Source organism: Coloeus monedula, assembly GCF_965178545.1.
Source record: "Coloeus monedula genome assembly, chromosome: 16".
Lineage (NCBI taxonomy): Eukaryota > Metazoa > Chordata > Aves > Passeriformes > Corvidae > Coloeus > Coloeus monedula.
Window position 1 is genome coordinate 1546328 of NC_138796.1, and position 284351 is coordinate 1830678.

Sequence of the window (284351 nt, forward strand, 5' to 3'; positions counted from 1 at the left end):
AAAACCCATACCAACAGCAGCAAAACCCACTTCCGAGCTGCAAAGGAACAGCTACAAGAACATGCTCTGGATCATTCAGCTGCAAATACCAAATCATGATTTGCAAAAATATGTCGAAGTCAACTTCAGAACTCAACAGGTTCAGAAGGGCAGGACTATTTTTATGACAAAAGGTTCTGTTTCCAACCATCTCCTCAGAGCAGCAGACACCATTGCATCTGGTTTTCCCATTTTGCACATCTCGTTAAGCAGATGTGCAAAATACTGTATCATGCAGGAGAGCTCAACTTGGTGGGCTAAAGGGACAATTTGCATTCTAAAGCACTGCAGTGCTGTAGCTGAGAAATAAAATGGAATTCCTGACTATTTCTGCCTTGAAAGGACCTCAGTTTCACCTGTCTGTTTCTGTTGTTGAATTCTTTTCCCTCCTCTCCATTCTATGCATTTACCCTGCGGCGTTTTCAGAGGGACACAGCTCTGCTGAGGAGGGGGGCTGCAAATCCAGCTAAACGCAACCAGCATAAAGGAACCGAGCCCTTTCCAAATTAAAATTTACTTCTCAGAAGGAATCTCTTCTCTGAGCATTAATGGAAACCAAAATCACTACACACACAGCAACACACACCGTGCTCTCTGCCATTCAGAGCCGAGCTTGGAAGGCAAACCTGTTTTCATCACAGACTGAGCCAGGCTCCTATGCAAGAGTCTGCTAAAATCCAGGTGATAACATTCTTCCTTGATGCTGGGCGTTCCCCTGGGTGTCTGACTGAAAACCCTGTTCTTACAGATCAGATGGGAACACTTTTGATCTTGGGGCTGCTCCTTATATTGCATAGGTAGCAGCACCAGTAACCTGCAGTTGATCGAGCAATGCTGTCAGGGAAGATGTCCCTGCTCCTGAGCAAGTCCTGGGGTGGGTCCAGCCCCACCCTGCGCCTCATCCCACTGTGCCAATAGCTCAGGCTGTGCCACCTGCCATCACGGGTGACAAACTGTTTCCACTGGCCCCAGCACAGCAGTTTCTGTGAGGCAAGGACTGCATTAGCCCTCTCCCAAGGGAGGAAGCTTACTTGTCCTCCTCCCTGCAGCATCCCTTTTACAGCCTTGGACTGGGGACCTCGTTAGCAACACAAATAAGCTTCCAAGCAGAAAAGGGACAAAAGTAAATCTGATCTCATCCCAGCTTCCTCCCCCACTGGAAGAACCAGAGTGGCTGTGGCCAGCGTGTGACTGCCATCCTGTCCCCATTCCACAGGGATGCCATCGAAAGGTTATGAAAATACTGTGCAGGAGGGAGAAAGGAGGTATCCATCTGCTCCCTTCACTGCAAGGGCCTGCTCCCTCTGTGAGCCTGGAGCAGGGAAATCTGCTGAAAACAAACCCGAGGTGCTCTCAAAAAGATCTGCCAGAGCAGTCAGGACAGCATACTCTGGTGTGTGCAGGGTCCTGTGTTCAGTCAGAGAAGCACCTTATTCACTCAAAATTAACCTTCTGCTCTGCAACTTGAAAGTTTCTGGGGTAGCTGTGTTTGCTGACCTCTGAGAGTGAGCAGTTTTATACAAATAAAATACCTGTGCACTTCACATACAGCTACTCCAGTGGCAGGCAAATAGATACTCAAACTGCCGCACTGCTGGAGCCCTTTGAAATCAAAGTCTCATTATGAAGGCCTTTATCAGCCAAAGAGATAAATTTCATCACTGAAATGACCCTTTTTCATGGTCCCTCCAGCTACCAGAGAGAGGTGAGCAGCACTTTCACCAGCTGACAGTGCAGAAGGCAGGAAGCAGAGCTCACACCACATCTCGTCCACAAGAGTTACAAGCCCTGAAAGCTTTGGCTGAAGAAGTTCATGCAAACCCCACGGTTGTCCCTCAGAAACAGTGTCATGTTTTCCATCAAGGGCTGATTCTTCTGATGATCATCCAGGGAGTGACCATGTTCCCCAAGCTGATCACCTGCCCCTCCTTGCAGTGTAGCTGCTGCCTTCCCTTCTTACCCCTTTCTCCCACCATCTCCCCTCCAGTTTATCTATGTGGATGTCTCCATTGTCATTCTAAATCAGATACTAATCTCATCCAACAGCATCTCATTATAATTAGCTCTTAATTGCCACTTAACACAGGGATCGTTTTGGAAGGCCATAACAATTCTTCCTTGAGGAATCATTTGAGTGTTAAAAGCTCATTATGTGCCCCTATTCACCCTTTGGGTAATGAAAATTATTTCAAGAGGCAAATTTAAAACACTGCTGTGCACACAAACTCTGTACACAAGATTTATATGGTTTCCTGGAGCACTAGTAGCATTTCCAAGGAGCAAACCACAGAAGTCAGTGTGTTTTGCTACCAGTCTCCCTCTGTCCCTCCCTGATGCACTCACCATGTCTGAAAGTCATGCCACGTAACTGAAAGTGGGAACATTTTAAGAAGCACCTGCAAAATGCAAGGGGTTAATGTCACAGTAAAGCTGCACTGCTGCTGCTCTGCTGGAACTGGTGCCCCCAGCCAGGTGCAGGACATGGTTTCATGGCACACATTCATTTCAAGGCAGACAGCACTCAAAGAGCCAAGAGATAAACAGACTGTCAGACAAAACTCATCCTTAGGCACATACAAAGCTTCGGCCAAGACTTCCTTCGTTCCTGAACAAGTCAGACTCCTGAGAGCTCTGAAAATGGACAATTTGCCAAATTCTTACCAAGATCTCCAGGGTTTCCACAGTAGAAGTCACAACCAAGTGCCAGTTCACTTTATTTAGTCATGCATCTGTCAGGGCAGCAGTGAGGAGACAGAGAGGCCTGATGCTTCTCAGGTTCTGCCCCATCCACACAGTGCCAACAGGCAGTTTAATGTCTGTTCACCACTGGGAAAAAAAAGGAGAGAAATGGGCCTATTGCTTTCTCAGAGTCTACTGCTGCTGTTCTCCTCCCCACTCTCCCCCTTTTTTTTTTTTTTTTTTATTATTCAGGAGATGTCATTATTTTTGGTAGGGTCTGAATGACTGCTGAGCTCAAGTGGCTTCCGGGGAAAACATACAGGCTCTGTGAGAAATATGTTTTTGGAGAAATGCCCATGATTCACAATCCTTATGACTAGCAAGTTTCTCCTTTTCGAAACACACTTCAACAAGCCTTCAAGGGGGCATGATAAAAGAGGTCCTCAGAAGACACACTCATACCCCCATCCAATCACCTCTTGGGCAGCAGCCCCTCCACCAGCAAACAGACCCGGAGATGAGAACTGCACAAAATTCAGGGTTCCTGAAAATACCTCCTGTAGAAGCCAAGCCTGCACAGCCGATTTAAATGAAGAAAAAGTCTGTAACGTGCCTGTTCATTTGCTGATGTTTTTATGCCTAAACGTGGTCCTAGGAGAACTTCCAAGAAGCGGTAGGAATATGTTCCTAAATGCATTGCACAGCACAGAGAAGTCTTTTGCAATAGAAATAGAGGAATGACTCATTTCCTCTGGAGCGGCTGCTCCGGCATTTCACTTGCACAGGCAGTGGAGCAGCTCCCTGTGCCATGTCAGGAGGAACTGGGAAACTCAAGAGCAGTTTCCAGCCTGTGTAAACCTAACTGAATTTTGATTTGCCTTCAAAACCAGTGACCCCTGATTGTCATCTGGTGGAGCACAGGAGACAGATTGGCAAACCGCGCCCGAACACTCCCTCCCTCGATGGGAGTTTTGTATTTCAGCATTTTCATTTTCCACAGGATTAAACCCTGAGAGAGCCAAGAATTGCCCTGTCTGTTGCCCTCCCCTGAAGCAGTAAGCACACGAATTTGACAGTGATTTCAGCTCCAAGTTTCTCTTCTCCCCTGCTTGAAACTGAAAGGAGTGGACTGAAATTGCCGAGGAGAAGTGGGCTATTGCTTGGACTTCGCTGCTGTTCTTCCTGTTTCTACAGCTATTTGTTTTTGGTCAGTACAGTGAGACTTTTCAAAGCAACTTTCTCACTTTCTCCCCTAAGAATCCATCATAAATTTTTGGTAATTTTTGGTAACTTTTCTTCTTTAATTTGATAGCTGGTAATCTTGGCAGCACAATCTCCATCAAGACTGTCTGCTCGATTCCTTACATCCCCCTTTCCCCCCCCCCCCCCCCCCCCCAGATTATCATATGGACCCTGTGGCAGGGATAAAAGCCAATAGAGAATCACAAGTATCATGAAATCACTAACAAATCTTTATCACATCCAGCCCAGCCCAAAGAGATGAGTATTCTCTATGCAGCTCTGGTCCCATTTTTTCAGGGGTTTTGGGTTTGTTTTTTTCTTTTCTTTTTTTTGGAGGGGGCAGGAACTCCCAGGGGTGTCAAGAAAAGCAGCCTGTCATTGGAGTACACTGAATTTTTCCAAGTCTCTGAATCAGCGTTGCTATCCTTTAAAAGGAAAAAACCAAGGCTTAACACAGAGCCTGGCACACGATGACATTTGATGCACACACGTTGGTAACAGCCTTTAAGCCTTTTGCATATAAATGTTACTTGACTCCACAGGCTGTTTACAGACACAGAACACACTGTTACCTATAGCTCTGCTGCTGATCTCTTATAAAGCAGTTGCAAATGTGCCAATTCTTGGTTACCTGTTTAAAATAGGACACTGAAGGCACATGCACAAGAGCAGAGGCAGTCTCTTAATTAGGCACCGCATATGTTTGAGAAGCCCAGACAGGTCTATCCATGGTCAGCCCTCCATGTCCTGCTTATTTTAGAGCTGGGAGCTCCTTCAACCTCTCCAGTGAGCACAGCACCGTGCTCCAAAGCATCAGCAAGCACTGAAGGAGAATCCTTGTGCTTCCAGGGGTCCCAGCCCTTATTCCTTCCTCAACCACCAGCTTCCTAGTGCTGGCTGCTCTTCTGCCAGCGACTGAAATTATGTCACTTACCTCAGGGAAGATTCACCAGGCAGACATTTAAAGAGGTGACACAAGAAATAAACCAGCCTGGAACAGCAAATTTTCTGTGTCTGAACTCTTTTGGAGCCTTATGAAAATGGGATGCACAAATAAGGCTCCCTTCCCTTCCAGACAGCTTTAACTTGCATTAGCAGTATTTAATCAGCAATTCACTGCTGACCTTGGCTGCATTACAAGGAGGTATTTGCACAAGGATGGAAAGATTTTAAACAATTTATCCAATGAGTTGGATGCAAACAGGCTTTTCTTTAAACACCAAGCACACAAGTCCTTAGGCCGGTTAATTTTTTGTTAACAGATTTATCACAAAAGGAAAGTTGTGTGTTTCTTTTCTGTTGAATAGGAACTCAGGCTTCAAACAGAGAAGTACTTCAGAGCAAGGATTGAGTGGAGACCAGAGGATGGTTATTGCTTTTAAGGAGGCCATTAATAAGAGATAATGTTATTAGAGGTGAAGTTCTAAATATTTTCACCATGCCAAGTTGGTGGCTGAGTGTTGACACTCAACCTTGACACTTTCCCAGCCTCTGCCAGAAAGAAGCCTGTTAGCCACGGTGCCAGCAACTGCTGCCCCTCTCAGAGAAGCAGCTCCCTGCAAGGTAAAGGCAGGCCCACAGTGACCTGGAGATAGCCACTTCCAGCCTGGCTTTGATTCAACCATTTAAAAGCTCAAGGTCTTGCTGTTACTTCATTAATAGGGAACACCAGCACAAGCTGTGTATAGTTCTAGCATCTTACCAAAGACTAATAAAGGATGGGTAATGTGCTGGCCCAGCCACAAAACTCCTGCTGGCTTCAGCAGGGCTATTCCCATATTTAATGAAAGCACGACCTGCACGGTTTGGAACGGAGATGTGTCTCCACATGCCATGCTGAAGAGATCACACAGATACTGTGAAATGAAGTCCTTGCTTTTCATTAAGCACCAGAAAGAGCAGATTTGCAGCAACCCAAAACAGGAGCCAAGGAAACAAGAGCTCTGAGCAAGCCAACCACAAACCCCAACATGCTCCATTTCAGAAGTCAGCACCACCACAGACAGAGCCAGCCGTGCTCCACTCTCTCTTCTGGCTCTCCTCCACATCCCTCTGCACAACCCCCAAGGCGTGGACTTCCTGCTTTTCCATCATTTTGCCACTTTAGTAGTCTCCTCCTGAAGAGCACATAAACCTGCCAATCAAAGTTCTGGGCTGCAGGTAGCTTTTACTGAAAAAAAGGTAAGAAGGAATTTAAATTTTGAGTCACAGATGCTTTAACACAGTTGTTTATTATTACAGTGAAATATTCAAACAAAACCACCAACTTTTTATGGAAACAATAAAAGTGCAAATGTATTTTGGTATTAAATAGGAAATGAATTTATAAACGTTTCATTAAAATGGGCTGACACTTTGAGCCTATAAACACTTTTTAAAAACCAAAACAATAGCAGCTCAACACTTCAGTTTTATCTTTGGTCTTATGATTAACCAGCAAAAAATAGTTGTACCAGGAATGTCCACTACAAACAGACACGTAAAATTTACATTACTCTGCAGAGATTCAAAATCAAAAAAGGAATGTTTGCAAGATATTTGGTCAGATAAACTACAAAGCCTTTGAGAAATACACAGCATTTTTCAATACAAAATGAAATCACAGATATGAATTTTGGTACTGTAAATGAACTTAATTCTCTTGCAGGTGTGACTCCTCTTCCCAATCAACGTTCAAGAAAAACAACTTCATTTGCACAATATTTGCAAAATTAGGTTGCAGGTAAGAGAACCAAGAGCCCACATTAGTGCTAAGTAACATGCTCTTTTTTCTGTGTTTGTGTTTCTGTTTACACACACAGAGGCAACCCCACTGAATCCATGGTACATTATAACAGCTACAGCCTTAGCAAACAGGTATTCATAACCTTGTTGTGTATCCATGGGCTGGGAAAGGAGGAAGAAGGCAAAAGGCCCACAGGATTACTCATATGGGTCAAGTTCTCTGTGCACCTCCCTGCAGATAAGGCCCTGTAACAGCTCCAGCACACAGCAGGTACCAGTGCTGTCATGTTTCTGTGGAATAAGATGAACACTGTAACAGAAACCCAACTTCTATCAGCTCCTTTTGTCAGTCATATTCACGAATGCATGCTTTAGAACAGATGAGGAGAACACATTTAATACTCAGTTGTACAACTGAGCCACCAAGTGCACACACACTGCCTCATGGCAGGATGCCCCCTCACTTCAAGAAGGCTCACCCAAGCTTAAGGTGAAAGCAAACCCATGCATTTTCTCCATCATGAACTCAAAACATGCCTTGCTGAGCAAAAACTCACACTGAAGATCTGCCTGCACAGCTAATAAACTGAGGGTTTGCCTCACTTTTTATCCTGATGGATTCACCTGCTTTGGAAACATTATCAAAGCAAAACCCACGTAAATCTCTTTACCCTACACTCCAAATCCACTTGCTTTCAATAGTTCTCCTCCAATTTTACCCCACATCCTTTGGCTTTTTTGCAGGGCATCTTCACTGAGAGTTTACCATCATTCCCACTCACCCCTTAGCCCAACTTCCATTTTCTATACTATTTACATTATCCACCATCTCTTCTTGTCATGCATTTTCCAATGCAACTCTCTCCTCCTGACCTAACGACATTTTAATGAGAAAGTCCTTACCAAGTCCATTACAGGTTTCCATGTATTGTGGCAATACTAAACAAACGTACACCCCTTTCCAGAGAAAAGATCCCTTTTCAGAGACAGGGATGCAGTGACATAAACAGACAGACAGCTGACTGAAGCAGCCAGAATTAATAGCTCAAGGGTTTTTATGTCAAGAGTTCAGGCAGCCACAATACCCTGGGCTGGCCATCTAGTTCTTCTTTGGGCAAAAGATTCAATGGCTTCGATTGCAGAACTGCATCTTATTTTAAATACCAAGAAACACATGCCTACAAAAATAGTACATATCATGGTCTGCTACCAAAAAAAAAAACCCCAAACAAACCAGAAACACCAATGTAGCTGACTTAGTCTTAAATACCATGTGCAAAGAACATTTGATCAATACTACCTATAAATACACTATTTGTATTTCTAGAAAGAAGCACAGTGCTTCGAATACAAAAATAACCCAGCTTGTGGGTGTGACCTATGCCATAATTACCTGAAAATAAGACTGCAAGAGCAGTTTTAAAAATAGACAGAAGTAGGCAAACATCTGCCTAGGAAGTGTTTCCATTTAGAAAAATAGATTTGTATAAAGCTTAATAGATTTTGAAAATGTTTGTTTCATGCTGATGCACAGAACTGTGAATAAGGCACACCAACACATCAGGGAAAGGAAGAGCACGTTAGTAACTTCAAGTTATCCTAAAGCTTCCCAGAAGTTACACGTGGTCCTTCACAATTCATTCGAGAGTGCTCACTCAGGACACAGCATGGCAGGTGACCAGGCACATGCTCAGCCTCCTGAGCACCAGCAATTCAGCAACACATTTTGGGACTTAATACATCAAATACTTGAGCAGATGACCAAATAAAGCAAGGACTTGAAATTCTGAATTTTCTGACAGCCTGGCAGACCTGCACTGGGAGCTAAGGCCACTTGCAAGCCTGGCTGCATTACAACTCAACAGGTTATTCCAGCAACTGGGACATAACCAGACAAAAAGTGGCAATTATCTGCCTGATGTTTATACTTAGAGGACACCAGAATCTGTAGCCTAAGAGTGCCACTGTACCACGAATCAGTGCTAAATAATTCTGAAGTACCCTGAAATATTTTATTTCCTTTTTCCCATAATAAAATAACAATTTGCTATAGTACAGCACTAGAAAATCCCATCAAGGTTACTTGGTTCAAACACTGACACAATCAGACGACTGGTTAGGCAGTCATCCAAAAATCCCACCAAACTCCTACCAGGGAGCAGGAGGGTGCAGCAGTCAGCTTATGGCACTGAGATTTGGACTGGTTGAAGGTTTGTTCCAAAATATAATACAGAATTTCTTATTTTGTTGTTGGTCCTTGAGGTAAAGCATATTCTAAGAAAATAATACTTGAATACAGAAACAAATAATAACACTCAACTAGAACCCACAAACAAATGAACCTCAGAGTATTTCTTTAAAAGGTTTTCCTTGGGATAATTCAAACACCACTCCCTTAACAAAATACTAATGCCTCCTCAATAGCAATATTTAGTGCAGCCAATTATCCTAAAAATAAGGCCTTTGTGAAAATAAAGTGCTATTTGTTTCCTTCTATTTGCATTTCAATCCTTCAGTATAACCTTCACTTGAACACGAATGTGAAGCTAGATTCTTCATCCTGTTATGAGAGCAGTTTCACTTCTTCCCTCAGGTTTACATTAACATGTGTTACATTTCTATTTAGCACAATGTGCTCAATTACCCAGGAAATTTAAAGCATGGCACTGAGCATTTCAAACTGTGATCCACACCCATGCTCTAGTGCTCATCACATTTTAAGAACATCTTGGTACATTGATGGGGGGGTTGTTTGCACTTAGAAGATTTTTAAATCCCAAATGGATTTTGCATCATAAAAAGAAAATCTCAGAAAAAACTCGGGCTTGCCACTAAGACAAAAAGTTAACATGGATTTCTAAAAATGTCAGTTTGAGCCTTTTAGTTTGCAAACTGTCGACTGAAGGCAACACTTGACAACTAAGGCATTTCCCCAGAAATGTCAACGTTTTCCCACGTACAACCAATGAGATCAAAGAACGAGAACCACAATTCTGGTAAGTCTTGGCCTTGTCTTCTCAGGTCAGGAACAGAACGACAGAAGCACATTTCATCAGTCCCACCGTCCTCAGGCAGATGCAGGCTCTCGAAGCACCAGCAGGCTGGCAGCGTGCGATGCCCCATGGGTGACAGCAGCTCTCCGAGCCACCAGCTCACTCTCCCGGGGGCTCAGCGGTGTGCCGGCACGGGGCGGGCACCGGGCGCAGGTACCGGGGACTGCTGTACATCCTGATGATGTGTGGGGCCTGCATCCAGGTGCTGAGCAGGTGGAACGCTACAAGGTCCAGCGTGGGCCCGTCGAAGGCAGACAGCAGGTTCACGGGGGCCGCTTCCTTGAGGAACCGGGGCAGCGCCACGGCCTCGGGGATGCTGGTGTTGCCCAGGAAGAAATCCATCAGCACCTGCTTGCGCAGGCAGTCCCTGAGGTACAGCACCAGGTCCTCCAGCCGCTCCACCAGGAACCGCTCATCCCAGGCCTCCAAGGGCCCCTGCAGCAGCACGGAGAAGAGGGCCGTCTTCAGTACGTAGGAGGAAAGCACTCGGCCCCACTGGGAGCAGAAGGGCTCCTCCAGGCCGTGCCTGCGGAGGTCCCGCAGGCCCTTGAGGATCTGCAGGCACTTGAGGTGGCAGGAGGAGGCCGGCGCCTGCTCCTTCAGCCAGCCCAGCAGCCGCTGCTCCTGGCGCGAGGCGTTGAGGCCCCAGAGCGCCTCGGGGGCCAGGGAGCCGTGGGGGCCCTCGGGCGGCAGGGCCGTGAGGTAGAGCGCGTCGCCGAGAGGGATGGCTGGGATGAGGCGCACGGCCATGGAGATGTGGCAGCAGACGTAGTCGGAGCAGGGCAGGATGTGCAGCGTGGGCGGGTGCCCGGGGCAGGCCGAGAGGCTGACGCGGCAGCGCTCCTGCAGCCGGTACCGCACGGCGCCCAGGCACCGCTGCAGATGGCCCTGGAACCAGCGCAGCACCAGCCCCGAGGAGAGGTGGCTGCGGCCCTGCAGCTCCACGCAGAAGCCCTCGGCGAAGGGCCGGCAGCGTCGTGTCCGGCCGTCCCTCGCCCGCAGGCCGCAGACGAAGGCGCCGCATGGCCCCAGCCCGTCGGCACAGCGTGGTTGGGGCTCCAGGTGCGGCGGCAGCCGCAGGGGCACCAGGATGTCGAAGCAGTCTGGGCTCCGCACCTTGTGCTGCTCGTAGGCGCTACCGATGCACACGAAGTCCCCGCGCAGGCTGAGGGCCAGCGGGCCGGGCTGCAGCCCCTGCGCCTTGGCGGCGCGCACCAGCTCGGCCACCACCCGCCCCACGTGCGCCTTGCTGTGCCCCAGCACGTGGGGCGACACCCGCAGCTGCCGCGCGTGGAACCGCTCCAGGGCTCCGCGCCGCGCCCCCGCCGCCCACCGCGCCCCGCCGCGCCGGGGGCCGCCGCCCGCCGCGCCGCAGCAGCGGGCGAGCAGGCAGCCGAGCAGCAGCAGCGCCGAGCCCTTCAGCAGCGGCACCCCAGACCCCGCCGCCTCCGCTGCCTCCGCATCCCCATGGCCCCCCGTGCCCTCGCCGGCCGCGCTGCCGCGCAGCGCCTGGTAGAGGCAGAAGAGCGCGGTGCAGAGTGCGGTCAGCAGCGGCCAGAAGCCCCGCACGCGGAGCGGGGAGGCGGGCAGGGCGCGGCGGGGGCTCGGGCCGCGGGGGGAGCCGCCGCCCGGCCCCGCGGGCGGGGAGCGCCCGCCCCCGCCGGCCCCCTCCTCCGCCGCCCCGGCCGCCCCCAGCGCGGGCCGCGCCGCTGCCCCTCGCCCCGCCGCGCCCCTGCCTGCCCCGGCCGCCGCTCCGCCGCGATCGCTGCCGGCTTCCTCTTCCGAGGGACGCGGCCCCGCGTCAGCCGCCGGCTGAGCTCAGAGGAAATGCCGCGGGCGGCGGCCCGAGGGCCGGGGGCGTTGTCCGACGGGGGCCGGCCCGGGGCGTGGAGCGGCGCCGCCCGCGAGGTCCCGGTTTCCCGCCTTCCCGCCCAGGGAGCCCCGGCTGCCCCCCACAGCCCTGCCCGTGCCGGCCCCGAAAGAGGAGCGAGAGTCGGGTTCCGCGTCCCCCTCACTGCAACAGCGCCCTGCAGAGTGTTTTGGTGAAAAACTGCGAGCTTCTGTCCCCCCACATGAGGGGACGGCGGTGTCAGGGGAAGCACTCCTGCTCGGGCTGCGGTGCCGTGTCACAAGCTCCACGTTGCACGTTTTTCCTCAAATAAAAGTGTTACAGGCCTGTCCCACGGCAGGGGAGTCCCTCCCCTCCCCAGCTTTGCCTGACGGCCTCGGTGCCAAAGGAGCAGCAGAGCCATCAACGCCCGGGCACCAGGGTGTGTAAGGGCTGCTGCCGTACCAACAGCTGCCTGCAGTCATCGAATCATTCAAAAGCCTTGGGTTTTTTACCTTGTGCCCAAATTATTCCGACATTAACAAATTAAGTGGGAAGAAATAACCCCGGGGGTTAAATCTACACAGATATTTGAGGTGATTTTTAAACACATAGTTTGCTGGGAGTATGTTAAACTGTCTCAAATATTGATGGGAACAGGGTCATCATCCTCAGCTTCTGTTTGCTTAATAAATATTTACAGAGTTTTGAAGCTGCTTGCTGAGGTTTAAGCACCATCATGTAAGCATTCTGCTCGGTTTAATTTCGGGTGATAAAGTTCCTATTGCTGTATCTGCACGGTGGCTCCACAAAGGTGAAAAGCAGTTCTTGAACACAAGAGACTGAACCCGACAAGCTGAAAATGCTGTAACAAGGAATGGGTCAGAGAATCAAGAGATATACCATACAAATTTTTTGGTTATGTAATTTGTGTTTATATGAAACAAAATATGACTTCAAGTATGTAAAAATCATACTTGACAGGAAGTAGCTTCTGTTGCATAGCCAAGATGCTGCACACAAAGTCAAACTAGGTAACCACGGTCAAGCAGCCTGAATTAATTCACAGGCAACCAAACTAGGGTGAGAGTCAAGAGTACACTTGAGAGGTACAAAGAGAAGTCCTAATCACTGCAACTCTGGCTCTTGGAGTTACAATCAGGAGATTGGGGATTTTTTAAAATTAAAAATAAAGCAGGTGTAAAGGCAAGAAACCATAGGCAATTTTATAACATCTCAGCCAGCAAAATATTCCATGCCCTACAACCAAAAGCATGTTTTCTGACAGCTCCAGTCAGCTAAGTCCATAGCCTTGCTACTCAGAAATATCATCCCACAACAGCCATATCTTGCAAAGAAAAGTCAGCATGTGAAAAGCATCTTTCTTCCCCACTCCTTGTTTCATGTTTTCCTATATTTCTTCACAAGGCTGCATGAGGGGACAAAAACATTCATTGTTCTGCTTATTGCCTGTGACCCATCACTTGATTTTGTCCTGCACCCCCAAAACTCCAAACTGTTTAAATAACACAGCTGTGCTGATATTAAACCGATCCTTCAAGATGTTTTATTGGAAAATACTGTTGAACTCTGTGAACCTTTGGCTCATACATTCAATTTTTACTAGCCTGTGCTTTTTTTTCACCCTCCAGGCCAGCATGTTTCACATGCCTTCGGGCCTTGCTCCAGGCACAGTGATTTTTCAAGACAGGCTGCAGTCTCTTTTCATGCGGGGCTGATTTGATTAGCTGCACCACGGCCACGCTCAGAGACAGACAGCTACATCTGCAGGAGCTGGCACAGCCCTTCATGCCTGCTGCCCACGGCGGGACCGAGAGCCTACCAGCACAGCAGTTACCCTGTGGGACTTCTGCACAGGGCAGTGCCGCAGCTTCCCAGCCGGCCGTGGGCCCCCTGGGCTGCAGAAGATGCAGATGTCACCCCAGGCAGTGGGACAGGCCCAGGGGCCAGCTGGGGCCGGGAGCGTGTGACCAGCCACAGCAGGCCTGGCAGCACAAACAGGCTCAGCATGTGCTTCTACGTGCCCAGGTGGTGCTGGGGCTGACTCTCTCAGGCTGCAGAGCAATAGGTTGAATGCTAATAATGTGACCTTAACATCAGAACCAGAATGAATCCACAGCACTGAGTTTTACTACCGCTGTTTAAATTACTAGCTAGTCCTTTCTTGCCTCCTCAGCCAGAGGTAAGATGAAAGCTGTAGAGCCTGGGGCTGATAAAAGATGGCCAATGGGCCTCTTTTCTGGGACCTTGGCTGCTTCATAACTCCCTGAGCACTGGGTGAGTCTCTGGGGAAAAATACTGAATACATCAGAGGTGGGAGACATCCCAGAGGTGCTCAGCTTTATAAAGTTTTTAATAGCAGTTGCGTACTCAGGAAAAATAATAGGTAGTACACTAGTAAACATGACCTGAAAAGTGCGACCAGAGAGAATTCATAACATCAAGTTTTACTACCATTGTTTAAACCACCCATTGTTTAAATCGATGTTATCTAAACACTCACTCCAGAATGTCCCATATACAGGATATCCTGCTCACTAAATAAGGAATAATGTTATTCTTAAACAAGTTGAGCTAAAAATAGATATCCCAGTATATACGGTCTGTGTGATAGCTCTAGGGGAGATTTGCAGAGGCAAAAGAAAGCAGTGGGTTAGAGCATCCATTAAAGTTTCTCCACAGTTGGCAGTATTTCACACGTGTTCTGTTCTGATTCACCTGTTCGTGCTACAGTACATCAGCCACGGTCAGAGACGTAGGCAGAATGCACCATCCGAGGAGGTAGAAGGAAGTGGTAGAAAGACAGAAGGCATGAACAGGTGATGATATTTGTCTGATGCTTTTATGATCTACCTGCAACACAAGCCTGAGATTTCCTCCCAGCTATCCCAGGGTGGTATGTGCCCTGCTGAACCAGAGCTGCACATCTCTACTGCAGGTGCAGGAGGAAGTCTCTGGGGATCCCCTCCTGCACCAGTGCTGTACACCTGCTTTTCTACAGCAAGTGGGTTATACCTCCAGCTTCTTATAATGCACTATTAAACAGTCTATAGCAGAAAAGTACAAGAATGGATTGCAAAAAAATACAAGTCTGAATGGTCAGTCACTTGACTTCATGTCCCAGTCATTACTCTTCTAATGATTTCCTCTGAAAGCAAAGCTGCCAGCACATCTCTCCCCCAGCCCACTGGATGGTCCAGCCAAGGAGATGCCATGATCAAAATAAACATCCTTTGTCTGCCATTCCTCTGACTCCTAGATTTTATGGGATACTATTAACTACAATACAAACCAACAGCATCAGACAGACATAAATTCATTTTTTATTGTGGACTAATGAATCTCTGCCAGTCACAGCAGCAGGGGATGGGAAAACAGGAGAGGGTGTCTTGCTACCACAAACAGCTGAGGGAGCCAAACCTCCAGAGCAGTACATGGACATGAAGGAGTTTAGGGACTGGGGGTGTTAGTGCACATGCACTCTTAAAATATTTTCTGTTTACTAAGTCAGATGTGCTTGCCACCTCTGCCAGTCTGTTTGCTCGCTAACTATCAGCAGGGTGTAGCACTTTTTAATCTGAGAGCCTGCAAGCAGACCAGGTTACTATAAACCACACACAGCCCAATACAGGATTTCCTTTCTGTAGAAGGATGGCTTCCTGAGTAATTCATACAACAATCTCTTGCCCAAGCCTGTCCTTATCACAAACAGAAATATCCTGGCTCTGTGCTGGTGATCAGTACCAGCATCAGCTGGTTTGTTTCCAGCTTGTCCCATAACATTTGAAAACCCTCAAGGATTACTTTTTTGCATAGAAACTTGTTTGAGCAGGGCATTTATACTTACCCATTACATGGCATTCAGGAAGACACACCTATGTGTTTCCAGCTAAGCAATGAACCAGGAGCAAAACCCCCAGCCCATCTGCATCAGTGTCATTGGCACACTGAGTTCTGTCTGATGAGCTGTGACTGTGGCACTCTGCTCTCCCATGCTCTCCATGAAGCTGAAGTGGCTCATGTTGTGAAGAATTCCAGCTACAGCATCATGAAAAGGAAACACCTTTCAGCAAGGAGAGTGCAAGTACACAACCGTCATACAGAAGGGTTATCAGCAGTAATGGTGAATGTTTCTCACATTGAAAATGGAGACATGAAAACTCTCCAGGTCAAGCCTGAAAATCTTGCACTTGCTCTTCAAGTTCAGTATTTGATATAACCCACATTTGAATGACAACAGTCACAGCTTCCAGTGCTGTATCTAAACACTCCAGCCAACAAGCCCTGCTAACTCTCCGAGGGCAGCAGAGGAGGTGATCATGCTGTGCTGGTGACAACACCCCAGTGTGTCACCTTCCCATGCAGGAGCCTACTCAGCTCTTCCCTTTCCCTGCCACCCCCAGGGCTCAGCAGATGTGGGTCTGACGACCCCTACTATGGAATCCCCAGGTTTAAAAAGCATCAATCAGGTAGAGCTAAACCTTGCACATGCTTGTGTTAAAATAGTTTAACAAAAAACAGTTTAACAGCAGTGCTTATCTCTGTGAGCAGGCTCTGAGTGAACGGCACATCACCCTGAGTCAGCAGAGCTATATAATAAAGCAGCACACACTGATATGTATTTGCACAGTCACTTCCACTAACCCATCAATAATGACAGTCAATTGTCATGATAATACTTCCATTTGTAATTTGTTACCTCTGGAGCAGACTTTGATTCTGTGTGCAGCTCCCTGAAGCAAGGCACTGCTGGGTAAAGGGCACAGCTGGGTAAGGGGCACAGCTGGACTTGCCAATGACCACGTTTCAAATAAGCAACACCTTATAAAATTATTTTAGAAGCCAAGGAAAGCAAAGCCCGCAGAAAATCAGACCAAACTTATGTCCAAGAACGCAAAGAAAAATGAAACACCTAAAATCCATTTAAGAAGTTGTTTGATTTAAGGCAAATACAGATGGGTAGTGCCTATGACTTCTGAAACCTCATAGCATGCAAGTCTAAACACAGGGGTGGTAAGTAGGGGCATGGGTGCAGCTCCAGAGACCAAACAGACTTTGATCCAGTTTGGATTCTTTCTCCCTAACAACAAACAAACAAACAAAAGAAAGCAAACAAAACCAGATACTGAATCAAGTCTGTGCTGGTGTGCTGTAGCAATTTCAGATCATTGACTGTTTGCATGAGAAGCAGATTAGTGCCTTGGTATGTGAGAGAACTCAGGAATGAGTAACTGTTGCCTAAGATGAACAGGGTGAACATTGAGTAAGAGCAGAGTGTGGCATAACAATTGCCAGATGCAGGAAAATTTATCATTGGTTTTACAATGTGGATGAATATTTTCTAGGAAATCTCTGCAAACTTCTCATGGTTTTTATGCTGTTTTCATAACACATGCAGGTCATGTGTGTAGTTTGTTCTGTAAGTTTCTCTTGGCTGTGATAATAAGGCTGTTTGGGCTTAGGTTTTTTGAGGTTTTTTAGTAAATCAGAAAGACAAATGTGTTAAGAGTTCTGGTGATTATTCCTAACACACTACAGGTCAGCCTGGAATTAGTAGTCAGTATGAGATGACACATGGAGGGTGTATCATAACACATCATCTAAAAGCAAAGGCTGTAGCAGTATCATATGTATTTTGGTAAGTGTAGGGAGATAAAAAGAGGGAAGAATATAACCATGAATCGTCTTGTTAGTAGGAAAGTCATGGAAAACAACACCCAGGGCTTTCACCACTGGGTCTGGTGAGTTATTTCTGTTGGAATACCAAGTCTGTGGAGAATGATGAGTCAGTTGGAAAGAAAGAATTAACTACCAGGTCACTCCAAAGCAGTAGCTTCATGTAAGTATTTTTATCCCAAGAGTTTGCAACATCATATCCAGATGAGTCCAGGTAGCTGCTTCAGCAGTGAAGAACTGCCAGCAATACAAGCTGAAAACCAGGCCATACTTTTTCTGCCCTGTCCATGGAAAAATCCCAAATGGAAGCAGCAATCCACAGGACAGCTTCAAGAATACTCATAGCAGCTTACCAGGATAAATCCTCTTGCTGGTCATCAGCCTGAAACGTCCAGTGAGCACTGGAATTCGTGTCACATCTGCTGGAGAGGACCATATGTCCCAGCTTATGCTGAACTAGTGCTCTGTGCTGCAAGTCTCTACGTTCATGACAAATGATAAGCAAACACAGCCAGCCACAAAGTCTGTGTATAAACACATGTATCTGTCATCTTCCTCTGCAAGGCTTGGCTCCCTGAGAAGACAGAACTGATTCTCATGCATTATCCCTCTAAGCATATGCCCCATGTCTTACAAGAATCTCATATTTTGTGTAAACAATAGCACTTGTGGCACTTGAAATTGAGACATAATTATTCATCATTAGCAAGTATTGCTGCAATATTTGGGTGGGAGGAATTGAAAGGCAGACGGTTATTAATTTAAAAAATCACATTTCAACCACATCCAAAGTCTTCTTCAACCACCTTCGAAGTATTCAAGTAAACAGCATTTTTCCTGCCAAAGTCAGAACAATGAGAGCTGACAAGATGAGATGTGGAAGACAGCTCCTCATCTGTCACTAGCACTTAGCTTTCCAGGTCAGGGCTGGAATCCAGCCATTAAGCCACACTTGCAGAATAATCTCACCAGTGATTTTAAGTCCTGTTGCTGTTCTTTTGCTGGATAAAAAACCCACTCAGAAGCAGCAAGGTCAGCACATTTTCACATACCAGGAGTGCTGTATGGTTAGTACAATAATACAGCCACAAGGGAGATTCAGCTCCTCTCAAACTCTATTTCCAGTGTATTTTTGCCACAGACAAGCCTCTAAAGTCTCCAACAAGTTTACCATGGAACATCCAATTATCCCCAATGCTCTTGGGCTCAGAGTTAAGCATAAACTTACATCTCTAGCAGACTTGCATGCAGTGGCCTTCTCCTAGGCCAGCTCTAAAGCAAAGTCCCTTTCTCATGGGAATGCTGCAGGCTGGTAGAGGACAGACCTTTGTTAAACACGATACTGTCACTCCTGAGAGGAGAGTGGGCTCTGCCTGCCCTGGGATCCACAGCCATCAGCACGAGGAAACTTAGGATTCCTGACACACCTGGTGAGCAGAGGCTCCTCTGTTTTGTCATTTGGGCATTCGTCCTGGGAAAGCAAGTTGTGCGTGTTCTTCCTCAGAAGCTGGGTGCCACCTCTGGAGCACGGCTGTGCCCCACAGCGGGGAGGAAACAATCTATCATCAGCAAGATGAGAGCCGCCCTAAATTACACATAGGCTACTGCTTTAAAGGGAAGCTCACTTTAATGCAGAAGACAGCAACAAAGATCAACAGGACTGAGTCATCTAGATGCCTTGACACTGCATGTCTGTCTGTGCCTATAAGCAAAGGCTTTTTACTCCACTAAACGTTTTATCCATTTACATACAGTCAGCAGCCTCTGACTATGCAGGTGCCCTCAAGCCACATTCTTGGGATAAATTCTTGACAGCTTGCTAAAACACTGCTGGCAGAACTTGTCTTCAAGGTGAACTGCAAGAAAATTCAAATCCCCCATACCCACTGCTGCCTCTGCTCTGACCTGGACAGCCCAGGCAGGTGGCTGGCCAGTAGCCAGAGAGAAAACAGAAAAGCACTTTTAGTGCCAGAAATAATCTTTTTATTACAGTCCAGAAAAGGTATTTTAAATATGAAAACCACCCACTGTATGTATGAATTGCTTTCATTAATATCTTGGTCTACACATGTCCACCTGTACCATAAAATCAATAAATCCATCTGTCCTAGGCACAAGTAACACTGAAAAACAAATCACTGACATGCAAACAGTTGGGTGGAAAACACCTGCAAGGAAAGAAGACATATGAAGCCTGAAGTCTAAAACAGACAATGAGAGTGTCAAGGTGGTCACTAGATGCATCCCTTCCTTTCCTCTGTGCCAGTTCAGGAACCAGGCATTGCAAGAAGAGCTATTCTGAATGATCTGACAGTTGCCTAAAACTACTCAGAGTATTTACCAAGATAGTGGAGGCAAACTCTTCTCCATGGTGCTACATGGCATTAGCAGCAGTGACAGTCTTGGGACGTTCAGGATAGATACCAGAAAAAAAATTGTCACTGGTAGGGTAATGCAGGACCAGAACAGGCTTCCCATGGAGGCTGTGGAATTTCTGTCCTTGGAGGTTTTCATCCCGCCTGGAAAAAATTATAGCTGACCTACTTTAGTGCTGGCCACAGTCCTGCTTCCAGCAGGAGGTTGGACAAGATGACCTCCAGAGCTCCTTTCCAAGTAACACTGCGTGACTCCTGGGTTCCCATCAGAGTATCATTTACTTCCAGCTAAGAACAAGCACAAGTAAAGGCAGTGCCATGGCTGCAGTTTGTGAGACAAAGACATTCAGAACCAAAACCCTCCATTTTTTAAAGTATCACCATAGGTGTATTAATCTGCATCCTAACAAAACAAAACACTGCTGCTGCATTGCTGGACACAGAGGTACCATCCCCTGCTCTGCAAAACTGTAGCACAAGGTGGTACTTCTCAAAAACACCTGAAGTGAGCAGGAGGCTGCATTTATTGAAAGCACCTAACAACAACTGGACTTTTCCTCTAACACAGTTAAGTTCTTTTAGAAATACATTACCCACTGAACCTGAACTGTTAATTCATTTACTCAACATTAGATTAGCCTCACAACTCTAAAATAAAAAGAGTATCAGCAAGTGTTCCCCAACACAAGCTAAGTTCTGCCACTTTGGAAGTACAACTGCTAAATCCATTTTTCATGTCAGACACAATGAAAACTAAGTAACAAATAGAAAAATGGTAGTAGCTTTAAACAATCTCCTCCCTTATGACACACATTCCTCCTTTAAATTGGCCAATATTTTTGCCTTAGCCCTTTAAGCCTCCCAAGCTAAAAAATATGTGCAGAATTCAATGCAAGTGACATGCCACAGCTTCGAAGCTAGTGACAAAAAATGACTGGCATTTAAAATTATGTCTTCCCCAAAGTGCAGACACAAGGCAGATGTGTAGAGATTAAATAACTCCTGTAATACTAATAACAAATAGAGATGTAGAATCCATGCCATCCCCAGGACAGGGACCGTACGGCATATCCTCAGCCGATCTGTGTGCTCAAGTGAGCCACACAGATTTACTCCAGACAAAAATGAAGCCCAACCCAGACAATGGTTTAGCTCTCTGCCAAACAATCCTATGAGTCTCATTTTACATAATTTGCATCGTAAATCACAGAATCATAGACTGGTTTGGGTTGGAAAGGACCTTAAACCTCTTCTCATTCCACAGTTCCCTGCCACAGGCAGGGACACCTGCCGCTATCCCAGGTTGTTCCAAGCCCTGTCCAGCCTGGCCCTGGACACTACCAGGGATGGGGCAGCCACAATTTCCGTAGGAAACCTGTGCCAGGGCCTCCTCACCCTCATAGTGAAGAATTTCTCTCTTTTATCTAATCTAAACCTGCCCTCTATCAACATCAAGCCATGAACCCTTGTCCTATCACTACACGCCCTTGACAAAAGTCCGTTCAGCTTCTGTCAGCATCACCTCGTTAATCCCAGCCACGGGGATTTGATTTCTGCCCGGCTGCTGCTGAAACGTGTCCTGGCACAGCCAGAGCTGCACGTCTGGGCCATCACACGTGGGTTCTGCAGTGCCTGCAGACAGTGCAGGGATCCAGCTCCGGAACCAGCCCGAGTGCCCAGCGCAGGGGCTGCGCCGTGTGACCGTGCCACCCCCCAACACCAGCGTCACCGTCATCTCTGACTGCAGGATAGCGGCCAGCTCGTCCCCAGCACTGACTGCAGAAGAAACCAGCAAGAGGTGAGATGCTGATCAAAGAGCAGGTAGCAGCCCTACAGCCCTGCACACACACAGATGGGCACCTGCTGCTCCTCCCCACTGAGAAATACAACTGCTTCTGCAGGAGATCGGGATCGAGCCCTGGTTTATCACCCGAGCTAGAAACGACCTCATTACTTTGAGGGGAAGGATTTAATCCCACTGCATATTCCAAAACCCAAATTATGTGTGTATTTATCACTTACAAGGAAGCCCCAAAACTCAAAGGCACAGTGAAGACCCTGTCATCTTCCCCACTCCCCGTTCTGAAAATGCAGCATTCCACAGCCTTTCTCTGATCCAAGCTCCTCTTCCTCTGTCAGCATGACCAGAGTTCACTGAGGATCACTATGATAACAGACTTGTACAAGCTATATACTTTGGCCTCTGCCTGCCATTAACCCCTGCTGGGATGGCTGGTATTAACTCAGCTTAGTTCTGCCTCAACATAAAAAAGTAACTACAGCCTAGCAGCAGCTGTACAATAGAATTGTATAGCACTAAGCACCTTTTGTTCTTTTGTAACCTTTTACCACTTTTTTTAGTCTTTTGAAATCTGAAACAGGTTTTTAAACAAAAAAAAAAGGGTCCTTTTTAATGAGAAAAATGAAAAGCAACTCAATTTTCTATGTAAAACAACAACAACAAAAAGAGTAAACTGCCAGTGAGCAGGGAAATGCACAAGCTTTGGAAGTGGCAGAACAGCCCATCCACACTTTAATGGATGGGGAGAAATCTGCTGCTCCATTAAAGAAAGAACAAATCCTGCTCAGAAGCATAAAGCAGATTTGATCTCCCAGTTCATATTTCATGCCTGCAGCTGGAGACAGTGTTACTGTCTGACACCCTTCTCAAACGTGCAGGATGTGTTCAGCTGCTGAGGACAAAGGACTCTCTATGAGCACTTTCAATTACAGCAGATATGACCAAACACAGGCCTCACATGGCAATTTCTTGCTATTTGATGTTCCCAGCCCCTGGCCAAACAAAATACATTAAACATGAGATTTGTCTCTTAAAAATTGTTGCCCCAAGTGAGCGGTGTGTGATGGTCTCGAGGGCCACCCACACCTTGGACAATTCCATGAGCATGTCTGTCACTCTGACAGAAGCCAATCCCACCACTGCTGACCACCGCGACAGACACGTTCAGAGAACCTCTGCAACCCCAGCCTTGGATAATACCAGGCTTCAGCTGAGTACCAGCTCTCGAGGAAAGCCCCATGGATGCCTTGTCCAGCTTTCAATCCTGATGTCATGGCTAAAAGACCAGGAACTGTCTGGCTCAGTTTCCAGTTTATGCCACAAGACCATTGTACGTATGGGCATGCAGTGTGTGGCTTTGAGTCAAAATACACCATGCCCTGCCCTCCCCCCCTGCAATAAGGGACTTATAAAAGATGCCATGCCATGGTGCCCCTGGTATGAAAGACTTTACAGTGGACTATTCATCAAGCAATCTTTTTTCCTTCTTTTACTCAATTATTAAAGCCCATGACTTGCACAACTGCACTGCACAGGCATCCAGCAGCACTTGTTACCCCTTTAACCACTTTATAGTTAATCATTCTTTTGTGCTGATTCCTCTCTCCTCCAGATTACCTGGGAACTTTCCACATGCAGATTGAATACTTTAGAGAAACTAAGGCAAGAAATCTGCTAGATGTAACTTTTGTTCAGAGAATTGGTCAAATTAGGGAAGATATTGCATTAGTGTAATAGGATGCACCTTTAGTAAACTTGAGTTTTCACACACACTGCTCACAACTGTCTGGGGCTAAGGCAAGTAAAATGAGACTCCCTTTGAGTTATTTTCTGATTATGCAGTCCCTGAAAAATCTGTGCTTTAGCTTTGAGTTCCTCTAGTCAAGTTATTCCAGTGGGTGTGCAAACCAGTCACAGATAGAGAACCAAGTGGCACTTTGATTGAACCAAGTAAATAACATCAGTAGTTTGAGTCTAACAAGGTGACACTTGCAACAGTTTGATAGAAATTATTTTTAAAGCACATACAAAGTGACAGTCATAACAAAATCTCACAGAATAGGAGTTTCTCTATACTGAGATTTAACCTTCTGCCTAAGCTCCTTCACCAAAAAAAAAAAGGGTAAATATTCCTCTTTAAGAAGCCTTTCACATCAAATCACACACCAATCAGTACCCACAAACACCAACAGAGCTACTAAAAAAGGCAGGCTCAGATGTACCTGTATTAAATGCTGTCTGAAGCAAAGTAAGATAAGCTTGAAAGCTCTAACAGAATATTGAATGCAACTCCACAGTGCTCAAAATGGCTCTCTCCACCTGCTTTATGGCTGGGATCAATTCCTTACACACACACTCAGGTAAAAAAAAATGCAAACCAAACAAACCCAAGCAAATACCAAAAAAACAACAAAAAATCCCCAGTGTAACAAAGAACAACACAGTCAGTAAAATTCTATTTAAAGAATTCAGAACTGTGCCTGAAAAAAACCCATCCCAAACCAGAAAGAAGTCCTTAAGTAAAACTGGTCTTATAATACCAATTTTTATTAAGATGGACTGAAAATAAATACTTGCTATTACTTCACTTACCCTGAAAACAGAACAAATATTCTTCTTTGTCAGTATTAACCATTTCAAAATGAGCTGATGTGCTCCAGCTTATTTCAAGTACATATAAATTTGAAGGCAACAGAGAATGTATTTATCATTTTTGTGTGTGTGCATCCATACACAAATATTGTATATATAAATCATGTACATACATATTTTGCTGCCACCTTGTGAACAGTCTCTGAATAGGGAGGTTTAGTTCACACAGACTCAATTCTGCCACCTTTATTCACATTTAGCTCAACTGACTTTAATCTAGATACTTTTTAAATGGGTACTCAATGTGACAAAGGATGGCTGAATCAGGTGCTTAGTGCAGAAAAATTTAAAAGGCTGAATAAAATAGCTGAGTCTTCCACAGTTTCCATACACTTTTGTGTCACAGTTTATTGCCACAACTATTATGCAAAATATAACTAAATTCGTTCTGATAAAAATATTGCAGCTTTGCATCCAAGTTGTATGGCTGTCTTCAAAACAGAATAAGCTGGTGTCTGTAAAAAGAATAAAAGATTAAACACATCTACTGAAATGCTTTGCTTGAACTAGATTGTGATAAGGAATAGTAATCACTATTAAAAAAAAAATCGAAGTAAAAACACACACTCCCCAAGAAAACCACACCTGTATTTGCAGTCTAATCTATCATAGAGAAAACAAAATTAAGATTTATCAACTTTGCAGAATATTTCCATTTCTCCACAAGTGTAAGTCAAGAGAAAAACCAGAAGTTACACATTCCCCACAGAGTTTCCAAGTGAGCACAGAATTTAGTTCAGTATTTCACACTTCCTAGTAAGATGATGCCTCCAGTTCCCAGCTGTATGGATAGCACCTATTAGCCTTATCTTCAAAAATATTTCATCTGAACTGAAATCAAAAGAAAATCTACAAATTTGCAGAGGATCTCTCTTAGGAAAAAAATCAAAACACTTTTAACACTTGACACGAATTCTAACAGATTCAGTTCTGATCTAGAGCAATGAAAGTTATAACATGCAGGACTTTCCTTTGGGGAAGAGTATCAAGAGCCTTATTTTGTGCTTCTCAAAGCACAGGACATCCCAGTCTCTAGGTAAGGAAGGCAAGAGCAGCACATCTACATCCTCACTGACAGCACCAATGAGTCAACATTCTACTCACAGCTTCTGCATCGTGCTCGAGCCCAATGTCGTGGTGCTCCTGCTCATCGTCCCGGAATTGCTTTATTACCTTGAAAAACAGCCATTACTGAGTCTACTTTGCAGAAAAATCGAGGCAGCCAGTACACACAACTAGATGCTGTTATCCATTGCGTGTACCATGGCAAGCCAGGGTCTCTCAAAAACTTCTCTGGGCAGCTGGGCACTGTCCCTGCCCAACAGCTTCACACTGCTTTTGGTTTCCTCACTAGTTCTCCTCATATTGGCACTGTGAATAAACTCCCTGCCTGGATTTTTCTCTTTGTTTTGTGCCATCTCCACCTATTTCACTGTGTCATTATCTTCAGGGGTGGTATTTCCCTGGTGCACCTCAGCACAACCCTGGTTACTTCAGACACAATTTCTGTAGCAGTAGGATACATTGGAATGATCAGACTTTGCTGCACGTTACACCATGCACAGCCCAACACACTGGCAGCCAGCAAGGCTGGAAATGAACCAGTTCCATGTGCTGCCTGTGGATACAATTCAATCTCCCACAAACACCCTACAGGAGTGTGTCCCAGTTTGATACCTAAAACGCTTGGGAATTTATTTTCTCACAGAGCTGACAAACATCAGCTCCCTACACACTCTGAGCAGCATCCAGGACTAGAACATGAACAGGGTGCTGGCTGGCAGCAGTGAAGGCAAACCCCCCCGGGGTGCATCAAACACAGCGTGGGCAGAGGGGCTGCAGAGGGGGTCACCTTGAGCTCACCCTGAGCACTGTGTATAGCTCTGGGCCCCACAGCTTAAGGAGCACGTGAAGGTACTTGAATGCCTTCAGAGGAGAGCAACACAGCTACTATGCAATCATATTTCCTCCTTTTGTTTCCCCTCTAGACCCTTCCTCTCAATTAAAATTAATCAAACTCAAAGCATAATTGTCCCACTCAAAAAGGAAACACTGCACTACTGAAAGCATGCTGAACATAACCCAACGTATGTTTTAATCCTGGTGCTTGATCAATTTGCTGAAGGAAAAAGCATCCTTCTATTTTATTAGTTTCTGTTGACTTCAGCATTCTAAGTGACAGAACAAAAAGATCTACAGTAAATTCTACAAGCATATTATTTTTAAAAGACAAATTCACATCAGATAATTCAATCAATTTGTTAAACTACTTTTCAGTCATGGTTAAATACCTGCAATAGTTCTTTGTACTTTTCTGGATCCTCTTCTATTAGAGTTCGGATCTGGTTGTTGTAGTGCTCTGATATACTCTCTTCCACAGCCACTGTGCAAGCCATTGCACCCTTCCTTCCAAGCAAAGCACTTCCAGCCCCTGGGATTGGGGTACCAGACACATGAATACAATGAAATCTGAAGCAATACAAATCATTTAACACAGTTGAAGACTTCACAAAACAACAACAATAGTTGTTGTACAAACTCACCTAAAACAAACCCTGCTACATTCCAGAAAGGTAATAGAACAGTAGGTCGAACTCTGTATGCAACCATGAGCTCATTGAACTTTTTCAGGTGGTCTTTTTCTTGATTCCACATTTGCTGCAAAAGAGCCAGGTCACAGTGAAGCATAAAACCCCAAGAGATAAACATTTCCAATAAAACTAATAAAAACCAAACCAGCTCAGGCCACATATGCTGTGATAGCTGAGGCAATACTGTAACACTGCAACATCACAGAGAAGAAAGGCTGCAGAAGGGCAGATGCAGATCGTTATAAAACGGGCAGATGAGGATTTGCAACATTTGCAAAATAGGACAACACTCCAGTAACTGCAGCATCCGTACCTTCCTTACCAAGCACTCCCACCACTGTTTATAACCCACACGTTCGGAAGTGCTTAGAACAAAAATGGACAGCAATGTTGCCATGAAGGCTACGATCGTTCCCCGTCATCCGGCCGCCGTTAATCCAACGCAAACGGAGCAGAAGCACAGGTCGGGCTCCAGGCGCGCTCACCTGGATGACGGGCCCCACGCTAGACCTGCCCAGCACGGCCATCTGTCCCGCATAGATGCGGTTCGCCCCGTACTCCCCCGCATGGTCCACGCGGATGATGCGGTCTATGACGGGCTTGTTGATGCCCTCCTGCGCCACCCGCGTGCTGCACAGCCTGAGGGAAGCCCCTCCGGCGGGCAGAGGCCGCAGACCTGTCGGAGAAACAAAGGTGACGCGAGCTCCGCCGCCGCCCGGTCCTCGTCCGGGACGGGCCGGCGGGCGCTGCCACCCGGGGAGCCGGACGGCCTGAGGCGGTCCCGGGTGGCGGCACGGGGGCCTGGGGGGCGGGCAGGGAGCGAAGCCGAGCCCGTACCCGGCCCGCAGCGGAGGGGCCGGCGCCGCAACAGCGAGCACCGCAAACCCGGAGCCACGGCCGCCGCCATAGCCCTGAGAACAGGCCCCCTGCGCGCCGCAATGACGTCATCACCGCGCGCCACCCTCCCGCCCCACCACGATTCCGATTGGCCCCGCGTCGCCGCCGCACTGGACAGCGCAGCTGTCAATCAAAGCCGGCGTGCCCCGGTTGCCACGGGAACGAGGGCAGGGCGGGAAGTGCGGCGGGAGCGCTGAGGGCGGCGGAGGCGGGCCCGGGCCGGGCCCCACAGCGACACAGCAACAGCAGGCGGTACCGTAAAAAATACTGCGTTTATTGAACGTGCCTTCCCTTAGAATAAGGGCAGAAAACACTCCAAAAGACTATATAAAAAGGATAGTGTCTCACATTAACTAAGAGCGGACGAATGCAGATATCAAGCAATGAACGCAGTTCTGTACAGAAAATCCTTAACTACGATCTTTAAATAAAGGAAGGGGTTGATAGCCTACAGGGACACATGGTTCTCCGAGACACACGGTCCCAGCAGTTCAGCTAAGAGAGAGGAAATGTGAAATTCGGGGGTACTGACACACAGTATTGCCAACCAATAATTTAACTCTCAAATATTCACATTTTAGAACACAGAGAACAGTAGTGAAGGTGTTTGTACAAGAATAAAACACAAATAATAATGCCTTAAAACACTAAAAATAAAAAAGGGCCCTCCACGGCAGCAAGAGTGGTGCCCCAGCAGTGCCCTGCCTGCCCTGCTGTGGGTTTCTTCCTGTCCCGAGTGTTTATTCAGAGCTCTTTTATCAGCTCGTTTGCTCTCAACAATTTTGTGACCAGTTATCCAGTGTTCAACTGCTCCTGCTGCTTCAGAGCAGAATAAATAGCAAACCTTTACCTCTAAAAATATTTAGAAAACTGATTTCAAACCCATGCTGTATTTTCTTTTCCTATGCAAAATACTTCCATACATATTTCTTTTTTTAAAACCAAAGCAAATAAAAGGCATTGAAAACATGTAAAACCATACCTTTCCCCTCTCTTGTGATTCTTATAGCATAATTTGTAAAAACAGTACAACAGAGTTTCAGTTCTGATCATATTTTACCCAAACTCCCTGAAAAAATAGGGACTTAACAAATCCCAACAACCCTGAAGCCGTATCAGTGTTAAAGTATCCTTTTTTGAGCAGCCCTAACACAGTATAAATTAGCTGAATTTCCATGATTTGGAAACCTTAAGCCCCACTAGCTTAACCAACAAAGACTCAGACTACAAGCACCCATTACACAGAGCAGGGTGCCAGGGTGCTGGTCAGTCACTCAGTTTTTAGAAGCTGCAAATGCTTCTGCCGTTATCTTGTGTCTCTGGGAGTTTCAGGAAGTCAAGTTCTTTTGGCTTGTGTGGTTTTCAAGGCTACCTCTGAGCTTCTGCTATCTTTCTGATTAGGAACATCTTGTCACGACTCTCCTGGAAAGACAGGATAACAAATGTGCTCCACATGAACAGTGTTAACACAAATCATCTACAACAGCCCATTTCTTTATTAGAAATAGGTGTTGTACTCCCCCAGCACACTCTCAACTGCCTGAACAATTTCAAGTTAACAATAGTCTTCATTTATCTCACCTCAGGTCACACATTAACAGCTCTGCACTGAGCCTAGTAAAAACATCTCACACACCTCAAAATTTCAAACCATGCTACCAAGAAGTCGAACAACAGTGAAGAAACAAAAATAAAAACCACACAAGGATTTTCAGAACTCCCAGCTGGTTTGTGAACTCTTCAAAAAGCAGGAAGGCTTTCATTCCTAAATTCCTCACTCCTCAAAAACCTCCGCCCAGTAGTGTTTTTCTGCACACAGGTTGTTAAATGCCATATCTAAAAGAAGCACACACCAAGAAATGGGCTATTTCATAAGAAAGTGAGAAGTCTCACTAGTGAGGCTGAGTTCTGACTCGAGCAGTTTGTCAGATCACAGCACACGAATGCTGCCAAACCTGGCAGTGGCTTTTGATGGCCACAAAGCAGCACTTGTGCACTGGCACCCTTCTCCACAGGGCTGGTTAGTGGTGACTTGTTCCACTTTTAGTACCTGCTCAGGCAGTGCTGGGCCTGCACTCAAGAACAAGACCAGAAAAGATGCAGTCAAAACACAGGCCTGGAGGAAAGGGTAGGGAGTTGGGTGCCTGTTTGTGGGGGCAGAGAAGGAAATAGAAGGGGAGGTTGTGCAAGATGGTCGAGGGGATAGGAAACACGAGATTCAGGTTCTTCTTTGGCAGAAAAAACCATGCAGATGAGTGGATTTAAGCAAGGCAACAGATGAAAAACAGGGACACAGCTTCTTGGGGGCATATCTCTTGTATGTGTGTTGCCTGATATAACCAGACCTTGTTGCAGTTGCAGCTGGTACCCAAGAAAATCAACTCCACTGAGAAATACCACAATGCTTTGGTTATTTTTCCTGGGTTATTTGTAAAACATTCTTCACTGCCCGTTGCAAATACTGAACATGCAGGAGACTATGAAAACCAATACTCCTGTGCATGCCTCATTTCTGCATCCCTAAAGTTCTCTTTGTTGTGTCAGTAAAGTGCTGGGTCAGATCTTACCAAAACCAGTTGTTCTCTCAGCTGTTCAACCACTCGTTTGTGTGCTCGAGCCAAGGCAATAAAATAGAACATAATGATGCTGTAAACAACAAACAAAAAGGAAGGACTTGAGATTTCCTATGTACGTAATAACAAGTTCAGTTCAGGGGAAGACATAAACATGTGCTACGGAAGAAAGGGCTGGGTGGAGTCCAAAACAAACCATGTGATTTTTCAAGCACAGAAGTTTTAGAAAGCATCAGGTAATAAGGCTCCAAAATTTGCAAACAGTTTAGTTGAACTTAAATGCAAGAAACTCCATTTAAACGTAGGAATTGTGATCACAAGGCTTACAGTACTAATTTGCAGAGGGTTCACAGTTAAGATTTTTGAGAAAGACACTGCTGAGTATGGGACGTGCAAGAGGAGATGGAACAAAGCTGATGAGTGTGAACACATGGGCCAAGACATAAGGGCTGAGGATTCATATGGGTTTTGATGCTTTTGACTGCAAATGAAAAATCTGGTCTAATAGATGCTTGGTATGAGTTCAGTAAGCAAGGAAATGAAGCTGCATAAGTGAATCAAGTCTCCACAGTACTCACCAAATGACCATAAAAAAAGGCACTGCAAAGGCTTCTGATGCCATGCCAAAAAGGATCTGCTGGATCAATGTTGGAAACTCAAGTATTGTGTCTGGAACAACTTCCCATGAAGTGTTAAAATTCCTGAATGGCCCACATGCCTTGGAAGAGGGGATACTGTCAAAGAAGCAGAACAGAAAGATGTTTCACCAAAATAAAGATAAAATAATCCAGCACAAGCCCAGCACCATTTAGCAATGCAGTAAAAGTGTCCCATGTCTTTAAAACTGTAATTTTTGTTTATATGAACTAAGTTATAATTTTATGTATTATACCCTATATATTTTATTCCATTAATCATTCTAAAGTTGTGTGTCTTTTACAGAACTGACAACTTGAGAACAACGTCACAGAACTTAAATTGTCACTTACTGTGCTATGCTGACTGCCAAAGGCACAAAAGCCAAGATGAGCCCAATCAACAGCACCGCCAGGAAGAAAAAGTTGGAATTTGATGCCCTGAGAGACCTAGCTTCAGGTTTACGTGTGTGTATCAAAGTGGCCTGAAGAGGGAAGGTAAGAGTGTTACCAGTACATCTATACAGATAAACATCCAAGCATACTTCCCCCAGCAACTGAATTTTCCATCCTCAAACACACCACCAGCTACCCCACAACCACCTCCTCTGATGTGCATGGGCTGAGAAGGGCTAAGACAAGAATGCCTCACATTCTGGTATAAGTCAATGTCTCCTAGTTTGTGTAAGAATTTGATCCAGAGGACCTCACACACTTGCACAGTCAGCTGACACAGTCATTTGGTGTATGACCCATGGCACTGCCGTTGGCTTTGTTCTGCCACATCTTCACTGGATACATCCCCTCTTGAAAGACTTAAAGTATCAGCAAGAATTGGATGCACAGAAGGAACTCTGTGGTCACTGAGCAAAACTTCTGATAGGCAGAAATCACACGAACATCCAACACAGCTTGGATTTTCCATTTTGCTCCCAAATTTTTAGCAGTTTCACAAAATTTTGTCCAAGTTGTAAGCTGTGTTGCTAAAAAATAGATTACTGCAGGGAAGTGTTATAAACTAGCTTTGTTACATAAAAAGCCTTTCTTTGATAAAAAGACAAATAATTTGAGAAGTAGTAATTGAAATGTGGTTTTGCTTGATTTCAAAGCAAAATTCTACCTTCTGTTAAAAGCACAAAACCTTACTGAAAATGGAATACCATTGGCTCATTCCATCCACTGCATCCACAGGTGGTTTTAGGGTGGTTTGTTGGTTTTAGATCACCTGTATGTCTATATGCCTGCATTGCAAAAAACACAGAGATGTACTCAGTCCATCAACCACACACCTTCATTACCTTTTTAACGTAAAAGATGATGAAGTATTTGATAGTTGCTATTGCAGGGAGAAGTGGTGAAAAGAAGGTTCCAATCCAGCAAATAGTCTGCCCATAAATGATTTCCAGGACATTGTCAGAAATTCCAAATTCCTGCTGTCCAAACCACTGAATTAGCTTGCAAGAGCAATGAGTAACTAACAACCTGAAACCAAAGAATATTGTTAGTCCTAAACGGAAGTTTTGGAATACATTTGGAACATACAGAATTTAGCATTTGAGCATTAGACAACATAACAGAAAATGTCTGAAGAAAAAAGCTCTCAAATATCAAAAACTATGCAGCCATCTGAATAGCAAACAGGTACTCAAACCACCAGAAATAAGTTTATAATTTATTTTAAAACTAGTAATCTGGTTAGAAATACGTGGAATTTAAAGCAGAAAAAAGAAAATGTGTTTCATACATAATTTGTAAAAATATGCTCAAAAAGCAGAGATACATACTTTCTGGGGAAGTCCACAAACAGGGGCACAGCAAGAATTACAGCAAAATCAAATATCATCAGTTTGTACATTTCTTGCCCAACATCAGATTCCCAGCACTATAAAAACAAGTCAGGATAAACAAGATTAGCAGCCTAAATAAACAAGCTGAAAAAACTTCTATCACTAAAGCAACAAACGTCTCAGTTAACATCATGAAGTTCAAATGGTATTAACTCCAATGTCTAAAACATTCAAGTGTTTCAAAGTTCCCGTGCCAAGCTTTTCACTTTTTTTTTTGTTTTGATTTTGGGTTTGGGTTTTTTTTTTTTTGTGAGGTGTGGGGGTTGTGCATGTTTTGTTTGGTTTTGTTGGTTGGGGGTTTTTGTTTGTTTGTTGGTTGGTTTTTAAGGAAAAACCATTTGCCTTATTGCAGCAAAAGGCAGTAGCACAACGTCTCCAAAACACAGCTAGCTCAGACAATCCTCATGGCGGACAGAAAGCCTGTGCTAAGCCATCATCTGCCACTGGACTAATTCTAATCAGAGCTTTAGAAAAACAAAGAATATATGTGTAACAACTGTACTGGTTTGCACTGAGCAGTGGGAATCAACACCAAGTATAACATGAATGGCAACACCAGGGCTGATACTGAACACCTCTAGACAAGCAACTCTCATGGAAAACAAATCTCTCTTCACAAGCTCAGATGATTAAAGACCAAGATAAATCTGCTTACAGGATAGAGTTTGTAATTGTATCCACAGGGCTTACACTTGTCAGTGCTACAGTTGGAGATCTGACTCCACAGCGAGAACAAGAGAACGCCAATATTGGCCAACCGCACGAAGACACACCTGGAAGAAAAGCAAAACCTAATTCCAATCATGCCAAAAAATAGCCATGTTAACACTTAGCTCACCTTACACAGGAGTCCAAGGAAGCCTTAAAACACAAAAGGGTCATGCAGAGTTTTAAGAGAGCAGCCAGCTAGATAATAAACACATTTCTTTCCTTAGTAGTAAGTTAAAATTGCTTTTCACCTTCCCAGCTTTAGGCTACAGTCCCTTGTTTCTTTTCTCAGTACTGTTCCTACATCAGTCATTTCAGTTGCAGATCTTGATGCTGCAATGGGTTGCAATTCTCAGGTACAGTTCTGCGTGCAGCATTTCTGTTCATGTAGCTTCAGGCCTTCTGAGGCCAAATCAGAAATACAAAGCATGGACCTGCAGATCAACCCAGATCTTACTGCCTTAAGCTGCCAAACACCAGCTCTTACACTGAAGTATCTTTTACCCCAAAACTTTTAACTTCTGCCTTGCCTTGAGCAAAGCTGTACTTCAGCCACTGCTGTACACATACATTTGCTCATTCGGGGAACTGCTGCATGCAAAGCAGTGAATCCACAGCTCTGCAGCCACAAAGTTCCCTACTGACTATTTATTCAGCTTGAAGATGTCCAGATCACACAGCTAAATGGGACCAGGAGAAAAGCTTGGACACTGAGATGATTGCACTGCACTGTCATCAAAACAGATTGTTCCCAGATTTAAAGTTCCCAACTAAACATATGCCAAACAATGCCTTCCTAGTTTCCAGTGCCAACTTCTCTGCTTCTTGATGTTACAATGTTTACAATACATACAGCCTACCAAGAGCAAGTTGTTGAAACATCCAAGGCCACAATAAAAACATCTTTACCTCATGAGCGTCAGCCTGATTTCAAATGCTGGTGTATAATCCTCAAACGTGATCAGAAATGAGAAGATCAGAGGACTAATGAAGTTGGCCAGTGTGATCACCATGGAAGGCAAATACTGCACTAAGAGATTAGCCAAGGAGTTCTCATTGTCAGTGTCCTGCACAAGAAGAGATGAGAGAAACATAATGCTTAGAGAAACACACCTTCCTGACCGTGCTGCCTCCAGCTACACACGTCTCCCTTGTCCAGGATTTAGGCAGCATCTTTTACTCTGTCTTCATCCTCCACCTACATTTGCACCGGACAATAAAAACCAACACCACATGGAACATGAATGGCAAACCCAGAGCTGATTCTGAATACCTCTAGACAAGCAAGTTTCATGGAAAACAAATCTCTGTTCTTTATACAAGCCTGATCACTGCTATCTCTGCAGTTTGCCACTACACGCCTTTGCTTTCTCCTGCTCCCTTCACCAGGAACTCCCTCCACCTCCAGTTACGAGTATTTCTGTGCTTCCTCAAAGCTTCTGTTTAAAGAGGTTCAACTCACCAAGGTTTCTGTCTGACTCTTGCTAACCAGCACGAAAGCTACCAGGTTTTGCCACTATTCCAAGTGCAGACACTTTTCAATTTATTCTCACTGGTGCCAAGCAGCTCCCCTGACTTTCCTACCATCGTGACAAGCAACTCTAACTGCTCATTAAGACAAGGTCAAGGTATCAACCCTTCTACATAAGCCTCACAGTAAGTGAAGCTGTTCTTCAAATTGTTCAGTGTTGTGCTGTCCTCTTCTCTGCCCTCAAACAATACCTCTGACACAAACTCATTCAGCCCCCATTTCCTGCTTCTGTCTGTGCAATCCTGGCAGTTTACAGAAGTTCAGAGTTAGGTCCACCATGAGCACAACTTTCCTTGTGAACAGCTAAGTCCATCACATCAGCAACTTACACAGGGGAGAGAAAAATTGTGGTCCCCATTTCTATCAGACTAATCAAACCCTGGGGTCCTACAGAGAAGTCAATTACTTTTGTGAAGCTGTCACGACTAGAAGCTTGTCTGCTTTGTTCTGCTTCTGAACCACTCTTTCCACCTTGTCCTGCCGGAGGTGAAACGCACCCAAAGTGATTCTTTCTGCTAGTGATGCAAGAACCTTTGCTTCTGAAAACTGCTCTGTGTTCAAAGCCTTCCGGTTTCCCCACACAGTGGTAACTCAAGCCACAGGACAGATCATGATCTCTACTCTGCCTTCCCCTGCAGTGCATTTTTGCAGCTGACAGTGAACCAGACCACGTGAAACTGCTCATGATGAAGTTTAGTTTAACCAGGTCAGTTCCCCCAGCCAGTTCACTGCCCAGACCCAGCAGATCACAGAGGTGAGCACAGTTACAAGGGAAGAGTAGTGAGGACTGTTCTTCTTGTCAGCTCCAAGGCACTCAACACCGAAGCCTCTGCAGCAACAGGAGACATTACTGGGGAGGTTTTTTAGCTTGTGGTCCTTGATCTTTCCTGCTCTCATCTACTAAAAGAAATTTTAAGTCTGTAGAAAGTGTTTCCAGATCCCTGCATGAAAGGTGCTATATTAAGATACTTGACTCTTTCACAATAGTTCCTCTTGCTGTAATCACCAGCCTTGACTGAATCTGTCCTAGTGTCATTTCTGATACTCACACTGGAGTTTTCTTGAGAGAAGACAGTTACTCTATAAATAGAGTAAAAACATCCTGATAAAATGGCAATGACAATTATATTTATAAATATTCTCAGAGAGTAGATGCGTAGCTTTTCTTTCGTTGTCCTCTCAGCTATTTTTTGCTTCAGTTTTTCTTCCTGCAAGTCCGTCTACAAAGAAAAGAAAGAGATGCAGATTTTTGGTGCAGCATACAACACTTAACACCACGTCTTCTACCCCTGAGATGTGCAAATCTGTAGCCTGTTCTAGGAGAGTCACTCCAGCGCCTGCCCAAGCACACAGAACTGTTTTGCCTTTTCTTTGACAAAACAGGTCCATGCAGGAATGGAAGCCCTTCTGTGCTCAGCCTCCTCAAGCTGGAGGCTCTGTAGCCCGCAGGTGTCCCACAACCCTCTCATCTTATGTGTATCAGTAACACATTTCCTTGAGGACAGCTTGCCTGTTTGTTGAGAGAGACTGATCTCAGCTTGACACTAAACTCTGAAATGGGCAAACCAGCTCACTCATCTCATAATTTCTGCAGGTAAGTAACCAGCCCTCACCATATGGCTCAAAATTCCTTCTCCTCTCCTTTGTGAAGGAAAACTGGGGGAAGGCACAGAGAAAGTCTCGAGCAGCTTGTCATGTAAACTTGGTGTATTTCACCTTAACTGACATGAAAATACAGTATCTCCTGTGAAGGCAATTTAATCTGGGTAAACCCACATAACACCCATATGAGGGTATTTTCTGAGGATTTATGTCCATCAAACAGTAATATTAAGGGGCAATTTTTTGTTCTAAGATGTGCATTCTGGAGGCAAAAGTGTGGTAAGTGAAGGAGGTTCTGATTCTATGATGAAAAAAGATGGCTGTGAACGTCACTAGAGCAGAAAGCAACTCACTGTAATTGATGAAATCTGTAATTACCACTTTGTGGTTTGAAGTGGAAGCATCTTCTCAAAGGTAATTGTTTCACTACACAAATCTCTGCTTCCAATGTAGAGAGCGCAAAAAGAAGGTCCTTGTTTTACCAAAAGAGCCTTTCAGACCCTTTTCACAGCTTTATGATTTGGGAAATCTAGAGCTCCATCAGCATTCTGTATGTGCATGTGTGTCAAAGACACCTAGTGAAAAACTTTCAGTATTTTCTTACTGCAACAGTGCTCTCAAACAGTACAAAGAGCACCATCTGAATTTTATTTCTCCCCAAACTACTGCCTACTGCACACTTAAAACCCAGAACACTCAAATTGATCCCTGCAAGGATTTGTCCCCAGCTGGGACAGCTTTTCCTGTTGGACTATGCAGAAACTAACACAGGAAGCAGGACTGGAGTGTGAGGAAAAGGCAGATAAGACAAGCAGCTAACAGGCTGGCGTTGGTCCCCAGTGGATGGGGGAAGGGTCGACAACATCTGTGCCATCCTTCTCACGTTACACCACGACTCCAGCTACCTAGAGAGCATGCAAGAGGATGTGGGCTGCACCCCTAAAACAAGCTGCTTCAATCCTCCTTAACCTTATTCCCTTATCTGCAAAACTACAGACCTCTCTTTGTTCAGCCATCTAAGCTGTACGAAACCACAATCACCAAAAAATGGAAGTTATTCACCTGAAGCTCATACTGCAAGCTGCGATGTTTCAGCCAGGCTGCATTTGGATCTGTAATGCAGAAGTCCCAGCCTGCAAAGACTTTGTTACAGTAACTCTGAAATGGATCTGCATAGTGCACTAAGTTCTGCATAAAGCCTTTCACGGACCTAGAGAAAAAATAATGAAAAGATGTATTTTATGCACAGGAAAAAACACACACAAGCAACCTGGCTGATCAAAGACTAAACAACCTCCTCTGTGAGCAAACTGCCACCTCTGCTTTGTACCAGGGAGTCTCTGGTACACCTTCAGTGTGAGATTCTGCAGCAGCTGACCCTGACTGATACAGGTTATTCCCACCTGCACTTCACCACAGTCACACCTTCTCACCTCACCCAGACTCAGCAAAGGAAACTGAGATGGCACAAATAAAACTCAACCAAAAACCTCAAAAGAAAATCCTCCAACAAATTCAGTAGAGTTGAGGGGCTTTTACTTATAGGTATGCATACATATGAAAAACTGATACTTCAAATTGTTTTCTTTTTCACAAGCACAACAAAGGCTACTGTGGCACTGCATGCGCAGGCAAAAGATTCCCCCTTTCCACATAAAACAGCTCTAGAACACAGTATGTTCCCTTCAAGCAGGAATAAAATGTAAACTGTGCAACAGGTAACAGTAAATAAACAACACCAACATCTTTACCTCTTCATTATCCAGAGGAAACTTAAGGTGAGGTAGGCAAATGTAGCCAGCAGGTATGCGAGTGGCAAGTTGTACCTCATGATACTGATCCATATCACATCTATTGTGTAATAGCCATAAAACAAACTTGTCACTTCAAGGAATCCCTGTGGAAATGAAGTTGAAATAGAATTTGTAACAGCAGCAACAACTGCCCCATTAAATCCAACCTGGCATTAAGCAATCATTTTGCAAATCTAAAATTAGGGCTCCCAGCAAGCTATAACAGTCTATATAGTGCCATTGCCTCTACCAAACTGTAATGCAGGCACTGTGTGCCTAAAATCCCTTTCCAGTCAAAGAGCTCGAGGACACAGACACTGGGACCCTACACAGAGAGCACAATAGACAGTGTGCTCCAGAATAATAAGGGGTAGCAGCTGGGGAGGAGAGGCACAGGCTGCAGCACGTGGCCAGCCAGGCCTTGTGGCTGTTCAGTAAAAGTCAGTTTGAAAACTGCCCTTTTCAGAGATAACGTACCCCAGTGATGCATATGCCTTACCATTTCTCGAAATTATCAAAGCTTCATTCCACAAGTAAATTTTTTTTACATTTTAAATGCTATGTGAGACACAGAAACTAAATTAAAAAAAAAAAATCTAATTACTTACAGTGCCACTGAACAAATCTTTGAGGTAAGTATAGAAGTAAACAAGTCCCTTATTACCACTAGGTTCATAAATTGTGCAGTTATCCTCTGTCAAAAGAAAGGCATGAAAAGTCACTCAAGTGGTAATGCCCACTGAACTGTAAGATCACATTAATTCAAACATGTCACATTCTTATAAAAAGGCATTCCTTTTTTCTGGGAGGTGGTAAAGAAGTTGGTGGAAAGGGGGAATGCTAAAACAGCTGTACATAGAGAAGATGTTTACCTATGTTCTTTGGAGAAATGTAAGCAATGGTACTGTTGAATATTCCATATTTTGAAACAATGAAGGGAAGAGTAACAAAACTGAACATGAGGATAAAAATTATAAAGTTCAGCAGGACCAGAAAACGCAGGAAGGAGAAGTAGGACTGGACGCCAGTGCCAAATTTCCCTGGGAATAAAAGAAACATGTGCCAATAATTAAGATGATAAAACCATTGAAAATACAGAGAGAGCAGATTATAATTTCAGTTACACTGAACCGAAGAAACATTGTTAAAGCTAGTTTTAAGTACTACAGCCTTTTAGCAATATAACTGAAATGCAAGTTAGACATTTTAATAATTTTTTCCAATATATTTCCTTCTACCATATAATGGATTTTACATTCAGCAATAAAGGAAGAAAGTAACTTCTTAAGCACATGTAGTTATATGTTAAACTATGCTCACACAGGTAAAACTGCCAATAACAGAAGCAGCATTACAGAGGAGAAATGGACAGCAGACAAGAAATACCTTCTATGCTGTGAATATCACGTTGCCAAAGCACCAGGTAAGATGACAAGCCCTTGACTTCAATGAGTGCTTTTTGCCATGATTTACTGCTAGTTCTTCTCCACTTCTTCCATCTAGATAAATGTTCTGTATCAGCCTGCTGAGAGCCCCTAAGAATCCAGAAATACAGTTACTGAGCACAAGAAATAATTTCTCACTCCATGTAACAGGGCTTGGCAGGACGGAGCCTGCCTGCAGCCTTCAGGGGGATAGCTACAGTAACACACAAGCTTTCCCCATCTGGTCCTACTGGTAATGGCAACAACAACTGAATTCAAATAGGGCAAGTTCTCTCATGAAAAACATTCACTTCTCTTGGAGAAAAAAAATCCAATTGATAACAATAGTTTTTTGAAAAATTTGTTGGAAAGTGCCAATTCAATGAATTTGAGAAAGTATTTTTTGCCACCACCTCTAGGGATGCACTGTTCTAATAACAAGCTGCAAACAAACACTGAGAATGTGCCACTGTCCGTAATTTTTAACTACTTCTCACTTACCGATTTTCATACTACATGAATATGTTTGCATTTTAAAAATTGCTGCCTGGTCAGCAACAGTGTCAAGGAGAATTCTGAGTGGCTCAGAGTTTGCTTCTTGTTGTTTTTTTTAAGAAACCTTAAAACTAGACAACACAAGAAACATAGTTTGAAAATGGACTGGTACGCAGTGAATTCTGTTCCAGCGTCTGACACCACCAAAGAAGGGCAGCAGTTAAGTAAGCACCCATGAGGACACGGTGCTGAGGTACCAAGGTTACAGTTTTAAAAGACTTTGTGCTCAACCCTACCCATGTGTCCAAGTGATGCACTGCCATGTGTGCTCTGTGTTGCCTGTTTTCTCATCCTTCTCAGCGGAAGGTAAAATTGCATTTTGGCAGGAAGCCAAATTAAACCTATCAAACAGGCAGCAGATGACCTCAGCTTTAAGAGCAAATACAGCTCCTCTCAAGAGATTGTATTCTGTGGAAACTGCAGAGTGCAGTTTGCAGTGTTTTAAACTCTGCAGAACTGTCTGGGCCGTGTTCGGTTTGCATTTTAAATAGAAGCGTGGGCTGCATATTCTTCTGAGTTACAGAAGTTGAGTGTTCAGCTCTCATGACGTTTATGCCAAGCACTTTGTGTTGGCAGCTGCTGCACAAATGCAGATCACCGATCTGTAGAAGTGCCAAGAAGCCCCACCAGAATCTCTCCGTGCTAACATGTGTAAACAAGCCTAGGACACTGCAACTCCATGCCTCCCTCCAGTTCCTTTTTCTTGAAGAACTGAACTTCAGATACACAACTTCAAATAAAAATTCAAGGTATCGAGCCCTTTCCTTTACTGTGACCTAGGTCTTCTACTGTTTCTTGTATACAGGCTACAGGGTTAAACTCCAGGGTCAGGCTGTTTCCCATTGCTCTTGCAATAGAGTAACTCTTGTTCTCTGTGGAGTACCAGACATTATTGTACTTCCACCTCTCTCCTAGTTCATAACTAGAACTACAATGTACCTGATTTAAAGGTACAGCTGTTCTCTGACAGTATAAAACCACATCCTGTATCCTCTGTCCTCAAAGCAGCTTTCAGCCCAGCAGTGAGACATGAGACAACAAGCACAGAAATTCAGGCGGAGCAAAGCAACGTCTTTACAATCCCTCCCTCCGGGGGGTTACCACCAGCGGGGCAGGAACAGCACACAGGAAAGAGTCATTTAAAAAGGAATGGGGCAGGGGGAGAACATAAAAAGAAGCAAAGGTCCTGGGAAACTTCCTATCAACTGTACTGAGCCACAGCAGGGAGAGGGCACTGGATTGTGTAAGAGCAGCTGAGCAGACTCAAGAGCAGCAGCACTCGCATAGCAGCGGGGGGGTGCTCATGCAGATAACTCACAGTGACCCTTGCAAGCACAAAACCCTGAGGGAAAAAACCCAAAACGGAAAACAGGGAGAAACGCGTTTGTTTGCTGCAGGTAAATCCCAGTTTTAACTAATTTCTTCCAATTCAACCTACTTCTACCCCCAGTCAGAGACTCCCTTGTGCCAGCCAAGAGCACTTGGGCACTTTCTTGTCAGAATCATATGCCACAGGGTGAAACAGATACAGCCAAACCCAGTTCTGCTTGACCCTTCCAGCGCACCTGGGCTGTGTTTAGGAAAAAGTCATTGGAAAAAAAAAAAAAAACACAAAAAAAACCAACCCAAAAAAACAAACAAGGAAGAAAAGCGTGCAGATTAACCTTAATTTCCTCTTCTCCGCGATGCTCAGCGGTAGCTCTCTGGCGGGGCGCTCAGGCAGCTCGGCTCTCTCCTGCTGCAGCTCCCGGGCCGCGGCCCCGCGGCTGCCGGCGGTGCCCAGCAGGGCCGGCCGGCGCTCCTGGGTGCCCCCGCGGCGCCTCCGCGCCGACTGGCAGCTGGGCAGCTCCTGCAGGAAATCCACAGGTGCGGCGGCGAGCGGCTCCTCGTCAAGGACAGAGAGCCCTGCGAGGGAGAGACAGGGGCTGCGGGTTGGGGGTCGCCGCACCAGGGCAGCCGGGATCCCGCAGCGCCGCGAGGGGCGAGGCGGGGGCAGCGCCGCTCCCTCCGCTCCCGTCCCGTCTCTCCATCCCCCCGCCACCTGCGGGGCCGCCGGTGCTGCTGCTGCCGCCGCCCCGCCTGCCCCGCCTGCCCCGCGCCCTCACCGCCGCTGTCCCGCTGCCAGCCCGGCCCCGCGGCGGCCCCCAGCCCGCTCATGTCTGCGGGGAAGCCGCAGCCCCGCGCCGGTGCTGCCGTTTCCGGGCGCGGCGGGGCCGTGGGGCGGCGGCTGCTGCGAGCGGGGCCGGCGGGCGGGGTGAGGCTGCCCCGGGGCCGCCTTCCCCCGGCCCACGCCTGCCGGGGGCGCCCGCAGCCAACGGCATCGCCTTTTGGGACATCCGAGTCTTTCTCTTCCTCTTACCCCGGGTTTGTTTTAAACTTTCCGTGAAGATACACGGCAGGGTGTAAAGGCTCCTGCCCGCCCTCTCCGCTAGAAGGGGCTCACGCAGGTGCGGGGCTGGGCGTGCTCTTGCTGCTGGACGTCTCTTATCGACGTTTGCCTTGGAAATAGGTTTTGTTTCAATGTTTTCCGTCAGTATGAACTGCCCATGCTGGTGTTGGGTACTGTAAAAACTTACAGACTGCGATACTTGGTCTACTCTCATTAGGTCACAAGCCCGGACTCCCAGCTTGTTCCTGTGCCTGGGTCCTGTGGCACGGGCTGCAGTGGAAACAACACAGCTTTACTCTTGAATGTGAAAACTTGGTGTGAACTGGAGCAAGTAAAGTCAGTAGATACTGAATCTTTTTTTCCATCTGAGACCGAGGGTGCGTTTTGTGTGAACTTGTAGTAAACATCTCAGAGAGACTTTTTTCTTGGAACAATTGTTGCCTTTTGTGTGAAAATAACATCATGTGTGACCAAAAAGGAAATGAAACCTCCAGAAGTCTCAAAAGTCTTTCGTGGTGGGGGGAAAAATAATTTCTAGCCTTTCTTACTTTGTTCTACTGATAGCTAAAAGATAACCAGATTTTTCTGAACGTTCCTCATGCACTTTCTGCAGTAGTTTTAAAAATAGGTCATTATTAGGCTTCAGAATACCGAATCAGACATAAATGAGCATGTTTCTTCTGTTGGCTGTGTGTCATCAGCTCAGATATGTGATTTTCAAATTGCTTTGCTAGCAATAAGAATCGATGTGGGTAATCTGTTTTCATAATAAAACCATAAAATGTTACTGATAAAAATAAAAGTTCTCAAAGTAATTTAGAGGTACATGTTTGTAATCTGTGTTACCAGCAGAGGTGAAAGGTATACCTAAGGGGAAATATTGTGAAATACAGAGACGTGGAATTAAAGCACAGCAACTTCCTTATAGCCCTGAACGACCTAAAAAACAAACGAAGAAACACGCTGTGGAGGTGTGCTTGCCTTCTTGCTGGCAGGTTGGTCTTTGATGATTGGATTTGACGATCTCAAAGGTTTCCTCCAGCCTTGATGGTTCTATGATTCTATAACTGGTATGGATTGCCCTCACCCTTCTATAAGTCAGTCTGGAGGCCTACTAGTTCTTTCCCTTCTTCTTTTCATGGATCCCCAGGATGATTTTTGCCAGGTGGGATTTTTTGTATAGCAAAGGCTGATGCTGTGAGAGTCTCAGCAGGATTGGGGTGTTTGTAACAGAGCTGGACACCTCAGTGATATACATTTGCACAGGTGATTGTGGTTCCTTGGTTGAGCACCACTTTTCATGGGATTCATTTGAACAACTCCCAGCTGATCATTCCAAAAAACTCAGGGGATGGAAAATAAAACCCCTCAGCAGCATTCCTGAAAAATCATTTAGTGTTGTTCAGCATTTGTGCTGAGTGTGTGATTCATGTGTCAGATAAGAATGTGCATTGTACCCACTGTTACTGGTGCCTTGAAGCCAGCCAAGCATGGGCCATCTTTGTGTGGCCTTCAATAGGAATATTTATGGGGTAAAGCTGCCCTGGGCTGTCATATGGGGTGGCAGTTTCACTTTTTATTTATGATTCTTTTTTTACCATGAAGAATACAAAGGGGAGAAGTGAATAATACACTTGAGGTCAATTAGACTCTTTCTGAAACTCTGTGTTCTAGAGAAGTGTTGTGTTAATGATCCCGTGAGAACAAATTTAAATAAAGATTGGAGGAATTGAAACAAGATTGACTTCCCCAGGAATTTTGTGAGAACATTCTCTAATGTTATTTTTTTTCAGTTGTGAAAGCTTTTATGACACTTGGAAATGTTTCAATGAATTTTATGGATCACAGCAACCCCAGGTGGAAAAACAGGAAGACAGCCATGCTGAGGAGGAGAGAATGGATGATTCTACCAGAGCACAACAGTCACTCACAGGGAATGTGGTAAGTTCCACTTATATATCATCTGTCCAGCATTCCCTGCCCACAAAAGCAGCAGCTCTCAGTCTGTGCTCAGCATGAAAGCCAGTGCCACGTTCTGTTTCCCCGGATGCTGGAGATTGGTCTGTCACATTTAGTAACACCATCCATACCCAGAACATTGTTTTCCTTTGTATGGTTCCTCTTCCTAGTGCCACAGCTCAAAAATGCTTCTAAACATCCAGGGAAGTTCTGAGTGATTGCTTTAATTTTTGTGGGAACTCGTGTTTGACTACCGTGGTACCTCGCACCGTGGCCTGTGCATCGTGCAGGCAGCTCTGGGTCAGTACAGGAGATCTGCAGACAGATCCTCTGCAGCCATGCCAGGAATGTTGCTTGGGGCAAAACGTAGTCTTGAAGTAGCATTAGAAAACATCACTTAAGTCTATGTAGAATGTGTCTGGTACAGGATAAACATGTTTTACCAAGTTTAGGCGCTGGAGAAGCACTAGTCATTTGGTAAAAGTGATCATCAGCAGTTACACCAGCACAGCTGCTAAACACAGAGCAAATTGATTTATTACCAGTACCCCACTGGCATTAATCCAAAGGTTGACAGGGGTATTTTTCATTTGTTTGTATTTTTAGTCTTGTTGACCAGAGAAGTTACTGAGGAATAGCTGGTAGAAGTTTTAAGATGTGTGGTTTGCTGGGGAGATAAAACATGACAAAATCATGTAACAAGAGATATCAACATAAAAGCAGCTGGGGGTCTATAGTCTGTACAGTATAAGGAAAAAGGCAGTGGGCAGGCCACAGGTCTGGGACAGCAGAACCCATCTTTTCCTTACCCTGTTTCCTGCTTCATCTGTGCACATCCCAGTGGTGGCTGTTTGGCCCCTTGTTCAGTTTGAGGATGCTCCTGCTCCCACAGGAGAGCCTTGGCCTTTGGGAACGGCCCTGGGAACACCCTGGCAGTGCCTGTAGTGTGCTGGGTGTGCTGGGGTATCCCCAAGGCCAGCTGCAGTGGACTGAGTGAAGGTGATGCAGGCATCCTTGCTAAGCTGCTTTGGGGAAGAAATTCCTGTAAGAGGCACCACTTCAACATTTTGTTGGCTTCTCTATGTTGCACCCTGCCTGGTGCTCAGCTGGAGCTTTGTCCAATCCATAGCTTTTCATACCTCTGCATGAAATGGGAAGAAGGGAAAGGAGAAAGACATGAAAAATCAGTATCTCTGTGTCACACTAGAGGAGAAGCTCCTTCTGGTCCATGCAGAGTACAGGAAGGGCTGGTATTAAACTCCCTGTCCAGGAACTGTGGAGTATGCTCTCTACTAGAGTGAACTAATTTTTCGCCCTTAGGTTAGCCTTCCTCTAAATCAAGTAAAAATATGTGAGGAAAGATCTTTCCTTATCTCAGATCTACAAATTATTAATCCAGGGATTAAGATAATACATCCTGTGTCTGAGAACTGTTTCTCTCTGTCTTTATTGTGGTGTTGTTGCTATCCCAGGCCAAAAGAAACCGTGTTTAAATTTGCAGGAGAACGAGAGCGAATGTCTTGGAGCTCAAACAGAAACATAGCAACGTGTTGCACGGGAGGTAACAGCAAAGAAGTTCGCCGGGTTGTTTTTCTGTCTCTGGAGCAGTACGAGCAGGACTTCAGCTCCCCGTTCCGGCGGTGCATTTCCGTGCACAGCCCTGTCGGGGGGAAGGGAAGGGAAGGGAAGGGAAGGGAAGGGAAGGGAAGGGAAGGGAAGGGAAGGGAAGGGAAGGGAAGGGAAGCCGGTGGCCACGGCGGGTCCCCCGCCATCGGGGCCGGAGGCGGCACCGGGCGGCGGGAGGGGCGGCCGGCGGGGCGGGGCGGCGGCTCCGGGGCACCTGGAGCGGGAGAGCCGCGGCCGGGCAGCCTCTCCTGGCGGCCGGGTAGGGAGCGAGGTAAGCGGCCGGGACGGGCGGCTCTGGGGCTCTGCGTCCCGGAGAGGCTGGGCAGGGCCGGGGGCTGCAGCGAGCAGCGCTGTCCGAGCGGGGGCTGCCCCGCGGCGGGGCTGGAGGGCGGGTTCTCCGCGCACCGGAGCGGGAGGAGCCACCGCAGCCCTGGCAGGTGGCTGCCGCTTCCAAACGGCCGCTGCTCGCTTAGAATGATGCAGCCGTAAGGGTCGGACTGCGGGTATGGCAGGGATGTGCTCGGCTTCTGCTCTCTGAGAGGTGAATAACCACCCAGCGCGGTGCCCAGAGCTCGGTGTCAGCCCTGCTGCACGAACGGCACGAACAGCCTTATCGCTCCGTTAGTCACACCCGAGCTTCCTCTGCCTTCAGCTGGAAGGGCTGGTCCCATGGGAGATTACCAGCCACAGTTCCCTGAGGTATTTAGCCAGTGTCGCTCTTCACTCTGAGGTGTGGCCCCAACCTGGCTGGGGACACAGCCTAGAGCGTGACGTTTTACTTTGGGTAGGTTGCATGTCGGTGTCTGGTAGCCAGCGAATGGATGTGGCACTGTATTGTCCAAGGCTGTGAGTTTTTGTGTTACAATAGGTAACGGGAATTTGTATTAAATAGGTGGGGAAAATCTCGGGCTTCAGTATTCGTGTTCTTTGTGGTCCTTCACTCTGTAATTCCTAAAAACACACGGACTTACTATTTAACCTACAAAGGCTGAAACGTTTCTATGCAGAGTACTTAATGTACATCTAAAAGCCAAATCTTCATGTCCTGGATTTTATTGCTAAGTCGCTGTCGTTAGTAATGCTCTGTTAGTAAAGCAAACCTGTAAGCAGTGGCACTGCGCGGGGGCTGTGCTGATTTCTGCTTCCCCTGCCCCAGTGTCGCCACTGCCTCCTCTGCCAGCCCTGGGGCCGCGGCAGCCTGGCCCTCCCTGCTCTGCGGGCAGAAGCAGCCCAGAGGCTCCAGAGCCGCGTTCAAGGAGCGGCAGCTGGGCTGCGGGTCGGTCCCTGCCCGTGCGCCACAGCCCGAGTGCGGGATAAGGGTTACAGCAGGCTGCAGGCGCTAAGGAATGTGGTTGGAACGGCACCTCTTCTGGGCTGATGTGTCAGTACTGCACCCAAAGCAGCTGGTCTCTGTGGATACGATATTGCTGTTAGCAAGAATTTTTCCTGCTCTCTTCTAAGTCCGTGAGAGACTTTTCTCTCACACAGAAGATATTCGCAGAGTTTTGTAAACCATGAGCACCTGCAACCTTGGAAAAGCCTTGTTTATGGTACAGTAGAAAAATATTTTGACAATGGATGTTTTAGGATTTTAGCCAATCACCCCAATGGGTGGCTGATCCTTTGTCCCATTAGACTATGAAGAAAAAGTCTATAAAAGAGTTTTTAAACTCATTAAATAAACCAATCTTGCTGCACAATTCCTGCCTGCTGGATCTCCTCCTCCCTATGGCTGCAGGACACAGTGATATACCCTAGGGCATTTTAATAGATCTCTGATTTTTTTGAGGTTCTTCTGTTTAGTGTTATGTTTAAGTCTTTCGGTGCTTTTTGTTTGACTGGTTGTTTTTTCCCCCAAAGTAAGTTTGTCAGAAGGACTTTTAGGCTATAAAGTGATAAAGTGCTGAGGTGGTGTGGTATGGCTCTGTGGGCAGGTATAAGAGAAACTAGAACTTTACACTGGTGTCCCCTTCACGTTTTGGTGAAAAACTCTCTTATTGTGACTCTTACAGTCCATAGGTTGTGTGTGTTCATTGTAGAATAGACCCCTAGCATACTAATATGCTACATTGGATTTTAATGGAGCTGCATTTTGTTTGGGAAAAAAAATATGTTCAGTTTATGTGAAATTATTTGTCAAAAAAATTGAAAACTGAATATAAGGATTTTGAAGAGTTAGGAGAAACCTGTGACAAAACTGGTTCTCTTCTTTTGACTGGTTCCCCCTAGCCATGTTCTAGTTTCCTGGTATTCACAATATTCTGACAAATAAACTTTTTGTTTTCCCTCAGGGTCCTGTTAAATGTTGCTTGTGCAAATAGTAACAAGACAAGAATATCCTTAACAGGAAGTTAAACCAGAAATTACAAACAGAACAATGCCCTTTTTCAGTCCAAGACCTTTGAGTGTATGTAAGCTCCTATGTGTTATCCAAAATAATCATATGTGTAGTCTTCATAAGCTTTTACACTTGAACTGGTGAATGAGACTCCTGTAACTGATACTGCTCATTAAAATACAATTTGCAGGTGGAAAGAGGATAGGTATCCTTTGCAAGTGCAGAATAAACAGAGCTTTCTTTTAAGGCAAAATATCAGAAGTCTTCTAGGAAGCAGTATCTTCCAATAGACCTGCTGTGGTGGGCTGCCTTTCCACTGAAAGCAGAAAATTAAATTCCAACCAGGTACTCAAAATTCACTTCCTTCCTTTTTTTTGTAAGCAGTTATTTCCTTCAAATACAAGTAGCTGGCAATATTGGTTAATAGAGTTTAAAAACTAGTTTTGCAAAGCAAGATTTAGTCCCACCATATGCAGAGAATGTGACAGTCTGCAGTTTGGGAATTCAGTCAGAAGGCTGACTTGCACTGGTATGAAATGATTCTTGCTTCAGCCCCTTTTTCCCCATAATGGTCAGACTATGAGCTAGGTAATATTCTTCAAAGGTTAAAGAAATAATGCAGTGTTGTTTCTTATTCTTGCTAACCTTGCCTCTCTCTGCCAGGTCTACTGTTCTTGCTCTTCAGTTCCCTCTTTCTAATTTCAGTAGTTGTAGATCCCAGTCCTTACGATTTTCCCAATGAATTAAGTTTGCACTTGTAGTCAGAGTTAGGAGAATAAAAGCAACAAAGCAGTAAACACAGAGAATTGCTCACAAAGGAGCCTCCAGGAAAAGGATTAGATCATTCAAAGTCATTGTCATATGTACTTCAATCCATAGGAATGGATCTGTGGGGCCTTTTGGGTGGAGAAGCAGGGATGTGTGTGGTAGATTAGGGAGAGTACCGTGAATTTCACAGAATTAATGAAATATCTGAATTTTCACCCACTCCCTTTAAGCAAAAACTGTAGGTGCCTCCTCTTTATAACACTTTACTGGACACTAAAATTTAACTACATATTGTAACTTTTTTTAGATGTTTCTGGGGCATGTTTAATAAAAAAGGTTTCTGAACTCAGGTGAAGAAGTAGAATCCTGCTTGAGACACTGCAAACACAAAGCAATCCTTCTTCAAAAACATTGTCTAAGCAACCACAGGTGATAGAAAGGATTTAACTTGCAAACAAAGTGGACATGATGAAAATACTGTTGTCTTACTATATTGTGGGGGAATTGCAAGCGGAATGTTAAATGGAGGGGATAAGGCAAAAAAGTGAGTAAGTGTAAAAAAAATGGATAAAGAGTTAATAAGGAGCAGAGCTCATGATGCTGAAGAGCAGCTGGAGGCAAACTGACACTTTCCTGCTTCCTTCTGCCTGGCTGCTTTCTGGACCCCATTCTTACTGGGAACAGCTGAGGTATAGGGAGGGTGGGATCTGGATTCTGGTAGGTTCCATTGCACTGTAGGACTAGGGAATAAATCCATTTGGGCTCAAGATCCAAGAAGCTGTTGGGAGAGACAGCAGCATGTGACTGTAAGGGGGATGCTGTCGCTCTCCCTTCTCCATTTGTTTGTCTCTCCCTATGCAATAGGGAGTCTTTAGTGCTGCTGCATGTCATCTCTCTCTGGGAAGATCACTTGTAGCAGAGGCACCATTTAGATTGCTGAAATTGAATTTAAGGTCTACAGTAGCAGAGTTGATGTTGGTTCCTGTAACTGACCCTCCTGACATCAATAAAAACGCAATGGGAGGTGGCTTTGTTGGTGCTCGTTGGGTACTTTGGCAAGATGCCATAAAGAGAAGTGGCTTTTGCTTCCGTGTATGATTCATGCTGGTTACCTTGCTAACACATCGATTAGAGATGAGCTTTTCTCCAGTGTAGTGTTTGATTAGTGTCAATTCACAGGCCCTTTAGATTTTCTGAGATGCTTCCCTGGTTTGTTACGAAAGTGTGGAAACTGTTGGGAGTGACACAGTGGAAGAGTGGTGATCAGTACTGGAATCCAGCTGCTGATGCAGAATGTAAAACTCTGGCTTGTCTCTCAAACTCACTTTTGGCTTCCAGAAATCAGTCTGATTTTTTCATCATGAAGATGCGTGGAACACGTTAAACAGGACAGGGATTCATGAATAAAACTTCAGTAATGGTGAAGCCCTGTCTAGACATACCCTACAAAACTGGACTATCTTTAGAGAAGTAGAGCACATTCAGCCTCCTGAATCACTTCTTCCATGAGTTCTGTTCTCTTCGTTCAACATTATTAAGTTATCTATGATGTAGTTCTGGAATTCACTATTTTTATTCCACTTCAAGACGTGTGTAAATAGGATTTACTTTAAGAAATCTTTTTTACTGAGGGATTACAGGTAAGGAGCTTGATGGTCTAAGTGGCTTTCCTGAAGCTTGATGCCAGGACAAAGTGCTGTTTTGGCAAGATATTAATGTTTGTTATTTTCTACATGAGGATTAGTGTCTATAGCAGAACATTACCTGCACAGAAAGGGATGAAACTAACCTGGAATATTTTGTCAAGGCTGTTGGTCTGTGATGTGAAGGGAGTTATTTTTCTGGGAAAAGATCCAGAAGTATGAGTCTGCACTGCTTGGAGTTTACTGGTCTGTATCATTACTGGGTTGAACGATTTGAGCAGAAAGCACACTCTCCACAGGTCTTCTAACTTGTTTACATATCAATGCTCATTAAACCCACTGATCCTAAACCCTTCTGTACTCCAGAGAAGGTGCACAGGGTTTCTTTCAGCAAGATTAGTTGCTTGCTGAAATCCAAAAGCATAATCACCAAATGAATGCCACTCTGCAAAGGGAAGATTCGTCAAGATCCTGCATTCTGTCTTTCACAAATGACCTCTGTCCTCCAGCTATTTTTTTTCCTTCTAAATAATTTTTTAAAAGGGAAAACTAAGTCTAAATGTCGTATCTTTTTCTGGAGCTATGCTTTCTGCATTCCATCATAGGTTGAAAAGAGGAAAGAGATGGTTTACTTTGAGCATTACCTGCTTTGGGCTCTTTCCAGTGAGCTATGACTGGTCAGAAATGTATAAACTGCCAGATTTGAATTTGCCTCAGCATACGCAGAGAATTTATTTCAAGTCCTTAAAACTCAGTGAGTGGAGAAAAACCAGAGTGGTTTCAGATGCTGGGGTCAGTGTTTGACTGTAAATGTCCCTGTGGACTTTCATAGTGATCCTGGCATGCAGTGCATCATAAGACTCAAAGAAAATGAAGTGGACAATGACCAAGCCAACAGAGAATCTATCTTGGGCTTTTTTGAGTTTCTGGGGAAGCCTTTATGGATAAGCCTAGAGGCCTTTCAAATGAGTAAGAGAAAGAAGCTGTATTTTCCAGATGTATTTTCCAGCCAGGCTGATCTTTTCCTTCTGGTTGGCTGATGTCAGTGAATTGGTTGATATGGATGGCCGATGTAATACTTCATTTGGTGCAGTAAAAACCACAAATAAAATCTACTGCAAATGAAGAAGTTTGTTGAGAGTCTACTGTTAAATGAGATTCAGCTCTGCTTTTCTAGGAATGGACCTGAAATAAAAATAGGGTCTGATGGGTTTTGCCAGATGTGCCCTTTATCCTTTATTTTTCCCTTCCCTGCTGTGGAATAGCTTGCCAGCTTAGGAAAATTGCATGGTGCCTTTAAGAACAAATGCTAAAAATAGTTTCCATTTTTATTTTGAATATGAGTTTTGATTAATTGTAAGAACTGCCTGTTTAATTTGGATTCTGTTTTTCTAATGTAACATTCCCTTTTTACTGACTCAGGAGGACTCCCACTCAATAAATTCTGACCAAGTCTGGCTTGTTTAAGGTTAAAATGGAGCACTCTGTGAGAAATCTAAATGTAAAACCAGACCTATTTAAGGTATCGAGGCATTAAATAATTACAAGAGCCCTCATTAAAAATGAGTCTCTAGATGTTGTCAGCTCTGTACAAAGCCATGGTCCTGCAGGTCCCTTGTTCCCAGCTAGATATGCACTGCTAGCAAGGAACAGGGCAGGCTTCACCTCCTCTTTGATTTTGGAAATGTAGTGAATTTTTTGGAGAAAATATGTGTATTTGGCTTTTATTGTTTAAGGAGGAGAGGGAGAGCTTTATTTTTTTCTTAATGTTTTGACATGCTTCTAAAGCCTGGCCTCGTTAGTGTTGGGAAAACTTCAGTGGCATTGCAGTTCCTTAGGTTTGGGGAGACCTCACTATAGAGAAATATTAGTTTGTATTTTACCTGAAGCTTCAGGTGGACCCCAATTTCCTGATGGTAAATGGCATGAATTTCAACCACTGCTGATTTATATTGTTTTGTGTTATTTTTTAGGAGAATAGCAGAGTCTTCTAAGTTGCTAAAATGGAGTTCCTTCCTTTTAATTTTTATGTACCTTCATCTATTTTGTAATCAGGTCTCTAATCAGTCTTCCCATTAACATATTAATGGAGCAGTGGAGACAAAAATAAGGAAGATTTCATCCTTCAAACCAAGGAATTGTCATGTCTTATCATTACAATGAAGCCTTTGAAAATCCAGACTACCACTTCTCTGAGACACTGGAAATTGATAGAAGGTGAGTTTATTTAATTTTGCTGTGTGACTGTGCCATAAGGAATAAAATCATTTATATGCAGAAGAAACTACTTCTCTGGAGGTTTAATTTGTAGATTTATTTTGGTCCCTCCTTTATGCTTTCATTCTCAGACAAATTTTTAAAGCTGTTACCAGGAAGGCAGCATTCAAGGGAAATGGTGTGTTTATTTTTCACATGTTGGATGAATTTCAGTTAAATGTATTTGTGGCATAATGTTATAGATATTTTTTAGTTCCAGTAATTTTCACAATGGTCTATAACCTTGGATATCTTTGTTTTCCAAGCAGGTATTCCTGTTTAGTAAGAGTCTAAGCTAACTTCAGGTAGAGAAAAGTTTTAACCTTCCTGATTCATTTGATGACCAAATCAGAATTATGATGTTGAAGTTCTAAATACAAACTACCTCTCAGTATCAGAGTTTGTTTTATAACATACTCAAATTTGATGCTAATAGGTAGCAAATTATTAAGGATAGCAATTGAGTGGTTTTATGACAGGTTTTTCTTTTTTATTGCTTACACAGGGGGAGTTCTCAAAGCAATCCATTCTCCCACCAAAGCCCTTACGATCCTTCACTGCCCAGTTGCTATGGAGAAGGCAGAGGGAGGGAGCAGAACTACCCTGTGGCCATCCCCATGGCCTCACTGGGAGCTGGCTCTGAGTGCAGCCAGCACCTACCGAGCACAAGCACATATGGAAATTTCACAGGTATGGAGTTTCTCATGTGACCAGCTCAGAGAATCACTGGAACAAATCACAGTTTGCTCCATCCTGAGGGAGCCCTGCAGCTCTGCAGAGCTCAACTCTGTATATAGTTTTAGGGGTTTTTTTCTTTTAAGCTGTTCAGGTGTTTTATTAGCAAATCTGTCATTAACAGGTCAAGTGATATTGTCTTGTATGGACTGAGTAAGTTTTTGAGTACTAGGATGTACTTTGGAGTGGAGTATGGGAGTTTTGTTACAGGAATACGTTGCTGTGCTGGCAGTAGATCTGTATTTTGTCATCGGGTTGGTATTCTGTGTCTGTAAATAGCCCATAGCAGTTTGCAACTTTGTGTAACTCTGATTCCCTTCGACAGACAATCTTTCCTTTGAGCCTGAGCCAGAAATGAATTACACCCCACAGTCTACCTTTCATCTGCTGGATTATCCCTATACCCACAGAATTTCCAGTGGATCAGAAGGTAAGGATTGTGATGCATCACAATATTGCATGTCAGTCTCACCCTCCATAAAATAATACTAATAAATATTTTAAAGCCTTCTTGTTCAGGTATGAATATCTTCACACAATAGAAGGAGTCATCAACAGGGTCCTTCCACATCAGAGAGCTGAGCTCCACACTGGGATGTGACACTGGAACTTGCCATTAGCTTACTGGGAAGGCTAGTCAAGGAAAGCTGTGGCTAAACTCATCTGTGTCATGGCTGGAAGGCAGATGCTTTTAAGGAGTATAGTCACCTGTGTTTGAATAAGTGGATGAAAGGAGGTGGAGAGAGCAGCTGCATTTTGGCCCCAGGGAAATGGGAGTTTGGCACATCTAACTTACTCAGCATGATGTAGTGGGAGTCTAAAATGATCCCCCTGAAGGCAGTGGAAGGATTTTAAAAGAAAGGCCTCATCTTCTAGGAAGAAATGAATAATTATTGAATAATGAATGTGTGCATTTATGAATGGGTTAGTTGGAGTTCTCCATGACAGCTGAAGACTGGGCTCAGCTCCTCTTTTCCAGCGTTTATCTGAAAAAATGGATGCAGTTGTCAAACATGACATGACCAGGAAAGAAGTGAGTGGGGGAGTGTGTTTGCATGAAGTCAGTGAGATTGAAGGGTAGACTTTTAACGTGTTCCTGTGAAAGTGAAACTTGAATTTCTTAAGTCAAATTGTCAGGTCTATCTGGGCTTCCTAAAGAATGCATGTTATTTAGACAGCTTCATTCGGAGACGCAACCGAAGACCACCTGATGAGATCTTCATGGCTTCTTCCATGTTTGAAACAGATCCAGCGTGCAGTGAAGGTAGGGGTTTGGAGAAGTGGTTCAGTTTATGACAGTGTCTGCTACAAGGATGGTGTGGTTGGCACAGCTCTCAGTTTCTCACCAGAGTTGCATGTACAGCCCTTCTGTTCTTATGGGGACAGCTTGGGTTTGTGTTACACTAGTGATTAATCTTTTATACTTTCCTAACACACTCAAATCCCATGATAAATGAAGTGCAGTGCAGTATGAATGTGTTAAATTGTAGAAAGAAATGCTAAGCTCTTTATTAGAATTTGTTTGACCAGCTAATGGATTGTTTTCAGCCACTGTGTCTGGAATTAGCATCAAATTCCAGCTATGCAAAAGCAGCCTGATTACCAGGTCATACAGGTGTGTCTCTGGCATAGGTAGTGCTAAGTATGGGCACTAACATCAACTAACATTACAGGAGAAATAAAGCAAAAGTTTAGCTTTCAAGTCAATATGTAACATCATAGAAGTGTAACTATCAAACAGTGATCAAGCAATGGACCAGAATCTTGGAGTTGTCTCAGTATTTTATTTTCCTTTATACTGAAGCTATGTCTGTGAACATTCTTGTACTGCTTGCTTGCATCTGATTTAGAGTTCTGAGGGAACTGAAGATATTCTGGGCACTATTATTAAGTCTCAGAGCCTGCTCACCTTGGTAGCAGTGTAAATGGGGGGTGTCGTTATGTGCATTTCAGGCTGTATATAAAAATTACTGTATTCTTATCCCCAAATTTTGTTTTTTGCACGGGTTTGATGTAGAGGAAGATTTAGTTGGAAGTCTTGCAAGTATGTCCATCAATGAAAGGATTAAAGCAATCCAGAAGCTTCCAGAGACCATGAGAAAAAGGAGAGAGATCAGGTAAAAAAAAAGTTTTATCTGTTTAGTTTTATAAACTTCTAGCAACATCTAGCTATCAATTATGGGCATTTTCCATCTGCTGAGCTTTGGTTTGTCACTTTATGACAAAGTACTTCTTAATGCACTTTAAAAAAGTTAATGTCTTGCAAGAGAAAATAATTTAATGATGGAGATAAGAATCCCTCATGGTAATGTAGAACAGATTATCAAGGTCCTGGGATTTGATTATAAATTATGACCTGAGATTTATTTTCAAAGGAAACTTGGATGTTGGTCTTCGAAAATGGAGAAGAGACCACATGGTCTCAACCATTGTTTTGTCTCCTCACAGAGTATATTTAATTTCTGCTGCCAGTGTAAGTTAGTGGAGGGGTTAGAACACACTGTCAGAGCAGTGACAGGAGCCATGGTATCAGCTAATATAAAATGAATCACTAAGAACATCTCCATGTTGTACTAATTCTGTTCATGTGCACATGGGTGAAACTGTGTTTGCAGCATCTCCTTAGGCTTCTTGATTCAGTTACAACTCTCTAATGATTGGCACCCCTGCCCTGCTCTTCCACAGAAATAAAGTTCTTAAAGAAATAACAAAAAAGTCAAGGCACCGTGGTGCTCACCCTTCCTGCTGTACACGGTGTCTGCAGGGAGCAGCAGTGGTAAGTGCCAGAAACTTCTGTCAGTCACAGCAGAGCAAAGCACTCCAACTGCAATGTTATCACTGTCTCCAGAGCAAGCTGGTGTCTTGCTTCATGTTACTTACCAAAGATCCAGGTAATTGCTGCACTGTTCATTAATAATGACTTGCACTGCAGTAGCACTTAGGAGCACCAGTTAACCATCTTATGGTGCATGGAGTGGGGCAAATCTGTTCTTAACATCAAAATGAAACAGTAATATTAAAATGAGAGGCTTCATTAAGTGAAATTGAGTCCTGTTTGCTTGCTGAGATTCATCTCTCTCCTCTTTTTCCCTTCAGTCATTTCGGCGATTTGGAAATACTCTTTCAGAGTATTTTCACCTACTGCAGATTTGGCACAAGGCTCTGAAGATCATTGGTGCTGAGTTTGGAACAAGTGTTCTTTCTTACTTTGTTTTCTTGAAGTGGCTGCTAAATTTTAACCTCTTCTCATTCCTCATAAACTTTGGTTTCATCACAATTCCTCAGTTTCTTACAGCAGAACCAAATAACCTTTCATTCACGGGCCTGGAGCTGCTCACTGGAGCTGTAAGTATTTAAAATTAATCACATCTATGATGTCATGATAAGGAATAGAACAGCTCCCACCTCCATTAACTGGTCTTCAGATGATGATTCTTTCCACCATGGAGGTGACAGCAAATATTCTGAATGATGTCCTTGTCTTTTCAGGGTTATTTTCAAAAAACAGTGCTCTACTATGGCTTTTACACCAATGCTACAATCAGTAAAATAGAGAATGGTCCATCTTACAACATGCAGCTGGCCTATATTTTCACTGTTGGAATATATTTTGTCATCTGTTTTCTTATCTTGTTGTTCAGGTAACCTGACCCTGAGTTCGTATTTCTCTTATATTAAGTCAAAAAATTGCCAGACAATAAAAAACCCCATCCTGTCAACAGTTAGAAGTAATAATTACTTGAGTATGTTTCTGTAAGTCCTTCTTTACAGGTGTAGAGTTTAAGTAGAAATTTCTGCTTAAAAGACAGTCTCCAGAAATCAATCCTTTATTACAGAAATTAAAAATAACTGCAAAATAGTAAGGGACATACAGAGAATCCCAGTTCAAAACCAGTGAGTACTGTGATCCCCTTTTGTAAGCTGTTGCTGCTAACATTGCTTCTTATTGATGTGGCCTTCCAGAGGGAAAGATTGTCAGCAACCATTTTGAGATGGAAATGGTAGAGTTCCTTACATGAAAGTTTATTTTCCACATTGTCGTATGTGACATGCTCTGACATAGGTCCAGTAACCTTGGGATGGGATGGAAAGCTGACAAATCTCCTTCCTTGCCCTGCTGTACAGACCTGATGAATTTCCCTGTTACACATCTTACCAGTTTTATTTTAATTGCAGCATGGCAAAATCCTTCTCCAGGAACTTAGTTAACCCTCAGGGATACTCTGGGAATGCCAGCAAGCTGCTCTGCACTTGGGACTTCAATATAACTAATGAAAAAGCCGTGAAGCTGAAACAAAAGAATCTCAGCACACAGATAAAGGTACAAACCACAGGAGGTACAAAACTAAAGTGTGTGAGTCGTTCTGTTGGAGACTTATTTGTGCATACAAATTTGTGTGTGCACATAAAAGTTTCTGGCAGAGTGACACAAGTGTGCTAGACCTGTGCCTGAGAGACTTAAATCTTCCTGCCTTCCTGAGTTTCATTAGGTCTGACCTCCTGGAAATGGCTTAGCTACTTGTTTTCCTTTTGTCTTTAAGCTACATATAAATATTTGTGTGCTTCTGTTCTATTGAATGAATCTCTGTGACTATTAAATATTTGCCAAACATTTCTTCTGGCTTTTTTCCTTCCTGCTATTTAACCATTTTATAAACAAAAGGCAGGCTGAAAATATTATCTGTGGAACTTGACTTTTAGGATAGGAACACAAAGTTGCCCAATAAATGTTCCTAGGACATTACTCTGCCCATCTTCTAGAGCAAAAATCTTTCACTCAGTTTCTCAAGTGGTTCCTTGAAGCAAGTTTTGCCTTATGCTGTTGACTAAGAACTTCTTCATTAGGAATTGTTTCTTTGCAGGAAGACCTCACTGAAGTAAACAAAGAAGTTCTAGATTTTTCTGTGATGGAGAGAGTTCTTCATATTGCTATTCACCTTCTTGCTTGGGTTGCTTCCCTGGGAACAGCAGCAGCTGCTTGTACTGGTGTTTACTTCCTCTCCATTAATAACCTCGAGGTAAAGGCCAGAGTTTGCATTTTTCCACGTGGGTATCTCACATGAGCATGAGCACTGCTCTGTTCACTATGAGGAGCACAGGGGAGCAGAGCTGTTGTTGCTGCCAGTGCAGACACAAATTCTGCTGCACCTAAAGAGCTGCTTTGCAAGGCCCACCCCACTGGGGACTATGGCAAGAGTGTGGGACCTGAGGAGTCTGAGCAAATCTCCCTTCTCTCTCCAGCAGCTGCTTGCCTGGACCCATGGTCAGCTTAGGGACAGTGCATCTGGTGGCCTGGGGACAAACAACAAGAAGCAGGCCCAGAAAGACCTGCCCCTTCTTCCCTAGGAGCTGCATTTGAGCTGGGGCTCCCACATAATGCAGGGGAAGGGGAGAGGGTCACTGTGCTGCTGGTCATGGGCCCATAAAACATGACAGTCTCTAACCTGAGAGCAGCTGGGGGCTTCCCTGTGGACACACCTTGAGGCAGCATTTTGGTTAAGGCTCTAAGTTTGGGTTGTTTGATTATGGTTTTTTTCCTCTCTAAGCTGTTTATGAAAGGGCATAGAAATGACCTAGAGGGCCAAGCTGCCATGTTGGTGCTACCTGTGATTGCTTCTCTCCTCAACACATTGATCCCATTCTTCTTCTCCTGGCTTGGGCACCTGGAGAGGTTTCAGACTCCTGGACAGCACATATATGTCACTATTGCCAGGTATTTCTTGCTGCCGCCTCTTTGTGCTTTTGGCCTGAAGTTGTCTGACTTCTTTTGGATACAAAGCTGTGGCTGGGTGGTGTGGGGGCCTGTTAAGCAGATGTTGTGCCAAGGTTGTCATGCCCAGCTCCCCTTCTGCCAGGACAATAGAACAATGCCACACCTGAGCTCCCAGGAGAGCTCCTGTTAGTCCTGGCACTCTGCAGTGCCAAGAGGAGGTAATAAAGTGTGACCAGTGGTCACCCTGCCATCACTCCCTCCAGGTATGGACCAGCTGTTGGTGCAGTTACTGTTATTTCTTCTTTTTAGAATTATCATCCTGAAAATGTCAGTTGTTGGAATACTGAGCTACTACTGGCTTAACATTGTGGCTACCTCAGAGTCACAGGTAATGTTTCAAAACCACAAATCTCTGACTTGCAGTGCCAGGTTAGGAACCACTTTGATAAGAGACTTCAGCTAAGAGAAGTACATGTGGTGTCTTGGGAAGCTGAGTTTCCTATCCTAACAGTTTTTATTAGCAACTTGAGAGAAATGAACTGTAGGAAAAAATGAATGGCCCAGCTCAGGTCTCAGCTGGCTGGCAGCATTGTTCACTGAGAAGTCAACTATGATTTGCCAGGCTGCTAGAATATATTTGATCAAGATTTCAGATCTTTGATCAAGTTTCAGATGCCCAAGCATCTGGGAACAATATTTCAATGGCATGATTTTTAACTTCTAGGTATGATTTTGTTTTGTTTTTTTCCTTCTGCTTCTTAAAGTGCTGGGAAACTCTGGTTGGCCAAGATATCTATCGTCTTGTTCTAGTTGACTTCATATTTTGTTTGCTTGGCTCTTTCTTTGGAGAGTTTTTACGAAGGTGAGTACTACTTTTCTAATCTTGTTTTCCCTCATCAACCAAAGATATGATCTGCTTTCTCCATGTGAGAAAAGCCCAGCAGAAGCGTGGCTGTGGCACCTCTGAAGTTTCCTTGATTTTCCCCACCAGGCAGTCTCTGTGTACATGCCTGGTGCATATTGCTGCTCCTCCTTACAAGGAGGCTGGCGTGTCCTTTTTCCCTTTGGAGATGGAAACACATGCAGGGAGGAAGCCACATTCTACTCTCATGGATTTCCTGAGAGTGAGGTGACAACCAGTTGTCTCAAGCACAAACCCATCTTTTCTGCATATGCATGGACACACTGCTGCCTTTCCTTGCTTTGTCCCCCACTGTGATTTTTTCCCCTCTTAGTTATGTCACTATAGTGTCCACAAGTTTAAAATCTGATTTTATCAGTCTTATTAAGCACATAATGAGTCTCTCAAATGTAGAGGTCTGCAGCATGATAAGTGAGAAAGTATTGTGGACAGGATGTGGATACAGCTCAGCACATAAGGAAGAAGTCATTCACTTCTGACATTTGCTGTGTGAACCTTGCTAGTGCCAAACATTACTTGTGGCTTAGGCAGTATTTAAGTGCTTGCCAGCTCTACAGAGCAGTTAGGTTCCTGGCCATACTTTTGTGTAGGAGATCCATTGTTTGTTCTTTGCCCATAATTTGAACAAGTTTGGTTTACAAGGTAGGACTTTGTTAACTTTCTGTTAAATGAATACAAAACAATGTTGGGAAGCCCTTGAAGATTTTTCCTCCACGGCTCTTGCCAGTGTACTTTAATCCTCCTGTTCTCGTTGTGTTCAGGTAGGAAACCACGTCCCAGCAAAAGGTCAAAGAACTAAAACTGCAATGTCATGTGATGAACGGCCTCCCCTAAACTGGGCACGTAGGCCTGTGAAAGGTTAAAAGTACAATGGCTTGTATTTAATATTTTGTGTTCAGAGTAACCTCCTGAAAGCCCAGCTCTGGTGATGATGCAGTTGATAAAGTGGTATCAAGATGTGATAGTTACCAAAATCTTTATTGCCCTTGCTACAACAAGCAAAAAACTGAATCTCCCCAGCTCAGGAAAAATGAGGTGACTAAAAGTGATTGTTAGTCCTCAGTAGGAATCCTCTCAGTACTTGCTTATCTGTCTGTTTCAGCTCCTTGCAACCTCAGTTAGTTTGAAGTAGGATGTACTCAAGGATAAGTTGAGTATCTGTCTTTCATTAATTTTTTTACTGAGGCTGAAAATTCTCAGGACATGAAAAACTGTTAGAATTTTGTACTGAGGCCCATTGATATTTCAGCTGCTTAAGCACAAGGATATTTGTGCTTAAAGTAAGTAACAAGTAGTTACTTACTGTACTATAGATATGTACTGATATAGTAAGAAATCCTTGTTGGTTTTTTATTTCAGTTGTGTGAAATATGTACTAGGTCTTATTTCAACCCTGCTGTGTGTTATGGGAATTTGCTTATTTCAAGTTGTTTCATTTTTGCTGTGCTGTCCAATGAATGAGCTGTGGCTGCTTTGCATGACACTAATGCAGCCTCTAAATAATTTGCCACTGATGCTTGTATTCAGGTCATTTACAGGGATTTTTACAGAGGTCTTTATCATTTAGCAAATGCTGTTGTGCAATAGTTTTTGTTTCCCACCCCCAGAATTATTGGAACTACAGTCTGTGTGAGCCTGGGGCCGCCAGAATTTGATATTGGACGAAATGTTTTAGATTTGATCTATGCACAGACTTTGACCTGGTAAGTGTTAAATTTACAGCCAAAACTTCATTTGCACTTAGAAATACCATGGAAAATTCTTATTCTGATGTTTGTGGGTGCTTCCCAGAAAGAATGCCTGGGAGATGACCTGTTCAGTGCCTTTGGTAAGGATTGTGGCTTGCCAAAGTAATTATGTGGGCAGTAACAATAACTTCAGTCAGTAGTTTACGAGGTTGCCACCTGGTCTGGGAGATACCTGATAGGTTCCTGCAGGAGTATCCTGGAGTTATGTTTACTTCCCCACTGGGATGATGTTCTTGTTGAAATAGTCTCAGCATTAAATGCTGGAAAAGATGCCTTATTTCCAAGAATGAGTATGTTACTCTAACTATAAGAGAGTTCTGCAGATCTGTACGTAGATATGTGTGTTTGAAATTGCATATTTTCCAAGGTGCACTTACTGCTAGAGGATCAAGATTAAAACAATCACATTTCTAAATAATCCCACACTATCTGTATATGAAAGTATTGTGGTATTTTTCTGCTTCCAGTGCACTGAGAAGTGAGTGGTGAATAGTGAAGATGTAACTTTTTTCTCCAATAAATCCTTTCTTGTAGGATTGGTATCCTGTTCTCACCTCTGCTGCCTGGTATCCAGATGATAGCATTTTTAATAGTATTTTTTGTGAAAAAGGTAACAAACTTTAAATGTGTTCATTGTAAATAATAAAGTAGTAAAATTAAAGGCTGGGAAATTAACAGTGGACAAGTGTCTATGTCAATATAGACACTCAGCCTGTAGCTGTGATTTTGGCCTCCCAGTTACTCCCCAGCAACTCCACTCTGCCAAGTTATGTAGGTGTAAGCAGAGGGATTCAGCTAAAGATCATGGTGGAAGTGTCTTCTTTTCAGAATTCTTTGTCTCAGTAGTATGAGCAGATGATAAGTTGTTTGCTGGGTCATGAAGCAGTCTGTAGTGCTGAATGTAGAACAAAGCTGTATGTAGAAAGATGGATTCAGACTTCCCTGAACCATGAGTTTGCATATGCTGCAAAGGCAAACTCTACCCAAGAGAGTTCTGAAGAACCCATCAGAACCTCATTTTGCCTCTTACTATTTTAAGGCTATATTCTTGAAGTTTTCTAAAACTAGAGTATATCTATCAAATTCACATAAAAGTTGTTCTTGGAAACTTTTGATAGATGCTATTCCAGCAATTTCAGTGGGATCAGCATAAACCAAGTTGAAGTGGCAGGTAACAGCATTCCAAAGTACCTTCATCTCTTTAAAGGTCAGTCTGATGAGGAATTGCCAGCCCCCTCGCAAAGTCTGGAGAACTGCTCAAATGATGACATCCTTCCTGTTCCTGCTGTTCTGTCCTTCCTTCCTTGGAGTCCTGTCTGTCATTGGAGTCACTGTCTGGAGGTATGGAAGAGCACTGGCATTCAGGCCTTCTAAATTATGCTGTGTGACCTGATACCAGGCAGAGAAGTCTGCATTTCTCTATAAAAGAACTTTTATTAATTGGTGGTGGAAGGTTTCAGATGCTCATGAGATGTTCTGTATTCTGAAAACAAGATTGAGCTTGGGAGAATGTGGCTCGCTGAGTAACTTGTCCCATGAGAAAGTGGGTGGAGAAACAAAGTTGCACTGAAGTTTTGGATTCCTATTTAAATGCATAAAATTTTAATTTTCCTCCTCTTCCAAAAGATTCTGTGACCAAGTCCTGGCTCCTGGACTTACTCTGGTTACAGGTGATACTGGGTCTGCAGCAGAGACAGGCCTGGGAAAACTCAGCTGAGATCAGCTTCTGGATTATTTGTGAACTCCAGAGGCTCTTTCTGCAGGCAGTGCTGTAATAATGCATCTGGGTTGTCACCAGTATTTTAAAGCTGCTTTGGTTTTGTGTGTGTTACTCTGCTCACGGGAAGGAGGGCAGCATGGATATGCCTTTCTCTTGACAATTGTCAGCAACGTGATTTCAATATTTAGTGAGACAGGTGGCAACACATGAAACCAGATGGGATGAAAGCTATCAGAGCTATCATTTCCAGATGGCAAGTGGGAATTTCAGACTGTCTGGAGTGGTTCAGTTTCAAAGCAAACCCTTTCCTATTTCAGTCTACCTGAAAATTAATTTAATTAGGAATTAAGTTAATTCCTATAATGGGCTGCCTTATTTCACCACATTCTGTTGTTACTGAAGATCTGCAGTGACTCATGTCCCTGAAGGCAAGGTGAAATGGTGGTTCCCTGTGGTGAAATGTTAAAAAAATCCAGTTTTTCAATTTGCTGTATCATGTGTTACAGTGATTGACATGTTGCATTTAGGTCAAGATTGTGCTCACAGGGCTTGGTACTGATGCATTGCAGCAAGGGCTCATCTCTCAGTGCACAGGCTGGGGTGGGCATTTAATGACCTGAGAGGGACACAAGTTAACAATGAAACACAGATCATGGAAGTACCCTGGGAGCCCAAAGACAGCAGAGGGCTGTAGAAAACTGATGTACAAAATCAGAATATTAACTAACTCACTGGTTAACATACAAAGCTTCCAGTAGCTGTTTTTTCACACTTTCAGGTTAAAACCTTCAGAAGGATGTGGTCCTTTCAGAGGCCTGTCTTCTATGTATGCTGCAGTCTCTGAGTGGATACAAATACTGGAAAGTTACACTGTCTCGAAATGGGTAGTGTGGATCTACCACAACTTAATTACAAGTGAACTTTTCTTCTTCATCCTCTCTAGTATTGTACTGTAAGTATCTGCTAATGAAAAGAACCAGAAAAAGGCTTTAAGTGGAAAAAACTGGCATTCTATGTTATTTCGTTATCCAAAAGGCATCTTGTGTTGTTGACTCACTTAAATGTACCTCTCATCTTGAATACAAGCCCATAAATGTTTGGGTCTTCCAAGAGAATGTTTTAAGCAATTTCATGCATTTACCATGTTTTAAGCAATTTTATGTGTTTGCCATTCCTTGAGTAATTGCATACATCTATTTTATATATGTGTGTGTGTGTGTGTGTGTACAGAGATGTGTGTATATATGTCTTTTAATGGGTAAAAATAAACAAGATACATTTCTATCTAGACACTGCCTAGAATAAAATGCTCATATGTTGGACCTGTTTTGTTTAGAATTGTTACCTATCTTTACTGGCAAATAATACAAGGAAGGAAGGCCATGACCAAACGCTTACATGAGCAGATTATTAATGTAAGTTTGGCTTTCAGCTGTATCTTTTGTATAATTTGGCTTCTATGTTGATTGTCTCATCCAGCTTTGTGGGGCTGTAACCTGCTTTTCCTATCACTGTGCAGGGGAGGGTGGGGGCCCTTCCCCATGGGGGTTGCAGGGAAATCTAACTCACAAATAGAGTTATTGCAAAAGAACTATATCTTCAAGATGTGCTGCTGCAGCTCCCTCTGTAGACAGATTGTTTTAGAATAGAAGGAATTCTTTTGGTCAGTGGTTACTTACAGGCCTTGAGTCTCTCAAGGACAATTAGTCCATTCCAGCTGATGATCAACTATGTCTTGACTACAGGCAGGACAAGAAAAGCTGCTTCTGCTTAAAAGACTACGGGCACAGCAAAGGGCAACCCAAAGATTGTCTGCGCTGAGAGGACAAGGCCAGCAGGTCAGTCTGACTGCTCAGGTTCTGCTGTTCCATTACTTGGTACAGTTCCAGGTGCCTCCTCCAGCTGTGCAAACAGGCTGCTGGGTTGGGAAAAGTCCATGTTTAAAACTTCAGCTAAATGTTTACTACTTAACTCCAGACAGCAAAAGGATGCTGTGAAAATTCCCCAGCTGTATGTTCCAGGCTGGAATTCAACCTGAGAAGGATAGAGAAAAGTTCTTACCCTCACCAGATATAATTTATGGTTATGAAATTTCAAGAAAACTTTCCTAATGTTCATGTGCGGTGATGGTCACCAAAGGATTTGTCACACTTGAACCTTGCCTAGGCTAAGAAGGAGGCTGCCTTCCTCCCCTGACTAGGGATTTCCTTAGGGGGTTATGCTTTGGGGTTATTTTCAGCTGAGGTAAAACCGAGTGCTTTGATCTAAGCCCATTTTAAATCCCATACAACATTGATAGACAACTATTGTCCTAAACTTGAATTTATTTTTCAAGGCAGTCCTGTCTGCTGAGCCATCAAATGAGTGTTAAAATGTGCACATACAGGTGCTGCCTGGTGTTTTTATTTGGCTTGAGTAAAAACTCCTTGACCTATATAGTGGTAGAGTGAAAGTGTTTGGTGGGTTCCTCTCCTTCCCAAAAACCCAAATCCCCCTGTATGACTGGCTATCACTAAAATGATTCTATAAATAAAAACCCAAATATGGATAATAATTGATATTGATCTATTGCTAACTATAAATATGTGTGTGATAATACAAATAAATATTGACTGCAAAGAGGGGAGCTGAATACGAATGGGCATTTTCTGTGTGCTGGGGGTTTTCAAGCAACCTGTGGCTGTGTTGAGAGTCACGAGTGGGGTTCCTGAGAGGGAGGCTTGATCCTCCACCAAGTGTGGATGTTCTTGGAGTTGTTAAGGTCAGATTTCAAAAGGAGATGCCAGAATGATCTCATTGTGGCCATCTCCCTAAAACAAGGGTGTGAGCAGTGCTGACTGCAAGATCACAGCTGGAAGCCAGAACCCAGACTGCTAATGCCAAACACTGTTTTTTCAGAGAAGCTCCTCTTCATACCACCCACCCAGGCAACCTGCCCAGGAAGTGCCAGACTACCCAGAAAGGGCATTTGACAGACGTCAAAACACATCCTACAATGAGGTGAGTTGGTCAAAAGAGGGAAATGTAGATTTCCCTATATGGAATCTGAGGCATGACATAGGCAATGGGTGTATGTGGAGCAAATTCCTGTATGCATGGAAATAACTTTGAAGATTAACTTGAACAGATAGAAAAATGTGATCAGAATAGCTATTGGAACACTCATAATCACAAACCTGCTCAAGCCTTGGAGAGTATGGTTTTGTTACAGGTAACTGGTATCTTTTCAAACACGATATAACACACATAAAGAAATCATAACCTAAACCTGCTTGTGAATTTTGTTTTCAGCATCCCTTTTCTGCTGGGATCTCGAGCAGCAGTGACTTTCTACCAGGTAAGCAACTAAGATGAAACAGAAAGCTCTTAGAAATTCAGCTCAGTAAAAATGTTTGATGTACAGACACAGCATGTGACAGCTGCATACCAAGGACACAGTGATTTAGCATCCTGTGTAAAGAGAAAACAAAATGACTGGGCTTGTGGGGTGAATATTTTCTATAGGTTGTGCTTGCTGTAGCTTGTTGTAGCTTGTTGTGGTAGCTTGGTGCTGGTGACTTCTAAAGACTGACCCCCAGCTTCTGTATGCTAGAGAGCAAAATTCCTGGGTAAATGAGACATTTTGTCTTATGGGAGCGCCCAAAAGACAGGCAAGAACTTTACATCACTTTAGAGACAGACTTCACTTTTTGTTGTGAATCTCAGAAGAGGTTACTAATGATGTAGAGTCCCTAGAACATCATCATGCTCAGAATAAAAAAAAGCTATGGGCTCTTGCGTGGTAGTTTGAGCTGTTCCATGGAACTTCATCCCCAAACCTTGACAGATGAGGTCCCTGCACAGCACGGGGCGTTGTGAGGGGGATGCCGCTGCTCCCAGCAGCGCAGCTGACGCTGTTTGCCTTGTGCCGGGCAGGCTGGGAGCCCGGCGGGCCCCGCCGCAGCCCCGGCGCGTCCCGGGCCGTGGAGCTCGCCCGGAGCGCCAGGGAAGCGGCTCTGGGGGCGGACGGAGGATTCCAGCCCTGAGCACCGAGCGAGGGCACTGCCAGGCGTCTGCAGAAAGCAATGCTCTCTTGCACTAACGACTGGAAGAATCACTCCATTTTTTACCTCTTAACGGAAGAAAACAATAGAAGAACAGATGGCAAAACGCGTCGGGACTCCGGTTTATTGCTGTGCTAGGGAATACCCACCTGGCGGGGCTGCTTTGCAGCAGTGGCATTTGGCGACAGCCTTCCCCCAGGACTGGCATCACCTCGATGCACTAAAGCTCTCCACAGCTGACCACGTGTTGTTGACTAAATATAAGGAAACTTGTGCCTAAATGCAAATAAAAGTTCTGTTTAAAAAAAAAATTTATATCAGTTATTTTGCTTAAATGGCTTTTATCTGATCTGAACCAAACCTGAAGTATTGGTCAAATAAAGAGAAGGATATTAAAGTGCAGTTGTTTTTAATGACTGAGATGTTGTAATGGCTGTGAAATAACTTGTGTGAGCTGGGCTCATTTTTCTGAGCCATTTTTACAGTTTATTACAGTCACTTAAAAGCAGCTTTAATGAAGCTATCAGAACTAAGAGTACTTATCAAAATTCTCATCTGTGTAAAACTATTGCTTGTAAACTGAAAAGTTTACACATCTTTTCCCATAAAGGACTGATTGGAAGTAACACATCTAAGATTTATGTTTTTCATCATGCATGACTGTGAGATTTGATGCAGCTTCTTTTTATTCAGGGCCACAACTTTATCATCACCATGATAATTTTTTTTTTTTTTGTTTAGCTCATTTTCTACTACTGCCTGGTTTTTTTCCTCCCTTGTTGCTTGGGAAAGAGGCACATCTCTTCCTCTTGCTCATAAGTTAGGCTAAAGCCAATCCAAACCCAGCCACCACAGGTGTAGAAAAAAGGACCAACTTTACACAAAATCCAAGAGCAGAGATTCAGTTTTATTGTTTCCCTGTGTGTACAGCTGTGGGCACTGGACACGGACCTGGTGTTTGCACTGAGGATGGTGACTCACCAGTGCCAGAAACTTCAGCAGCAACAACACTTGGACCTTTGGAGTGAGGGCTATTTGCCAGAAGAGCCATTTGCCCTTCAGTGGCCACATGGGGAGCACCTGTCACGCTCAGCAGCAACAGCAGAGGCCACAGCACTTGTGAAGGGGCAGGACAGGACCTGGACATAACCTACAGGTGCTCCAGGATGTGCACCACGAGCCTGAGACTGCTGCTTCTGCAGGGCAGGGGGATGAGTGAACGAATGGGAGAGGCTCTTGTCATCCTGACAGGGAAAGCAGCTCCCTTGTGCTTCTTTGTGCCTGGGTGAAGCTCAAGGTACAAACAAAAAATCCACCTCCCCAGCAGGTCATAGCATGAATCTGTGGTATTCCAGAAGTTTGGACTTACCCTAATTGGGACAATCTGCACTAATTTTGACATTTACATCAATGCACTTCTGCACAGCTGATAAAGAGCACTGCCCCCTGAGTTCTCAGAGACTCGTTTATTGTAACTGCAGACTCTTTGAAGTTCAAGTTAAATCTGGATTACAGTTTCCATGTCCATCTGAGTACCCTTCAATCATGCAACCAAAGGCAAACTAAAAGCTCCATTTGTTCTACTGCTTACCAGCACTCTAAAGATAGCTTTCTCTTCAAAATAAATACAATCATGTGCTGTGTCATTTCTTCATTAGAAGAAACAATTTCCTATCCTCCCCTGGTTCTCTTAAAAGGTCTGGAAGATAAGAAGCTACTCAAGTTTTATTTGTTAATTTTCAGAACCTTCACATCACACATGGAAAATTGGCTTTTTCTTCCTTGTCAGGACTCAGCCCAGCCATCTTTCCATTCAGGGCAGGGAAACATACTCATCTTCTATTGTGGCACCATTATTTCCAGTTTCTGTTTTAAGAACAGTAATGTAGATATGGTGCTATAAATCAACCTCAAATTAGTATATACTTGTACAACAATTTAAAATTACTAATGTCAAGTTACGATTTAAAATTTTGACACCAAAGATTGCTGATACAAATTTAGAACCAACATTTAAACAAAGCAAAGGAATAGAGAATTGTGCAACAGAGAATCATAAAGCCACCTGCACAGACAAGGTATGGCCCAATTTGCTTGTCAGATCTGATTCTTTCACATTACTGTGATTTCCTCAGACTGTGTGGCCACACCACAGCTTTGGCCAGTGCACCAGAGGTGTTCCTGCATTTGAGATGTGACCACAGGCAGAAGTCAACTGCTGCTCTGCCTTTCCCAGAGCTCTCCTCAGCAGTCCAGGAGCACTGCTGGATGCCCTCGTGGCTGCAGACCTGCCCAGGAGAGCAGCCTGGTCAGGCTGGGTCAGTAGTGAGGGTCACAGTCCTCCACCAAGCTGTCGGTGATGTAGCTGCAGTCAAGGACACTTTCATAGTAGCTTTTCTCTGCAAACGTGTTCACTGTCCAGGCAACCACTTGAATTCCTCTGGAAGACCAGTGCCTCACATAGTCCCTGCAAGGAACAAAGACAGCCTGAGAGGAGCCTGACACTGCACACAGCTAAGGCAGACAGTGCTGAGGCTACAACTGAGCTCTGGTCTCGCATCAGCATCGCATCAAGGAACAATAGTGTGTCACCGTCTGCAACATTGCCTTTTTCTGTTCTCTTATTGTAAACAGGCAAAAGCAACAAACACTTTTCCTCTTTGAGATAAACTTAAGACCTAACAGAAGATAAAAATTCAAATTAAAAACACAGAGGCTTAAAATAATAAAATAACGTAAAGAAATTATCAAGACACCTTACCCAACACTAAATGGAACGTTTTGATAAGCACTGTGTTAACTCTGCCCTATAGACTAACAGAAGAGAATATCTCCTGATCCATGAATGAGCTCTAACACTTACTGAGAAACAAAGTTTTTCTGTATGAGGACAGCTGAAACCCCACACAATCGCCACAGGAAACTGTGCAGGCTCCAGTCCAGAATGACATCCATCACCACATACAAGTAATGCTTCCAGCAGGAGTTGAAGCGGGGTGTCCCATCTCCCAGGTGACTCAGCTGCCAGGGCCTGTGTGTCAGTGCTGTCACAACATTTCTGTCAGCTTGTCTCATCTGCAGAACCAAGGAGAAAACACTGTAATTCACCCAAAAGCCCAGCTGCATTAAATACAATTTTTGAGAGATTAGACACAAAGTGCTAGCTTGCATTTACAACTCTACCAGAATCCTTCTCCCCTTCCCCTCTAGATCCTTTTGTAACACTTTTAGAAAGCTGATATTTCATAGTTTTTTTTCTTCAAAACATACTAAAAAAGCACCAGCTCTTATGTTAAAAAAAATTACATAGCAGTCATGCAATGTATATAATGGAAAAAATAAATAGTAAGTAGACTTGGCAATGAGAATGAGCAAAGAGTTTTAGGAGTAACCTAGAATAAGAGGTTTATTCAGCAGGTACCTTGCACACAGATACCTGGCCATACACCTGGCAATGCACATTTGTCTGCATTGCTTTCAGGAGGGAATTGCTGTAGATTCCTATTTGCATCTAGTGAGTAGAGTGGTCTAATAAGATTATGCATTATGCTTCATTTGTTTTTAAAAGCCTTTACAACTTGAACAACTCAAAAGTAACCTGGGAGTTTTACAGCACACCAAAATTCCCCGACAGGACTAAAAAGATAAAAAATAAACTTTTAGGAAACATCACCTTATAAACAACATCTGGCATGAAAGAACAGACTATGCTGCTGTTATACAAATCTGGAAATTCCTGGTAGAGTTGTTTCAGGGCATCAACTGCCTGCAATTAGAGACACACAGAGATGTTACACATATGCTCATATTTAATTTACACTGCAAAGTTGTTTTAGAACAATCTTAAAAACACTTCCCTGTTTTGTATAGCAAGATTGAAATAGAAAGGGAGAAGAAGAAAAACAGCATCTTGTTTATAGCATTAACACAGAAATGACATTTTGGTTTTTTGCAAAAGAATTCCTTTTCATTACTCTGTTTACAAGGAGTAGGATTCTCAGTGTTTGAAATACCCTTAAATATGTTGTAGATAAAATATTTTAGTACTACCTAGGGTTTAGCTCAAGAGGAAAATGAATTTATTCCCATATTTTGCTAGGCTAAAGAAAAATATTATTCTAATTTATATAATATATTAGTGATGGATCATTTGCATCTGCCTTCAGTAATGCAAATTAGAGATCCCTTGCTGGTTCCTCTCAGCACAGCAGGGAATTCCCTTTGCTTTGTTTCACAGCAGTGCTGTGAGCTGAGTGCAACACTTGCCCAAGCCTTGTACTAATTTTAAGCTGCAGCTTCCCAGGACAACTTTGGGTGACACAAACAGCAGACCTTGCTCATATTAAAGAAGGGATTGTACCACATGGACCAGCTTGAGATCAACACACCAGCAGGTCAGAAACCCAAAGAAGGGGTGAGGGCAGGTGTCTTGCTGCAGTGAGCAGTACCTGATTTGCATGGCCTTTGACATCAAAGTAGATTGTCAGATTGTGATGCATAGACTCCACAACAGCTTCCCTCAGAGTTGGTACCTTTTCACCTTGGAACTGGCTCCTGTAGAAATGGAGAACTCACTGGAATGCAGTCCTCATGCATGTGCACACACATGGGCCTGCACATCCCCAACCACACAGAGCTGATTCCTGACAGAGGTACTGGAGGTGGGATCCAATCTCACTGGCCCTGTGTCCCACCCCAAAACACCACCCCCAGTTCTTCAGCTCCTTCCCCAACTTCCACAAACAAACTTTCAGTCCCAACTGCTGCCTTCCTCCTGCTCCTACTGCACTCCCCAGCCCTGAGCCAGGAATACAGATCCTGGCAGAACAGGCAAGACAAGCTGAGGATTCAGCAGAAGCAGCTTCACCCACCAATAAACCATCAATAAATCAGGGTGACAGTGAACAGCAGCTGCTCAGAGGTCACTGCCTGTGGAAATTCCTGCTGTGTGGCCCAGGTGATCACCCCTCCAGAGAGACAGGGAAGATACTCCTTGTGCCACAGACTCCCAGGTGGCACATTTGCAGCTCTGGAACTCCCTAATGCGGTGTCTCAGGAGCACACACTACAAGTTCTTCCTCTGAAATGGACTCACTTATGATACTGCAGAAGTTGCATTGTTATCAAATTTTTAGTAATGTATAAAAATATTTTCCCCTGCATATCCATAGGAAGGACCTAATCAGCCACTTAGGGTCACAGTGAGGCTACCCAGAATCTGTCTAGCTCCTTTTCAACAGTATAAACCTGATGTGTAGAATCCCCAAAACACAGTCCAGTCAAGAAATACATATGAATTAACCTTAGAAGTAATTCTTCTAGCCAGTTCTGACACATCATGAAGATCCCAGCACCTTCAGTGTCCTGCAGTGAGTTTAGGACAAGCTTATGTAGAGATTGATCAGTTTCACATTAGATGCCTGAGGATTTTGTTCTCAAAAGCCAGCTTATCTTGACTCTGTTTCACTGTTCCCAGTGTAGTGATGGGTAAGGAGATACAGTCTCATATGCTTCTAAAATCAAATTAGAAGTAGCATATGGGACTTAAAAGTTTTAAATTGTAAAAAAGTTTCATCAGTTATAGATCAAATCAATAATTTTGTTTATCAAGACTTATTTTTCCACTGTTGAAAGAGTAATTTCAGAATAGTTCATTTACCGTAGCCTGTGTTTTGCAGATGGATTGAGTTTCCTAATTTCCTCAAAAGTCAAGTCCTGCAGTCTCCCAGCCCCATCCGTTGTCCTTTCGACTGTGTCATCGTGCATGAGAATGGGGACACCATCTGCACTAAATTCAAGATCCAGCTCCACACCCGCTGCTCCATTCTCAGCTGCCTTAAAAAAAAAATTAAAAAATCAAATACACAACAGAAGAGACAGCTTTATAGATTTGACATAAGTACAGCTATAATTAGCTTGTATTTTTCTTAAAAAATAATAAAATATTAATGTACTTTTCAGTAGGCTTCATCTGCAGAACAAAGCAGGTTTTATCCAAGTCATTGTTAGCGCATTCATAGATCAACTGAACCATATAATCTATTTTGCAGATAAAACCATAGTGATTATGCCTCAGTCTTGGGATTGAAATGTTTCAGGACAAAAATGCAGAAAAGAATCTTGCTCTCTCCTTCTGATGTAATAACCCTGGAGTCCTTAAGTTATGTTATTTTGTAAAAGGCAAGGAAAGCAAATGTCTACAGTTTACATAATCTACAGATTAACACTTAGTAAACACTGTTTACCACGTGTGTACCAAGCAGTAGATGGATGCAGGCAAATCCCTGCTCCTCTCTGAGGAATGCCCATATCAGAGAGCAAGAAGCAGCCAGGCTGCCTTAGAACATTTCACACACCCTGTTCCTGCCCTGGACCTTTCCCAAGAACTCCAGAAAAACACTTGAGTGAAGTGCACACAAGACCAATTGCTCTGAAGGATAAATGCCCTCCTGGAAAAGGGACAATGCAGCAGAAAGACAAAAGCCTGGTATGCACTAGAGGTTCCCCACAGGTGTCTGCTCTGTAAGGATTATGCAGCTTCAGAATTTATCGGGACTAAGAGTCCTGTCTGATGCAAAGGTAAGAGACCCTCAGAGCAGCAACATCTCAACTCAGAGGTACACTGCATTCGAGAGACTGATAATCACTATTTCAAACGATTCCCAGAAACAGGCTGTGAACCCTGGCTGTGTCTTGACGCCTCGCAGATGAGGTAGCAGTAAGTCATGGCACGGCTGCACACAGTGAAGTTCTGGTACCAGATCTTCCCCTAACTGTGGATTCTCCTCATAGATCTTTAAGGCTTAAAAAACCAAACAACATGTTACTGACTTGCTGTCCGCTCTCTATGTGCTGTTGCTACATCAACAAAATACAGTATTTCATTATCGCTGCACTGCTGAAATATCCATCAGCACCAAGGCTATAACAGCTCCCACAAGATTCAGATCTGATCTGAATGCCCCTGGGGATGAAGGACTGACCAGCCACAGAGCTTCCAGCAGCTATCGCAAGAACAGCCAGCATCACTCCCGGTGCGGAGGGCTTGGTGCTGGAAGGGCGGATTATCAGACACACCCCGCCAGGCCCACCAGGCTGAGCCTGTGCCCCGCCAGCCCCGGGGCCCGTGCTGACCTGTCGGATGGCCGCCAGCGTGTTCTCGGGCGCGTCGTGCGCGCCGCCGCGGTGCGCGATGCGGGCGGCGGCGCCGCGGGGCCGGAGGACGCGCTGCGCGCTCCGGGGCGCCGCGGGCTCCAGGGCCAAGAGGTGCAGCGCCAGGCAGAGCCCGGCCGGCAGCAGGCAGGCCAGCGCCGGGCTGCGGCTCAGCGCCAGCGCCAGCGCCATTAGCGCCGTCAGGGAGCTCAGCAGGCCCTCCCCGTGGCACAGCATGGCGGGGCCGGGGCCGGGGCCGGGGCCGGGGCCGGGGCCGGGGTCGGGGCCGGGGCCGGGGTCGATGTCGGGGCCGGAACTGCGGCCGCCGCCTCTCCTCAGGGCAAGGGCGACGGCGGCGCCACAGCCAGCCAATCAGCACTCGGCTGGCAGCCGCCAGCAGCCAATCGGCGCCCGCCGGCCGCGCTGGGGGCGGGGCCGGGCCCCGAGCACCCCCCGGGCAGCGCCGGGAAGGGCACGGGGGCAACGGGGGCTGTTCCTGGGGAAACGGGGGGAAACGGGGGCTGTTCCTGGTGGAACGGGGGGAAACGGGGGGAAACGGGGGCTGTTCCTGGTGAAACGGGGGGCAACGGGGGCTGTTCCTGGTGGAACGGGGGGAAACGGGGGGAACGGGGGCTGTTCCTGGTAAAACGGGGGGAAACGGGGGCTGTTCCTGGTGGAACGGGGGGAAACGGGGGGAAACGGGGGCTGTTCCTGGTGAAACGGGGGCAACGGGGACTGTTCCCGGTGAAACGGGGGAATGGGGGCTGTTCCTGATAAAACCTGGGCAACGGGGGCTGTTCCCGGTGAAACGGGGGGAATGGGGGCTGTTCCTGATAAAACGTGGGGCACGGGGCCTGTTCCCGGTGAAACGATAAAGTAAATAGTGCTCATGGAAGGGAAGGTAGCGCTGTCCAGAGAGTCGCGGCAGACCCGTGCGTATGGAGAGCGTTGAGGGCTTTCCGCAGCTGTGCCAGATAGCTCATTAGAAACACAACATGCACAGTGATTATTTTCCAGCTCACCGGCGGTTTGTCCTATGCTGTGTATTTTATGTGGCTGGCGCTGCTGCGGTGCCTGCCCGCGGGCCGGGCCCGGGAGCTGTGGGAGGAGCGGGCGGCGCGTCCTGCCCGGGCGGAGGCGGCTCCGGCCACCGACACCCGCCTGAGCAACCGCGGAGAATCCAGAGGCGTGAGCAACAGGGAGGAAAACAACCGGTTAAGTGAAGGCTGGAGAAACTGGGCACGTTTAGTCTAGAAGTGGAATAGCAAAGCCGAGGAAATAGCAGCTTGTGTTAACGTAAGTGGGGATTTGGACCCTTTTTTGGGTGTCTGTATCTGTGGGAAGGATGGGAAGCAACTGACTTTCCAGTGAGGAACTCTGACTAACTAGAGGTGGAACAGGCACCGTGCGATCTTCTAAACTGGGTCTATTTATTTTTTTTTAATTGCTGACATGAATATTTTTCACATATTGTCCTAGATGGTTCTGAGCATCTCAGATGCTCTGTCAGTGGTTTTGTGCTTCTGCCAGATGTAGCTGGAGAAAAATCAGATATATATGCAGATGCACAACAAATAATGGAATGTCTAATTAGATGTCTAACATATTTTTAAAATCTTGTGATAAACAGCAGCATTTGTTAAGATTAAAGATAAAGATTTAAAAAATAAAACCCCTCAACGATCATTGAAGAGGTAACAGATGACTAAGTTGTTTTTTGAAACAAGAATGATGGCTTTAACAGCTCTGAATACTGGGAATTAGATGTTTCCATAAATTAAAATTAATTAAGCCTGGGCCAAGTGCTGGCAAACAAGTGTGGATTTTCCTTCCACCTGACCTGCCTGACAGATGAGTGTTACCTGCTCCTGGACTGGCTGGACCGGCAGCTGGCTGCTGCCCGGGCCGGAGGGATAGGATGTCTGTGGTGATGCCCTCGTGGATGCTGTCCTCACAGAGCATGGGTACAGGTGCTCATGTTTATCTTTCTCATCACAGCGTGCTCGCTGAAACTGATACCTGCGGCGGCACATTTGTGGTCCCGACTACACAAGGACTGCACAACCGTGCGGAGCGGTGCGGGGCGGAGCGGGGGGCGGAGCGGGGCGGTTCGGGGCGGAGCGGGGCGGAGCGGAGCGGGGCGGAGCGGCTCGGGGCGGTTCGGGGCGGAGCGGAGCGGAGCGGAGCGGGGCGGAGCGGCTCGGAGCGGGGCGGAGCGGGGCGGGGCGGAGCGGGGGCGGGGCGGGGGCGGAGCGGTGCGGGGCGGTTCGGGGCGGAGCGGGGCGGTTCGGGGCGGAGCGGGGCGGTTCGGGGCGGAGCGGGGCGGCTCGGGGCGGGGCGGCTCGGAGCGGGGCGGTTCGGGGCGGTTCGGGGCGGAGCGGGGCGGCTCGGGGCGGTTCGGGGCGGAGCGGGGCGGCTCGGGGCGGTTCGGGGCGGTTCGGGGCGGTTCGGGGCGGAGCGGGGCGGAGCGGAGCGGGGCGGAGCGGAGCGGGGCGGAGCGGGGGCGGAGCGGGGCGGAGCGGGGCGGGGCGGGGCGGAGCGGGGCGGAGCGGGGCGGAGCGGAGCGGAGCGGGGGCGGAGCGGGGCGGAGCGGGGCGGAGCGGGGCGGCTCGGGGCGGAGCGGGGCGGTTCGGGGCGGAGCGGGGCGGAGCGGGGCGGTTCGGGGCGGAGCGGGGCGGAGCGGGGCGGAGCGGCTCGGAGCGGCTCGGAGCGGGGCGGAGCGGGGCGGCTCGGGGCGGAGCGGGGCGGTGCGGGGCGGAGCGGAGCGGAGCGGGGGCGGAGCGGAGCGGGGCGGTTCGGGGCGGAGCGGGGGCGGAGCGGGGCGGAGCGGGGCGGTTCGGGGCGGAGCGGGGCGGTTCGGGGCGGAGCGGGGGCGGAGCGGGGCGGAGCGGGGCGGCTCGGAGCGGGGCGGGGCGGAGCGGGGCGGCTCGGGGCGGTTCGGGGCGGCTCGGGGCGGAGCGGGGCGGTTCGGGGCGGAGCGGGGCGGAGCGGGGGCGGAGCGGGGCGGCTCGGGGCGGAGCGGGGCGGAGCGGGGGCGGAGCGGGGCGGAGCGGGGCGGAGCGGGGCGGAGCGGGGCGGCTCGGGGCGGTTCGGGGCGGTTCGGGGCGGCTCGGGGCGGTTCGGGGCGGCTCGGGGCGGTTCGGGGGCGGAGCGGGGCGGTTCGGGGCGGTTCGGGGCGGAGCGGGGGCGGAGCGGGGCGGAGCGGGGCGGCTCGGGGCGGAGCGGGGCGGTTCGGGGCGGTTCGGGGCGGAGCGGGGCGGAGCGGGGCGGAGCGGGGCGGAGCGGGGCGGAGCGGGGCGGAGCGGGGCGGTTCGGGGCGGAGCGGGGCGGAGCGGGGCGGAGCGGGGCGGTTCGGGGCGGAGCGGGGCGGTTCGGGGCGGAGCGGGGGCGGAGCGGGGCGGCTCGGGGCGGAGCGGGGCGGTTCGGGGCGGTTCGGGGCGGAGCGGGGCGGTTCGGGGCGGGGCGGAGCGGAGCGGCGCGGAGCGGAGCGGGGCGGAGCGGGGCGGTTCGGGGCGGAGCGGGGCGGTTCGGGGCGGTTCGGGGCGGAGCGGGGCGGAGCGGGGCGGAGCGGGGGCGGAGCGGGGCGGGGCGGCGCGGGGCGCGCTGGGCCCGTGGTGCGGCCCGGCCGTTGTGGCGGCGGCTGCCGGGGAGCGCTGGGGCCGCTCCGCCCCGCGCAGGTACCGGGCCGTGGGACGGGGGCAGGGGCCCGGCGGGAGGCGATGCATCGGCCCCGGCCTGGGGCGGGCTCGGTGCCCCGCAGCGGGCGGGCGGGAATCGGCCGAAGCGGCGTGCGGGGGAACAAAGCGTTGTCAGGCCTTGCCGGGCGGAGCTGGGCTCGCTCCGGTGGGGACGGGCAGTGACAGATATTCCAGATATTTGGGCGCTTGTAAGGAAATAAGGCTGCGATTTCTTTTTTTTTTGTGTGTGAAAGTATTGGCGTCTGTTCGTACAGGGATGTACCGAGACGGAGGCTCACGGGAGTGGGGCACAAATTCCTCTCAGCCCCCTAAAGGCTTTATTTATTTTTTTTTAAAATCCAATCGGGCTGCAATTTTGTTTGGGTTGTTTTTTGGGTTTTTTTTAACAGTTGATAGGATCTGTCTCGTTGTGGAAGATCTCAAAGGTTTGGCCTTTGATGGAAATTAAGATTATCTGTAGCAGGTGCAGTTTTGTAAATCCTGCTTATCTCAATGCTTGCTTTCTTTTCTGTGCGCTTGTGGTCATTTTTGCTCATATATGCAGGTTTTCTTTTTATAGGGGAAAATAAGGAGGAGCTTTGCAGGCTTTGTTAATGATAGGAAGAAGAGAAAATTCAGTTTTGTAATGCAGAATTTGTTTCCCAAAACATAGTGACACCGAATTAGTCGTGATGTTGTTTTCCCTTCAAGGTCTTGGAAGTACATGTGAGAGTAATGTTATTATTCTTTGCAGCTTAGATAACATGAAGATGGAGGACTATGAAATATTCTGTAGGAAGCACCTTTCCAGAATCCAAGAAGAGGCAGTAAAAGGAGAAACCTCTTTGACTGTTCAGCACAAAAACATCTCCCTCATTCAATTCTATAGAGTCCCTGTGCTTTCTCCTCTGGTAAGGCCTTTTTTATCCCTTTTCCTCCCTGGTGTGCTAACTGTGCTATTGGCACTGGCTTTGATGTGCACATGTAATGATTCTGCTGAAGGTGTCTGTGTGAGCTGTCATCTGAGCTGCTGCTTAGTGTATTCTAAGCATTCCGAGCCTTAATCTTACAAAGTAAGGGGGTAAAATGTACCTTTTCCCCCCACACTGACTGCATTTCCTTTAATTTTAAAAAAGTTACCTTCCTAAGGGGAGCACAAATGTTTTCAATAATGTTACTGCTGGGCTCAACTTCATGTAAAATCATATTGACCTTTCAAATATTGAACATGTGAGTTAGTTTAAAGGTGTAAAAAAATGCAAATAGGAAATACCAAAATAGTTACAAAGCTTCTAAGTAAATTTTTTTTGCATGTGTTTGCATCTTCCTCTAACGTATTCCACAGGCTCATCAATTATGTTAAGTCATTCTGTGCTAATGGGAACAGAGCTAAGCTGAAGATTGTTGGTAGTTCCTGTAATACTGCAGCTGACTTCCTTGTTTCAGTGATGGGAAGAAATGGGAGAGTGTCTAAGAACAGTGTCCAAAAATCATGATACAGATATAAATTGCAGATACATTGTCATATTCTTCGTTTACAAATGCATGGATATTGTAAGAGTTTTTAGGAGAAATGTCTGAATCCTGTGTCAGATTGGTACTGTAGCATGTAATATTTATGGAAATTTTTATGAATGGTGTTTTAAATTCGTGTTCATTTGTGTGTGTTCCAAGAAGGCATTTTATGCATCTTCCCTTAAAAAAAGGTATAATTGGTTGAAAAGAAGCTGGAATTTAATGTGCACAGTCTCAGGCGATTGCTGTTTTTCTAATTGTTTTGTTCTGTTGCTTTTCTTTCAAATGTATTTCAGTAATTCTGTACTGAAATTTGCATTTAGTGATGTAAACCATGTTTCTTACACTCTGTTTTGCAGCTTAGCCTTGAAAAGAAAAAGGAAATACAGCAATATAAGAAGAAAGCACTGGACCTAGAGACCAGGAAACGGGAGTCCCGGAAAAAAGCTTTATTGAATCGTGTTCAGGAGATTGTAGAAAATGTCCAGGTAGTGTTAGTCCAAAGCTGCCTCATAGATTTACAGAAAATCACTGCTTATAGACATTTTGAGGAATTGTTGAGGTTTAAGTATTGCCCAATACAAACATGAAATTAATAGCAGCTAACTCTCCAGAACCAGCATTTGCTACTATTCCATGCTATGTGTCCTGATAATTGATGATTTAGTGATACTTATTGCAGTGCATGGGATTTCCTTTTCACTGCTTGTTTTGCTATATGCAAAAGACACTTTTGTAAGTGTGTTGGAAATAACTGGATTGTTAAAACAAATGAACAACTCCCCTGTGTTATTTGCAAGCTTATAGTTTAATCAGAAAAAAATCTATATTCAACCTTGTGACTACAGATTTCAAATTACCTTCACAACAACTTGAAATTCTGCTGTGTTCTTCACAATTTTACTTCAAATACTTTGTTTCCTTTGCTGTTTCAATGATGAATTTAGTAGAGGTTTAAATTTAAAAGACTATTAAATGCATCTAATCAAGGAGTTATTATAGGTCTTTGGAACAGTTGTAATAGAGCCTTTAAATTAAACTATTGCTTAAACAAGTGCAGTTAACACTGAGTTTGTTGAGTTACCAAGGTGGCAAAGAACTCTTACTAGTGTGTATTGTTTACTGAGTGTATGTGGCAACAGTCAGCTGTCTTGGGGTTTGACCAGCAGACCAGGAAAGTATGTTCAACACAAACATAATTTAAGGGGGTTTTTTTCCAAGTGTGTCCTTTTGATAACTGAAATGCAGCACACAGGATAATTAGAGTGTGAAAATCCTTTTAAACAAATGCTGTCTGGAAGTAACATGTAATTTTCACTTAAATAAAGCTGGTTTTTTCAATTTTTTTTTAAGTTCAAGTGAAGTTTGCAGCAATCTGAGATTCTGGGATTTCATTGAAAATATGTCATTTTTAAAAATTTTAATTTGCAGATGAAGAAAGGACCTAGCACGAGCGATGTGAACACTCTGGAGGCTGGGAGTTCTTGCCCTGATTTGGATTCAAAGGCTTTGACTGACTTCACAGCTCTATCAGATACCAATTCAACATGTTCTCCTGAAAGGCATGGTTCCATGGACCTGGAAAAGACACCAGAACTTAGACCATCAGATACTGCAGGGCAAATGACATCGAATATGACGGAAGCAGTTAAAGCAGCAGAAGAAAGTGTTTCTTCCAAGCCAAGCGAGAGTCGCTTCTCGAAGGACGCTCCTTGTCCGAGGGCTGCATCTCCTGACAAGGTGTGTAACAAGCTCCCGTCTCACGCTCTGCAGAAGCAGGAGGGACGAGTCGGGTCTCCGTCGGATGAGGATGTCCAGGATCCGTGTGTAATGAGTCTTCAGAACCTGATCAAGAGGTCTCGGGAATGCATAGAGAAAGAGCAGAGCAAGCGTGCCTCAAAAAGCAGTTCCAAGAGGAGTACGAGTGAGAGTCATTCGGATAAAGAAAACGACGGTGTTAAAACAACCGACTCTGTGAAAGAGAGAGCGAAGTTTACAGGCAGAAGTTGCTCTGTTCAGACACTTGATAAGCCCAGTCTTAATAAATCAAATACCCTTCTCCAAGGTGCCTCTACTCATACAAATAACACAAGTATGTCCGCTTTATCCAGTTTTTCTAAAGTAGACATACCTATGAGAGTTGGAACACCCCCTTTGGTGGATTCCGATTCAGATGAGGAATTGAAAAAGAATTCTGTGTTTGAGCGTGACAGCAGCATTGTCAGGAGCCTCACAGGCTCTTACGCCAAATTGCCAAGCCCAGAGCCAAGCATGAGCCCTAAAATGCACCGACGGCGCCCAAGGCCTTTATCCATGGGACACATCATTATAAACAACCCTGTGAATGCTTACGAGCTGAGTCCTAAAGGCAAGGGTAGAGCAATGGATTTAATCATGCAAGATATTGCAGATAAAAACAACGTGTCTGAATCGGTGCCAAAGTTCATGGTGGACTTCACTACAGTTTGCCCTGGCAGAGTTCCTGGTGTCAGCAGGAATTCTTCAGGCCCCTGTGATGGGTTGGGGGTTGGCAAACCAAATCGCCATTCCTTCGGGCTCTTTGAAAGCAGAGGAACGGTGTCGGCTACGGTGGAAGGTCACGTGGTGATGGACAGCAGAGGGCCATATAAAGTAGAGAGCAGTACTGGTATGGTGCCTCCAAAAGTGAATGAGCCCTTTGCCATCAGTCAGTCTACAGTGACACAGAAGATCCTGGCTGTGAATGAAATGAAACCAGCTACTTTGCCAGAGAACACTAAATGCAATTCTCCGGTGGAACTCAATAAATCTTATGACGTAGAAAATCCATCTCCACTACTAATGCAGAGCAAGAATGTGCGACAGCAGATGGATAATACTCCAAGTGTTGCCTCAGCAAATGAGCAGTTTCCAGAAAATTTTGAAAAGGTAAAACGTAGACTTGATTTGGACACCGACAACTGCCAAAAAGAAAACAGTTCCTGTGTTCTAAGAGTTGGAATGGAAGAACAAGAGAAGCAGTGGTTGCAAGAACAGAAATATCCTGTGGGATCAGTTTACATTACCAAGAATGCAGTCCTTGAAAATATGGCAAAAGGTAAAAGATTTCCTGTACTCAAGGCTTACTTCTCAGTTTATTAATCTTTTAGAAAAAACCCCAGTGATCATTAGTCATTGGTGTTTCTAAGTATGTATGGGTGTCAAAAGGTTAAAATTTTATGGCATGTAAATTTTTTTCAGTAGCCTCATTTCTCTAATTTAATTTGACATCACAAATACTGATTTCCTGTTTGAATCTAGAAGTTGGAATTTAGTTTTACTAAGAAAATTGTCTTATGCCACAAGCTCTAAATAGGACTACTAAAAGAAAAGATAGTCCATGTAAATTAAAAAAAAAACCCAACCATATAGGTATTTTCTTCAAAGTCAAGACTGTGTTACTTCTGCTTGTGTCTCTACCAAATTAGGCTGAAGTGGCATAAATAATGTTAATTCACTCTAGCAAGTGTAAAATTCTTAGAACTGTATTTTGCATGTCCCTATTTTAGTATACATAATGGGAACTTGATATCAAGGAAACTTGGTATCAAAGACATCTTTTTTACTTTTTACTGATGATGCAAATTATATCTGATAAAGGGTATATGTCTCTGGCAAAGATCGTATAGAAAATATTCAATATTTGATTCTTTGTTATGTATTTTCTCAGAAGATATTCTAAAAACTAAAATGTTGGCCTTTGAAGAAATGAGAAAGAGACTTGAAGAACAGCATGCACAACAACTGTCAATTCTGATAGCTGAACAAGAGAGAGAACAGGAGAAATTGCAGAAGGTAATGTCAACAGGAAAAATTCAAAGCAAATGTTGTGTGTTACATGGAAGTTTGTCAGGAAGCAGTTGGGTTTAAATGTATATTCTGTTGCTTTGCAGAATTAGAAAAATAGTCTCACAGTTGAATCTTCCTTTTGTAGGAACTGGAAGAGCAGGAGAGACAGCTGAAAGGAAAGAAGGTTACTACAACGGAAATAGAAATTTCCAAAGTGAATATTAACAGTAGGATGGAGTTGGAGTGGAGGAAAAAAAGTGAAAGTGGCTTGCTGGAAAGTGTGCAGTCTCAGCTGGAGACAGTCCATAACACAAACTCCACCAGCATTGGTAAAACTGGGAGGGAAGAATATAGATTAAGTGTTGGGATGTATTTTGTTCTACAGTGCATGACTGGACCAGCTGCCCCACTGTGTGGATAAGTGCAGTGTTCCTGCCCTAGGACTGCTCAGGGTACACAGACAGCTGCTGCCCTCAGCTGGGGACAGCATTTGGGAAACAAAGACTGTTGCATCTTTGTGTCACTGGCATTTAGCACAGGTTCAGCCATCCTTAAACTGTTCCATGTACTGCATTTGTTATGTAACTGTTTGAGGGCACATCCAAGGAAAACAAGCTAAGAATAACCTCCTTTGATCAAGGATGAGGATGTGGATTTGCATCATGTCCCGGAAGGATTATCCTTGTGCCATATAGCTGCACAGCACTGGGCCAGGTGGTCACATTTGTGTAGAAGGTTTAGAGGGGCTCTGCCAAGGCATCTTAACTACCAGGCAGAGCAGCTGTAGCTGATGGAACACCTCTCACCTCTTCCAGAACATCATGAAATGTTTTGTTCTGTCTTCTGTTTAGCAAATATTGCATGGAAATCACTCAGAAATATTCAGCTTGCTTCTTGCCTGTAATTGACCTTGTAGACAAAGCTGTGATGCCCGAGCTGAGTGTATACACAGACACAGGCAGTACTTCACTGGCAGAAGCGTGTGTTGAACTCTGTGTTCTGCTCTGCGTGCAGGTTTTGCTCATACAACACCCAACACCTTTGCTTCAACAAGTGAAACTTCATTCTATCTCTGGGGACCCTCAGGTAGTGGAGTTATAAAAACCTCAGTATGCAGGCCAAGTAATAGGATCAAAACTAGGTGGACTCAGGTAAGGGAAAAAAAGATTTATTTTTATCTTAAAAGGCCCTCATGTTTTTGTAAGGCACTGGTGACTTTATAAGAGCTGTGCAGTAATAAACCTCGCAGAAGATTTTAGTATCCCTTCCTATGTCAACTTCGATTACATGAGAGAACTGTATAGATTATTATTCATATATGCAAAATAATAATATAGCAATATGTTGCTTCTGCTAAATTATGGTGGGTATTTTTGGCCCAGTCAAAGTTTGTTTTTTATTTGAAAACTTGTGTCACTTGATGGATGTTATTTGATAAATAATTCATAATTCTTGCTTTTTTAATCAAAAGTTTAGAAAAATGTTTTGGTTTTTTTATAAGGTTTTCAGTCCAGAGATACAAATGAAGTTCGACAAGATCACTGCAGTGGCAAAGGGATTTCTTACTCGTAGACTCCTGCAGACAGAAAAACTGAAACATCTTAAGCAAACTGTAAAAGTAAGATCAGCTTTTTTGCAATAGGCAGCTTCTTCTCCTGTTTATTTTTGTTGCTGACTTCCATTGACAGATGAAATCCTGCATTTTCTGCTCTCAGAAGATTTTGGGGCTGTTACATGAATATGTTTGAGTGTTGCATTGCTTAGTGTCATAAGGTCCAAATCAAACAAAGAATCTGTCCTATGTGTACTGTTTGTAATGATTGCTTTGTTCTTAAGGGTTATGCCTGGTGCTTACTCTTATTTTCCTGTCTTTCCCAGGATACTCTGGAATTCATAAAAAATTTTCAGTCTGAAGCCCCATTGAAAAGAGGAAGTGTGTCAGCACAAGATGCATCCCTTCATGAAAGAGTAATGGCTCAGGTGATACAATTTAAACCTTTTTTTTTGTCTTTTCTAGCTATTCTGCTTTTGTAATAGAAATACATAAAACCTTGAGAGTGGCTTTGTTTAGAGTAAAACATTTAAAGAAGAAAAGATTCCATTTTTTTGCTTGACACAAAATTATTTGATTTCAAAATTATGAACTGTTTTGTTTGGATTGAAAGTAAAAAGTGCTTGATAATCAAAACCATGGACAGGTAAACTTGATTGAATATTTTATTAACATTTTGATTATTCTTTCCAGCTGCGAGCTGCTCTGTATGACATCCATGACATCTTTTTCACAATGGAGGCATCGGAGAGAATGAATATTCTGCGTCACGATCGTGAAGTTCGTAAAGAGAAGATGCTCAGGCAGATGGTGTGTTACATTCCAGGGAACGTAAACTGTTTCAAGACTTTAAGTACTGAATCGTTTTGCATTTAAGAGATTCTTCTTCACCCCATACAATGTTTCTTAAATCTAAATTTTTAATTATGCTTTTGTAGGTAACTTTCTTCAGTATCTTCTTTTTTTTTTTTTTTTTTTTTTAGGATAAAGTGAAGAGCCCAAGAGAGCGAGTGACACTTTCAACAGCTACGCAGAAATCTCTGGACAGGAAAAAGTACATGAAGTATGTGCAGCTCTCCCTTGGGTGGGGAGGGATGGTGGGAGGGGTCCAAGAGGAGGAGCAGAAGGCACAGGAAATAATGATGGGAAGTTTATGGAATAAGTGTTTCTTTGCAAACTGACATCTGTGCTAGGAAGAATGAGTAAAAAGCTTTCCAGGTGTGTGGTGTCTTGCTAATTGTATTTTGCTCTTACTTTTAAGAGACTTCTTGTTTGTATGGAGAAAAATGTTTATTATAACTTGTGCATTTATGCTATAATGCAGTGGTAGATTCTGAGTTTATGGTTGATTTTGCCAATTGTAGAAAGTGCTCCAAGTGATTTTATCTAAAATGCCTAGCAATAGAGATACTTGATAGAGGATCTCTGGCAAGGTTTTTCTGGGGAATGGTAGCAGGCTTTGTCCTGCAACACAGTGGACTGAGCAGTTGTTACACTTGCTCCTGAGTAAAGAAGTGATAATCTGTAGGACGGCCCTGGCAGTATTACATGTAGGTGTAGTTCCTCTTATAGGCTTTCTCTGAGTGTTTCTGTTCAAGACCTGGATGATAATTCGCTAATTGAAATATGTTTCAATACTTCTGTTTCTCTAGGGCTTCAGAAATGGGAATGCCAAGTAAAAAAATAATCATCAAACAAAAAACTCCTGAAAACCGGTGGGTGATGGTTACTTGTATTAGGATGCTTTTAAGAAACTGTCTTGTAATGATAGATTCTGTGATCTGTGTTATTGGTTTGCCATCGATCAGCTCAATTTCTGCTACTATTATCATGAAAATTAGTGAAATCTGATTTACCAAGGCCCGAGAAAAGGGTTTATTAGCTCATTAGAAGTTAGGAAAGATACATTTTCTTCAGAGTCAGTTCTGAAATTTCATCTTCAAAAGTTATTTATTTATGGCTTTAAGTCTTGGTGCTCAGGTTCAACGTTTTCCTCTGAGATGCACAGTTAAGCTTCAGTTTGGCACTACTACTCTTCTTAATACCTTTTGCTTGGCAGTGTAGTTATTGATAATGCTTATCTTCAGGAAGCTGTCAGAAAAAAGTGGCTTTCTGTTGTGAGGAAAGTTTTGTTCCTTGATTGTGTTATTGTTTGCTTAGATCACAGAAATTACAGTGTTCAGTACATGTTGTTCAGGCAGACAAGCTGCTCTCTTATGAGGCCTGTCTGCACCTTTTTCTTGTATTTAAAGCCAGATACCTGGCATCCCTTAAAAACAGTTTTTATCTCATGTTTACCCAAAAGCTTTGAAGACATACTGTCTATTCATACAGTTCAGCCTTCAAGGACTACTGTAAGCAATTCAGCTGTTTTTCCTGTGTGTTCTCATCAATAACTGGCAACCCAAGGCACTGTTGAGGGAGATCTATCTGTGCTTTTTTGTTTCTTTGTTTTTAATAGTGGAAGTAGTAATCCTATTCTGGAATTTTAATTCCAGCCACTTTGCCTACACGTCATTTGCCTTACCAAACCTGTTAGCCTTTCTGAAATTCGTTATGTGAAACACGATTCATAATTCAGTATTTCTGAGAGATTTTTAATTTTAAAGGGAAAAAGCACTAACAAAAGTCTGTGTTTTAACAGCATACTTCAACCAAACCAAGGACAGAATGCCCCGGTTCATAGACTGCTTTGCAGACAAGGGTAAGAGCACAGCGTGTTTTGAGCCTAAAGGTGAAAGTAAATGCAAAGTGCAAGAACAGTGATTGCTGAATAATATTTGCACATAATGGTACAGCTGTTCTTCAGAGTAAAAATAATTGCTTCTCTCAGTATTTTGAGAGAGTGATGAAGCTTTGTTTTACCTTATGCTGCAGGAAAATATTTATTGTTGTCATCCTCTTGTGTATTGTCTTCATTTACACTGTTCCAACATTTCTATTTGTAACATTCATTCCATGAAGCTTTGCTTCCACTTAATGAAATATGTGTATTTTTATATGTAGACTGTAATGCCATGGTATCTAAACTAAAGCAGTTTCTTGAATAGAGTTTTTCAATCTGTTCATGGGGAGATGTTCTCCTACTTAATGTATCTATGTAAGCCATAACAGTATCAATAGGAACTATACAGGTGCTCAGGAAGAGGCTCTGTGGAACATGGTAAAAATGTTTTCATGCCAAACACATTTTGATAGTGTCTATAGTTTTGTATACAGCCTTTCAACTTTGTTGCAAGTGACTTATTAACTCTTTTATATTTAATTAGAACCCCTAAGACCTCAGTGAATGGGGTTGAGCAAAATAGAAAGAAGGCCTCAGAGAGCAGAGTGTCTAACAAGGCTGTTTCAGGTGTGTAGAAAATTGGTGCTTGGATCTTATAGTAAATAAGTTACTAGTACCTAGAAAAAATGAATTGGCAATATATTGTTTTCCTTTCCTTGTGCACCTGCTTTGCTATGCCTTAGGTCTAACCTATCTCTTCAAACAAACCTGTGCTGGTACCTGAACCATCCACTTTCAAATTCTATAAACACAGTATATAGAATGTGCTGCACAGCTCATTTGCTTTCACTCACCAGATGCCGAGTCATAAAAAAGATTGCCAGATATATTCACTGGAACTGTTGAGAAATTGATAGTAGTCAAAATAGACTTGGATTAGAACTTTCATGTCATTGATTCTTAGTTCTGTACACACATCTTCAGCATGGAGCATATTGAAAGGACGGGAGGGACAGTTTCAGACTCCTCAGCGGGTGTTCACTCATCATACAGTCCTAAAATTATATATATATATATATATATATATTCCTGTAGCATCTTACAGCATGTTTGAGTCTTAATGACCCAAGTTCAAAAGTGAGTATTTCTGTGCTTCCGTACAGAGATGACTGGTTGGTTATCTTTTATTTAAAACGTTTGATAATAGTGCTGAACCTCTAGAAATGACTATGAATAGTGTTACACAATTTCCATTTTTTTAATTAGATTTAAAATTTCTTAAGTGACACACTTAAATTTATCAAAAGGTAAAGTCGTTTATAGGCTTTAAAACTATTTAACATTTGAATTACACTTTCTTCTCAAAGGAGAGTTCCACAAGTCGAGTATAAAAATTAGGAATTTTGGGGCTTAATAAGGGAAATATGTAATGTAGTAGGATTTCAATTGTTTTCTATAATATTTTCAATAATCTGTATGTATTAAGGATGAAACCTTTCCTGTAAGGCAAGTGCTTATTTTTTGCTGCCCAAGAGCAATGCTGGGAGGGAGTATCTGCAAGTTTGAACGCAGTGTGTTTTACTGTTTAAATGTGATGTTTTCCCAGATGCTACTTCGTGAAGTCAAGAGAAGTGAAGTGAACAGAAGAATGTATAGTAAGGCAGTATGCATAAACATAGATAACACTGCAGTATGAGAGGGGAAAAAAAAGGCAGGTGGTGAGATCACAACCAGAGTGTGTTCATTTATTTTTCTGTTGTCAGTTCTTCTGGCAGTGCTGTCATCACCAAAGCAGAGCAAGGCAGTTGTTTGGTTGGACTCAGTGACACTACAGAAAAATTAGCAAAGATAATAAATAATCTCCCTGAACTATAAAGCAGAAAATAAAGCAAATAATACAATTTTAGCAACCAGAAGTAGCCATTAAGACAAGTGTTCATCTGCACGTTTGCTATTGACTAGTAAATGAGTGTGCTGAAGAACAGGGACAACAGAACAATCAAAACCTTTACCAGATACAGTATTACAGAGGTGGTAAAAGAGTAGCAGTGTTAGGGTGGTGTCACACGCAGCAGGTTTGGCACTGATTCGAGGTTTGGATGCCATCCCCAAACTCATGCAATTCATGCTGAGCTCATAATGAGCCACAGTGGTGTTTACATTGTGTCTGGCATCAGGAATCCAATGAAGCATTCTGTCTCACTCTTCTGTGTTGGCAGTGTGTGCTGTTCTTCTAAGGAAGTCCCTGGGTTTATCTTAGTCATAATTACCAAAGTTGTGACAGGTCATACTTGCAATGAAGAAAGTCCTTTGGGATATATCTCCAACTTCTTTTTGCCTTGTTGCTGTTTGTCAAATATCTGGAAAGTCATTGGATGCCTTTTGTAGTGGCCTTCTTGGAACTTCAGGCAGATGTGGCTAACCAGTTGTATGCTGCTTAGTTCAGGTCGCTCAGTGTAACCTCATTTAGAGCTTGGACATCACACATGTTCCTGTGGTGCAATACCAACACTTCATGTGCTCCTTCAGAAATAGGTTAGACTTCCTGTACTAAATGAAGAGAAATGCATTCTGCAGTTATTACATGGGGAACACTTGGCATGGAAGAAACAATCTGCAGAATTTTGCAATAATGAAAAAACTTACTCTGAATATTTTATATATGGCTAAAATGTGAATAGTGAAAAGTCAGGTGGTAGGGTAAATAGAGTGTTGATCAGGTTGCTCCTACAACAAGACTTATTCATCTGCTCTGCCCAGTTTCCTTTTCCATGGAAAAGAAACACGGGGCACAAGGCACACAGAATATCTGGGTGGTGGCAGCACTTGGCCAAGCCAAGGGCACATCTTGCCCCTGTGAGATGGTGGGGGCTGTGGGTTGTATTGGCTGTCAGGCCAGCACTTCAGGAAGCCTTAGGCCTGCTGTGTGTGAGTAGCAGGTCTGTCCTTTGTCCCAGGAGAGAGGCCTTGTGTGATTGCCCTTTGCCACTGGAAAAGGATGAGTGATAATTGTTCTCAGAACTGTCACTGTTTTTATGCAGATTTGCCTTCTGCAATTCCTTAGTCTAGATTGCTGCGGGATTTTTGCACACCCAGATGCTATTACTGTAATATCCTATTATGTGTGTGAGATTTTTATATGGCTTTGAGAGCACTTGGGCTGAGTTAAGGGGTAGTGTTAATCACTAATAAAGCACCATGTCAGCCTAGTTGTCCGTCCTACGAGATCCCAGCTGAAGAGCACAGCACTGGGGAGTGCTGGGCCAGTGAGAATGCCTTCTGTGTAGTGGGAGCCTGTTGAGATGTGAGGGCTCTGGGTATTCCCGAAGCTGCTTTGGCCTCTGCTGAGTGTAGCCCTTGGACACCTGTAAGTAACCACTGCAGCTCTGACCCAGAGTAACTGAAGAGCCTAGAAAGGACTGGCATGCACTCTGTCACATTCGTTTACTTGCCTGGTAGTCACTCCTCTTCCATGGCTGTCTTCCATTCCCACTGCTCTGCACCCTGTGGTATGGTTTTCACTGCTTTGTGTAAATGTTTGCTCACACTGCTGCACTTTCTTGGTAACTGCCTGAACCTAAAGAATGCTGAGTTGTGCTACTTTTTAGCAGCCTGCAGTGCTGAACCCTCACTACTGGAAGATACTTGTGCTATGCATAGTATAATACAGATTTTTAAATATAAGTATGTATATACTTGTTCCCTGTGGAAAGACTTGTTTATTATTTTTTTACTTAAGCATCCTTCCTTTTATAAGGGCTCTGCCTGATGACATTATTCATACTGCACTTCTAATTCTGGTTGTCTTATATTGACATATGGGAGCCTACAGCTGTCTCTTGTTTTAATTAATGTGACAAAAAGAAAGAGTTATCTTAAGTATTCAACTTGTATAATATTTTTTAATTGATAATTTGTTTAAAAGTAATACGTGGCATAGTTAAACTTACCAGCCATTTCATCTATGTCTTGGTTATGCAATACTTCTTTTAAAAAAATTGTGAATTGTGGTTGTAGTTGTTTTAGAGTAGCAGAAAAGAAGATAGGATAGTTATCAAATAAGGCAATACTATAAAATGTCATTACTTTCAAACCTATAGGTAGTTTTCATAAGGCTTTTGGGATGTAACATGAAAACTGTCATTTTAAAAGTAGTCACTGAATGCCTAATACTGCTTTACAGAAATTGTCCTAATCTTTTTCTGCTATTTTTGTTGGACAGTCCTGTTTCAAAAACCAGTACTATTAATTGTAAAATGGTAATGTTTCTACTTATTTTTAGGAGCATATGCAGGAAGAACCCAAAGAAAGAAGCCAAATGTTGTGACAATTTAAGAAGACAGCACTCACTGGGATAAAATGGCTGTGTTTTAATGATGGCATTCTCAGCACTGATTTTTAATATTGCATCTTCTTTACATATATGTATATTTAGACATTATAAAACCACTCTGTCATTTTCAGATGACACATGAACACAATCATATTGAAGTATTTTGCTTTGAAATTCTTGTGGGAAAATTGCATGTTAGAACTTGTGTACAGACCAGTATTAATATATAAAAGATTCCTAATCTTGTTTATTTAAAGACTACCACAGGGCAACATGAAGGTAATTTGTGACTTTTTCGCACTTTCTAATTCTAGTGTCTGACGTACGCTTTTTACATTACTTAAACTGCAATTTCTGTGTATGAGTGCCACCATAAGTAAGTCATAGGTATGTATTTAGTTTCATACCATAAAGTGAAAGCAGCTAAATGTGAAAAAACCCCCCAAACTTAATTTAAGCAAAAGTGAGTCTTCACATCAGTGAATTTGTCAGCAGCCATTCTGAATGTACTTTCTGTGGGAATGAGATTAGCTCAATTTCAGTACTAAAGGCCTTGTGCCCAATGGTTTGCATTTCTGCTGAGCTGGGCAGACGTGGTCCAGGTTCATTGCTGGGCTGATGGACATACTTACACTGACTAAACCAAAACTGTGCATTCATATGTGTGCTAGATCAAAGCACTCTACTGAAACAGTCCTGGGTTTTTGTTCCCCTGCCGTCTACTGCGTTTTCTTATGGGAACAACATTTGTCCAATATGGAGACGTGTATGTTCTACAAAAACTTCAGAAGGTAAGATTTGAACTGTTTTACCATTTCAGACTTAAATAGTAATTTCAGTCTGTAATAGTAATTCAGGTATGTTACATTTAATTGATGCCAGCTGCGGTTTTTCTGAGCAGTTTATCTTCTGCTGTGACCTAACAGGACCTTGTACTGAAGTCATGATTTCTGCAGGTGGGGGGGAATCCTTTCCAGATCGCAACACTTTCATGTTTATGAATATCTAACATTAAAAGAGCATGGTCATATTTTACCTTAGTCTTCCAACTGATGGATATTATCCATCAATTTGAGGAGAGGATGATTCTCCACCTTCTTTTAATGAACTTAAGTCATGATAGTGAGAAAGTTCTAGAGAGAAAAGCTTGGCTGTATAGTCTTAGCAGTAGAGAACTGACTGCCAGAATGTAAATTAGGTTATATTTTGTTACTTTCCCAGTGTCAATACAATACAACACACTGACTTTGGAGGCTTTGTAATGTGTTGACATGAATGTAGGAGAAAAAAGACTAACTGAAAATTTAATTGTGGTAAATAGCATGAAAGGGGAACATTAGTAATGGGTGAGGACAGTGCCTTCAGGGGCGGTGATGAGTGGATTGGCTTGACTGTTTCACCAGCCTGTGGCTTTCATCTGCCACCACGTCTGTCCTCTGCAGCTTGTGATGTTGTTCAGAACAGGAGTGTTATACCATGCACTAAGTTACCCACATTTTGTGTTTGGAAAATGGCAAAAACACTGCCCAAGCACTTTGAAGAATGGCACTGCTTGGTTTGCTTGAAAGCCTGGGGCCAGGGGGCTCCCCTAATGGTGTAAATATAAGAGTTTACACCGGTGGAGGACCTGCTTCCTTCATACAAATGCTGTGGTGCTTTAAAATCTCAGCTGTAATACAGAAAATGCCCGAGGCAAGCTTCCTGCTTCGCCCAGTGGTGGGCATCAAAGCTGTGTTTTAGTTTGCAGCTTTCCTTAGGAGTGAAAAACATCTCAAGAGGGGAAGAATTTACAGTGGCAAGAGTAACCTGTGCCACAGATGACAAAAGGTGCTGTTGATATAGCAGCACTAAAGATTGATGTTTCTAATGGATGTTTTATGTGCTGTACTTATTATTAGCATAGGCAATATGTTGATGCACAGATAGGTTTAGTGTGTTAGTAGAAGTGAACGTTTCCCTTCTCTTAGGGTTTCACATCTAAACCTCTTGTTCTTCAAGCATGTTTCCAGTGTGTAATAAAGCATTATAGCACAAGGGTTTTGGTTTTTTTTTTTTTTTTTAACTTTCATGAGGCCTTTCTCTTGACAAGTGCCAGAATTTGGTTTTGTACTTGCTGTTTTGTATTTATACATATTTATCTTTTTATTTTGTGTGGAATTGTGATACCATTACAAAAGTCTATTTATTTTTGTACTTTGTTTCATTCTCACCAGTCTCGCTTTTTACTTAAAGCATTCCGCACAATAAACTCTTTAAATCTTTAACAAGCGCTGCCTCTCTGTGCTCTCCGCGCAGCCTTGCCCGCCGCTCCGCGCCCGCCCTCAGGCTCTTCCCGCGCTGGGGGCGGGCCGGGCGCTGCCGGCGGAAGGCGCTGTCATGTGACGGGGCGCAAGATGGCCGCGTTCCCCTGGTGAGGCGGCGGGGCCCCGGGAGCTGCCTGTGCCCGCCGTGAGGGGCCGGCGGCGGGCTCTGGGGGGCTGCGGGTGCCCGCGGCTGGGCGAGGGCAGCCGTCATGCTCGGCGATTTTTGCCCAGCCGGGAGGCTGAGGTGGGGGCGGCCCCGGATGTGCCAGAGGGGAAACTGCGGCGCTGGGGACCAGTCGGCCTGGGGGGGGGGGACTGGGACCCCGCGAGTGGCGGGGGCAGCCGGGACGCTGGGTGCCGCGGCTCCGCTGCCGTGGGACCACAGCCCGGCGCTGCTGTCTGGGAAAGCTGAGGGTACAGATCACACTCATAACACCCTGCCTTTACACGGAGCTACGCGGGTGTCGGGCCGGCGGCACAGCTGTGCTGAGCGATGGAACCGTAGCTGTGAACCGGGCGGGACGCGACGGCCTCCTGTTATTTCCCCTAAAATACGCAAGAGCTCCCCGAGCGCCGCTGGCTGTACCCGGTGTGTTGTCACGGAGAGTGTCGTGCCCGCCGTCCCGCCCGCCTCGCGGCTCGCCGGTGGAGATGAAGCTCTCGTGCTGTGTATTTACCTTTGCTGGCACAGTTTAGCCTCTGTTAGTTATCTTTCACAGGCTCTTTAGAAGTAGACAGGGGCTACAGGAGGCAGTCAGCTTCTAAGCAACGTGCGTTTACAGGAAAATGTGTACGTCTGAGGGAACTGCACCGTGTAGGACATGGAATTACTCAGTCTAGTATTGTGTTTGGTAAAGGAAGGATAAAAGAGGCACTCTAAGGGACAAAAGCAGTAGCAAAATAGAGCAAAACAAAGCAGAGCAGTAGAGATGCTGAAAAATTGATTTTTATGTAGTACTGCAATGAGGTAACAGGCTAATAAACAGGTCTGGTAACACTGATGCAGAAGTGGCCACGGGGAAATAACTAGAGATTTACCTAATAAGATGTTTCCATCATGTTGTTCTCTAATGTGGAAGATATTTTCATGCTATGGGGTTTAGCAGAACCCTAGCTATTTTTAAGTGGTATTGATGGTAAAAAAGTGTTTTGCAGATTAATTGTCTGCATAGTGATCAGTCTGCATATGAGGAAAAAAATAGCACCTGTTGGTGCTGAGGAGTTGTGTTTACCTACTGTTCAAATGAAGCAAATTTTAAAAATGTAAACAAATTTGTAAAAAAAATTGTCAAGTATATAAAATAATTTAAATCTTAGAGCTACAATGCATTTTTATAATAGCTACATATAAATATCTAGAGAAATTGGGGCTTTTTTGAAATGTTTAATACTCAAATAATGATAGGTGCAGTCACTATGGGATGTGCCTTGTTGTATTACCAATACCAATATGTGTCTAGTATTGTAAAGGGACTCTCTTCCATTTTACATGCCTGACTCCTTTGTGCTCCCTGTAAGCTTTTTGCAGTGCTTGCTTTAGGACAAGCACTGGCTCTGGGAGGGTGCTGTGTGCCTGGAAGCAGTCCCAGGAAAAAAGGTATTTTACCAGGAGGAGAGAAAAAGGTTGGTAGGCTGGCAGGTGTCGAAGGTGCAGAGTGGTGGCAATTATGGTGGTGCTCATGTGTGAAAAACCCACTGTTAAAAGAGCACCTGAAGCAGGGGTGTAATCATGCAGGATGTACGGGCGATGAAACCCCAGCTTGGCCAGAGTCTTATTTTTATTTCCTCTCAAAAGTTGGCTGCACTGCTGTAGCCAAGAAAGGAATGCTTAATCTCCTTTCCCTGGAGAGTAAGCAGAACATAATGCCAGAGCAAACTTGATCTTGTCTTCTGCATTAGCTCTGTTACAAGCTGTCTTATCACTTGAATAGCCACATTGTAAATGTGCTTTTTAAAGACTTATTTTCAGGGTTTACAGCTCTTGTTCACTCCCACGTGTATCGTTGCCATTGCACTTGCCCAATGTGCTTACACTAATTAGAGTGCAGTTGATTTCGGCCTTGGGGTGGTGTGCTGAGAGAGCTGTCAGCAATCAAAGAATAATTGTGTAGCCAGAAAGAATTTGAAAGACTTTTCACCCAGATTCTGATTAACCCGTGATGCAAATGAGCAAGAAGAGTCATTGAACAATGGGACAAAAGCAAAAAGAAAAGGAACTGGAGATTAAGAAACACAAGAAAACAAATAAGGATGTGAATTTCACTGGAGTCTTTCTCTTGCTCTGCTCTATCTCATTAGATGTCAGAAGTTTCTCCTTGGAGTGGCACAACCATAAATGATCTAATTCATAGTTCTTTCTTTATTAAGGAAACTTGGATTTTTTGAGTACAGGGTATCTGTAGAATAGCTGGCTACTTAGCACTCCCGGAAATCCTCCAAATGAGTTATGTCTTTCAGTAGGAATGGAATTATTTGAAAGTTTGGGTTAATTCTTGTGGGAAGAATGTGTGTTATGTGGGGGAAGTGCTGATTGCTTTTGTTAGGAGTTTGGTTAAAGAATTTTTGTGTATCCCCTGATTTTACTTATTCAGCTGAGGCAGTAGTGTGTGCTATGAACATTCTCAGGACCTTGAATGAAACAGAAGAGAACAATTGGCTTCTCTGTGTGTTTCAAAGACTAAAAAAGAATACAACTAAATGGCTGAAAGTAAAATTTCTCCAGTTTTACGTTATCTCAGTAGAGAGAAATTTGGATCTTTATGTTTGCTTATTTTTCAATATGCTTTTTTTTTTGTAAATAAGCATCTGTATAGATGTAGGATATGCTTCTCTTAGCAGGTGGTTATTTATATGCATATATACTTTCCCTTACTGCTTTTTAAGGCATGCAAGATCAAGGAACTATGTGTCTGAATCTGAAGTGTGCAAACTGGAATCTATGCCCTTGGATTTTGGCGATTACCATCCGCTGAAACCCATTACAGTGAGTTATTTGGTGCTTTTGCAAGATGAATCTGAATTCAAACTGGTTGCGTTCCTCTTTTTGCATTTAATTTTTAAAATGAAAAGGCTTTGAGGTTGGTGGTGGTACTTGTGAAGTTGCTTTCTGTGTTAGTGGCCTGTTCTAGAGGCATCAAGGTTTATTCTGTTTGCCCTTTACAGAAGTTTGCTGGTGCTGTTATGTGTCAGAAACAGTCTCCACAGCACCTCCAGCTTGTGGGTTTTCTTGGTTGCATTAAATGCTGAATAATGGATAAATTTAACATCAAATTGTTGCATTACAAATAACCTGCATGATTGCTTGATGTAGGATTTGGTTTGGGGTTAACTTCCAGTCAGCTGTGTACTTTAAAACATTTATCATTTCTTTATGTGTAAGAGGCTTTTAAAGATGTACAAAAAAATCCAGCTTCAAAGAGATGAGTTATCCACTAATGAAAGATAAATGGGCAGCAGCTTCTGCTCAGGAAGGTCAGTAGGGAGATAAGACAGTGGCCTTAGGTATGGATTTGATGCTCCAGGCTTGAGTGTTGTGTGAGAAAAGTAAAGATGAAACTGGCAGAGGAAATTAAATAGCAAGAAAGAGTTTGGAGGACAGGGACAAACCTAATAAAATAGAGGAGGGGTACTAGAAAGAAATTCAGAGAGTTGTTCTTACAGTTTTGTAAACCTAGAATTGTAAGGGGAAAAAAAGTAGTGGAAATGCTACTGAAGAGTGAGTGCCTCCAGATTCAGGGAAAAGGGGGGGCTTCAGTTTAAGTGCTGGTGCTCACTCTAAAGAGTTTGTTTGATGCCTCCTTGCTTTCATTGCAACAGCACAATTTATGTAGCATGTATTTTGATGATCTATTAAAGAAAAGTGAGGGAAGAGAAAACCTTTTTGTTTAATAGTTCTGAACTTTTTCTTTAGGTTACCGAATCCAAGACCAAGAAGATGAACCGGAAAGGAAGTACTTCTTCTACCTCCTCTTCCTCCTCTAGTTCTATGATGGACCCACTGAGCAGTGTGTTGGATGGCACCGATCCCTTGTCATTGTTTGCAGCAGCTGCAGATCCTGTGACTACTGCTCCTCCCATGGTAACACTGGGGGCAGTTATCTCAACTAAGTAAAATAAAACCAACCCCAAACCAAAACCACAAAGCCAACCTCGCATAAAATGTTTTGTCTCACCAGTTAAGAGGTTAATACAGGAAATATACTGTATTAATAGAATATTCTTTTTTATTTACCTACTTTCATCTGGGTTATGTTGACATATTTATTTAAATACGGATTTTTTTTGATATTGTGACTTATGAAAGGATCAGCTGACCCTTGAAACATTAAGTTGACCTTTATCAGCCTTCTCTTCTTTTTCCAGATCTGTATTTAACTTTTGCACTTGTACTCCTGTCACAGGATGGTGCACGGAGGAAACGGGATAAAGATGAGAGCTCAGCAGTAGGAAGTGACTTTGAACCATGGTCAAGCAAACGTGGTGAAATCCTTGCTAGATACACAACAACAGAGAAGCTTTCTATTGTAAGTGGTGGCTTCCACCCTTTTTTTTTTATTTGTACTAGACCTTTAATGGATTTTGGATGTTGCTATTTTATAATTCTTTCATGGGTAAATACTGGTTCTCTAAATTTCAGTTTTAATGTTGTAGCAAACTGAATCACAAGCTCTCACTTATAAAGATTGTTTTTGAGCTGAGTCCAAGTTTTTTGATATTTAGAAGCCATCACTTTGTCTTTTTGTGACAATGCAAATAACTTCTGGTCTTGCATCTACTAAATGATTAGAGAGTTAATTAGCAATGTAATTACCCTATGCATTCTTGGAATGCTAGTGAGTACATGCTTTCTAAAAGTCTGCTTTTTCTGCTTCCTCACAGAATCTGTACATGGGATCCGAAAAAGGTGAGCCCTTTCTTTAACAGTAACAGAGTTGCTTGAGGCAGGGTGCAGTGACAGGTTTATGGTCAAGAATAGTTGAAATGTATTTTCCTGCCTCCCCCATTCTGGCATCATGGTCCTTGCTTTTTGGTGCATAAGACAACTGGATTTTACTTACAATTATTGAAAATAAGCCACCCAACCACCTTGTTTTTTATTCCTGTGGGCTAATGAATTTGTGATTATTTCACTGCACTGACTTCCACTGTAGCTTAAAACTTTTTTCCATTTAAACTGAGCAATGATATTTTGAGAATCATGTTTATCAGCTCTTCTGCTAACTGGAAGGAAAGCAAACAAGTCCTTTGGGAACTTGTTCACTTATTCTCTTTACATGAAAGTGAAATGATTTCAGCTGTATGCTGGGTGTTCAGAAAAGAACCAAATGTTAAATATTTTATCATGTTTTCTAGCAAAGAGAATCTGGGCTAAATAGTCAGCATAGTAAATCAGGATTTTATGTATGAATAAACATGCAGCATTTCAGCTTCTGCAAAAATACAAAATACTTTTTTGCAACGAGAATGGTCGAACACTGAAACTGGACGTTCAGGAGAAGTGTGACATCTATATCCTTAGATATTGTTAAATTGACTGGATATAACCCTGTGCAACTGTTATAACCTCAGACCTGGACCAGCTGTGAGGAGGAGAGTTGGACACAGACCTCCACAGAGCTTTTCTATCCTAAATTATCATATGGTTCTATCTGGTGATTCTTTTCTTACCAGTAAAACTTGCAAGAAAATCCACTTTTATTCAGTTTTGCTTACTTGTCATTCCCCTTGTTCAAAGTGAATGCAGTGTAGGTATGTTCACATGTGTGTCTTCAGGAATACTCACTAAATGAATCATACCACTTGTCTTCTGTCACAGAAGCTGCCTGGTCCATATCAGGCTCCTTCAGGTTTGTTTCTCTTTAGAAGTCCCAGTGTTTAAATGTTAAAGAAATTTAAACATGTAATTCTTTACAGGAAAAGCCACAACTACTGGTTCAGCAGTTTCTGAAAAAGTGAGGACAAGGTTAGAAGAACTGGATGATCTGGAAGAGGTGAGAAGGTTTTCTGATGAAATTACAGCACAATAATAACAGTGAAAGGAATTTGTGAAACAAAAATCTTTTGTGAAACCTTTTAAAAAGGTCCTGATTCTGCAAGTGCTTATGCAGTATTTAGATAAATATGTACTTTCTGTGGGAGTTCTCTAGTAATTTTAATCCTTATTGTTACAGGATTCAGGCAGAACCATATTTTTGTATCACTAGAAATTGTTATTTGAAAATTTACCTGATCTGTTGCTGTTGATTTACCTTCTTACTGCATACGGTCTGCAGCTGCTGTAAAACTTCATGGAACCCAGTAGTCTTAACATCTGATCATTTTGGAATTATCAGAGGCAGAAACTGCATACTGTCTACCTGAGTTTAATTCAATTTACAGTTATGAGCTTGATAGAAATACTGAGTACACAAGTTATTTCTCAAGCTGCAGTATTTTACTGTCAAAGGTGAGATGTTCCATAACCTACGTTCCTAAGACCTGAAGGGAAGTTGTAATAAATTTTGTAGGATTCTCTCCCACAACATGGTGATTTGAGTCTATAATAACAGCACTCTCCTTCCCTCCTGCTCTTATTAAGTAGGTTTGTGTTTTCTTGCCAGGGATCGCAGAAAGAGCTGTTGAATTTGACTCAGCAGGATTACATGAACCGGATTGAAGAACTGAACCAGTCTTTAAAGGATGCGTGGTCCTCTGATCAGAAAGTGAAAGCTCTGAAAATAGTCATCCAGGTCAGTTTTACGTTTTTGTTCTATGCAGAACCAGTGAATTTGGTGATACAACTTGTCCAGTTTCCTTCTTGGGAAAAGAAGGCTTTCTATTTTTTTTCTATTATTTTCTTTTGTTCTTCTCTGAAATACATTTCTTTCAGAGTTTTATGACTTCTGACAGTAGCTGGATTTTCAGCTTTGTTGTTATGTGTTGGTTTTGACTAGGTTACATGGGATGGAATTCTCAGTGAGTCACCAAATGACAAATGTGGAAATTTTACCTGCTTAAGGATAGTTAGAGTAAATCACATGTAGTGGTATCAGTTCTTTCTAGGGCATGTAATTTCCTTTCCTGTCCTCTTCCCCTTCAGCCCCTTGCTCCCTACAAATAATACTGGAATGCCTTTTTGAACATCAGCATTTTACCCATGCAAACTTACTAACGCAATTAAATAATGGGATTTAGGACCTTAGCAAGCTACCAAAAACAGCTCCAGATTTTAAAAATGGTATGTGTGGGGTTTCTGTTTGTTTGTTTGTTTTAAAACTTGTCCACAGTCTTCCTTTGGGTCATTTGGGGTGATGCGCTTTGAGGAGGGCAAGGGGAAATAGGACAGTTAAATGCTCTTTTGTTTGGCTTGGCCTTTAAAAAAGGCCAGAGGCAGAGTGCAGCAGAGGACAGATGAGATAATGACATCCTTAAAAGCTGTAAAACTGATGTAATGCTCGTAGTCATCCAGTGGGGTTATATAAAGTCAGGATTTTTTTTGGTCATTCTGGATACTCTTGTGAAAACTGCTTGAAGTAATTTCATCTTAAATTGTGGAAAGGAAAATAAAGGAAAAATGGAAATGAAACCTTAATGAAGTGAGATCAAACAATTATATGTGACCTGGGGTGACTAATGTTCTTTTTTAATACTATGAAATCAGCACTGTTATTGTTATTTTTAAAAAGATCCATATATAGGATTGTGAAGTTTGAATATAGTCTTTGGATGAGAAGAAAAGGAGCAGGGGATGCACTGTACTTACAGTGCTTTAATATGTGTGTAAATATATATATACGTGTGATATGCAGTGAATCTATGCACTGATGCTTTCATAGGTTCTTTTGCAAATGGTTCACGAACAATTTTGAAATAATACAGTTTCTAACATGGGATTCAGTGCTTCCTTTTAGGAAAGTGGTACCAAAGTTGAATATGTTCATCTATGCTGAAGTGTTGTTCACTTAGCACTTAGTGCTGCAGATAGTCATCACTAATTGAAAGACTGGCTAAGAATGAAATAGGTACTTGGGTAATTAATGAATTTAAAAAGTTTTATGAAGGATAATAATTCTATAGTTATAAAGCAGGATAGGGTAGAAACCTCACTGAACTTGCTGTGGTTCTTCCTTCAGAGTGCTGTATCCTCTAAAAGAACTGAGCAGTTCTCTTGACATCAGGCTGTGGTTTTATACACAGTCTGTCATTATTATTACAGACTGGTTAGTGTGCAGTAGGAGGAGTGAGTTTGGCATCTGGTTAGGAAGATTTCTTCACCAAAAGGGTTCTCCAGCATTGCACCAGTCTGCCCAGGGCAGTGGTGGCATCAGCGTCCTTGGAGGTATTTAAAAGATGTGTAGATGTGGCACGTGGGCATATTTTTTACTGGTGATCTTGGCATGCTGGATTAAAGGTTGGACTCAACGATCATGAAGGTCTTTTCCAACCTAAACGATTCTGTGATTCTATGATTCCTCAAGTGCCTTTTTGCAAGATACTTTACTTGTCAAGATGGAGTATGTTAAGCTGCTTAGAGTAAGCTGAAGTAAGTTGATTATGTACGTGAGCTCTAAGAAAAGTGGTAATTAAGTGTTCATGGTACGTGTAGGTCCTAAACAGCTACTGAGTTGCCTTTCTTTGAAGGTGACAGACTTGCCATGCAGCAGGGAAGATTCTGCTGGTTGTAGGATGTGGGTGCTCTCACCTGTCTCTCTGGTGCACTCTTCAAGTTGCCCTGATGAATAAAGCAAAAAGACTAAGTGTGCCCCTGGTTTAAGCATGTTCAAATGTTATGATTTCCTTCTTTAAACAGGGCAGTCTTGTGAGGTATTGGATTGCTTCCTGTATTTTTGAAACATAACAAAATCTTTAACTTTATTTATTCCACTGAGATTGAAGAACTGTCTCCTGGTGAAGGAGAGGGGAGGGATGGAGCTGATAGAGAATATTGTGAGTCTTAGAGACCAGAGAAGGCTCAGGGCCAGAGGCCACGTTTGGCATGGTGGAGGAGCAAGGAGGAGGTGGATTTCTCTCCCCAGTCAGTCATTTGCCTGTTTTCTATCGGTAGAAGCTCCAATGAGAGTAGAACTAAGTGGGTAATACATTTTCAAATGTGACTTTGTACCAGCCATCATTGTAGCCCAAATGCCATGATCAGGTTGGGTCCCAGTAGGTGAGGATTGATTGCAGAGTCCTCCCTGGAGCTGACTGTGGCTCAGTCTGTTTCCAGAATGCTTGAACTACTTATGTGAGCTGCAGAAATGTGTTGGAAAGCTCATTAACTACACTTGTAAAATTGTTTCTTAATTTAGTCTATATTAAATTTTGTGTTTGATATGGATGCTTAGAGAGATGGTGTAAAACTGAACAACACCCTTAAAAATGTTATTTTAGAGAAGAACTGCCTTTTAATGCTTTGTCTGGGAGAGAATTTGTCTTGTCTGAACAAAAGCAGAGACCTGCATGGTCAGCTGAAACTTTGCATTGTAGCTTACCCTGTATAAAGGAAAACCAAGTCTGTGACTAGTTCTGGAAATGAAGAATATCCTGAAAATTACAACAAGCACCATGGTGTGTTATGTTAGATGTCCTTGTGCTTTTGGCTTCATAGTTCATATTGGCCCTTTCCATCTGTGGATATTCATCCATTCCAGCTTTTCTGGAGTAAAAACACAAACTTGCATTGACCTCTAAAAATGTTTATTTGTTTTTTTTTCTCCTTCTAGTGTTCTAAGCTTCTTTCAGACACAACTGTAATCCAGTTTTATCCAAGTAAATTTGTTTTAATTACAGATATCCTTGATACTTTCGGTAAGTATCTACTGTGCCAGACTTAGTACACAATTGTTAATAAGATTAATTTTTTTGTAACGTTAGAAAGCATCAAAGTTATCCAGAAAGGGCTGAAATGACTTGTAGCTATAACATGGAATATTTCCAACATAAACATTTGGACACCGCTGGTAAACATGGTATATAATTGTCAAAAAACTCCTAAGAGCAAAGCCTTTAAGATAAAAATATTTCATTTTGTGGTTCTGTGCTTTATGTATTAATGAATATCTAGAACAAAATGTTAGGAAAAATCATGATCTCTCCATTTTGAAATTTAAAACACGCTGTCATTATAAAAGTACTTTGGATTTTTGCAGCCTTTTGACTCAATCTTTCATTATTTTTGTATTTGAAGAATAGAAGTCAGAAAGTTTTCTTTAGCTGAATAGGGACTGTGAAGTGATCCAAATGTTGTTACTAGTCTTTTTAATATATTTTTTAACTTGTAAGTGAAATTGTCATCCACTTCATGTGACTCTCTTGTTTTTGTGCCATGTTATGGAAAAGATTTACAATGGCATTCAGAGTTGAAGGGTATTTTGGTGACAGCAGGATATGCTACGACAGAGATCTAACTGTTTTTTCAGGTTGTGCTTCCTCTTTGTGCTCCTTCCTACTTGCTGAAAGCTGCTGGAGATAACACAATATCCAAACTCAGCAAAGTCAGGCCACCAGCTGTGCTTTCCTGGCCTGGGAGAAATCTGACCTGTGTGTTACCTCGGCACTTAAGGGAGCCAGAGAATTTTTTTATTGAGCTAAATCACACTGAACATTTCAGCCTCACTAGAGGGCAGCAAAATGTCAGCGTTCTAGGAAGTTTTCTCCAGCTAATTTCATTGTGTGTTGGAAAGAGAACCTTTGTACCAACGTTTTGTGTTTTACAGTTTGTTAATTTGTTATGATTTTTTATTATTATTATTCTTTTTTTTAACCAGGGAAACTCGTGTATGAAAGAATTCTGTCAATGTGCGTGGATAACCGAGTCTCTCTGCCAGGTAACTTTGTGTTTGTTTCCACTCCAGAAAAAAATCATATCTAAACTTGAGGAAGGTTAAACCATTGCTACTCTGTCTCCTACAGAAAAATGTCTCATTTCAATCTAGAAGTTTTTAGTTTTTAACAGAGTAAAATCCATTGCTTACAGCTTCCACTATTCACAATGCTCATGAAAGTTTACATTTCAATTGTGAAGGATATACCTAAGTTAAAATAAAATGTGCTTGTGGCTCTGCTGTTACTAAATGTAAACTGGGTCTTCCTGACATTTGAAATCACAAGGAATCATGTGTAAGTTCTCTAATACAGAGTTTATTAGGGGGAGAGAGAATTAAACAGGAATAGCCAAAGTAGATGAAAGAGACTTTTTTTCCTTTTTTCTTAGCATATGCTCTCTTCTGAAAGTATTACAGTTTAGTAGCTTAAAGTTAATGACAGAAATGTAACAAAGCCAAGAGTCTCAGTTTTTGGTAAATAGATGTTTTTGTTGCTATGCTGGAAACTTGATAGTTTTGTTTTGATTAAGGAGGAATTTTGGAAGTAGCAGCAGGCTGCTTCTAGAATAATCTTTCTAACTTGGGCCCTTTTTATTTTTTCAGTTGAAGTTCCAACACAATGTAAAAATATAATTTGACATTTACAGTACAAATGAATGTGAAAGAACCTCTTTAGCAAGATGTTGAAGCATTCAATGGAAAATGCAGGCATTTCCTTGCAATTTGGAGTGCATTAAGTGCACATCCTTGCAAGATGAAGCATTCTGTAGTTGGCAGTGGAACAGTACCATCAGTTTGCAGTTAAGCCCATAGGATTGGAGCCATAAACTTGAAACCAACAAATACTGAAATTTGAAATAAACTTAGAGAAAATAGTTAAGACAAATTTGGTTGTTGCAGATCTGACAAACTGGTCTTACAGGCATTAATGAAGGCAGACAGTTCCCACAGCACATCACAATTTCTGGGCCCAGTTACCTCTGTTCTGGAGAGCTGAGCTCCTGCTGCAGCTGTACAGCTGCCAGAGGCATTGCTGGTGGGAACTTCCCAAGCAGCTCTGAAAGTGGGAGGGAGAAGGAAAATCTGTGCTGTGCTGACTGTGCATGTGAACCTTTGGGCATTTCAGGCCCAACCTCTGAGCCTGTCCTTTGGGAACCAAGGGAAACAAAGGTCAGTGAGAACTCCTGAGGTCCTAGATGAGAAAGATACTGACTGAGTGCAGGAAGTTCAAATGTGGCTTCTCTCGTGCTGGAAGTTGGAAACTCTCCTGTGGAGCTTCTCACCTTCTGGGGGCAGGAGTGGGAGAGCACTGGTATTTTAAATGGTTTCACAAGGAGTTTATAATATGATGTGTTCAATGTTCAGTGTACAGAAACAAGGTTTCTGTCTGTGTTGCAATAGTATTATTTAAAATTTGTATTGGCCCTTTAAAGTAAAGAATTTGAGTGCTTAAAAATCTCTTTTGTATGTTCTCTAGTCATTATAGATTTATATACATGTGTTTGTTACAGATTCCCTGTATTTTCTTTTTTTACGATTTCTGCTTTTGGAAGAGCAGAGGCAGAGGTTGGATTTCTCAGTAGCAGCTCTGAGATGAACTCTGAGTGCTTGAATTCAGGTTCTGAAATGTTATATACTACAAAACTGTTACCTTTTCTTGTTATGTACTCAGCTCTGACTGCTGCTCAAGAGAGCTGAGAAGCAAATTTATTGCCTAGTTTATTATTGTGCATTTAATTTCTTGATGAATGGAAAGAGAATACAGTTTTAAACCTAGAATGAAAAGTAACTTGTTTCCAGAAAGAATGTAACTATTTCTGGGTTGTTTTTTTCCCAGATAACTTTTCTCCAGAGAGTGTTAATGATACGGCGAAAGAAACTTGCTTAAACTGGTTTTTCAAGATTGCTTCAATCAGAGAACTCATTCCCAGATTGTATCCTTGTCAGATGAGACCCTCAGAGTGTGTCTGCAGGTTTTTTGTAGATTTTTCCAAAAGTGAACATGTTTGTTTCAATAAAACCCACAGGATCTGATGTTTATACTGGCTTTGTTTTGTTTGTTTCTGGCTGCATGTTTTGAATGTACTTTTGAGTCATGTTGTACAGTAAACTGAATGTTTAATTATTGGCTCGGAGCAGTTTGGCAGCGCCAAAGTAGAGATGATGCATGAAAAATTTTGAAACAAAATCTTGTAGATAAATTGTAAAAATCAACAAAGTGTAGTGACATTAATTACAGAAGGCCTTAAAATAGTTTGTTCAATATGCATTTGGTATATGTTTGCTTCAGGTTTTTCAATGGTGTGCGTATTAGTTTTGTTCCTTAACTTGGCTTCAATTTAGTTATGTGGAAGCAGCAATACTGAAGTGCAATAAGTTCCTATCCAAAACGTAAGAATAATGTTAAATGTGGAAAGGAAGTGAATGGGAAGACTTAGGAACTAATTTGAGGAATTAAGCATGAGAGTTCTGTGGTTAATGGTGGGTAGGGTCTTAGTAGAACTGAGAAGAAGGAGTACAGAGAGGTTTTGGAATTTTTAATGAAAATACCATGAAAAAAGTAAAGGTGAACTGTGATACACTCTGAAATACAATAGTGCTCTCAGTTTTCAAATATATGTACAGTTGTGATATCAGTTGTCACAAATCCCAATGCAGATTGGAAACCAGTGGTTTCTGATGGTGGAGGGGGAAGGAAGATTGATGACATAAGGAGTGTGGGAAAAAGGATAGAAAAAGGAAAGGAAAATATTGATGTCAGATTGGGAGAGAGAGTTGGAGAAGTATTTGAGGAGCAATGAACCACCATCTATTGAAAACCCTGGTGTAAGTTTAATGTGTTGCCAAACAGTGCCAGCTGCTGAGCAGAAAATGTTCCTTCCCTTGTAATTGACTTTCTTCAGTTATATTTTGAAATGAGCATTGGAAGCCAAACTGCTACTCTGGTGACAACTTTATTATCCCTAAAAAGCAGTTCTTTTACTGGAATTAGTGGGCCTCATATCCAGGCACTAGTACAGCTCTGTCCAAAAGGACCTGTGGGAAAATGAGATATGGAAGGACTTCTGCCAGTTCTGCTTTAAGCATCTGCTTTCCTTACATTGAGTCACAGCTTTTCCATAGCTCTGCTGTTCTCCAAGCTAGAGGGGGAGTTTTTTGGTTTTATTTGTCTGGCTCTGAATAGCAACTATTGCTATTTGAATATAGGATATGTATTATTGTACACATAAAGTTTTACTTATAAAATAAATTTTTGTGCTGGTATCCTTTTTCTTTGATAGATATTTCTATAACTCATGCTCAGTTGTTAGTCTACAAGGCAGCTACTGAAGTTATCTCCAGTATTTTCAGTTATTCAGTAGGTGATGTAATTCTGTTATTGACTGTTGAAGCTCATTTTCATTTCTGATGAAAACAGGGGGATTTCGGAATGTCTCCCACGGTTAACATCTATGATTAGAGGAATTGGAGATCCACTGGTTGCAGTCTATGCCAGAGCATACCTTTGCAGGGTAGGCTGTCATTTACCTCCTCTGATCTGTATCAAAGATTTACTGCAGCCAGTGTTGTCACTGCTTTTATCTCAAATAGTCAGCAGCCTGTCCCTTCCTTCCAACAAACAAACAAAAAGTAATTTCTCTTCTGTTTTAAGAATGGGTAATCTCTCTTTAAGTGTTTGTAATAAGTAAGAATGATTTTATGTGCTGCTGTAGGCTGTTGCAGTGCACTGGAATAGACACTGATTTCCTCAGTGCTTACAGATACTTGGAGCTGATGTTAGGATCGTGTTCAAGCACAGCTGTAACTGCCTCAGGGTAGTTGTTAGTGGACATGACCATAATAGTAAGCAAGGAAATAATCAGTCAAAAGCATGTGATTCAATGCTGTTGGTTGATTTGATGTGTGTAACTTGGGTGTATTCCTTCAGCAAATGCATTTTTGTCTCAGTCTGAAGGAGAATTGATAGATGCTGATAAAATCTTTTTCTTTTAATACAGGTTGGGATGGAAGTGGCACCACAACTCAAAGAAAGCCTGAACAAAAATTTTTTTGACTTCCTTCTAACATTTAAACAAGTAAGCAAATAAGCGTTTTATTTGCAAAATCAGATAAATACATTCCTTAATCAACTGCCACATACTTTTAAAAAAACGTAGAAGTTCTCAAATCTAGATTTAGGGGTGTTCCTGTATCCAGATATAGTATGGGAAATTTTACATACATTCTGATAAGTTGAAACTGCTTTATTCAGCATGTTTCCAGACTTGAATAATATATGTTAGGAGCTTGATATTTTTTCCCCCAGCTTGCAAGGAATGTTTCAGAATATCTGTACCTTTGTGATAGTGTCTGTTGTTGTTTCTGTTCATATACAAACTTTATTCAGTTTATCATATCTCCCATCAAATGCCTTTTCACAGCAACATATTTTTGTCTCTTACTTCAACAGATCCACGGGGATACGGTTCAGAACCAGCTGGTGGTGCAATGTGTGGAGATCCCTCTCTATTTGACCCTATATTCTCCTGCTATAGACTGGATTTTGCAGTGTATTGCCTACCATGCCCCTGATGTAAGTGAACGTGGTAATGCTCAGTACTAAAGCAAGTGTTGTGGTGAAGAGTTAATTTTGCCTGCTAAAAAACCACTCCTCAGTCAGTTCTCGAGTGTAAAGAGCCTACAGAGGACTGTCTGATGTTCTCTTCTGTACAGGAAGAATGTTTGCTTCCACAAAGCTCAAGTGTGACCACTTCAAGTTCATAGGCAGTATTCCTGTTTGTTTCTTGCTGTTCTTTAGCTAGTTTAGTCTTTATTTCCTGAATTCATCAGTTTCTTCTGTCATACAGATATAAAAATGATTTGAGTAACCTGTAGCTTAACATAGTGAACAGGCTGTTTTAATCTGTCAGTATGGTTTGCAGGCTCTTCTTTCACCTCTTCTGCCAGAGATAACTGACCTGGCTGGCAAATAGTGATTACCTGGAGTAATTGCATGGATGAAGGATTGCAGATTTGGCTTCCATAAAATGGTGGTTTTGATTGAAATGCCACTGTGCCTGTTCCAGAGGATGTGTTTTATGTTGTGCTACACCATTGTTTTCTTGTGCTGTAAATACAGGATAAGGCAGGAGTATTGGAATGTGTTGGAGAGGTAATTAAAACAGCTTTTAGTAGATTTCAGTACAGCAATTAAAGCAAAATATATTTGCAAAGTCTCTATTCACTAATTTTAATAAGTAATTTTTCCAGGTTCTGCTTACTGAGATGATGGAGAGATGCAAAAAATTGGGGAACAAGTAAGTGTTGCAGAGTGTAGAAGACAGGAGTCTGTAATGAGTACCCGTGAGTCCCTGGAGTAATGTTCTCTCTCCCTCTTTTGGAAGCAGCTTGGATGCATAGTGTAGCTTTCATTCTCCCAGTAGCTTACTAAATCATGATCGAACATCTGTTTTCCAGAGATGAATTCTAAAATACAGTGGATTACTTGTCAAGCCAAAGTTAGTTAGTTTAACTTGGTTGCTGCATTTTGGCTCCTAAGCCAAAGTTTAGGACATGTAATGTGTTCTCCATCAGCCATGTCTCTGATTCCTGGTTTTGCTTCATTTTTCTGGGTTTTCCTCCTCTTCCTTCCCCCTATCCTCCACTAGCTACAGTCATGCCATACATGCATTCAGAAAGGGAAGTTGTAAAGCAGCTGGCAGCCTTTGGAAGGTAGTAATACTTAGGGATTTGCTTTTTTCAACATTAAAATTGATACCTCAAACGTCTCCTAGAAGTCTGTGTGCAGGGTAATCCCCTTCAGTGAGTAGTTCAGGAAAATGGTCTGGTCTGAAAGTTGAATGTACTTTCTGGGTTTTGTGATTGCAGTCTGGCCTGCTGATGGACTCCTCTCTGTTCATTTTATTGGGTAGTTTGGCTGAGATCTGTAAAAGTTTTCAACTATCTATTGTTTTTCTGATGTGCTTTGCACAGTCCAATTCTGCAGCAGCTGAGGAACTAAAATATGTTAATCACTTAGCTGAGGAATGCCAGCGTTCTGTGGCTGAGCTAAGGAGTGTGAGGAAAGCATGATTTAAAAAATGTGCTGTGAAAATGGTATTGTATCAGAGTGTATAGTACAGATAAAAATAATCCACATCCTCTGATGTACAAATAGTTTTGTATAGGTGTTGATTTGTTTTGTGGAACTGATTTTAAAATCAACTTTTAGCATTTTTCACTGTAAAGATGGGCTAGATTCCTCCTCTTTGTTCCTCTTTGCTCTTTGAAGGAAGGATAAGATGTTGAGTATAATGAGGGCTCTTTTAAAAGAAATGGTTTTGGGACATGTCTTTTTTATTGGGAAGTTGAGTAATCCAGTTTAAAACAGTAGTCCTCTTTCAAAGTGGAGTTCAGTGTTTTTGTGTCTTCTCATGACTGTCAAGATACTACAAAGCAAGAGGCATCAGTGTATAAATCTTTCAATAATCTCAGTGTGTTCCATGAGCTACTTTGCAGCCATCTAAGTGAAAAGTGACAGCCTGCTCTCTGTATTGCAAAGCACAGGCCTAGTGAACTGGAAGTGCTTGTCTAATGATGAAATGCAAATTCCAGTCAAATTGTGATGGGACCACTAAGGCTCAGGCAGAAGGACTGAAGCTGCTGGGCTATTTTAAGCACACTGAATTTCCCTCAAGGTAAACTGCCCTGTGTTCAAACTGTTTCAGACCAGTGAAGGGCACAGTGTTTTATGAGGCAGCTTCTTGAGCTAACTCATGGCTGAGTAAACTGGATCTTACAGTGGTGCAGTGAGTTCACTCTTCCACTGTGACTTTGGTTTGATACAACACAAATGCCTGTCTGAATGGTTAATCATAAATATCTAAATGTCATTGCCAGTTATCCCATGACCATGACTTTGGGTTTATTTTAATCTTAACAATGCAGCTGCTAGAAATGTGGCTTTTATAATGCATATATATATATATATATATATATAAAAAATACATATTATATTAATATAATTAATTAAGAAAAGTTTCAACACGGATTTGCCGTCCCTAAGTATTCTTCTGAACTGTAGTTCAACAGAGAGTAAGTTTCTAAATGTCAGCTACTCCTGGTTTGCTTGATATTTCTAGTAAATTCCTGCTAAAATGAGGGTTTCACAAACACTTGTGTGGAAGAAGTATTCTACAGGCTGGGTTACCTTTTCCTTATCTGGTGGCTTCATGTTTTCTTGTTTTGCTTATGCATTATTAATCCTCATCAAAGCAAGCTCGATTTGTGTGAGGGTCTTTTCTTCCTTATTCTCTTGCTTTTTAAAAAATTTATAATAGATGCTGGACAGTTGTTAGTCTAAGAAATACAGATTAATGTAAATGCAGGGACTACCAAATCTGAGTTGCTGCTGAGCTGCATTGATCTGTGTTGTGTTCATTGCAGTGCTTTGCTGTTGAATTCGGTAATGTCAGCGTTCAGAGCAGAGTTTATTGCTGCGAGATCAATGGACTTCATTGGCATGATTAAAGAGTGTGATGAGTCTGGATTCCCAAAGGTAACATTTTGTATGTAATTTGTAATGATTCCTTTTCTTTGACAGAGGTCTTTATGCTCTTAGTTGCTGACATAACTTGCATATTCACTCGAATAAAATTATTCAAGTGATTTGATCTGAAAATCTTTCTGCGCACTGTACCTGCCAGACCAGTCTCAGATGGACATGCATTATCTGCTTTTAATTAAAAATTTCTCATTAACTTTCAGCATCTCCTCTTTCGCTCCCTGGGCTTAAACTTGGCATTGGCTGATCCTCCTGAAAATGATCGTCTTCAAATATTAAATGAAGCCTGGAAGGTGATTACAAAGCTGAAGAACCCACAGGTGAGTTACTGTCCATTCTGTTTAGTACTGATTCTGTGTTTAGAGCAAAGTTGTAGCAGGTTGTTCAGTAAGCATGTGCTTAGCATGGCGTTGTTTACCTTTTCTAAATACACACAGCTGCAAAAAAAATGTTATGGCTGGTCATATGTTTAGATCATCCCTGCTTTTCTTAGTTTTGCTGAAGCATAATTTAATTTTACATAACATTATTACACAAATGTAGCTTTTGAGTTCTAGATCTTTAGGGCTGCATGCATGCTCAGGAGTTACTTCTTTTAAGTGTAATTTTTGCAAGTGTATTTTTCACAGTCTCCTGCAAATATTGGTAATCATAAGACACGTGTATTTCTAGGATTATATCAACTGTGCTGAAGTGTGGGTGGAGTATACCTGCAGACATTTTACGGTAGGTGAAAATTACTTTGTTGCCTTTGAATTTTTCTGATACAGACTAAGTGGCTGTAGTTTGGTATTAAAGCAGTTTGGTATTAAAGATGGAAAGGCTTTAACTATTCAGTATAAGTGTGTAGGAATGAAAAATTGCGTTTCCTTTCATGAAAGATGAATGAGGACAAATGATGCAGCTTTGAAGCTTTACCACCTCACAGCCCTGAATGTTTCTTATCCTTTTGTTTTAATGGCAGATGGACCAGGTTAAGGAAGGATTTACTGGAGCTATGGCTAAAGTTCTTGGCTTAACGAGAGCTCCGTAAAAAGCTGATGCTTTGGCAAATGGAAGTAAATGATCCTACTCTAGTGGTGTTTAGTGACTTGATTTGTTTGCCAGTTTCGTTCCTGTATTTTGTAACCTTGTTTTTTGCTACACAGAAGCGAGAGGTCAATACAGTTCTGGCTGATGTTATCAAACACATGACTCCTGATCGAGCATTTGAAGATGCTTACCCACAGGTAAAGAACTTATTTTGCCAAATCTGTAAAAATCTGATCTGCATCTTCTTAAATGGAATTAATTCTTAAACATTACTGATAACTCTTATAACAAAATAATTATTTTTAGACACTAGCTGTAATTTGGGAAGCCTCTTGGAACTCTGTAATGCTGTGATTTATTCCTCCTTTTTTTCCATGCACATCAATCTTTTAATTCTGAGAAATGCTAAACCCGAATGATTTACGTATTTAGAAGTAGCAGTAGTTAACTCCTACATCAACAGTGGTGTTTGCTGAAGGGAATTAGCAATCCTGGTAGGCTGTTTAAACAGAAGTAAACCATAAAATAGTCTGTCTCTACCTGGCTTTGTTAAGGCTTCAGTGAATTATTGTGTCCAGTCCTTGAGACTGAATTCCAAATGAGATATGGATTAGTTGAGAAGGTTTTTGTGGTTACTTGGAGGGTAGAAAAAGTGCCTACAAAAGAAGATTTAACAAACTGGTTTGGGTTTTTTTTCATTGTTTATTTGGCTGAGTTTTTTAGTGCAGAGAGCTGGAGGACATAGAGACTCTAAATTGAAAAAAATGTGTCTAACTGTGGAAGTGAAGAGCAAATAAAGCCTGGGCAGGCTGGTCAGCCTCTGTTCAATATGGGTTCTGAAGGGTGTGTTGGAAAAGTGTGTAGGAGCAGCATAGTCTGTCCTGGTTTGGGGAAAGAAATTACATTGATGAATGCTTGAAGCATCTTTCAAAAGAGTTTACTATGAATAACTAGAGAAGAACAATCTCTGGTGTGGATAGTCTTAATTTAACTCATATTACAATAATTTCCCTGGTTTTTTTCACTTTTCCTTTTTCTCCCTTTTAGCTGCAGTCAATTATTCAGAAGGTTATTACCTATATCTATGACTTTGCTCTGCTTTTTTCAGTGGTAAGTGATATTCTGTTTAATAAATTTTTAAGAAGAACTGTTTTGGCACTGTTTCTGCAAGAGAATTTACCTGACTGGGATATTTAGATTCTTTACAGGTTCACAGAATGGAAGGATTTTTTATCAAGTAGCTAAGTGCAGAAATATGTTGTGAGCTTTCTGCTGCTTACTACTTAAGTACTTCTTATTTCAGTTCCAATTTTCTCTGCTCTTTTCATTAGGCTGTTAAATTCTCTGAGTTTGTTTTTTTACTGTGGCATAAGTGACAATCAATGCAAGGTAAAACACCATTTATTTGTGTGTGTGTGTGTTAATGTAATTGCTGATAGCTGCTTCTGTGTTATGATACATGCTTAACATGCTCTCTCATAGCACTTACATTTGGCATTGAAACAAAGTGGAACTCAGAGAGGTCAGAGACTGTATATGAGGTAGAAAAATAGAAACAAAGACAGTACACAGTGTGTGTCAAAGTACAGAAATCATCTGAAGTGTAGCATTCAAGACTGATGCTATGGATTTGGAGTCAAGTCTTGTTCACAAATTGCTTGGATAATTTGGAAAAACTTACCCTCACTATATTCTTGAGATGATACAGAAACGAAGTATTTTAGTATGTTAACAACTTAGACCCTTATCTTTGAATGGAGTTTAAATGTCTTAGGCGTTCTTAACTTGCTCTGGATACACGCAAAATTGTTGATGATGTGTACACTGTTTTAATTGTTTTTAATATCTTACCTTTTTTTTCCATAGCTGTCTGAATTTGTCATGATCTTAAGGTGTTTGAAGCATATAATTGCTTTTAAAAATAAAGTGCAACATTAGTTTCAAGCAGTTCTGTATTTTGTGCTCCCTTCTGGATCTGTGCAGTCAATAAATTGATACATCTTTCAGCCAGCAGACCCTTTCCATTTGTTCCACTTTTTCATCCTTTGAGATGAATTACTGTTTTCAAAAAAGATGAAAATAATTTTACGTAAATAACTGTGCTTATAAAACTTATCCAAAATATTTATTGTTTTAGTGTGTTGTTAGTAACATACCTGATTTTACTTGTTTATGTATTTGTACTTTCAGGAGAAATTCTTGCCATTTCTGGATATGTTCCAGAAGGAAAGTGTGAGAGTGGAGGTTTGCAAGTGCATTATGGAATCTTTTATTAAGTAAGTGGGGACTGCTGAGGTGAAATGCACTCTGGAGGCTGAGAAACATATTGAAAGATGGCTAGAGGAGTCAGTACATTGGCTATTTAGTTTGTGAAGGTTTTCCAGGCTGTGGGAAAGAAAAAAGAAAATGTGTCAATTTTGTTATTTATTGATGGACTGTTTGACTGTTCACAAAGAAAGCTGAGTTGAAGTAATTATATTGATGCTGACTTACTGTGAGTTAACAGAATAGTTGTTCTCTGAGCTTTTTTTTTTTCTTGTGTTGCCTTTGTTGGTTTATGAAATCTATTTCACATTCCAGTTGCTGTGACAGCACAGAATGGAGTACTGCTACAGTTGAAAATGAACTTAGAAAATGAAAATATATTCAGCTGCTCTGAAAGTCAAGCAGTCCTTTTCTTTTCAAATAATTAACAAGTTTCTTGAAACATTTTTCTCATTTTCACCTTCCCTTCAGGTATTTCTATTCACTGCTGAGCCTCCCAATCCTTCTCTCCCCGGGGGCTTTGCTCATATGAGAGATGGTGTGGCCCCTTAATCACCTTAGTGGAGCTGCAGTGCACATGTGGCTCTGTACCTAAACATGACACTGATCCCTCCTGTCTGTCCCTAAGTAGCTGAGGAATTATATTATATCTTGGTAAATCCAGGATTGTTTTGTTTTGATGTTCTTAGATTGCCTCCATGTATCACACGTCTGCCTTCCTGTGTCCATTAAGGAGTCAGTCTGTGGCTTGGCACTTCAGCTGTGTATATTAAGATAATATTTCTTGACTGGCATTTATTGGAATTGTACATCTATTAACCATGTGATTGTTGGTGTTCCCTTGGTTCACAAATGAACTTAAAACTTGTGCAGTGTCATACAGTGCTGGTGACTGGAATTATGCATTAAATGGGTGTTATTCTAGTCGTTGTTGTCTGTTTTGACAGAGCAGGATTTTTCACCACTTTTTCTAAATACTTTCTAGGCATCAGCAGGAGTCGACGAAGGATCCCGTTATACTCAATGCTCTCCTGCATATCTGTAAGACGATGCATGACTCTGTGAAGTAAGATGAACTTCTACTAAGAACTCTCATTTATGCCAAGCTGGGCTGCCTGATGTGGTTTCATGTTTCTGAGGCTATTTGTTTCAAGGTGGATTAGGACATGAATCCAATTAGTGCTGAGGGAAGAGCTGTGCAATGAAGTGGCAGCACGTACCATTTGCTCTTTAATTACTGCTGTATTTTGAATACTGAAGCAGAATTTTAAAAGGGTAGTAGCAGCGGTTCTGTAGTTTTCTAGTGAAGCAGAGACACTTCACAATCCAATCTTCAGAATATTTTGAGAGTGAAACAATGTAATCTTTGAGTTACAGTGAATACTAAGCTATTTCTGAGATTTAAGTGATTATGTAGCTACTAAAGCACAGATTGCTGTACAGTTATACCTTTTTGTGGGCCACTATTTTCAGCCATTACAAAAGGGTGTGAAATCTTTAAAAGCATACCTGAAAGATCTCTAGGAACTTGAGCAGGGGAGGCTAGAACTAGAAGCTCTTGAACCATCTATATCTTTCCCCTAATTCCTCCTCTTCTATTTTGCCCTTGACTTTGAGAGCTGAGGTTGTTTGGGGTCCCCTGTGCCCTGTTGCACCCTCACTGTTTCAATAGCAGTTGTGCAGTGTGGAAAACATTGTGGTTTGTAGGTGACTTGCAAAAATCACACCAAAATCTGTGTCTGATTGAAAACAGAGCCAGGATCACAATGCTGCAAATTTAACTGTCAGGAGGACAGATCTTCTTTTTTTCCTTCTGGTTTGAGTTGAATTGTAAGGGCACAGTTTCTTTTCCCACTCTGAGCCCAGAGCCTCTTAGTATGGCAGATGCTGCAAAAAAAATTTCTCATCCTTGATAGGCAACAAATGCAAGATTTATTGTCAATAGAGGTCAGATTTAGCATGTAATTCCAATTTATACCAGCAAGAGTGCTTTATGTTGGGGTTAGAGTACCTTATTTGGCTGTATGTTGCACTAAAAGCCACTTCAGCCTTTAAATAGAACAATATATTTTACCTAAACCAGCTTATTAAAAAAAATAAAGCAGTTTATAGCAATCCATATTTGGTGCTTCCTCTGATGCCTTGCCAAAACAATTTGATAATTTACTGGGACCTTTAAAATCCCTTAAACCAGCAGTTCCTTGAGCTAAGATGGTTGTACATCTCTCTTGGTAAATCATCATAAATTCCAATTATTTTTAAGTAACTCCTGCATCTGTTTTTGCATCCTGGTTCAGGAAACTCCCAGCCCATTGTGTAGGGCTCGCTGACCCCTGTAACAGCTGTTGGAGGGTAACAGCCTTTAGGCTGGTAGGGGTCTTACTCACAATTGAACTGGAAACCTATTACTGACCTGGAGATCTCATTACAAGCCTTCTGAGCCTTTCAGAGCCCATCAGTTGACTCTTTTGATTGGCAATGCACTAATGAGCTGATCGTGCTGAGGTTTTCTTTCCTCCCTTACTGAATTCATACAGTAAAACTATTGTTCTCTTCCCATCTGGTGTCTGAGTTGGAAATTGGTAACTGATATACTAAAGGTCAAAGCTGGAGCCAAGCATATAATAGTAAGGGGATTAAATTGTATCAGTTAATTGTAATTTAACTTTTTGTTCATCCATTTTCAGTGAAGCAGGTTTGACTGACTGGATTTTTATGTGATGTAAATTTGTTTCAAATCAGATTTTGGACTCTTGGTGTAGAATAGGTATCTGGGATAGTTTTGAAAAGAAACTCCTTTTTACATATCAGTTTAGTTCAGTTCTTACCAAAACGTAAAGAAAACCAGCACTGTAGCAAGGTGAAGTTAATTATTTCTTAAATTCTGAGGCAAGGTTAGTTAAAACAAAAAACCCTAAACAAAACAAACCAAAGCCCAAACTAAACAATAAACTAATGTTATACACTGTATATTATTTAAAGTGTATTTTAAAAGCTTTACCCCTTAAATAGGATAACTCTTTTCTAAGAACAGACTTTATAATTTCTTTAGGTTTTTAGACTTAGTTCTTACTCAAGTTCTTATGTTGCAACACAAGACTGAAGCCATTTGTTTGCTACAGTAAAAAATATTAGTGTAGTTTCTTTCTCCTCATGCCAAAGTCTAAGTTTTTATAGAATCTAAAGACACTCAGCAATTTTTACTTTTTTAAAATCTGGAATTAAGTTTGGTTCATGGCTGACTTGGTGATATTCATATTAAAATTAGTTTTATACAGAAAACTTTATAAAATATTATGTATCATTCGAACCTTTATAGATAAATAAGATAAACAATATTCTAAAATTTACCAAGTAATTTTTTTTTTTCTAGTGCACTAACACTTGAGGATGAGAAAAGAACATTAGCAGCTCTGATAAATGGATTCATAAAAATGGTGAGTGACAATTGTGTACAACTGTTGGGTGCACCTTAGAGCTTGGATTTTTGTGAGATCCCCATGAGGAACAGGTGCCTGTGTGGCTGAATCAGAGACCAGTCTCTGACTTGCTTAAGACCAGTGAGAACCCCAGGCAGTGCATTTTAGTGAAATGAGTGTGTGTTCAAAGAGAGGTCACACAGTGCTGAAGCTGCTGGGGTGCAGTATGAAAGTTTAAAGTGCATGTGTTGTTTATTTAACTGTATTTTCTGCTAGTTTTGTGAACCTTCTGTAAAAGAGAGCATGTATTTAAAAGTTAAACAGCAATTGAAGCATCAGAGAGGTCGCTGGTTTATGTGAATGAAGTTCCACTACCCAGCTCTACATGGAACCAATACCAGCTTTCAAAAATACAAAATAAGTGTAACTTCTTTGTTATTAAAATCTCTGTTTATCTTAATTTAGAAGTAAGATCATTTGTATCATTAAATTAGTAGTCCCAGGAGAACCCCAGGTGTTTTGTCTTGAAATTAGTTTTTAACCCATCCCTCATGCTTATTCCAATAAATCTTTTGCTGATCTCTGTTGTTTTCTAGATGTCAGGTTGTTTTAGGGAGACTTTCTCAAGCTTTTTGTATTCTCCAACTACGTACTCTCAATGCTTGTTTTTTATTTCACATAGAGCTGACAGGCTCTGTGTCTAGTTGTCCTCTTTGTTCTTTGTTGCAGTTCTATGGATTTACTCTAGATGGTTGGTTTCCTTCAGCTATAATAATTTGCTAATTAATATTCTAGCATAGTTTTGCTTTATTAAGCTTTACATGCAGTATAATATAGTACAATTTCCTTTAGGAGGATTTCTTGCATTGAATAAAATTTGATGTGTCTTGATAATCCTGGTTTAGGGGGAAAAAAATCCCATAGCAGCAAAATGACTAGTTATGAATTTAAACCAGCACACATTAAGATGTGGGGGGAAAAAGCAATTGTAAGTCATCCTTACAGTCAGTCTTCTTTGTGGAAAAATTTATATTTTTAGGGAAGTTTTCTTCAGACTAGGACTAAAGAATCAGCAGTTGTACAAATAGAGGAAAAGCAAAGACAGTTGTCTGTAATGAGAGAAGCATTCCTTTGTTTTCTGGTGCAGTTTCTTTGATCTTTCACTGTATGGATTAAATGTAAATTTTATTCTAATTTTGTAAAAAATTCTTTTGCATATGACTTGAGAAATAATAAATAATGCAACCTTTACATCTGTTAAAAAAAAAATTACATACATGTAGACTGCCTGGAGACTGTTCCTCATGCTCTGCTTTTAATTGACAGCTGAGACACTCCAGCTGACAGCACTCGGGTTTTTTAAATCTACAGGGTTGGAAGAGGGCTGCTCTCACACAAAGGTTGTTCTATGACTTCTTCCCTGCCAGAATGCAAGGTTACAGGCTTTTGCCATATTATATAAGCATGTATTTATTAACCAAACTCAAGGAAAACCTGCTTTTCTTACTGGTTTATCTAACTAGGAAAAATGCTGTTTTCTGTTGGAGGCCCCTTATCAACTAGAAATTAGAGGAAGCTGAATACAGATTCACAGATCTATTTCTATTTTCTGGGGTTTTTTGTCTTGCTTTGTAAGTATGATCAAAACCAAGCCTTTGTCTCTCCCGTAAAGAGTCAAGAGTTCTGCTAGTTTTGAAAACACTTCACAAAACTAGGATTTAAATTTTGTTTTCTTGAAAAATACTTGATCTGTAAAGTAGAACATCATGTGGAGTATAGACCAAAAAAGCAAACCAGTAAAACTTTCATGTTTCCCTGAAGCTCAAGTATTGCAGACAGTTGGAAGAACAGAGATTCTCCAACTGCTGTTTGTTGTTACCAGTGGGTTTTCTCCTTAGCAATATATGGGGATTTTGACTTTGGAATATCTGTGGTTTATCTGTGGGCAGTTTTACCTGTATTTAAGGCCTACAGCAGTAAAGTCTAGGGACCTTTTATCTTTCACAGGTTTCATTTGGCCGTGACTTTGAACAACAGCTGAGTTTCTATGTCGAAGCCAGGTCAATGTTTTGCAATCTGGAGCCTGTTCTAGTCCAGCTGATTCATGTAAGCCACAATTTATCTACATATCCTTAATAAATGGGGATATATTTGCAGTTCTCCCGTTCCCTGCTCAGATTATTGGTCTATGGCAAAATAAGTCTGAAATATTTTAATCAGGTGTTTATAAAGTGAATTTTGATCTCACCTCTGGTTTTACCCCCCTAAACACGCTAAGTTCTTGCTTGGCAGGCATGCATGGTACCCTTGCAACAAAGAAAATGGGCTATCTTGCAAGAGAATTCATGTATAATAAAATAAATGGCACTTTCGTCCATTCAGAATTTGGGTTGTCTCTTCTATAATCCTCCATCTAGGAAAGATTAGACTGTGTTTGGCTGCAGATCCAGGCAGAGTCCTGCTGTGATTAGGAAGGTTAATCTCTCTTCTGTATTGAGTCACAGGTGAGCATTAGCTGCATCTGACTCCTTTGCAACATTGTATCTTCCCTTAAATCCTTTTATTATTTTGGTTTATGGATTTTTAATCTGTGTTAGCTAGGAATCATGATTGCTATGCTGGCAAGGAGGTGACAGCACTATAGCTGGGAAGGAAAGGATAAGCTAAAGGCTTGAATAGAACAAGTCATCTTTCACAAATTAAGTCATATTTGCTTTAAGGAACAGTCACTAAAATTCTCCCAGTAAAAACTAAAGAGTACAGTGAGGGCACACTGTATCAGGAGCCTTTGGACACTTGCTATTCTCTAAATGCATGCAGTAAAACATGCAGTTTGTTATCTGCCACTGAGGCTGTGCATTTTTCTTCATGGTTTGCTTTTGTTTTGTGTGTGTAGTCTGTGAACCAACTAGCAATGGAAACAAGAAGGGTGATGAAAGGAAATCATTCCAGAAAGACAGCTGCATTCGTCAGGGTAGGTCTGACTAATAAACTCTGAGCCTGCTTTCTTTGCAGATAATACTGTCTGCTGCCACCTAAGTTTATAGTTTTTGCAAAACCAGTATGTTGGTGTTTTTTGACACTGTTTGTAGTCCCATTTTCTCTTGTTACCAGCAGTCTTTCCTCTCTAAAGCCACAAGATGCTGTTTAAGAAAAAAAAGTCCCAAACTATCTAATAGCAGCTTTGTGTTGAAAAAGAGCAGCAAGATTGACTCCCTCTCCAAAGGAAGGTTCACCAGAGAGGTGTTTGTATGAATTCTGGAAAGCTCAGCTTTCCAAATTATATTTGAAATAACATACCAAATTTCTATGTAACTCGGTCACAGAGAGAATGGGAGATGGGGTAAAAAATATATTCAAACTTCTGTCTCATGATATCAGTGCTGATATGCTGAAATCAGGATTTGAATTTCAAGCTCCTTTCAGCTTTAGTGCCTCTGAGTCTGTGTAGGAATGGTCAAATGTGCTTTGAGCTATGCACAGGCCATCACAGGATAGCCAAGTTGCTTGTGTTCCCTTCTTCTAACCTGAAACATGGCAACCAGGATGTGTCCATCTGCACGTGAGAAGCTGTTTGGGCTTCAGTTCATGGCACCTGTGCGTGGTGTCCTGGGCAGGGGATGGCTGGGCTGACACTGGCCAGCTTCTCTCTGCCTGGGGGCTCCTTGCTCCACCCAGGGGTTTGGGCTGTGCCTGTAGGTGTGCAGCTGCAGCACCCTGGGCTCGGTCTGCCTTCTCCCCAGTACACACAGTGCACCTGCTCGGACCACCTTGGCAGATGGTTTGTCCCTGAGGACTCTAATCTGCTTTTCTAGTTGGCTTTTGGTCTTGAGCTGCAAGGTGGTTACCTGAGGAGGGAGGAACTCTTTGAGCTACAGTCACAGAGAGTCAGTTTTGAGCTTATCTAGTAATAGTAACAATAAAAAAACAAATTTATAATTATTTTGAAATACTCATTAGAAATTCCAAATTGCTGATTTTGGGCTTCACATAATATTTGCTTTGTCTTGAAAATCTTTCCCAAAACTGATCTGCAGATTTTGATTCCTAATTGTGTATTTAAATCAGTAAGAATTGCTGTAACTCTGAGATAGGAATTTTATTCAAATTTTTTTTTCTTTACTTTAGGCTTGTGTTGCCTTCTGCTTCATTACAATTCCATCTCTGAGCAGTATCTTCACACGTCTTAATCTGTATCTACACTCTGGACAGGTAGCTCTGGCAAACCAGTGCCTTTCTCAAGGTAAGGCATGAATTTGTCTACTTAAAGGTTCTCTTATTTCAGAAATATTTCTAACTGTGAATAATAACTTGGTTGATATCCTAAGTCGTATGTATATTTATGATGCAATTAAAATACAGCCCTGTTTCAAACACTCTTAAAGTAAAAACTTCTCATATTAAAGCAGCTCTTCAGTGTGATCTCAATAGCCAAGACAGCTGACTGTAGCTGACATAGTCCTGGCCATGAGGCAGGTTGTCCTAAATTCCTTAAGAATTATGGAAAGCATGGAATGTTCTTCTCCTGCATAATTATACAAGCACTCTAATCACAGATTATGTGCTTTATTATAACTGAAAAAAGAAACAAGCATCTGTGTAGTAGTTCACAGACTGACAAAATTCACCAATGAGCTGGAAAAGAATTCTAAGTTAGGTCAGTGACAGCAGAATCTTGCACATGCATGATAAATGCTTAGCCAAGAAAATGTGCCACTATATCAGAGTGAAACAATGGGGTAATATCAGGTCATATGAAGACTGAAAAATGTATTTTCTTGGTTTTGGATCTGACTTATTGATTGAACCAGAGCCTGAGCACATTTTCAGCTATCCTGGTAGTTCAGTGTTAAGTAATAGGAGATTCTGACAAAAAGTGATTTGGGGAAAAAAATGGGAGCTATTCTGGCACCAAAATGAGCATTAAGTCTGTATTACCATTTAATATGATCTTGTTCCTGTTCATGTTACAAATGGAAGCCAGTTGTGTATTCCAAATTCTTCTTACACTTTCAACTGCTTGCAGTATTTTTCTTTTGCTTTTTAAAGTGATGTCATTCTACTTTGTTTTGCAATTTTAATCTTGACTTTAAATGTCTGCTCTCCAATGGTAAATGCTTTTTTCCTTTACACGTTTTCAGTGGAGCTGTGAGAGTAATAAATTGGATTACTTTGCAACATCTTTTGTTGTGGCTATTAATTCTTTGTGTTAGCTCTGTGCTTCTTCACGAAAGCTTGTTTTCCAAGCTCTGCATTTACCAGCAAGTTCCAGCTGCACAAACAAGCTGACTTAGGATGCTGATTAAGACTTTTTAGTGCACAGTGACTGTTGTATTTCTTTGTTTTGAATCTGATGTTGCCCATACAGCAGAGCAGAGAGATTTAGAGTAAAGCTGACTGTTGTGTCCAAGTTTGTTGTGCAAATAAAAGATCTGCAAAGTCTGTTGTTGTGCAATTAGCATTGTGCAGTTTCTTTGTAGATAACAGAGTTTATATAAAATGGGCCCACTTTTTCTTCCTATGGTGTTTTATTTAATTGACCAGCCTACCTTATCTTGTATGGCAGTTTTCATTGTTGATGCTGTTCTGCAGAGCTTCTCTCACTGGAATTAAACCCAAAGCAGTTTTTCTGTAATATTTGGTCTTTGAGGATTATTGCCTGATCATGTTGGGACCCACTCTGTGATTTATTATCTTTCAACTTATAAACTGCTTTTCCACTATTTTTGTGATCTCGTTCTTCTCTCAGTGAGACTCCTGGGCCCCAACAATTGTCCAGATTTTTCAGTGTGAGAGTTTACAAATGTGCACAGCTGTTGCTTGACACACGAATACAGTGCACTCACTAAACAATTAACAGGATCCCTATCCTGAAATCTTTTAAGGTAGCAGGTATATGCAAAGTATTATGAACTCAGTCTCTAAACTACATGCTTATTAACCCCACTCTCCTGAATTTTAGACCCACAAACTAGAGAGAGGAGCATTTGGTTCATCTTTGCTTTTGTTAAAATGAAGCAGGAGCAAAACTGATGTTCAGTAACTCACTTCATTTACCAAGGTTTTATTGTTAGGCACTTTTTTTGCTCCCTTAGCAAAGCTATTTTGGGTATAATTTCTACTCAGAGACGTGTCATTTGCATGAGTAATTTAGCATGTGTTAAACAGTTAGGCACTGTCTTGGGACATTTTTTGTGAACTGTCTTTCCATATGTTGATGCACTCAAGTCACATAATGTGTCTTTGAAAGTTACTTTTCACACAGTTTAATCTGAATCTCAACTGAATGAGTAATAAGTAAGAGGTACTGATTAATTCATTACAGCAAATTTCACTCCAGTCAGTTAACTGAGCTAACTGGTGCCAATTAGACACTGATCTACTAAAACCAGTGCAGCATGAAGTGAAGATTTAAGAGCGTGCCATTAATGATAGCATTAGGCCAGGAAGGGAAATTGTGCCTTGTCTGTAACCTTTATTTCATGCTGATTTGAATTAGCTTAATTGGTTTAAAATTGTGGAGAGAAATAAAGCTGAAAGGTAATGTGCCTGATCCACTGAGTCAGCAGTGGTGCATGCATGAGTGTGTGTGCATGCACGTCCTCCTTGAAGATTCCAGCTGTTGTTTTTAGCAAGGTAAAGTCTTGGATTTGTCTCAGTTTTAAATTCCTATGAGGAGTCCAGCTGTTTCAGTGAGTTGACTTTTCACTTAAACACATAACAAAATTGAGTTCCACAACTTCTGTTGGCAATAGGAAGATTTCTCTAAATTGCCAATGTATCTATCTGGAAAAAGGAGGATGTCCAGGTCATAACAGTAAATGAATTTATGAGTCTGAGGATTGCACTGATAAACTATCAGCAATTGGAGAGCCACAGCTAATCTGCTTATAGCTGGAAGAGTTTGGGTTTTGCCTCACTCCCAGTCTCAAGGGGCAGCAGTAGCAGACCATCAGTCCCCGTGTCTCGCTGTTCCCATTTCCTCTAGCCCAGCCTTGCCTGCTGGGATTTGCCACACTGTTAATCAAATCAAGTGTTTGAACTCATCCAAATACTTCAGTATTAGAAAATTGTAATTTATCCTGGAATAGATTTTCCTTAAGACAATGAAACTGGGTCAGAACTCTGAATTTATAGGCTCATGAAACTCCAGCATTAATACGCAGACGGATGTCTGTCTGAGAATGTTCAGTGTGTATTAAAAATGACTGCTGTCTCTTTCATCTCCAGCTCCCAAACCCTGCTTTGAATAAAATGAATTTGTAATTATGTTTAAAGTGTTTTAGGTGAATTGGCCCTGGTTGCATAGTTTGTACCTCTGGAGAGCCTATTAAGAGCCCACCTTTGAAAGGAAGATGCTAGATTTTACAGAGATGAGCTTTTCATTTTTCTTAGCTGAGCCACTGAGCACTGCATGCTGCCAACAGAGAATAATAAATTCTCATTGGTCATGCTTTCTGTTGTGGGGCTGCTTGGACTAAATTGAGATTAAATGCATGCTCCATTGTGTCACTCTTCTGGACTTCTGAGATACAGGTATGATTTTAATTGCACATATTTCCTTCCTGTGGAAAATGCTACTTTTGTCTGTCAAAAAAGAGACAGCATGAGTTTTTAATGTTTGATCACAGCATTCAGCAGGTAGGTAGAGATGACATAACTTTCTGGTAATGTGTGTTAGCAGTATTTTTGTTTTAAAGGCTGTGAAATCTTTGCCTCAGTTGAGAAATAATGTGCTGAGTGAATAAGGTAATTCAGCTGATTCTGTGTGACTAATTTCACTGGGATATTGTCAAACATTAAACTTTATAAAAATGGAGAGCCTGTCCCTCAGATCAACTGCTGCAGACCTTTGGCTTAGCCAATGTAGATTTAAATTCTTAGTGCTTAATGTACTTCTAGGTATTTGTTCTGTTTTCCATTTGTGCCTAAAACACAGTTACACAGTAGATTGCAAAAATAATTTCTTTTCTACTGCAGAAAATGTTACTTTTCCATGAGTGTTCTCTAAAGGCTTCAGTCACACTCTGGAGAAAGTATGGTATGGAATATCTAACAAGTAATTTTAAATCATAGTCTAATAATGGTTTAGAGTATATTCTCAGTAGCATTAGGTAACAGTTTTTAGTATTTCTTCCTAATCTCCTGAAATCTTTATGGATCCAAAGAATATAAATAGAGAGAATTTGAGGTAAAGAATTTGGAGAAATAGGAACCTGAAGAGATTTTCCTCTTAATTACAGATACTGTGACTTCTTGGCTCATATTTCTCTGGTGAGATTGGTATATGCTGTCTCTGTTATCTTTTAAAATACTGCTTTCCTTGAAGGCAATAAGAGCTTTGGGAAAAGATAGATGTCATACTGTTTTCCTTACTAGAAACACGAAGTGTTGCTTCCTTTGGACAGAACTGTGACCTCTGCTGTTACCTGGGACTTCCACAGTGGGAGACTTCTCCTATTTCCTGAGCTTTTTCTCGTTCCCCTCTTTGTCCCAGCCAATCACTTTTCTGTATGAGGTGAGAGGTGACAGCTCTGTCTCTGTAAGCTTTTCAGACTAGTACTTTATATCAGTTTGTCAGTTCTTCAAGTCTGTCTAGCCCATGACCTGTTTTTGAAAGTGTCTAGTAGCATCTACTAGGGAAAAAATAATGTAGAATGATGCTTCTTGGCTTTCAGGTGCAGGTGATTTAATACATCCTTCAACAAAGCTTGTGTAATGCCCAGGCCATGGTATTTAATAAAACAGATGGACCAGTCCTCAGGAATTTAATTTTTTAAATCAATTTTTACTTTCTGGCCTTTGTAACTTCATGTGGTAGTGAGTTCCACAGTTACCTGCTACTTGGAAGTCTAATGTTTAGGGATTTGTTTATGTTAAATGTTAGGTGAGGGGCTCAGAGCATGCAGCTGATCTGCTGGAGCAGAATTCAGTCATTCCTGATTCATTTTCTTCTTGCTGTCTGTGAGATGATGTAGTTGGTAAGTTCCTGAAGAATTTGTTGTCAGTATTGCCTTTATTCCTTATTGCCAATAAGGAAACAGTTCCATGCCCTAGCACCTTTTTAATCACTTTTTCCTTTTGGAAATAGGAAGATTAGGACTAGGTTAGATTATTCCAGGTATAAATGCATAACAGCAGTATAAATGATACAATGACACCTCAGTTTTCCATTACTCTCCTAGTGATTCTTATAATTGCCTTGCCTTTTCAACAGCTGTTTAGGATGTAGTTTTCAGGAAACCATCTATAATGACTCCAAAATCGTTCATGAGTGTAAATAGCCTATTTCGAGCTTCTCTTTCTATAGTTATAGCAAGGGCTGTCTCTTTCCCCACATGCCTTACTAATATTAGAGTTCATCTGCTGCTTTATTGCTCAGAATCATGAGATCCATCTGCAATGCTTTGCAGTCACGTTCCAGACCAGTCTGCAAACATTGTCACCTCCCAGCTCATCGTAAGGACATGTCTGCAAAACCTTAAGGAATGCAGTAGTCATTTTGCTCCACTGTGAAAACTTGTTATTCCCTCTCCTTTCCCCATACACCCCATCCATTATTAAGTTATGTACCCTCATGAGGACTTTCTTCCTTATCTTCTTTCAGCTTAGTTGTTTAAAGAGCCATTTCTATAAGGATAAATATTAAAAGTTCTTTTAAATCTAAATATTTATTAACTGAGTTACTTTTAAACACAGTTTTGCTGGTTCTTTGGAAGACTTGAGAGACTTCTGAGGAATGATTTCTCTCTGCAAAAACCATATAGACTTTCCAGCCTTGTATCATGTTTTTCTGTATGTCTGCTCATTTGATTTTTTTTTTTTTTGGCCTCATAATAACATTAGAAACAATAGTATTTAACTGCAGCATTTATTATTTCAAAATTTTCAGTATTACTGGTGGAGCTTTCTTTAGAAACTGCCGCTGATGTGGTACCTCACAATCTTTAGGGATTACATGGAATTTAGAGAGGCAGGCTGAAATTTGAGGTTGATTTTTGGTTTGGTTTTTTTCTGGGTGGGAGGGAAGGCAGTGGGGTGGGGTGTGTGTTGCATTTACTGATTACACCTTGAGAATAAAACAATCTTGTGTCCAGTGTCCTTGCTGATACTGTGTGATGGCCCTGTACGAATCCTCCACTTACGCCTCTGCACGCCTTTGAGTACTAATGCCTTGTAACAGTCTCTGATCAAGCCATGCCTAAAACTGGCTCTACCAAGCTTCATCCACATAATTACCTTTTTATCTGCAGCTACTTCATAGCATGAAATAGTATGAATTAGCATAGTACATTCCAGCTCACCAAGTAGCAGTGAATTCATTTTCTAATTTCTGCTTTCTTCCTTCAAATAATTCTTTGTTGTTTCTGGATTGGAAGTGATGTACAGAGAACTTTAAGATGGAGAACAATTTGCAGTAGTTCAAGGGAAAACCACATTTCAACAATGTGGCAAAACTCTCACAGTGACCTCACCAATGTGAGGAGAAGGAGATTCAAATGATTAGAATGCTTGGTTGTCAAAACAGTAATGGATTAATTTATTTAATAGAAAAAAGAAGGTAACAAAACTGCCATGCTTGCCTCCCAATAATTTTTTGCGCTGGAGTACAAGCTTCATTAAATTTGCAACATCTGTTGGATGTGGAAGCAAAATCTTCAGAGTATTAAATTAGGTTTGACAGTGTTGTGAGACAGGAAAGTGGTGTGGAATGCAGAAGATGTGCATGGTCCCTGGTTTTGTCCTTTGGGTGGACTTAGCCCGGTGTAATTGTACCCGTGACTAAAAATACTTTGGGTAGGTATGTCAAACTCGCTCCCTTTTGCTCTTTGAAGGTGGACTTAAGGAGTTTAATTGTTTTCCCATCTCTGACTTTTTTCCTCCTTATTTTTATCTGCCTGAAATCTTAAATTCGTACAGTTTAATTGGCTATCAGAGATACAGAAAATACAATGCAAGCTGAATTTTTATATAGAGATTGATATATAGAAATATATGGAAGTACATGTAGTTGTGTGTAGGTATAATTAAACCTCTACATGTGCCATCATGAATACTGTCAATAGCAAAACATTCAACACCAATTTCACTTGCTTTTTCTTCTGTGGAAGGCTATTTCTGGAAGTGCTGACTTGGATATCCAAGACTATTAGTTTTTGTAGCCTGAAGATCAGCATGTATGCTTGGGGGAAAGATTTATAGGATTATGGTACACCAAAATGAAGGAGCTGCTGTGAAAGGATGAATTCAGTGAAGTGTGAAGTATGTTACGTTTGGAGCACTGCACAAGATATTAACAGCAGTCGGGGAAGCTTCATCATGGTGATTTGTTGTAATGCACAGGCTGCTCTCCCCTTATCCAGTGTACAGTGGTTCACTTTAGAAGCAGTATTGTACTTTAGGCAGATAAGAAAACAGCATCCTTCATCAGAAGAAGCCTTTTTAATCAAGAACCATAACAAAACATGTTGTGGTTTTCAGTGCTTTTTAAGTGGTTCCTTATATCTTTTGGAAGCCAGGAAAAGCGATGCGTGGTTTTGTTTTGAAACATCTCTACAGTAATAGCAATAGTCTAAAAAATTTTAAAGATGCAGAGAAACCATCATTGCATAACATCATAATTAATGTAATTCAGAATGAAACACTGATGCTCATTTCATACTTGAAAAAATAGCATGTCTGTGACAACTTTTTTAGTGAGCGTTTTCTCCAAACTCAGAGCATGTGCGCATACTCTGACACCTCTCTGCCAGGATGGTAATGTTCAGAGGACAGGTCATTTTCTGCAGTCTGTAATAAAAACATTGGCATTGATGTGCATTTATTTTTGCTTCTTATGAAGCACGTATATCTTGGATAAATGTGCTTTTAGTGTTCCAGGATAAAACCATTTCATAGTTAGCACAGATTGGCAGGACTTACTGCAAAATGAACGTATTCTCCTTCGCCAGTTCTTTTGGATGTACCAACATGAAATACAGCTGGTTTGTGCTGTATTGCCTTTTTGGGGAAAGCAAAAGGGAAGCAAGGGGAAAAAGGCAAGGAACAAAGATTAAAGTGTGGGGCAAGAGCCTCAGTCTCGCCGTTGTGCTGGGACAGTGACAGTGTGGGGGGTTTGCAGGGTGGCCCTGTGGCCATGGGGGCAGCAGGCACATGGAGACAGCCCGGGAGCAGCAGCTGTGCCACTGCCATGGACAGGGCAGATGGAAGCACGGGCACTTTGTGGCAGCACGGGCAGGTCGGTGGTGTGGGCAGGCACCTGCGGGGGAGCCGGGCACTGCTCGCAGCAGCAGGAGGAACCAGGGAGCTCGTGGCTCTGGAGCTGCTCATTCACAGCAACGGCAGGTGGCAAGAAAAGTAAATTGAATCAAACTTCAGGTTTTCAGATTGAAGATGAGAGGTTTTGGGTTTGCACCATGGCAGAAGGTTAGAGCAGAATGTGCAGGATTGTGATTGCTGGGAGAGCAGGCTGTAAATTAGGGTGAGGTACTTTGCAGCTCTTTTCACTGCGGACGCTGCTGCACAGGTCATTCTCGTCCTGTCACAAAATAACTTCAGAAGGCAGGAGCACAGACATGGGTACTTTGGTATGCAGACTATTCTCTAAGGCACATTTTTTTCGTTTGTCTGGCCACATGTTTTTATTGTATGGTGATGTGGGATGTGTACTTTTGGTTTTTTTCTGATGAGACAACTGTGGAAGTGACAGCGATTCATTTACTTGTGCTAGAATGAACATCTGCTGCTGCCTTCCTTCCTCAAATAAAGCTCAGGGAAAGATTACATACCTTCCTTTGGGTTGGCTGTCTAAACTTATAAGTTGTTTGAAATAAACATTCTTTCACCTCAAAATAAATGTGCAGAATAAAAGGAAGGACAGTGTTTGATGGAAGGGGTCTGCCTTCTAAGCACTACAGAGTCCAGAAGGGCTTGAGCACTTGTATGCTGAAAAAAAAATAAGAGTGAGAAGAACTACAGTTTTTCCAAAGCACATGTTTCCCTGGTATTCCTCATAAGCTTAAATTAGATATCAGTTGGTACTATATTTAGCAAATTTGCTTGGAGTCTCAAATGAATTTTTCCAGAGCAAGCTGCGCTCCTGGAAATGCCCATGCCTGCCTGTCAGTGGTATCTCCATCCCAGCCATGTAACACCTCGTGGCTTTCACCAAGAATTCTGCTTTTGCCTTTGATAAAATCTGATTACATGGCCTTGGTCTGTGTTCCTGTAAAATAAAGATACGGTATTAATTCTGAAGGATGCTTTGAAGTATGTGGCTCAACAACTTCAGTGGGATGTGGATACTTGGATATTCTGATATGTTGCCAAGAAAATGCAAAACAATGTTGCTGTCAGAAATTTTTTGTGAACTCAGCATATATGGGAGGTCTTCTAGTGTAAGAGGGAAAATACTGTTGCTTTTAATTTGTGAATATTAAGAAACTGAGGAATAGATGTTCGAGTGTTTGGAATTTATATTTTTGTAAGATTAGAGACATAATACAGAGTTTGAAAAACCTCTTCATAGCTATTTTGCCAAGGCTGTAATGGTGGATGGTTTGTCTAATTCCTGTATTGTGATTCTTGGAAAAATTTCTTTTATCTAGGTAACCAGCAATACCCCAGATTCTGGTCCTATATTAATATTTTACTTTTAGGGATTTTAAATAATTCGAAAAACGAAGTTGTTGGTATTTCCTTAGAACTTCAACAGCCTTTTGTGAATGAATTGGTGAACAAGATTGCATGAGCCTTTTCCCCCCTTTGGATTCCCCATTCTCCTGGCATAAGCATTTCTTTGATAAGTCAATTTTGAGTCATGTGCTAATTTCTTATTCTATATGCAATACATATGAAATGATGGTGTCTCCTTGTTATGCAAAGGAAAAGAGTTATAATTTCAGAAGTCTTGAGTGATGTGGGAACTTCCTTTGGAGAAACAGCATCATTTGATTTAACACAGATTTCTCAAGAATCAGACCACTGCTGAGTCTTGGGTTTCTTTGCAGTTAAGCACGTTCATTTTCTGTAATCTATTTGAAACAAATTCAAAGCAGCCATTGGGTCAGAGGCATGACTGCCACCACAGCTGGAGCGATGTAACAGCAACTCTATTTTTATTTTGCAGCTGATGCTTTTTTCAAAGCTGCAGTGAGCCTTGTTCCTGAAGTGCCAAAAATGATCAGTGTAGATGGAAAGATGCGACCTTCTGATGCCTTCCTCCTCGAATTCCTTTGTAATTTTTTTTCCACATTATTAGTTGTTCCGGTAAGTTGACTGTGTATGAATAGCTCATAAGTTAGTACAGACTATTTTGAATTTCCTGTTTAAAAATTTAGAGTAGACTGGGCTTCTGGAGTGGGAGAGGCAGTGGTTAGTTTTCCATGAAAAGATGAACTGATCTGCTCATTGGCTGCAAAATCACTCACCCCAGTGCAGCATGAGGAGGCAGAACAATTGTGTGGAGGTGGAGGTACAGCACTGCCACTCTCAGTAACATCTCTCATAAGTGGATTTGGGGTAGAGTGAAATCTCAACATCATTTAATTGTGTAAACATCACTTACTGGTTTATTAGCTATGTACTCAAGAAACTCTAATACATGAGGATGGGAAAAAGATAGAGCTCTAGTTCCTATGAGTTTCAGTTACTTTGTTATAGGTTGCCTAATCATTTGAGTGAAAACAGTAATTGGAAAATGTGTTTTGGCATAACCTTCCTCTTCTGATGAGTATTTCACAAAGTACTACCATTCTACACTCTTCCAGGTTTGAACTAATTGTCAAGTTTAGAGGGAGATGTCATTTTCCCTGCAGTATTTTCAGTTATATCTAAAAGATGAGGGGAAATTGTAAATTAATCTGGAAGAACAGAAAAAAAAAGTTTCATTTGTTCTTGGAGAGAGTGGGTTGTTCCTCCTTGCTGAAACCTCAGCGGTTTTCTCCTTCCTTGTTCCTTTGACTGCATGTTTGGTGAAGCAGCACACAGCATGGTGGTGTCCCAGTCCTTGTCAGAGCTGTGGATTCCCCCTAGCTCAGTGGAAGAGCTCTCCCAGGCTGTGCACGTTCAGGAACGTGGAGGAGCTGTGTTGTTGGAAGGGAAGGGGAAGGTGCCCCTGGGATGTGTCATTGCTGCCCACTGACTGCAGAAGTCAGGCTTTGAAGGAAGGCTGTGGAGTGACTCGGATCATGAACGGGTGATTGAAGAAGGGAGTGATACAACTCTCAGATTCAGTAATGAAAAATAACTTGTGATGAGATGCCAGGATTCAGAAAGTAGCTTCCCTAACTTTGTTCCCTATTTACAGAAGATCAAAAGGAAATGTCCTCTGTGGACTGGGATTTGTCCCATGTATCTTGGTGCTGCTGCACCAACTGCCAGCTGGAATTAGCCCAGTGCAGTATTAAAGCTCCTTGTAAAAACTTCCAGCTTATGTAAAGCAGAGTCTTTCTTTTCATTTCATGTTAAAAGATTGTTGATGGTCTGTAACTGACTTCCCAGTGTAGGTGTTCTTCTGAAACTCATAATTACATGAGTAATACACTACAGCTTACTGATACTGTTTTAATAACAAAACCCACCCAGTGTTTAATTTTAGAGGCTTAGCTGTTAAGAAGCTGACAATTAATTTTCTACTGCTCCCCCATGACTAGAAAACAAAGCATTTCAAAGTTTGTCTGTGGAAGCTTCCTGGATCATGTTCTGGTTATGGGTCAAATGGGTGTTTTAGATGGAAACTGGAAAAAATCTTTAAAGGATTTGCAGGAAGCACACTTAAGAAAAGTAGCTGTCAGCTTTAATTATATTGTAGTTTTGCTTTTGTAGAGCTCATACTGTGACTCTACACCACTGAATGACTGCAAATAATCCTATTTTTGTTCCAGGGTTGTGCTGTTGGTTTTGACCTATCTTTTTTCTTTTCTGTAGGACCATCCAGAACAAGGAGTGTTGTTTCTTGTGCGAGGATTACTAAATGTGATCCAGGATTATACTTGGGAGGATAACAGTGATGACAAAGTCAGGATTTATACTAATGTTTTGCATCTGCTCTCTGCAATGACTCAGGAAGCATATATCTACCATGTAGATAAAGGTAATACTTAAGGGGGACTCTGGCTCCTTGCATTCCACCAGGACATTTGTAGTATTGTTTCATCACCATAGCCAGTTAATGAAGACCAGTGGTAATCAGTCTCACAGAATGGATTATTCTTCTATCCAGTTCCAGGTATTGTAACTTAAAATAATCCCAGGAGCTGGCTTTAGAACAGATGCACAGTCTGCTCTTTAAAGTGAATCTGTGCAGAGTGGGTCACTTAGTTTGCTTCTGGTGGTGTTGGTGCAAATGCTTATAAATGTGAACTTTTCAAGGAAAGATTAGAACATTATGCATAGGAAGGATTTTGTTTTAATCTAAAGTTTATAAACCAACTTGATTTATACTTATCATTGGTGTTTCATTCACATTTATTAACAATTCCAGTTTTCAGAAAGTAAAGCCTAGTCTTCATCATTTAAATGGTGTATGTGCTGCTTTGAGGGCAGGCTTTCAGTTTTGGAAATAGCAGTAACTTACAAAAATCTTCAGAATAGCTAAAAAATTTTAAAGGTTTTACATTTTAAAACATAGCTATCATCTTTTTTGTAATAATTTTTGGATTATTTTGATATGCTCTAAAATTTGAATATTTGCCTTCTGATTATAGAGTATTAAATTAAGATAGAGTAATAATTAAACCTTTTAAAGCATCCTGGAAGATTAGTGAGTCAGAGAGGCCAAGTTGGTTTGACTTTTTCTTTCAGTTGCACAGGACTTTCACAGAAGGGTAGGCTGGATTATGTTCTGCAGTTCTTTCGGTGAATAGTCTGTCAGATTTACCACCCATGACAAAATATCTCTTGCAGTTAACAGCACAGAAAATAGCTGTCAGTTGAGCTGCTGCTCTGTAGTAGATCTGCTGTTCAAATTCTGTAAGGAAGTGTGGTTTAGCTGCTTTTTCTTTCACTCCATTTTTTATATGACCAAAATAGCTGCATAATCCCAAAATGAAAAATCTAAATTAATTAGATTTTAATGGAGACAAGCATGGAAATATAAATTAGTAATTTTTCCCCTGTATAGTAGGGGGATGGGGGTTTTTTCAAGATGGACTTTGCACCGTAGCTTCTTAAAATGAAGTTTACTTGAAAATGGGGGATTCATCTTTTATCTTTTCTACTTTCTGATTTACCTAGAATATACTTAAACATACAAATTTCTTTTAACCTACTTCTTAATAGAACATAAATAAATTAGGGCAAAAGACATGTTTAAAATCACAATTATATAAGCTGTAAAAACTTCAAGAGCTCTCTCCCTCCAAAGAAACCTTTAAGGTATTTGAAACTGAAAATACACTTTGGAATTTCTATCCATGACTTTGAGGTAATCACGGTTTTATTTTAGGGAAAAAAAAATAAAATGCAGTTTCTTTTGAAAATCTGGTTATTTTCACTAAATGAAACACAAATTGTTTGGCCCAGTGCTGCTGCCATTGAAGGTGATGGCCACACTCTTCTAAACTGATGAGAGCAGGGAGTTTTTCTCTGTAGAAAAGGTGAAAATTGACATTATGTGTTGCTTTACATTAAGTTTAGCAGATATTTGTGAGCCTGGCTGCATCCAGGAATACAGGACTGGCTTTAAGCAAAAGATTCTTCTCAGTGTTTTGTTCCTAAAATCAAAAGGACATAGTAGGCAACCAAGTGGTGGGCACTTAAAAAACATTGTTCTGTTTGTGCTTCATGGAGGAAGGTCATTTTATAGCTTCCAAATGTGGTCTTCAATCAGTATATGATGTTTTCAGTAGCAAATAAATGTGTAGCTCTTCAGCCAGACCTAAGCCTGATTTCACCTCTGCAGTTGATTCCAATGATGCTCTGTATGGTGGAGACTCCAAGTTCCTGGCTGAAATCAATAAACTGAGTGAAACAGTGGTGTCACAGATCCTGGATCATCTGAAAACCCTGGGAAAAGAGGAGGTATGTTCTTACTCAGCTCGATTCAATACAAAACCAAAAGTAATTTGGAGTTGAAGGAACAGACCACCTTTGACCAGGAACTGGTCTTTTCAGAACCTTCAGGAACCTCATAACAAAAGGAAATTGGGTATTTTTACTTGTTTAGAAAGGGAGTCCATCACATAGGCAGGCTTGTGGTGGAGACACCTAATGATGTTCAGTTCTGTAATGAGCAAAGTGAGAATTCACAGTTAGTCTATAACTGGGGAAGATACAGTGAAAGTCACCTATAATTACAAAAGTTTCAGATCCCAGGCACTAGGATGATCTCAGGAGAGGTACAGAGGGAAGAAAAAGTTGTTTTGTCTTTACCCTGACTTTAGTATATTTGTTCAATATAAAACAAAGAAAACTCTAGGCAGCTTATTGGATTTCTTGATTGGAATTCAGAGGCTCTGAGGGATCAAATATAGCTTAATGGATTGTATGTGAAAGGCAGGTGACTAATGTTTACTGAAATAATGAGAACTCACTGTTCTGTTAATGTTCCTGTTTCTGAGAATGGACCCTTCCACAGCTTCCTAATCACCCCTTACTGGATGGCTTCTATTGATAGAAATCTTGTGGCTTGTAGCCTGGAATGGGAGGGCAGGGCATGATTGATTTGATGGAATTTTTTAGATAGACTGCTTGCACAGAAGCCCCGAGTGTTTGCCAATACAGAATGTGTTAAGTGATACATATTGGGAAGACACTGTGCTAAGTTTAGCCTCTTCTCTGCTTTTGCTATCCTGTTTGTCCTTCTTTGAGCAATTGCACAGATGTAAGATGAATATATCCTTTGCTCAAATCCTCTACATCACTGTATGCATCACCACAGTGAACAGGAGTTATTTTTCAGAACAGTAGCAGCAGCAAACAACCATGCTAGGACAGCTAAGAATGTCCAACCAGGACTTGGAAGGAAGTTTTTAACAGTTTTCAGGACTGTGGGTTATATATTAGAGATTTTTTTTCCATCTGACTCCTGTATGGAATTTGTGGGTAGGAATGTTTGTAGGGTTTGAAAGCCATGGTTTCTGAAAGGCCTTTTTTGTTTGTTTTCTGCTTTCAAACACGCTTTGAGTGAGGAGGTGCTGTGTTAGTTCACTGAAGCTGCTGTTGCATAGAAAACAGGATTTAAAGCTAAGCAGCACAGATAGAGGTGCTTGGCCTGCCTTTGCCTCTGCAGCCTTGGATTTGCTGCTCTGCCCGTCCTTATTTACTGAGAGGGACCATTTGTTTTGCTTTGTTGAGTAAAAGTCATTGAGAGATTTAGATGAAAATTGCTTTGTAAGAATTGAATAGTTGTTTGAGGAAGTTGTTGCTGAGGAAATAGAAGTGCTGAGAATATTGTCAGAGATCTCTAATTGTGCTAAAGTAAAACTGGTCATAAAATCACTGGTATTTGGATTGCTTCCGTGTTGGTGACCTTTTATTAGTCATCTTCTTGGCTGCTCATTTAAATGAACAAGCCTCTGATGATTTTGTGTTTTTATTGGTTCATTTCCTTTAAAAGCTATAAAGGAAAATCAATTTTTCTCACAATAAAATCCTTTCACCAAAATGGCAACTTGGAAGAGAACAATGCATCTTATTGTTAACCCAGTGTGGTCTTTTCACAGGATTAGAGAATGCTTCATTTATGTGACAGTGCTGGAATTTTTAGTTCTGGACAGTTCTGTAAAGTTCAAGCTGTTTCTGGTCAAGGGAACATGTAGCACTGAATCCTCTCTGCTTTGTGTGGGGGAAATACTGCTCTTACACTCCTTAAGGTCCCTCCTGAGCAATTTTAGGGGAAGTAGCTACAAATGTAGTGCAAATATGTTCGTATCACCAGAGCTTCAGTGAAAAGAGTAGCAGGGAAAAAACATTTTTGGTTAAATAAATAAATAAAGTAGAACAGACTGGGGGAAAAAAACCCTGAAGTTGCATTAATTTAGATTGATAATAGTGGTCTCTCTAAAAATATATAGCTATGGTGCTCTAAGTGCAAGCTTGGTTGGTGGGAGGGTGATTTCAATGCAGTTGTAGGGAGTCTTTGAGTTGCAAATGTGTCAGACCTACATACTGTGCTGTGCCAAAGTGGGATGAGATGTAGGAGTCTTGTGTAATTATTTCATTTGCAGCAGCTTATGTTGATTTACAACTACTGCTGTTTGTTGCATTTTGAATGGAATATGAAAACTATGCCTGTTCTCTTATGTCTGTAACTACTGCTGTGTGTTACAAACCACGTGTCCTTTGAACTTGTGAGAGTTCAGAGAACCCGGTGAGGTTAAGCTGGCTGTTTTGGGATGACTATAAAGTAATATGGGAATATTCTTGTTCTCATCACAGTCCCTGAAGCGGCAGAGCCAGCTGGCACTCTATTTCTTTAACACCATTCTGGCTCATGGGGACCTACGAAACAACAGACTGAACCAGCTTTCAGTCAATCTCTGGAATCTCGCTCAGAAACACGGCTTCGCTGACACCAAGACTATGGTAAGGGGGGGAAACAGACAATGCAGAGAAATTTTAGTTCTTGGTATCTTTTTCCACTCTTTATTTGGGAAAAGGTAACATTTTCTTGATCTGAATAAACCTCATGTCTTTACAAGTTAATCTCTTAAAAAAATCAAATTATCTTAAAAACCTCAACGAGTTATTTTTCTAAATGCTGCTTAATGAACAAGCACCTTCTCTTATTTCAAGCGATCTGTATCTTTCTAGCATTTTAATAGTATGTCAAGCATTAAGGAACCTGAAAGTGTTGGGTGCTCTTTGTTCAGTACAGAAAACTGGCTTTAAGAGAAATACTGCATCTTTGTTTTGGGGAGGAACTGCCTGGTGAAAGCTTGTAAAGTGGCATTTGAGAGCCTTTAAGAAAGATATACATGATAACGAGCTCTGGGGTAAGCAATGCCAAGTGCTCATGCAGACAGTGAAATTTAGGGAAAATCCTGAGACTGTCTAAAACACATTCACAAAGATGAACTGATGGCCTGTGAAATGAGAAAAGACCCTAAAAATCTCCAAACCCCTTTGTTTTCAAACCCAGGTGAAAACCCTGGAATACATCAAGAGGCGGAGCAAACAACCTGAAATGAGTCACTTCACAGAGCTGGCCCTTCGGCTTCCTCTGCAGTCCAGGACCTGATGAGAGCCTCTTGCAAGGAGCCACCTGCACAAGGGAGCACGGAACCAAGGCCAAACTCACTGCTCTACATTCTGACTGGAGGAGCTCCGTGTATTTTTACTTTCCCTACTGAGACACATTTACTTGGGCACAGTAAAGGTAAAACTGTTCTGAGTGCAATAATTTAACCTGAATTTCTGTATCCAGTTTTACCATAGTATTGTTATTTGAAATGCTGATTTACATTCAGTAAGCAGTATTTTGAACCTCTATGGTTGCAAAAGCCTTTTGAGATCTAATCTGTTGTAATTTTAACGAAAAAGGAAGAAGATAACCTGTACAAACAAATTCACAGCCTCAAATGTTCATCCCTCTTGCAGGATAGTCTTTCTCCTCTGCAGAAAGCAGCATTTCAATGTAATAATCAGACTAAGTTCTCTCTCTGCTTTGAGATGCTGCCAGCAATTTGTCTGGCTGGTTCCAGTAGCAGAGAAAAATGGCTGAGGTGTTACTGTTCTAATTTCTACCATACATTTTCACAGACATGTTTATGTTTTCATTTTAGTCCAGTGGTGGTCTGTAAAATGGAAAGAATCTTTTAAGTGTTGCAAAGGAAAATGGAAATATATGCAAAGTACTCTGTATTTGCAAAGTACACTATCATGGAATAAAACAATTTGCAGTTCATCTGTGTGTTCTGGGGGAGTTTGTGTATACAAATTTATCACCTTACCCTTGTGGAATTTAGTTACATGTACTGTTATTATTTCTAATAAAATTTCACTCTCACCACTTCTGCCCCATGGTAAGGAACCATGTTGCGACCTTACATCTATTGCTACTTTTGCTTAGTGGTAAGTATTTTAATGTGCTTAATCCTTGTACAGATATTGAGATGTATTTTTGCACAAAAATCTTTTTGTTTTGTTAAGGCTAAACAATCTGTTTTGCTAAAACCATACATTTAAGGAGTTAGCAAGCTAATGAATACCACCCAAATTATTAAACCATTCTTGCTGCATGTTTATCTCCTCAGTGGTTACTGAAGCAGGGTACATTTAATAGATGTGATTTTGTGTTCAGGCTGTAAAGAACCAAACGAGGCCCCCTTGGTTCTGGTACAGACTGCACAGATAAGCTGAAAACACTGCAGGAATACAAGGTAATTGTGAAGTGCCATTAACTGAGAACACCACATTTCCAACCTTTACTACATGGCTTTTAAAATTATACTGATTTTCCTTAAATAATTCTGTAGATAATGAAATTATAGTACTTCATATCATGTTATCATGTCCCACTTCAATTTAGCTTTCCTTCTTGCTGCACTGCACAGAAAACTCTCAGCCAGGATGATTCTTCCTGTTGGCCTTGGAAGCATAAACCATAAACTGGGTAAGTGGATCAACCTGGGAGCTCTCTGAACTGCCAGCTGGTCACAATGAGCAGCTGTGGTGTGGCAGAAGTTGGCCTCTGGGGGCCAATGTACTGCTCCAAACCCCACATGGAATTGTTCCAGACTCTGGGAGATGAAACTCAGCAGGCTTACGAAGGACCCAACCATTCCTCCTCCCCAGGCAGGCACAATTCTTGCCTGTTTCTTTCGAGCACAGTGTAACTTCAGTTTCTTTATTGATGCAAGACTGCCATGAGAAATGCTGCTGGCTGTTTTACTGCTTTTTATTAGTGCAAAAATAGCTCAAGGACAGGCAGAAATCTCTGGTTAGATACCAAAAGGAAAGTCTAAATATCTAGCTTAGAAGCTAACACAACCACTCTGAGAAACTGGACATGAGAGATGGTCAAAACCAGAGCTGCACTAGAACTTAACACTATCTGCCATAACAAATGGCACAGCCAGTAATAAGGTGTGTGAGCTTTTCACTACTTTTTGTCACTTCAAGCAGTACATGGCCAGACTGCTCTGGCCTCCTGAATTCTGAACACGTACACAAGTGTCTTGTATTTTGTACTCTTGCTAAAAGGCCAGTTCAAGTACAGGTTGTCTGAAAATCCAAAGGTCAGAAATTTCATTCAGACTGATGCATAATGAACCCAATAAGCACATTATTATGTTGCTTTCTATAATTTAGTGAGTCTAGATCCATGTATTTGGTGCTGCTCTCCAAAATGCTTTTACTTTCATTTTCAGATAACAGCTGCTGATTGAAAATCCAACTGCCAGAGCATAGTTCAAATACAGAGGATGTTCAATGCTATCCATCACTCTAAAGATGTTAGTTTCTTAAGAACTACTGAGTTAAAAGTCTGCCCTCATCAAATTTGAGGGCACACCACTAGTGTGTCTTCAAAGCACCATAAAAGCACCATCACTTTGTACCACTCACCAAGTGTAAAAAATATGAAGATTTTAGAGAACAATAACATCCTTTTAAATCAATAAGATATAGATAACAGTAAGTTTATTAAATCAGCATTTAAAAAAAATTACCAAATTCCAACTAATTGCAGGCATGGCACTCATCTTCAGTCTTTGAAGGAGGCTGTCTCTTGCTTTGTAGAACAAACATGGTGAAGGTTTCAAAACTTTACTGTTCAGATGAAGTGTGGACCCAGCTCCACTGGTATATGCAGTTGAAACCTTGTACCTCAAGTACCTCACAAACTAAATTTCTTGAGCATTCTGTTATTTCAAGTACAAAGATGTGGAAAGTAAAAACAAATTTTGTTCTTTTTATTATTTCAAGAGTTTTAATCTTCAAGTTTTATAGATCTAGATGTATATTTGTCTATGTATACTTTTTTGTTGGCAGTAGGCTGAAATCCGAGACCAATTCCTCTGTGTTGCTTCAAGTCCATTGCTTTATCAAACTCCATCTTCAGAGCCTGCTGTAACTTCTCCTCCCCTTCCTTGTTCAGAGCCATGTTTGGTTTGTTTGTAGTTGCTGAGAGATTTTGGATAGGCACAGAACCCTTTTTAAAGCCACCCATAAGTCTAAAAAACTTCCTTTCTTCCTCAGAACTTCTGAAAGTAGCTGTACTCCACTGTCCAAGCTTTGTATCCTGTGAGGCAAAACAGGGTTAACAATAAAATTAAGAAATACCAAGACCAAGGGAGACAATTTCTGGCTGCGTACCATGAGAACAGAACCAGCTACAAAAGCCTGACAGGGTGCCAGAGCTGGAAGCTGTTATTCCATGGGCAGCACCTGTTCAAGGATATGGTAAAAGACTGACCTAACTCTGCCTGAGTGCACCTTCATTAGCATTTCAGGCCATTTAACCTGGAGACAGGGGTTAATGTGCTTTGAGAATCTCCTTTCCCTCTGTCCTTAGGAATCTTGGCTTTCTGCTATCTATTCACCCAGCTCAAAGAGCCAGACAGCATCTCTTATTCTAAGAAAACTGTCAGACTTAATCCTCTTTCACTGTCACTTTATATGGTTATCTTTTCATTTTCCCACTGGCTAGTTAGGGAGCTGTTGTTTCCAGCAGTGTTTTGTAATGATAGTTGTGGATACAGTTTTTAATCTGGCTTAGAAGCTTTAAGCCATATTTGCATTCTCATCCCACTAATTACAACTAATATTGTAAGCATGCACAACCAGAGGGCCTCCCCTATCCAACAGGACTGAGTCTAGTTCTCTAAAAGCCTCCCCTCCCTTGCAGTGTGCCATGTTCTTTGTATTCACTGTATTTGCACTTTATTCTATGAACTAGCTCACCCCTTCACGATTTGCCTTCTGTCTGCAGACTCTGGCTCCTTTCTGAGGAGGCAATGTCCAGGAAAATGAGGTTTCAGTTGTTTGTGGAAAACCCCAGATACACTATAGGATTTACAAAGTTCATGAACTTCAGCTTACCTAAGAACAGGCTTCATTATTAAAGGGTGTATTTGACTCCTGAGCTACAGCTATGCAATCATTTATAAATATTTTTGGCAGGATTTCTGCTCACAATTTTCTCTTTAAAATTGGCCACGATAATAAATGGCAGAATGTCTGATTATTAATTAAACAGACTAAGCTGGCTACATCCAAAGACAAAATGTGAATTCAGTGGTATGTTGATGTCAGCCTGAAATCCTTCCAACAGAACAGTTGTAGCTTGCATGAAACAGTCCCTCTCCAGCAGACAGCCAACACGACACACAGCACACTACAAAATACTGCAGGCAAGCTACAGCAGGGTTTTTTAAGTTAAAAGAAAAATGCAAGGGTGGAGTATCATTCACCATCACAGGCCAGAGTACCTGGTATTGAAAGGAAGCTACCCATAATACTTCAGTCTTTTGGCCTTGCACAAAGGCAAGCTGCTGTGTGAGCCCAGGCTGTGACAGATACACACAGACACACACGAGCCACAGACAAATAAACCTAGGTCCTCCCTTTGCAATGGGAGACATCTGCACAGATGCAAATATAATTATGGCTTGTCAAAACTCTGGTTTTAAGTGAGCTGCTGGCAGGCACTACACACAGCTTGTGCTGAAGCATTTCCAGCTCACTCTTTGTGGAGCTGATGAATTAGTTTTCACAGCTTCTATTCTTCTGCATGCTACTAAACAGAGACAGACCAGTGCCAAAGAACTGAGATCTCCTGCCAAGGATGTCATTTTTCTCAATGACTTCAGAGACTATTAGACAGTTGCAGTTCCAGAGCTACACAGACTCCCTCCCACTATGTTAGAATCTACAGAAGTTGTTTCTGGCATTTGTTTGAGGCATATTCCAGCTTTCTAGGCATTCTGGCAGTCTTGCAAAACAGCAGGAGTCTGAATTACTAGCAAAGCTTTCTCTCCACCTTAATCTTCTTACCTCTGGCTAAACACTACTGCAAGCTTCCACCACCTTACTGGGAATCTGTCAGGAGCCAGGCTGAGTAGGATGCAAAAGCAAAGAACAAAGAATCATCTTTCAAAGAGGTGGGGCAAAGATGCAGAAGCCACGAGAGGACTGACTCTAAATATCACACACGTGTGTTAACAGCTGTCAGCCTTCACCTTTCCACGTGTCCCTGCTGCTGAATGTGTGCAAAGCCTTGCAGGTAAGAAATCAGATACACTTCAGTGACTGCAGCATCCACAGCCCAGACATTACTCGTATTTCACAGTAAGCAGAAAATGCTTCTGTAGCAATTTTTGATGGCTCATTCTCCAGGGGAACCAGAGAAAATACTGGTTTTGAGGCCTGATGATGGGAGCACTGTACAATGCCAGGGAGTTTGCTGCTCAGCTCTCGGACTCTTGGCACTGTACCCACTTGTTCTATAGCCTGACCTTAAGCCTGCAGTCAGAAGGAACTCTGTTGTGCCAAGCCACATGCAAAGAAGAGCACAGTGTTTTTTATGGGAGCTTGCCCTGGGACACAGCATTTCCATCGGGTCGAGGCCTAAGCTCACACATACCTGTCCCAGTGTGGAACTGAAAGCCTTGGTTTTGCCAGATTCTCTATCAATTTCTTCTTGCAGGGCCTGCCGCCTCACCTGGTGTGCAGAAAAATTACACATGCAGCATTAAGGCACTGTGTCCTGTGTGCTACGTGACAATTTATTCACAATGAAATAATAAGAGAAGAATAAAATAATTAGTTATCTTCAGAATTTTGCAAGGATGATTAAAAGTTGCATGAGATCCTTTCACACACTCAACACAAGAACTGTAATTTTTTAGTGATATGTTGAATGAGTGTTTTGCTGTATCAGGTTAATTTTCTAACTGCAGGCAACAGCTATGCTGAAACTGCCAACACTGATGAGAGGCAGAGAAATGTGTATTTAACCTACTAAGTTACTTAGTTCTGACATTGACTGGAGCCGTACATTTTGGACTTAACCCATGCATAAAGCACACTTTAAGCAGAGCTTTGTTTAGTGAAATCTATGCATAGATAAGCAACAAAGCAGTTTTTTTGTATCAATTCCTATGCATATGTTAAATGCTGACTTGCTTTAGATCTTACCCGATTAAGACAAAGCATACCTTGTCTATGCTAATTTCATCACAGTTTCCTTTCTTTTCCTGCACAATAATTACACCATCTAGATGTTCCTGTAAAACAGGAAAAAGCTTGTATGATTATTTTTATCCATTCTGGTTAATTAGAATTTACACAGCTCTTACCACAAAAGTAGTTAAAACACTAAGCAATCAGTAGTACTGGGGCAAGAAGAAATAGTCAGATCTAAAATGAAAATGCCAATTAAATCTGTGTATTCCTATGGAGAAACCTCACAGAGATTTTTTTCTTTTAATCAGGATAAATGATTTTTAGATTCACACATTAAAAGGGACCTGCCAACAACACTGGCACACACAGTAACATTTGCAGGCAGAGTAATTTCAGATGAAACCATTTCGTAGAAGCTTAAATTTATACTTGAAGAAAGGCACAGAGAGAATGAAAGTTAAAACAAATTAGAAATTGGAGGTAAAATAAATAAAGGTCTCTCTGAAACAAATAAAAACCAATCAAGAGGCAGCTGCACTGTGCTCCCTCATGGATGATGGTCCCCAAGGAGCTTCCAGTCTGGAAGGAGCACAGGGAGTGGCAAGTGTCATCCATCAGGTGTCTCCTACAATGGCAGCAAACAGGACACCATTCCACATTTGGGAGCCAGGAACAGGGAGCTGATGGAACAGACAGAGCAGTTCCAGAAGGAATGGATGGGCTGGATGGCAGGATCCACAGGCAACCAGACACTGATCACACTTCCACAAAGTGCAGCCCTTCAGCAGCTTTTGCTCCCAGTGGATGGAGTGCCTAGACCACTGCCCCCAGCCTTGCTTTTCCAAATTTGTAATTAGGATAAGCTTTTGGGACATCCAGTATAACAGGATAAGTAATAAGTCCAGGATAGTGGCAAATGAGAGCCATAAGCTTTAGGCCAGCCTGCAAAAAGTGGCCAAAGGGAAGATCTATTGATACAGCTAACATAATAAACCAAGCATGAACCAGCCAGGGAAACGACAAGGAAAGATTTGTAACGTACTTCTGTCAGCAGAACCTGCTGTTACTTTTTTGAGGCTTTAGTTTTATTAAAAGCATCAATGCTTTACCTCATTTTCCAAAAGCACCTCTTACACACTGCTTTCACACACACAAGTACATGCACTATTAAAAACACGAGAACACTGCAGGAAGGAGAGCTCATGCTCTTGGATGAAAAGAAGAAACCAAAACCAACCCCCAATTTACTTCTAGATGGCCTGGTACTGTCTTTTCAGATCTACTAAAACAAGCAGGAAAACTGTCCTGACAGGATTCTGCAAACAACTGCAGCATATTTTTTTTTTTTTTAGCCAGAAGGAGGGAGCACCCCCATCCCTGCTAATTCCCAGCACAGTGCTGACCTGCTGAGGGCTACTGAGTGGAAAAAACTACCCTCGTGGAGGTGTGCCAAGCCTCCTCCACCTTCATGGAAAAGGAGCACATTCACATGTGGTAGGGTTATGCTGTCTGCTGGCAAACAACATCACAGCTGAGTCCTCACTCCTCCTCACTCTGCCCGAGTTGACTGCAGTGGCATCCAATGAGAAAAACACCAATCATTGATATTAAACAGATATCACTCCACACTGTCTTTAAAATTTGCTCTTTTGCTTGTAGCACAAGCCCAGCAAAGGATTTTTCAAGGCATGCAGAGTGTGTGACATGCTGTAGACTTAAATGTTTCAGGACGATGGCACAGTTAAATGCAAGACCACATTATCAGCCATTTATTAGTGCAGTGTCTTTTGGCCTGGCAGGAACTGGAACTCACTAGAGCTGATTAACCCCGACTTCTCAATAGTCAGATTTTCTCTTAAAGTATTTTTTTATTATTAAAGGAGCTGCCTGTGGGAATGAGCAACAAAATATGCATCACCCTACTCCCTTCTTCTCAACTGTTTGCAAGGTATTTTTGCTGTGGTTTCCATTTTAACTGGGCATGCAAGTTTACATCTCATGGTAGGGCTTATCTTGCCTCTACACAATGTCAGCAGCTGCAAGAATCCAAATAATGTCCAACAGTCTCAAAAAAGCAATGCCAATTTAATTAGAAAATATATCCAGCAATAAAACCACCTCATCCTTTTGAAAGGTCAAAAGGAGAAATCCAAGCTGAAGGCCCCAAACATCTGCTCACCTCATGACTGATAAGCATACACAGTCCCCTCACAAGCCCCTGTGAAAAAGCCTGTATCTGGGTCTCCACATAAATCTGTATTTAATTATTAGCACTGGACACCAGACAGCTGCCAGGTTTCCACAGAACTTGAGGAAACTGCATCTGAGTGCACAACAAAGCAAAGCACACCATGAAGTGAGCTTGAGAAGCAGCTCACACTGTGGCCTGCTCTACCCTTCGTTTACAAAAATCTCCAATGATACTTTATGAACAAGTGCTTGACATTTAAATAAGCCAAGCATTCAAAATTCTTGATAAAAAGCAACGGGCATGCAGCTTCCCAACCTATGGAAATAAAAACAACCCCCCAACGACTTGCAATGTGCTGTTTTCAAAGTGAAGTTTAAGCAGCTAAAAATACAGATAGATACCAACTGATTTTCTGAGCATCTCACAGCTTAATTCCTAATGATAACAACAGCAGCTGGGCATGCAGGTACTAACTTCTGGTACCCTTAGCTTTAAAACACGACTCTGAGCAGGTAAAGAAGAAAGATTAAATCAATAAAACATGATCTTAATAATCTAATTTTGGAGAAAAAAACCATCAAAGAAAAAACATCTGTATTTCAAGTATTTCATCAGCTCCTCCCCATGCTTGTTTTACCTCAGAAATGGCAGTACTGCAAGACTCTGGGATGGGATTTCCTGTAACACTCAGTCTGGTTACAATCCCCCTTTTCCCTTCAGTTACAATCTACACAGCTCTGACATCTGTCTGTTTTCTTGCACAGATTTATTCTTTTAATTAAAACTGTGTACAGCTCTCTAGTATTTCAATGCTCTTGGCCCAGCCTACAGTTAGGATTCCCAGGATTTCCTCTGAAGTTTTGTCCAAATTAGTCAACAGGTTTTGGCCAACCCTGCCCTTTGTTTCTAACATTACATAATTCCAAACTAACAGCAGCAAAGCTTGAGAAGTCTAACAAATACAGTTAGATGCACTCATGCTGCTGTTATTTTGCTTTATTTTATGTGTCTCTTATTGTCTTTATATTAAACTCTTTAAATTCTATCAGGAGAGTGAACCTCGTTTTTCACACTGCCAACGTTACCAACCTGCTCAGGGTAAATGACATGGCATTAAACCCCTGTTTTATGAAGAGTGTTGCCACTTATGCTAAGAGCAACTGAACGTTTATGAGTGTACAAATCTATTCTCTTTTTGGGCCAATCCTTGCTGTTAGTTGTAATATTTACACTTTCACAGCTGAAGCACTACATGATTACAGCAGCAGGCATCAAGGCTTCCCCGTGAGCCACAGGATCAGCTCAGCTGGAGCCCGCAGCTGGCAGTGCCCAGGTTGTGCTGGATCCCTGTAGGGGCCATTCACAAAGAGCTGGGCTCGATGATGCCTGTGAGCCCCCTCCAGCTCAGGATGTTCTGTGCCTCTCTCAGCCCTGGCATGCTGAACTCCATGAGCTGATCCTGCTTCCCACCAGCCAGCAGGGCCCTCAGTGACCTCCATGCCAGGAACAGGCAGAACAGCCTGCAAAGGAGGAAACTGCCTGAAAGGCCTTCAATTCCTGAGCAGGAGCGTGCAGAGCTGCCCTCCTCCCAAAAACTCACCAGTGACTCATTCCCTGGTAATTCTGTCTTCATCTTTTTTGCATTTGCTTCTGAACCTAGCTCTTCAGCAAAGTCCTGTGGTGGTGCTTTTTTTCTTTTTTTCCCTTTTCTGTCACAGAGCACAGGATGACTATTGCATAATGCTCCATCTACAGCGTCCTCTGCAACACACTGAGCTTGCTCCATTTCACTCTCTCTCTTCTTTTTATTGCTTTCTAGCAGTATTTTTTGGCTTTTAGAGGCACTTTCATTGTTTAAAGAGGCTTCTGAATATGTTGTTTCCTTCTCCTTTTTCTTAGTCTTCTTTTTCTTTTTGCTGACTTCAATATTATCCTTGAAATTCTTCCTGCATTTTCTTCCAGACAGCTCTTCTTCCTCAAGCTCAACTTTCTGCTGTGCTGGGAGATGCTTATAAGGCATGCTGTGACTCCAGTCCTCCTTATCTTCTTCACAGACTGAGGAAGAAATATCTTTGCTTCTCTTTTTCTTCTTCCTCTCTTTGATACTCCCAGAGTTCTTAATTTTGTCCTCTTCCTCTCTGCTTGTCAATGTAAATTCCCAGGAATTATGTTTCTTCCTTTTTCTGAAGTCACTTAATGCAATGGGGCTACCAGGAACTTGATGTATGTTGTCCTGATTATCTGCCAGTGGTAAAATGCAGTCAGACTTATCTTTCTTTTTCTTCTTCTTTCTTCTCACACAACTCTCCCCACCATTCTGGGCATTATCTGTGTCACAGCTTTCACCCCTAAAAGCTGCTTCTTGTGCAATGTATGTGCGGGGTTTGTTACAAACTTTTGCAGATTGCTTTTGTTCACTGTCCTGGATGTCCTCCAGTGAAAAACTGCCTTTCTTCTTTTTTTTCTTCTTTACCTCACCATCCAATTCCAAATTCAAAGCAGTATCCTTTCTCTTTTTTTTTAAAGAGGGTTCATTTCTCTTAGCACCATCTGTGTGATGATTTGAAAGCTCCACGGCACTACTCTCATTATCCTCCAAGGAGAAATTACACCGGACTTTTTTTTTCTTCTTTTTGAGTATTTTAATTCGTTCCTCTGATTCTTCTTGAAGTTCTAAATCCAGATGACCTTTTACATTCACAAAGTTTTCTAAATGAGCTTCTCTGAGTAATTCAGAGCCAACATCCTTCTTGTTTTTCTTATTATTCTTTGGTTGCAATTTCTGTAAACATTCATCTTTTAAACGGTCCTTTTTCCTTGTCTTCGTTTTTTTCTTGAGGTGGCCATTGTCCTCAGTTTTAATGACAGTTTGAACATCTTCCTCAATTTTAATGATTGTCTTCACCTTTTTCTTTTTCTGTACAGGTTCCTCATGAATTTCTTTTCTCTTTTTCTTTACTATCATTCTAAAAAAGGAAATGAAGATGTTAGTGAACTGCTTCAAAGAGATGATGCAAGTCCTAACCTATTTGGTCTTCCTTTATTCTGAAACCATTCCTTATCTCCCACTGTCCCCGACACTCTAATTTCAGTCTGCTTTCCACGATGGGGAGCCAGAACTGCACAGAGCCTAGAAAATACTGGGGTGGGGTTTCTGTACTGTTCTTTAGTGTACCTTGTCCTGGTCAGTTTGCAGCTATTTGTCTTTTTGGCACTTGCAGAGCATGACATTTTCACAGAAATACCTACCCTCTCAAAAGCTTTTCTAAATGGCAAAACATAAACGTGTGTATGTCTGTGTATGTATAGTTAGGGTGGTTTTCCACATACCCAATACTTTTCACTAATTTAACACTGGACTTCACATCACTTTAGTGATCACATCACTTTAGTGCCCACTCACCATTACAAGATCCTTCCAAAGCACCTGAACTACAACCTCAAATTTGCTTCTACCTGTGATTTCTTATCGTTGCCCTTCGTTTCTTTTCTCAGGACACTTACACCAATTAATCGGTTACAGAAGAGAAGCCTTTGGCACCTCTTTGCCGACACTCCCCGCCTTTCCTGACCAACCCAATTACTCCCACTCGGTTTTCAATGGCTAATACACACGATGTCATTAAGGCACCCTGTCCGGAACATCAATCCTAGCACAGCCCCCCCTCCCCATCCCTGCCTGCCGGGCCTCCCGCCGGGGCCGCCCTCAGCCCGTGCCCGGCCGGGGCTGCGGCGGTCCCGGGGCAGCCGCCAGGCTCTCCGCGCCCCTCCACCGGCTGCGCACCGCGGGGACGGGGTAGCACCGCGCGGCCCGCCCCGCTCCGGACCCCGGCAGCGCCCTGCCACCGCCCGGCCGGGCCGTGCCGAGGGGAGGCCGTGCCGAGGGGAGGCCGGGGATGCCGGGCCGGGCCGTGCCGTGCCGTGCCGAGGGGAGGCCGGGGATGCCGGGCCTGGCCGGGCCGGGCCGCGCTCACCTCCCGCGGCCACGTGCAGCGCCCGCCGCCGCCCCGGAAGCGATCGCGCCGCCCCGCCCCGCGCGGGCGCTGCCGGAGCCGTTGCCGCGGCAACGCGCGGGACGCGGCCATGGCGGCGGGCGGGCAGCGGGGCGGCACCGGGCGCGCAGGTGGGAGACCCGGCCCCGGCCCCGGCCCCGCTCTGAGCCCCCCCAGGCGCGGTCCCCGCGGTGCCTCCCCGAGCTCTCGGGGCCCTTCAGGCCTCCCCTCGCCGCTGCCCGGCCGGCCCCGCTCTCCTCAGCGCCGCTGCGGGCCGGGGCGCGGGGCTGTGCCCGCCCCAGAGAGTGCCCAGAGGGCCGCGAGCGCTTGTGCTCGTGGGCGTTGTGGCGCTTTTATTGTCGGAGCTTCCCGTGGCAGAGAGGCAGCGCCTCGGGTTTGCCTGGCCGTGCCTCTGCCCCCGCGCTTTGGGGTTGTCCTGGTGCGGAGTTCGGTTCTGCCCTGGCAGAGCGGAGAGGCGACCGTGACATTGCTGCTACAAAAGTTAGATAAACACAAAACATCTGTTCTCAGAGCCCCATTCCAATAGCGAAACTCATTTTCTGCCGAAGGCTGAGGACGCTGGAAAGCCGGGAGACCAGCGCTGCAGTCCTGCAGTTCCCCCATGGGCTTCTCTTCATTTAGTGCTAAATAATGCCTAAAGTAGGCATTTTGCATTAAAATGGCCATTTTAAACGTAGGAATAAGGCTGATTATTCTAACTCAAGACACGTGTAGCACACATGGGTTTGGCGATGCCGTTAAATTACCCAGCTGGGATGGTGGAACAGGGAACCTGCGGGTTTGGCTCTGAGTGCTCTGGAGTGTGGAACCTCTTAAGTTTTCTCGGTCCTCGACTTTTCTTATCCTGGGTCACTCATTAATCCTTGAGGGTCCCGTACTGCTTTTAGTTCATCATCTGTTTGTTTGTGTAGGGTTTTTTGTTGTTGTTTTTTGGTTGCTTGGTTGTGTTGGGTTTTTTTTTAAGTGGACACAGTAACACTTAGCAACGTCCAAGGGGTTTAATTGCTTATAAACGAATCCACCATGAAAAGCAGTATTGTCTACTAGGAAAAACAACGGTTAATTCTGTGCAAACACGTGCATTTTACTTCTGTTGAAATATTTAAAATTTATTACTTTGGTTAAAAGCCTTTTTCCCAATAAAGGGTTCTTTTGTCACTGAGAACCTTGCACTTGACTTAAAGCTGAAGAGAGGACATGAGAAGAGGCTCTAAAGTTCTTGCTTGTTTTAAAATGCTAGATTTCATGTTAAACAAATATTTATTGCATACTAACTTTTGTTCTTTCAAACCTAAATAAGTAAACCTTTAAAAGTAATGTTGGTTTAGGAGGAAAATAAATATTTTTTATGGTCTCCTGGTAAATGTACTTTTTTTTACTTTTAGAGCATGAAGCAGAACAGCCTCAATTTTCAGACGTTCTTCAATCAAAACAAGATCCTGAATCAAAACAAGGATCAGTGAGTACAGTTCAAGTAAAAAATCTGCACAGAGCTGGATTTTAAATATTTTAAACAACTAAATGGGAAAATTAGGTACCCACAGGGTAGACTCATTCATAAAATGAGAACAAAACTATTATTTGTCAAACAACCTCTTTGAACCAACAAATGTAATATTCCAAATAATTGCTTGTATTTAAAGCAACTTGGATAATGCTGTCCTAAAATTAGATGGCCAGCTGTGTTTGGGTTGTGCCTCTCACTGTCTTTTTGATGCTCTGTAGGCAGGGCTCAAGTGTGCAAGGATGCCCTGTGGGTGGTGTAAAGCAGAGCCAGTACTGGAGCACAGAGGGGAGCAAGGACTTGGGGGAAAGCCAAGTTCACATATGGGATAGGTCACGTAGCTGTGGCCACTGGAATCAGTGAAATTAAACATGCTCAGAGGTGTGCTCACTGGAATCAGTGTAATTAAACATGCTCAGAGGTGTGCTCACTGACATGAGTGTGTTACAAGTGTAGGGGCCCCATCCCAGCACCTGCTTTTCAGTAGCTCATCCATCCAACTGAATTTGGGAGGGAAACTGGTTGGATGAGAGAGTTTTCATAGCATTTTGCACAGCAAGCTGTAATGTGGTGCATTCTCAGGGATAAAAGGATGCATCTGCCTTTCTGGAGCAGGTGTAGCTCAGGGGCTGTTAGGAGTATTCTGCTGGCTGACTGTAACAGCTTCTGCACTCCCAAAAACCTTCCATGAAATCGTGGGCTGCCTTTTTTCATGGTGTCAGTAATTGTTTCTGTTTGAGGGAACTTTGGATTTGGATTTGCATCTGCTCTGAATTTCTCTGTGCTTTATACTAAGCAATGTTTCTTTTCCTGAAAACTTGAATATCAGGAGTTCTGCACAATATGAAATAGACATTTAAGCTTCTGAGTGGAAGATACTTATTCAGAAAATGCTACCAATTTCAATTTCCAAATAATTACTATTTCTTACAATGGATAAAATATTTTTAAAATTGTGATATCTCACCATATTCTATCTAAAGGAGTCATATACCCTCTGTTAGGTTTGGATGACTTTACTGTGCTGGAAACTGCAGAAGTTTTTAAGTGTAATTATATATTTTCAAGTATTCAGAAAATAAATATGTAATATCTGAATTAGAAATTGTAATTTCATAATTTTTAACTGACCTTATGATTTTTCCTGTTGAATTCGTTTGTATATTTTTGTCTAGTCTGTTGGGGTATTTAGACAGGATACATTTATTTTGAACAGGTGCCTTTGGAAGCAGAAATGTTGCACCCATTACACATGGAACAACCTTTTTCTGCCCCTGCAGCCCAAAATCTGCTTTCCATATTCCAGGAAGCCCCCTCTGGAGAACCCCCTGATCCAAAAAAATGTAAGTAGGAGTACATTGTCTTGAACTCTGCTGTGATTATTTTTCTTGCACATGGCAAGGGTTTGTAATTTTTAAAATTTCGAGTGTTAACTGCTGCAACACCTTTGCTTGTGTGGAATTTGCATGGTTAGGCTCCTGGTCTGAAAACAGGGAGCCAGCTTGGCCACTTGGTCAATGGAAGAAATCTCCAATTGTGCATTACAAACCAACAGCATTGACTAGCAAAGGTAGTTCTGTGCTCTTCTGAATAAGTGACTTTTTATTTAGCCATTTAAATCAGAAATGGCAGGCATCTCTTCCTCTAATTTAATAATGCAAAACTAGGATCAATAGGCTAAAGAGACAACTGAATTTGAAAACTCCTGTCAAAATAATGTCTTTACCCGTCAGATTACAAATTAGAATGGAAACAGCTCTGAAGTTTGGTTCTTCCACTTTTATCAATTGCTATACTTTATAGTAAATTTACCAGGCAGCAACGTGTTTTTATAATGCATTTTAGCCCTTCATTTTGTCTTCTCTTCCATTAATTCTTGCTCATTAGGAATTCCTGGTGCTAGTCAGAAACAGTACTACCCTTGGCTTTTATATAAATGTGTCCTCCCAATTATGAGCATTTTCTGGCAGTATATGACCCAATTAAAGGTATAAAGCTGAGAATAAATTCAGTGTTTCAGCTGTGTTGCCAGAAGAGAACACTCCTATGACTTAATCTTTACTGATCACACCAAAACCTGGATGTTTCCTGACTGGAGAGAGGTGCCAACCCAGACAGCCCTTTGATAGGGGAAAATTGGATATGTGGAGTCATGTTAAAATTTCTGAAGGATCTGGCAATGATCCAATTATGAAAAAGAAATCACAGCACCACTAAAATACAACCTTTGGTTTTTTCTCTGTCTGGAAATTCAGTTTTATGACTAACTCTGATCATGCAGATTGTAAAGGGCATGAGATACCAAAGTGGTCTAACTGCAGCAGCACTGAGTTCAGCACAGGCTAATTTCTTCCTGTCAGGGTAAATTAGTTCATAGAGCCTTTCACTTCTGTGACTAAACTGCTTCTGGTCTCTGAGTTTATTCACTTAAAAGTGAATTTGCCATCTCTGAGGCACACTGAGTTGGCAGCATTGGTGCACCTTTGGTTTGAAATTCACTCAAGTTTAGGTTGTGTTGGCTGAGGAGAAGTGAGGACAGATCAGTGGCTGTACCTGGACAGAAGGAACCTGCTCAGTCCAAGCTGTGATGGTATTGACAAAATGACTGGTACTGACTTGATAATATCTGATGTTTATCTTTTTGTGACATCAAAGTACTTAGCTCTAAGTGAAGGCTGCCCTGTTTTGCTCAGGTTCTCCTCGAGAATTCTTAGAGTTTTACATATTCCCAGTGCTCTTACCCGGACTGGCTGCGCTCCTGCAGGAAGCAGAGAAGGAGAAGTGTTTTGAGGTTAGTTTGTAATTTTCATTTCAAATCACTGGCAGGAAGTTACAGCCTTTTATTTCACAGGCAGAGTTTCTTTCAGTTTGGTCTTTTGCAAGAAAACCAACCACAATAATATGATATAACATCTCATGGGTTGTTTTGGATCTGGTTTTAAATGTGGTTTTCTCCAGTAATTCAGAACAGAGTACATTCTACATGAACTTGATCATTATGACAATCTCTAGCTCCCAACAAATCGTCCTTAAATTTCCATTTGTGTCTTGCCTAAATAGTGTTGTGTTTTAGAGGAACAGCTTCATGTCAGATGAATACATTTCACTCATTTGAGGGTGATGTACAGAACTTGAATTTTACTTCATGACTCAATTGTTTTTGCTGGTCTGGCATCCTAACAGAGACAAATTTTCTGTTTTAGCTTGGTTTTTTTCTGTAAATTCCATTTAATTGGAAGACAGGGTATCCAGCATGAATGGGCTTATAAAAATGTACATTTAAAAAATAATTGTTTGCTGTGTGTGTTTTTATAAATCTGTTTTCAGTGTATGTCTAGAGAGACATTCCTCATTGTCTATAGGGAATGCTTAAAGACCCCTAGAACTGGTGCAAAATGAAGCTCATGGTATCCCTGCAGCCTAGCAGGCCTCCAGCAGCACCTTAGGTACTGGGAGCTGGGGGGATTCCCATAATTTCTGCTATTTTCTCCAACCATGGCAGTTTCAATTTCAGTTCCAAACCTGTACATTTAATACCAGTTATTTCAAAATTTTCTCGGTCTTCACAAAATTCGTGTGTGTCTATAAACTGATTGATTTACAGGTGTGTGTATGTATTTATAATCTGTGATGAATACAGGTGAAATAGGAAAATGGTCCATTTACATGACATCTGTGTCTGCCATTCCTGCCATCACATCTACATTAGCTAGCCAAGAACAGGTTGGACATAGATATCCAGAAGCATGTATCCTTTACCAGGACAAAGGCATGTCCTACAGCTGGTTTAAAATACAGGGTTTGAGAGATGTTAGCTATTTCTAAAAGCAATAAAACTTAAATACAAAGATCTTTTTAAAATATTAAAATTCTTAGAAGTATTTCCATTTCAAACTCAGACAAAGTAACCTTAGATTTGTTCTATTTTTAATCAAGAGAAATTTTGCAGATCTTCAGTGGTGTATGTATTAGAAAGTGTGTGTGCTGAAAATGGATTTTGTATGGGTCTGTGTGCTGCTTTATGGAAAACTACTAAAATAAATTATTTTTTAATACATAGAAACTTCATAAAAATGAGTTCAGCTTATAGAAAACACACTTAGTGAAGAGATGCCCAGCTACTGGGGAACCAAGCTTAGGAAAGCAAGCTGATGTCAGGTGATGGTTTTCCACTGTGACCTCATTTCTTCCTCCTTTTGAACAATAACTAAGAAAACAATAGCTCTTTATGCCTGCCATATAATTGAATATTTGTGTTCTTTTCCATTGCTGTCCAGGTGCTTGTACTTGGACATTCTGTTTCCTTATCTGACATAAATACGTGATTTCTAGTTACACTTGTGTTTGGTAAGATGGATTTGGAACTCTTTGCAATTTGTGTTAAAATGGTTAATGAAATTTTAGGATCTAAAACAGAGTCCTTAGAAACCCAGAGCAAAGTAGGAAGAGGGAGAAAGGGTCTTGTGATAAAGACATTGGAAGATAGCTTCCACAAATAAGAGGGCAACAGAGATTCAAAAGATTCATGGAATTCTTGAGACAACAGGAGATGAACAAGATTAATTGTGATTAAGCTAACTGAAATCATGAAGGATGAGAAAAGAATACTGGGTTTGAATTCTGGCTAGGCATGAGTCCTTACAGCCTGTAAAGGGCAGTTGTATAGAATAAACCAGTGGAAGATAAATGGAAGAAGCACTGGAAGGAAGGGAGGAATACTCAAACTGACTGAAATCAATATTGAATGAGCCTGGGAGAAGAGAGAGGGAACAGTGAGAGAGAATGAAGAGTGGGATTTTGATGAGAGGGACTAAAGGTTTTCATGTTTTGAAGGAAAATTAAGATGAATGAGAAGAGAATGGAAAGTTAAATAGGAGAGTTTTTGAGCAATTGAAATTGTGTTAAGGGAGATCAGATCATGGGGCCAAGAGAGGAATTCAATAAGGAGACCAGAGAAGGTGCATCCATGTCTGGAGAGGAAGAATTGTACAGTCACGTGGGAAAGTGAGGAAAGGGAAATGGTTTTGCTGGAAGTAAGGAATTGTGTAGGAAAGATCTTTTTTAGAAGGTGATAAAGAAACATAACAATTTAGACATTTAATTTAAAATAGGCTCTCTTGCATTATGTGATGCATACAAAAAAATCTGAAAAGCTAAAACCTAAAAAAACCACCAGCTGCTAGATATATGTGCAGACTTCAAATATGAGAACAGTCTGCAGAAGCTTCATTTTTAAATTAGACATGAAAGAAACCTATTAGGTTGCCCAGTGTATTCCCTCACTGTTTTTTTTTTTCCTACCATAAGTTCTCCCGTGTTTTATCCCATCTGCTGTCAAATGCCTACAGGGGAAAGACTGTTTTCTTCAATCTTTTCTCTCATGAGAACTGACTAATGCATTCATTTTTCAGCATTAAAACTGAACAATGTATAAATGTTTTTATTAGCGTAACTCTGACTTTTCTTTCTAGTTAGCTATCACAGGAGGAAGCTGCATCAGGCTCTGTAATGGAATATATTTAAAAGTATGATAGATCAGGGAAAGGGAATGGAAGAAGGGTTCCTAATGACTTTGCCATTTTCTGATCACCAGTATATTTTTATGGTTATTACCAAGCACATCATATTTAAACTGACAAATGGAAAATGAATTTGGAATATAAACAGTTTATAAACACATCTGCAGGTTAACAATGCACATTGTGCAGATATTTCCTGTTTTTATCCGGATTCATGCAGCATAGGTGGAATGTGTCAAAGGCAGGTCAATTCATGTAATTTTTTCCCTTTATAAATGTTGACTGCTGTGCAACTAATGATTTAATTCACTAGCAAAATAAACTGCTTCCTGGCAAAGAAAATAAGGTAAAAGAATATTCAGCTTGATTGAATTCCTCTCTGCTAAGTTCACTGCCTCTAACAAGGATAAAACAAGATGAATTGGATTCCTTTGGTGATAGCTGTTTTGACAACCCTGTTCTGATAATTTTTTCCCATTGCAAAGGAAAAGCAATTTACTTAAAACAGATTAAATTACAACTGCTAGATTAAGTTGAATTTTGTTGTCAAAGTGTAGAATTTATTCTCTGAAACAATTCACTGAGTAATGGGACCCAGGTTCATACTGTGATTGAGAATAGCTGTGCAGTGGCAATCAGACTCTGCTGTTTGCTTACAGATTCTGTTCAAGTCAAGATTTGTCCATTTAACACCTAAAATGACTCATAGAAAGCGCTGCAGTGAAGGTATTGGTCTCTTAAAGTTTAGGTGTTTGGCTTCTTGGTACAGTATCTGGTGTTAGCCTAAGTGTGAAAATTGTGTGAGGAGCTGTTTCTTCCCAGCCAAGCACTTAATGGAGCCCTACCTGAACCCTGAAGCTTTGGTTGTCACAAAACAGGTCAGAAAGGCACATGTGGCTCAGGATTGATAATTGTTTTATGATGATCTCTTCTTCTGTTCTCCTGCTTCCTTTTTTTTTAAGCTCTCTTTTGTTTTTTTTTTCTCCCGTGGGAATCAGACTGTATTTCTACCAAGGGTAAGATTCTCCTAGAAAAGTAAAAGCTTTCCTGGGTATTCTGTGGGACTGCCCTGCAGTCTAGCCCTGAACTTCACACTTGTCATCCCCCAGCTACGTGGCTGCCCTGTGTTCTTCCCTGGGCAGTCAGCACCTCACACAATGTTCCTCTTCCACCTCCCCTGTGGCTGACCCCCAAATTCTGACATATACCATGAACTGAAAGAATTATGCTATGTAGAGCTTTTTTCCTGCCTCTCTGTTTGCATCTGAGGACAATGCATAGAATAAAGTAATTCTTCACGCATTAGATTTCCAATTACATGGTTTTTGTATTTTCCTTAGCAAGTGATAGTAGTATCTTAATTTCTTACATTTTAGTCAAGACTCCAGCCTCTTTTGTGACATTAAGCAGTTTCACAAAAGCATTTGACCAGTGTGAATTGTTTTGCTCAGAAGCAGTAATTACAGCTGAATCTCCTGTTTGACAGGGTAAGTGTTGGGGTGGGAGCTCAGTTCACCCTTAGCTCAGTGGCTGCTGTGGTGATAAAGCACTTGGTGCCTCTGGGCTTTTAGGGTTCACTCTGACTGTGTGCATCCATAACACATCTCATGTCAGAGGGCTTCTGAAGATACTGATCAAGCTCTTCTGCTACTCCAGCCAGAATTCCATGTTATATTCTCCATATTATGGTTACTGTGGTTTGTGATAAGCAGGATGAGCACCTGTACTCATTTATACATTCAGTCTGTCAAGATGGAATGTGGAGGGGAAATCCTTGAAAAAAAAAGGGTCCTAATCCCCTCTGGCTTTATCAAAATTCAGGCTTTGAATGGCTGGCTTGGTACTGGCTGCATGAGGCCCTAAGGATAACCTGCTGCAAAACAATTTGCAAAATTCTCTTTGTTGGTTAAGATTGAGAACTGGGAGCAAAAGGCACAAACGTTCTGCTGTGAAGCTCCAGGTTTTGAACTTTTTACCTGGTTCTCTGTAATGTCCATGGTGTCTGTGGCTGTGGACAGACATAAACCTTCCTTTGGTTTTGCCTTCCTTTCTGGACCAGCCAGCAGATGGTTTGGTCTGAGCAGGCATACAATACTCTGCTTGTGTGCATTCACATCTTCAGTCTGGTTCCATGCAGGAGGAAACAATATCCAATCAATGTTCCTTCTGTGTCTTGGAAGAAATGAAGTATTTTGAGTATGATAATAGAACTTTAAACAAAATGGCAAGGAATTTACAACATATTTTCATGTATGAATGAGATCTGTTAATTTCTTCACAATGAAATTGCCACTGAAAAAGAGCACCCTTCAGGGGTATTTGTTCTAGATATACTGCAGCAAATACCAAGATAATTTATGTAGAATTTTCTCACTCATAGTTTGTCTTGAAATCATTCCACAACATTTCTAAAATTTTGGCTGAGCCACTGACTGTTGGCAGTAGCAATAATAAAAGAGTAATGTACTGTATATTTTATTTAATAAAAGCAGTCAATTTAGCTTAAACATATGACCAATCCAAAGATAATAAATAATTTGAAACTATCTTCTATCTTTAGGAAAAAAGAAACAAATTTATTGCCTCTGATTTCCTAACAGAGTGGTTATACAAGTAAGTGAATAATGTTTTTTGCTACTAAGTATGTTCATTGGTTCAAAGGAACTAATTTGCAAATTGAATAGCTGAAATTTAAATTAATATGAGTTGTTTTCCTTTTTTTTTAGCAAGAACCCAAAGAAGAAAGATGAGTCATTCACGGAATTGTTTTCCATTCCTTTTGTTAAGGACTGGCTAAAGGACCAGTAAGTTCTTGCAGTACTCAGAGTAACCTTTTCTCCTTTTAATCTTTTGCCCCTGCTATCCTAAAAAAGTAATAGAGCTTCAGTGTGTTGACACTGTGCCCTCAAAATGCCCTTTATTGTGTGCAACAAAGAGCTGTGTGATACTTTCTAACTTGCTAGTGTATTACTTACAAGGTATTTTATACTAAAATTGGTCACAGAGAAATTAATTTAGAACTACTTAACATGTTAATTGTAGAGTGCAGGACATTTGAATAGTCTGGTAGTATTATGAACATCTTTGTACTCAGGAGGAGAGCAGTGTTTTCAGTGCTGCTTCCTACTATGGAAATCTTTGAGGGTATAGTCAAGAAATTCTTCTCTAACTGTAAGCAGCTGTTTTTGAAATACCTGTCACAATCCTTGGTGTCAGGATGCATTTCTGCAGGCATCTATGACTCTGAGAAATGAACACTTGTTTTGGCAGCCTCGGTCATATATTCCTTGTTATTTTTGTAGAACCAAGCTGCACAATAGTTTTGAAAGAAATGTTACTGTCCTTGAGACTGCATTTAGTTTAAAATATAGCTGCTGTGTGAGAAGAGCAAAGGAGTGGTCCACAGTGAGGGAATAAGAAACTAACAGAGGTCAGATTTTAAAGAAAATTTTCCATTTGAGAACTTAATTGGAATCTAGATTGGTAATTGGTGAAAACAGAGGTTAATATCTTTGTACATACATTTACTTTATTACACGATGTAAGTGGAAATTGAGCTTTTTTTGAATTCTTGACATGTGACGCTTGGAACCTTGAGACACCAATGGAGCAAGAGGAAAGCTCCTTGGCTGTCACAGGTCTTTGTGGATAAGCTGACAATCGTGTTAAGGGTTCACTTTGACTCTCTGAGAGGTAGCCATGTGGTCAGAGTTGTGTAGAAAGTTTCTGCTTTGGAGACCCCTTTGGAAAATGACCCCATTTCACATCTCAGCTCTGATACCTTCAGCCACCCTGCTGTCCTGCCACTGCTGTTCAGACCTGCCTCTGGTGGGACACGTCTGTTTCATTGTCAAACACAGCTCTTGCCAACAAGATTCCCGTTTAAGGCTGTGATTTTGTGCTTTGGAAAGTGCTCATTAACTGCAGCCTGATTGTTGTACCCATTTCTCCAGCACACAGAAGAGCCCTTGGTCAGTAAGGCAGTTTTGATTCCATGGCTTTGTGAGGATGGATGTTTGTACCAAAGACAAAATCTCTAAGACCACAGTTTTACAAACATTTCTCTTGGAGGTAAAGCTGGATAAAATGTTCCCTGCTCTCTCCTGTTCTTCACCCCAACCTGCTTGAAGGCACCCTAGTATCACCTTGCCTTTTTGGTCAGGGCCCTTCTCTGGGTTAGGAATCTCTGTGCCAAAATGTGTGAGGAGGGTTTGTACAGCTATTTAAAACACAGATAATTTCTCCAGTCTGCTTCACCTTGGAGAGTGGCAAACCTGTGTATTGGCACAAACAAAGGATTAAAATGCAGGGCTCAGGGCAAGGTGAATTAGAACAAATGAGCTGCTAAGATAGAGAGGTGGTGGCAAGAACTGCTTAAGTCAGCTTTGCCAACAAGAGAAATACACTGTGGAATCACAGCCTGAATGACTCATAGCTTCTGTTAGTAGTGGTGCTCCTAAATAATGTAGTGACAGCTCCACAAGGACACTGGAGTGCCAGACTCCTACTGAAGTTGATATACTTCACCTTAAATCCTCTTAACAAGTAGGCCCTTAAAATAATTATTATTAAAATTATTATTAAATAACTACTTTTAGTGAATTTATCCTAAAATTACAGATTTAACAAATGCTGTGTATGAAGCAAACATTATTGGAGCAAAGCGAAAGACTGCAATATTAAATAAGAATAAAAGTAAGAGAATTTATGATTATTTCCTTCTGGATATGTCATAAATAGTTTATTATTATATCCTTCCAGATATCACACTTACAATGTAATTGATTCTATGCTTTTTATTGTCATTTCCACTTTTATTTTTAAAGGAGTTTTCACTTTTTTAACAGGATTAAGAATATATGAGACTAATAATATAATAATAATATACTAAAAAGTGCTGGTTAAATTTTGATGGGAAACATCCTTATCCCAACTGTTTAGATGGGTTTATCAGTGCCAAGCAGTCTTAATGCTTAAAAAAAACCCAACAAAAACCACCAAAACAAAAAAACCCCAGAGGAATATTGTTTTTCTTCTATCAGAGATCCAGTTTTTTTAATATATTCCATACTTGAGTATGACTTTTTTGGCTCTCCTCCAGTGCCTCCAGTTTCCTCTTTGAAGCTCAATTTTTTTTTAAGAATAGTCAAAGCCACAGTCTTATGAGCTTCACTCTCTGTACAATGTGTTTCCAAATGAGATCTTGCAGCCTACTTTTCCCTTACAAGGAGACCTAAATGCTGCATCAGTTTTTCAGAATTTTACATGCAAACCTTGTACCTTCAAAACCTGGTTATTGTAGGTGAAGGAGCCTGTAAAATTTGAATTTGTTTCCAGCTTTAGTGTACTAATTGCTGTGGCATCTTAGTATAGGTACCTTGTCTTCCACTGAGTTCTGTACGTTACCAGTGGCGCTGACAAAATACTACATCCCTTGGGAATCTTCAATTCCCAAAGCAGATTTCAAAAGCAGTAGAAGGAGCAGCCTCAATGCTGACTTATAATCCCCATTTCACATCCCAGACATTTCTGTTGCCTTGAAGGACAGCTGTACCTTTGAGAGGGCAGGAAAGTGGAATTGGAGCGCAAAACCAGCCCACGTGTGTTGGGCACTTGCTGAGATACAGAACTGCTGTACCTGTTCCTCCCTTTGAGACTGCTGATAGAACCAAGTAAAGGAAATAGAACCAGAGCTGGGAATGTTTTGTAATGCTATAAATGTGCTAATGAGCACCACAGTTGCCTTTTGTCAGCGTTTTCCAGTGGTGTTTCTGGTTGAACAGCACTGAAGCTCATTTGCAGGTAACCAAGCTCTGTGTGCTGAATCGGGGCCAGGGGAAGTCAGCGAGCTCTGATTATGCTCTGATCCCTCTGAAATGTTACTTTTCTGGCATAGATACTCTGAGTAACATGGCAGTATCATTTCCCAACCTTCCTGAATGTATTAATGAAAGAAATATGAAGAAACCAATAAAAAAACTGTTCCCCTGCTCTGAGAAACAGTGATATCATAAAAGTCTGTCATGTAAATATAATAATATGATAGCATTGTTCAACATAACCCTCAACCCTTACATCCAGTGAGAGAGAGTGGTATGTACATCTACATTAGGAACAAGTGTAAGTATTTTCCTGGCTTTTGAAGTTGAGATAAAAAATAATCCACAAGATTTTTTTATTTTGAATTTTCTTCTTTTTTTTGTCAGAGATATTTACTTGCTACTCAGTTCAGAAGGACACAATTCCTGGTTTAATCTGTATGTGTGTACCAAAACAAGTGTGCAGACACAGAGAAAATAAATTTATCATGGCTTTACTGAAGTGGGCAGCTAAGATATAAATTATTACTAAATTTGGAGTAGTGGCTTTTTGCCAAATATCTGTATACTCCTATATAGTACTATAGGATACATTGATTATTTTTTTCTCTCTCCCCCAAATATTTTAATTGGGTGAAGTCTGCTGGTCTCAGCTGCCTTTACAGTTGACTTCATTGTCAGTTCTCAGATGGCCAATAGGGGTAATTTTACACGGGTGACTGATTTTTTTTCTCCCATAATATGCCCAGTTTCTACAGGCTGTGCTTTCTGCACACATATTCTGCCATATTTCATTGGTTTGTGTCTAACCCAGCCATGTTTGGAGTAGGCATGATTTGCCATCTATTTTCTTCTTTAATTTTCTTTAATAATTTGAGCTTCAAATAAATGTTTTTACATTTTATTGTAACAACAGAAAAGTCCAATGAATTTGTCTCTATGGATGTTATTCTGTGTGCTTCCCACAGAAAAAATTGGCAAAAAATTGTCATTCAAGTAACGTGGCAGAATTCAAATTAATAAAGGAGAAATTTTTTACTTAAAAACTGTGTGTTGAAAAACTGCAGAAATTTTCTGTGTAAAATATTTGTATTTTGTAATGGTGCTTTATGGGGTTGAAGGTTTTATGGCTGTAATATCTGATGCATTAAAAAATGCTTTAATTTATGTAGCAGTTGTCAAAATGGCAGTGAGAAAACTGAGAACTTATTAGTGCTTTGTGACATCTTCCTAATGTTGCTGTTGGAGCACTACGGGGAGTTTTTAGTGTTTTCAGCATACAAAGTCTGACCTAAAGTACACAAACATAGATGGAAATTTTCCTGTTGACATGAGTGGCCTTTGGAATAGGTCCATGTTTGGTTTCCTTCAGTCCAGGCCCACAAACACTCTCAGACTACATAAATATTGGTCCTATGAGAGAGAAAGCTGAGGCAATGCTTTGTGGCTTCCAAAACATGTAGCAAGTAGGCAAGCACAGGAGAACTGAGTTGTGGCATTGAAATGGCACGTCCCCCCCAAGGAGAGAGCATACTGAGGCAAGAAATCCACTCTAATTTTCAGCCAGAACTGAAGACAAAAGATTCTTGCTCTGCTATTTTTTGGCATGTTCTCACTACAAAGACTTCTTACCCCTAATTCCTCTGACATTCTTGTTACACATCACCTGTTCTGCCTCAGTCTCCTGTTGGTTACATGACTCTGCTCCCCACATAACAACTTTCTCATCTTAGTTCCACGCTGTCTTTTTCTTTGTGTCGTGTCTTTTCTTCATTAGAAATAGATAAGCAAGTATATAAAGAGTTAGGATGTGTTTAACAGTTGAATGCATATTATCACTATGGCCCCTTTGGTAACACTCTCAAATGTATTTGTAATATTTTTACATTCAGTTTGATATTGACAGTATCAGGGAGCTTTTATTTGGACAAGGTGATAGAGTGGAAGAGTTCAGACTTCTGCTAACCAGCAGGATTCACACTTTAAGATGTCTACCTGGTTGCAGTTCCTCTTCTAAGAGGTTTAAATTTGGTTATTCCCACATTAACAATCCTTCAAAAACATACTCTCCGTATAATGAATGCACTCAAATGTTTTCTTGTAAGGATTTTTTTTTTCTTCAGGTGCTAATAATCTTATTCTAGTGCATTTAGATTGTTGCAAAAGAAAACCAGTGATTCAGAATTTATTTCTGATTGTGGAATGGTTGTATTAATACTGAAAAGGGTTACAAAGAAAGGTCTCAGTTCACACTCTGTTTGACCTGTTAAAATGTTCCAGAGTATTTTTGTCAAGTGTTTGTGGGAATATTTCCCTGGAAACCTGAGAAGCTCATACAGTGCCTGTGTAATATTTGATCAATATATCTAATTGATTTTAAATACCAGGTCAGATGAATCAGTACTTTAGTGTCTGATTGCTTATGAACCACTTTTTTCCTGCTTTTTGGGTAAATGACCTTAGTAGTATTTATAAGCAGAGATTTTTGAGACATTTATTTTGGATCAAAACAATACTTTTCCATTATGCACACTTTTGGAGATCTGGATAGGCATGTAAGATGAAAGACCTGATGAAGGCAGATGTTGCTGCAGTGTTTCTAGATTCTATGATTAGGAATAAGAAATAATGAAAACATGAAAGAGAACTACTTTGACAAATTTCCAGAAGAATTTTTTTTGGTTATTCAGAGCAGCATGTGATTTTTTTGAGTACTTCCCAAGCCAAAGACTTTCTCAGAATCCTTTTTTTAAGAGTTAATGCAGATCACTGTGGTCATTTACTTGCATGTCTTATATTTATCCCTGTTCTTTGGTCTGTTCTTTTAGATGACGAATTTTTCAGTGACTCTGTCACTGCCTGTGTTCGTACACGATCTAAATATTCAAGAACAATAACCATCACAGCCACACTAAAGGGGAAGTGAATGTGGCTGTTGTACTGAAACTTAGGAGACCTCATCCTTTTCGTTAGGGTTGTTTCAGTATTTCTGGAGAAGAGCTTTCTAAAAGCAGAGAGAACCCAGACCATCCTGTGACTGCACCTGGGCATTCCACTCTCACCTGCACTCCCTGAGCCCCAGGCACTGCTGCTCTCTGCAGGCACCTGGCTCTGAGGCTGCTGCTTAAATGTGAGGGCTGTCAGTGTTAGGGAACAGACTGGAACAGGGAGAGCCTTTACAAAATCCTGGATTACATATACTGCAAATTTCCTTGATTAAATTTTTCCTTAGATTTCCTTTCCAAGGAAGGAATCAGGCCTATTTGTAGGACAGATTGGGAACCTAAAGGCAATCAGAGTTTCTGGGCATTACTGTGTGGAAGTACTGCCTGAATTCAGTGACTATGAACACAGTTTGTCTGTTTTGGAGACAAGATAATGGGGGGACTCTTTTCCTACCTTCTTCAGAATTCATTGAGAACTCCATCTTCTGTCCATGAGCAAATCACATACATTTCTTCAATAAGAACCTTCTTCAATGCCTCCTACATTAATTTAATGCAAGTCTGTTTTGTATCTCCTGGGTGCCAAGTTCCACTTGCATCATGTCATATAAGTAGTGAATATCTCACAGAACCAGGATCTGTACAAGTTTGCTCAGACAGCAAGAAACGTGTTTCTGGAATTTAACCTTCCTCTGGTCACTGTCTGTTTTATGTAGATTTGGTAAAATGAAATACTTAAGAAAAATCGTTTTACTGATGTCTTTTACAGGTGCAACTTCTATTAAACAATATCTGTATATCAAAATAGATATCACTGTTTCACGTGTGGGCTTTTAAGATCATGCATAATCAAGGACTAAATAAGCAGAATGTGGTTAGTGCACGTTGTGCTGTCAGCTTTCATCTTGGAGGCATACAGCTGTCTCTGCCACAAATGACAGACTCTTCTTGCCCTCGTTCACTGCTGAGGGGTGATTGCCTCTGCTCACATTCTATTTTTATTTGACCTGCAGCCAACTGTGTATATTCTCCATTTATTCCCTCAGACCAAACTGGACCTGGCACGACTTCTGGTCTTCAAAGCTGTGCCATTGAAAGGATTGATATGTGCCAGTGACTGTCACACTGAAAATTAAAGCCTGTTCTTGCTTGATTTTTTTATATTGATTTCTCAGTTTTAGTGTTGGATTATAAGCTAGACATTTTTATAATTTGAAAATGAAAGCGAAGAAATGCTAGAGTTGACCTTGCAGGCTAGGAGAAATCTCAAGTTGTTCTTTGGAGATGTACTTAGAGAAAGTTCAGTGTCTTTGATATAACTGCTGTAAAATATGTAGGTCTTCCTGTGATTTTCCCTAAATTTTGGTTTTCAAAAAGATCTAAAATAGAACAGAGGATGAAAGCCTACCAGGGAAACCAGCACAGTCCAACTTCAGATTTTTATGTCTGATTATAAGAAGCTGTTAGCTCAGGCAGCCTTGCTTGTCCAGCACTTATGATTTCCCCTGAGCAGGAGAAATGCTAATTAACGTTCACAGAGCTAAGACTCTTCAGCTCAATGGAGAGACTGCTTTTTATTTTTGCCTTATTTTGACTTTTCCAAACAGACCAACGTTTAACTTCACATGATAATAAATGTAGGCCAAAACCCAGCTGACATGATGATGAGACCAATTTAGCTGAGTACACAGACTAAAATGGTGTAGTCAGTGCAGCATTAGATAAGAGGTAAGGTTGTGCTCTAAGCTGAAATGCTCCTGCAGTGGAGACAAGCCCTAAGAGAAAGATGTCAGAGAGCATAGGAAGCTTACTAGGGCAGAGACTAATATGAATGAAATTAAGTGAAAGGAAAATGTAAGCTGTCAAGCCTCCTAGCTTGGGCTGTAATATGCCCTAAATAAATTTCCAAAAGATATTGCAGCATTTTAGCCAGAAAATATAAGACTGCATAAATAAATTGTTACTGATTTGCAGTGTATGTGTCTATACAGTATAAATACCATAGATCACGTTCCTGCATGGGCTGCATGTGTCTGCAGGTGGATGCTGCTTCCAAATTCATAATGTTGTGTTCTTCCAAGTCAAGGCTGGGTTCAGTCTGTTCCCCATGCAGGGAGAGTGGCTCTTGGCAGCCATTCTAATGCTGTGCCAAGGCTTCTCTTCATAACTGGTATTTTCATGAGTTGCAGTGTTATTGCCCTGTAGTTCATTAGCTTTAAATTACATTTCTTATTAAAGACAATATAGAAACAAATTTTGTTTTTTTCCTTTCCGATGGATGATTTTTGATCATTGTGTCTGAGAAATAAATCAATGTCCATAGAAAATGGCTTTTGGGAAGCAAGATTTGATAGTAATTTGAGATTTTATTAGTGATGGCTGAATTTAATTACTGGCTTGTTCCCATTAAAATTGGTAGCAACAGAATCACCAAACGTGCCTTCAAACTACCAAATATTTTGGCTGAAAATGGTTGAGTTCACAAATGTATTACATTTTTTAATTAGCAAAAGAAAGTGTATATACTATCAAAAGTAAAATTTCAGCATTTTAAGAACTTGTTTAGACATGTCTAAGCATGGATTCATGCTATGCAGATATGCTAATCATTATTTTTCAGCACATTTTAATTTACAGTGACATCACAATGTAAATGAACGTTCTAAGGTATGTTTATATTCTGTGTATTTCATGGCATAAACATTTACAACATAAGTCTGTTCATTGTTGCACACACACTAAAACCTTTGCTTTGCCAATGGCAGGCTGCTTCCCTTGCCCACCTCCCACTGCCACCTCAAACCTTACCATAACAGGGGGAATTTGAAATATGTGTAGAAGAATAAGAAAGATGATTGTGCATGATGTGCCATTTGTATATTATTGTTTTAAAAAGAAATTATTGTAGTGTATATAACAATATATTTGTAATGGAGATATTCTTTGTGCATTTTATTTCCTGAGCAATAAGAAATTGTGTCTTTCAGGCTCCTGAACAACATTTCTCTTTTTGAAAAAATATACTGTTAGGGAAGAAAAGGTTTTACATTTACAGGCTGTCTGTTTAAAAAAAATATTTTTTTTAAGTCCTAGACCACCAATTCCTCTATCTCTGCTTATATCAGAAGAAGAAGCAAGCATACTAATTCAATCCTTCTGGAGAGGTTATCGGGTAAGAGTAATCTATAATTATTTTGCTTGATGTTGAAAACTGTAGGACTGTGAAGGCCCCAGGGAAAATCCTTACATAAATTTTAAGTAGGGGATACTATAAATAGCTGCTGAGACCCCTATGGTTCATTGGCTTTGGATGTTGCTCTGCCTTATGCCTAGTGACTACAATTTTTTCATAGGCATTTATGCTGATGTAATCTCACTGTTTTCCTCAACAACAAAAAATCCACAGAAATTCGGTTTTCCAAAGTACAGTTAGCCCTGAACAATTTTCTTTCTTTAATTGAAAGTTTCTCTGGGTGGTTCTAAAGGATGAGTGTTACTTTGCTTCATGCAGGGATATGTGGGTGAGTGTGGAGATGCACAAGGAGGATTGCTGAGGTCTGTTGAGAAATAAAAGCCTACAGAATGAAGGGACAGGGAGCTGAGAGCAAGAATGAGACAGGAGATTTATGAGAGGCATGAAGGCTGTTATCCAAGGAACAGGGAAACAAAATGGCAAGCAGATGTTGTAAGGTGTACTGGTAATACAGCACTAGTGCCATTCCCAGTTTAAAGCAGGGTGCATAAAATAAATACAAAGAAAATTGTCCAATACTATTATTTTGGAGGCTAACAGCCATGCTAACCCTATGATGCTAAATAAATTGTTTTGAAAATCCTGAACAAATTCTGTCGATTTTTTTTTTAAAACTCCAATACCTTCACACCTCAGGAAGAAATGGATTTGAAATTCAGGTGACTTTGGTGAAGAAGAAATGTCTTTGACTTCCTTTATCAAAACTTGAGCTTCTAAATAGCCTCTGGATATAGCAACAATTTTGTTGTGATGGACAGTGAGACATCTCTGGATGTCAGGTGTTCTTTAAATAACAATCAGTATAAAACACTCTCAGTTAAGTTCTCTACTATTTTTAACAAGCATGAATATATAAGTGGCTCCTATAACGTGCTGTGCAGCCAGAGATGATGAAATACCTTGAAATGTTCTTCTTGACTGATGGATTTTTGTGACTCTTTCTGCTTGTTTGTTTTCCTTTCTTTTTCTTTCTTTAAACAGTGACAGCATTGAAACTAACATTCATTAGCACTGACAGTATCCTGCAGGCATCCTTACAGTGGAGGCAACCATTACCCAATAACAGTTATGTTTGCTGAACACTGCAAGGTTGCTCAGATATCTTCTGCTTCTCTGAAAGCTTGTGAAGGGCACAATCCTTCCTGGTATAGATGAACTTCAGAATTCTCACACTGGTATTTATCATTCTAAACCAATTCCCAGAAATGAGAGAAACTCTAACTATAAAAGGTAGGAGACATAAAAAATAATTCAGGCTATAAAATTAGCTATTCATGTTTTACCTTATTTGAGGTGAAAGAACATGGGGTTTTAAAAATTAAAAATCGCAAGCAGAATATAAAATAAAAATCATTAGTAACAAATTACTACATAGGGCAATGTGTTATCCTTGGGCTTGCAGATTAAGAGAACACTAAGCTTAAATGGGATTTCATCACTTTAATGATAAGTATGTCATGAAAAATTACCAAAGAATTCAGACTATTTGCTTTTAAAATAAATGGCTCAGTCAGCTAACACTGATTTAATATTAATAACCAATAGTAACTGAACATTTACAAATAATGCCTTTTTGCATTCTAAGGATATTATGGTGTCAAAATTTTCAACCCTTTTCTGGATTTTTTCATTAAACCTTGTTTTATAATTCAGATTTAGGACTTTTAAATACTGCTTTTGAAATAAAAATTTACACAGTGTGATAATCCTGGATAATGAAACATGAGCACACAGATACACTGTGATGGAGAGACAGGGTAATTCATCATTTGTCTTCTGAGACACACCTTCTGTGGACTCAGACCATTTCTTGAGGTCTTTTTTTGACCATATTGATTGAGGCAGTAGAGTTTATCTAGTTACATAACTGACTGAGCATCATGTCTTCCCTTGATACTTCACTTGTTTCTGCTACCTCCAGCTGTCTGAGCATGCCAGTATCAAAAACACATGGCAAGAAATGCAAAAATGGATCAGGCAGTAAAGGCTTTTCTATGTAAAGGGGAAAAAAAAGCTATTGGTGCAGAATATTGAGAACTCTGATAATAAAGCATGATCAAAACAGTACATTTATCCTTATCTGCAGCACATTTCAGAAAAACACTTGCTTAATTGTTGTAGTAATAATTAATGGCTGCCATCAACCAAGTCCTTGCTGTGGTCTTTCATACAAAGTCATTGATGGGCACTCTGACAATTATTTTGGGTTTAATCAAGAACTGAATTCCAGAACAAATAGCAGTGGAGAATACAGCTGCTGAGTTCTCTGAGGAGATCACAGAAAGGAAGACATCATCTTGAGAGGCTCTTTGAGGGCCAGGAGGAGCACCCAAATAAGAGTTGAGACAGCTCTGTCCTCAGAATTTTTCCTTTTCACTTCCCACCATCCTTTTTACTGAGGTTCCATTCATCTCTCACAGGCCAAGGCAGTGTTCAGATAGGTGTCAATTTTCCAACAAAAGATGATAAATTCCTTCACCCCTCTCCTGCAGAATCCTTGGTTAGTGCCACTTTTTTAATGGGGTCTTTTTAATCTTTAAAATTTGCGTAACTCTTCTAGACTAACTGTTTAAGTTTTCATTGATAGAATTTCCTCTGATGTTTCTGGGTGAACCTTTAGTGTTACCCTTATCTGTTGTGCAACATGTTCTCACCTAGCACTGAAAGCATGCTTTTTTTTTTTATTTACTAAATCCTGTAATATCCCAGAGTTGAAATTGGACAGCATTATGTAAATATTCAGTGCTATTCTATACATGTCCTTTGAACAAAAGTTAAAGACAAAAATGCTTCAGTTTTGCTTTGTATCTTGCAATGTGTAGTTGTGCTTTTGCTGTCACAGTTTTTATTGCTTTCCAGCAAGTTGTGGCTACCAGCAAAGGCTGAAACCCAGACGGTCACACAAATATTCACTGTTATTTACAGCAAGTGTAGAGTCAAGGGACTTGGGCAGGAGTGAAATCTCCCTTCAAAGCTGAGACCCCTCCAGGGAGGGCTTCAGGCATTGCTGGTCTGCAGGAGAGACACAGAAGTTGTTTGGACAAAATCCTTGACTCCCCCTTTATTTGCCTGGAGATTTTGCTGCTGATTCATGGCTTTTTGATCACGGTAGCTTTGCACTCCAGTTTCAAAGCAGGAGAACTTTCTAAGGAATTACCTCTGTGCTAAACTGTATTATAGCTATGCTAAACTATAATCTATTGAGCGTATTTGGAAGATTTTGATGAATTTTGTTACATTCCTGTCACGTGTTTTACTGCAGGTGGTGTGTCTCTGTTCGTTTTTCCTTTTTTTGGTCACTTTTCTAAAAAGACACTTTGTTCTGGGAGCTCATTTTACTGCTTGGATTTAATGCTGACTTTGGACTATTTGAGTCTATCTGCCTCTGCCTTTATCTCAGAACTCTGTATTTCACTCTATTTCACTGCACTGTCACTGGTTTATTTGCTTAGGGAGACTAAACAGAATTGACTGTACTTGCCTTTAAGAATTATTGTCTTCATTTTCCATACACAGAGATCACTTGGCCCTGTCATGGGCCCAATCCAGGTGTTACACAGCTGAAGTTGGAAATGGACACATCATGTTTTCAGAAATTTTATATTTAGGTACAGAGGTAGTAATTTCTCTATCTCCCTGCCTCTTCACTTCTGTCATTTGTATGCTTGTGTCCCAAAAGCATTCCCTTAACCCTTTCCTGTGCAGACAAACTGACTCCATGTAATAGGGAATTATTTGGTTTCTAAAAGCAGACATGGCAGCATAAAAGAAAAAAAAGTCTCTTGCAAGCCTAAAAAAATTATCCTGTGTTTTGATTATATTTTATTTTTTCAAATAGTATTTGATGGATTTAATAAAAAATTATCTTATTTTTTTGTATAGCTGAAGATATCACTAGTATCTGTAACTTCTTTAATTTTTAAAATTTCATAGCAACCTTGTAAGAAATCCTTATAACTCTTACAGAAGATATTACAGAACTCTATCAGTATAATGGGAAATTATTGGAGGTCTAAGAGGTATCTGATCTCAAGTCACTGAGTAAAAGTCTTGGCTGTTTTTATTGATCGAGTAACCTTGTATTGTATTTCTGCTCTGCCAGTGCCTGAAACAGAGCAAGTCATCATCTCCTAAGTGGATTGAAAAGTGCTGTGGGAGTTCAGCTACTGTTTGCTGCATTCTTAGCTGCACCACAGAGGAGAAATTCTGGGTGGAAAGAATACTTTTGATAAATAATTTATACTGTTTTCTTTAAGGTTTGGGTTTTTTTACAACTAGTGGAAAACTAAGTCGTGCTCTTTTGCTCTGTGTGTATCTTAGCAAAGTGGGAGAAAAGCAGAGTGTAATGGAGAAGATAGAGTATATATATATATAATAGAGTTCAAATCACAGAGCAAACTCTTCACCATATCCTGTAAGAATACAATAAATACAGTTTTATTGAGAAATTTTCTAGAGAACTAAGTAGTTATCTTCCTGCAAGTAACTACACCAGTACAAAAACAATACTAGAAAAATTCAACTTACATCTAAGTGAAATCAAGGCCTTTGACTATTGTAATTTTTTGTGGAAGCAGAATTATGCCTTTCATGGGGTGATTGACTGGCAAAGAATAGATACCATGTAAGGCAGTCCAATTACTTTAAATAGCAGATTAATGGCTCTCCTGTTTGTGAAGATTGTGTGGGTGGGATTGCCAGTCAGCCTATTTGCAGCTGGTGGCAGGTGTGAATCAGGTTGATGGAATAAATTTTCTTCTGTATGACCCTTCATGGTCCTCGTCTGCTCTATTATTTTGGTCAGTGGGTTGGTTTTATAGTGTTGTGCTTTTCTAAAGGCACTAATACCCTTCAGCATAAGGCTTTAAATTTTAATTAACTCAAAGAATTAGCATCTCACTGCAATCTCATTCTCAGGAGTCCTTGGTAATCAAAGTGATCCCCTAATAGACCTATTTATGTTTTCAATTGGATTTGTCAATTATGTGGATTTTATTTCTGTGTAAGCTGAAAACTGTAAACCTCTGGGATTGTGCTTCTACCTCAGGCCCAGCAAAAAGGATGGCTGTCTTGTGAAAAAACTGTACCCTCATCCTGGGTAACACAAAGGTATATGATTTTAGTTTTCTTTTCTGCTTCCCCTGTCACAGGTGCGTTGTGATAGTGAAATACAAGAGCTACGTCAGTGGCAAAAGAAGTTGAGAGAGGAGAGACACATTAATAAGATAGTGAAAGAATTCTGGACTAAGCAGGAAGCCAAAGGTAAGTGAATTAAATTGTGGGGTGTTTTGGTTGGTTGGTTTTTTTTGTTTGTTTATTTGTTTTTACACGGTGTTGAATTTTTATACTTTGAGTTGTGTTAAAAAATAGGCCACACAGTAGGACACCAATCCCGAGAGAGAAGGTAATGTCTGGTGGAAATGCTTGGCTGTGTCTTTACAGTCACTACTTATTCCACTTTAGTTGCCTGTGCAGCTGAAAGCAGCAGTGAAAAATACAATATAGGGCCAAAATTCAATAATTTCAGAAGACTATTACAATTTACTGGCAGAGTATTTCCTAGGGCAGGATTAGACATCTACCAGCTACTCATCATGTAAATGCTGATTTTTACCAGATGGGTTGTAGTACAGTTCTTCTGAACTCTGGGATTTCTATCTGGTAAATATTCTATTGGCATTTTCCTATAGTTATTTACAGCAGAACTTGGCCTGTATAGTTCTAAAAAAAAAAAGAAGAAAACAAACCCAAACAACCTAAAAAATTGCCAAGGGAAATAAGGCCAGATTGCTTCAAGAACTAGCACTGTAATATGTTATTTTTTTGCCCTGTTTGTGGAGAAGGCTTTACTGACAGGGCCAGGTTACCATTCACTTAGGCACAGAGGTTTAATTGTGATTATTTGCCCAGCCTCTTTGTCTGCTAATGCAGGATTCACTAGCTCCTCAACCAGTCTGCATTTTAGCAGCCTCTGTGGGCTGACTCAACCCTGATGCACAGGGGAAGTGCCCTGCACAGCCAGGGCAGAAGGTGTGAGGCTGTTCAGGGGTGGAGGAGGGCAGGTGGTGGTGTGGCAGTGAGCACTGTGTGCCCTGCACTCCGAGGGCACAGGTGTGTTCTCACATGGCCAATCTTTGCCCTGAACTACAGGGGAGTGATAATTTTAGTGATAGGAGTTTGTTGCAAGGGCTATGTAGATTCTCCAAACATTTATTTATATTTATGTTGCAGGTTTAATCTATGAAAGATTAGGTTTTATTTACCAATCCATGAAATTGCCTAAGGGATATTTTATAGCTGAAAATAATGAATTCTGAGGAACAAAATCATACATCACAAGAGGGGAAAACTGTGTTTATGTGTGTGTATTTATATGGGGTGTTCATATGCAGTAAGGGAAGTAGAATTCTTGGTTTGAGTAGCTTGGACCTAGAAGGTTAAATCATGTAGTAACAGTGCACAAGAATGATGAAAAGATAAAATCAGTGAGATATTAAGTTGTCTTCCAGCAGACTTGACTGACATATAAAGAAAATACTGGCAGAGCAACCAAGGTTTCCTTCAAGTGGGATTTCACAGCCTCTCTACTACAGTCTATTATGAGTTTACTTGGTAAAAAAATGTAGGCATCTTTTTATTTTTTAAAGAAAACGCATATGTATGTGGGTTTGAATATCTGAAAACAGTGGATTCAAATTTCCTATAGTAAAATTATTCTCATTATAAATGTAAAACATAAAAGATGACTTTTTCTTTTTGTAATACATGGTCCATTCTGTCAGTGTTAATTGTTGGAAAATTGCATTCCTGGAGATAATGATAGAGGTTGACCTAGCAGGCTTGCTAATTGCTTTTAAGCAATTGCAATTTAATGTTTGTGGCTTGGACTCTGTTTTCAATTTGTTAATATTTAAATCATCTCATCAAGGCATGTTTTTTCACACATTCCATTGTCCACGAGACCAGTAAGAGATGCATGTTTCCCACTTCTAAGAAATAAACCTATATATTCACACCAATGTGAAAAAGGATGAAGATGATATTAGACTATTAGTCATAGTTTGCAGTCTTCCTGCATCTAAAATCTTAAAGGTGAAAATTACAAGTTCATTTTCAGAGGACATGGTGAACCCATTCCCAAAATGCTGCAACTAAGAAAAATAGGGGCTAAGGGTGGACTGTGTCATTTGACAGTTAAATTGATTAAAAAACTCCTGTGTCTGAAGAAATTTAATCTTTCTATAAACTATACTTCAGTTGTTTTGGAGACTTATGTAGTGATAAGACTTCCTTTGCCAATTGTTTCAAAAGGACAAACAAATTTCCTTTTAATCACTCTCACAGAGCTTTCCTGTCATCAAATCATTTATTTTAGGACTCTAGGACACACAGCTGTTTTACCACTTCAAAGAAAGTTCCAAAATTGCTCCTTTTCGTTTTTCTTAAACCAGTATAAGTTTATATTGCTTATATCACATCAGCTTTCAATATTATCACCCTGTTTCTGTAATTTCTCAGCTGAGTGCTGTTAAGTTAATTTAAGAGTATCCACACATCAAATAGCCTTGGGGCCCAGACAGATGGCTGTTTGGAAACAGCTGTACTAGTTTGAGAAGTTACTGTCCGGGGGTTTTCATTATCAATCTCAGCTGTGATGCCATAATTCATTTTGTTAGTGCTCCAGCTGCTCTTATTTCTGCTCTTATTATCCTGCTGTTGATTAGTGTCGTTAAACCCTATTTCATTATAAAGTCAGCAAGGTTAGTTTAACTGCTTTTACCAGTGATTCCATCCAACCCAGCTGACTTCATGCTGAAATGGATTGTGAACACTCACACAATAATGAATAGCATAACACAACTACTTTTTAGCCTTGTCTTTCTATGCATTTTGTTTAACTGAATTCTTTAATTCGGTTAACTCAATTAATCCCCTTTCATTAAACCACTGAACTCTTTGTATTAAGCAGACAAAGCATTTATTGTTACTGAAAACTCAGATATCACAAATAAAGCATTACAATTCGTGGTCAAAGGAAAAAAAAGTAACATTTTAAAGTAGATACAGCATTTTATTACGAAATTAACCACATTAAGAAAAATAATAAAGGGTCTCTTTGATTTGTATATAACTAACTCTGTTTATTAGATGCTGTAAACAGTGTTGAATCTAACTGTAGGGGATGAATGGTGAGCTGCCAAACAGCTCTTAGAAAATGATGACTCGAGCAGTAATGTGATTCTATTGACACTACTAGAAAGATCAGCATACCTTCCATGGAAATATCAGCCAAAGACTCAGTTAATGTGAGCTAACAGGCAGAGCCTGCTTTGTTGGGACTTTCAGCACAATGCTATGTGTACCTTATTGCAAGGGTATGTTCTAGGTAAAAACATAATTTTATGAAAGTGTGTTTGTATATGATACTTTAAAAAAAAGATAGTAAGAAGACATTGAAATGTAAATTGATAGTAATTAACAAATCCAAAGGAATTCTTAATTTCTTTTTCTGGTTTCAGAAAGTGTGTTAAAACATGCCCATTAATTTTGAGACAAACAGTTGAGTTTTCATTAGAACAACACCGGAATGAAATACTTCTGGAGGGTCCTTTCTTTTTCAAGTAGAGACCAAAAGTCTCATTTTTATAGGGTGATCCAGCAACTTCCCCATTAGGAAGGCAGCCCTGTGCTTCCTTGGCCAAGGCTTCTGCCGTGCCCCTCTTCCCTGGCAGTGGCACTCGTGGCTTCACGGTGCGTGAACGGCTCCTCCGCTCTGCTCCGCTGCCCCTCGGGAGGCTTTTCTGCTGCATCAGCCTGATAAACTGACTTACCCAGTAGTGACACAGTCCTTACATGCAGCAGAGGGGAAATGGTGCACCAGTAATGCAGGGAAGGAGAAGTGCCCAGCTGTGATGGGCACTCAGTGTCAGAGGAGCCGCTGTGCCCTGTGAAGCCGCGGCCACGCTCGCTGCGGGGTTTGTAGGCAGGGCTGTGATGGTGCCTCATGTGAACCACTGACTTTCCCCTGCTTCACAGCATGTTAAACATTTCTATCTTTTCCTCTAAAATTCTTTAGTCTTCTCTCAGTCTCTCTTTTATACTCTTTATTGTTAGTTATGCAAAGTGCTCTAGGATAGAAAGTGTGAAAACTGCATGAGAATTACTTTATGCATTAATAGCACCTTGCAGGACTGTTGACCTCTTTTAATGCATATGCTGGCAAAATTTCTTTTTGAGTGCAAAGAAGAAATTGTGTTCCTTTCAGCATATACCCAGGATCATAAAGCTACAGCATTCTTGGCTGACATTTTATTTGCTATACTGCTCCACTGCTGTGTAAAATTACACTCCACAAAATGATCTATATTTAAAGTATGACAGTCCTTACTGTCTGAACAATTTCAGACTGAAAATGTAGAGATAAGCATAACACTTAAGACTCACTTTAGTGGCTCACAGCTTTAGACTTGTAGGGAGAAAGAATTTTCTCTAATATAGCACAACTGATGGGATAAATTTGTTCCAGAATTTTTTACAGAATTAAAAAATTGTTTGCCTTCTACAGAAAATACAGTTAATTTAAACCCAACCTGTACAGAATGTGAGTGAATAGCAGATTGTGGTTCTGAGCACTGCTTTGTGCAGATTTAGTAGTGATGGGACAGCACTGGAAATGAAAAAGTGTCTGTCCTACAGTGAAAGGAATTTGAAAAATATTTAACTTTTTAATGAAAATACTAAAATCTTCATTCATCACTTATGTGAACAAAACACTTTGCTGACACTGTTGCAATGGTTACTTCTCTGCTGTTGGAAAGACTGTTGCTGCTGTTACACAAGCAGCACTTTCAGCTATGATAGGTCCTAAGGGCATTATTTTCTTCTTCTTATCTACATAAAATTGGTAAAATTTTAGTTTTAAAAGGCAGTGTTCTTAGGGAACATAATAAAAGGAATATTCCTGGTTTTATAGCAATACCAATTGTGACCCTATTAGCTGGCAGCTCTTAGGAATCAACCATAGTCTGGGCTTTGCAAGGCACTTGTGTAACAGAGAAAGCACAGTGTGGAAAATCTAGTTAAATCAAAATAAGACAGAAAGTAATCTTCACAGCAAGTGAGGGGGGTGATTTCCAGATAAAGGAGGGAATATTCTTCTACATTCCATTCAATTTTCAAGCTGTATTTTTCCTTTGGCAGTAGAAGTTATTACTCACCTATCTGGAGAGATTTTTAAAATACTTCTTTCATAGCAATAATCTTTTCCCTTGGGAAGATGCATCCAGCAATACTCTGAAGAACTCAAAATTTAGGTGTTCTGGAAAATCCTTGCAAATGTGAGTGAGATACGAGGGAGAACAGGCTGCATATTTTAGGAGTGCTAGAGCAGGAACAGATGCACAGTGTCAAGCAGCAAGGAAATGCAGTCACTCACTCCTTATACAGCTGTGATGTCTCCACCTGAATGATGAGGAAGGATTCAAAAGCTTAATATCAAGTTAAGCTGAGCAGGAGAAGTCTAGTCTGCATACTTTTGAAGGATGCCTGTATGCAATCGTATCACATCAAAGTAGAATTAATTGAAGAAGAGAAAAATGTAAAATTCAGAACCCAGAAAAAAATGGCTACATTGTGAAACTTCTTTAAATTCATTCCATAAACACCCTTAGTATTGGGGCCATAAATGAAGTTACAGCCACATGCATGTTTGCAGGACTGAGTCGTTTCCCAAAGAAAATATTGAAAAGAGGATATATTTATAAATGGGGAAATCTTACACTAGGCTTAAAAAATATTTAAAATTACTGTAGGTAATATTGTTGGATTAGGAAAAGGCATAGTCTGAATAGCTAATGGATTTCTTAAAGACTGCATCTCTGTGGTTTATTTAGGAAAATTCAGCCCTGTAAAATGTAAGGAATTACTCCGTTTTTTTGAGAGTTTCTTTCTCCCCCCGCCACCCATTTCACCAAGGGTGGTTGAAATAATTGAGGAAGATTTTAAACAAAATAATTTGTTGCTAATTTCATTTGCCCTCCTTTTACTGCAGCTGTAATTCTTTAATTAATCTCATAATGGAACTCTTGTAAGTGATGACCTCCTCATATTCAATGGTTTTACATTTTTAATCTGTTCTATTATATAACATTTATATACACACACAATATATATTAAGATCTTTATGTTGAATGTATTTCTTCTAGTAATTTGGTTTCAAACTAAGCTTTATAAACAGGTTAAAAGTGGAAGGCTGCTTGCTGTTAGTAGGACACTGCACTTTTAAAAGAATTTCACTCCTTTTTTTTAAAGTATTTCTGTATTTACAGTATTTGGCTTTTTCTTTCTGAAAGCAAAAGTGCTGCAGTCAAAATGGTTTAAAATGGGGGCATAGATATGATTGCTTTTGATTTAAAAGCACATGTATAAAATTTGACTTACATGGAAGACCTTAAAATTTCCTTTTTTTTTTTTAAGAAACAAAAAAGAAAATCAAAGAACAAAGCAGTACTGAAGGCCGAGTACGTGGTGGTGGTTTTCATCAAGCCTAATTCAAAATGCTTGAGATGTTTCTGAAAGTTTAATCTTGGCACTAACAGCTGAGAATGTAGTGATAAAAGTCATAAGACTCAGGATACAGAATCCAATTTATTGGTCCACACCCTGGACTCAGACATCTTTGAAAATTTATAAAGATTACAGTAACATTTAATTTCTGAAACTATGCTGGGAATGTTTGAAAAAATAAAAAGGAAAGATGATCATTTAGATAAACTACAGCATGTGATGATCTGAACAGTGCTTACACAGGCACAGCAGTGGGTCTGTGAGCACAAGTCTGAACTAATCCTCCAGTACCAAAGCTGTATTTTCACTCATCACTCTGCAGTTGCTAATAATGATCTGTAGTAGAAAAAAAGGACAATTGCAATTTGGCAATTTTTCTGTGATTATACAAACATCTTTTCTTTGGTTTTGTTTTTTTGGGTTTTTTTTGTTTTGTTTTTTAAAGGGGAGCAGAAATTCTTCATGGGTTCTGCAATCTTGTTTCCTTTTTCTGCTTTTAACCTTAACAGTGAAAAACACTGGAGCATTTTTATTGAAAATGCTGGTGGTGTATTTTGTAAGCCATTTAGATAAGCAAACCCCAAATTTTTATTTATAGGTATGGGATGTGCTAAAAGCCTGAAGAAAAGGCTGCCACCAACTGAAAAATAAAGCCTCCAAATAGTCCTGCAGCAAAACTAGATTTGAGACTCTTGGTTTAAAAAAAGAAGGGGAGAAGTGGGGCAGGGAAAGAAAGACCACAAGCTGTTAGGGGAGTCTTAAAACACAACTCAGAATTCAAAGGAGGGGGTGACAGATTGCAGACCACAGGAGCTGCTTGCCCTGACTCCCTTTAAGCCCTCCCTGTGGCATCCATCACCCAGGTGTCTTTTCCAATGTAACAGTCTGTTTTCTTACCTGGTGCTTTGTTTTAGTCTGTGCAAGAGTTTAAATCTGGTAACTTTGCAGAACCTATCACATTTTGCAAGTCGGAATCATGTCAGAAATAAGAGGGGCTAATGGGTATAAATGCAGTTTTCATGAAGCTGCCCAGCAAATCTGGAATTCTGGGTTTCTGCCTGTAAATCCCCAAATGCTTTTAGCTGGGGACCTGCCACTCTGGAATGATTTCCATTTCTGGTCAGTTCTTTCTGTTTTCATCGTTCTCTTTTTCTGTCTTGACTACTTACATTGAAAAATACTGCATTCATCAGATGCTCTGGAGATGCACTGGTTGCCTTCATTCTGGATTTTCTTCTCTCAGTCCAGGGTTGTGTTCCATAAAGTGTTGTGTTTCTGTGGCTGTTCTCTTCATAAATCTCAGGTCATTGAATGATTTGGAGGACACTTGAATAATTGTAAGCAATAGTCTCCAGTACCTCTAATTCTCTGTAGTTTTTTCTCTTCTAACTCAGGTGTTCATGTCAGTTGTTGATCTACTTTAATACTTGTATCTTCCCATATTTCTTTTCTTTTTGTACATCTTGAATTGTAAAAATGCCATTCAAATATATTCTAATGAATTCTGAGTCTTTCTGTCAAAATATGAGGAAAGCAATGGTCCATTGCACAAACAAATTCTGCTAGAGATCTTTCAGCCCTTATTTCCTTTATGCATCTGAATGTTGGTGTTTGGAAGTCTCCTGTATGTCAGCTCTTGCTTTGCTAATCTGATCCTAACTGAATTAAAAAATGCCCTGAAACTTTTTGTCCTCTACAGTCATGAAAGAAAGACTAAGCAATTGGCAAGCTCTGCTCCTCATTTGGAGAATTAGGTTTGTCCTGTCACATTTTAAAATCCATCTTGCAGAAGCCTCTTCTGCCGAGTGATCCTCTGACAGTTCCATTTCAGATTCATGTTTCGCAGGAGTGTCCATGGGCATAATTTCCATTTTATCATTTGTTTGTTTAATGTATCTGTATTCAATAGATCATTTTCCTATCACTAGTGACTAAGTATTTCCTGGAGTGAAAGGTTTCACTAATAATTGTATACAGGCAGGCTTCCAATAGTAAGAGGCTAAAATTATAAACACTTTATAAAAAAACTGTCTCTTTAAAAGTCAGGTCTTATTTCAGCAAGATTGCTGGTGGCTCCAATTTCATGTTCAGGCTTCTTTGGCATTTCATTGGGAGGCTAGGGTGAAACTCCTTTCTATATATATATTTTACTCTAAGCCCCTGCTAATAAGTTATTCCAATAGATTTTCTTTAATGGATTTTCATCTTCTTATAGTCTGAGTCTATAGTATCTTTCATTACTGTTTTCAACTGTTTAAATTACTAAATGCAGTCCTTGGAGCTCTATGAAGAAGTGCACTCTATTGAAAGTGTGGTTGTATAAACCTTTCATAAGCTACTGTCACAAGCCAGCTGTGTTACACAGTAGTGCACAAAGTAGGTCATAGTTTATTCATTGTTATGCTGAAACAACCAAGTGTCAAACCAGAACATCAGTCCTGTACATTAAGATGAAGGAAAATGATGTCTGCCATCCAAATTAGATGTTAAGGATGTTTGAACTTAGTGCTTATATAAATAGGACAAAAGCCAGTCCTCAGACAGCTACAATACTTGCAGATCTTTTAATTTTCCCTTCTCAGGAGCTAATGAACAGTAAACCCAGACACTTTCCAGTGCTTCCCTTAGCCATCATCTGTGCCTCTGTGTTGCAGCACATACATGATAAACTGTGTCAAATGAGCTGCATTCCCAAGGAACGTGGCAGACCAAGCAGTAGATGCCTTTATTGTAGTAGGAATAGCAGATCAAAAATAGCAATTAACAGTTGTGCTCCTCAAGAACAGCCCCCACCTCACCTCCAAAGAAAGTTATCACAGTCCCCACTAGTGCTTATTATTGCAGTGGTGCCTATAGTGTCCTGTAATTTAGAACGTGCATGTGACTAAAGCATAGTTTAATCAGATTTTCTCACTATTAAAAACTAAGAGTAAGGAGTAAAAAGACTGAAAAATACAGTAAAGAGACTGAAACATAGTGCTAGCAAGTTAAACTGTTCTGTCCATATGACCTATTCAGGTAGAAATACCAGTACTAGAAGAAATAAGTGAGATGTGAGATTATATTTTTTTCTTAACTTACACAGTTACGGCACTTAAGGGCCTCAGTTCCTCTGTGTCTCAGGACTTCAAACAGGAGCTGATGTTTTAAAAGTGCATGAAATACTGATCATGCTGCCAATGAGCATGATTGTGTTAATTCTAATATTGCACCTCCTTAAATTAGGCATTCTCTGTAGATGATTTTCATACACTCAGTTACACAAACACCTTGGGATTTCAAGTGCTTATAATTTTTATGAATCCAGCCTTCTGTGAGAACAGTTTCCTTGGCATTGCCCTGAGACTGGCAGCAGTTCACAGTTGCAATCCCCACTGTGTAAATGGCATCCTGGGGCAGTTTGTTCTGCCCAGTGATGTCCATACACCTTTCCCCAGCATGCAGGAAAGCTCAGCAGAGAAACAGGAATGGTGTCCAGTGCAGCAGAATCTCAGCTGTGCAGTGGTGAGAGCTGGCCCTGCACCACTGCACACAGCGACCGCGGGCACGGAGGGATGAAACGGGAACAGTGCTGCTCAGGTCCAGCTTTTAATACTTTCTAAAAGCAGCTGAAAACTGAAATGGCTCTCTCCCTCTGCTGAAAGAATGATAGGACTTCTAAAACTGAAATGGTTAAAACTCAGCATAAGGAATGGCACAGCTGTGAGCCAGGTTGTTGATGTTGACATTTACACCATTCGTTGCTTTTAGATTTGTGTTGTCTGAAAGAAACGGGCTGGATTATCAGGTACTGGAACTTGTTCTAAACATCTTCCTTGGGCATTTTAAAATATTTTAAGCAAGCTAGTTCTGTGTGAGGTGTCACAGCCTGAAAAATGCATTTCTCCAATGGAGATTTCTACTGAAAAAACGTAGCCAGGCAGCTTTGTTCTCCATCTTTCCAGGTTATCTGAATCCTGAGGACATCTTACTTTTCTATCTGCATAAGAAGCAAGTATATGTCAAAAACTATTTACATAACTGCCTGAAATCCAGATTTATGCTGACAGCCTGTGCTTCCTGCTTGGTGTGATGTGATTGGAAATTGTTATGCTTAAGTAACACAGGTTATGATAAGACATGGACACTACTGACTGAAAGCACTGCTAGCAGATACCTAGAACACCCGCTCATTTTAATGTGAAAGTGTGTGAGCCCTAAGGTTCCTGAGTGTTGCAATTTTTATTAAATATTTGCAAAGGTGAGCCTCATCACATCAAGGAATATTAGATAAAATTCAATGCAATAGAAAGTATTTTGTATACAGGACACTCGTAGTCATGTGGGATATTAAATCCACTCTTGATTTTTGTCCTTAACAGCTGTACAAACAGAAGCCCTAAAATCCAGAAGGATCTAGTGCCATCGAGGCACTGGGCCTGTGTTGCCTTGACCATTGTAAAACAGGGTTTATCCTGCTGCTGCAGTCTCATTTGGGGTTTCTAAGGGATTGCTGTGTCCCTCCTCATACAGCACTTTTCCTGTATGCTTTCTGTGAGCTGAGATCCTCCAGGCTGGGAGCACACTGAGCACCTTAAATTAGCACATGGGCCTGCTGCAGCCCAGCATTCCTTGTATGTATCAAGAGGATTTTGTTTGCTGGTTTTCAGTTGCATGCCTTGGAAGGGTAACTAAACTCTCCTGAAACAGTATGGACAAAATGGGATTTTTTGGGGATTATTTGGCTTTCTTTGCATCCAGCATAGCTTTTATATATAAATTTTCCAACAAACTTGCTTGATGTAAAAAGTGTATAGTACAGATGCATCTTCTGAAGTGTAGGAAATAAAAAGCAGATTTTTTTAAGTTGAAAGGCAGTTCGTAAAATTTTAAAGTATCAAAACCAGAATAAGATAGCTAAAATCACAGGAGTACAATGAGGAACCAGACTGTTGTATCAGCAGAAGAAAAACATTAGGTTAATCTGTATTACAGCATTCTGAAAGAATACAGAGCTTTGAAAACAGCTTTCACTAGGGGGTGGGACATTTTACTTTTATGTAGAGCTTTTGTTCATTTAGAATTGTTTACTCCAGCAAGCAACCCTGTGCTCTTTGTTTGACTGATTTTTCCCATTTGGCAGACCCTTTGCAATCACATGGATAACATTCTTCTTTCCACTGAGACATAGAAAAACTATTCTTTATTGACCTTGCTTGTTGTCCTAAATGACAAAAATATATTTATATACTAGGTGAACTGTATGATTTCATCACTGACTTTTAAGTGAAAATTCTTCAAAGCAAAAACCTCAAAGAGCTGCTTTCAATTTTTCTTTTTTAAACAATCCAGTGACTTCTTACTAGCAAACAGCTCTGCCCTCAGCTACACATGCCCAGTTCCCACAGCTGGCACAGAGAACCATGTGCAAGTATCTGAGTGCTGAAGCTGTGTCAAAACACGAAAAAAAACCACCATACAAAGAAGAAATATGCTTTTTGGGCTGGGCAGGGGATTTTTATTTATTTCTTGAACAACAGAGTAATTGCTGTGCAAGTATGGATGTTTTCTTTTTTGTTTTTCTGCCTGTTAATTTTTTTTTTTTTTTTGGTATGGTTGCAGTGAGAAGAAAATCAGAAGAGCTGGACAAACATACACAAAATCCTTCAACATCTCAATTTTAGTTTCCTCACTAAAACTGCAAAGCACAGAGCTCATGGACTTTGTGATACTGATTTAGAAACTCTCTTAGCATTAAAGCCTTTACTTTTGCATGTGAGGTAAATCAAAGGCAGATTATGTAAGGACCCAGCATGCCAAGACAAAATTCAGTCTTAGTCTAAGTGAGCACAATTCTGTTAAAACAGATGGAATGGTGCACATCTAGCCAAAAATGTTGAATCTGTGTTTATCTTGTGTTCCTGAATGCTCACTTAAAACCTTTTCTGACAGGAACAAAACTCTGGATGAAATTAAACGGGGTTACACCCATGCGTGGGCAAAGTGTTAAAGCTAAAGCAAAAATCTTCATTTATCATAAACTGGATTTCTCTGACTCCTGCAGAGCTGTGACAATTTACACAAATCCAGGCTCTGTTCAGGATGGTTTGATTTGCAGAAACGCTGTGCCCCTGCCATTCCAATGGAAGGCAACGAGAGCTGGGGTTGCTCTGAATTTCTGCAGGGGAGAAAAGTCAAAGGCCCTTTTGTTACCACTTAGCACATGTGCTGAGAAAGTGTAGAATTAAGATCCCAGTGTCAGCATTTTCAGCAGTTTTATGCAGGCTACTTACTTACATCAGGTCCAAGCACCGTAAAAATCAGATTGGGCCCCTTGCTAAGGAACCCTTATTATTTTTTTAACTTAGCCCTGTCAAGCACAGTCCTTTATAATTTCACAATTAGAGAAGATAGTAGCAGAACTGCAAATAATTCCATGTGAGTCAAAGGTGTAGTTGTTTTGAATGGACACATGCTAGTGGTCTCTAGCACTTGCTGTGGTTCCAGAGGGGATTTCTTCCATCACTTGCACAGACTTTGTCTTCACTGTTACACCAGTACCCACCCCTTGGGTTTTTTCCTGGTTGGTGATGATGTTTATTATACCAGATCTGGAAAATCAAACCACTTGAAGAAAAAACTCATCCTGCACCCTTCAAGCCCAGCTGTATTCTCCTGTCCTCTCCTTTTCCAAGCACAAGCAATTGAACCAGAACAGGAGACTGCTGAGCCAACAGGGGGAAAAAAATATCCCTTTTGTGTTAAGAGTTTGGCTGCTGAGCTCCTTGACTGGCTCACTGTGGGTTTGATAGGTGCCAGAGCTAAGGGTAAGTGTGGGAATGTGGCCAAAGGTGGAGGAATGTGGTTTAGGAGTCCTTTCCTTCAGTTTAACTTTGCTTGTATTGAGGAACTGTACCAAGGGACAATTCTGTCTGTAGCACTGCTCACTGCAATGGAAAATTTTTGGGTGGATTTTAAAACCAAGTGGACACAAACATTGTAAGTAAATAGTAAAGCCTTTATTCTCGTTAAGAACAGCATTTTGAAAATAAAACATTTGCCCATGCTTTACAACCTTTGTAGTTTTGTATACTTATGTACAGTCATCATGGTACACATTGATTGTCTTGAAAATCCTTTAAAGATGTACTTAATAAGATACCAGTATGCAACAGTCAGCGGGAAAAAGGGTACGTTATAAAACACACGTTAATACATTTAATAAATATATATTATCTATCAAAAATGAGCTTTAGCTCTCATCAATTAATAAAAAGCACCTGCTTTGTAATCCTGTAAGTTGGTAGAATAGTCCAATTGTTTTATTATAAAAGCTACAATGCTCCCTTTTGTATGGCCTTTGGTTAGACCCAAGGCATCGAGCTCAAACAAAGCCAACCAAGATGCCTGTTTAGACTAAAAGCAGAAACAGCTACTTCTACAGTATTTCATGTACCTTGTTTCTAGAAACAACTGGATGGATTGAGAGTGCTCTTCTGAAGATGCTACATATTTCCTGGCAAGTGTCAAACACCCTCAACCCATCTGAAAGCAGGACAGGATCTGTATGACTTTGAACTCTTTTCCTGCCATTGATCAAAAGCCAGTCATTATAAATCTTGTTTTGGTAATAGTTTTGTCAAATGCTTTGTGATTTCATTTTTCTGCATGGAAACACCATGAGCACATAACCACCAAGGGCCAACATAGTAGCTTTTATAGTATAAAAGCTAATTATAATTAGGAGAACTGTGAAAGGCTTGTGCTTACTTACTTATTATGTTGTTCACAGATGCTCTACATTCTAGAAAACTTTCAAAAAAGGCAAAAGTAAATACTGTAACAAAAATATAAGTTAACATAAAGGTGCCTTTCTTCAATGACAGTTTTATTTTGGGGCATTTTACATCACAGACTAGTGACTTACAAAAAAAAAGTTGCTCATTACTAGTTGTATAAAGTTGGGAAATAAAGACCCTCCTAATCTATTTCCACACTTTCACCACCACACATTAAACCCAATCCTGCTAATTTTTAATTTTGTGACTGGTCCACATGACTAACACAGTGAGACTGGTCATGTGAATAGCAGTTTGTAGGATCTGCCATATCTTTGCCTAAGCCCCGAAATTACAAACAAGTTCATCAGAAGCAGGATTGGGAACTCTATTTATTAATTCAGTCACATCTAGAAAAAGAAAAAGAAAGTTTCTTAAGATAACTATTTCTTGTACAGATTTTGTCAAAGGTCTGTAAAATGTGTATTATAATTCATAAGTCTTGGTTGTAGCATGATAAACTTTTTAAAAGAAAACTGTCCTACCATTTATGCCATGGTCATCTTACATGTTTTTACTATAAGAATTTTATGAGGGATTTTTTAAACTGGTTTTTAAAAGCAAAATTCTGCAGGCAAGTGATGGTAAGTTTTTTTTATTGTTCCAAATTACATGTCTTCTGGGTAGCTATCATTATCTTAAATATTCTCTTATTTGATCAAAGCTCTGCTCATAACAAGCAAAATGTATTTCTAAGTCACTGGATAGCATGCAATATCCACCCCTACCCTACTTGGTTACTAAGGCCATGTAGTTGCATACAAAATGAAAGAAAGGATCCCTAAAACAAGCACATGCTTCCTTTGCCTCGAGGAGGGGAGGGCAGGGGGGAGCTGACATACTCCTTCACTCATGCATGACAGAAAAACATTGCTTCTGGAGGAGAAGGGCTTTGAAATAAAACCCCATAAGATGATCATGGCAACAATGGCAATATATATTTTTCCATATATATATACATTATATCTGTGTGCAACACTTAGGGACTGGTCTTGCAGCCTCTGTACCTGCACGTAGACCTACTGCTGTCGCCGGGACTACTCGTGGGAGTACAAGTCTGCAGGACTAGGTTCCTAATTCAGTAGAAATGGAGGTACATGAGGAATCAGGAAGACTCTTGAAAAATAAAAAGCTTGTCTTTCTTTTGCAGTATACAGCAAGTAACTTCTTTCTGTGAAGCTACTAAGCTATTCGGTTATTTGTATATTTTATTTTTTTTTTTTTAGGTTGAAAATATATATTTTTATTACAGCATATGCAAAGTTTAATTGTTATATGTTTCCTATGCCTTCAAGTAAAAACAATTAGCTTTTAGTATTGACGAAAGCTAAGATTAACATTGGCCAAACAGTGAGGATACAGTGATGTTTTCAATGTCCGATATGCATTAAATGTTAAAGAAAGGAATGATTGCTTGAACATAATGAAAAACCATGGCACAACAAATGGGCAATGGGAACCTTTTAAATAACCTGGAGAAAACAAAGATAAAAAGCTTTGAAAAGTCTGCCTTATATCAACCCAAGAAAATGGATGGGCAGGGGAGGAGTAGGGAAGAAACCACCTTAAATAAACAAAAACAACAACAAACCACCTCCAGCACAGAGATTCTACTCTCTAGGCACTAAAATGCACAACCACATTTAAATGCACAAACAACTGCAGCCGAGGGGACTGGACTGTAGGAGCAGGGGCTCAGGGGGTCCCACCCGCTCCGCTGCCGCGCGTCGCCCACGGGCTCAGCGCTCCTCAGCTGCCCCAGCTCCTGCCTGACCCTCAGCCCAGGGGGCTCAGGAGCGGCCTCCTGCCCTCCACCAGCACCACCAGCACCTCCTGCTGCTGCCAGCACCAGCCACAGCCTGTCCCAACCATGGCTTGGCAAGAATTCATCCCTCCAAGAACGGCCGTGGGAGCGCGCGGCTCTTGGCCCACACCTGGGGCTGGGCTGGACACCAGGGCAGCCATCCCATGGGGCCGAGGAGAGCGGCCTGTGCTGGACCTCTGCTCGTCCTCGGTGCCCCGAGAAGCTCCATAACATGCACAGACCTTTCATCCCTCCAGACTTGCCCCTCCTAGGCCAGCTTTTGAAGAGCAGAGAATCAGCCTAGAGCGCCACGGGGACTGAGGTGCCGCAGGGACGATGTCTGGCTGCACGCGATGCTGCGTGACTGCACAGTACAGCTGGGGAGGAGCAAACAAGGGACTTCTCGTGGCGTTTGAAATGACAGGAAAAGGAGAAAAATGGAAAGAAACCCTGCGTGTTTTCACACTGTAGTGGCAATCTCTTGTGGCAACATGAATTAAGTTTAGGTGAGAGGAGGGTATTTTGCAGGCAACTGGCAACCACCAAAACCAGGCTTGCCTGGCACACAAGTTACAGACAAGAGAATATCTTACACTTCAAAATACAACATCCCCTCTTCCAATTTAAGGTGTGCCTACTTCTGTTTTAAATTAGATTCAGCTTCAGTGTTACAATTTTGTTTTAGCAATTCTCAGTTCAATGGTGTTCACATTTAGGCAAAATCCTCTGTAGGATTTCGAAAGATCCTGGATGTTTTGTTGCTTTGTTCTGGTACTGTTATGGATTCCTTCCCTCAAAGACACACTGCCAGGGAACAACATCTGCAACAAGGATTCTTATTTTCTACAGCCTATAGCCTTTCACCAGAGGTGTCGTCCAGTGTAACTTGGCGGAGCAGTTGGTATCTGGAAATAAGGATAATAAACCCATAACTGAGAGATCTAGACTGTTCAAAAATCAGTATTATCATGCTACACGTACATGACAGCTTTCCAGATGGTAGTTCTAGAGCAAAGTGATACAAAGAAACTCATCTTCCACCATACAGTGCATTTATCTCTCTGTAAAACCATGGCTATATATAAACATGAGCTTTGTATCCAACTCAGAACAAAGCAAAACAAACAAAAAACCCAAATTCTCAAGCTTCTCGTCCTTTAACTGCCTTCTCTCTGAGCTGCACATTCTGGTATCAGAAAACAGGCAGAGATGAATCCAAACATCAGAACAATGCAATCCATTACTGACAGCAAAGCCAAGCCTTTTCATTTTACTCAAGTTGACATGTTTCACACAGTCTTACCCACACAGGAGAATGCTTGTATCTAGTCCCTCTTGTTCACTAAAATCAGCCAAAACTTTACTTATTTAAAAACAAAACCAGACCTGCAATCAGTTCATGTTATTTGGTTTTAAATGTAGAGGTTGAGTTATGGAATCAGCTCATGATTCAAAAGAAAGAAAACCCAACTCACATGAGTATAAACTGGCTCATGAGTAGATTTTTAAGAAGCATGTAGATATGCATGGAAAATGTGGGGATGAAAATTCTTCTTTTTTAACAGTATGCCTGCCATATGAAATGTCTTAAGTGAAAGCAAGACATCACGTGAAAAACATTTGTAAAGTCCGTTTGGCATCACTAAACCAATCTTACAACAACCAGGCTGCCAAAATACAGGTCTATCAAAGAATAACGTGCCAAACTATTCTCTAAGGAACAAAAATCAGTGCTATTAACATTAAAATATTCTATATTCTTCTTTTATGAATCCCTTTTCAACAGATGTACAAATCTGTAAGTTACAAAGAATTACATGTATTTTACAAGAAAATGGAAGATATGTGAGACACCACCATTATCTGCAACAATTATTTCAAGTAATATACTGCCTAAAAACATCTGTGTGACTCACATCATCTTGAAAAAACCCAAGTTGTAAAAGGTGTCACTTAATAGTTATGTTAAATACCTTAACACAAAATTAATTTGAAAGGGCCATTGAATATGTTGTCTCACAAAAAAACTTGGTTCACTGAAGCTGCACTGCAAAATGTGAATAGCCAAGTAAACAAATGCAAAATACTTGTTAATTACATATTTTCTAGAAGGAAGGGAAGCATTACATGCATGCTTGCTGCCTTAAATTTTCATTTATAGCTTTCCCCCTGCTGTGAATAAGCGAAAGCAGGTTTCTCAATTAGTAGTGGTTGTATATATCAGTGCATTTCAAAGATTTCTTAAATCATCACATTTTGATACTTACAGTCCCACCATTTAGCACAACTGCCATCTCAGTTGGCTGATAAACATTGCTTCTAAAAGGAGCACTAGGCCGGCTTCCCAAACTGCCGTTTCGAAATCCTGCTGTTCTTAGCGCTGTGTTTGGAAAAGAGAGATTGCTCTTAGAACACAATTAAAGCTGTGCAATCACAGAGTATCTTCCTTCCAGTTTGGTTATTGGGAACTTTGCCACTGATTTTAACTTCCACGTTGCTTTTGAACAGCTGTTTCTCTTACACGTTGGGAACGGATCGCAGAAGAATCAGATTTACATTAAATGAACTGTTTGCTGTGGAGGGGAAAAAATTTAATGGAACCAAATTTTTGAAGCTTGCTTAAGCTCATTGGAGTGGGAGCTCCATGTCTTCAGTCACTGAACCTGTGATGGATCTTGCACAATGCGTTTCGCACAGTGTTCCCTGTGTTGGGCTGGATACTGTGGGGTTAAATAAAATGCATTACATTTTGCTTTCTATCAAACTCAGTGGACAGGGATCCAAAGCCTTGCTCAAGCCAGTAAGCAATGCTCACAACCCCCTGAGCATTACTGCAGCATGACTAGCACATAAGGATTTTCCAGATGTTTCAGATTATACTTACTCTGAGAAACTAGAAAGATGGAGTAAATATTGCTTTCCAATAGCTTAAACATGGCAAATGGCTGAAGCAAGAGAGGAGATACTGATTGTCCTTTTGACTGTTTGTACCAGGGATAAATTGGTCTCCCCATTAATTTTAGCACAAGTTTCGGTTCGAGACGTAAATTCTGACTGAGAGATATGAATAGTGAGGGATATGCTGCTCTCTCTAAACCAGTCTGGGGACTGGCACATACAAACTCCCTCTTTAATTTCGAGGGTAAATAATGGCTTCACTGAACTCAGACGTGGCCAGGGAACAGAGCTCATTTATCCACATGACGTGCGTGGTCACAACGGGCAATACTCATCTGTCAGCTGCTAAACAGAAACATGCCCAGTTCAGGCACCTGGGGCAAGAATTTCTCTTAGATTTAATTCAAATTAGAATTCTAGAGACTCTGGCTGAAGTCGTGAATGAGCTGAAGTTTATGAGAATTTCAGCACAGGCTTTAATGAAGCCAGGATTTCTCTCCAATGTAGTTGCTCTGCTCTGTGTAGAAGATTTAAATGGATCCTACTGCCATATGCTGTCCTCTATCCACTGCTGCTCCTCTCTTTGGGAGTTGTGCACCAAGAACAATATTGATTTACCATGGAAATTTAGAAATTCCACCCTGCAAATGCTCAGCTGTTGACTTCAGATACATACAGACCCTCACTTACTCTGCATTTTAGAATTACATATTTTTGCAGAACACTGGGAGAAAAAATTACAAAAATGCCTAAACTGGAACTAAGTATTTTTTATTAGATATTTAACCATCTCAAGGTCAGGAACTTTTCTTTGTTTGCTATTTGACTACTTCTTGTGTGATAAACAGACATGATTGCACTGGTATTTGCTAGTACACACCAAGAAAAAAAAATTGAAATATTTACATATTTATACAGAATATTTACACAAAATATCCACAGTCGTTTCAAAGTTACCTTAAAGAGCCAGGAAATTCACTTTCATGTTGCTAAATTTTCTTTGCCTATAATTGCAAACAGTCTACATTTTTTTGAGACTCTGTGATAAAGCTTGTAGACAAAATACTCATTTGGGATTTTTTTCTCACACCCGTTTTACCATTTTTCTGTGCACTTTTTACATTACTATTACATACAATCCCTTGCATAGGGTATGTATAGGTAAAAACCAAGCAGTACTGAGAATATTTGAGCAACTGTGTCAAAGCCTCTTTTTAACGCATTTTACATTTCGTTCACTTTGCTTATAGGCAATGGCTGTGATGGTGACTGGTGGTACCAGAAGTTATTAAATGAAATTTAATGATATCTGAAATTTAATGAGAGCTGCTTGGGCTTGGGTTTCCTGACAGCTGTAGGATCCTACATTGCACATCCAGATTTCTCTTGTTTAAGGCAAATTCTCTCTGCCTACAGAGGTTGCCCTGCTAGTGTGCACTGCACTTCCAGAGAGCACTGAGAACTCAGTCAACTGCTCTTTGTCCAGGCTTTCTAAATACTTTAATTTTAAATGGCACACCTATGAAAATAACTCTTTTAAAGAGATATTTCAACCTATCATATGAATATTAAAATCCCAGATTAGTATGCTGTTTAAATGGTGTTTAAATTACTGACTTTAAAATAGGTTTGCTTTATTAATGGTTAATGTTGTTCCTGGAACAGAGCAGCTCTTGTTGCAATGCATAACTTGAAGCTACATTTTTGCTAAGAAAGGAGGTATCTAGGAGGACATATGCTTGTTTGAACCTGAAGGCTGTTCAGATCCTTAAAATGCTGCTTAAAATCTTTAAAAAGAGCAAAGTTATGAAATTGTTTTATACAAGTATTAGTGGAAATAACAAGAATTGATGGAAAATATGTTTGTCCAGGCATGTTTTCTGTTTAAAGCTAACTATTTACTGAAACAAGTATTAGTCAGGGAACTAAGAGGTGTTTTCTGTTTATGATGTCTTCCAAAACTTTACAACTAGTAGGTCATCCATTCTTAAACATCATTCTTAAGTATGAATAAAAATTGAAGAAAGTACCCTTCCATTAATTTCTAAACTCTTAATGATGAATTCTCAGATTGAGGCTAATTAAATGGATGAAAGAAGAGAACATTTTCTACATACCTGCAGAGCCAATTGCAAACAGACTCCAGGTGCTTTGCCACTGAACCATCAGCACGGGGATCTGACTTAGCCACTTGGATATTATTGCCTGTATTTACTTTAAGTCTCTACCATACTACTAAGTTTTGTCTCCAAACCCTGCTGTCCCAAGCCAGTCCTTAGAGAACTGCTGCAAAGGAATATTTAATCTGTTTTGATGTATTAAAAATTCCTATATGCCATGGGAGTAGGAATGACAGGCATTTATTATGGTATACATTAATAAGGGCATCAGATAAGGAAATCTATTTTGTGTTGTACTATAATTCAGATAGATTAAAACAGAAAATAAATTGCACTATAATAGACAGTAGAATGGTTTTATAGTTATCATACATCTATCCATGTCACAAAAAAACTTAATTACTGAATGATTAGATAAAAAAGGAGCTTCCAGTTCTTTTTTTTTAAAATGCATCCATGAATGGGAAGGATACAGAGTGAAAGATCCAATTTTGTTCTTAGATCTGCCTTAGCCAGAAATAGCTTCACTGAAGCCACTGCAGTTACTTTACTACAAAATTAATTTAATGGGAGATGGAGGACAGTAAGAAAAAAACCACCACAGAAAAAAAAAAAAAGAGTGCTTTTAACAGTCCATAGTGCAACTGCCTCTTGCTCTGGAACATTAGGAATAACAACCATTCTCTTATTCTTGGGATTTTTTTGTTTTACCACTGCCCTTACGGTAACTACTCACAGAACAAACTTCCCTACTAGAAGGAGACCTTTAAAGTTCCTCCTAAAAAACTTAGAGGAAAAAATGTCTTCCTGACCTGACACTGTGCCAAACAAAAGTGCTATTCTCCTCCATGTCTGGTCTACACTCAGAGGAAACATCAAACCCCAAGGAAATCAAAGACACATAAAGATGAATAGGAAGGTGAAGTGCCTGGACCACGTGCCCTAAGCCTTCTTTCAGGGGCTGCCAGAGCAATGTGGCAACTTCTGCCTGGGATACCAAGCCAGTATTCTTCTCAATTAGAGTGAATAAAAATCAGTGTGACTTGTAACAAAATCCTTTATCCAGGTGTGGAGCAGCACCAGACCACAACCCCCCTAAGAGCACCATGGGGCTCCTGCTTCCCAGTGCTGGTCACAGAGACATCGCTGGGATTTCTGACATGGGTCAAACGTTCACCAGTGGCTTGGATCTCTGAAGCACCCAGTTGTTGCTGGTCCTTTCAGCAATCACTCAGAAACATTTCCACTGCAAATTTTAATGATGTGTCATCACACATCGTTCTATGACAAGGGAGGCAAATTACCTTGAAACCTCTGTGAAACCTCAGATGCTCAAGCCCTCAGAACAAAGGCTGTCTTTGAACTGTCTATAAGCCACTTGGCATTTCTTCCCCCACAGGGACACAAAGTGGCACTAAATCCATTTTAATGGAAATATAATTAATAATAATTATTTTGTTGCTCAAGTGGCTGAGCATTTTGTAACACAGACCACTTAATTTTTTTTCTGAGGTTTTGGGAAAATATTTTGTATTAAATGCTGATAACTGCTAATTACAAAAAATGTCATTTAAATTATTTAAAACAGATGTTATTTTTTTCCACAGTGATTCTTTTTATTCTTTTGGTGTTGGCTTAGCATTTGAAATTGTTTAGTTTTTCAAAGAAAAAACAACGTGCAGAAGAATCATTTTAACCTAACAATGTATTTTCTGCATTTTTTTTCATTTTTCTCCCTCACTAGGTGATATCTTAGTGAAAACTGTAAAAGGGAACAATGTGTAGTGTGCAAATTATTGCATTTCTCATGACCCTTATTTTCAACACCTGAAAAATGTCTCATACAGAGAGTTTTCTTGACACTACAGAAATATATAGTCCTTTATAGCCAATTCTTACCTGCATTATGTTCATCCATTGAAAAGGCTTTATTTTCCATGTAGCTCCGAGGAAGCTGTATATCTTCCTCAAAAGCGGTTTCACGCATCCTTGGCTGTGAAGTATCAAAATAATTGGGTGTGTTTTCCTGCTGTGATGGAAGGATGGTACAGTGGACCTCTGGGATGGCGTGAAAAATAACAAACACCCAGCCACTGGACACCAGTGCAATAGCCAGAGTGGGATCACTCCATTTGTCTCTTCTCTGTAGCTCAGCATTGCCGAAGAGGTACATAGTCATCCAGGCTACCCAGATCAGAATGGAACAAAAAAGGGTTATAATGAGGCATACTCCGTTCTTCTTCCACTTCTTAAACTTCCCACAGAGAGTGAAAAAAGAAAATCCCATGGTAAATACCATCAGGAACATAACGTAAATCGAAGCCATCGCAAAATCCATCGGTTCGTAGCTGCAGGCCAGCTTGTTATCTCTGACAATGGTCAGGATCAACCACTCGGTTGCGATGATGACCTGCACTAGCATCAGGCAGATGGCCACCCCAGCCAGATGCCAGCCAGATGGGCTCTTCCCATGGCGAACGAGTCTGCGAAGTCTCCAGGCTTGGGCTAGCAAGCACGAGAAGCACAAGGCAAAGATAACTCCCCACAGAAACCTTCGGGTAGAGCACACCATTTCATCTTCCTGTATGATGAAAGCAAAGGTCAGCCCAAACAGTCCCAGAGTCCCAAAGAGAAAGAGGAAGTGCATTCCCAGGGGGCTCTTCTTCTCTTTGTCCTTGATGAAGGGCAGCCTCACCAGCAAAATCAGCATCAGCAGTAATGTGGTCAGCACACCTGCCCCTGCGACCGCCTCCAAAACGATCCCCCAAATGGCATCCAGGTCACACAGGTACACATACTGAGGGAGAAGATCCAGTCCACACCCTCGAGGAGTGCTGGAGTTTTCTGAAGAGCCATAGCTGATCACAAAGAGGAGGAAGAAACCAATGGCTGGGTAGGTTTTCATTTTTCTGTCTGAGACAACAAAATATTTGTTTAGCTAGAGCTCAGTTTGGAGGATTTCACAGCCACTGAAGCCCAGCTTGTTTCAGTAGCCCATGTTTACAGTTTTGCACTGGATTTGCAGCTGGCACATCCTCCCCCCAGCCCCCTTCGCTGCCCTCCCAAAAGCTGCATGTTGTACTCAGAATGCAAAATGACTCATTGCTCTGTTTGCACAGATTGAAAACAACATTTCCAAACTCTGCCCCTGCAAATGGCCTAAAACACAGCCAGAAAAAATTATGTATCCTGTTGCAAATATTACATTATCTACAATGCTTAGATAATTACTACCTGTTTAATACTACATTCAAACCAAGGTGTTTAAAGTGTGTGTAAGTTGCACTGGGCCTGATGCAAGTGTAAGCTGTATCACAATGAGACTGTCCCACAGCCTTGCTCCTTTTACTGGAACAAAGGCAGAGTCAAAACCACTTTTTAAATTATCTCTTTTTAAAGGATAAAACAACCCAAGGAAAATAAACATTGTACTTCCTTAAAAACAAAAAAAATCTTGTTTTCATGCTCGATCAATAGGCAGTTATCATATTCACTTCTTTCATCCTCTTCCAAAGTCCAGATTTTAGATTGCATTTGGAAATGGGAATGGTAGCCTAGAAAAATCCCATACTCTGTGACAGTGGTGCTCAGATGCAGTGTCATCAATCATCTAATCAAAAATGAATGCCTCATTGTGCTTCCTAGCAAGTCCAAAGCCAATAACAACAACCAGAGCACCGCCTTCCTGGATCCAGAGAGCGGACAATGGTAAATTCTCCAGGTACACACCCCACTCGACCATCAGGACCAAAAGCCCAGACAAATGCCAACTTAGTTTTAGGAAGAACATGGGTTAGGTGTTTTACAAATACATGGTATGGCATTTGCTTTTATTAAGCAAAGCAGAGCAAAGGAGATTGTTAAAAAATGTAACCTTTAACTCCCAGTCTGCCTCGGCCATAGGCTCCCTGTAAGGGCAGTCTGCAGTAAACACTGTGTGGAACAGATATGAAACCTGACTCTGTTAACCTTCACTAGCAGTTAGTGCTGCAGGTTCCAGCAGGATTGTCCTCATTGATGTGAGGAACGTTGCAGACTCCCACTTGTGCTCTATGACCAGGAGGAAGGAAAGCACCATGTAAGCAGGCAGTAACGTCAGTCAATGTGAGTCACAGGCTCATGGGACACGTTTAGGATGCAAAGTGAAAAGCAGAGAAACTATCAGTAGCTCTTTTTTAAGTCATACAACAGCCCTAAATGGTTACCTGTCCAAAGAGATTTCGTAGATTAGAACTGCTTTTAATGAAAACTTGGAAAACTTCAATGAGAGTTGAAAACAATTTAAAGGAGCAGTGCAATGTTGCATTGAGCACGATCGGTCATAACCAGCACAAAACCAATTTACACAGGCTGTCTGAAACTGAACTGAGTCTCTTAGAGCTGAGAACGATGGATTTTCCTGTGCATTACAGTCCTGTAATGACCAAAGTTAAATCTTGAGGATCTGAATCTTCAAACTAATGTTTCACTGTGTAATGACCAATGACCATTTTGGCCTCTATCAGGAGACAGATAAGGGAGGTTCTGATGTTCCCTATTAGGGGCACCAAGACAGCAAATGTGCCAATATAAACATGTAGTGACTCTATGGCCTTCGCTCACACAGGATACAAAACATCCTGTTACAAACCTTCATCTCAGAAGTGGAAGCTGCAACAAATGGTGTGATCTGGGCTTGGACAAACAGGAAATGGGTAGTGGGCGATCTCTGCCAGCCCACAGAAAGTAGTCTTTGCATTTTTGGAAGGGCTGTAATGTTCTAACGATGCAATGACCTGCTAAGGGCAAATGATCTGTTTTTTCTATCTATCTGTAATTTGCTTTATGGTGAATTGGTAGGATATACACTTGTTTGTACCTGATCTGTGTAACAGATTCTTCAATGACTCTGTCGCAACACCCATGTTAAAACCACTGACTTTACAGGCAGAAAACTAATCATCAGTATAATATATTCATTTTTGTATTGAATATGGTTACGCTCAATAAATCTCCTTGCCCTTTGAGTACATAATTAACTAGAAGGAAACATTCTGAAAATAGTTCTCCAATTCCTTTTATGCACAGGCAATTCCTATTGCAACTAGTGAATTTCCTCTTTAGTGTGCTTGAAACATCCTAAAAAGTGTGAAGTGGTCAGTGCCTGCTGACACAGAGGGAGGAAATCCTCTGGGACCTACTAAGGCAATGCTCCAAACCAGAGGTACCACTTCAAGAAGTAGGAGGTCATGTGGAAAATGACTAAAAATTCATTCTAAATGTCACCCAAACTAGAAACAATAAACAGCCCTTAATGAGGGTCATGCTAATTTTCCACTATCCCATCACTTACACATTATGAGAAGCATGGACTAAATTGCTTTCAATACTAGCTTTGTTTATTAGCTACTCTCCAAAGACCTGGGGGATAATGAATTAAGTGTGAGTATCCCCAGTTCTAAGATATTTTCCAGTTTTTTCATTACTTTATTCATGTCATGTAACCCTCATGTGATTGAGCTATTCTAGGACAGTCTGTTTCCATGGAGATTGTGCTGCATGGGTAAGCAGTCATATTGTCAGGCCATCATTTGTTTCCTCTTCCTATTTGGAAGTGTTTGGGAGGGGGAAGGGAGGGTTAATGAATTTGAGTATTTCCCGCTCCATGAAGAAGTGGTTAGTTTTGGAAAGGGGGAATTAAGCTGTGACAAAATATATTCAGAATTCAAAAGATGTATTCTGAAATATAGAGGTGTTCAACTCCGGAGGAATTTTCCCAAGTTACTTCCTACTTTGGGGAAAGCTGTGATAACCAGTGGTCCTCTTAGAAAGGTCCTAGACAGCCACAATAGTGACCAAGAAATCTCTAGGATTGCTGACAGGCATTCCTGGTGTGAAATAACTTCCTACCCAATGTCAGTGAGTCTCACTAAACACTAGATCCTGCCCAGACCACAGCTGGCAAGCAGGGCTCCAAGTCTCCAAAGGAGGAGTCTTTTCCTCCTAACTGCTGTCAATAAAGCAGTCTGTTTCCAGCCTGTTTACTGGCAATTTCTGCCTGACTTGGTAAACACGGGCAATATTAATAATCTACCCCCTGAGACATTACCAGCCAAAAAAAATCCTCTTTCTAGGGCTGGTACTCAGCACTGAACAGAAAGTTGTAAGAACAAGGGAAAACACTGCATTACAACACACAAGTCTGGCAAGGGAATACCACAACTTTAGCTAAAACCACAGATTCAATCATTTTAAGGGAAAACTGAGAGGGGTTTTTTTGCCAGAAAAGTTGTTTTTGAAAAAAAATAAATACATCAATATGCGGGTTTTATTAAAATAGCATTTTCCTCAAGCATGTGCAGTGGGTGGGGTGGCAGAGTTCCGTATCTCTTGAGACTTTGTAGTAAAATTTTTCTGCACATTCCTGCTGGTTGTTACCTAAATCAGTAACTGTAGAGGAAGAGTATTTTTACCTCTTTATGTCTAGATTAGCTCTTGCCAAAGTTATGCAACCTCACGGCAGTAACAATAGCGCTCTATTCGGCTGGCACTTCACTTCTCATGCCAGAGAGCTACAGTAACACAGGAATGCCACGGAAACGTTCCAGCACAGATACAGCCAGTGGTACCCACACATCCCCCGCATACTCGAATGAACTCTTCACAGGGAAGGAAAGCAACTTGAGATTTTTTTTTTTTCCCCCCCCAGATTCCTCTCCAAAATTTTATTTCAGTAAAGCCATTAAGGCAACATACCTGAAACCAGAGCAATCAGGAACACTTACAATCAATATTCTAATCAATAAGCCTTACACATTTTAGGCAAAAGCAGCAAACAGTTAGCAGGACAGCTTCAAATCCAGTACTCAATTTTTGGCTCAAAATCTGCTCTCAGTGGCAGCTTTAATAACTCCACTATTTTCTACAGAGTGAGGTCCTCTTCATTACATTATCTGGCATAGACTCACTACAGAAATTGCAGACACAAAGCTACCCCAGCGGGTACAAACTACAATTACAAGCAATTAAACAGAAACAGAAAATCTCACAGTTGTCATCAAAAAGTTGTCACGGTTAAAAATCAGTGAGGCTTTCTGTAGCTAGAGTCTTCTCACCAAAGCTTGCAAAAGGATCAAAAAGACACTGCTGCATGCTGCTACAGAATATTTATACAGAATAAATCTGTAATCGTGCAAAGATTTAAGGCTAGGCTATTCATGGTTAGATGCATTATCTGCTCCTGTACCTGGAGTCCCAATGTTAGTCAACTGACAAAGGGAGACACATCCAATCACAGAGAAGAAAAACAATCTAGTAAATATAAGCAATAGTAGCACAAATAGTAACCTGCTCTGCCACACAGGCAGAAGGATGGTTCACTGTGCAATTTCCAAAAGCAAACCGCCCCCACCACAAAGTGTTGCGGAGAGATGCTAGTGAGTGAGGAATTAATCACAACAGAGGATCTCTGCCAGCTGCTTTTGATCAGATCTGAAGAATGAGCTCCAGGACTGATAACAGAGCAGCAACAGCCAAGTTGAGATCAGACTACTCAAGAGATGTGTGTATTTCCAGAATAACAATTAATAGTGCAATTGTGCTTTGTAGGCAAAAATACAGCAGTGATTTTGACAGCCCCTGCATTAGATACACATCATGCTCTGTTGCAGCCTCATGGTTACAGAAGGCAAGACTCCACTCCAAAAAGGACATGTAGAAAAAGTATTGCTTTCATTTAGAAATACTTTGTGATGCTGAATATCCTATGAAATTATCTTTCTAATTTTCTAGGAGCTCAATTCCCTTTGGTCAGAATCTGTGCATCACGTGTGCCTAGATACTTCTGACCATAGTGCCTGGTGTTGAATTCACAACCGACAGCAATCAATAACAGTAATCAACGTTTTTATTTTCTTTGCTATTCTCAGATTGTTCCTATTCGTGTCATAGCCTTCTAGCAGATGGGTTCTGTCACCTGATTCCTCCTGATGTAGCGAGACAACACCTCAGCCCTGATATTCCCTGCTGGTAAGCGGCAAGGGTATCCCCGATAAACAGCTACTCGGTACTAGCGCTGATCACCAAACTGGGTGTTTGGGTTCAGCACGCAGGAAATCCTGTTAGCCTTGGGATAAACATTAGGGCAGGTGTAAACAAAGGGTTCACATAAGTGCTAAATCCTCTCTCTGCGTGGCTTTGCGGAGAGGTAACGCAGAGACAGGGCTTTTAATTAACTAGAGAGAAAACTGCTGCGCACCCGCACCCAGCCAGGGCTCCCGCCAGCCCCGGGACCGACCGCGGCGGCCAGGGGCCAACAAAAGGCTCTTTCCTCTCGGCCTCTTCCCTGCCACTGCCCTTGAGCTCCCGCTGGGGAATGCGATGAGGTGCCGGGCTTGGCTACAACTACCTCGCGTACGAACGCGGTGCGGGGCCAAGCGGCCCCTCCGTGCGGCCGGTGCGCGGCTGCCTCCGCTCCGGGCTCCCTTTAATCCGCCTGCAGCCTCCTCCTCCTGGACCATACCTATCCCGCTTCAGCCTCCTCTCTTTTGTCCCTTCGCTCATTTCTCTCTTCGGCTTCTTTTTCCCGTCCCTCTCTCCCCCGCCTGTCCCCGCTCTTCTTCCCCATCCTCTCTGAACTCTACTGCCCTCCTCGCCAGCCTTCCGCCCCGCTCCCCGCAGCGCAGCCCCTGCTCCGAGCCCCCCCCCCCCCCCGTCCTGCCCTATATCCCGTCTAATCCCCCCCTCAGGATTCCTATATCCAGCCTGTTGTCTGCGGGCGGCCACCGGGCTAATTCCGCGGGCAGCGCAGGACGCAGAGCCCGGTGAGCGGCTCCGCTACGTCCCCCTCGCCCTCAGCGCTACTCCGGGGGTACCCCCGGAGCCGGCCCGTGGTCGCCGTCCCCCCCGCCCGCCGCCGGCTCACCCGCTGTCTGCTGCGGCCGAGGGCGGCGGGGCAGCTCTGTCCGCCAGCCCTCCGCAAGTCACATCCCGGCTCCGGCGGCGCGGCGGCTCCGCGGCGGGGAGCGAGCGCAGCGCCGGCCGCCCCCGCGGCGGCTCATGGAGCGCTCGGCCCCGGTGCGCGCCCTGCGGAGCGGAGCGGTGTCCGCCGCGCTCTGCGCCCGCCGCTCCGCCGCGCTACGGCCCCGCGGCCAGCCCCCTCCCACCGCCCCGCCCCGCTCGGGCACGGCTCGGCCCGGCACTGCCCGGCTCGGCCCGGCACGGGCTCCCTCGGCGCGGCTCGAGCCGGCTCGGCGGGGCCGGGGTACCCCGGGGACAGGGACAGCGCACCCCACAACGCCGGGGCGCCCTGGCCGCGCGGAGCTGCCCGGCTCCCAGGGGAGAGGGGCACGGCGAGGAGGTGGGCGCACACTGACACTCACACTCACCCTCAAACACTCACACTCACCCTCAAACACACACTACCACATCCTCAAACACACACTACCACATCCTCAAACGCACACTACCACATCCTCACACTCACGCACTCCCACCCCGCCCCCTGTCACAGCGCGCTGCTGTGCAGCCGGGCACGTATCTGCGCTGTAAGCGCGGACTTGCACAGGGGGACACCCGCATGGCCGCAGCCCTACGTGCTCAGGTGACACGAGGGCAGGACACGGCGCGGGAGAAGGCACACAGACGGGCATGCCTGGCTGCTCCTGTCTCCGCAAACGAATGCGAGAGCAAGGGCTGGGAACCCGCTCCCTGGCTGGGCATGTACACACCTACGGCCAGGTGTGGGTCTGCAGAGGTCAGGGGTTTGGGGTTTTTTTTTGAAAGGGGCTGGATACGTTGAAACCTTCTCCAGATGCAGCTTCCGACTTGCCACAGCCCGAGACAACAGCTAAACAAGCACTTGGAAGAGAAAACGCTGGGAGCCTGTGTGCGCTGCAAGTGACGCTTCACAGGCGGGATCAGCCCCTGCCAAGCGCAGGAGGTCCTGCCAAGGCGGTGCTGGGCACTGCTCCGTGTCTGCCTTCCACCTCCCAATGGGCAGCTGGTGCCCTGCTTTTCAGCTTCTCCCCAGTTTAACTCTGAGACAGTCATAACCCTTAGACGGGGCTTCCTACAAACTCTAGGAGGAGTTATTTGTAGGAGGGAAAGGCAGCTTCTGCATGTGATGTTCATGAACAGCAGAAACTCATGAGCCTTTGCGGCCGCTTAGAGAGCATCGCCTGACACGTCCATGACCGGCAGCCTCGCCGTGCTGTGCATCCCTGGGTTTATGCACCCCTGCATCCCTGGGTTATGCACCCCTGCATCCCTGGGTTATGCTTCCATTAAACCACTAACGACAGCCTGGGCAGGCACAGCTGACATGGCATCAGCAGCGGGGAGCGCCCGGAATGTGTCCTTCCTGAACGTCTGCCCTTCCTGCCAGGTTTCCGTATCCAGAGCCTTCCGAAGGGAAATATCTGCCCTGAAACGTGCATTCTTCAGCACAGCAGAAGTGTAACCTTTAAAGAGGCTCTTCCTAACATGCGTGGGCTTATTTACCTGTCGTTTATGATGCCTTGGGGGGTAACCTGAACTCCTCAGCATGGCTGACATGGAGTAAATCAGATGGTGGGGTTGGGCTGTAGTTGCCCATGTTTATGCAGGGCAGCGGGGGGAGAAAAGCTGAGGCAGAGGAACGTTTCACATTTCTGCTCTTTTATTTCTCAATTTCTCTATCTTGCTGATTTCAGGTTTTAGGCACTGGCTTTTTTTGAGTCACATGTAAACAATATACCCTGCCCTTGCATCAGTCGACAGCTACATTCCATTCAAAGTTAAGCAGGATAATTTTACAGAAACTGAGGTGGTGAGAGGTGAAGTTGCTGTAAACTGCCCAAGGTCACCCAGCAGTCTGGCAGAAAAGTGGAAAATACTGATTCAACAGATCAGTCTGTACCCCTGCTCCATCTTGGGAGCCTGAGCCAAGCACCCAAATACTGCAGTACCAAGTAAAGACCTTTTTGTGTATAAATAAACACACAGAGTTCTCTGTGCCATGCTGGGTACAGAGAGGTAGACCAGGGGGAAGGATGAATCACAAGGATTCATGTGCTGTCGGTCTTGGCCGGCTCACAAGGGAGCAATGTACTGAGCCCTTCAGCAAATGCAAATCTTGGGCATTGTTCCCTTCTTCCTGTGTCTCTCACACAGCCCTGGTTCCCTGAAGGAAACCGCCTCCCCCATTTGCCTTGTACTGATAGAACAGGGAAGATAATGACCCTCTCAACCATTACTAGTGGATCAGTACTGAATAGGGCTGATTTCTCTCCTGCTGAAGCAGTTTTTAATGTTAGCTACCAAGAAAAAGTGTAGGACAGGACTCCAAATCATCCAGGAAATTATAGGAGGACTTGGTAGAGCAGCTGGACTAAATCACAGCTCTTGTTGCATTACTTTCCACCTAGTTAGCTTTGAAAAATATGCTCTTAAGATAGGCTTTTATTAAGGGGAAAAGTATTTCTATCAGTCAACCACTAACTCATCAGCACCTTCAGCATTTCCCCACCTTGACAGAGCAGGTAGGAGGATGGAGTGGGTGCTGTGACCCCGGCAGACTGTGCGAATTCCCTTATTTCAGATGGTGCTCCCTACTCCTACATCAGTTCCTGGAACCCTGCAGTGCCTGTAGCCAGCGGCTGCTTGCATGTGATCAGTGCTTAGAGGAGACTGGGGAAGGGGTGAGGTGTGCAAGGCCAAAGTAAAGACCAAATTTAGAGACCTCCACTTATGCCATGCAATTCTCCCAGAGCTGATGGCCTAAAGAGGGGTAAGCTCAATGCTTTCGTTCATCTCTGTAACAGTGAAGAACATGCATGGTGTCTATCTGTCCTTATTTTAGGCTGAGTGTACAGTACAGTCAGCTTTTAAAAACCCCACTGCTTTTCAGTAGTTTTACTCCTCCTATTTCCTACAACACACATTTGGTCATTGAACAGATTTTTAGCTTTCCCTCCACCAATATTTGGTGACAATAGGTAAACAAAGAGTCCGTGTGGTGCTGCATGTTCCCGGTGTTTCTCTCCTGCAGCAGTGCTCCCAGCAGGATTTGAGAGGAGAGAGCAAGGCTGTTAGAGCAGCAGACACCACTCACCCATCCCTGAGTGCCAAATCCATATCCCCACAGACTGTCATCGTCACTTCAGCTAGTTTTCCCATGTCCCAGCCTGAGATTAAAAAAGGCAGCTTCCATCCTCTGTTCTCCTCTTACCCTTCAGAAAGCCTGGCAGGTGCTGTGTTTATTGCAGGAACAGGCACAAAAACAGTCGAGCAGTGTTTCGCTTCCAGCTTTCCTTTGTACGGCGGCTCCTGCACAACCTTTTCACGGGGTACTCGGGTTTTGCAGCTCCTGCCAGCACGGAACTGTGCTTGTGCCAGTGCAATTTAAGTGGAATATTTCATTAAGAGATCAGCAGCAGGCACATGGAAATGACAGCGATCATTAAGTCTGCATTACTTTGTGTGCATTAGGGAGCGCGTAGAGGCCCCAGGCACTGACAGGGCTGCACGGCACAGGGGGAAGCCAACTCTGTGTAAATCACTTTAGATTGCCCTGAGACCGACTGTGTGCCTTAACCGTGGGGTGGCCAGGCTCTGGTATCTGTTCCTAGGTGCTGAGATGCCCCAAAAGTGAGCATGACAGAAGAGAATAAGGAGACACCAGGTGAATTTGCCCCCAGCAATGGTGAGCGGTTGATTCACTCCGTTTCTGACCCCCGAGCAGAGGTACTTTTCATTACACAAATCCCTGCAGCGTGATTAGTTTGCCTAATACTTGCCCTGCTTTTTCTCAGGGCAGGATACAAATCCTGGTGCTGCCATTGGTTGGCAGCATCAAGGAGACGGCGAGATGTGTGTGACCACCGTGAGATGGTTTCCCTGTTACTGCAGGGGTCTCACACGTGGCTCCTTGCACTGCCCAGGGCGGAGTGAGTCTGCTCCCCACAGCGCTCTGTGAGATGGGTCAGAGTCGCCAGATGGGCTCGGTGAGGAGAACGGGAGAAGGGGAAATGAGAAACTGCCCAAACTGCTTAGGTTTAAAAAGTTTATACTTGACCTTTGCACAGGCAAAGTCCCAGTTGTATTAAAATTAATTTGATCAAGCAAATGATTTGTGGCTTTCTGTTCTGAGCATGAGAAAACTTCCTTAAGACTGAGTGTGTTGGGGAGATAGTGACCCTGGCCAAGAAGAGCAACTTCTGCTGCAGAGCCTTGAGCTTCCTTCTGGTGTGTAGCCGTGGATGGTGCTGGGTGCAGTGAGGTTTCTTAGCGTTATCTCTGCAGGAAAATGTTACAGTCACCTACAATGCACATAGAGATTCTAATCTACATCCCGTTCCCTCCTTAACACATTAAAGATATCAGCCAGTGTAACTGTGCCACCTTTGAATGCACTTATGCTTCAAATGGGCTTGATTTATAAGTGCTTTTATTTACATCTTCTGGCTTCACACCTACGCTGAGGTGTAAAGGGTTTTTCCTGAATGCTGCTAAGAATGGTGCTGGTACCTCTTGAATGCAGTATCATTAATGTCCTTATCTGTAATATCTCCTCAGGGAGGTCGGAAATCACACCAGGATTTTTTTTTCTGGCCTTGTTCTTTAGTGGCATGTTTGGTGAAAAATATTGCTCCCCGTTGTGGACTATCTATGTAAAACCAAAAAAATAACGTCTGCATCCTCGCAGATGATTGAACAATCCCCTCTTCGTGATGTGCTCAGGGTTTCTGTTGCTGAGACTGTCACCTGCTGGCCACGGAGAAGCTCGCCGTGATCTCGGGAACAACCTCAGAAGCTGATGGATTAAATGCTCGGGTTTGCCTTCAGAAACATTGAGATGTTCCTGGTTTATCTAACTCTAAACAGGATGGTAATTCTGTAAATGGAGGCAGACCAGGAAACCTTCCTCATTTATAAAACGTCTAAATTTAATGGAGTTTCCACGCAAAGGAAACCAGGATCTTATCACAGTGAACATGGGGGGTAAAATGTTGGTCCCAGTAAACTCAACTAGAGAAAACTAAGCCATGACCAATAAGCACGGGAAAGGGGGGGGGGGAAAGGAAAAAAAAAGACTGATTATCCTGCCTCTGGTGGATTTTTGCCACGTTGGACCATGGATGCAAGACGACCTTAAGAAAGGGTCACATCTTTGTATTGACCAGCAGAGCTCAACAGGAATCAAAGGACTTTTGCTGAAGATCTACACTACAGCTTTCACAGGAAAGGAGAAGAATTTCTCTGAAAAGCTCTTTCAGCCCTGTCCTTGTCCTGCCCTTCCATCTGTTGTCACTGATAGCTCATTTTCTGCCAGTTTTTGGGCCAGAATCTCAGCTGGTGTAAATCTGAGCAAGTTGGAATTCCCATCTGGACTAAGGGATTACAGGGTGGTTTATTCTCCTCATTCTGGGGAGTGCCCCCCTGTTCCCCCCCAGACCTGAGAGCAGGTTACTGCAGTGCCTGAAATGCACTGTTCAGTTGTGATTTTTCTGTTTCAGATGCAGAAACGAGTTCTGTTGTGCTGAACTGCACCTGTGATTCCAGTGGATCACCACTCTCTAGAGTTCTTCCTAAAAATCTGTGGGTTTTTCTTACATAATTGAGCTGTGTTACCAGCATCCTGCAGGACTGCTGATAGGAAAGGAAAGCTGGTGCCATAGAGGAGGCTGTTTCATTACAATTATCCTCAGCTCACTTGGTGTTACACAAGGGCATTGCTGCCTGAAAGCATGTCTAAAGTAACCCTCAAGTTCAGTGCCACATGTCATACTGAAACTTTAAAGAAGAGATTTTTTAATGGATGTTTTTCCATAAGCCTCTTAGTTCACATCTGTAAAAAATAGATTTCATGCACTTTAAAGATATTTTTTGACTGTGTCTGGAGTCAATCCCTAGCACTGAAGTTATGCAAAATGGCTATATTTTTATTTCTTATTAGAAATTGGAATTATTTGTTTGGTGAGGGGTGGTTTTTGTTGTTGTTGTTGTTTTTGGGGGGTTTATAATTTCCCTTTATTTCCCTTCACTCTGTTCTTGTGCTTGGACGCTTACAAGCTGTATTGTTGTTAGAGAACACTGGGTGCCTGGATGTCTGTCTTATGAAAGCAAGTGGCTGCTTAAAAAGAAAACCAGAGAGATTAGAGGCTGTGTGAAATTCCACTAAATTCAGTGAAAAAGCATAACCTCAGAGAAGTTAGGATGAGATTTCAAATGCATATAATGAGAGACTTTTGACTGCTGGATTAATACAGGATGCTGAGTCTCAGTCTCCACCCCTGTACAAGACCAAAAATGCCATTTCCCTTCCCCAGAGTTACCTCCCTACCCACTTCTCATGCACTGCTGTAAGGAGCAAGGCTCTTCAAGGCCATTCTGTGCCCAGAGGACTTGGAGAGCTCTGGCTCACAACCAGGTAGACCCTGGGGCCAGTTCTCAAACACCAACAGGGAGAAACCACAGCCTCTCCAGCTTCACTGAGAATAAATGAGGCTTTGCCTGAAATGCTCTTTTTGAATTTGTGAATGCTAAACTAGAAAAAATCCCCATGGCTTCCTTCTCTGCCTCCCACCCACACTTCTCAGCAAATGATTTCCTCGGAGCTGGTGGGATCTTTGTTCAGGCAGAGGATGGTTGGGAAGCACTGCTGCCATAAGTCCTGTGCAGTTTGGGAGCGTGGGCTCTCCAGGGCCATCACACAGCCTCTGCAGTGCCAGCTATCACTTGATTTATCACATGGAGATAGATTCCCTTCAAAACTGCTCTTTCTCTGGTAGATTTGCTTTGCACCGAGACCTAGCGTGAGTTAATGTTCTTGTTGAGGGTAAATAAAGGGCAGTGGAGATTCTAGCCTAAAGAATGTAGCCTGCGAGTTTTATCCCTGCATTGCACATACATTTTAATGGTCCTTGCTGTGTGTTTTATTGAGGCTGAGTCATAAGCAAATCTTAGTGCTTTGGAAGGAAGGAAATGGAGTTTGGGCAAAAATATCACACGTCACAAATGGAGCCAGCCAAGGGACTGCTCGAGCTGTGAGGATACAGTGACGTATCTCAGCAAAAGGGAGAATTGAAGGTCAAAAAGAGAGTGCTTGTGCTGCAGTACAGTTTTCATCACCTGAAGCTTGTCTGGACTCAGTGATGTTTCTGGTGACAGGGCCACCACAGTGAGACGAGCTGATCCTGCTCATGTGCCTTCCCTCAGAAACAGTCCCAGAGTTACCAGGGACTGGTAACTAGACTTTTATTTCAGAGTTAGGATGATGAACCCTTGCCCATGGCTTGGGGGTGACACAGTTGCTGTTGCTGGGACTTGGTCAAGGCACAGAGTTTTTGACTGAGGTTGCTGAGGAAGGAGAGTGAAGCTCTTGTGTTATGGATGCAGGATGTTTCCTTGGCAGCTGCCCTTAGGAATGCTGCCTTTGGCTGGGGAGGAGAGGGGGGACCACACAAGCTGAGCTGGGCAGCCTGGGAGAAGGTGCTGCTTGCTGGGGACACTCAACCATGACTTGCAGCGTGCAGCACAGCATCCACCCCGCAGGGTAAGTGACACTGGAGGGCACTGAAGTGCAGGAGAACTCAGGAGGTTCAAAGGGGGACCTCTCATGCCCTTTGTCACAAACAGTACCTTTTGTTCCCTGTTTCTTTTTGTGCTATGTTATGTCCAGTTCTGTCTGTGTTCCTTAAGGCAGGGACTGGATCAGGTGTTCTCCCTGAGCCAGGGCTTGGTGGCTGCCATTTCCCTGGGGTGCTGCTGAGCACGTACAGGGGGAAGATCAGAGACCTGGGCAGGACACTGGAGACAAGGGAGATCAGAGACTGGAGACAAGGGAGCCCAGCCCAGAGCAGGACCTGCTCAGCACAGGGATCAGGACACTGCAGAGGCGTGGGCAGAAAGCAGCCAGGCCTGGGGCTCCCCAGGGGTCCACTTGGACAGGCAGAGCTGGCTGCAGCTCAAACACCACTGACTGGCAGCCGGGCCTTGAAGCAGGGCAGGCAGAGAGCAGCATGTTCTGCCACCAATAGTTTCACTTTGAATTTGTTTAAAAAGTTGTGTCTTTTTTCTTTTCCCCTTCAGGTGATGCCTGGCCATTTGAGGTCAGGAGCCTTTTGATCTTCTTCATGAAACTCACCATGAGGGAGAGGTTTAGGTGTACCTAATTCAGAAATCTGCACCTTTCACCCCCTCTTTGGTGCAGGATGCCACTGCTGTCACACTTTGAGAGGCAATGAAAGGCCAGAGACACTCATTTGTCAGGATCAGGATGCCTTTATAGGAGCCACTGCCCTGCTGACAAGAGCCCAAGCGTGCTCCCTCCTGCCTCTTGGGCAGGACTTTGGGTCCTTCCTCTGCCTCCCCTGGAGCTATGGAAGGGCAGGTTGTCCTCACTGCAGCCACTTGGAAAACTGGAGAGTCAGAGGCCTGCAATGAGACAGCAGCTTTTGAAGGGGCACTCAGTGCCACCAGAGATGGCCAGATCGGTGGGGCTATGGATTAAATTATCATTAGCAAAGCTACCTGGCAAACACAGCTGTGAAGATGTGGCCCTTTTCCTCCCCCTCCCTTTGGCCAGCTGATGTTCCTCCTACACGGAACAGAGGGATTTTGTTTTGTTCAGGTTCAGGCTGATATTGAAAGGAGCTTTGGAGGACATTTGATGTTTTTGAGGGTCCTGGCCATCGAGGGTCAGATTCCTCCATGCTCCTTCTGGTTTCTGCTCTTCCTTGGGGTTAATATTATTAATTATTAGGGAAGAATAAAAAGCCCTTTCTATCTTCAGGATCTAAAATGAAGGAACTGAACAGAAAGAAAATTATAAACTTCATTTTAGAAATATTAATGGTTGAATTTCATGAACTTCTTGGCCTTAAGGAATGGTGTCCAAACAGGTGCTGCTGCACAGGCAGAAAGTCTGTGGCTAAATGGGGTGTGTGCACACAAACTGCCTCTGCACACCCCTGGAAGGGCAGCACCCCAGCCCTGGAGGGCTCCCAGCGGGCAGGCAGGACCAGGGCCCGTGCCTTGGAGCAGGAGCTGGGCTGCCACAGCCGGGGCTGGGAGCCTGAAAGTGCATTTAAGGTGCTTGATTTTGCAAACGTGGATGCAAGGAGCACTGTGTTTGGTTAGCAAGTCCCTCAGCTGTCATGGCACTGCAAGTAGTGTCCAGCTCTGGCCTGGCCAGTGGAGGGGTCCCACTCCTGGGGGGGGTGTGAGCCCCAGCCTCCTGCAAACACAGCTCCAGGTGCTGCACACAGCTGTGTACCCACATAATATTTCTACTTTCCTAATCTGGCAGGTGAATTTGTATACCCATGTGGGGAAAAAACCCCCCAACTGGGTTGAATCATTGTTTTGTTTGTATTTGGGAGAGAATTCACTCGCCTGTTGTTTGCCACTGCACCCTGAGAAGATGGAGGCCTCTGGCCAGCAGGATGAAGCGTGGCTTTGTTTTACTATTTACAGTGGCTGAAGAGCACGATGGTGAAGAGTGAAAAAGCATGCAAATAACTTGTTTATCCCCAGAGATGGGTGCTTTGTGCTGTCACAGGCTGTGCTGTTGACTTGACCCAGCTTTACTTTCCTGTAACTGGGGGAGCTGGCAAAGCTTGCTGAGGAAGACTCCTAAGCCAGAGGGCTTCTGGTTTCAACAACAGCTCCACGAAGCATCACAATGCTTTGATCTAATGGTATCAATTGCATGAGAAGGGCAAGGAAGGTGGGAAATAAAGATGGTAAAATAAAATCCCCAAGTGCAGGTTTGAAATCCCACAGCAAAAGTTAAGAGCAGGGTTGAGTAGACAAGGGGTGGGGGGGGGAGGGTGTATGGGGTGAATAGGGAGGCTGGTGACTGACCACAAAAGATGGGGCTTTTACTAAAACATTATTTGCTGTTCAACCTGAAGAGACTTTTCTAAGCTGAACCAGATCTAAAAAATTGGGGTGACTTTAACATTTTGACCTAAACTGCTGCTAAGCACTGCACTGAAACCATCAGGCTGCATCCCACCCAGAGCATCCTCCTGTGCTGGTCCCTGGGTCTGCAGGGATACCCCTGGCATCTGTCACTGGCAGCCCAGTGTCACCCAGCATTAGGAGCATATTCGTGTCACTGCTCATGGCCTCGCTGTGGGTTTGTGCAGAGGTGCTGCAGAGCACAGTGGGCTCTGTACTGCACCACAGCTGCTGGATCCCAGTTCCCAACGTCGGCACCTGGGGATGGGGACGGCTGGCTCAGAGGTGAACTTGTGTTTGGTCAGCAAGGTGCTTGTGCCTCAGGAGGAAATGGATGATCAACTCACTTAGATGTTGTTAGAAGCTAAATGAGCCCAGCCTCTCTCATATGAACAATTCTGTGCAATGTTTTTTCTGTAAATCTGGCAAGGTATTTGCTGTGTGTTATGGTCCTACCTACTACTGCAGTTCATGCATTTATTCCTATGGCAGTCCTGTGCATTTGGGAGCAGAGATGTGGGGGGTTTGTGGGGAGTCAGGATGCTTTCAGGAGAAAAGCAGGCTTTGGTTTGTGTAGTGCCTGTGCACTGCCTCATGCTTCCCACCCCTGCCCAGCATTTGCTTTGCTTTAACTGAGGCTGGGCGTGATCAAATTGTGTCTTTGGGAAAATGCAAACGAGAATCATACTGGGTGTTTGGTGTCAGTGTTAACAGTAGAATAAAATGCTTAGATAATCCTTCAGAAGGCAGTTCTATCTAGAGAGTTTAACCTTCAAAGTAAAATAACTTTGCTGGGAATCTCAGCCAGCTTGGAAAAAGCCCATCCACTGTTCTTAACAGGAGGGAAGTGCTGGGCTTACTCAAGCTGCAGTGGCTGCATCACCTGTCCCAGACTGCCCAGCACGTACGGCTGGGAGCACACCCGCACCTCCCCATCGCTCCTGCGGGACTGCCCTGGGGCTCTCCTGGACGGCTGCGCTCAGCCAGGAGGGAACGATCCACAAATCCCCGCCTCACCTCGCAGCAAGCAGCTCCAGTGTGCGAGGAGCTTCATTAATTAATGCTCGTAAGACGGCGAGCTCTCCCGAGGAAAGCAGCCGGGCGGGGGCGGGGATTTCTGAGTTTTCATTAGAGCTGCCTGAAAAACTTTCTGTCAAAATACTGAGCTGGATTCGGTGCTCCTCCCCTCAGCCACGCCGAAGATGTGGATTATTGAGGTGTCTGCACAGTCAGGAGCCAGAGATCAGCCCCAGGTGCCCACCCAAGACCTGTGTGTCTGAGGTAGGGCTGCTGTTGAGAACATGACTGAATTTTTCCACCAGGAACCCGGCAGTTTTGCCTAAGGGTGGTGACTGTTCTAGTGTGGACAATCTAAATTCAATATTGTGACTTAAGTCATACTCAAATTGCATTCATTTTATTAAAAAAAAAAAAAAAAAAAGAAAGTAAAAATAGCAGAACAAAGCAAAACAGAAGAGTGCATCTCCTGTGTCCCAAATTCCTGCTCTCCTGCCTCTCTGTGAGTGCTGGGTGTCCCCACTGGCCCAGGCAGTGTGACATGCCAGGCACTGCAGCCTCGCTGCTGGGAATCTCAGAGAGGGAGTCCTGCCCAGGGGCTGACAGTGAGCTGATGTCCAGGCCTGGACAAAGCCCAGCTCTACCCAAATCCAAGCAGGAGAAAGCCGCTGTCATTTCTGTGCCAGCTGAATTGCTGGGCTGGAAAAGTCATTCATGTAAGTAAATGATTAGTGACTGATTGGCCTCTGTGTGGTGACTCCATGGTCACCATCAATAACCCTAACACAGTCTGTGATCCTTCCAAAAAGACCATGATTAGATGATGTCAGCACAGCCTCCCAAGTCCAAGGCTTTGACAGAAAGTTTTTCAGTTTTTCATCTCATAAATTAAGAAGATTTTCAGTCCAGACAACACTTTAGTAGCCTATGTGGGCATTGGGGGACTGCTGCAGTGAGCCTTGTAAAATGAAATGCTGACTATAAAAAGGAACAAACAACTGTTTGCCTTCAGCATTCTGGAAGTTGTATTAGGCCAAAATAATTTTAACAGATGTGGTCAGATCCCATCTCCTTTTAGCATGGAGTTAGTAGCTTTGCAGTTACTGACGGCAGGGGTGAGAAGAGCCACCTGCCAGGACACACGGGACATGGTAGCAGAGTAGGGAGATGAACACAAAAAGAAACTACAAAGTCTTGCTGTCAGAGAGAAGTAAGGCTGCAGTGCCTGGTCAGGTGAGTGAACATCTCTTTGCTTTGCAAACAGATCGTGCCCGAGGTTATCTAGACCCTGATCTGGCTTTCCCTGAGGCTGGTGCCAAGGTGCCCCTTGGGTTCACCACTGCACAACAGGCTCCAGCCTGTTTCATCTGTAAGTGATACTCTGCCCCTGCAAATGATCCATGTGAGCAGTCAATGTGATTCCCTGTGCCAGCTCTAAGGCTGATCTCATGGGGACTTATTGTGCCAATGCTTTTAGAGAGCAAACTTCTGGGCAGAAGTCATGCAAATGTTCAGATTAATTTAGATATGCAAGTAGCCCAGGAAAATCAATGGAATCACTTAGATGATTAAAATAACTTTGTCCAAAGTGGTTTTAGTCTCTGTGCAGGTCCCTGGTCTGTATGGATGGCTTGCACACAGATCTGCGCACTTGGAAAGATTAAAAAAGAACATTTTCATTAAGAGAACTTGCTCTGCTTGAATGCAGAGAAGGTGACTGAGTAAAGCAAGTTTTTTTTTTCCCACTGGTATGTGTTGTGCCCGGGTCTTTATGCTCCAGTATACAGACACTGTCTGTGAGAGACATGAAACACTGTTTGGTGAGTCCCTGATGCTTGCCAGTGTGGTTTCTTTATTTTTAGTAGCTCCTGGATAAGGTCTGAATCCATCCATGTGCAAAAGATCACAGCTGACAGAGAGGGGAGGCATGCATGTGTTCTGAGACATGTGCCTGGGGTGGCTGTGGTTATATAAGGGCTCCTTTGCCATGGCCAGTTACATAAAATGGAAACACAGGAGCGGGAGGCAGTGCGTGAGTGCAGAGAAGGGATCTGGCTGCAGCACTGGAGCGTGTGTCACTGCAGGTGCTGGGAGGGAAGCAGAGGGAGGGCCACCAGGTTTGTACACTTAGGGCTGCCCAGGAATGCCCAGGTGCTGCAGGAATGCTCCTGCTGCAGGCAGGATGTGGGGATGGCCATGGGCAGCCACACGGCAGCGCCTCTGCGGGCCCTGGGCGCAGCGGGGCCGGGCAGCAGCACATGAATCAGATGCAGCCTTTGGAAATCTCCTTCTTTTTGTTGCGTTTTTAACTGAAATGCGTTTAGTGAGCTGCAGGACACAGGGCAGGGGCAGTTCAGCCGTGGCAGCAGCAGGAGGGGGCAGTGCCAGTGCTGGTTTAATGACGTGTGTGTGTCCAGGGAGGACATGGCAGGAATGCCCAGTGGAGTGAATGCTCCAGCTGTGGGAGCTCAGCCCCCAGGGAAGGATTCACTGCTCTGAAATCGCTGAAGCTGGCACAGGGCATTGAGAGGGCTTTTCTCAGTGAAAATGAAGTTTAGAATTGCTTGGGCAGGCAGTCGGTGATCAGCCCAAATCCGAACGTGGGCTCTTCTCAGCGTATGAGGGCCGCTGCAGAGTGCTCACCTGTTCCAGAGGTAACGCCCTTGCTCTGGCATCACGGCTGCTTCACTGGTGCAAGGGCACTGAGCCTGCTGCTGCGAAGGGAGGGAGAACAGAGGTTTGTGCCACTTGGCCTGCCCTGCTGAAATTCAGACAAGAGGTCAGAGATCTCCTGTGAGAAAGCCATAATGCATGTGTACTTCTTGTGTTTCAACCTATGTCAGCCTTTCCAAGTGTAAAGACCAGCACTGTGTCCAACCAAAGGGTCACGAGGGGCTAAATTTTGTCCCTAGAGTCAATCTATCATCCCCTGCTGAGCAATTTCCAGCGAGCCATGCTGTCTGTGCAGCTTGTGGCACGGGCTCAGGGTGCAGTGACCGCTCTGTGACATCTCTTCTTCACGAGGCTCCTGCATTTCACGTTTCACTGCTGAAGGCCACGTCTGTGTCCTCCTGTTGATGCAGTGACCAGGTCCAGCAGCAGGAAGGAGCACCCACGTGTAGGGTGGATGTCAGATTTGGTGGGGTTTGAAGAGATTGCCTTCTGAGGGGGAAGCACACATTTACCAGCTTCTGGTTGATAAGCACAGGGGTGAACTGGGGCGCTGGGGCTGCTATCGCCGCCCTGCCCGTCCGTGAGAGCCGGGCGCGGTGCCTGCCCCAGCATCCCCGGAGCTGCGGAGCAGCCTGCCCGGCTCCCTCGCGTTCCCGGCAGATGGTGCTGCGATGCCACCGAAAGCTAAGGCGGAGCAGAGGTTCCAGGGAGGCTCCCTGCTCCCTGTGCTTTCCCCCCACGGTCTCCCAGTTGAATTGGAGTGGGTTGTGTTTTCCCCACAGCAACCTGCACAGATTTCCCTGGCTTCAGTGTTTGTCCCTACCAGCCCAAGAGCATCTGGCTGGCAGGACCCAGCCTGCAGAGCTCCCACCTGCCCCGCTCACTCCCTTTGATGCATCACCCTGCTCCTGCTGAGCTGTGACCCACCACAGATTCGTGCTGGGCTTGGTGGGGCCGTCCCTGCTGCAGTCCGGGGATGTGGGAGAAGCTCAGCCAAGTGCCACCAGCATGGGGGCTTCAGCCAGTGCCCTGTCACACTGCACAGCTGTGGCTTGGCACTGCCACCCCTCCTCCTGGCTAAATGTCGCTTATGTTGCTGAATCTTCTCTTTTGTGAGATAGTGGTGGGGCTTTTGTTGTCCCAGGGCTTTGAAGCCTCATGGGCTTTAGAGCTGGCAGCAGTGGAGGCTTCACATGAAGCTGTGATGGGCAGCTGTGCTGGCAAGGAAGCCTGGATGTTTTGGCTCATGGAGGGATGTTTCTTGTGTCCTAGATCTTCTTTCCTGACTCCTTTAAATCTTCTGCTCATTCTGGAGGGGTGGTAAGATCCTGTTGCATGGACCCTCTCCAGGAGACGTTTCTCTAGCTCTGCAGCCTCTGGAGACCAATAAAGGTCAGGTACCACCTGCAGCCTGGGGTGCCACCCACCTCTCCTGCCAGGGCCTGAGTACACTAACAGGTCTTGATTGTCCTTGTTCAGCTCCACCTGGGGCCTCCCCCAGTGAGGGCTGGGAGCTCTATTTAAGCTCAGCCCAGGAGCTTTGCCTATTTCCTGAGTCAGACTGTAAAGGTGGATGTCTTCAGTTCAGCCCCAGCCATGCCTTGCTTGGCCAGGGAGCTGCTCCCTCGCTCTGACGGTGCCTGGTGATCTCAGTAAAGCTCACAACGATCTGGTGAGTGGTAGAGCGCTTTCCCCTTGGTTATGGGGTATTTCTTTGGGGATGTGCTCGGGGCTGAGCACCCAGCATGGCACCAGGGCTGCTACTGGGACCCTGTGTGGAAACTTGGATGCTATATCAGCTGTTCATGATTTTTGAAAAGCTGTTGGGGTCAGCATGTGTAAGCTTGCTTCTCATCTTCTTTGTTTAAAGCTGATATCCTTCTTTTATTCCTCTTTCTCTGAAAGATTTGGTACTTTCGAAACAGTTCACAAACACAGCAAGTAGCCTTTAGGGACTGCCAGAGAGTGATCCTGGGAACCTGAACTGAAATTGAGCTTTTTTGATAAGGGTTGGAGACTCAGCTTCTTGCCTTGGTCTCAGTGAGTGCACAGGCAAAGCCAGCAGGGCTAGGTGACATCTCTACAGCGAGCAGGAACTTTGTGGCTGTGCTGAGGGAGAGTTCTTGCTGGCCTTAGCATAAGCAAGGGGGTACCTGTTAATCCCCAGAGCCTGCATCTCGTGCTTGAACTCAGAGATGCAGAGTCTTGTGAGAGGTGGTAAAGGCTCTGTATCTCTGCAGTCTCAGCCTCACAGCTTGGCTGCAGCGGGGTCTGGGGAAAGGCCCCGCCATGGTGGCAGGCAGAGGGGTAGTGTGCACCTCGGGGTGATCCCTGAAGAGGGAAGCTATTGAAATAGCTTTAAACTACAAGGGTGGTTTTGCTGTGGAGTCTGCAGCAAGGTGTGGGTGCTGTCTGGGGGGGCTGGAGCCTGCAGCAGCCACTGGACCCCAGCAGGGAGGGCAGTGGGTGCCACCTGTGTCACCTGGCCTCAGTGGCACAGGGCACAGTGTCTCTTCAAGTGTGTGCCTGAACTGCTGCACCCTGGGGCACCTGTCGTGTTGTGTTTAACACAGCCTGGCTCTGGCCTGGGAAAGGGTCCATGGACCTTCCTGTCCTTGCTCCCTTCAGCCTCCCCTGCAGGGAGGTGCTCCCTCGCCCTGGCTTGGAGGCAGGGAAGCTCCCCTCTCTCTGCACACTGAAATCGTGCCTGCTTTTGGTACAGCCTCACTCAGGAGTATCTGCAGCCTGAGGATCCCTCAGGAGGGTGGAGAGGATGGTGTCTGCCTGGGGAGGACTCTAGAGGTGCTGTGTGGGATTTGGGTGAAGCCTGTGCCTATCAGGGTCAGGAGCTGATGGCCACAGGGAGCTGGGGCACTCTGGGCTCTTACATCCACTGGCCTCTAGAAGAACTCTTGGTCTTTTCATAGGAGGGATTGAGAGGTCTGTTTCTTCCTCTCTATCCCCAAACAGATGTTGGGAAGGATCCTGGTGTCTGGCCTGGCTGTGGTGTGATGTGAATTACGGTGACATTAATCCTGGAGAGGTGGCAGGGCAGGGACAGCAGCTGTGGCAGGGTGTTCAGGTGCAGCAGCAGAGGGCTGTTGTCTGCCTTGCTCAGGCTGATGTTTGTGCAGACCTGCACAAACACTCAAACCTGCTCACACGCCTTCCTCGTGCTCCCTGCGTGCTGCCTTCCCTTGCTGCTATGTCCTTGCACTCTGCCTGGTGATGGATTTACTGCTGGTGAACAATAATGGTGCTTAAAGAAGACAACAGGGAAAATATGAAAATACATTCAAAGAACTGAGCATTTAAGTTGACTTTACAGGGGTTCATTCTGTCATTACCCAGCCCCTTGCAGAGCCTGCATCCCATCACCAGGGAGTGTCGCTGAGATGGGGTGATGCCTCTCAAAGCATCCTCAAAAAGCAGCTTGGGCATTGATCTGTGAGCTGGCAGCACTGTGCTGGCTGGACAGGACTTTGATCTAAACGAGCACCCCATCTTTCAGATCCAACTTCATTCTCTTGCCAAAAACTGAAATTGCCCTTTTGTATCTCGAGGCCATGAAATTAAGTGATTCCTTTTCAGGTCATGTGCACCCCTGCAAGGCACAGACTGGGCTGATTTTCCAGAAACCCGGGGGAACCCTTGAATGAATGCACAGTCAAGTGACTAGTTCCCCTAATTAATGCTGGCAGTAAAATTTGATCCCCACCTCCATGTAGAGGAAATGATGCTGTTATCAATTCACCCTGATTTAGTTGAAATTACCTTTGGTGTGTGCATGCCCATGCTTTGGAATAGCAACAAAATTTTTGCTCTTTTCTCACGTGAGTATTTTTCCAGTGGGTGCATCTTACTGATTTCAGAAAATAAAAAAACCAAACGGTTTTCAATACTGTGTCCCTTTAGGCAAACTTCTGTCTGCAGGAGGTCCAGGCTACAAGCGGCCCTCGCCGGACCGGTTTGCCCAAGGGATGCGAGGGAAGCATCCCCCAGCGGGGAGAGCGGGGCTGTCCCGTGCCGGGGCTGGTGGCACCGGGTGGCACCACTGGATGAGGAGCGAGGGCTGCACGGAAGACACTCGGCAGCTGCCTCCGAAGGGACTCGGGGAGAGCTGCTCCGGGGTGTCTTCAGCTGGGGTATCCTCTGGCACAGCTTTAGCATCTCCCTGGTGCTGGGGGTACGTGCATCCCCCGTGCTCAGCACATCTGAACACCGGAGCTGCTGTCCCAGCAGGGCAGGAGGACGGGCTGCTGAGCGTCTCTGCAGCTCTTTAATCCCTCGCAGGCGCTCCGCAGTCTGCCTGGGTAATTAGCCCTCCTTGTGGAGGTAATTAGCAACTTGTGGCGGGGGAAAGGAGAGGATTTTCCTTTTCCTTCTTTCGCTTTATCCCCTTTCCATTTCTGGCCTTTTATCTCGTTCTTGTGCCCCGTTACAAGGGCTTTGCCACGGGCTCGTGCACTGCTCAGAGCCAGCCTGCCCCGAGAGAGCTCACTGTGGGCACTGCTGCCAGGGGCACGGGCAAGAACTGCAGCCAGAGCTACTCAAAAGGGTTCTTTCCTACAAGGTTTTTGTTAAAGTAGAATATTAGTCAAAGCCTTCAGTGGAACTATAGTGGATGTAGTTTTTGAATTTGGAAGGCAATACTTTCTGGGGGTATTATGGTTGTAAATATTTCATGTCCCACTTGTGCAATACAACCCAAGTGTAAAGTAATGGAAAAATAGTGCTGGGATAGTGAAGGGATAATAGACTACATGCAGAAAAATTGAGACTAATTATCATAACTAATTAAAATAAGGCTCTATAACTGTATAATGACTGATTAAAATTTGCTATAATGTTGTGAGAAACATATGAAAAACCCCTTTTGTTGCAGGAAGAATGACTGTTGCCCAACTGTTCCTGTCTCCAGTACCATGATGCTCAGGAGCAAAGCCAGTGAACAGGGCTGTGCTGGCCTGCTGCTGGAATTGTTCTGGCACAGGGGATAGGATTGGCTGTGGCTCCTTTGGGAAGGGCTCAGAGCCTGCAGTGAGCCCTGGGATGGGCAGCAGCAGCCTGTGGGGCATTTGGAGCTCTGTGCATTTGATGAACACCCTTATTTTGGTGTAGGACCAGCCCAGAGCTGCCCAGAGAATGGGCTGGCTCAGAGAATGGAGTGTAAAATTCCTATAGTTACTGCTAATGTATTGCTGAAAGCTTAGGTGGTTATTACATTTATTCTATAAATACATTCTCCTAGTGCCCACTGTAATACTGTAACTATATACTAATAATATGTCATTATATGCTTAGGTAAGTTTTTTCTGCCTCTGATTCAAGCTTGTCCCTCTATGGAAAATCACTCTGAGCTCTTTCTTCATGATCTGCCTGCTGAGTCTGCTCCTGCCTGCCCAGCACTGACCCCAGCCTTGCCTGACTCCCATCCTGCTTCCCCTCCCTGGGAAGGGCAGTAGCTGAAATACAGTGCAAGAAACTTATTTTCCTTTAAAATATAAAACATGCCAGTGATGTATAGCAGTGGCTGCTCTTGATGTCAGTGAATGCTTATTTAGGTTCAAATGTGTTCAGCTTTTTGACTTCCCATTCAGAAAACATGGGACAGGGGATAACAATGGATGAGTAAGCACAAGTTTTGGCAGCTGGAGTTAAAGATGTCACCAGAGATTAGGCAGCAGGAGCTTTTTAAGCAACTCATGTTCTCTCTGTAATGGCATAGAGTATCAGTTACTGCACTGGCTTGACTGTCACACAGGGTATCAGGACCATGACTAGGCACTTTCTCAGACTTTGCCTGTCAGCAGAAAGATATGCTCTTGGCATCTCTTCCAAAATAGCTCTCTGAGACTTTTTGGGGAGAGACAGATGAAGTTTTCACTGATTAGAAGAGGGGGACTTAAGAAACCAAATGGCAGGAGTGATAAAAAGTGATGCATGATGTTGGAGTGGAAAAAGCTAGAGGCTGCAGGGGATAGAGACTCAGGTGGGGGTGGAGGGACTCTGAAGTGAGGATAAAGAAATAATTGGCACTGTGTGTTCATCCTTTCTTCCCATTTTGCTCTTTGCCTAACCTCTGGTTGATGAGACAGACTGACCCATCCTTGTACCAAGAGGTTATTTCTTTCAGAAGGGTGGAAGAGACACTGAATCACTGTTTGTGCGTGCTGCTGGCAGTGTTTGGCACTGCCTGGTGTCAGTGACACTGGCTGGCCAGGCTGTAGCTGCTACTTTCCAAGGGAATTTCAGCCTGCTGGGTGTTGCCTCCCTGTTCCAGCTGTCCTGAGCTCTGCTGTCTGCCGTGCAGATCCTCTCTTTACAAACTCATTGCTGAGTTGGAGCCTTAGCTTTAGGGAAAACAATTTTCAAATGAGACCCAAGGGGAAAATGTTGGGAATATTTCCTTGTTTCTGTGTTTTCTGAGAAGCAGGGGGAGCTCACCAGAGTCTGGTCCTCCTGTGTGCAGGTGCAGTGCTGTGGGCTGTATGTCTTTGGTTTCTGAGCCTCCCAGACATGAGCCCGCTTCCCTTCATCTGCTCCTCAGGAGAAGCACAAACAGTGAGTGTTTTGTGATGTTAAGTTGCAGTTGGTTCTTCATGTATAATCTTTTATTAGCAGAGAGAGAGCCCAGGAAAGCCTGGACTCCTTGAAAGGAAAGCTTTCTCCCAGTTCTGTTGACCAAGGAAACTTCTCCCCACATCAGCCTTCAGCAGGCAGTGCAAGGTGATTTTTAAACCTTTTTTTTTTTTTTTTTTTTACCTTGGTGAGGCACAGAGCATATGAAGGGTACTGCTCTGGAACATCACTCTTTAAAAGCCTGGGTGCAGTGGGGGCACTGTGGTTTGTGCTGCTGCAAAGGTGCCCTACAGGGGTCTGCACAAAAGAGGCTTGAGTTAAACGAGCTGGTCCTCAGGTCCCTGGGGACTTGCTTGAGGGGTGGCAGCTTTGACAGCAGGTGGAACTTTGCCAAAACCATGCAGAGCACAAGCTGCTTGTCCAGATGAGGCAATGGAGGCTCCAAGGAGAGCACAAAGGGCTCAGCTTCCCCACAGAGTGCTGGTGTCTGGCAGCTGCGTTGGCCTCGGCAGGATGTTGCATGGCAGGTATGGAACTTCGCTCTAAAGGAAAAAGAAATATAATGGTTGTATCAAGGCCACTGTCTCAAAAACAGTCTTGCTCCACTTAGATTCTGATGTACGGAAATTGACAGCTCAGCAGCCACCCTGGTCTGCCCAAAAACTGCTGCTGAAAGTCTCTCCAATCTCATTTTATCCAAATGTTCCCCATTCTGTGGATTTTTACCTCTTTCCTTTTGAACAGTGTCTGTTTTCACACCAGAAAGATGGGAAATGGGTGACTTTGACAAGTGTGAACGCTGCACTAAGGGCCTGGTCTGAGCTAGGATGAATGCCCCAAGCTTGGCATGGGAGATGGGCTGTTTTGGGAGGATGGCACCTCCCTGAGGGGCTGCACATGATTCTGCTCTTATGATTGGCACCACCCCCACCCCTTTCTACCCTGATGTGGTTAGGTTTTCCATTGTGACAGTGCACACCAGCTTGCTACATATTTTTGTGTTGTACAGTCCATTTTAGATTAGGATGAACTGCAGCATTGTCCTCTCCCCTCTGCAGAGGTGCCTGGAGGTGTTCAGCAGCTCTTGCTACTCTGTGCAGTTTATCTCCTTCTCTCCACCTCCCTCTGCAGCCCATGAGCTGCCCTTCTGTGTGCTGTCAGTCCTTTGTGTGTCCCAGGCTTTGGCAGTGGTGCTCCCTGCCCTCCCCTCTGAGGGTGTTGGGACCACCCCCATCAGCTCTGCCTCTTGCTCTATTCACTTTATGCCATTAAATCACAGAAGGACAAGGGATGCAGAGTCCTAAGTGGCCCACAAAGCCAGGCCACCTGAAGTGTTTGCTGTGGTTCAGAAAGGGTCTAACCTTTAGACAGCAGGTTTGAGCTTTATTAAACAGCTGGAGCTATTCTGACAGTCGGCTCCCCTGGGCACTGGAGAGGGATGAAACCAGTCTGTGCTGCTAATTGCACATGCTCATCCCTCACTGAGAGCCAATATCTTTTAAGGGATCAAGGCCACCCCACTGCCTTCAATATGGGCAGGGCATGGCAGGTCACTACAGCACGCAGATGTAGTTAAGCAGCAGGTTTCTGCCCCCCTGTTCTTGCCTAGCAAAAAGGGCAGGGAGGACTTTGGCTGTGTCTGGTTAGTGTGCCTTGCTAGGAGTTGAGTGAGGATGCAGAGAGGGTTTGGATGCCTGGTGCTGTAACTGGGGAGTAGGACCTGCAGACCCCCCAGGCACCGTTCAGCTCCATGTCCTGGTGGCCCTCCTGGACCCCGGGGAGGTGTGGAGGGGATGGGCTGTGATGCTACAGCAGAGAGGCCTGGGCTACAGTGCAGGGGGGAAGGACAAAGTGGGGAGTGCAAAAACTGCTGGAGCATGAATGGACTCTGGGGTTTCCTTTGTGTTTTCTGGGTGTGCTTTGCAATGCTGAGCCCAATATGCTGTATTTGTAAATACAAATGCAATATAAATAATTATATACTAATATATACACTATACAGTGTTTTCTCTACCCCAAATCACTCTGCTGTAGTGTGAACTCCATCATGTTGTTAATTAGGGATGGACTAGTGAACCTCTGTTATTAAAATTCTTCCTGCTTCTTGCCTTTTAACAAACTACAGCATCTTTGAGTTTGTGCCAACTTCAGTTTTAAACCTTTGAAAACTCTCTAATCTTCTCAGCCTTTTTTAAACATTTTTACTATTTTTAAACATTAAATATCCACTGAACAGAGATCTGGATGCTGATTAGGATGCCTCTTAAAATGAGATCTATTTTTCCCCACGTATCTTACTTAGGGTCAGGAATGCTTAGGAGTTGCTCTTTCATCAGCCTGGTACTGAATGGGAGTAAAGGTGGTGGAACAGCAGCTGTTTTGGACAGTTTAGAGTGAATGCAGCCCTGTCAGAGGTTTATAGCACATTATTCTCATGTGAATGTATCTGGAGAGGTCAGATGCTGTGCTTTGTTTCCTGTTAATGCATATTGGAAATAGAGCAGAGTTGTGATTTTTTCAGGGCAGGTGCTTGCCAGAGCCTGATCCTGGGCTCAGGGGTCAGGCATTGCATGCAGCAACACCTGCTGGAAAACAGAACTCAGTGGGGTTAACAGCTACTTGCTGATTTATTGAGAACAGTTTGGGCTCACTGTAGTTTTATAAGAGCAGAGTAATCTCTGGTGAAATTTTCTATGTCACCTCTGCATTTTGGGAAATCTATTACTTTTCTGCATAGAGGAGAAAGGCCTGAGACTAAAGTGCAGTTGTGCTTGACCTGGGTGAACCCAACCACCTGATGGTATCTCACATCACCTTAAGCATTAAACTCCAATGGGCATTTAAACAAATAACAGACACTAAACTTCAGTTCCAAACACAGTCTTTCAGCAGGCTATTTTTTAGTCCAAAAGTCAGGTTTTGGTTTCTTGCATTTCCTTATGTCGGCAGATCTGTCATCATTACTGCGGATCTGTTATTTTATTCTTGGGGGTTTTGTGCCATAGCAAAACATTATTGGGGGTGTAGACTCATAGAGATAAAAGCCAGGAAAGTTCCTAGATGTAACCCAGGGAAGGACCAGTGCTGACCTGTGTAAAGCTATTTGTAAGCCATTCGTGGCTGCTCTTGCTTTGTAATGTGTATGACTGAGAAGCAAGGACCTAACAAAGCTCCTGAGGCTGGAGTTAGAAAATTTGCATTGGCACTTCTAAACTGATGCTGGGGCCCTTTATAAAAGTGTGAAAACACATCTTCCTCCCGAGATTTGCTGGGCTTTGTCCTTCCCTCTCTGGACGTAGCATTGCATTGAGAAGCAGCAGCCAGGACTGTCTGACCCACTTAAGATGAAGCTAAACTCAAGAAAATGCACTGTCATCCCTTAACAGGAGCTGTAGAGGGGAAGCCAAAGGAGGGGTAACACCCCTGCTCTTCTCTACCTGCCTCGAGACTGATGGCACCATGTGCCTCTCCCCAGGTCTGCCACAGGACAGTGGCTCTGCCCTCTCACAGGGATGCCAATCAGAGGGCTTTGCTGTGATAAACAATAACTCTATCTTGACAGCTGGCAGCAAGAGTTAGCAGGCTCAAAACTTTCCCAGAGGAGGAGGTACGATGGAAGCAAGCAAAGTTAATGCAGCCTCCTGTTGTTGCCTTGGTGACTGGAAGGGTGGCCCGGTGGCTCAGGGTGGTGGGTGTGAGGGCAAGGAGGAAACAGTGTGAACGTGGTTTGTGCTGTCCTCGCTGAGCGGGCTCTGCTGGAGCCAGCTGATTTACTGCTGATTCGCTGCAGCCACACCACCAGCAGGAGGGGACTTGTCAGGTCCAGGCTCTTCTCCCCAGCTGACTGGGCCAGCCAGGCTCTCTCCTGTGTTTCTGTTAATTCCAGCTTGAGGTAGTTGAGGATTAGCTCAGGCACTATGCCTGTCTCCTACACCTGAGTCATGTACAGCATCTCCCTGGCTCCTGGGGAAGATGCTGAGGGGGTTAAGACACCGTGTTTGCAGCATCACCTTGAGCATGTGCTGTTCAACCTTCCTCATCAACACAAGTGCTCACCAAATCCTGAACCCCAACGTGCAGCCTTGCTGGTGCTAACACTGCGTGACAGAGCATCGGGACTCAGCTCAGATGTCTGTTCTGCTGAAGTTTGTGCTCTGTGAATATCCACATAAACAGCCAAATTCCTCCCTAAAGTGAAGTCACCCTTGGCAGTGGTCAGCTGAGGAAGTCGAGAAGACACAATTAACAAGGTGACTTTAGCAGGCTTAAAAATAGGTCTGTGGAAGTCCTTTTAAGGACCTGGAAGGACTTGTGTCATCTTGCTGGGGGCTGTGTAGAGGAAAAGTTCTATGGAAAGGTAAAATGGAGGACAGTTCTTATATAGCTGATCCTGATTGTTTTAAGTGTTTTGGGGTCAGCAGAAATCCGGGCTTTTCATTTGATTATAGCACTGACCAGGTTGTTAATCACACAAATGAGAACCTTGTGATGCTTTTAAATAAACAATACATACAATTTAATGTTTGTGGCTTGTAAGCACTACAATCTTTGTTACTGCCTTTAGAGCATGGCAGTGTGGTTTATAGATTGGTGGTCCGTGGTGCTCTTAAATGCATGGGAGCTGTGCTAATGAAACCTGGATGCTCCTGTGGTGTCAGGGCTGGACTCCCCAAGAACAAATCCTTTGGGTGACTTTCAGGCTCTTTCAGAAGCCTCTTGGGTGTGAAGTCCAGGTTCATATTTAAATTTGTGTGTAGACCCATGTAATTTCAGAATGAGACACTTCAGGTTGTTTCTGAGCATGTGCTTTTGAGGAAAAGACACTGTTTTTATAGCCTTGGCATCCAAGTGATCACTGTGGGTGTGTGGCTCAGGGGTCTGAGACCCCTGATGTTCTTCCTGAGCTCTCTGAGAGGCACTGAGTAGGAGAAATATCACTGACTGAGCTGCTGGAGAGTGGGGCCCCATGACAGTCATTTCCCAAGCCAGTTGAAGTTAGGCAGCTGTGGTGGAGGTCTAACAACTTAAAGGACTCTCTCCTCTTTCCTTGCCCCCACAGGCCCTTTTACAGTAGTTTGTAAAAGTAAAGCCCAGAGCCTTTCACCTCGTGCCTTGTGAGGATGTCTTTGCCCAAGGTGTGTGGTACCCCATGTGCTTGGCTGCCTGGCTGCTCTTGCTGTGTCAAACAGACCATGAGAATGGAAAGAGATTCCAGCACAACACTCAGTTTTCCTAGAGAAATGGAAAATACCGAATGAGACAACAAAATGTTTCACACCAGCACAAAGAGGAAATGGAGCAATAAAATAAAATGGGATGGCAGGGACAAGTAGGAAAAGAAGCAGCAGTGCTGGGGACAGGTGTGTAAGCAAAAATCTGAGCTGAGACCAGAAATGCCTCTGATTTCTGTTCCTCCAGCACTGTGTGGAGTCAAAGCTGTGAGTGCTGCCCTGGTGCAGCAGGACAAGCCTTCATCCAGAGGCAGCACCTTGTGTCCTGTTCCTGGTCCCACAGAGCCACCCAAAGCCCTGTTCTTCACCTTTCTTTTGGGGTTAATCACAGCAAGAGGAAATAGATTTGCAGCCTGCAGTCCTCGTGCCAAGGTCCTTTCCCCACATTTTGGATTTTATCCTTTTGTGTTTGTTATCCTTGCTTTAGCCACTTGCTTCCACCAGTAATGTGTGCTTTCCATGCCCAACTGTGCCAGACAAACCATTTTATTTTCAGCAAAATGATTCTAAAATCGAGTTTGTTTTATTCTCCCTTACATAAAATTTCCTTAGTAAGGAGGACACAATAAATTATGATCTGGGGATAAAGAAGTCATATGAAGGAAGGCAGAAGCTTTGTTTTCTTGGTGAGTAACATCAAACAGGAGCCAGTCTGAATGTGTGAGTCACCCTGACAGATAGCCAAAGACCTTGTGCACTGCTGGGAAACACCACTGTGGAGTGGGGAATGTGAGCATTCCACCCCAGGAACACCAGGACAAAAAACTTCCAGGATTTTTTTCCCAGGAAACATGTGACTGCTTTGCAAAGCTGAGAAACAGGCAGAACATGTGAGTCGGTCTGAAGCAGCCACTGGAGGGTTAATCTATCTCTGAGGAGGTTTTCCCCCTCTTTCTCAGTTAAATCTTCCATCAGAGTGGTCCTGTCTTACTCAATCAAACCTGTAAGGAGCTTGACTGTGCATTTCATCTCCCTGGGACAGAACTGTAAATTGGGAGCCTGTAGCTGAATTAACTTCCTGAGCTAAAGCACAGGAGAACTTTTCATTGGAAAGCGTGGCTTTGGTTCCTCCTCTTGACTCTTATTTTTACAAAGCAAACCCAAGTGCTGGTGTGAGACTGACTTGAAGGTGAAAACTAATGAGTAAAATTACTGCCTTAATGAAGAAAATGCTACTAGCAAGTTGTGAAAAGTGCTTTAATCATAATTAATAGAATAAAATGAATACTGAACTTAAACTCTTCTCAGGTGTTTTAATTAATTGTTAAGTTTAATATCGGTTATGATACATCTTTGCATGCTCTCAAATGCCTGTGACAGGGCAGGCAGGAGAGCATAGCAGTTCTAGAAGCTTCTGTGATGACACATTCATAGGCATTAGGCTGGAGGGACCTTTGTGAGTTGCTTGTGCTATGCTGTGTAAATAACCACTGCAGTAAGATCAGAGCATGTGGGTCTGGGGTGCTGTTACATGAGGTGTAGCTGCCACTCTGATGGGGCAGGTGCTACAGGTGACTCACAAGCTCTTTCTACTGTTTGGTCAGTCTGTTTTGTACTGGAAGTGCAAGTTTTTCTCACAAGGTTCATGTATCATCCTTTTAGAATACTTCAGACCCCTGCAAAATATCAGCCAGGGAATGGTCTCTCAATTTTTTATTTTTTTAAATCCAACGTGTGCTGCGGGATATTTCCAGAAATATTTGACTGCAAGATGGTGTCAGTGCCTGTGGAGGCTGGGGGGCAGCAGGTCTGACCCCGTGGCTGGCAGGGGCTGTGCTCTTTGGCAATGCCCAGCTCCCCAGTCCCAGGCACGGGGTTCTCACAGCACTCTGCTCCACGTGGGTGGGTTTAAAGCACTTCTGGGGTGCCTGCCTTGTGTTTAGGCTTCCCTCAGAACTGCACAGGGCTGAATGGAAACTGGGAGACTTCCTGAGCTGCTCTGCAAGGGGCTGACAGAGGAGGTGGATGTGTTGTCTCCCTTGACCCACAGTGTGGTAACACCCCTCCCAAAATGCAGGCGTGGATCTGAGCAGCTGGGAGCCTGTAGGAACACTCCTGCTCCACCTCAGCAGGCCCTGTCCCGTGTGAGATGTGCCTTGCTCAGTTATGTTGTGCTTTCAAATATGTGCAGCTTCAAAAGGACACTGGTGCTTGTCCTGGAGGTTAAAAGATGGGAAATGTGAGGAAGCAGAAGCCTTCATTCAGTGAGCAGTGGGTGACTTCTTACAGGATTAGAGCTCCTCCTTAGTGAGGCCACCCTTACCTGTGCAGGAGGATGCCTGGGACATGAACAGTTGTTTTCACAAGGTTGTTGCCTTTGTCTACAGGTGCTTGTGAAGCCTCCTGTTTCATTGATCTGGTGGTGAGCACATTTGGAAGCATTGTTTGGACTCTACTGCTATTTTTGAAGCTCATCCTGTAAAACCAGAAAATCTCAGGCAACTCCTTACCTCTTCCACTTTTTCTCTAACCCTCAAGCTTCCTTAATGCTTTCACAGTTGCTGTGGTCTTAGAATGTTCTATGGAGGTGCAGCAAACTGTAGGGAACCACTACACTTTGGTAAAAAGTGTGCTTTGAGTCCTCATATGCAAGTATTCATCCTGGGAGGATGACTGGGTTGTTATCTAGTCAGGGAGTAAACCTCTGTTGAATTACATGTCAAATCTCAACTGCATCAAATTCTGAATTTCAAATTTCAAATGCTTGCAACACAGTTCTCATAAACAAGTTACAGATCAGAAATTAGTCACTGAAACCATTGTGACTAACTTTAAATAACAAGATAGATATGGGGAGGGGCAGGGGGAGAAAAAAATCTGCTCAGAGATAATTTGCACGCTGAATAAAATAATATTAAAATTATTCATCAAGCTTATCAAGCTTGATTCTTGAGTAACGTTGTGTCATTGCTAGCAGGTGGTGGGAGAAATGGCACAGCATACCAGAATTAGTAATAGCCATGTATTTTTGATGCTACTTCATCTGCGTGGTTTATGTCCAGATGGTTTTGAAAATGGAATCAAGATAAAATACAACTTCCTGGATTAGAATTTGCATTCTAGTTAATGATATAATTCAAACTCATTGCTTGAAAAAAAAAAAAATCTAAATTGCTTAGGAAGATTTAGATGTTGGGGCCATTCCAGCTTTATCTGGGTTTCTTTTCTAGCTCAGCATTGCACGAGAGCACCACCACAGGAGCGAGTCAAAAAGCCATCTTACCCTGGGCTTGCATACACAGGTTTTTCTTCTTGGTGCATATGCTCACCATGTAACTTTGCCAAATTTTAGCTGCTGAGCCTCAAAAGTTACAAATGGCTTCTAAAGGAAAAGATGTTTGGCTGACCTGTGGTAGCAAGCACTGTCAGCCTTGGTTCAAAGGGCACTTCAATGGCTGTCTTCCCATGAAGAGTGGTTGGGTAGCACAGTTTAGAACTGGATGCAGCAGGAACTTCCTGAGATGGTCCCAGCCTCACTTAGAGCAGTAATGTCTCATGGATTTTGAATTAATGAATTGTGCTTGCTGGGTTACAGTGTTCTCATTTACATGTCTGTAGCTTTTGCTAATGCAATTCTGCTTTCAAGTAGCCTTCAGTTCCAGCAAACATCCTTTCAAGTTGCCTCAGTCTTCTGACCTGGTGTAGTGTTCTAGGATTTCTAGGAAATCTCCAAATAATTTCTTCTTTTCCATTTTAACCCCATGGGCAAGACCATAATCTTTCCTGTATACATCAGCAGTGCTCTTTTTCACAACTGTCGTCTGAAAGTGCAGAGTTTTAGTCCCTCTTCTGGCTGAAGAACACTGGCTTTCCTATCCCCCTAGGTTTAGACATCTGCCAAGTTTAGGGTAGCTGTCTACACTCCTATATCCAGTAGAGAGAAACAGCTCCAGATCCATCATATTCCAAGGGAAGTGTCTGAATTGCAGCTGCTTGTGTGGTAACTATTTACCACTTGGTGAGGTGAGATGATTTTCACTGTAGTTTCCAGGTGAGCACAGCTGGGTACTATTTGCTATTTACATGGAGAAGAGGCCCCTGTGCTGTTTGCAGCCCTGGAGCATTACCCTGCTGCCCTGAGCCCCCAGAAAGGAGAGCAAGCAATGAACCTGTGCCCTTTTCCAAATGCACTCGGTAGAGTTTGTTCACAGGAATTCAAACCTCTGGCAAAAAACTCGTTGCTGGACAGAAGAAGAACAAAGCAAAATAACCTGTGGTGAGTGTCCTCTTGGGATGTAGGAAGCTGCTTCCCTGAACAGCTGCTGGGAGGCAGAGGAGGGTGGGGTGTCTGCTACTGAGCTGGGCAAAAAATGCCTGCTCACAGCCCATGGTAGTTGGCAGAGGGAAAAATACCCCCATCAGGCTGAGCTGAGGTGCTGTGGGTTTGTTTAACCCAGCTAATGGTTCTATTTCCAGAGGTTTGGATGCAAGACGTGTTGTAGCTTCTAGCAGAAGGATGAGTGGGTGTGTTAAAACTAAACTTGAGTGAGACAGGAAATCAGGGAGAAGAAAATGAACAAAACTTCTTTCTCAGAAAGGGTGGAGGGGCTTGTGGGAAATTCCCTTATCTCTGAAACTGGGTTTTGAAAGCCACAACCCTCATCTACTCCTAAACTTTTTCAGTACCTGTTATTTTCCCTGAGTTGTCTATCAAAGAGGGGGTGTCTTTGGCAACAGATTAATACAAGTTAAAATAGATATGGCACAAGTCTCTGTAAAACATCTGCCTTATCCTTACATAATGAATTAACAAAGATGAGCTTGAAAGAAATGTAATAAATTATTCAAAAACCTCCTATGCTTTTGAAATGCTAACAAGTCAAATCCTTTGAGACTGCTTGATCAGATTATGGTGTATCACACAGTAAATCTAACTGGTTATATTCAGTCCTGAATTATCAGATTTACTAGTTTGGCCAAAATAATTTAAACAGTGCTGAAATAATGCCAAATGATTTTAATTAAAATAAATTCACACTTCTAAAATACGGAACTCTACCCAAATTCTTTACAGTTTGGGAGCTGGGAATAATTTCCTCTTTTACCAGATCTCTGCTCAGCAGCAGTGCTCATGGCTTCCTTCTCCCTTTTTTTTGGGTACCCAGCTTGAGACTTCAAATGCCTCAATTTACTCAGTTGCCTGGGCCTTTCTGAGAACCAGTCTTCTCTAAAGGCAAACCACAATAAAGACTGAAAATTCAAATGGAGTTTGAATTTGTTTAATTCAATTGCTTCTGACCTAAATATTAGCATGAAAGATACACTGAAGTAATTGGCTTCAGGCCCAGATACATTTTATGGGGGGGAGCTAAGCTTGCTGTAGGACCCACAGTGGCACCTTCTTTGTAGGTGGGTTAGGACAGGTCCTTGCATAAAATTCACTTGCATTTAGGTCTGTGAATCACATTCTCCATCATGACCTAAACTGGAGAAGGACATACCTCCTGCCCCTTCCAGACACTGCTGTGAGTGGGAGCACCTATAAAACCACAGGGTTTCCCCTCCACAGATGGAGCTGGGAAATGCTCTCCTGCCCTGGCCGTGTGACCAGCACCACCCCAGCCCCCTGAGCTGAGGGACACCTGCTTCTGCTCCCAAAGGGAACCTTGAAGGAGAAGGTGAGCAAGGGTTTTTTAAGGCATGACCAAGTTGGCCTCTGTGGAGATGATTAAAGTTTCAGCTTCAGCATTTCTGAGTGCAGCTCTGGAGGCGTTTTTGCCCTGCAGCCCCGTGTGGTGTGAGAACCAGGCATTAGTGGTGATTTGCTGCTGTGTGGGCTGTTAACTACTCAGAAGGAGCTGCTGCAGATCTGCCCATTGCAGATGTTACCAGGCCTTGCCTTATAGGTGACGTGAAAAGGTACAAAAACTTCTTTAGGCTCCTGCTGGCTAAAGATGCTGGTCCAAATCACCAGCAAGTGCAGATCAGTGCAGCTCCACTGAAATCAATGAAGATTGACTGACTGACTGTGGTGGAGGATCTGCACTGCTGGCCTTCACTGAAATTCTGCTGAAGTTACTGGGCACTTCACATGGGCTTTTGCTCGGGGGGAGGACAACTGAGTGGTTTGAGAGCAGTGAAATATTGATTTGGAGAGACACCATTGAGCAGCTTGTCCTAGTAATCAGTTCCAGAGCAACATTAGCATAAGTCATGATTAGGGAAGGAGCATGTCACTGTACCAGTTGTGCTGGCTGAGAGACTCCCAAGATGGGGTGGAGAAGGATTGAGGCTTTTGGGTTTAGTATTTGGAGGAGGGTTGAGACACGCGGGAAGGCTTTGTTTAAAATTGCATCCATGTCACCAAAGACAGTACAATGCAGGTTTGTCCCTGCATCTCTCTCCTGCTTTATATGGAAGAAGGCAGAGCTCTGATTCTGTTTTGGAAGTCTTGACTTGGGCACTGGCTTCTTACCTGCCCTGAAATCATGAACAACCAACTCTGGCCAAAGCCAGGCAGCGCTGCTGTTGTGGGCATGGCTTCAGGGAGCGTGTCTGAAGCAGGACTCGTCTCTGCACTGACACTGCTGCTGATGGAGAATCAGCCTTACCAGAACACTTGCTAAACGTGTGCCTTGTGCATGGCAGTCATATTTGGCATGAGGAAAGCACCCAGTAATTAATCCTGCAGCCTCAGTGAATTTATACAGGGAAGTAGGAGAGCACTGTGGGCAGTGCAGGCTGTGCCAGCTGATTGCTGTGGGTTTGTAATCTGTACTCCCATGTGAACAAGACTGCAAAGACTTGGATTTGGAAGAAGGGCGATATGGAATTGTCTAAACAGGATGAGATTGTTCACAGGATTTATTGAAGTTTGAATCATTAGAGATCTGGCTTTAGGAAAGAGCAAGATTAGTCTGGTGACTTACAAATTATGGGGTCCTTGGCAATCTAAACTTCATAGAGGAACTAACTTTAGCAGCTGACTAACTCATGAACAGAAAAAAAAATCCTGGTTTTAGTCACTGGCAAAACATTAATATTTCAAACCATATTGCAGTCTTTTAGATACTCCACTGCTTTGGTAAGTTTAGCTCAAGCACACAGAGAGCAAATGAAATCTTTTGTCTGTTGCTGTGACTGGAAAGGCATGTCTTTCCCAGATGACACCCACAGAAAAAGTTCTGACTCCACTGCAATAAAATGCATAATTATTTTGAAGTCTAAACTGAACAATGTTTAAAATAGAATTCCTTCCACCTTCTCCTCTGGTATCCAAAACAGGCCATCACTAGATGGTTTGAAAGGCAAAATATTGAAATTTGGTCCTGTAGACTCAAGTCCATGACGATAGATACCACCTCAAGTGCTGTAAATCATAGCTGGGTGATTACGAGGGTTACCTTGAATGTGTGTGTGTGTATATCCCTGAAAATCTGCCTGGCTTCCTTGTGGAGTTGCAATTTTTATTCACATCCCTTTCTTGTCGGGGTTTCTGTATTGAACCATACCAAAAGTCCATCTTTTGGCAACCTGTTTCTGTCACTGGCTGGCAGGTGACTGAGTGTCATTAGCTGCTGCTTTTTTAACCTCTTACCTGTATGCTCTTGCAAGGAATGAGTTATCAAATGCTGTATTTAGCATTCAAAGTAGACTCAACAAATGGAGGCAATGTTTCTCTTCAAAGCCCCGTGGGGATGGCTCAGGCATTGCTCATTCTGGAAAGGTGCATCTGCAGAACAAACCTTCCCATCTTTTCTGGTGCTTTTCACTGTTTTCCCTTTGAACCCAGTGCATGCAGCTGTGGAAGGAGCTGTGTGAATGCGGAGTGGGAGTTGTCTCGTGTGTAAATAGTAAATGTGTAATTTTTCCTCATATCTACTCATTTCATGCATACACATAGAACTGCCATTTTGCTATTCCACTTTCTGTTTCATTTTTCACCAGATCCTGGCAATAATTGATTTGGGATTTTTCTCTCATTTGTTTCCTTCTTCAGACACAGTAATTTTTCCTTGTCCCAGGATCTATGTTATTGATCTTGTGTGGTTTGCTTCACTCTGGCAAATGTTTCTATTCCTATTCCAATTGGATTGGCTTGGGCTTGCTGGCCAATTTGAGAACTGGCAAGTTCCTAAGTGCCTCCTGTTGTCTGTGTGATGCAGTGAAAGGCAAGATTCAGCTGCAGAGTTTCTGAAGGGGGGTACTTGTTACAGCTACTTGGTGTTCAGGGCATCTTGTACTAGTCCCTGACTTTCTAGCCCTCAGACAAATTAAATTGTTGGCTCTTGTCAGTGTCCCGTAGCTCGCTCTGGCTGGGCTTGGTCTTGGGGACTATTTCAATTAACTTGCCTTGTGTCCTTAGAGCAACAGCTCACCCAGAAGATCAGGAAAAAATTCCTGATGTTAAACTATGTGAAAATATTACAAAATTCTCACGTAAGACCTCTTTGTGCAATAAAAGATTTTTTTACACAAAATAGATGTCCTTTTCTATTAAAAAAAAAAAGGCTACTGCCCTTGGTGACAGTTGTAGTGATAAGTGTGGCTGGTCCCTTCCCAGGTCAGCCTTCAGAGCAGCAATGGGACGAAGCAGCGAGAGCAGCCCTGAGGTTTGGATGAGACACTGAGTGGCTGCTTCTTCCACTTCTGCTCCTAGGCTGCTGTTTTGGGGTTTGCACCCTGAACTTCCCCACCTTTTCAGTTTCACTTATGGGTATGTTGCCCTTACAGACTGGAAAAACTGTCTTTGTTTCCCCAGCCTGAAGGTGTGCAGCTCTGCTAAGGGACGCTGAATCCAGTCAACATCATCCCTAGAAAGTTGCAGCTAGGGTCCATTGAACTTGTCTGTGTGTTTTTTCAAGGAGAAGCATCAAGATCAAAGTCTGAGAAAACCATTTGATCTTCCAGCTGTAAACAACTACTAAAAGGGCACACATGCTGTATTTAATTACCCTCCATTGAGGTGCTTGCATCCAAACTGACAGCTCATAGGGTTTCTTTTCTCCTTATTTGAAGCAAGGGGCAGTTACAGGGGATGGACATTGTGAGAAAAGGTGAGTGAAGAAGGTGGAAGAGTTGAACAAGTTTCACTCCCTGAGCCCTTTCTGTTTCCTGCTGGAGCTACTGGAATGCAGCTGGGACATTGGTCTTGCTTTGGGAGTGTATCCATGGGTGCTCACTCTCCCATTCCTGTACTCACCAGCTGCTCTCAGAAACATCCTCCAGAAAGCTCTTGTCTGTGAGTCCTTATTCTCAGAAGTCTTCTTTTATATGTATCCTCCCAGCAGCAAAACTGACAGATGGCTAAACCTGAACAATTTTATAACTAATTATCAGAAAGACCTCACTTTGCTTCCCAAATACTTGAACAAGATGATGAGGTGACCTAATCACACCAGAACTGCAGGGTTTATAGTGAAGATGGAGTCAGGCTGGTCTAGTGGAGTATTTGCGTGTTGAACTATCAGAACATCAATCCTGTCTCTAATTGAATTGCCTCTATTCTGAAGTTCATGTCTACTTTTGCATTTTAGAGCACCACCCAGATGTCAAAATTCAGAAGGCACCAGTGGATTTCCTGGTCATTTGTGTGAATTATTGAGTCATTACTGTAATGAGAAGCAACTACCTGTTACCTTGGAAGGTCAATTCATTGGATAGCTGATCAAACTGGACTATTTCCAATGGCTAGGAGCATCAAAAAAAAAAAAAAAAAAGGCAAGCAGGTAAAAATCCAAGACAACAAATGTCCTTATCTTTTTCATGAGGAGACCTGCTGGATTATTCACAGGGCATATATCAACCAAATTTACAGGATTTAAAGTTTGACAAATTCTGCCTCAGTGTCTGATACTCCTGAGAAGTAATAATAAGTAGTTGGGCTAAATTACATCCCTGGGAACTGAATTTTCTTCTTCATTCTCCCCTTTCCCAAGCTTCTTAGGTATGATTTTGTTCCAAAACAATGATGCATAGCCATGAAATGGCTTTGCCCTTTATCACTCCAGCATAGGAGAAGATAAACTGAACAGACCTGTTTATTCATTTTGGAGGAAAAACAAAATTAAAAGGCTTCTGTGTATTGTGGTAATGTAATTCCTAATCAATGACAGTGGGTTTAACAGAGATTTATGGGTTTTTAATTTGTAAGATTAATGACTACACAGATTGATTCTGTCAAAATGACAGTATCGTAGTCACGTACTTCATGGAGCAGATAGCGACCTCCTGCCAGACCCGTCCTTAAGGAAATGCAATTATCCCTGCCCGTTTTACAGTGCTTAACTTTTTTCTCTCAGTAAGTGACAACAGAAAGGGGTTTGGGCATGAATTAATCTTTCTAGCTGAACTGTTAACCCTTCGTGCCTAGCAGCTAGTTTCATTAACTCAATGCCTGCATACTGTTTTCTGGGGTGTCCCTGGCAAATGCAATAAAGCAGTGCCAGAGGTACCATCTGGAGGCTCTCTGGAGCACTCTGCTCCAGCAGCCATGGCAGGATCAGATCTGCAGCGTGACTGTCTCACGTTGGGCTTCACCATTGCAGCAGTCACTGCCAGGGCACTTGGCAGCACGACTTTTCCAAAAGAACACAAAGCACAGCGGTGAGCTCCACAGCCTGCTGGGGGCAGGTAGGAAATGCAGGTGGGGGGATATCTGCTCGTGGCTGTCCCCAGGACAGTGAAGCTATCACGATGTCTGGTTAAGTGTCATCACACAGTTATCTGGTGGCCTGTGTCCCGAGAGCTGAGTGAGGTGCCAGGTCTGGGACACGGTCCAGGCTGAGAGCTGCCATCAGTGTCACTGCCCTGCTGCAGTGTCACATCTCTGGCTGAGATGTCCCATGCTTGCTTGCAGATCTCCCACCTCGTGCTGGGCTGCAGGACACACCAGCACAGTCTCTCCTCTGCACTTAAATGCTGTGCTTGTTCAGGACTTGCAATGTGGCTCTCCTCCACCTTCCCCCCAGGGATTTCAAGGTGGTAGAAATGGGTAAAATGGATTAGCAGCCATCTAGGGAAAGTACACCCTGTCCTGGTCCCCTGGACTTTACAGCCCTGGCTCTCTTTCCACAGTTTGTGGCCTTTTGTCCATGTGTGACTTCTCTTAGTGTTTCATATTAGTCCTTCATGTGCATTCAGTGCAAAAAGTGTGGCATGAAGCTCTTGGCCTCTGCCTGTTAACAACCTGGTTTGAAGTGTGTTAGGGCCCTTTCCTCTGGAGCTGGCTGCTTGTCTCAGAGCAGAAGTCATTGCATAACAAGGCCAGCGTGATCTAAATTGCAGACCTGGATGTTGGTACATGTTCCCTGGAAATATGCAGATTTCTTGTTCCAGAATCCTTACACCATTGAAAAAAACCCAGCTTTTCCTCTACAATCAAGCTATGAAGTAAAGTGTCTTTGCAGCAGAAACTTGTCCCAGGTGACCAGATGTGGCACTGACAGCATTTGGTGCTATTGATGGAGTCACCTTCAGCTTGTTACAGCTTTGTGGGGTGACACTGGCTGTAGCACAGCTGTCCCTGCATGCAGGGTGTACATTGTTGTCCCCTGAGGGAGGCAGGGGTCTTCTGGAAATCATGCATTGGCTCGAAAGTGGCTCTTTGATGTAGGATCATCTATTTGCAGTAATCCTTCCAGCAGGTTTCTGCATAAATGCAGTTCTCAAAGCAAAGTATTTATTAAAAAAAAAAAATTCCAGGCAGTGATCCTGAGGAGTATCCCCACATCCAGGAGAGCAGCTGTCTATCTTATCCCCAGGTCTAGAAGCAAATCTCTGTACCTGCTGAGTACAGCCAACCCTTAGCAGTGGCCCAGCTCATTACAAACTGTATCCACAAAGTGCTCGTGTGCCCGCAGGTATTGGCGTGACCTTTGGCTGACTCTGCACTAACTCAGCCTTCAGCTCTTGCTTATTTACATCAAGGAAAAGTTGGGTTTAGGAACTGTAAAACTGAGGTGTCTTGGTGAGGACAGTGTGATTTGAAAGGCTCATCCAGATGAGCTGCTTCTGAAATATCATTTATTCTGATCAGCCGGTGCTCAGCTGGGAGCTCACCGGACATGAGCAGCTCACATTTCTGAGCCCTTGTGTGCTTGAGCTGTGTCACAGACCTCACCAGTGAGCATCCTGTGGCCAGGGGGAATGTGCTAGTGCTGCCTAAGGAGATGGGGCTTTGCAGGTGCAGGAAATGGCTTTGCCAGGAGGCGAGGTTGGGGTGGTGGCACTCCCACCCATCAGGAGGCTGCTATACGCCAGGCTGAGAACCCACAGCAACATTCATTTCTCCACCTGCTTCCCCATAATATGAGAGCTGTGTCAGAGGCTGCCAAGCTCTCACAGCCCACTGGAGTTGTGTGGAGCCAGCAGAGCTGTTTGCTGCAGAAGGCTGGTGTGGCTCCAGGTAAAAGTGGGAGCTCTGGGTGTACAAACCTGCTCTGAAGGACAAGGTCAGAACACCTGTAAGAATGCAAAAGCTGGATTTTCCCTGCCTGATACCTACTGCCATAAACTATTGACTAATGAGAAAGGGGTCAGTGTTCCTCCTTGTGACCCACTGCTCATTAGAGACATGGATGGGGAGGGAACACGCTGTGGTCCCGGTGTGGCTGTGGGTGGGTGTGTGGCTCCTGAGCCCAGAAGGATGTCTGATGGCCTCCTGGAGACAGGTCAGAACTAGCCATACACTGAGCTTTGCCCTTTAGAAAACTAAACAAAGGAAAGTACAGCAAAGTCTTTTAACTTGTAATGAAGAAGTTTGTTTTACAAAAATCACTAGAAAATGTGTGCAATATAGAATTTAAATGCTCAGTCTCTCATGAGCATGAGGATGAGTTTTGTTGAATCCATTTAGTAGTCAATACTTTCATCTCCTGGAACATTTAAATCTTTTAAACCTGGTTCCAAAACCATGTGGAGCTGCTTGAGCTCTATCTTCACTCGGCTGTCTTGGAGTTTATTCCCAGCTCTGATGAGAGCAGAGCCCTGCAATTTCTTGGTGTTCACGAACCTGATCCTGGGTCTCTGCAGGTGAGTCGTGCACTGCTGAAGGGGCACAGTGGGAATGCTGGTAAAGCAGCATGCTCTGCCATCTGGGGCTTTCTCACCCTGGTATCAATCAAACACCTCTCAAAGTGGGCAAGGCCAGGGATGACTCACCACAGAGAAGAATAACGTGTCCTCATACATCTCCCCAAGACTTTGGCAGAGTGGGGTAAAATGATGACAAACTCGGCTGTTAAAAACCTCACAAAGATATTGATATTTCTCCTTTGTTGCTCTACTGGGTGTAAGAGGATAACTAGTGCAGAGAGGCCTGAGTGGAGAAAGGTTTAGATTTGTATAGTGTGCTTTAGCAGCACTGATAAATTGTCACCTCTGCATTGCCTTTACCTGCTGGGTTGTGGCTGCATCCGTGCTTGGGGGTGCCTGCAGTGTGTCTGCTGGAGGCAAGGCAGGAGCTGCACAGCCTGGCATGTGTGGGGTGGTTACTGAACAAGTGTGAGGTTCTATTAAGTGCTGCTGATGATGTCTGTGGTTGTACAGAGCCTGAGAATTAACGTGACAGTGTGCTCCTCTCACGAGGCAATGTCCTGCACGGGCAGCCCCCTCTGCCTTGGGATGGGGCAGGGGAGGCTGTGCCTCAGGAGGGTCCCCCCTACTGCCGAAATGCTGCCACTCAAAACCGATATAACCTGGAAGCAGCACCTTCCTCCACAGTGGTGTTGTCTTACTCACTCTGGCCCTGATTAGGACAAGACTGAGGGTTGTGGGGCAGGTCTTGAAGGAGACATCCTCCTGTGTGGTCTGCAGCACCCACAGTGTCTGCAGGGGCCTCGCACAACCCCTCTGAGGAGGTGATCAGAGGAACTCCGCCTTTCTGCTGCTTTGTACTGGGGCTGGACTCCAAGAGATAAAGGGTCTTTTCCAACCTAAATGATTTGGTGACTCTATAGTGATCTAACCCTTCTCTTGCTGCCTCCTGAATTCCTCCCTCCAGAGACCCGCTGATGCTCTTGATTATGATTCCTTTTATTTACACTAATGTGCTCCTGTATGAGGTGACAGCCCCTGCCCTCTGCCCCTGGTTCCCCCTGTGCTGCTCCTCTGTTTGCCCCACTTTGATAATTCCGAGTAGTTTAATTAAACTGCAAATTTCCTCCCTTCCCTGCTCGTTCTCCCCGCTGAGTCACCGGTGCAGCAGCTCACACTCCGTGTGGTGGCTCTGCATGTTAAGCAGCCTCTCCAGCCAGCCCGCAGATGTGCAGCCTTATCTTCCCGCCGAGCCCGCTCTCTTCAGCGCTCGCAGACACAAACACAGCGTGCTGTTCTCCTCCTCCTTCTCTTCCTCCTCCTCCTCCTCCTCCTCGCTGCCCCCGGCCCGGGCTGCCAGCGCTGAATTGTCGGAGCCTCCCCGCACGCAGCTGCCGAGCTTTAGTGCTGCTGTTTGCTGGACTTGACACAAACGCGCTCCTGGAAAAGGTCACACCAGTGCAAGATCGGCGTAAATGAAAATTGGTTTATTATGCATGTGGCTCTTCCTGCAGGCAGCTGATTAAGCAGCCAGCTGTGGCCAGATGTCTGCTGGAGATTCTCCGGGATGCCGCTTCAGAAGATGGTTTGGAGGCCGTGCAGTTGTGCCTGTTGGTTGGCTCAGCCAGACTGGGGGTGCTTTTTGTCACAGCTGGGTACATTACACCCCGCCAGTGCACACAGGGCTGCTCGTTGTGCTCACCGCTGCTGGGGGGGGGGAGGATGCACCTCTGGTCCACTTGGAGCTGTGCTGGCACTGAGGGGGACCCATTCCAAATGCTTTTATCTATCAGGATAGTTCTTGGTTCCCTTTACTTTGTGCTTTTCTAATCAGAGTCAGCTTTAATCTGTAAAGCAGTCTTCAACTAATTTTTCCCTACACAACCTCTATTAATACTGGTGATAAATAACAACAGATGCTGTTTTAAAGTGACTATCTGATCAGATTGGGAAGATGTAGACAACGTGATTCATTTGACATCTACAGTTTAAAATCAAGATAGTAGCATCTTCTGGTCTTGGTTTCTGCACTCCTGGGCTCTGTATAGTGCTCTCTGGTTTAGGGATAAGGGGTTGCTTATAGCAGCACCTCCCCAAACTTCCCCACTTTCCCCTCCATGCAAACTTGCTGTGTAGCAAACCCGTGCAGCGTCCGTGCCAGGCAGCAGCTGGACAGAGGGACATGGTGTGGAGAGGCCCTGCAGCCCTGCCTGTCTGTGAGCAGGGAAGGGGCTGTGAGAGGGGCTGCTGGGCTGTGTGGGTGGCAGGAGGAGGATGGGAGGGCAGGTGACCATTTTTGAGCCCAGAGAGAGCAGAAGCTCCTGGAGGAGCTGGAGCATGTTGAACCCCATGGTTCAACATCACAAACATGAACTTCTTGTCTTAAACTCTAGCAAAGCAATTATCCAACATCATCTGACCTGTTCAAGATGCACAGTAAGAGACAGGGGGTTGGGTTTTTTCTGTCTAAATTGGCCCCAGCAATAAAGCTTAAAAGAGGAGGTAATACAAATGATTCCTCTGCTCCTGTGTTACTGGGCACAGTTATCCCTTCCTTAAAAATGCCTGCAGTTCAATTAGGTTGGTTTTTCTGAAACTTGTAAGTAGATAAAAGAAAGAAAAAGGAAAAAAACCTATTTTTCTTCATTAAGGGATATGGGGGAGAGGGGAGACCTATAAAAAAAAACCACAGACGAAATCCAGGGCAATGGAGCTCTGCTAAAAACCTTTTGAGCAATGTTTGTTAAAATGCACAATTTGTTTGGCTGCAGCCCTGTGTGATTTTACCCCAATACCTGAGATGTGTACTAGTCATAGGCTGATGGATTTCCTCCTGAACACATCATCTCAGATTTGGACTTCTACTCACACTTTTATTCTAGAAATGTAGCAATGCCAAAGGTCTGTACCTGCAGGACAGAAACTCGTGAGAGCTCAATCCAGCAGAATCAGTCACATTTACAAAGATGACTGTGACAAATGACTAGGAAGGTACTGCTGGATGCCACTGCCCGTCACCAGGCTCGTGGTGATATTTAATTCACAAGGCTGAATGTCTCCAATCCCGTTGTTGGAAAGTCTGGTTGTCCTGAGGCTGGGCTGCAAATTCCGTCACAAAATCCAGGAGGGAAAAGTCTTGACTGTTTAAATTCTTTGCCCTTTTCCAAGGGGGCAGGGTGGCTGCTGGAGGCAGGGCTCGTTGCCCTCATTTGTGTGATGTATGACTTGGGACCATGGCACGTGTCACCTCTGCTGCACTTCGGGCACTTTCAGCGGCCGAGATGAATTTCTCTCTGCTGGCTGGGAGGAGTGGCTGGTGGGGAGCTGTCTACATGGCAGTCATCTTCATGTCATGAGGGGAATCCCAGCTGCCAGGCAGATCTGCAGGGACAGCGAGGGGCCTGGGCACTCCTGCTGTGCATGGGCTGCCTCACTGTCCTGTGACACTGCAAGGGTGGGAGAAACGATGCTTTAGAGCACCAGAAGCTGATCCCTCCTTTGCTGCTTTTTGTTTGGGGATGTGAAGGCCACTATTCCTCTGCAGGGCTGTGCCCATCCCCGGGGGTCGCTGCCCCATTTGGAGCCAGGTTCCAGCAGCAGAACCCATCCCGGGGTCTCTCTCCTTGCCATGGCAAGGACAGCATCCCAGTGTGCCTCTTTCAGTTCCACGTTACTGCCTTTCCCACAACCCCTTTCCAAGGCTAACCTGCACCTGCTGGACCTGCTGGAGCACAGGCTCTGCCTGGACACCACGTCCCTGCAGAATCCTCAGACCAGGGGCTGTTTCATTATGCTGCTGTACAGCACGAGCCACGCTGAGCCGGGCTCAGCTGAAGGTCTTCAGTATGTTCTGTTACAGCAAATCAATCTGTAAGACTGTAATATTCAATATCATACTTTTGCCTGCAGCTCCTCTTGTCCATTTAGTCTGCTAGAAGGTGCAGAGTGGGAGAAACAGGTGGAGCAGCATTTCCAGCCTGTTGGTAAGGCAGGAAAACATGAGCTTTTAATATTTTTTGACACCATTTTGTAATTGTAATAAATATTTATGTGTATTTGGTTCACTGTAGGAAGCTAGCAGTAAATTCATTTTTGATGCCTATTTATTACAAAAGGCTGGAGCCTTTCAACCCCCTTGGTGTGTCTGGCAACTCCCGGGAATTAATTGCATGCTGTCAGAAAGGCAGATCCTGCAAAGCCAGCCCCAGCCTGCTAAGAGTGGGATTATTATTTAATTGTTCAGGACTGTATGAGGCTGCCTTTTAAAATTTTACTCTTCCTGGTGGGCTTAAAGAGGATTTTAAAGAACTGAAAGCTGAGGCAGAAGCTGGTGTGAGTTCAGTGGGGGTGTGTAAAGAGTGGTCCCACCTGCAGCACCCACAGTGAGAGCTGCTGAGGGAATTGTGGCCTGCTACAGGAATTGCTCTGAGGGGCTGCTGGCTCTCATGGTTCTTATGCTGCCCCTCAGCATGAGATGGGATGAATGGACACCTCTGCTGTCCTTTGAGCTGAGTTAGGGACCTGCCAGCTCCAAGGAAGCACAGTCCCAACGTACTCTGCCACCTGCCTCATCTCATAATTCTGTCCATGAACCCACCAGGCTCCATTTAAAACCAGCAGGGAGATCTGGGCTGCTAGCAAGGCTTTTGCAGAGCCTCCCTGCTTTAGTAGTGAGAATGTCTTCTAACTTCCAGGAAAAATTTACCTGAGGAAAATTCATAACCTCTTATTGTTGTTCCAGCTCAGTTTCATCAAGTTTTTCTGCACTGCTTTTTATCCCTTTATATACATATGCATCTAGCACATGAAGTCTTACAAAATGCAATTAATACTGTGCTGTATCGTTAGAAGTGTCTGTGATTACATTCTGGGATTTTTTCTCAGCTGGTCTCTGTTGGTGACTCATTGTCATTCAAGCCCAGCTGGCACAACTGGGTTCTTGGCTGTTTCTGGCTGCTGAGGTTTTATAGCAGATGTATTGTTACAGGCAGACAAGTGGAGAACCTTGTGTTTATTACTATTGAATTCATCCCATTTTTATCACTGCAATCTGCAAGGTCATCTGATTCTTACATGAAATACCTGTCCTTCAGTCCTCTGCCAGCAGTATAATTCCTTTTTTAATAACTTCATCAGTACTTCTCATGCCACAGCTGTTAATGAAAGTATCAAGACAGGCAGACCCCAGGCTCCTTCCTTAAGGAATAACTCTGATAAGCTCCACCAAGTCTGACATTGCCCCTTTCTGCAGTGCCCCTTTCCCCTCATTTGTCTCTTTGAAGCTGTATTTTAAAACCTGCTCCCAAGCCTTTCACAGCAGGGAAATCTGACAAGCACTGCCTGCGTGGTCCTTGCAGGGTGCTTAACCCTAGAGTGTTTGATCTCTCAGACACTGGACTTTTCTGGTCAGGTTCTTCTCCATTCTCTGCTTAGCTTTAGTATTTTTTGGTCCTTTTCATGTCCTTTTATTTCTCCAGAGAAATTAGGAACTTGATCCCAGATAGTTTTACGCTTGCCAGGGGTATGAAATCTGCAGTGCTGGTAATTTTCATTTGAAGAAATGTTGGGCTTCTTCCACGTGCAGTCTCCTGAGGTTCTGAATCCACTTTCTATCTCTTATTTGTAGTATATCATAAGCATCTATGAATCAGAAGAACATCATAAGAATCCACAAATCAAACAATAGCTCCAAACACAGTAGTAAGTTATGCACCATAATTTATTATAATACAAACAAGTTTGTCAAACACAATATATTGTCTACTTATGAAAATATCAATATTCACAATTTAAATAGGTGATAGGTCCCATAATTTTATATACCAGCAACTCATCTAAAAAGTATTTTGTTCCTAGCTGTGGTCTTCAAGGACATATACCTGTAAGTAACTGCAAAACTGTCCATTCACAGCTTATTTTTTCTAATTGTAGATATTTGAAATACAAATTAGAGTACAAAAGACCATCTTCACAACAAAGATGGTTTTGTCTCCAGGATACTTTTTCCCTAAATAATGACACTGTATGTGCTTGGTTAAGTTTTTACTATTGGAAAATTAGGAGGTACGAGTAATACAGCAAGACAATGGCTAGTTAGCAACAGTCATTGCAAGATGCTTCACACAACCAAAAATAAGGCAGGTATTATCAACAGCAGCTCCCATATGGCAGACTAAAAAGTCAAGGCTTTATTATCCAAACTGGGCTCTAAGAAGGCTTCCAATGTCTGCTAACAAGATACAGTTTGATCCAAAGCCCTCCTGAAATGATGGGGATTGGAAAAACCAACCACAAAACCCACTAGCAACCTTCCCTTTGACTTCAAAGGGCTTTGGAAGCAAGCTTTTAAAGCCCTAAATTATCAGAAGTGAAATGACCAATCCACTGTACATGAAAATTGCACCTTGTCATTGCTAAAGTGATATGGAAAATGATTGTGAGTTTTTCCAAATAAGTTACAAGGATTTAATGCGTTATTTTTCATAGGGAAAAAAATAGTCACGCAGAAAGATTTTTGTTTTTAAATATGGTAATTTACAAAAATACATTATCAGGACAGAAAAAATCAGATGACACTGATAGTTCGCAGGATAAACATTATGTTACAAAAATTAATAAGTCACAGCATGTGAATGGCAGCATATGCCATGCACTTAATTGAACGTTTTTTAATAAATAAAAGCCCTAAACATTCACTATTTTCTTTAAGGTTACTATTATATTAAATAGAATAGAGAACTTTTTGTATAAATAGGTATTTTTTCAATAGATACATTCTCAAAAATGAACCACTTATCTACATAGATATTGCACTTCAGACTCATTCACATTTAACTCAGACAAGCATTCCTCATAACAAATGTAGAATAAAAATAAGTTATAAATACAGTGTTTTTCCAAAATGAAACATACAGTACCTTTTCCATAAGGTAACTTTGGTTACTATCAACTGACAAAGACCAGAGGGAGGTTTCCAAGAGAAGGGCAGGAAGGATGGACACACAACTGAATTTCTGTAATACACTATAAAGGGAGCAGTAATTTTAACCTTGTCATGACAAATACAACAAGGCTGAGCATCCCTTTTACACTTTTACATTATTGCAAGGGTGAAGCTTTGAGATCACAAGGACAAACAGCCAACAGACTGAGAAGCTCCTTATTTTTCTCTGGGGACATTTAAATGGATACCATCCCTGTGGTGGCTGAGGGTAGAAAAGGTCAGCTTTTCATCTCAGCCCACTTCCCCAGACATGCCCCCCTCCTTGCTCTGGCCTGCGTGGTCCCTGGGCTGCCTCAGCAGAGAATTGCTGAGCAGTTCTGCCAGTGGCAGGCCCTGGGCATCCCATCTCTGCTCCTGAGAACCCCCCTTTGCCCGGGGGCCTGGTTTCCATGGCCTTCTGCTGCCATTCCCTGCTGGGGAAGGTGAGCTCGGGGTTGGTGGGGTTGGCTCCTGCAGGATGTGGGTACAAGGCATTGTGCAAACACAGCCTTTGTGGCAGAAGGGAACCAGGCTCGTCCTCAGCAGGACTTCTGCCAGCTTGGCATTTCTTAGTGGATTTGCACCAAAGCTGAGCCATCCATGTATTTCAGAGAGATGCTTTCAGCCTTCTGATCCCACCTTAGTGGGACTGACTGGATCCCTCCTCAGAGGACCTCTCTGTGTTAGCTCCTGATGCACCACTAGCTCCCTGATGGCACTGGAGATGGGCACAGGCACAAATGCAGTGTTAGCACCAAGCTACCACTGATCTGCAGCTCCTGAGGAGCTCCAATGACCACGCTGGGCTGGTGTTCACCACACACCTTCACTGCCCTCATGCCAGTGAGGTCCCTGAAGTGCCCACTGTAGAATAAAGAGGTTGTGGCATGTGGCTTCTTGGAGGGAAAGGGAAAGAAATTAAAAGAAATGCATTTTCAGCCTTCCTGTAAATCTCTTATTTTCTACACTCAGCATTGATGGGGTGCTGGTTTTTGAGTGTGAAGGAAGAGAAGCTAACCTCCTTTAAATAAGCTAAATACTTAGATCAGCTTAAACTAAGGCTTTAATGTTTTTACTGCTGTTGGGTATTTAATGAATTTCTTTCACAGTTTGTTTTTTTTTTTTTAACAACTCAATGGCAAATCTGCAATAGGATGGCATCATCCCTCAGGAGAAAGTCTTAAGTTGAGGTTTTTATATGTTAATCCCTAAAGGCCTGAACATGGGGGATAACTGAGAGTCTGTATTGATTAAGAAGGAACATGAAGGCTCTGATCACTCTGCTCACAGGAGCAGCTTTGGTGAGAGCTCTGCATCAGGCAGGACTTGGTTTCACCCTTGAAAGTCCTTAGACACCGTGACTGAAATAGCTGGGGAAAGATGCTGCTTTTGTTCTTGGCTCTAGAAACATCCCTCCCTCCCTCGAGCTCCCCTGTCTCAGTCACATTCTTAAATAACAACTTAAAACAAGCAAATGTTGGCAGCTTGCAGGATTGCTTTCCATGCCAAGGCTGCAACAGGTACTGTATTGGTCCTCGAGCCTTGGTCAAATGAGCCAAAACAGGCTTGTCACCGTTTGTGTCTCACAGGCTGCCTCCTGCAAGGAGGTCTTGACAGCACAACTGTGTGTGGTGGCACTTCATGCCAGAATTGACACATAATTTTTGGCAAGTGCACGCTCCAGAAATGGCACCTTCCACAGTACACAAAAGCATCCATTTACTTTGTTGATTGCAAACTGATGGTCAAGTAAGGTTTCGTTGTGTTTTAAAAGGTTGTAATTAAACACTGCTGTGGCTTCACCCCTCTGATGACTTTGGATTGCACTGGTGTTGGGATGCAAAACATTTGAGTGTGACTGAACACTAAGACTTGAACTCTGAAGCATATTCAAAATGCTATATAAGAGATGGAGGTGTTTGCCTTCTCACTTTTGCTCCGAAAATCAAGTGCTCCTGTTTCCTCCTGACAGTCTGATCTGCCCCTGGCCACCCAGGGAAATGAAATCAAATGACCTCTCTTCAAAACAGCCATTTCAGAAAATTACATCCTGAAGATGTAACCACTTGAAAAGAACTTGCACCCAGAAACTCCAACTATTGCCCTTTTCATGGTGATATTTTTATAGGCTTTCCATTCTTATCATACTGGTAAACAAGCATTTTGATGCAGTGAGAGTTGGCTGGGGAAATCCAAGGGCTGCTCGTTATGGAAAAGTTATGGTTTGTATAGAATTGCACAGGCTGCTTCTGACACTTAAAGAAGGCTTTCAAGGTGGCAGCTGCCATTGTGCGAAACCTTTTGCTAATAAAACAGTAGAGGAAGAAATTAATGGCAGTGTTCAGCAGTGCCAGCATATTGGCGATGTCCGACACAATATGGACCACCCAGCTGTTGTTTATAGGCGACACGTAGAGGTGATACAGTATCATGATTATTCTTGGCGCCCACAGTATGGCAAAAATAGAAGTTATAGTAAACAAAATGGCTGTTGTTTTCCCCGTGGAGTACCCTCGCAGGCGGAAATTGCTCTTTCGCCGCAGCTTGTACACAATGATGGAATTGAGGATGAAGAAGATGGAGCAGGGCACTAAGTACACGGTGAAGCAGTGCACCCAGATGAGGACGTGGTGCATGGACGTGCTGATGTAGTCTTCACTCCAAATGTTGGGCCACCAGTAGTAGGGGATGCTGGTCAAAAAGCAGGTGATGTAGACGCTCACAATGACTTTGCGGGTACGAGCCGGGTAGGAGACGGTGTGGTACTTGAGGGGGTGGCACACCGCGATGTACCTGTCGATGGTCAGCGGGACCGTGATCCAAATCGACGTGTGGATGGAAGAAAATTCCAAGACCTCAATTATTTTGTCCAGTACCTGAGGCATCTGTTTGTTTAAGATGAAGTCTTCCATGAGGAAGTCAACAAAGACGATGAAGAAGAGAACCAGGATGTCGGCAGCAGCTAGAGCTAGAAGGTAATTATAGGAGGACTTCTGCCTGCGAGCTACAAGCTGGGAGAGGATGATGACTGTCAAGATGTTTGCTGTGGAAAAAGAAACACAGAGTTAGGCTATTAAGATGTAACATTAGCTTTTCTGAGCGCTTGCTTGGAGTTGTTCAAGCACTTGGCAACATGACCACCTAATTAAAATTCAAGAAACCAAAAGGAAAACGCCCCAGTCATGTCCCTCAGCGAAGCTGTTGCAATGACAAGAGTGTGTGGCCCTGCTCTCAGCTCTGGAATCCACCCCTGAGCAGGGGATGCTGGGACTCCTGTCTGTGCACAAAGGGAGGGGTAACAGGAGAAAAAAAGCTCACACACACACACTTCTATTTCCCACCTTGCTTTTTTCACTTTTACGTGTAACAAGGGATGAATGAGAAGGGTAATGAATATAAACAGCCCTTGCAGTACTTGAGAGATTTGCTGGAGCACTAAGGTGTAGCCAAATTTTAACTACTTTCTCTTGTTTACTAGAACTTACTGTGTAGTCTTGAATTGAAAAAAAATAAAATCCTATTATTCCTACTATCAGTTTGGCTAGAATGAGACAGACAAGATTGTTCCCATCAGAAGCTGGTATCACTTGGCTAGAATACCTGGAAAAGTGCTTAAAAATCAGAGATGTGGTTACTGTACAAGTGAGTGCCAAATGTTTGTAGTTGATACTTTTCTAAGTCTTCTGTAAATCACCTCTTTTGTGCATTCAGTGCTTCAAACATTTCTGCCAGCTTTGATGGATTTCCCAAAACAAATCAACAATAATTGGAAAGATTCCTTTAAACCAGAGAAAAAGGAAGTTGCTGACATGAAGGTAATGACGGCCTAGGACGTGTCCTACAACTGAAAATGCTTGTTTTTTTAAAAACTGTTTTTCTTGGCACTGAGAAAACTTCCTCCTTCATGAACACCTTCAAAGACTGCTGTCTGGGAGCAGATTTCTGCCACCAGGGAAATGAACTGCAGCAGAGTGAATGATCTTGACTAACAGCCCTCACCTATTTTTGTGTTACCTGAATGTATTAATTTTGTATCTTGGAAAAAAACTAACCCAAACACCACAATCAACTGACTCTTTCCCTATATTAAAAACAAACAAACAAAAGAAAAGAAGCACGATCTTTCCAATGGTACTGTCTCAAATTGCCTTCAGGGGAATTTTCCCAATTCTGCCCTCCGTTAATGTGAACGCAGCTGCATTGATTTCAGCTCAGCACAGACGTGGGAGACAAGAGGTGATATCGCCAGAACTGCTGTGTCATTTTTCACTCACTTGCTTAGAAATGCTTCTGCTGTGCCTGCAGACAGGCCTGGAGGTGCAGTGAGTGATGTACTGTCAAGGAAATCCTCGAGCTGGAGTGTTTATCAAGGCTCTGCAGCCACTGCTGGTTTTGGCCAGCCAGGCTGACTGGTTCAGCTTCACAGATATTGGATGTGACCCATGGGGTGCATCTCCTCTTTAAATCCTCTAGATTCAACTCATTCCAGTGGCAGCAGCTGGAGCCAGTGTGCAGCAAGGGCGATGTTTGAAGGCACTGGTCCCTGCTGGTAGCTCTGGCCTGGCTGCCAGAGCAGCTCCTGCAGGGATGCTGAAGCCGTGCTGTGGTCAGGTACAGCAGCTCTGCTCCTCAACTCTCTGTCTACTGCAGGGTCCTGCTGTTGGCCTCTAACCCCACTCTGTTTTGCTCGAGGAGCAGATTTAGGAGCAGTCCTTTGCACCCTTTGCCCCTGCCCCTCTCAGGGTTCCCCGCCACGGCAGTACAGTGTGTGCTGAAATGCAAGTTATTTATCCAAGGCCAGCGAGCCTTGCTTGGTGAGCCAGATTAGAAAATTGATCTGATGAAGTAAACATGAGCTCTACCTAATTCCTTCTGCAAGGGTTACTGTACCTTGTACTGGAAATGCTTTCCCTGGGATCACATTAGAGCTTTTTCCTTGCTGGATGATATGAAATACAGTAACACCATCTACTTTGTGCAAACAGATACATACTGGGGTGCAGCAGAAAGTTGCTGGTGTGACAGTGTCTCAGCACAGGGTCTGTGAGTATTTTTCCTGCTGCACACTGTATAGGGAAAGTGTAGCTGAGCTATGGATGCCTCAGTCCTTCATCCATTTCCTAGCCAGTGTTAAGCTGGTCCTTGGTTGTCCTCAAACTGTTCCTAAAGCTCAGGAAAATGGGAAAGGGGTAGGGACACCACTCTCTGTGACCAATTGTGTCCTTGTGCCAGTGTCTCGGTAACTCCTGAATGCCTCTTCAGTGTCCTGCTCTCCTGTGGGCAAAAATTACCCACTGGGGGTGAAAGGTGATGGAAGAGTATCTGTGACCATATTTTAACCTTGCTGACACTAATTCTTGCACTAGCAAGGTAGTCTGTGATAAGAACTATGGCAGAGATGATGATGATGGAGATATAAAAATATCTGTCTCTGCTGTAATGTAGGTGGAGCTACAGCTGCTGGATAGGTCAGCACCCCTAAATTGTCCTGGATGGTACACTGCCCATCTCCTGCAGTGTATTCTCTAGATACTAAGTGGTTAAGATCATTTGAATTTGAAAGAGATTGATCACTGTGCTGGGAGATGATTAGGGGATGACAGATGGGAATTTATGCCAGCGTCGCTTGCTGCAGTGCAGTATTCTGAATTTATAAATATCTGTTTGAGAACCAGGGCTTGATTGGGGACTAGCTGGCTGAAGCCTTGAGGTGCTGCTGGCAGATGATTAGAAGCAACTGTACAAAATGGCAGTCTCAATTCTTTCCCTCCAGGCATGAGGACATGAGACATTTGAGACACAGCATCCTAAGGTCTCTGATACCCAAACACCTTTGGTCCAGGCTGCTCAAAACACAGCCACCTTCTAACTCAGCCAGGCTGCACCACAGGACACTTCCATCTCTCCTCTGACATCTCTTCTGACTTTATCAGCTTCTGAGTACAAACTGCAGCACCAAAATTCATGCCATTGGAGGGCCGTTGTGTCTTCCTTTAGGAGTAACTTAGGCTCCCATGTGGATTTGGGTTTACTTCCCATGCCAAAGCCATGCTGCCTTGGCTGCAGAGCCTGGGCAGTCTTCTGTGCCTCAAAGCAGTGCCTGTGAGCTGAGGGCAGAGTTTTGCCCCCAGCTTCTCATTTCATGGGTTACAGCTATCACTCAAATAGTGTCTAACAGCGGCCTTTGCAGGGATTTGAAGAGCTCCTTTCACTGACTACTTTCACTGCACGTGAGCAGGAGTGATTGTATCTGTCCAAAGAAGAAATAGGCATAGTTCTGGGCTTTATTTGTGGTTTGGTTTTTTTTTTAATTGAGAGCACTTTGCAGCCTCTGCAGTCAAATGGCCTTTACAACACAAGCAGTAGCCCCCTGCATTGGTTCAGCAGTTCAGCTTTATAAACTACCTAAATGAAGTAGCCACGAGTGTTGCTCGCCAAGCGTGATTCCGTTAGGTCACGGAATAGAATGGACACCTTTTAGCCAACACAGCTGTTGCTAGGATCCCCACAAATTATCGTGTAATGTGTGAAACTTCTCTGCAGGCTTAGCAGCAGTCACCTGACTGGCACAGAGAGATGGCTTACAAAGGGGAAATTTTAAGTTGCCTCAGAAAAAATGTTAGTAACACCTCCTTCTCAGATTTAGCAACTCTGAGAATGTAAGTACAATATGCTAAAATAAGTGGTGAGGAAAAGGGATGTTCTGGCTTGATGGGAATAGATGATTTCCTCTAAGCGAGGAGGCAATACTCAAATGTAAACAGGTACTGTTTACTGCTCACCAATAGTTACCAGACTGGAGATGAGGATGGCATTCAGCCCTGATTTAGTGTGGGAGCTCTCTGGAGAAGCTGATGACAATGGGTGATTTCTGACAAAGGTGTTACATAACAGAAGCTATTAAAAAAAAAAACCCAACCAAAGATGCTGTGGCAATGGAAATACATGGTTTTTTACTGATCTTGGCTATAGCTGGTTATGTGATCTTTTCCAATGACCTCTGGATGCTGTTTGTCCTTAAAGAAGATAGGCTAGGTCCACATTTCCCTCTTACAGCCAGTGTGGATCAAACTCCGCACTAGAGCAGATGGGGACAGACTGAACAGTGCTTCAGTTTGTTCCTCTCTTTTATTATCATATCCTGAGTTCCTCCCTTAAACTGTTGTGAAGCCTAAGAGATACTTTACAGAATATAATTACTGCAATACAAGTTTTGTCTTCCTGGGGAGTTCCTGTGAGGATTGACTTTTGAAAATAAATGGATTTATTTGTTGTTCAGTTGTCCGAGTGCTGTCAAACAGCACACAGCAAGGCACCCCCACGAGGGAAGAGCTGTCAGCCCCTTCTGCTGGGGCCTGCATCATCTCCCAGGGAATGGAGAGAGATATATGCAAAAAAAAAAAATGAGCATCATAAAAGCTATGGCAGGAACGGATGCAGGATTGCTGCTGGAAGAGGTTTCACATCTTTGGGAAGGCTCTCGTGTGGCCTGTGCTTAGCAATCCCATCTGCAGGGACAGACCGTGCCAGTTCTGAGGGTGGAAGAGAACCTGGAGGTAGAGGAGGCCCAAGATCCTTCCCAGGACAACCCAAACTCCCTTCTAGGTGCAGGAGGCCGGGTTAGTTACTGCCAGGGAAAACACAGCACGGCCTTGTGCTTACGAGTCACAAGTGAATGAGAGAGTCGGTGCCAGAGGCCAGATTCTGACAATGAAATCTGGCCTCTGGGGCCACTTTTCTCACTGACAGCATTTATTAGCTGAGATGGCTCTGGGGAAGGATGCAGTGAATGAGGTACTCTGCTCTGCAGCTGGCATTAGCCATCAGTGGGTCACGGAGGCCAGAGAAGGATTTTAATCCAGCAAAAGCACTTCCTCGCTGTTGGAGGGCACAGACACAGCAATGGCACAGAGATGCCAATGGCTGATACTCCCTTTGAGCCTTGCCAGCCACGAGGATGGAGTGCAGCAGCTTGTCTGGCAGAAAGGTGTAATTACACTGTGCTGCTTTTGGCTTTCCTAGACCACTGGAGTTTTTCTGGAGCAGTCTGTATAAAACAGGGCTATTTCTGCAGTATGAGAACAGCCCAGGAACACTGGGCTAGGATGTGGGGAGGTCTGGTTTGTGCTCACTGGGGCCATGCGTGTGTAAATGTGACAGGGATCTGGTTCTCCTCTTCCCATCTTCACTCTCCTTGTCCACCTTTCCTGAGGCAGGCCTGCAGAGCAGAAAGTCTCTAATGACTCTCAGACATTCCTCCTGCCACTCCAAAGCCTTGCTTAGAGGCTCCCACACAAGGATAAAAATGTCTAAAACGCACATCTCAAAGTCTAGCCTCGCATCTTGCTACCAGAGCAGGACAGCCTTCTAATGGAAACTGGAGCTGGGAACAGAAAAAGTGATCTGTAAAATGATGCAGAAATCATAAAAGGAATTTGGTTATTCATGCAACATATCTGGAGAGACAGGGATTTTCAAGGCAGTTTGGGTGTCTCATTTGGCAGGTGTCTGTGGCTTCTAAATGTGGGCTGTCAGTGCAGTGTAAGAGGTCTCAAGCTGAGTAACTTGAGTTCCAGGGTGACCATTCTAACCTTTCGATACCAAATGCCAAAGTACTGCAGCAGATGCCAAAGGTGTTTCATGGGAGGACTGGGATGGAGAGAGGATGTGACTTCATAAGGACACTGCCGTGAATTCTTTACTGAACATGAATAATTAAGAGGATTTTACCTTCGATTGTGGTTTTGCTAAAATAAACTAGTCTTTATGTCTTCCTAAAGCATTAGGTAATGCAATAGGAGCTCAAGATTGCAAACCCCATGGCCAAGCTTTCTCAGAGACTACGCCAATTTTACACAATATGCAGGAAATTACAGACTTTGTAAAACCATTGCAGTTTGGTTTTATTTGCCCACGGAGAATATACTGCATCCCCACTAGATATATCACTGTGCTGTGTGCCAGTCAGGACACTGAAGAAAACACACTTGGAGTGAACAAATGTGTGAGAAATATCCTAGTTTGATGTAAGTGACTGACAGGTGATTTGTCTTGAGACCAAAAGCAACCTCTAGAGCACCTGTCCGTGCAGGCAATACTCCATAAGATTGAAAAGATGGAGAGGTTTAATGACTGTACATTGCAGGGACTCTCTTAGGTGGTAGAAGGGAACAATTCCAGTGAAAAAGATGTTCAGTGTTACAACAGGCAAGCTTCTCTCCCCTTCCATGGATAAAGGGGTAAAACTCTTTTTGGTCATCTTCTGTACTGCTAATTCTGGTCCTGCTTGGCTGCCTCCATTCTCTCTGCACAACCACACTGGGGTCCTGGGGGGCAACCCAACACCGTCTTCTCCCACGAGAGAAGCTTACCCCAAGAACAGCACCAAAGGCACTCCAGACATGGGGAGTTAGGATCTGTAAGTACATATCCATATTCTGCAAAATGAAAACTGATTTGTGTGTAAGGTCTCCTGTGCTCAAGGAGTGATTTTGGCTTTGCTTCCTTTTCTGGTGTCTCAAAGCTAATGGGAAAAGAGATTATAGGCTCAAAAAGACCACCTGAGACAGAAGGTGGAAGCTTTTGTGGACAGGGATTGCTTTGCACTTGGTGTGTGAAAGCAGAGCACACCCCCCACCAGGACATCTCCGTGTTGTTTGTTTGCCTACACAGAGTTGTGCCATGTGTGGATGAAGGCCTTCTCCTGCTGCCTTCGTTCTGCTGATTCACCCCCATTTTATGGAAGGCAGCAGAAAGAGGATGAGGAGGAGAGAACTAAGGGGGTGGATGAAGAACAGCAGGATATTAGACTGCCTAGTGCTTCTGAATGTTTTGACTTCTTAACAACTGGGGGCTCTGCATTACCCACCTACCGTGAAAACTGGCTGTGCTCTCTCTTTTGTGTCATTGTCATTTCAAGGAAAAATGTACTTTGGAGTTTTTCCTTTCCAATCCATTGTAGCTGCCTGCCATGCAAGGTTGTGCACTTCATAGTCTGCTGAGCCTCCCAAATATGGCACCTCATTATCATTACAGCCCCAACAGTGTTGTTTCCTACTGACGTGGCAGAAGAAATCCAAAGTTAGCAATTGTACTCTGTCTAGTGGCATCCAGAAATGTACAATCAACCTCTCCCCAATCCATGCATTAGCATGGGTTCAGCCACATGCTGTCTTCCAGGCTGCAAGATTTTAGCAGCTGCAGGCTCCAGAGGTACTGACCAAATGAAATCACTCCCATCTGCACACCTTGCTGTCACCAGTTCTGTGCAGGAACAGAATGAATCTACTATTTTTCATAATGGTTCTTCTCTCCTTAAAGAACAAGCATTCATTTTACAATAGGAAATGACTCATTTTAAGCGTGTTAGCAGCAGTTTCGTTCCCCTCTGCCCAGCACTGCTACTGTAAATGAGCTGTAGTGCCCTTCAGTTGCTCCAACAGCCAAGCTAAAGTTCCAGCAATCTATTTGTCCCCTTTTAAGTAGGATGCAATGTACTGGCCTTGCATCCAGTTCAGATTTTAAGCAGAGAATATATGGTCTTTGAGTGAAAAGGGTGGTTGAATCAGGTCTCAGGAGGGTTTGGTTCCTGTTCCCTAATGAGCGACAGCAGAAGAGTGCTGTTTTTTCAAGGTCATAACAATACATTTTAACAACTCTCCCACTCATATTTTCGGATCTTCCTTTAGCACTTCTATTTTTCAGGTATGCTGCTATGAGAAAAGCTATTTATTCAGGTGTTGGAAATGGTCTCTTTAATCAGAAGCCTGTACTGTGATTGCAGAAGAATATACTAGGCAGTAGATGGCAGGAATCCAAACCGAGTCAGACACTTCCACAGCGCTGTGTGCTCTGTGTACACCTTCCTCTGCCTGCTTTGGTATTTACTGCTACTACACGCCACGTGGGTCGCCAGCAAACGTTGCTCTGTGTCCCCCTCACCGCTCAGGGTACTAACTGGGTCACAGCTGTGGGCACAGGGATGGCAGCGCTCTCCAGGTCTCATTCCCCCACACAGCCTCGGAGTGGAGGGAATGCAGCTGGGCTGCTGCATGGTGATGGTCTCTTGGGTCAGGGGTGCTCAGCCCACCAACAGCACCTGCCTTGCCAGGATGATGACCCAGGAATGCACATCTCCCAGAGCCTCCTTATCCCAAGCTTTATACAGGGAGAAGGCTCCAGAAGGATCAGGTCTCCATCCTTTTGGCTGGCCTGGGACCACCCCGCAGTTTGCACAGACACAGTGCACCCATGTGTCAATCCAACACCCTAGGAAGGATCTGCCTTGCTGTGCATGGACAGCCAATCTGTCACCTGCTAGGGCAAGGTCCATAGCTTGGACTCTCTTCACAGAGTGTCAAACCAGTTAGGCACCCCTGCTGAGCTGACACGTTCCTCCAGGTCAGGACTGCAGCTTCTCTCCCTCTGCATGGAGCCCTGTGAATGCACCCTGTGCTTGGCTGGGCTTTGGATGACCCGGGTTGTCCCCATCTCCACGTCACCTTGTTCAGCAGCAGGTCTGACATGAACACTACCTGTTCACACCTTCCAGCTGGGAGCATCCAAGCATGTCCAGGCTGCTTTCCCAAGCATGTGAAGTCCTGAATCTACATTTAGATCAGTGTGACCGGTTTAATGCAAAAGCCTAAAGCGCAAGTAAAAGAAACAGTTGTGTACCAGGCTCCTGAAGTTTGGAGTGGCACTTCCCTGGGGTACTGCTGTGAGTCTGTTGCCTTCTGGAGATGCTGTAAAGGTGCTGTGCTTTGTGTCACTGGGATGCAACGATCCCTGAAGCCAATGCACATCCCAGGTAGGCAACTGACTGGGGAGCAAAATGGAACCAGCAATCCCACTGGGATTGACTAAGAAAGCCAGATTTCACTCTGCCTCTCACACTGTCAGGAGGAGATGAGCCCTGGGAACCTGGATCAGGCCAGACTGTGATCTAGGAAATGCTGATGCTCTGTCCTTTCAGCAGCAATATGCTCCCTTCCTGATGGAAAAACGGACTGCATGCAAGGCAACTCCATTGCTGCTGCTCCTAATGAAGCAGGAATCAAGGTCAGAGCCAGGTTTCTGCAGCAAGCAGTGCTGCTTCTGTGCCTGACCTTCTTGGTTGTGTTCAGTGGCCCCACCACAGAAGGAGCTCTTTGGTGCAGCTGCTTTGTGCAGCTCTCACTGACAAAGGCAGAGACAGAGTGGTACCTGTTGCTCTTTGCTTTCTCACCTTTACCAGCCTCCTCTTGGACTGAATCAGAGCAATTTATTCCCTCCCCCACATCCAACACCATCCCCTCTCTAGCATTTTCTCTCACTAAACCAAGAAACATTTCCATTAAGACTTTTTGCAGCCCCTCTCTTGCCTCCCAGCTAACTGCAGATGCTTCAGAGGTTTTCTCTGACAGACAAGGGGAATGCAGGGTTAGCAGAGCAGGGGCTGCAGAATGGCTCCATAAATGAGAAACCTTCCCCTCTGAATGGGAGAAGACCCCACCTCAGGGTCTCTGCCTCATGCTGCTCCCCACCGCTGCACTGGCATTTTCTCCTTGTTCCCTGCAGCCTGATCCTGAGACACCCCACTCCTGCTAGCAGGACCACGTACTTGTGGGACACCTTTGCATGCCTGCACTCGAAACAAGTTTCAAAAACCTGTCTCTGTCTTATCAGCCTCTGCTTAAAATGAAAAGAAGCAGCCTCCTGGCCCAGCTGCCCGAAGGCACGATGACCCCTGGCAGAGCTGCAGCCAGCTCAGGTGCAGCACCAGCCACGCAGGGTCAGCGGGCAGTGGGTGCCTCTCTGTAGGGTCCAGCCTGTCCCTTCCCTCTGTGTGCTACTGCCAGAGCAGGGCTGAAGGGAGTTTGCTTTGCGCTCTCTCCTCTCTGCTATCTACAGACTTTCTGGTGGCTGGTTGAACAGAGGGAGAAGGAGCCACTGCTGAGAACCGGGTCTGCTGAGGTGCCTGGGTTATACAGAGGTGGGAGGGGGAGGATGTTTCTGCTGCACACACTGTCAGGCCTGGCATCGCTTGGCCTCAATGTGGAGTTGTTGAGTTAGTGAAATTTCCTTCAGATGCTACAGCAGAAAAGGTGGAAACAGTTAACTGGCTTTTCTTCTCATCAGTCTTTCTCCAAGATTTGTGGCAAGGAGTTAACTCTTTGCATATCAGCAAAACACTGCACTAGTGCTGTATTTAAGGACAGATCCTAGACAAGGTTTCTCTTAAAATTCTTGGCACCACACAGAGCTAATTAAGATCCCACATAGTTCAGGACTCTTTCTCTAACAGCCAATAAAGCCTGCTACCTTTACAAATTTCTAATGTCAAAAAACTGAAGAGCAGCTTCAAATTAAAACATGAAAAGCTCTTTTTAACACTGCTCTCGCCCTGTACCCCATCCTCAACGAAGCTTGGCTGTGTGAGCCTTCCCCTAAGCACATCCAGCTTGTTCTCATCTCTGTGCAGTCTCATGAATTTCTCACGCACTCAGCACACTGTGCATTTACTCAGCACACTGTGCATTTACTCAGCACACTGTACGTGTGCAGTGAGTCCAGGTGTCAGTGCCAGTGCTCTGGACACATCCACACCTGATGTAAGCCCACGGAACTCAGCAGTGCTGCACCACCATGCGCTTTGGCTAGTTCTGTTAAGCACTGGCACTGGTGCCACTGCTCTAATCAACTGATGTCTGATCCCTTGAGAAATGCATGAGACCACTGCTAATTTGGACGGTGTCTGACTTTAACCATGTTCTTAGAATGACAGTGTTAGGTCTGTAATTACAATGCAGTATCCCCAGGGAGCTGGTGCAAGTATGTGCAGAACGTTCATTAAATGACTTTTCTTGTCGGTGCACGCAAGACTTTCCCCCGGTTCAGAGAAGCACAAAGGCAAGCTTAGCCACAGAGTGCTTCATGACAACTTCTTCACCTCATAATCCTGAGAGGGTCTTGCTCAGTTTCTAGGGGACTGATGTTGAAGTCAGAGCCTCTCATTACTATGGAATCTAAGCAGCCCCTAAGGAATTAATGAAGGGGAAACTTCCTCCTATCCCTGCTGGCTGAGTCTCTTCAGGTCAGGGCTGAGACTCATCAGTGTTTTGGAGCACAGACACTTGCCTGTGCTCTGCATCCTCTGTGGGTAAATACAGGACTTAACTTTCCAGTTCTCTGAACTATTAGCCAATCTTCAAATTTTAATTGTGAGACAGAAAGGGGGGGAAAAAAAACCCAAACCAAACCAACACAAAGCACATTAATTCCTCCGGAGAGTGTTATTGCATGCATGCCACTCAGAGGCAGGCTTCTCTTCATGTCTGATTAAAAATTTTTCTATGAAAAAATTGCTTGAAGAAGGAATTAAGGTGAACAAACATTTGGAAACTATGGACTATTACCTATCATCACTGCTTGCCATTCCACATGCCACCTAAAATGAGTAGCTCTACACAGACAAAACCAAACTCTCTTGTATCACACCCTTAAAACACCAATTCACCTTGGTGCATCAGAAGGCTCTCACTTTTTCCCCAACTCATTCTACCTGTCCTTGGGATCACTCTAAGTCACTGTCAGGCTGGAGGTGTTAAGCCAGTGAGCAAGCCACGCTGTTTGCCCACCCCAGCTGTGCCGGGATGGCAGCACTGCCCACTGTAACTACAGCAGCTCCTCTCCATCCTGCGTGCTGAGGCATCTCACTGGCAGCCACAGGCAGCCCCCTCCAGGAGGAAGCATCTGCTCAGTCCTTGTCTCGGCTGAGACAGTACTGCCGATGTGATGCTCGTGTGGCATCTGCACGTTTGGAGCTGTGTGCTGGCAGTGGTGCCCCACAGGTGTTCACATCCAAGCTTGGGACATCCATTCCTTCCTTATTTGGACTGTCTCAGCTTTTCTCATTCCAAGCATCTCTTTGTCCCCCTTTTAAGCAGGAAATTTTGCTCAGGGTTATACACTCTGGAGACTGGTCCCTGCCAGCTGGGACTTTTCTTCCAAGCCCTGTACCAGCATTCAGGGGTCTCAGTGTCAGCATTGCCATTGCCTTTGCTGCACACTGACCTCAAGACTGGACTTTCTACCTACTGTCCTGCTCCACCAGCCACAAGGACAGGCTCACGAGTATGACAGCTGTCTGCTAAGCTTCTGACAGCATGCTCCTTCCCCAGTCAAGTTCCGTAGTGGTGGTGTGTCGCTTCCTATAGCCAGCCCTGCCCCATAGAGTCGGGTGGGGATTTGCACCAGAAAAACTCGGCAGCTACACTTGTGCTGGCCCGGCAGGACATCGGTGGGGACACGGCCGCCTGGGTACCGCTCTGGTACTCACATGGCCAAAACGACAATGGCAGAAACTTCACGACAGGCTGACTCTGTTCGTCAAGTTCAAAGTCAGGGTGCCCGAAGCCGGGTAGGAGGGCGAGGGCAGGCAGGGACAAACCCTGGCGAGGGAGGCAGCAACGGGACGGCAGCGCGCCGGGCGGGGAGATGCTGTCCGGGGGATGCTGCTGTCCGGGGGATGCTGCTGTCCGGGGGATGCTGCTGTCCGAACCGCCCGCGCTTATCCCGCCGAGCACGCGGAGCCAGCGCGCCCGGGGCATCCCGAGGACACCGCGGGCGCTCCCCCCGCCCCGCCCCGCACAGCGGGCAGGAGCCGCTCCGGCGGGCGCTGCCGGGGCCCCGCAGCCTCGCCCGTCCCGCGGCACTCACCCGGCAGCCCGAGGCAGAGCAGCAGGCTGTAGTAGACGACGGGTGCGTATCCCAAGCCGCAGCCATAGCGGTGGTGCGCCAGGAGCGAGCCGTTGTGGAGGTGGAGGTGGCTGTGCTCCATGGACCCGCTGTCCCCGCTGCCGGCGCTCGCTCCGCCGCACGGGCCGCCCCTCGCACGCTCGGCGGCGGCGGCGAGCGCGGCGCGGCCCCGCGGCGGGCGGCGGCACATGGCGCGGCCCCCGGGCAGCCGGCGGGGCCGGGCCGGGCCGGGCGGGGCGGGGCGGGACCGGCCCCCGCCTCGGGCCGCCCCCGGCAGCCCGGCTGCGAGCGGGGAGCTCCGCCGGGAGCCGCCGCCTTCCCGGTGGGCAGCGGGCTCGTCCCGCAGCGAGCAGCAGGAAAAGGGGTTTTCTCTCCAAGCTGGCACGCGGGTCAGTGGGAGGAGAGCAGAGGCGAGGGCCGTCAGCCCTCGGTGTGCCTGGCTGCAGCCCTGGGCTGGGCTTCCGACCGGCTGGGGAGGCAGGGGCTCATCCAGCAATGGGCGTTCGTATCTGCGGCATCAAAGCGCAGAGCCGGGTTAACAATGCACTGTCCCTCCTCTGCCCGCAGTGCTGCGGGTGAAGGACGGGGCGGGCAGCGGGGACACCGCCGTGTTCCAGCCGGGACACCGCCGTGCTCCAGCGGGGACATTGCCGTGCTCCAGCCGGGACACCGCCGTGCTCCAGCAGGGACATTGCCGTGCTCCAGCAGGGACACCGCCGTGCTCCAGCAGGGACACTGCCGTGCTCCAGCCGGGACACCGCCGTGTTCCAGCCGGGACACCGCCGTGCTCCAGCGGGGACATTGCCGTGTCCCCCGTGAGCGGCTCCCGCAGGACAGTGCTGAAGGGAAATCAGTTTCTAAAACCTTCTTCACTCATTCCTTAAGGCTTGTGTACTTCAGTACATAGTCCCAGGTGTAACTACTAAAGGATTTAGAGTTAGGCTTGTTGCGATAGGGTGATGGAAGCCTGTCCTTTGTGCTAGTCAGTGGGCTGGTCAGGTGTGAGCACATTGATATGTCCAGGAGGTCATGGTTTAGTGATAAAATAGATGTTTGATTGCAGTGCCTGCCTACTGAGCAGAAAACAAGATGGTTTTTCACCCAAAGTGTTTAGCTGAGCCCCACAGACCAGCATGGTGTGTTGGAAGAACCCCCCGGGTTTCTGAGGCTGCCAGAGCAAGCCAAGAGGGATGTACCTGTCCAACGTGAGGTTGGTCAAAGAGCTGTGTCTGGTGGGATGCACACAAGATACAGTGGGTGGGTTACAGAACTAAATGAAGATGTGATCCTTACTCTCTGAAAACATCTGACTGCTTAGGGTGGATAGCTGTGGGCCATCAGGTGACTCAGTAAGGACTTCTGCACCTTTGGCATTCCAGGGTCTTGTTGGAAAAGTAGTTTAGCTTCTGTTTGGAAACATAGCCAGGAGCAAGTAAGGCTCTGGTCTTGCGAGGACTTGAGTAAGTTACTTTGCTGGGAGAGTCAGTAAGATTATTCACGTGCTTAAATGCTTTATAGAAGAGGTCTTTTTGAATTGTACTGAAACTGCTGTCCACCTTCCCAGGTCAAACATGCTAGAAAAAACATGTTTTTTCTCTGCTTTTCGGTGGATGTCTTCATGAGTGTAAGTTAGAGTCTGCTGGTACAGCTTTTATGGGGCTGTGTTCCTTTTGAAAAGAACTTTTTCTAAACCATTCATTCAAATAACCAGCAGAAGTGTATAAAGCAGTGTATGTGGGGGTGATTATATAGTACAAAGTCCTGTGAATTCAGCTTTGTCTGGTTTTCTTTTACCCAGATATTTAACTTACGGGGTCTTTTTTGAGTTTTTTAAAGTTCTTCTCATATTTCTGCAGCAGACCTGAGGAGGAAAGAGATCTTTTATTGCCTCCCAAAAGAGAGGTGATTTTTCCTGGAGCCTTTTCTTGGGGGGAGTAAGTACCTCAGCAGGGCTGGAAGCGTGACTCACTGTTTCGAAGTTAAGTGAAGCTCATCAGCAAAACAAAACACAGAAGAAGGGGATGGCAGTAGAGCAAGTGATGGTTAAAAAGTGCCACATCCAGTTTGCAGCACCATGAGTCTCTCAACTTTCCGGTTAACAGTGAGATCCCACGAGAAGCTGGAGGCTAAGGAAGAACCTCTGCCATCTATTTTCTGTTGTGTTGCTGCCACTTTTAAGTCTGGCCTAGTTTTGAACATCCTGAGCAATCGGGCTTCCCTGGAGAGGGCTGTTTCTCTAATAGAAGCATATGTTTCCTCAGAGCTGGAGTTGTCTCCAGGGCACAGTTCAGGTAGCTGCTGAGGAGAGCTGTTGGTAATAAGAATCTTTTCCTATCTTCCCACCTGGAACTCTCAGTAGAGCCTCACAGGAGGCCCTGCTGCATGTGACCTGCTCCTACTGTAAGAGGAGGAAAACTGGGAGGTTTGTTCACATTCACTAACAGTTCCCTCTCTCCTGCCCTGCTAATGGAGAGGCCACAGAAAGTAAATCTGCTCCTCGTACCTCAGTTAGCTTAATTGAAGCTTCCTGAGGAACTTTTCTGCCTCATTGCACCAAGAGTTTCTAAGGCAGGATGAACTGGGTTTCCACATCTGATTTGCTTTTGCTTCACTGAAGTAAAATTAGTGAAATACTTTGTAATATGTCAGAATTAAGGGCCCAGAGTAAAGGTGAAAATTGCTCTTGTGTTCTGTGTGAACAGTGTTTGGAGGGGCTTTTGTCCTTCCAACAACTTCAAACCAGTTTTGGCCTGAATGAAAAGAATTTGGTTTTTCTGCTCTCTGAATTGTGCAGTAACAGAACCCCAGACAGAAATGTCAATAAAGCCAATTCAAAACTAACCACAATGCTTGCTTCTACTTATAGCTGTTTATTTTTAAGCTTCTCTCTCTTTTCTAAAGGGATGACATTTATGTGTAACATCAGGGCTGCAGTGAGGAGAGCACTGCTCTGCTGCTGAACTAACAGGCAGATGCCTCTGGAGCCTTGAGGAGGACGGCTCCTGAAGCTCATCTCATAAACAGCCACAGGCTTAGACAGTGAATGATGTTTATTCTTTTCCTAAGAGCAGTTTATTGTTTTCATGGCATGCTACGTAACAATAACAGGTGGATGTACTTCCCTTTAAAAATCCAGAGGCACTTGAACTTGGTTAACTTTCTTTTTTTTTTTTTTTTTTTTTCCCCCCAGAGGGAATGAGCCTTCCTAAAAACTGCTAGACAGTGATCCTGGCGGCAGGAAGATGGAGTGACGAGTTAGTCACACACTCCCCCATCCACTCGGGCCGTGGAACAAAGCACTGGTGACTTCAAGAGACAAGAGCCGTTCCCTGAGGAGTCGGGAAGAGCCAAGGGTTGCGTTGTTGCAGCAAGTTGGTCATTGCTGTGAGTAACATGCCTGGAAGACAGCAAAGGTGAAACTGGAAGGGTAATGCATGGAGTGTGTAAAGGGATTGGGAGAGGCTGGGTGAAGGTAGAGAAGTCTCTCAAAGGAAGAGGTGTTGTTTGGCCAAAAAGATGTGTGTTAACAGCTACCAGAGGCCAGGGATGTTGGCAAGAGAACTGGTTTAGGGCCTGATCAGGGCTGTCTCACCTGGGTTGTAGTGCTGCAGGAATTAAACTCAGAGCTGCTTCAGAGAAAATGATACCTGTAGGAATGACAAGTCTTAGATTATACCTTATTAGATGCTTGTATATAATTTTGCTGCAATGAAACCCTTTCCTTCAAAGCAATATTTTTATCTTTCCTTACTGTTAGGCTGCAGGATATTTGAGTCAAATTCTACTCCTTGTGAGTTAAAGAACTGTCTCTATCAATAGCATTCTGCAGGTCTCTCCAGACTTGGAAGGTGAGGGAGACCTTTCTATGTTCTCATAAAAGCCATTAAAGAAAAAAGGTGATTATGAAAGTTCTTTACTGGAGCCTCCTCAGTGCCTATGCATTGGCAGGCTCCAGTTTTACGAGAGAAGAGTGAAGATTTATTCATTTTTAAGGTCAGAAGTTTTTCTTGTTGCCAGGGAAGGCTGTGGGTGCATTATGGCTTCTCCAGCTTGTGCTGCAGGTCCACAGCCTGCACCCTCAGGCTCCACAGCCCTGCAGACTCCTCTTCATCTCTTCTTCCTTTGGCCTTGTATCTCCTTGGAGACCCATGCAGGTTACAACAGGTTTGAAACACTGTCTGTAATGGAGCTTTGCCTATGTGAACCAACTGAAAACAAGTTTAAAGCTTTTAAACACCAATTATTTCCTCTTAGAATTAAATGTTTATTCCCTGAACTCCCTTTTAGGTTTCAACTGACAAATCTCATTGTAATTAATTTGAGCTCTATTGTGAGTACATTTTCCAAGGGAACAGAAAACAGATGTGATAAATGCCTGAACATGAGATTAAACCTAACATCTGTTGTTTTAAAGAAGAGTTACAAAACATACTGTGTTTTGTTTGTGTTTAATTGGTAGATGATACACCTGATTTTCCACTGTTGTCTTTTGAGGTTACATTGAAAACATCTGGTAGAAATGTGCCCTGAGATAAACTCATTTGACCTGTCCAGTTTGCAGTGGTTATGACAAATCACTGCTATTTTGGCAATAGTCAGCATATAGATGGTGTTTCAGATAAAATGAATGTGTTACACACAGTAGAAATCAAACTCTTTCTGCAAGACAGGAAAGTGAAAAGGATCCATCAGGAGCTTGTATGATGTACTTGTATGATGCTTAACTACAGAATTTATGGGCTAGTTCATATGTTTAGCATAAGCATATGCTTAAATCCTTTGCTGGATTTAGACATAAATAAATTAGGATTAAAATGTAACTACTTGACAAATCCTTCTGAAGATGGAGGCTCATTTATCCTCTCCCCAAGGTGAAAAGAAAGCACATGGGATTCATGTCACAGACTCAGTGCATTTCCTCTACTGTGATTGTAAAAAGTTGGATAAGAAATACTCGAACGTTCGAGTTTCCTTGAGCTGGAAGTTCCAAGTGGTTTAACTGTAGAAAAGGTGTGGCTTGCACAGAGCTCGAAGTGGAATGCTGACAGATGGAGGTGACACTTCCTTGCCCCGTTACCGAGCAGAAACCAACTCCACCCTCTGAATACCAAGAAGGGTGAAAACAGTTTAGATTATCTCTTATTTTAAAACCATTGCACCAATTATTTTTACTGATTATTGAAAAAAATAAGGTATTATTACAAGGTTATAGTGCATTCCTATTCGCCGTGCTAAACCTCGCTAGACCTCATTTCAGGATCAAGTCACAAAGTTAATTACTTTGTTCTGTAGCTTAGGGCTTCCTATGCAAGCGCCATGTTTAGCTGGTGTGGTTAAATCCTCCCTGCACATCTCAGGCCAAGCTACATGATTTGGATTTGGAGCTTTTCTTTAAGAAAACACATAATCCTCCCCATATTTACTCGTTGGTGCCTTTGCTGGAGCGCAGCGGGCACAGGCGCATCCGTGCTGCTGTTGGCGGGGCTGGCACGGCTCCCGTGTGCAGTGGCCAGCACTGGCTGGTGGCAGGGTGCCCACAGAGAGTGTCTTGTCGGGAGGGGTGGCTCTGGCCCGGCCGTGCCTGTCACGGGCACGCACAGCAGCAGCCCTGCAGCCCCTGCAGCCCCTGCAGCCCCTGCAGCAGCCGCCCGCTGGCCTGCGGTGCAAATGAAGGAAGGTCCTGCAGCATCACCTTCGCTTTCTGTGGGAAGGAACAGGAGGCATAAAGGAGTGAGGCTCCATGGAAAAGAGGCTGATGCAGACTCTGGTTTTGTGGCCAATTAAATAGGTTGCAAGGCCCCTTGTTAACTTCTGCCCGTCCACCAAATGAGCAGCCAGCCTGAGCAGAATAAGATTACTTTCTCATTTTACATAAAGCTTTCACATGCTATCCCCCCTATTAATTAAGTAGATTAAAGGTTCTGGCTTCCTTGCAGTCCTCTTTTCTTGTCTGATACACTTTGAATTAGATGTAACCATTATAAAATGATCAGAAGAAAAGACTGATTTTTTTTCTCACTTTCTAGGTATTGTGGGTATTTTTAGGTACCACACTTAGCAGATACAGCAAAAATACCTCCCTGCAGGTGGATGCTTTAAGTGGTTATAAAAGCCACTATTAATTTGGTTTTATTTCCTTGATATAAAAAAAATCTTATTTTGAATTTTCAGCAAGAGTAATTTGTCTGTCAGTGGACACATATTCTCCTCAAGGCTTGGCTTGTTTGTTGTTGTTATTGTTCTAGGTAAAAAGAGTAACTGCTTAATCAAAAAGCAGTGCCATTAAAAATGTTAATGAGCTTTGTATCCAGTCTTACTCTCGTGCAGTTCCACTGACTGTGCCATGATTTCTCTTGATTTACTTTGGCATAAGTGAGGCATAAGCAGAATCCATCTCGGGTTAGCCACAGCTTTACTGTAATCCGTGAGGTCAATGAGAGCACAAAAGGAAGGAAGCTCTACATAATCAGAAATCAAATAATGCAATCCCCCTACAGCTCCGCTTAGTGCTTGCTGCTGATGTCAAACATATGTCCAAGCCTACGCTGGAGGCACCACCAGCAGCTGCCATGGGGAAGAGCAACAGGACCAGTTGTGTGCCTGAGCCCTGAAACTAGAAGTGGTTTTGATTAAATTCATGTCATTTTACAGGCAGGTGCAGTGCTCTGATATCTTTATGTTTATTCTGCAGTTCACCTGCCTCTGCCTATGGCAGGAGGAAAAAATGTTGGAACACATCACTGAAGAAAGGAAGAAAAAAAAAAAAGGGAGGAAAACAAACTGAAAAAATTGAACTTGTCAGTGTGAGCAGGGAGAGGGATGTAACTGCAAACACCCTGATGCAGCTCAACTCGGCTGAGACCATGGAGCAATTCTCTGTGCAGCAGCAGAGCTGCAGCCAGCCTGGCTTCTAGGTGGGGACTGCTTTCATTAACTTCAGTAAGATTGCTTCACTGAGTGGGATGAGCAGGATTTGGGTTTTAGAAAGCTGCAGAGAATACCATCGCAGGGTTCTCAGATATTTTTCCCTGTTTAAATTGGCTCAGCAGGCCTTGCAAAAATCCCTGTGGGTTTGAACAAAAAATTATTTGCAGTTTCCTAGAGGCCGACAACTGTTTCTCCTCTAATCAGATATTGCCCTGAAGGGAGTTTTGGTCTCCCCGTGGATCAGGCATCGGTAATCTAAAGTTACTTAAATGAGGCCAAATCCTGCTTGCTGGCATGTTTTAAAGAGGGCTAGTAGTTTATGTTACATCCAAGTCCACAAAGGCTCCAGATGATATACAGTGTGTGGTAAGATTACATGGTAAAAGTTTCTGTCCTTGATGATATTAGTGCTTGGGCACACTTTTGACAAAGACATACAGCTGTGATTTTCCTACCTTGAACTTGAAAGAGAAGTCAGGATTTAATTTTATGTCAGCACCCGGAGGCTCTTTATTTCTTGCCTTTGCTCTTTATTGCTCCCACACTGCAAACACAGAAGTCTCCAATAATACAGCCTATGGAATCAGAAATGCAGGGTCATGCAGTGCTTGCTATTGGCCCCTGAAGTCCAACTTGGGCACTGCTATAAAAGCAGAGACTCCTCTGCCATTGACTCTTCTCCTCCACTGCTGTTGGCCTGGGAACACTAGAACACTTACTGACCACAGAGCTTTTCTTCCCGACACAGACAGAACAGTATTTTCCAAAGGGGCCACTGATCTTCGCCTGTGGAAGCTGTCAGTGGCCAGCAGTTCCAGTCTGAGGCCTCAAGTTCATTGTTGCACCCACTCCTCATGGTTGATATGCAAGGGCTTTGTCAGATCAATGGCAAAATTAAATTCCAGAGTCAGGAATTGGCTTTAATATTTTTCTATAGATTTGGGTTTATGTGAGAAAGGAAAGGCAAATCATTAGGAGGATTTCAGCCCTTTCCTTTGTTTTTCCTTTGTACCAGCCAGGGTCCTGGGCCAGCTGATGCAAGTGCCCCCCCTGTTAATTTTGTTAAGTCCCTGTGCAGGCAGATGCTGATGGGGTACTGTGCTAGCAAGGACTTGCCTGCAGCTGTGGGCTGGATGCTCTTCTTTCAGTCTTTGTGTGAACCCACATATTTTTGAACTTCTCTTGCATGATATTGGTGGTAGATCTTGAAATACATGTTGGATCAGACAGCTGAGTGTTTCCTCATTTTCAGGGATTCGTACTTTTTTTGATAGTTGTGCAATGACCAATTCAATAAGCCCTTGTTTTGCAGTTTGAGGTAGCTAATGGATTTCAAAGCTATTTGCTATTGTAATTTTTTTGCCTAATTGTTTTCTGTCTGTAACTGTATGCCTCCACTTCCAGGACTGACTCTTACATTCCTGTGTAGTGAGATTGATGCAGATTCTGTCCACAGAATGTCACTCTGTTCAATAGCAATCAGGGATGCAAAGTGAGGAGACAGAGGCTGCAAGGAGATTATTTTCAGCTGCCACCCGAAATGCAACTTCTAACCTGCTTTTGGGAAAAATGACACCCCGGTCTGAGAAAGTGGGTAACCTATCATTTTATGAGGCAATCATTTAAAACTGTTGGGCAGCTGACTAATGAAAGAGACAAACAGGCTGTACATGAGTCAATTTTCTGAGTCGGTTTTACAAAGGTGGTTTTTGCACGGGCAGGGGTTTATAACCAATGTGCTTTTTGAGATCCTTGATTCGGTGTGGCATGTGGGAAGGGACTTGTAGGTCAGCATCATGTCTAACATTAGGGTGGTATCTAGTTTCTGTAAATATTGATTTCTCTTTGAACAGGTTGGCTTTAACTTGTTTTTAATTAGTAATGGCAGATGTTCAGCTGGGAGAACATCTAGGGATCATTATTCTAATAATGTCCTATTAGCTTTTAAACCTTCCTCTTAATGTAAATCTGTAATTAGAGTGCTGTCTCTATCTGCTGCATCCTACTACCAATTCTATCTGTAAGCCAATACAGTGGGATGCCAAAAAGCTGCAGGGATTGTAAATTGTGTCTCATGACTCTGTGTTTCGGGTAATTGCACACCGAGGACAAAGCAGCACAAAGCAGCAGAACGGCAGCAGCAGCCTCCACCTCCTCAGAGTCCGTAGGAAGGATGTTCCCTTGGGTGGAGGATGCTTTGACAGCAAGGTGGAGGTGGAGGTGGAGCAGGGGTTGTGGTGTGTCCCACTGGCACAAACAGAACCCGTGGGCAGAGCAGCCCTTGGGAGGATGATGGTGTGTCCTGCAGGAGTGCCTGGCTGCGTGCCTCAGATAATGTGTGGTGGGAGTCTGAGGAGGCTTTCCCTCTGCTGGAAGCTTTTGGCTTTGTGTGTGTTTAGGGGAAGGCTCCTCCCGTAGGTCTCTGATTCCCTGCCTCACCCGTGTGCAGTTCCCAACACGGCAGCACTGACTGGGCACCTCCTTGAAGAGATTTTGTATCCACACAGCTCCTCTGGTTCTCACCAAGACATTCCAGCATCCAACTGACAGTGAGTCACCAAACCACCAGCGAATCAGGCCAGGAGCTGTCTGTAAGTACAAGTGTGCAGAATTTAGCTGGTTTGGTGGTTTTATCCATGTACCTTGTCTCTTACAAACAAAACCCAACGCATTTCATTCACTGTCCTCTGGTGGCATATTCACTTTTACCCATATTGATCCTTCCTCACAGATCCATTGCATCTGTGGATCCCAAAGGAGAAGTTAATGTCCTTTTTTTGTATACGTTGCAAACCAGCTGTGCAAAGACCTTGTTAACTGCTTACAGAAGGGTTGGCCTTCTGATGGCCTCCAGGGGTTTGGGAGTAGATCCACAGTCCCCTGCTCCCACCCCACTGACCATGAGAGGTGCACTTCAGTGTGTTACTCACAAAACTCCAATCCCATTCATGTTTGCTAGTTCAACAGAAAATGCTAGTCCTTGCCATCAGACAGGAGGCATATGTGACCATGTCCATATATATTTCATATTTCCCTTCAGAATATAGTGTCATTAAATTTCTTCAGTGTTGAATTTTTGTCTTCTGCCCACATTGAAATAAAATGACGTTCTGAAAAACTCACTCCAACTTTCCAGCCTCCTGGAGCCAAGCCTAGAGGGGTATAAATCTGCCATGCTGTCTGTGAAAGATTTATTTCTAGTCCTGCAGTGACATGATAATTTTGACTTATCTGCAGAAGTTTCCTGCCTTCCTCTCTTGCCGTCCTGCTCACTGTATCTCTTCTCTTCCTGTGGGCACAGTGCTTTGCTGCCAGTTCAGTTTAAGATAAATAAATAATGGTCTGAGGTATCCATCAGACTCTGTTCTGGATCACTCTTGAAAGGTCACTCCATACTCACGTGGCAGCTGAAGTTACCAGAGCCTGCTGACCTGTTTCTCTTATTTATTCTACAGCCTTCACACTTGCAGAACCTGCCTTTAGTAATTAGATAATCTGCACAAATGGAGTCAACAGGCAGCAGATGTAGGACAAGAACCAGATTTCATATCTTTGCATTTCTTTTACAAGATGAAGATACCTGATACTCTTGAAAGTCAGGAGACCTGTAGTGATAGCTAATAAACTGCTGTCCTGATACACATGCTGATAAACCCAGCTTATTTCCTTTAAATCCACACCCTGCTGCCTCCCAGGGTGCCGTGCAGTCTGGCTTGAAGACTCTCCTGCACGTTACCTCATGCTGGTTTAGGGAAGAAACTATTAGGGTTCTTTCTCTAATTACGTTGTATTTCTCAGTGTTTAACTTCATTCTTTCATTCAGGCTGTGCTTGAAGCATATCCTGCCTGATGTGACTAAGCTGTTGACTCACTTCTTTTATGGCTGTAATAAAACCAGATCTAATGACCAATGTCTGGATATCAACCACCGACAGCATTTGCAAAAAAAAAAAAAAAATCCAGATTGTTCCTTCTCAGCATTGTGTGTCCTGGTATAACTTCCACATACTTTATAATATCAGGCGAATGTGGCACTGTTGTAATCACAGTTTTGTTTTCTTCTTTGATAAAGATTATCTGCTTGGCTTTAGCACTATCCCAAACCCTCCAGTTCTGAGTTTTAAATAGTGCTTGCTTGGAAGCTGTCCCTGTAACCATTAGTGCTGGTAATTGCACTCAGAGACCTAAAGTAGACCATCAGCCTTGCACTGGGTCCCAGGGGTTTTGTAACTCTATGAATTTGGAGCTCTCCTCAGTTTTGCCATCCATCTCGTGTAATTTGGTGGTCTCTCAGCCCCTGCTGTCATCTCAGGTGGGCTGTTGCCTGTGATTCCAGTGTGTCTGTGCCACACAGGGATGGGGAAGGGCAACCATCTGATTTTGCTTGCAGGTTGACCCCAGCAAGTTTCTGCAATGCAAGGAAGGCTGGGGTGAGAATCTGCAGGAGAACGTGGCCCTTGCACTTTTGCTCATGTCTTTGCTGAGTATGAGGTGAGCATCATGCATGAGAATGTGGCATTTTCCTTGCCAGTGGCAAAATAGCAGATTATTTGATGTAGAATAGGGCATGGATGGGAAGGAGAATCAGGGACCTGGAACTGTTTCCCTTGAGCCTTCACCATCTGCTGTGCTGAGGAAAGCCCACAGTAATTCTACACAATCAGTCCAGACTCAGGGAAATGATAGGTTTTAGCCCTAAGACATCTGCAATTGCAAGTCTCCCAAATTGAGATTGTATCACAATATTTGATGCTGGAGTCATTCAATTACATAAGACTCTCAGTTTCATTTAAAAGAAAAAATAAGTTTCTGTACTGCAGAGCAGCAAAGATTAGCTTGCACAGATGAGCTGAGGGACCAGACAAGGTGTACAGGCCAGAGGACTAAAGAGTCTCACTTTTGTTGTTTAACATCTCCTGATTTTAGAAGCCATCTCAATAGAGCCAATCTCATAATGGGAAGTTGCCTTCAGTGAATGCCAAGTTTTATTTTTTAAAAAAAATCCCAAACCTAACAAAAGCATTTTCAGCAGATCTGAAGCTTTCTGTGAATTCACATGATATTCAGCAAATACTTTGGGAGGAAAACTGGAGACATTTGCTTTGGATAAGCTGAACCATTTTTCTTAAGCACTCTAGCTTTTGCTTTGACACAGTGTTTACATTCCAAAATCGAGTTGTTGTTTAAAAAGTAAATTAAACCAAGAAAGTAAACAAAACAATAGGGGATGATTGAAAAAATTTGGAAGGTGCAGACATTTTGATTTAACAAATTATACACCCATTATATGTAGAATGCTTATTCTGGAGATCAGGTTTGTTGGGGATGAATGCTGCAGGGAAAGCTGCTCTGGAAAAATCAACTGAGTCTGCACGTGCTTAAACGTGCTGCACTGGTTTGTGCCCTTAGTACCAGCGGAGAAGAATCCAGCACTCTGCAGAATGTGGCCTCTTTCCTAAAGTCAGCAGAAGTATTTTGGCGTGTGTGCAAGAATTATGGACTTCCTTTCCTTCACCTTTCTTGTCTTGCCACAAACTGAGATCCCCTGGCTGTCTCACCTTCCTGGGTGTAATCAGCAGGACTTTAAAATGCAATCTAAGCCTTGGTTCAAAAGAAGTTTTGAGGGTGTATTTGATCACTTTGTGAAGCCCAAGGACACTGACCCCCAATCTGGCTCTTTTTCCAACCTCTGCTTCTTGCTGCCTCTCATGGGCTTTCCCCTGGGCTCTGAGCCCCTGCAAGCCTTGCCAGGGTAACACACAGCATGGGGGGCTGCAGTGGGCAGCAGGACTGTGCCTCCCTTCCTGCAGCACAGCCAGAGCATGGCAAGGAAAGAGCGTGGCAAGGCAAGCTCTGAGTGTGGCAAGGAAGGGACCACGTCACTGTGTGGCTCTGCCAGCACCACTGTGACGAGGATCTCATCTCTTTTTTTTGCCACAATTTTATAGACAGGAGGCTGTTTAAGGGATGGTCAATTTGCTTTCTGTAAACTGTCCACTATGAGCTGAGGACTTCAGACATCACAGGTGTCAAGTGGTGGCATCATTTGTATTAATGAGATAAGTGCTACGTTTCCAATGCCAGCACTGGTCCACGTTGCTTTAACAGCTGCTCCAGCCTTTCTGGAAACATCTGATCCTACAGGAAATGATCCATTTACTAAAGCTCTTTGGAGAAGGCCACCAATCCTTTTTCTGCATTATTTCATGTGAAGTTCAGCCTTTGAGATTCCTTAAATAAACAAAAAACTGGAGAGGAAACAGCCTCTTGACAGTTTTGGGGAGGAAATAGCACCCAGCTTTCCTCTGATAAAAGCAAGCAACAGTCTCGAGGAGATGTCTGAGGATCTGATCCCACATATGGAATCCTGCCTGAGAAACCCCACGGTCTGGACTTAGGCAGCTCTCACAGGGTCCAGGATCCCCTGGAAAAAAATGGGGACCTTTCAGTGGAGCTGAGCAAGAAGTTTTTATGCCCAACTCTAGGAGCAGAACTGGCATTTGATAAGTGGTTGAGTGGTTTTAAACAATGAAAAATTAAAACAATCATTCAATTAAATGTGAGCAGATGCCCTGAAGTGAACTGGTGTGGCCAGATTTACAGTCTTATTGATGACAAGGCATGGAAGTATTTGATCATTCTTATTTCATGGCTCTCTTGCTTAGTATTATCCTTTTTTATAGATGAGGTGGTTTAAAAACCTGAGTTAAATTTTTGCAGCAGCAATACATTTTCTGGAAAAAAACCCACCCCAAATCTCCAGGAAGAGCTTAGAGTTTACTGAGCCAGAGGGGGATCTTACTCAATTTTATTTAGAACAAAATTTTAAAAGATATTTAGATATCTATAGACAAGACTAAAAACTTGGATTTTCAGAATCACTTAGGCAACAGTCCCTCTGAGTACTTTTTGAATACAGGTCCTTATTTCATACGGAGACAAAAATCCCTATTAACAGAGCAGCCATGGCCTGTTTGCTCCCCTGAGGGCAGGAGCTGCTTTGCACCTGCAGGGACTAGCATTGTGTAAAAGCAGGATCTAAACCACCTTTAAAGAAAAAATGCTCCCTTTTTAAAAATAAATATTTTATTTGTCCTATTCTTTTGTAAAAACTAAAAGCTTCCCCTTTAGCAGATATCACCCCTAACTATCTTGAATGTACTTTATTGAAACCCTAATATTTTTTCAAGGTCTGGGTTTCTTATTTTAGCTTATTTTTACACTCTCAGAAGTGCTCTGAGTTAAGGGAAAGTGGTGGGGAGAAGCCCCAGCCTGGGGATCCTTCATGTTCTTGCAGTCAGAAAATGGAAAGTATTCCTGTTCTCTGGATTCTAGCATAAAAACACCTTGCTGCATAATCCCCACGTGTGGGGAACTGCACTGTTTCATTCCCCTGTGAAGCCAAAACAACTTCAAAGTCCTCATTTTTGTTTATTTTCCATGGCCTCTACTGCAGACCCGCTTCCTTCCTCCCTCAGGCGGGCTAAGAGCAGCAGAGCTGTGGAGTGGAGCAGGTCCTGTCCGCCGGAGCCATCCCTGGAGGAGCCCTGCAGCCTCGTGCCGTGGCTGTGGCTGAGCTCAGGACATCCCCAGCAGCCTCCCTGCGAGCTGCACAGCTCCCTGTGCCCCGGCTCTGAGCTGGCCTGGAAATGCTCGTGGCAAGCTCAGCACACAAAGTGCCTCAGGGGCACTGGAGGACCACAGGGCAGCAGACTGGCCTCTTCCTGCCAAAGCTGGACACTAATGAGGTGACCTGCCTTAAAAGCACTTTGTCTCATCGCTGGGTTTGTCCCTTCGTTCACCTCTGGTCCATTGTGTCGTTTTCAGGAGCTTTCCCTTGTTATTTCCATATGTATGTCCAGGTCCTGCTGGGTTTCTGATAAACCAGGCAGTAGCTGCACCCCACAGCAGATGAAGAAGGTGGTGCAAGTACTGAAAAGCAAGAAGAGTGCAAGTAATTACTTCCTTGGAAAGGTGAAATGTGGTTTACCTCATTACAGTAAACTAATTAAAGCTGGGCTCAAATCTTGTCCTTTGGGCTACACATTAGTACCTGGTGATAATATGACTAAGTACACAAAAGTCAATGGGAAACAAAAGTCCCTATTTGTATTAATCTAGCAGAATGAGCTTTGTGCCTTCCCTTGGGTTTCTAAGGCTGAGCATTAAAAACTTGTGTGGAAATGATGCTCTAATGCTTCTGTCTGACCTTTCAGATTAGCCCTTGCAGCATGGACTTGGGAAGGAAACACACAGTTCTGGATGAGAAGTTAATTTTGTGGAGGCAGAGCCTGTAAAAATACTGCCAGCTAAGGGCCTGTTCAAGCTTGACCTCTCTCTAAGCTACCTCACACCCCAAAATACTTCTCCCTCAGTTCAGGTTGTCCTCAAGAGGTTCGTATTTTCCTTCACCATCAAGGTGAGATGATGGCTGTAGAGCTCCTGGTTGAGAGCTGGATGGATTTCCCAACCTCTTCCTTCTTTTCCCAAATCCAACACCACAAATAGTTTAGAGATACTTCAACAAGTTCCCTGCAGAAGCTGCAGCTGTATT

General features: G+C 43.2%; 11 protein-coding genes across 18 annotated transcripts; 4 read left to right on the forward strand and 7 right to left on the reverse strand.

Annotated features, from left to right (window-relative positions):
- Positions 1–8722: 8722 nt before the first annotated feature.
- Positions 8723–12050, reverse strand: ITPRIPL2 (ITPRIP like 2; the record flags this gene model as incomplete). The annotated part of the gene is made up of 2 exons (XM_082292080.1): positions 8723–11340; positions 12031–12050. 2 exons carry the CDS (start codon positions 12048–12050, stop codon positions 9837–9839), a joined length of 1524 nt encoding a protein of 507 aa, XP_082148206.1. The 3' UTR covers positions 8723–9836.
- Positions 12051–23969: 11919 nt separating this feature from the next.
- On the reverse strand, positions 23970–27604 carry COQ7 (coenzyme Q7, hydroxylase). Its single transcript, XM_082292009.1, has 6 exons — positions 27519–27604; positions 27167–27357; positions 26634–26748; positions 26382–26521; positions 25195–25263; positions 23970–24545 (listed from the first exon to the last, which is right to left on the reverse strand). The coding sequence occupies exons 1-6, from the start codon at positions 27586–27588 to the stop codon at positions 24468–24470; spliced, it is 663 nt and encodes a 220-aa protein (XP_082148135.1). The 5' UTR covers positions 27589–27604; the 3' UTR covers positions 23970–24467.
- Positions 27605–27926: 322 nt separating this feature from the next.
- Positions 27927–42434, reverse strand: TMC7 (transmembrane channel like 7). Its single transcript, XM_082292265.1, has 16 exons — positions 42352–42434; positions 41911–42151; positions 39654–39802; positions 39140–39307; positions 38876–38961; positions 38226–38371; positions 37537–37684; positions 35922–36092; positions 34251–34408; positions 33289–33406; positions 32571–32668; positions 32085–32268; positions 31141–31271; positions 30730–30885; positions 30146–30224; positions 27927–29000 (listed from the first exon to the last, which is right to left on the reverse strand). The coding sequence occupies exons 1-16, from the start codon at positions 42401–42403 to the stop codon at positions 28947–28949; spliced, it is 2139 nt and encodes a 712-aa protein (XP_082148391.1). The 5' UTR covers positions 42404–42434; the 3' UTR covers positions 27927–28946.
- Positions 42435–46471: 4037 nt separating this feature from the next.
- TMC5 (transmembrane channel like 5) lies at positions 46472–68346 on the forward strand. The gene is made up of 23 exons (XM_082291803.1): positions 46472–46491; positions 53025–53186; positions 53731–53915; positions 54286–54390; positions 55135–55224; positions 55978–56077; positions 56646–56736; positions 57057–57305; positions 57450–57601; positions 58137–58281; positions 58823–58978; positions 59507–59673; positions 59983–60061; positions 60438–60535; positions 62203–62298; positions 62878–62953; positions 63551–63684; positions 64842–65015; positions 65400–65478; positions 65809–65901; positions 66962–67063; positions 67355–67400; positions 67979–68346. Exons 2-23 carry the CDS (start codon positions 53113–53115, stop codon positions 68086–68088), a joined length of 2601 nt encoding a protein of 866 aa, XP_082147929.1. The 5' UTR covers positions 46472–46491; positions 53025–53112; the 3' UTR covers positions 68089–68346.
- A 677-nt stretch (positions 68347–69023) lies between these two features.
- Positions 69024–75598, reverse strand: GDE1 (glycerophosphodiester phosphodiesterase 1). The gene is made up of 6 exons (XM_082292217.1): positions 75241–75598; positions 73766–73941; positions 72555–72660; positions 71780–71872; positions 70970–71181; positions 69024–70573 (listed from the first exon to the last, which is right to left on the reverse strand). The coding sequence occupies exons 1-6, from the start codon at positions 75493–75495 to the stop codon at positions 70426–70428; spliced, it is 990 nt and encodes a 329-aa protein (XP_082148343.1). The 5' UTR covers positions 75496–75598; the 3' UTR covers positions 69024–70425.
- A 3259-nt stretch (positions 75599–78857) lies between these two features.
- CCP110 (centriolar coiled-coil protein 110) lies at positions 78858–95071 on the forward strand. Of its 5 annotated transcripts, none has more exons than XM_082292210.1 (15): positions 78858–78935; positions 79690–79846; positions 80810–80938; positions 81882–83526; positions 84139–84263; positions 84403–84586; positions 85272–85408; positions 85759–85875; positions 86136–86237; positions 86503–86619; positions 86793–86872; positions 87462–87524; positions 88454–88513; positions 89079–89161; positions 92817–95071. In XM_082292210.1, the coding sequence occupies exons 2-15, from the start codon at positions 79700–79702 to the stop codon at positions 92867–92869; spliced, it is 3042 nt and encodes a 1013-aa protein (XP_082148336.1). In that variant the 5' UTR covers positions 78858–78935; positions 79690–79699; the 3' UTR covers positions 92870–95071. The 5 variants fall into 5 exon arrangements, with proteins under 5 accessions (XP_082148336.1, XP_082148338.1, XP_082148339.1 ...); XM_082292212.1 differs by having other exon boundaries at positions 84142–84263; XM_082292213.1 differs by lacking the exon at positions 92817–95071 and adding an exon at positions 90141–90576.
- A 180-nt stretch (positions 95072–95251) lies between these two features.
- VPS35L (VPS35 endosomal protein sorting factor like) lies at positions 95252–142078 on the forward strand. 2 transcript variants are annotated; one of them, XM_082292216.1, is made up of 31 exons: positions 95252–95277; positions 98054–98153; positions 99081–99248; positions 99571–99693; positions 100049–100073; positions 101084–101160; positions 101770–101898; positions 104872–104956; positions 105916–105975; positions 107810–107906; positions 108316–108363; positions 109391–109484; positions 109971–110048; positions 110423–110545; positions 111223–111269; positions 113398–113509; positions 113719–113835; positions 114188–114241; positions 114664–114744; positions 115595–115657; positions 116738–116823; positions 117798–117878; positions 120186–120249; positions 122239–122337; positions 123128–123205; positions 124360–124474; positions 134360–134499; positions 136159–136324; positions 138134–138252; positions 140611–140757; positions 141314–142078. In XM_082292216.1, exons 1-31 carry the CDS (start codon positions 95261–95263, stop codon positions 141410–141412), a joined length of 2892 nt encoding a protein of 963 aa, XP_082148342.1. In that variant the 5' UTR covers positions 95252–95260; the 3' UTR covers positions 141413–142078. The 2 variants fall into 2 exon arrangements, with proteins under 2 accessions (XP_082148342.1, XP_082148341.1); XM_082292215.1 differs by having other exon boundaries at positions 95262–95414.
- Positions 142079–143867: 1789 nt separating this feature from the next.
- Positions 143868–153493, reverse strand: KNOP1 (lysine rich nucleolar protein 1). Of its 2 annotated transcripts, none has more exons than XM_082292485.1 (5): positions 153466–153493; positions 151092–152457; positions 147333–147401; positions 146759–146836; positions 143868–144415 (listed from the first exon to the last, which is right to left on the reverse strand). In XM_082292485.1, exons 2-5 carry the CDS (start codon positions 152454–152456, stop codon positions 144104–144106), a joined length of 1824 nt encoding a protein of 607 aa, XP_082148611.1. In that variant the 5' UTR covers position 152457; positions 153466–153493; the 3' UTR covers positions 143868–144103. The 2 variants fall into 2 exon arrangements, with proteins under 2 accessions (XP_082148611.1, XP_082148612.1); XM_082292486.1 differs by lacking the exon at positions 153466–153493 and adding an exon at positions 153276–153442.
- An 81-nt stretch (positions 153494–153574) lies between these two features.
- IQCK (IQ motif containing K) lies at positions 153575–189772 on the forward strand (the record flags this gene model as incomplete). Its single annotated transcript, XM_082292081.1, has 9 exons — positions 153575–153929; positions 154890–154963; positions 156225–156351; positions 157702–157799; positions 163088–163140; positions 163254–163331; positions 172379–172463; positions 177695–177806; positions 189711–189772. 9 exons carry the CDS (start codon positions 153575–153577, stop codon positions 189770–189772), a joined length of 1044 nt encoding a protein of 347 aa, XP_082148207.1.
- Positions 189773–191085: 1313 nt separating this feature from the next.
- Positions 191086–207855, reverse strand: GPRC5B (G protein-coupled receptor class C group 5 member B). Of its 2 annotated transcripts, none has more exons than XM_082292167.1 (4): positions 207651–207855; positions 200648–201657; positions 195998–196110; positions 191086–194635 (listed from the first exon to the last, which is right to left on the reverse strand). In XM_082292167.1, exons 2-4 carry the CDS (start codon positions 201651–201653, stop codon positions 194591–194593), a joined length of 1164 nt encoding a protein of 387 aa, XP_082148293.1. In that variant the 5' UTR covers positions 201654–201657; positions 207651–207855; the 3' UTR covers positions 191086–194590. The 2 variants fall into 2 exon arrangements, with proteins under 2 accessions (XP_082148293.1, XP_082148292.1); XM_082292166.1 differs by having other exon boundaries at positions 200648–201661.
- Positions 207856–255240: 47385 nt separating this feature from the next.
- Positions 255241–269060, reverse strand: GPR139 (G protein-coupled receptor 139; the record flags this gene model as incomplete). The annotated part of the gene is made up of 2 exons (XM_082291932.1): positions 255241–256175; positions 268832–269060. 2 exons carry the CDS (start codon positions 269058–269060, stop codon positions 255241–255243), a joined length of 1164 nt encoding a protein of 387 aa, XP_082148058.1.
- Positions 269061–284351: the final 15291 nt, after the last annotated feature.

What these genes read in the sequence shown, in the direction of transcription:
- VPS35L (XM_082292215.1), top strand. Translation starts at nt 95,380, where the DNA reads ATGCTCGGCGATTTTTGCCCAGCCGGGAGGCTGAG. An exon ending in TGCCCAGCCGGGAGGCTGAG is followed by an intron (nt 95,415 to 98,053) that starts GTGGGGGCGGCC and finishes CTGCTTTTTAAG; the next exon opens with GCATGCAAGATCAAGGAACT. An exon ending in TCCTTCTAACATTTAAACAA is followed by an intron (nt 110,049 to 110,422) that starts GTAAGCAAATAA and finishes TTACTTCAACAG; the next exon opens with ATCCACGGGGATACGGTTCA.
- TMC7 (XM_082292265.1), bottom strand. Translation starts at nt 42,403, where the DNA reads ATGAGCGGGCTGGGGGCCGCCGCGGGGCCGGGCTGGCAGCGGGACAGC. An exon ending in GCGGAGAAGAGGAAATTAAG is followed by an intron (nt 39,803 to 41,910) that starts GTTAATCTGCAC and finishes CTGGATTCTTAG; the next exon opens with GGGCTCTCAGCAGGCTGATA. An exon ending in GCTTGCAGTATGAGCTTCAG is followed by an intron (nt 36,093 to 37,536) that starts GTGAATAACTTC and finishes TTTTCTTTGTAG; the next exon opens with ACGGACTTGCAGGAAGAAAA.
- TMC5 (XM_082291803.1), top strand. Translation starts at nt 53,113, where the DNA reads ATGTCTTATCATTACAATGAAGCCTTTGAAAATCCAGACTACCACTTC. An exon ending in TTTGGAGAGTTTTTACGAAG is followed by an intron (nt 60,536 to 62,202) that starts GTGAGTACTACT and finishes TCCCACCCCCAG; the next exon opens with AATTATTGGAACTACAGTCT. An exon ending in AAAACACATCCTACAATGAG is followed by an intron (nt 67,064 to 67,354) that starts GTGAGTTGGTCA and finishes TTTTGTTTTCAG; the next exon opens with CATCCCTTTTCTGCTGGGAT.
- GDE1 (XM_082292217.1), bottom strand. Translation starts at nt 75,495, where the DNA reads ATGCTGTGCCACGGGGAGGGCCTGCTGAGCTCCCTGACGGCGCTAATG. An exon ending in CGCTGGCGGCCATCCGACAG is followed by an intron (nt 73,942 to 75,240) that starts GTCAGCACGGGC and finishes TTTTTTTTTAAG; the next exon opens with GCAGCTGAGAATGGAGCAGC. An exon ending in CAGAAAAACTTTGTTTCTCA is followed by an intron (nt 70,574 to 70,969) that starts GTAAGTGTTAGA and finishes TGTTCCTTGCAG; the next exon opens with GGACTATGTGAGGCACTGGT.
- COQ7 (XM_082292009.1), bottom strand. Translation starts at nt 27,588, where the DNA reads ATGGCGGCGGCCGTGGCTCCGGGTTTGCGGTGCTCGCTGTTGCGGCGC. An exon ending in GCCCCTCCGCTGCGGGCCGG is followed by an intron (nt 27,358 to 27,518) that starts GTACGGGCTCGG and finishes TTTCTCCGACAG; the next exon opens with GTCTGCGGCCTCTGCCCGCC. An exon ending in GCGTGGGGCCCGTCATCCAG is followed by an intron (nt 26,749 to 27,166) that starts GTGAGCGCGCCT and finishes GCTCTTTTGCAG; the next exon opens with CAAATGTGGAATCAAGAAAA.
- CCP110 (XM_082292210.1), top strand. Translation starts at nt 79,700, where the DNA reads ATGAAGATGGAGGACTATGAAATATTCTGTAGGAAGCACCTTTCCAGA. An exon ending in ATCTTAAGCAAACTGTAAAA is followed by an intron (nt 85,876 to 86,135) that starts GTAAGATCAGCT and finishes TGTCTTTCCCAG; the next exon opens with GATACTCTGGAATTCATAAA. An exon ending in GACAGGAAAAAGTACATGAA is followed by an intron (nt 86,873 to 87,461) that starts GTATGTGCAGCT and finishes CTGTTTCTCTAG; the next exon opens with GGCTTCAGAAATGGGAATGC.
- KNOP1 (XM_082292485.1), bottom strand. Translation starts at nt 152,456, where the DNA reads ATGATAGTAAAGAAAAAGAGAAAAGAAATTCATGAGGAACCTGTACAG. An exon ending in ATGAAATTAGCATAGACAAG is followed by an intron (nt 146,837 to 147,332) that starts GTATGCTTTGTC and finishes TCTGCACACCAG; the next exon opens with GTGAGGCGGCAGGCCCTGCA. An exon ending in TCAGTTCCACACTGGGACAG is followed by an intron (nt 144,416 to 146,758) that starts GTATGTGTGAGC and finishes TTTGCCTCACAG; the next exon opens with GATACAAAGCTTGGACAGTG.
- GPRC5B (XM_082292167.1), bottom strand. Translation starts at nt 201,653, where the DNA reads ATGAAAACCTACCCAGCCATTGGTTTCTTCCTCCTCTTTGTGATCAGC. An exon ending in AATGGATGAACATAATGCAG is followed by an intron (nt 196,111 to 200,647) that starts GTAAGAATTGGC and finishes TTCCAAACACAG; the next exon opens with CGCTAAGAACAGCAGGATTT. An exon ending in TTGTGCTAAATGGTGGGACT is followed by an intron (nt 194,636 to 195,997) that starts GTAAGTATCAAA and finishes CCTTATTTCCAG; the next exon opens with ATACCAACTGCTCCGCCAAG.